This window comes from Gasterosteus aculeatus, chromosome Y (assembly GCF_964276395.1).
Source record: "Gasterosteus aculeatus chromosome Y, fGasAcu3.hap1.1, whole genome shotgun sequence".
NCBI lineage: Eukaryota > Metazoa > Chordata > Actinopteri > Perciformes > Gasterosteidae > Gasterosteus > Gasterosteus aculeatus.
In genome coordinates this window covers 13,768,798-14,057,155 of record NC_135709.1, presented here as the reverse complement: position 1 = coordinate 14,057,155, position 288,358 = coordinate 13,768,798, and the positions used below count along the sequence as shown (strand labels likewise).

General features: G+C 44.9%; 8 protein-coding genes and 2 pseudogenes across 12 annotated transcripts in view; 2 read left to right on the top strand and 8 right to left on the bottom strand.

The window, feature by feature from the left end:
• LOC120812477 (neural-cadherin-like) overlaps positions 1-102,562 on the bottom strand; it is a 110,398-nt gene extending 7,836 nt beyond the window's left edge. The window contains exons 1-29 of the mRNA XM_078097804.1: positions 100,812-102,562; positions 62,559-62,756; positions 48,119-48,344; positions 47,461-47,665; positions 46,265-46,376; positions 44,189-44,438; positions 41,827-41,969; positions 40,361-40,533; positions 39,276-39,444; positions 38,547-38,717; positions 38,013-38,185; positions 21,095-21,262; positions 20,296-20,545; positions 19,656-19,783; positions 19,075-19,261; positions 17,382-17,525; positions 16,082-16,365; positions 14,082-15,690; positions 13,262-13,355; positions 12,370-12,554; positions 11,332-11,561; positions 10,608-10,885; positions 7,691-7,905; positions 6,177-6,304; positions 5,908-6,035; positions 4,346-4,469; positions 3,492-3,675; positions 3,031-3,197; positions 1-73 (exon numbers count right to left, since the gene is read on the bottom strand). The exon at positions 1-73 is cut by the window's left edge and continues 192 nt beyond it. Coding sequence (XP_077953930.1) covers positions 1-73; positions 3,031-3,197; positions 3,492-3,675; positions 4,346-4,469; positions 5,908-6,035; positions 6,177-6,304; positions 7,691-7,905; positions 10,608-10,885; positions 11,332-11,561; positions 12,370-12,554; positions 13,262-13,355; positions 14,082-15,690; positions 16,082-16,365; positions 17,382-17,525; positions 19,075-19,261; positions 19,656-19,783; positions 20,296-20,545; positions 21,095-21,262; positions 38,013-38,185; positions 38,547-38,717; positions 39,276-39,444; positions 40,361-40,533; positions 41,827-41,969; positions 44,189-44,438; positions 46,265-46,376; positions 47,461-47,665; positions 48,119-48,344; positions 62,559-62,756; positions 100,812-101,811 — 7,396 coding nt within the window. The 5' untranslated portion in view covers positions 101,812-102,562. The remainder of the gene's footprint in view (positions 74-3,030; positions 3,198-3,491; positions 3,676-4,345; positions 4,470-5,907; positions 6,036-6,176; positions 6,305-7,690; positions 7,906-10,607; positions 10,886-11,331; positions 11,562-12,369; positions 12,555-13,261; positions 13,356-14,081; positions 15,691-16,081; positions 16,366-17,381; positions 17,526-19,074; positions 19,262-19,655; positions 19,784-20,295; positions 20,546-21,094; positions 21,263-38,012; positions 38,186-38,546; positions 38,718-39,275; positions 39,445-40,360; positions 40,534-41,826; positions 41,970-44,188; positions 44,439-46,264; positions 46,377-47,460; positions 47,666-48,118; positions 48,345-62,558; positions 62,757-100,811) is intronic.
• Positions 102,563-119,194: 16,632 nt separating this feature from the next.
• LOC120812686 (protein MTSS 2-like) lies at positions 119,195-140,002 on the bottom strand. Of its 2 annotated transcripts, none has more exons than XM_078097802.1 (13): positions 139,242-140,002; positions 137,070-137,131; positions 136,908-136,981; positions 126,475-126,559; positions 126,208-126,299; positions 126,033-126,107; positions 124,333-124,490; positions 124,138-124,245; positions 123,776-123,873; positions 121,789-121,921; positions 120,952-121,122; positions 120,676-120,841; positions 119,195-120,562 (listed from the first exon to the last, which is right to left on the bottom strand). In XM_078097802.1, exons 1-13 carry the CDS (start codon positions 139,308-139,310, stop codon positions 119,784-119,786), a joined length of 2,070 nt encoding a protein of 689 aa, XP_077953928.1. In that variant the 5' UTR covers positions 139,311-140,002; the 3' UTR covers positions 119,195-119,783. The 2 variants fall into 2 exon arrangements, with proteins under 2 accessions (XP_077953928.1, XP_077953929.1); XM_078097803.1 differs by having other exon boundaries at positions 139,731-139,977.
• Positions 140,003-144,166: 4,164 nt separating this feature from the next.
• LOC120812710 (mitogen-activated protein kinase 12-like) lies at positions 144,167-149,069 on the bottom strand. The gene is made up of 12 exons (XM_040168881.2): positions 148,571-149,069; positions 147,907-148,036; positions 147,717-147,775; positions 147,445-147,556; positions 147,305-147,334; positions 147,067-147,114; positions 146,859-146,973; positions 146,242-146,313; positions 146,019-146,098; positions 145,775-145,853; positions 145,506-145,679; positions 144,167-145,397 (listed from the first exon to the last, which is right to left on the bottom strand). The coding sequence occupies exons 1-12, from the start codon at positions 148,687-148,689 to the stop codon at positions 145,330-145,332; spliced, it is 1,086 nt and encodes a 361-aa protein (XP_040024815.1). The 5' UTR covers positions 148,690-149,069; the 3' UTR covers positions 144,167-145,329.
• Positions 149,070-149,250: 181 nt separating this feature from the next.
• Positions 149,251-154,627, bottom strand: LOC120812709 (protein adenylyltransferase SelO-1, mitochondrial-like; annotated as a pseudogene). The gene is made up of 9 exons (XR_013455116.1): positions 153,605-154,627; positions 153,258-153,461; positions 152,990-153,167; positions 152,639-152,769; positions 152,197-152,474; positions 151,935-152,103; positions 151,124-151,309; positions 150,781-150,937; positions 149,251-150,581 (listed from the first exon to the last, which is right to left on the bottom strand). The product of XR_013455116.1 is annotated as a protein adenylyltransferase SelO-1, mitochondrial-like (transcript).
• LOC120812299 (traB domain-containing protein-like) lies at positions 154,627-161,071 on the bottom strand. The gene is given in 11 exon segments (XM_040168130.2): positions 154,627-156,735; positions 156,823-156,919; positions 157,320-157,492; positions 157,980-158,119; positions 158,655-158,765; positions 159,115-159,255; positions 159,574-159,740; positions 160,134-160,200; positions 160,352-160,392; positions 160,964-161,018; positions 161,021-161,071. Coding segments are annotated over 11 exon segments (1,212 nt in total). The 5' UTR covers positions 161,057-161,071; the 3' UTR covers positions 154,627-156,551.
• A 33-nt stretch (positions 161,072-161,104) lies between these two features.
• On the bottom strand, positions 161,105-169,163 carry LOC120812298 (pannexin-2-like). Its single transcript, XM_040168127.2, has 6 exons — positions 168,883-169,163; positions 166,654-167,343; positions 164,347-165,461; positions 164,045-164,180; positions 163,640-163,825; positions 161,105-163,277 (listed from the first exon to the last, which is right to left on the bottom strand). Exons 2-6 carry the CDS (start codon positions 166,880-166,882, stop codon positions 162,931-162,933), a joined length of 2,013 nt encoding a protein of 670 aa, XP_040024061.2. The 5' UTR covers positions 166,883-167,343; positions 168,883-169,163; the 3' UTR covers positions 161,105-162,930.
• Positions 169,164-171,134: 1,971 nt separating this feature from the next.
• Positions 171,135-174,395, bottom strand: LOC120812300 (membrane protein MLC1-like; annotated as a pseudogene). The gene is made up of 8 exons (XR_013455251.1): positions 174,254-174,395; positions 173,631-173,948; positions 173,128-173,217; positions 172,642-172,767; positions 172,297-172,521; positions 172,148-172,205; positions 171,401-171,522; positions 171,135-171,248 (listed from the first exon to the last, which is right to left on the bottom strand). The product of XR_013455251.1 is annotated as a membrane protein MLC1-like (transcript).
• A 1,738-nt stretch (positions 174,396-176,133) lies between these two features.
• On the bottom strand, positions 176,134-239,305 carry LOC120812296 (ankyrin repeat- and BTB/POZ domain-containing protein 3-A-like). The gene is made up of 17 exons (XM_040168126.2): positions 238,453-239,305; positions 197,008-197,163; positions 188,515-188,719; positions 185,775-185,927; positions 185,453-185,618; positions 184,591-184,680; positions 183,357-183,458; positions 182,038-182,131; positions 181,596-181,731; positions 180,774-180,994; positions 180,484-180,662; positions 179,008-179,113; positions 178,643-178,745; positions 178,117-178,198; positions 177,919-177,987; positions 177,632-177,745; positions 176,134-177,472 (listed from the first exon to the last, which is right to left on the bottom strand). Exons 1-17 carry the CDS (start codon positions 239,303-239,305, stop codon positions 177,263-177,265), a joined length of 3,039 nt encoding a protein of 1,012 aa, XP_040024060.2. The 3' UTR covers positions 176,134-177,262.
• On the top strand, positions 239,228-263,383 carry LOC120812873 (cryptochrome-1-like). Of its 2 annotated transcripts, XM_078097801.1 has the most exons (12): positions 239,228-239,347; positions 257,243-257,361; positions 257,944-258,052; positions 258,248-258,390; positions 258,485-258,669; positions 258,750-258,838; positions 260,040-260,180; positions 260,400-260,708; positions 260,820-260,971; positions 261,387-261,589; positions 261,833-261,961; positions 262,242-263,383. In XM_078097801.1, the coding sequence occupies exons 4-12, from the start codon at positions 258,353-258,355 to the stop codon at positions 262,325-262,327; spliced, it is 1,332 nt and encodes a 443-aa protein (XP_077953927.1). In that variant the 5' UTR covers positions 239,228-239,347; positions 257,243-257,361; positions 257,944-258,052; positions 258,248-258,352; the 3' UTR covers positions 262,328-263,383. The 2 variants fall into 2 exon arrangements, with proteins under 2 accessions (XP_077953927.1, XP_040025010.2); XM_040169076.2 differs by lacking the exons at positions 239,228-239,347; positions 257,243-257,361 and having other exon boundaries at positions 257,893-258,052.
• On the top strand, positions 263,284-274,218 carry LOC120812301 (dihydrofolate reductase-like). The gene is made up of 6 exons (XM_040168132.2): positions 263,284-263,890; positions 264,385-264,434; positions 264,650-264,755; positions 264,846-264,972; positions 273,565-273,680; positions 274,030-274,218. The coding sequence occupies exons 1-6, from the start codon at positions 263,790-263,792 to the stop codon at positions 274,118-274,120; spliced, it is 591 nt and encodes a 196-aa protein (XP_040024066.2). The 5' UTR covers positions 263,284-263,789; the 3' UTR covers positions 274,121-274,218.
• Positions 274,219-288,358: the final 14,140 nt, after the last annotated feature.

Below are 288,358 nucleotides of genomic sequence, written 5' to 3'. Positions count from 1 at the left end.
GATGGTGGGGCAGCGTCAGGTTGTAGTCTCCGTCTCCGAGGTTGTAGAAAACAGCCAGCAGACCCTGAATGACCTGAGACAAAAAGAAAAATTCCAAAATGCAGACATTCCAACAGTCGGGAGAACCACAAGAAGCAATTTCACGTGTTATGGATGGGCTCCAGGTGGACTACTGCACTGCATGCAGAAGACCTCTGCATTGATTAAACCCCATCATTTACCATTTTAAGGCCTGGCGTATAAAAATGTAGAACGGGGTGACCCAAATTCCAAAGAGACGGGCCTGGACTCCTGCCATTTTGTTCTGTGTTGATGGGTAAAAACAGATCTTGTGCATAACAACATCATAAGAAGTAGGCCAGCTCCCGTGGCGAGAGAAGAAGAAGCAAAGGTTGGGCCGGACAAGAAGTGAGTTATTAAACCAACAAGAAGAGGCTCTCTGTGGTGAACGTGCCGCAAAAAAGGCATGAAAAGTTTAAGTTGTAAAAATGAATTGTGACATTCTGCAGCCACAATGCCTTGCACAGCCGCCGGACACATTGTTGCATCACATAAGCGAGAGGGACCACAAGGGGAGGGTGTAGAAGAAACAACAATTATCTTCAGCAGTTAAGGATGAGCGAACACAATGGAGCGAACCAATGAGGGGCTCCCTTAGCTGCAGCTTGTCCATGTCCGACGCTTAATTGGAAACAGTGGGGCAAGATAATTCACATTCAGCCACGCTTGCATCAACCACAGCTCCCCCTCAGCATGGGCAGTTCAAATGCGTCTCCCCCACCGGACACACACAGACACACACACGCCGACCAGTAAAAGATGACTTTGCTCTCAACAGTGCTCCTCAACCTAAGAGAGCAAAGGACAAAGGATAATAAATAATCAGGAAAAATAATGGGATTATACAAACTTTCTGCCCCCAGAGATCTCTGCAATCACCATCTTCACAAAATGTTCAAAAATGCATTTCTGAGGTCTGAATTTTTGCAGAATACTAAACTCGGGTCACAATTCTGCAACAAAAAAAGAAAAAGGAAAAATGAAAGGCAATGATTTTGTAGTTTTAGTGTTCTTAAGGGTCACTGGTCCTGACAAAGCAGTGCATGCCAGTCGCTCCCCAAAACCGCCTTCACACGCTGCATCGGATGAGTGTTTTCTGCACAGAGACACCACACTCCTTGGAGAGCTGCATGTTGTTTCTACGCAGCAAGCCTTCGGTAACCTTTGGATGAAAGTGTGGTTATTTATTCAGTGAGCACTCTACCCCATATCTCCCCTTAAGAAAAGAAGGGTGAGCGAGACGGCCCTTTAAATTCAGCCTTGTTGTAGGCAAACACACCAGGCTTCAGCTCAAGTATTTCTAAGAGCTTTGAGACAGCTGAAAATGTTTCAGCGTGGCGCAGCAGACAGAAGTCAGATGTTTTATCCAGCTCACCAATTCAACTCCGCAGAGGGTTTCAGAGAGAAGCTTCACGGGCAGCACGCGGCACAAGGCCACAGCCCTTTCCTGCTCCTGTCGCCGTGGGACTGCATCAAGCGAAGAGGACAACATTGTTTTTTTCCCCCCCACAAAGCTCAAAGTTCCTAAGAGGAACAAGCGACGAGGTCTTCGCTTCGAACAACGCCGTCTAACGCGTAACAAGCGCCGGACAAGATGTTTTTCAAACAGACCAGTGGAGTGGAATGCGGTGTGACGGACGCGGGTTCGGCCCAAAGCGAAGGTCCTAACGTATGGCGTTATATTTGTACCACAATCCTGAGCGCGTAATTTTAAGTTTTGAGCACAGAGAACTATATTTTAGCAGTTTACTCAGGTGCCCTCGCCACAAACTGGTTTTCTGCGCGCAGGCAGCCGTTGCTGCGCTCTCTCCACCTCTTCACTCTGCGCTCGCTCGACTTGCAGCAGCGTTACATTTGTGCCACAAAACCAACCAATCAGAGAATTAAAGAAGGTCAATTGTGATTGGCTGTTGGTCTCCAATCACAACGCTAGTAGAACTACCTACAGCATCGCGGAAGCTCAGCGAGTTGTTGAAGTTTGCAGCATTTGTGCTAAATGCTAATGGCCTGGATTAAAACACGTGTTGTTCTCATCATTTGCTTCGGTCATGTCTGATGGTGGCTAGCCGGACTTCTAATATCACTCGTTTTCGTCTTCTTTAGGAAGCGTTGTGATTGTAGACCAACAGCCAATCGCAATTGACCTTCTTTAATTCTCTGATTGGTTGGTTTTGTGGCACAAATGTAACGCTGCTGCAAGTCGAGCGAGCGCAGAGTGAAGACGAGGAGAGAGCGCAGCAACGGCTGCCTGCGCGCAGAAAACCAGTTTGTGGCGAGGGCACCTCAGTAAACTGCGCGCACGGAATGTTTTTCTTTGCTAAAATATAGCAAAACTCTGTGCTCAAAACTTAAAATTACGCGCTCAGGATTGTGGCACAAATATAACGCCATACTAACGGAGCCACTTACTTCTGTCAGTGGGTCCAGGCAACAACACGGGCTTCTTATCCTCTCAGTAACGTTTATCGAGGCCTGGCAAAGTGAGGTGGCCTCGTCTCCTCCTGCGTGAGCGCCACTCGGCAGCAGTTGTGGCAAAAGCTTTAAACTCGCTACTCAAAGCAAGCTGTGTTAAAAGCCTCAAGTTCAGGGCAGGGGGGATCTAACCTTCACTCGACGGCACCCGTGCCCTTTGATTCGCAGTGCCCGCAGTTGCTTTTGCCACGGTGAAGTGTTTTAAAAAATGTTCCGCAGAGACATAAATAACCTTGAACAAAGAAGGCCTAATTTCTTAAACAGCAGCCTCTCGATTGGAAGCATTCTTCAGACTCCGCTGAAAGACCTTGTTGAGAACACACAGATGTCAATCCCCCGGCCCCCTCAGTATCCACGCATATGTCTCCAACCCTGATATTACTCACTCTCAGCCTGACAAGTATTTGCAGCAATCATTTGTCTCGGCTCTAATTGTCTTCTTGAGGCCCACAGACAAGACAATGAGAGCTGTCAAGGGTGTGATGAGCCGTGACTCACCTCCAGGCGTAGGTATTCGTTCTGCTCCCGGGAGAGCAGGCTGAGGACGACGCCAAAGGCGGCGCGCGTCCGAATCCCGAGCTGGACCCTCGTCAGGCACGCAGGCAGCGACCACAGGAGGTGGAACTGAACGTGGCTGCGGCCGTCGAAGGAGAACTCCGGAGCCCCTTGTCAATCAAAAAACACACGCACGCGGTTTTCGAGTTAATTGGGACATCGAGTGAGAAATAATTGAGGATATTGCAGCGAGGGCCGTGCTTTAACCGCAGAAGCACTTTATGTTCCACCGCAGCAAAGTGCTGTTTTGTGGTGTAGAATTTTCCCCACATACCGGAAGGCTTTCTACTGTGTGTGAGGCTTGAAAATACCCCAAACTCCCACTGGGATCAAACAGGTCTTTGATGCAAAAAAACCCCCAAAAAACCCTCATGGTCCAAATCAAAGCAAAATGGTGTGCCCACCTTGATCGCACTGAGGCCCCGTGAACCCGGGTTCACAGAGGCAGCTGAAGGAGCCCCATTGGCCGTGACAGCGACCCCTCTTGCCGCAGGGGGACGATCGCTCCATGTTGCTGCAGTGGTCATCAATAAGAGAGCAGCCTGCCACAGTGTTGGAGGATTCAGCTGGGGAGCCAAGGTCATATAGCTGAACACAAGAAAGAAAAAAGAAAATGTGAAAAGGAGAAAAGCTTGGGGTGGTTTTTGCCATTAGATGTAAGATCAATATCTAATTCCTGTCTGTTTAATACTAATAAGTTATGGCTTGATTTATCCTCAACTCATCGTACGCAGGGTTAAGTGTTGCACAGACAGAAAGGTGTAAAATAAGAGGTCATGTATAATTAGAATGGAGGTTTTCCAGTGCAAAGGCATTGACTTATTAGACTTTAGTAGTGTTAATGTATTTTCACTGCATGTTGTTCTTTACTTCTTAGCAACATTTACAAGAGACGTAGCGTGCTTCGTAGGCCACAACATTGATTTAACAGCTTTAGTTAGATTGCATATTTAGATTTAAAATTCAAAGCCAGTGTATCCTTCTATTCAACTGCATATAAAGTGGCTAAAATTCAGCCACTGACTTTTGCTGGTACTTATAATAATTCATGTGAATGTTTGCGTGTTTTCTTTTATATGAGTCAACTGACTCAAGCGGTCCTTTTTTATTAGCAAATTTGCTGGTGCACTGTATTTACAACACATCTATGGAATAAGTTATATAAATAAAGCACTCCAGTACGCTGCAATCTAAAAGGAAACGTAGAGATGAATCTATTCATCTACCACGGCAATGTGTGTGTTCACTTCTGCAGTACCTTGCTGTCCACAACTAGGTTCCTTATACATCCAGTGTAATGCGTGTGCTGCAGCTGAGGGTATTCATAGGATATGTTATTGTTGACCCCTCCAATCTGCAATACTTGACTTCCATTCAGGTACCTGGGAAAGAAAAACCAACCATCAATAAGAAAAACCGAGGAGAAGAAAAAGAAATACAGTGTAAGTTGGTACAGTTAGAATTCAAAACACACCTCTCAATATAAAAACACAGAAATAAAAGCTGAAGAAAAGGAGCACACACACACACACACACACACACACACACACACACACACACACACACACACACACACACACACACACACACACACACACACACACACACACACATCATATAAGCTGTCAAGCTTAAAATTCATGGTTTATTATTTTCCTACTGAGGCTGCCTTCATAGTCACTGAGATTCTCACTGGCATTATGATGATATTATGACAATGAGGCTGACATCTTATTGTTGTTTTCTTCCCTTATTGTAAAAGCACAACGTGTAAATTGCATTCGCTCGAAACGATTCAGCCCAGCAACTCTTGGAAGAATGAGATGAAACAGAATATTTTCAATTCTGATTTTGGCTTGTCGACTACCATATTAAATATTTAATGATGTTGAACTCAAATACGGTTATCAGAGTAAATAGGTTTTTTTTAAAAGTTACTGTAATAAATAGTGGTAACACGTAATTAATAATCCTTTTAAATTCAAAGCTTAATTATACAACAAAACAAAGATCACATGTGCCCTCACTACGGGGGGGGGGGGAGATACAATATTGTGCTGAAACAATAAATAAATAAATAAAATTAAAGAAATGCATAACAACCAGAAAATTAAATCTATTCCGAAAAAAAGTCTGGCTCCAGCTCCTTATATCTGAGCATTTTCTGCTTTCTTTGTTCTATATTAAAGTATGCATCTTTGAATATTATCCTATTTACAGCCAAAGCAAGTCAAGCAAACCTTGGGCTCAAGCCTATTGAGCCCATCGTAGACTAAAATATCGATTAGTGGATTTGGAAAACTCAATAAAAAAAAACAATAACTATAATACATACCAATACATATAAAATAATCAGAGTAGCTCATTTTTATTCCAACCACTACTCCAGGTTACTGTAAACTTAATAGAATCAAAGTAAAAAAAAAAAAATTCTCAGCTACAATCATTCGGCTGATGCTTTCTAAATGTTTTTCATTTTTACAGCTGTATTACAAATGCTTATTAAAATAATGAACAAAATTAAATTCCTTCGGAAGAATTAGTTTTAGATACAGTATAAGTATCACATCTGTATGTAAAACATTGACTTAATTTAAATATTTCACTTTTACCAGCTTGCAAACTGCTGCAAGAAGAAAGATAGGGGTTTACCCCCTGAAGCCAATCATGTTTGTTTATGCCTAAAAGTTCATGTTTATATTATACAATGAACACAATAAATGATTTATCCCATCATTTAGTACCTCCAGCGTTCGAAAGAACCTCCAGGTTTTCATCGTGAGCAGTGCTGTTCTGGCTACATTTAAACATTTATCTTACTTGTCCCGGTTGGGTGTGACCCCGCGGATTTCGCAGGATGAGCGGTCCTCCGTCACTGCCCACGAGTCCACACCCTCCGTCTCCATGATGATTGCACTGGAACATCGATCCAGGGTGAAGTGTACTTCCTTTAAATTGAGGCAGAGTGGGGAGAGGTCATTGCTGCTGCATGTATGGATGCGTGAGTGTAATAAAACCATGCGCGCTCTACAAATTAGAGACCATATTTTACTCTGACATCTGGGGATGCAAAGATGTGCCGCTCTTACTTCGCTATTGCTCCTCACGTCGAGGCGATGCCAGCGTCTGTCAGTCACCCCGATGTTATTTGTTAACTGGAGGACCAGGGTCCCCGAGCCGTGGTTAATTTTCAGACTAGGTGTCCCACCAATCAATTCTGAGGAAAATGAAGATCCAGCAGTAACGATCAAGATCATAATTTAACCTCAATGAAACCTTTTCAATTCAAACTAGAATTGGTGCATTGCGGTTGGACACCTCCCCCGACCAGTGAAGCCGCAGTTTACATCCACGTCTTTCTAAGATATCGTCACTTTCACAGTGACCCTGACCTTGACAACCAATTTCAAATAAATTCGTACTTGAGTCCAAGAGGATGTTTGTCCCTGGTGTAATGAATTTCCCTCCAGGCGTTCCCAAGATTGTTCATCATATTGGTACGGATAACCCCAAAACATAAAGCCCCCCGAACACAGCTGTTGGCAGCGTGGAGGCATTAAAAGGCTCTTAGAGATTTGTAGAAAAAGAGCTTAACTTGTTTGCTCTGACAAAATGTACCGGTCAAGGTCAAGAAAAAAAAAACTGTGATGAAAAAATATGGCAAAATGCAAATTACAGTTTCATAAAGACCCAAGGGACACTGAAATGTCCCACCACAGAACTTACACGCACTATAAACTGACAAGGCAAAAATAACACAGCGGGGTTATGGCCAGGAATTTGAAATCACCTGCTCACCACAAAGACGGTGATGGAAAATAGTGATCCGGAATAGCAGATAAAAATCAAGTTGAGGAACGGACACACACACACACAGGGAAGCGCGTGAATAATTCAGCGATGATGACATTGTTTCTGAAATGAGGTGTTGCTGCGGCATCTTTACATGATATGAGGCTGTCAGATCGCCATAGCGCAGAAAAATACAATTTATGGAGACGTGTGTGTGTGTGTGTGTGTGTATGTGTGTGTGTGTGTGTGTGTGTGCAACAGCAACAGAGCCCTTCCATGCATGATTTAGGAGGGTCTAAAAACGTTATGTCTTTGTCATTCCACTAGCATCAACAACATGCGGCAGTGTTTTCATACTCTAATCTATTACTTTACTATTTTGTACATTCGGTTTGATCTATTCTTTACTCCTGTCCTTCACCTATAGCATTCGGGTTAGCCTTTCTCAGAATAAACCTCGTTGACGTGATCTTGGCTGAGACACTGAATATCAACCAGCCATTGAGTCTGTTCAGGAGCTGAAGCACTGACGCGGAAGCACTATTCCTTGTGGCACAGGACAAAGTATTAATACACATTAAACAGTTGAACCGCGTTGCCTTTGTAGCCGGCATGTCAAGTACTTACTGTGTAACTCGGTAGAGTGAGTTTTTCATTTCCCTCAGCGGTAGACTAACAAAAAAAATTTGCCTGATGTATCCGATTGGCTGCCGCCCAGCAATTAAACACAAAATTAAGTTTCTGGTTTTAGTGAAAAATGGCCTGCACGTCCCCCCAGCAGGCCATGTAATTATGCAGACTTATTGCTTACCTATGGCCAAGTAGTCCTCACTGTCCCCGGGCAGCAGAGTAGCCAGTGGGCCCGCATACAGCAGCAGTCCATCGTCTTCCGCTGTCATGAACTCCAGGGAAAGATGGCTATCAAAGCATGGCCTTATGGGGGGAAACCAGGCATAGCCGTTGCCAAGGAGACTAAGCCTCGTCTGCTGACATTCTGGCCCCTCGAGCTGCGGGGGGCAGTGGCACCTGTAGCACAGAAAACTAGAGCGCTGTGAGGGAAATCAATGCGAAAGATGGGGGGAAAGGAAACAATCTGCGTTGTTCATGTTTCTCGAGCCGTGAAATCTTCACTCTGTCCAATCTCTGGATCTGAGTGTGGTGACATTTCTGCGGTGGACGTGACAGTCTTGTTGATTCGCACAGGAACGGGGGGCTTTGATGTTGCACCAACATGGCGACTGCCTACGCGGCTAAGAAAGTGCGGTCTCATCGGTCAATTGTTTGCATTTTTAAACAAATCCCTGAATACCTAATTCCGTGTTGAATCAATTAGCTATGAACACAACTTTACTCTGTTCTATTCTTCTCAGTTGCTGGGGCTGAACCCGCCGGAGACTGCTCTTACTCGGCGCGTCACCATCTTCAGTGGTAAGGGATAATTCATTATTATTGTTCACTCTTTTTTTATGCACCGTACAATCAATTTCTCCCTTATCCCCACCCGCCCCCTTTTCATTCTTGAGGTATTACACGCTTTGGTTGATATCTGCGCAATTGCCTCTTCTTGTACTCATCTACTTTGATTAGAGCTCGAGTGATAGGGATCACTGCCTCAGCAGAAACCAGAAATCAACGTATTCGTGAGTGAGATCGTAATTTCAAATAATCTGACAAAATTACCATGAAGGAAGAGGTACATGCGGTGATGAAAAACACCTACATGGTGCACATCATATCATTCCAACGGCCAGGGTGGGAGGTAGCGGTTGATCTCATCCCATTTCCTCCAATGTAGGCATTGTAGACAAGCTGGCTTTACTGATAATGTGAAAAGCCATCTATTTCCATGCCATGTATGAGGAAGGCTGTGAGTGCCGAGGCTGTTGGAGGCTATTTCTTCCCATCAATGTTTATTCTGCAGCTGGGCAACACATGTCAAGAATACTGATTCATGCGCACAATGAGAGGGACGGCACTTAGGCGGAACGTAGCCTTATGCATACATATGCACAACGCTTCACTCTTTCACTGCTCTTTCATGTGACTTGTGAGAGCAAGGCCAATCCAACTCAAGCGCACAGCATGTTTTTCTCACTTCTGACTGACAGTATCTGATCAGCTACCGTCTGAGGTTGCATGTTAAGCTCCTTTGACAGAGGATATAACCCAAAATTGGATTGTGTATGGTTGTGGTGCAGTCATATATGGGCACATATGGCAGATAGTCTTCTTACAGAAGAAGGGCTCCTCTCAGCAGTGTGCCGATTAGCTGCAGTAGAGACAATTTTAAACATAAAATTGAAAGAAAAAAAATAAGAGGAGAGATTTCTTCACACTGTTGTTACATGAATTTGCATCCATGCATGTAAATGACATTAAAGGAGAAGTTGTGAGCATAGAGGGGGGCCAGAGTTGTACTAATCCCCTTGCCCTATATTTATTTAATCTGGGCATTAGAGTGTGCATGAAATGAGCTGCGTGCTGTTTCTTCCGCAATAGACTCACACAGAAACAATTACAGTTTTTATGAATTTATGAATATTTTGGGTTAATATTAGTACTGAGCAACAATTATAATATTGCGGAAAATTAAAAACATAAAAGTGGTGCATTTTTATTATGAAAGTACTAATATACAGTATCAGTCAAAGATTTGGCCACACTTTATTATTGAATTGAATGGGAAAATGTGTCCAAACCTTTGACTGGTACCGTATAAAACAAAAGTGCATTAAAAAAAAGACATTTCTTTATCAGGGGGCAGCATAAACAGTCGTTGTGGTTTTTGTTATATATTGATGTTCATAATGCTTATTGATGTTCATAAGGAGCAGTACTTAGGGGACTCAGGGGGGATTTAGAGGAGGGGAACATCCTCGGGGAAGAACCGCATGGCTGGTTTACCCCAAAGAGTTTAATTAAGAGGAGTTTACTCTCACGTCTTGTGCGTATCTAAAAACACAGCAGGAGTGGTTACAAATAATTTTGGCTCCATCAACTTGCTCGCTTTGTGTTTCTTAAAGAGAAATTGTCCACATAAGAGTTTGTTACCTTTCTCCATTTTTCAGTCCCTGCTCATTGATTGAGATTGGGGATGACGCCCCTCCAGAGTCAATACTGGTCAACAACCTCCCCCCGCCCCGCCCTTCGTAAGCAATGGTTTGTCTGTATGTTTAGAGCCACTGTGCAACGGACATATTGTGATAAAAACTAACTGTTATTAAATAATTGTCGGTGTTAATTAATACATGAGTTAACGCAATAATGTCTTAACGTGCCCTAGTTAATAATCAGACTATTGGCTAATGACCTTGCATTCGCCAAATTGCAACAATAATGCAAAAGCTGTGTTCATTATTAACTGTCAAGTTCTGCGAAACACAGTGCACGAGGTCTAATTTTAGAATCTGGCCAGGCTACACTGAATATACAGTTCGTATACACTTTATTTTATTTCAAATAGCCCAAAGCCTTTTGGAAAAATCCTGCTACTCTATATTCAGCTGACAACATAGCAGAGCAGCTCAAGCCAGTTAGGTCAAGTTGCAGGTGAAGGAGATTTTTTAAGGAGAAGAGGGGCTCATTTTCGAAGATGAAACTCTTACACTAAGCCCGAGGACTAGAGCAAAAACTGCGAAAATATAAGGAATCTCCCATCTCACTTTCGTGCATCTTTTGAGAGCCATTTCCAACTCCAAGTCCCCCAGCGAAACCGCTGGGCTTCTCACCTGTATCCACCCTGGGTGTCCACGCACGTTCCCCCGTTCAGGCAGGGGTTAATGCCGTAGGAGGAGCAGGACTGGCGGGTCATTTCCCTGGCGGCGCAACCGCACACAGCCGAGGATGTCACCTTCACCGACGCCAGGGATAAGGCACCCGAGTCCACCAGGGTGGGCGTGTCAGCGATGCCTAACCGTGTGGAGCAGCCGCCGGCTGTCTGGCAGGCAGCGCGCACACACTCGTCCACCTGCACCTGGCTCACGTTCGCGTGCAGCAAGGCCTGCAGCTGCGTAGAGCCGGGAGAAGGGAGGAGATGCGGGAGACAAACATGGCAATTACGGAACTTGTCAGTGAAGACAAGGATTTTATATCTCCAATGTGGGTGAGCGCAGAGTGACATACATTTAGAGGGTGAAAGGACTTCACAAGCAAGGCAAAAGAGAGAGAGAGAGGCCGGGCCTGATTTACATAGAGGCTGTTATTATTCTATATAATAGATGAATGAAGAAAACAGAAAGAAGCAGGGAAAAAAAAGGAAAGTAGACAAAGAGAAGTAAAAATGGGAGTGATAAAGAGACATGACACAGCCAGGCAATAAACAGACAGGGAGCTGGGGTGAAAATGAAAGGGCAGATAAAGAGATATCGCTTCCACTCAAGCTCCCGAGCCCGAGTGCAATGCTTCATGTATGAGCATCGATCTCTATCTATCAGACGGTAGCGGTATATATACCTTCGTTTTATGAGCGGCGAGGACCGAATGGAGTTTCTCGGGGCGCATGTAGCCATTATCGGTTAGCACGTAGAAATGGACGTCCACGGTTCTCTCCTCCCTGTCTGCTATACTGAAAATGTTGACGCTCCCCGGCCTGACGGACAGGGCTCCAGACAGGAAGTCCCAGAACGTCTCCAGTCGACACTTCCCCTCGACGTGAGGGTCGATAAATCCTCTCGCTGTTATGCCTTCAGGAGACAAGAGAGAGAGAGGACTGCTCAGTCGTCGATGACACTTGCAGGCTTGATGAAAGTCTGCCATTTTCCGGATTCCATACGCACAAAGAGGTAGCCTAACATCTCCGGTTATTGATCCACCTCCTCACCGGATCAGCCATAAGTTGTGATGCAGTCAAGTAAAAATCGTTGCTTTTCTTCGCTGTAATAAAGTCAGGGTCTTGAACAGCTGCCTTGTGCAAAATGTTTTAATGACCTGGGAAATTTATCACTTTTTGTGGTGCCACCTTCCAATAATATCTGCAGAATGTGGGCAGTCATCTTTAATCTCCCGAAATGATAATGACTCCGAGTCCGAGGCCTCCATAATAGCCGCCGAATGGCTTTTTAAATGTCAAGGACTTTACCTGACACTTCCAAATTGACCTTTACTACTGCCATTTTCTCTGAGAGACTGACGGACACTCCGACATAAACTTCAGAGCGTCAAGGAAGCTATCGCCATCAAGCCGTGCGGAAGCTTGCTTTACAATACTTGGAGCAGTTAAATAATGCAAGTGTTAAAATGTCTGCTGACAGCCTATTATTTCAGCGTTAACTGGATTGACAACCAGCTAATCAAGTCAAAGAAAAGTAGCAATTTATTCATGCTCGTGGCAGATGCTGTCTCTGTCAACAGTCTCAAAAAAGAATCGCAAAACAACGGCAACAAAAGGACGTATTCTCTAATTGGAGGAGGACGACTGAGACTGAGGATCCAACCCCAAAAAAAACCTTGTTAAAGACAATATTATGTTATGCCACGAAGTTGTAACGTTACCAGTCAGACGCAGCGAGGCAGACAACAAGATGGACTTTTCCTCCAGCTCCCTAACATGAACTCTGACCCCTGAGAACACGTCGGGCCACACTCCGTCAGACACACCGACCCTCAACCAGTAGCTGCCTGCTGGAGTGTTGGGTTTGATAGTCAGCACTCCTGAGCTCTGGTTCAGACCGAAGTATCTGAGAAAAGCAGAGGAGCGGTTAAGTAGGAGAGGACGGCTTAAAGTAAGAAATAGAAGAAAAAAAGTGGCAAGTGGCTTTTTTTTTTTTTGCTTCTGAGCTTTTGAAGAAAAGTACCTGACAGACGGGCACAGACAAGCACGGAATTGCTCAGGTTACCTGGATTCACTCCACTAGGAAGCTAACGCAAGTTCATTTTGAGAAAAAAAAAAGCCAGGAAGGTGAAAAAGGAAACCAAAGGAGCTTCATAGTTTTCAAGGTAAAACAAATTTGCAATTGGTATTTCTAATCTGATCTTGAGGGTGTGAATACTGAATAGCTGCACAAGGAACCTGATGGAGTCAAACAGCGTTTAAAACGGTTTGTTCCATCTTGGGAATACCATACAGTTGGAGCGAGATTGCTTATTTTCTTTGAATCTGATTGCCTTTTCCAGAATGACAATCACTGCTGACGGCTGATTTTAGAGTCCCTTTTTGGAAAGTTTAGCTCATATTCGAGCCCGGGGAATTAAATGTAAGATTAGGAGTCAAATGTTTCAGGCCGAGTGATATCAGAAATACAGCTGTTTTTTTTCTCCAATTTCTACAATGTTGGAAGTTCTTCTGGCGTGTTTTGCTTTAGCACTTGTACTTGTGCTGCAAATTTGGAGATCAGCATGTTTTCCCGAAAGAAATAATGATATGCATTTAACTTAGCGCTCTTACTTGGCCGCGCTTGTCTCCAGAGTGTAGGTCTTGTTGTCCCAGTCATCAGGATCTGGGGCATACACCTTCCCCAGTGCCGCATTTGCAAGCCTTCCTGCTCAAGGTAAACACACACACACACACACGCACACACGCACACACGCACACACACACATGCCCACATTGATTGAGTCTGAGCAGAATCTGCTGATGCCCACACTTATCTAGTCGTCCCTCTCTTCTTGTGTTCGTTTTGACTTATTGTGCTCATAACTGAGGAGGCCCCACTGCTGGAAAGAATAGGCTCTCGGCGCTCCACTTCAGAGAGCGTGGAGCTTAAGGATGCACGGGTATCTCTGTATGGATTATGTTATTATCGACCTGCACTGCCAGAGTGGTGCAGCCGAGTAAACAATGGCAACCTAGATGAGTCACGGCGTTCCCCGTTTTTTCCACAATTAACAAAACCGCCGTGTAGTGTGCAATCAAAACGTTAACAAGCCAGCACACCTAACCAAATTTACCTGGATGGTTAAAAAACACCCAACTAAAATCATAATCCTTATCATAAAGTGATGCTTGGGATGAGCTTTAGGCACACGGAGAGAATGTGCTGAGGGCTCGAGAAAGGATTTGACAACGATATTACCATAAAAAAACGCTGCTAGAATGTAAAAGAGTATCATTAAATTCTGACTACACCAACCAGGTACGGGGATGAAAACTTGACCCTTCAGCGGTAGCCTCCGTTTCTTTTCCTCACTCACATATCTGCCTGCAGTAAAAAAAAAAAGCTCTGTAGCAAAGAAAAATTAAAGGAGCGGGGAAGCCGGGAACTCACCCTTGCGGGTATGCACATAGACCTCTTTCTCTCCTGCCTGATGGGCGTTGTCATTCTGGTCGCCGATGGTGATGGTGAGCGTAGCAGTGGCTGTCATTGGTGGCTCGCCGCCGTCGATCAGAATAACCGGCAGGTGGAATTCGCTCTGCCTTTCCCTGTCAAATCGCCGCAGGGCGGTGAGCGTGGCGGAGCCGTTGCTGTGATCCTGCAGGTGGAAGTGGATGGAGTAAAGTGAGGGCAGTGAGAGAGAGAACGGAGGCCCGTGCTCCGAGGAGTCCCTGTCAACCACGCGGAGCAGGGTCGAGCTCCTGTTGAGCCAGACCACTTGGGGCGCCGGACTGTTCTCCCACAGCACGGGAGAGTAGGCCGCCTCCAGCTCGGGCCCGTTGTCATTCACGTCCAGCAGTGGCACGCGGACCGTGACGGTGCCAGTCAGCGGCGGGTTACCCCGATCCGTCGCCATGACGACCACTTCGTAACCCGCAACCGTCTCTCTATCCAGCGGCTTGGCGACCGTGACTAGGCCGGCTCGACTGACCGTGAAATGCCCATGTGGGTCAGATCGGGGGGAAATGCTGTACAGAATGTCCCCGTTCAGGCCGGAGTCGGAGTCACTGGCCACGACCTGAACAACGCTTGTTCCCACAGTTACGTCCTCAGGCAGAGGGGGGAGCAGCCGGGAGCTCGGGATGAACACAGGAGCATTGTCATTCACATCCTCCACCAGAATCTGACAGTGGATGAGGCTGGAGAAGTCAGAGTCCTCCACCTTGAGGGTCAGATTGAACCGCTGCTCTCCCGGCCTCTCAAAGTCCAGCTTCTTCTTCAGTCTCAGCGTGGCCGTCTTCTCCGGTCTGTGGCCGACCACGTAGAACCGCTGCTCCGCATCTCCTGCCACCACACTGAAGGCCAACTGGCCGTACGTGCCCGCGTCGGGGTCCACAGCGCTCAGCTCCAGGACGGCAGCGTCTTCATCGGCGCCCTCGGGCACGCGAGCGCCACACCGGTCCTGTCTGAACTTAGGCACGTGGTCGTTGATGTCCGTCACGGCCACAGTGACGGTGGCCGTACCTATCATGCCCCCGCCATCCCGGGCCTCCACCACCAGCCTGTGGCTGTCGGCAAACTCTCGGTCAAGACCCTCCGCTGCCAAAGAAAGCGTGCCGGTGCTGGAGTCAATGACAAAAAGGTCAGCGTCGTTGGCCACGCGCACGTTCTCGCTGATCCGGTACGTGAGGATTGCGTTCTGACCCACGGGCGCATCGTCACGGTCCGCCGCTGTCATTTCTACTACAAAGGTTCCCGGAGGAGAGTTCTCCGCAACGCTGCTGTGGCAATTATCGGGCGCACAAGTGAAGGCGGGGGCGTTGTCATTGATGTCCCACACGTTAATAATGACGTCCGTAAAGCCAGTGAGCCCTTCGCCCTCTTCGTCCGTCGCCATGACAACAAAGCGCCAGGCGGCGCGCTCCTCTCGGTCCATGGTGCGCTGGGCGTACATCTCGCCTGTGATGTCGTTGATCACGAAGTGCGACTCGGCCCCCTGGCCGTGAATGGAATACCGTATGGCGCCCTGGTCTGCGTCCTTGTCCGGGTCGGTGGCCGTCACCTGCGGAGACGGAGACCACGTCTTAAGGAAGCGGATACTCATTCGTCCGGTCAAACACAAATTACTGCTTCCTCTTATCTCTTTTCAGTCATCACCCAGGCCTTCTTGGATTTTCTAAATAGCCAATTTAAGTGTATGTTCTTTTTGCTGAGTTAAAGCAATCAGCTTTGATCGTGTCTTGTATCTTAGGAAAGGCCTTTGAGTGGGTCGGACAGCGTTACTGTGGAATTTCCTCCTCACCACTTGGTGAAATGACAATTTCAGAATGTGTCGAAATACAGTGGTGAAAAAAACAAAAACTCAGCCGCCGCATGCAGCGACACTTTAAGAATCTGTGTTATTAACGAACAAAATCATGCAGTGCGAAACCGTCATCCTCCCAGTCTCTCACCTGTAGTACAAACACGGGTGACCCATCCAGCTCCTCTGTGATGGACCCATAATACTCATTCATGGAGAACACGGGCGCCTCGTCGTTCTTGTTAACCACGGTGACCACCACAGCTGCGTGGTCTTCCCACTTCCCGTCGGAAGCAAGGACAAGTAGCTTGTATCTCTTCTGCTCCTCGTAGTCCAGTGGTTGCGCAATGAAGATCGTCCCCACCTCTGGTTCTATGTCAAAAACGCCACCTTTGTTGCCAGATGTAATCTGGTAACGCAGCTTGGCATTGGCTCCTGTGGCAGGAATTGGGAAACGCACGACCGGGAATGTGAGATCGCAAGTGTGGCAAAATAATTTATAGTAGGTTGCTGCTTAGCAATTCAGTATTGTGCCTTTTTTTCCAAAAAAGGTAAAGTAAAGAGGAAGTCAATATCTGAACTTGTCTACCGTGCTTTCATGGAGACCATCCAGTCTACGAGTTTAAAATGGCAACAGATAAGATGATCTCCCTGAATGAACAGTCTTCGTTTTCAATCATCCCGTTTAAAGTAGCTGGAATCCCATGTAAATACACAAATCTGTACTATTAACACAACCCCAGCTGACAAAGTGCTCACTGCCTCCCACAGGGATCTGGCAGGCTTACAGCAGTCAAGCCCAGGGTGTTGCTGTTTAAACAAGACAGATTGAGCGTAGCCTTTCAGACGCAAGTGCGTCTGAACAGTACAGTATTGCAACTTTAATGTTGGGGGGGTGGGGATGGTGTTATTTCACGGCTATTCATCATTAGTGCCGCAGCCCAATCTAAGCTGCGCCCCCGCATCCCCATAAATACTTGGGCCCTAAACATGCCCGATAAAAGGGATCTTAGGCGACTGCCGTACGGAGGATGAGCAACTGCTGTATTGGTTAAATCCCGCCCAAAGAGCGTGTCACTCTTTTTGGAACATATGTGCAACATTGCAATACCAAGCACTCAAATGACTACTGCTAAATCTAGCGCACGGCACAATTTCCTCAGAGCTCAGGCCGGATTGGGAAAGATTTCCCAAAGGGTCCATTTATGCTTTCAGTTACAAATGCAGACCATTTTGCACGGGGGTGCATACTTGGCTCATAATTCCCAGCTGGACAGCTGGACTGGCTGGACTGCCAGAATACTGGGGGAAATAAAAAAAAAAAAATCATTTTACACACAAAACTTTCCTACAGTTTTTTGCCGGTTGGAGTCTTTAACCTTCGATTCTAGGAGGCGGCGTGGACGAGATCTCCCTTGGACCTCCCCGGGCGGCTGCTTTATCAAGCATACCTTCATCCTCGTCATTAGCGCTAACGGTGACAACAGCCAGGCCCACATCTGCATTCTCGTCCACACCGACTTCATACAGGCGCTGAGCAAAGACTGGTTTGTTGTCATTGACGTCACTGATGAAAATCCTCACATACGCTGTGTCTGCAAGAATGACAGAATGATTAAATGGCATAGCACAAACGCACACGCACACAAACACTTTGTCAAACACGTTATGTGTGTATTTTCCCTCTTTCCATCTGTTTATTGATTCTTCTATTCATTTTCGCTGTTTAGTGGGGAAGAAGCACTTAACCGAACGCAAAGTGCCTCATAGACATCGAAATCGGAGAGAACATTACTCGTAAAAATGTGCTGCAAATCACATAAACTATTCATTTTGTTACGAGTATTTTGTTTTATGGGGTGTTTTAAACAGTAACATAACGCAGCTAAACTTCTTCAGCAAGCTGCTTTTTTGCCTTCATATATATAACCCCTCTAAATATGTTGACAACGGTTTGTGCCCTTCTCATTACAGTGTTAATTCCTTTAGTTAGAAGCAGTAAATTATATGCTCAAAGTACACATGGGTGACAGGTTAATTTGGCGCTGATGCAGTGAGAGACGACGGTGGTGGAAGCTCGCTCTGTTTTCTCGGCTTGTTTTTACGTCTCGTGTCTCGGGTGGAATCCCGGAGGTGCCTCAGGGTGACAGGTAATGTTTGCAGAGTAGATGAGCCCTGCTGCAGGTGAGAGAATCATTGCCCGAGACACCGCTAAGGCTCATTGTAGATGCAACCCTCGCAACCATCAAGAGAAGGATTTACCATTTCGGGACATCGCGCTTTGCCCCCTAATACCTCCTTTGCAAATATTTGTAAAATATCCACTTTTGGATACAAATGTCACAGAGAATCATGGTAAACAAACACACACATTTTGAATGTTGAAAATTAAAACACGGGATTAAAAAAATGGGTTGTAGCTATTTTCAGAAGGAAGATGGAGGGTCGGACTAAATTAAATAAGATGTTTTAATGTCAATCCCAAGGTACAGATGAATAAATTATGTCAGTCTGGTCTGTTTAAAATGCAGTTCACAGGGAACGTAATGCTGAGAATTAAATTTCTGTGTCGCCATATTGTCTTTTAGGGGGAAAAAAACTGATTTTTATGAAAGGAACATTGCACCAGGCAAAGCTAGCTCCATGAAATCATATTTCTTGAATGTAAATATCATGAAAAACAACAATTTATATGATACAAAAAGATACATTAAAGTTCTGCCGTTGCCTTATTATTGGCTCACAAATCCCCCTAAAATGGGCTTCGAATCGTCTTTTTGCAATCTGTCATTTTGCAATCCGTCATTTTGCAAAATGACGGATTCCAAAACAACATTTTTTGTAATTCTAGCTTCTTGCCAAGAGATAAATGACAAGATTGTTTGCACTCTCATGTCGGTAAGGTACATTTGAAGCCACATCCAGCTAGTTCTAATCTAAGATAGCTGAACGGACCAAACCAAGGTTCCTTTTGAACGGACCCAGGCTAACCGTTGTGCTAAGCTAAGCTAACAGCACAGATGTATAAATTTTCTCCCAGTGAGTGCACCTCCCAAAATGTCCACCTGTTCTTTTAATGACACAAAGCAGTTGTACGCTGGATGAACAAGCCTGATCATCACTAAGCTGCTCATAGTTTCTAACCTGAGTTGGGCTGTTTGTTCTTGCCCGGTCGCGCCGATTCCTGGCCGTCTACGGACTGAACCTCCAGCAAATAGGAGCTCCAGGCCTCCCGATCAAACACAGCTTCCGTGTAGATTAGGCCAAGTTTTGGGTCCACGCGGAACAGATGGTGGTCGCCGCTGCTGTCACTCAGCAGAGAGTAAGTTATCTGCCGAGCGCAGGGAATTTCTCAGTTAAGCCACAGCACTATTTCAAGCAATAACCTTCAGAAATAGCCCCATTTAAATGTGTTGTAGCTGTAAATGTCAGGACGCCTCTATTATATTCCCAGACACTGTCTTCTCGTTACAAAAAAATAAAATCGATACTCTGTATCGCACCTACATTGTCTAACAGGTCACTCACTTACCTGTGAGTGCACTGTGACAACTCTGAAATAAAAGTTTCCGCAGAGTTTAATGTGTTTCGTGTGTGATGTTCCACAATACTCAGCATAACATAGATGTTTTTGCAAAGAAAAGTTGTCTAGGGGTGGTTGAAAATCTCTTTCATGGTTTTATACACCCGCCCAACATTAAGACAAAAAATAGACAACCACCAACCTCTCCATTAAGGCCGAGGTCTTTGTCATTGGCCGACACCTGGAGAACCAAAGTCCCGATCTGGGCTCCTTCGGTTACTGAGGCCTCGTAGATCGAGGATGTGAAAAATGGCACATTGTCATTGACATCTGAAGGGAGAAGAGACATTTGTTTCTTATTGTAATTAATACGTTATACGTTATCTTGCATTCCAAGCTGTAGCCCATGTAAAGGAACACATTCATCATTTAAAAGGTTTGGTTTTCTGAATAAAATAACACAAATGCATCAACGTTTTTTAAGCTGCTGATTTGAACATTTTGGATGTTGGACAACTTCAAATGAATTCAACATTATATTTAATAGCTAAAATATATTGAATGGATTTTTTAGCTATTGATGTCACACAGCAGTGTTTTGTCTGACATACAGCATATTGTGAAAAAGAATTGATATATATATATATATATATATATATATATATATATATATATATATATATTGGTCTTGTTTAGAATCATCTTGTTAGTATTTGTATCATTACCTCTTCAACCTTATGATAATGTCAGAGGATGACATTTTTACAATTAATTTAATAAACCAGCAGCTAATTATCCCTCACTACACTAAATCAAATGCTAAACGAACATAGAAAACTGACCTGTAACATTAACATAAACTGTGGTGAACGCTGCGAGCGGCACCGCAGCCACGTTCTGCGCTCGAACCCGGAGAGAGAAGACGGGTGTGGTCTCGTAGTCCAGCGGCTCGGACACCAGGATGGACGCGGAGCTGTCCTCGCGGTTGGGTGAGAGGTAAAAACGGACCGGCAATTTGGTTTCGGGGACCATGCCGTCCTCCAGGTTATACGTCACCCTCGGATCACCCAGCTGAGAAGTCGCCTTGATTGTCTGAATAACCGATGCAAAAAAAACACAGCAGAGAAACAACCCTGAGCTGAGGAAATGGAGCTATGATTACTGACCTCAGTTATGCTGCCTGATCGCTGTCAGCTATGGCTCCATAATTAACACCAATACATAAAGGTCAGACTGTTTTTTGGACTTGTTGAAATGTATTGCAATTATTGCGATGATTCATTATCTGGTAAGAAACCGGGTCAGATGAGAGTAAAGGTGTTTTTCTCTCTTATGGTTGACAGCTATCAATTTTTCAAATCAAATGAGACATTCTGAATTAATTTACTACGCCTGGAGTCATGAAACTTGCTTTGCACGTGGCAGCCGACGTCAGCCTCCTCTAAAAGCATTAAAGTAAGACACATTTCCAGATTTTGCAGCTCCCTGACAAGCTTTCAAAGGTGCATTTTGAGCCCAATGAGAACAGTGTCTGAATAACTCTCAGCCGGGGGCGGCAGTGGGGGAAGGGGGGGGGGGACAGGTGTAGTAACCAAACAAGCATCCAGCTCGACAACATTGGTGTAATGTACAGACACGTACCACTATTGGTGTGTCTCTGGCGGCATTTTCAGGGATGACGACACTGTAGCTCTCCTTCTCCCACTGTGGAGGCTGGTTCTTCACGTTGGTGATGGTGACCGCCAGCTCCACAGAAGTGTTTCGTTCCCCCCTATCGGTCGCTATGATGTCCCGCATGATATAAGTTCTCTGCAAAAGTGAAGAGTCATTTGATGATGATCAAATGAGTCACAGTTGTAACTGCTTGACTGCATGCTAAGTCTCCTATGACGACATCTTCCTCTGGAAGGAATAGTGCTGCGTGGTGCAGTGTGGTAAAGCTGGCCGGTGACACCAGCGCGGCGTTTAAATGGACCTCTCTGTAATGTTTATAAGTGTTCGGCTCATCATCAGCTGATGGATAAAAATGACTTCAAGCTCCTGCCTGTACTTGTTGCATGAGCTCCATTTAGAAAAATCACTTAATTAGGCTAAGAACAACAGAGGCAGCGGAGCTTTAGGTTGCACAAAAGCTCATCTACTTTTCTAATTGTGGTATAATTGAAACGCTAAAAAATAAAGGAGTACGTTTGTCTGAGGAGCGGTATTTTATTACAGTGAAGAATTCCTTTAGAAGTCATTAGAGCATTTGATTGTATCTAAATTAGACAATGGGTATGTAGCAGTATGGAAATAGGATTGTCCTGCTACAGTTAACTGCGCCTGCCGACCACTAGGGCAGCGGTAGTATATAAAGGCTGCCCCCCTTCTCGCGCCCCACTGATGCATCATTTCCGGGTCAGGTGTCTGTCTGCGCAGAGTGGCGACAGAGTGCTCCGTGCACCGTGCTCCGTTTTGCTCTTTGGTCCTCTCAACCGGTGGTAAGTGTTCTCTCTCTCCGTGTTAGACCCAACGATATTCTGTAGCTAACGTTATTGTGGTCACAGGTAGATGTCTTTCTGCCGTGTGGGTCTTTCTCTCCCTCCCTCTCCCTGTGCAGGTTTGACCTGGGAAACAGGTACATGACTTTAAAACTAGCTTTCAAAAAGCTTTGACATGTAGCTTGGCAATTGATAATCAGAAGTTCTTTTCATGGGCTTAGTTGGGGGTTCGCTGTCTTGTCTTGATTTAAGAGTTAGGTAAGGGGGGAAGCAGGATGTGCCAAGCAGGCAGACACGAGTCTGACAGGATGGGGAGTCAGTTTCTGTCCTGGCTGAGGAATGCAAGGTCTGCGGGTCAACTAGCAGATTTACCAGCCAAAGGGGGGTTTAGAGACACACCAACACTATTCAACATACACACTCTGTTCGCTGATGTTTACGTTAAGTCAGGAGTCTGGACATTGGATGTGACCGGGTCTTTAGAAGCGGGGGGTGGAAGGTCCTCCTCTACGCCAGTTTAGGGCCAATAGAAATCTTTCCTTCTCTGTCTTTCAAGGGTTATAAAACATGATGTTCTTGCTGATGTTAGTTAGTTGTTCTTCCGGCCTGTGTGCTGCCTGAACTGCTCCTGCCTTTGCAAACGCAGCGCTGATACTTGACCTGTGATCTGACAAATAAATTTCCCAGAACGAGAGAAGTCGTTCGGCTGAATTTTTGATAACCCCGACCAGGCTCCAATTCTTGAACACGTATTCTTACAATTTTGTGACATCTCGACGTGATTGGCTGACCTGGACAAAGAAAGACGGGGACGTCCGTTTTCCGGACCGAGCTGAAAGGACCGGCGGCGTGGTTCAGCATTGACAACAAGGGCCCACAACAGAATCAGGTGAGCAGACAACCTTTTGTTCTAAATTAATAAAATGTCTGTGATTGGATACTTCTAAAAAGATTTGTTGTCAACTGCAGAATTCGTCTCTGTGCATTGACTGAATAAGATCGTTATAAGACCACTAAATTTAAAACTAAATTTGAAAATTTTCTGTTGATCACATGTAAAGTATAAGCACATACTCACACTGAATTCAACGTTAGGGAAAGTGAATAAGTGTCCATAGGTTTAGGGATTTAGGCAAGTTACAATCCGTGTGGTACGTTGATACCTCTGGTCCTGCAGTCCTACTTGTGTGATTCGTGGACTGGCAGGTTAGAATATTAGATGAAGAAATAAGGACACAGGGAAAGATTTGTTGTTTTTCATACTGGGAAATGTGTGGGTGGTTGGTGTAACTCCTGGTGTTTTATTGAACCTGGAAGCTGGGCGGACTTGAAAAAGGACTGAGAATCCGACATTGAAAATTGTTTGACCGGATTACACATCTGTGGGGATATGTATTAAAGGGTAAAAGGGAAAATCATAGTTAAATGATGGTGGTATAAACACGAGAGAAATAAAACAATACGAGTGAACTGGTCTTATAAGCCTCAACAATCGAGCGCTGTATTCCTCTAATACAGTAGAAGGTTCTTGATTGGGTTCACAGTATTGGGCATTGAGTCTTTTCTCTTGTGTTCAAAAACCACGTGTGAATAAATAAATAACCTGTGATGAAAATGGAGGAAACCATAACGATATGGGAGGGGTGTAAAAGAAGGCATTCTGGGTTTCGCCCTATTTAAGACTTATAAGAGACATATGGATAAAATCCTAGAAAAAGATAGGAAACGTGTAACAAAAAAATATGTGAAGTGGGTTGCACAGATGCAGGAAAGAGGAATGTTTGGAAGGGAGACAGATTCTCAACCAACAGGCGAGCAGCTGCAGGACCATCTTAGGATGGCGAGAAGAGGAAAAGACCAAGCGCATGCGCTCCTTGCCGTTAAAGGGAGATTTTGTGGAAAAGAAAAGAAAAGGCAGATGAGTTCTTAGTGGACTGTAGAACATTTCTGGGAGAAATAAATGAGGTATTCGTGAGTAAGACGGCGATGCAGTTGCCGCAAACCAAAGCAGGAGAAGTGCAAGAGACCGGTTGTAAATCTAGTGCGCTTCCTCCCTACTCGACAGGCCCATATGCGGAGGCTAATCGGTTGTTAAATGAACCGCATCAGATGCCACTGAGGCAAGGGAAAGCTACTAATCCAGGAGAATCTCAGGTTTTGGTAGTTCAAAAAGGGTTGCTACAGGTAACTCCATACCCACATGAAGAGAATGATGGGGTGGATAAGGTTTGTGCTTTTCTCTCAGAGACGGTACAATATTTGGAGGACAGGCCCCAGCCGGCGTCTGTCGATTGGAGTAATCCTAACACAACACAGGGTCACTCGACAGTCGTAAAGAAGCGGCAGCCCGAGCACAGACCTATGACCTCATTTAATGTAGGGGGAGGAAGAGTTGCAGGAGAAGAAACTTTGTTAGAAGTCATAGCCCAGGCAGAGCGGCAATCAATCACCCGGCGTGGACAGGATGAACGGGGGAGGCAGGTTGAGTCAGAGGAAGATGAGCCTGTCCCTGCAGATGATTGGGACGAGGAATTTCAGGAGCATGGAGCAGCGCTAGAGTCACAAAAACCACAGTCGTCTACTCTGATGGAGCGCCATGAGACAGGGGGGTTAAGAGGTAATAGGAACCGATATTATCAGGGGAATGCAGCCAGAGCGAATGTGCATCAATGTAATGATTTGAAACCTAAGTAAAAAATCTGACGAGATGCTCCGGCCTCTCATCAACTACCACTGTTAACGGCTATTTGTAGAGACGGAAGTGAAAAAACAACATATGCGCCACTCGCATTGTCAGACCTAAGCATGATGAAGCTCGCATTACCTAAAATAGAGAAGGGTGGTGCAGCGTGGATTTGTGGGTTCCTTGCTCAGTGTGCGGGTAGTGTTCCCGCTTTGGGGTATCTTAGAAGAATTTTTGTGGTGTGTGCCTCACTAGCTGACCTCCAGAAGCTAGAGGGGGAAGCAGGGACCTCTGACCTCTCTGACGAGGAGCCTCTGGCAAATTGGGTGTCAGTGCTCTGGCCAAAGCTCAGACTCCAATATCCTGTGAAGGTGGCTACCACAGAACTCACTTATGTTCCCCCACACGACAGTGAGGGTGGAAATAGTTATTTAAGGAGAGTCAGAGAATTATGGGACAACAAGTTAGGGGAAGATGTCATGGATGATCACAGAACCAAGCTTCTTTTTCGCAGCGCCATAGACTCATCTGTCTCGGAGACAATGAAGACCCATCTAAGAGGAAAAGTGGGGTTGTCCGACATGAATTTTGATGCTTGGTCCTCACAGATTAAACACTATGTGGACCGGAGAAAAGAAGATATGATAAGGAAAAGGGTGAATTAAACAATATTCAGTTACATTTGGCAAAAACACAGCTGAAGGAAAGCAGAGAGAAGGTGAACCAGGGCAAGAGTGAAGACAAACAGATGACCCAAACAACAGCGCCATCTCAGGGGAAGGGCCACCTCAATATGGCCCTTATCCAGACCCCCCTCCATTCCCATGTGCGCCAGCCTGCCAGCAGCCACAACAGGCCGCGTACGCTCCTCCACAGGCTTACTATCACCAACCTTATGCCCCGCAACCACAAGACATGATGGGGGCCCCACTGTACGGTGGCTTCAGGCAACCGAAAAGACAGTGGGGAGGGGGAAATCGTGGCCGAGTTCCAAACAATGGAGGGCAGTTTAGACAACGACAGAATACTTGTTTCAGCTGGGGACAGCTTGGACATTGGTCCGACGCATGCCCGCATCCACCTCAGGGTCAGAGGCCTCAGTCCAACCCAGCTCAATACCCTTATGATATCTATCCACCACAAGCACCACATACACTACAACAGGGTAATAGCCTGCGGCATCAGGCCCCAGGTCATCAGCAAATGCCATAGGGGTGCCCAGATCCGACGGCTGACGGTAACCTGTTTCCAGAACCCATGGTGACTCTGACAATCAACGGAGGAGATTACAGATGTATGCTGGACTCAGGTGCTAGGTATTCCACAATAAACACGCCACTGCCACCATCAAGGAATACTGTGCCAGTTATCGGATTTTCGGGTCAATCAGAGGAGTGGCCACTCTCTATTCGAGTCCCGTGTAAATGGAAATCGCTCTGTTTTGACCAATCCTTTTTGGTTTCCACTGCCTGCCTGATTAACCTGGTGGGAAGAGACATTTTGTGTTCCCAAAATATTGTTATGCAAATGACGAAGGGATGTATCACTGTAACATTCCCGGATGGGACACAGCAACGATGTGCCACACCCCACTCTTATGGCCACCAGTTGCTGCAAGCTGAAGTTCAACAGACGCTGAATGACGAAGCAGAGGTCTGGTGGGGGAGAGTGGAGGACTATGATTCAACTGTTCTGCATGAGACTGTCCACCATTGGGGCCCATGGTTCAAGGTATTACACCCGACTGAACCACCTGCGGATCCTCCTCATTGCACGATGAACTATTCGCTGTCTCCTGATGAGAACTATGACACACTGTGGAGTGGACATGAGGTTGGCAGTGAGGTCCATGGACATCCTGCTGTTAAGGTCCGAGAGATCTATGTGGGGAAACAAGGTGTGGCAGCTGCGGTGGAACTAACCTCTGAATTAAAAGTTCTATATGCGCTACAAGAGACCTCTGCTCCTCACATCACCTTGCTCATCCAAAGCGGAGGAGAAGCTAAGAATATGGGGCCGATGGTTAAAGCGGGGGTTGATGCCACAGACTGGGTGCCCACTCAAAATGTTAACTTAGATTACTCTCAGGCTAATGACATGTACCGTATTGCACATACCTCAGAAGTAAAATTTATACCAGAAAAACATCTGCTAAGCCGCACACATGGTAGGGTAAATACTGACCATGAGAACACACAGCTCATGCTAGATGATTTTCCTGATACATTTTGGACAAAAGGGGGAGCTGATGTGGGATTGATTCCAATGGCCCCAGTGGTAATTGAATTAAAAACCGTAACGGTCCTAATTTACCGTCCTCAGTACCCCTTAAGGGAAGAACAAACAGCAGGGATAGAAAAAACAATTGAAGGGTTGCTGCAGGCAGGTGTATTGGAGAGGACGGGGTCCCCCTGGAATACCCCGATTAACCCGGTCCCTAAACCCGGAAAGCCTGACTATAGAATGGTGCATGATTTGAGGCACGTCAACAAAGTTGTAGTACCAACTCACTATGACACCCCAAATCCTTATACAATGTTAAATGCAATAGGCCCTGATAAAAGATGCTTCACCTGCATTGACCTGGCGAATGCTTTTTTCTGTGTCCCTCTAGCTGTGAGCTCGAGACAAATGTTTGCGTTTACGTATAAGGGGCGCCAATATACATATACGCGGTTACCACAGGGTTATGTGGACTCACCATCAATTTTTAACCATGTTCTGAAGACCATTTTGGCCGAGTTGGAACTACCAGAAGGACATCCTGCTAGCAGGGACTAGCAGGGACTAGTTCAGAAACGATTATGTCCGCTACCAGAACGGTTCTGCAGTGTTTACAGAAAAACGGCTTCAAAGTGTCTAAATCGAAATTGCAGATTGGGAGACAGAAGGTGACTTTTCTGGGAAGAATTGTGTCACCATCAGGGCAAGCTATGACTGAAACACAAAAGTCGTCCATTTTGCAACATCCTTGGCGCACGACGATTAGAGACATGATGAAATTCTTAGGACTTGTAACGTGGAGCAAGAATTTTATACCTGACTTCTCGGTGCAGGTGGCCCCCTTGAGGGCGTTGATATTGGGTGCAGGATATAAAAACTACTCGAAGCCTTTGGTGTGGACCCGGGAGGCAGAGGCTGCATTTATTGCCACCAAGCAGGCCATGGCCAGCGCAGCCACGTTGCACCCCCCTGACTACTCGAAACCCTTCCATCTGGATGTTGATGAAAAGAACGGATTTGTGAATTCCGTTCTGTTTCAAAAGGGGGAGGGTAACACAGATCGTAAGGTTTTGATGTACTATAGTGGTAAGCTGGATAACGTGGAAATAGGGCATCCCTCGTGTGTCAGAAACATAGCTGCTATTGGAAGAGCGTTGATTAAAACGGCCCATATTGTCAAGTGTCTCACTTTTGTGAGGTTCAAACTGCAGCTCCCCACTTGAAAGGGCAACTTGCTAAGAAGTGTAGACTGGATTCCACTCAATGACCAAGATTCGGACTTCTTTGCTTTCTTGCTTTTTATTTTTAAAATTGTCCAGGTCAAACCAGGTGAAAAACCTTGAAATACAAACATGAATGGAAGGTCAAAGAAATATAACCCAAGAAACCATATTCAATTCACATACCCAACATCACATACTTAATTTATAATCTACTGGAAATTAACCTCAAAATAAGTAGAAAGACAACCCAAATTTAAAGTATCCAAGACTAAATTAAATACATTTTTAAAACACTATTTAATGATGATTTTAACCTTATAAACTTTAGCAGCTTTTAACTCCGCTGAATACACACAAATCAATTTTTATCCAATTACTTTTAGCTTGAATACTTTTTAAAACACACATTAAATATATGAACATTTGATCTTGCATTTGATGCCATAACTAGTCAGCCACTCAAAAGCTCACCGGCTCCTTCTTCAGTCTTTGCAAGCTTTATTCCTGCAGTCTCCTCTTTCCAAGCTCTTCAATCTCTCTTTCTCACACTGCTCGCTCTTCACTGTCCTGTGAGTGAGTGCCTCCAACTATGGAAGTAAATCTGTGTCATCGGATTTTGAAAGAAAAAGGTGATTGAATTTCTAGCACTGAATATTCATGCATTGAAATCATGTATCTGAATGTTTTTCAACATTAAAATATTCAACTGCAAAAAATTCAACCGCAAATAATTCAACCGCAAAAAATTCAATGCAAAAAAATTCAATTCAAAAAAATTCAATGCAAAAAAATTCAATGCAAAAAAATTCAATGCAAAAATTCAATGCAAAAAAATTCAATGCAAAAATTCAATGCAAAAAAATTCAAACCGCAACATCCGGGAACCCAAGGTCGGGAGCGTGCGTCAAGCAAAAGGAGCGAGCGCCCCAATACAACTTGGCTTGTCGACTATGATGACCAGATTTCAGCCATGTCCATTAATAACGGGGCTTCGTTGAGTGTTTTAACTTTAACTTCATGCCATCTGTTACGTTCCCCAGTTTCTGTGTTTGGTGGCTTTGTTTTGTGCCTTGATAGGTGATTGATTCCAGGAGCAGCAGTCCCCAGACTGGAGATCTGGCCCCACCCACTCGTCAGTGGCTGCACCTGGATTCCTTCCCTCGCAACACATAAAGTGGTGCCATTTTGTTAGGAAGCTCTCGCTCGTTGGGTGTGGGTTGTAGAGCAGAGAGTGACTTGGAGTCTCTGTTAAATCTTGTTCTGTGTGCTTGTGAAATTTGTCATTTGTGTTTAATCCTGTTTTGTTTGTCTTTTGTTCCCAGGGAAAAGGGGAAGCACCTTGGGAGTGCGTAGGCAAGCTGCCCATGGGTCTACACCACCCGTAGTCATCCTCCTGTCTAGAAACACTAGGCAAGACCTGGGCGGACCACCCCCTGTATTTGGTTAGTGAGCCTTGCTAGTGCTCAAGGTAGGTTAGGGGGAGGTGTTTCAGGTCAGATAGGCAAGAGGGACTATTTTGTTTTGTTCATTGTTTTGGTTCCGCCCAGACCCTTTTCCCAAGCAACCCGTATTTATATATATATATTAATAAACATTCCTTTTTACGGGCTATATGTGTTCTGGTCGTCCGTGTACCTACACGCACCACACCTCTTTCCCCCATTACCACATTGAGATGACGAGCGGCGGGTCGTTGCGTTCCCTCCTCCACGAGGCGTGCGTAACAAAGTGGGGGCTCGTCCGGGATCCAACTTGCTTGGTTCCCATCTGGCCCTGCTGCTCTGAGCTCTGTGGTTGGTGGTTAGGGTATAGTAGTGGGGGTTGTGAATGGGATGACCTTTAGTTTTGTTGTGTGTTCGGTAAGTTGCAATAGTGTACATGATGGCTACTTCAGCCATCTCCAGTTTTGTTGATGTCCCCTCAGTCGCCGCAGATATCCTCCCGTTCCCGCTGGGCCGCCGCAGCGATCCTCCTGTTCCCGCTGGGCCGCCGCCGCAGCGATCTCCCCTTCCCGCTGGGCCGCCGCCGCAGCGATCTCCCCTTCCCGCTGGGCCGCCGCTGCAGCGATCTCCCCTTCCCGCTGGGCCGCCGCCGCAGCGATCTCCCCTTCCCGCTGGGCCGCCGCCGCAGCGATCTCCCCTTCCCGCTGGGCCGCCGCCGCAGCAATCTCCCCTTCCCGCTGGGCCGCCGCCGCAGCGATCTCCACTTCCCGCTGGGCCGCCGCCGCAGCGATCTCCCCTTCCCGCTGGGCCGCCGCCGCAGCGATCTCCCGTTCCCGCTGGGCCGCCGCAGCGATCTCCCCTTCCCGCTGGGCCGCCGCCGCAGCGATCTCCCCTTCCCGCTGGGCCGCCGCCGCAGCGATCTCCCCTTCCCGCTGGGCCGCCGCCGCAGCGATCTCCCCTTCCCGCTGGGCCGCCGCCGCAGCGATCTCCCCTTCCCGCTGGGCCGCCGCCGCAGCGATCTCCCCTTCCCGCTGGGCCGCCGCCGCAGCGATCTCCCGTTCCGAGGCTCTCAGTCCCAGCCCCGACTCGGCCAGTCCCCGCTCCGAGACTCTCAGTCCCTGCCCCGAAGCCCCCAGCTATCGCGTGTTTAAGTACTGGGTTACGTTTGGATGTTTTGTCGCAAACTGGAGGTTTGCTGTTTTTGGGGTGGGCGTGTTACGTTCCCCAGTTTCTGTGTTTGGTGGCTTTGTTTTGTGCCTTGATAGGTGATTGATTCCAGGAGCAGCAGTCCCCAGACTGGAGATCTGGCCCCACCCACTCGTCAGTGGCTGCACCTGGATTCCTTCCCTCGCAACACATAAAGTGGTGCCATTTTGTTAGGAAGCTCTCGCTCGTTGGGTGTGGGTTGTAGAGCAGAGAGTGACTTGGAGTCTCTGTTAAATCTTGTTCTGTGTGCTTGTGAAATTTGTCATTTGTGTTTAATCCTGTTTTGTTTGTCTTTTGTTCCCAGGGAAAAGGGGAAGCACCTTGGGAGTGCGTAGGCAAGCTGCCCATGGGTCTACACCACCCGTAGTCATCCTCCTGTCTAGAAACACTAGGCAAGACCTGGGCGGACCACCCCCTGTATTTGGTTAGTGAGCCTTGCTAGTGCTCAAGGTAGTTTAGGGGGGGGTGTTTCAGGTCAGATAGGCAAGAGGGACTATTTTGTTTTGTTCATTGTTTTGGTTCCGCCCAGCCCCTTTTCCCAAGCAACCCGTATTTATATATATATTAATAAACATTCCTTTTTACGGGCTATATGTGTTCTGGTCGTCCGTGTACCTACACGCACCATACCTCTTTCCCCCATTACCACATTGAGATGACGAGCGGCGGGTCGTTGCGTTCCCTCCTCCACGAGGCGTGCGTAACACCATCAGTGTGGTTTGTGTCTGTACGATTCAGTAATAGACTGCTGATGCTGGGATAATTCGACGAGCTATTAGGAGTGATTGGCGGAGTTTTGAAACCAGGAACGCGCTTGTAGAGCGCATAGGAGCCGCTGCAGCGTAGTGGGGGGGGGGGGGGCGCATAACCCCGACAGTATGTGCAGGTTATGCTGTTTACATGCACGATCATTGCATGTCCGACAGTGATGGGGTTTGATAAAGTCAAACTAGTATCACAACTTCTACTCAACTGTCTTTACTTTTAAGAACTTTATTAAAATTCAGTGACAGATCACAATCTCTGCTTCACAACTGTAAGGTCGTATGGGACAATAAACCTTTGTCACACTATAATGTGTATATGTCTGATATGTTCGTGTTTTTGGTGGGTTTTTTATGATACTATATAATATATGACATTGTACTGAGAGCTTGAAAAAACAACCACAACCGAAACGTCATCTCGTTTAACTTCCGCTTATTTCACGTCCAATGAACAAATGACAGCTGTCTATTACTGAATCTTACAGACACAAACCACACTGATGGCATATAATAGAGTTAAAACACACCGAAGCCCCATCACCATCATAGTCGACAAGCCGAAGTTGTATTGGGGCGCTCGCTCCTTTTGCTTGACGCACGCTCCCGATCTTGAATCTAGAATCGATTGCTCTTCCTTGGGTTCCCGGATGTTGCGGTTTGAATTTTTTTGCATTGAATTTTTGCATTGAATTTTTTTGCATTGAATTTTTGCATTGAATTTTTTGCGGTTGAATTTTTTACGGTTGAATTTTTTGCAGTTGAATATTTTAATGTTGAAAAACATTCAGATACATGATTTCAATGCATAAATATTCAGTGCTAGAATTTCAATCACCTTTTTCTTTCAAAATCCGATGACACAGATTTACTTCCATATCCAACCCCCCTGATCGCCAGATCATCTCCACCTGGTGCATTCAAATCTCCGCCTCCAGCCTGAGAGACACACATAAACCTACCTCCCAGCCAGAGAGGGGCTCGGTCTGCAACTCAACTCAACACATATAACAATGGGACACCAGACTGTTGTGCACACATCGCATGGAATAGTTGCGTTCTTACAGTCAAACGCGTTCACACTTTCCGCGGCAAGACAATCAGCTTTGCAAAGCCTATTCACCAAAACACACATACATTATGAGGCTACAACCAGAAACATGGCGACTCAGATGGGAAATGGGGAGGAGCATGTGTGTGCAGAGTTAACAGACCAGGAAATGAAACTTCATGCAACGCTAGAAAAGGAGCCGCTAACTGACCCTGATGACACTTACTACTGCGACGGCCATAGTCACCAGACGCCAGACAGAGAACTTGTTGCTTCGGATGCTGTGGTACGCAGGTCAAGGGAAGCTGGGAAACAATCGCAACAGGCATAGTTCCTCAGCCTGCCTCAGCACAAACCGCAGAGTTAATGGCTCTGACAGAAGCGTGCAAAGCAGCTGAAGGCAAAAGAGTGAATATCTATTCTGACTCTGCCTACACCCTACAAGCGGTCCACATTGATTTATGCCACTGGAGGAGAAAAGGATTTGTAACTAGCAATGGGACTCCTGTCAAACACCTGCAGCCACTGCTAGATTTATACCATGCACTAAAGAAACCAAAGCAAGTAGCAGTAATGAAATGCAAGGGACATCAGACAGAAGCCTCAGAGGTAGCTAGAGGTAATAATGCTGCAGACCAGGCGGCTAAGCGCACAGCAGGATACACGCCAAGAAACCAAATGATGCAAAAAGCGGAGGATCCAGAAAGTGCTAAGCTAGACTTACAACATGTCGTGAAGTTGCAAGAACAAGTTGCACCTACAGAGAAGCAAGCCTGGCTGAACAAGGGAGCCAGCAAAGGCAGTGAAGGTTTGTGGAGAAGCCACGAGGGGAAGGTAGTGGCCCCGGCGGTGTTGTTGAATATGTTGTGCCAGGAGGCCCATAGTCGTGGACATGGTGCCAGTGGACGTATGATAACGTTAATCTCCCAACAATGGTGGCATCCGTTCCTGACCGACATAGCTAATATTATGTCCAAACATGTGAGATCTGTTGTAAACACAACCCGAAGGTGGCGTTGAAGGCTGGACTTGGGAGTTTCCCTGCCCCTATGGCACCATGGAAAGAGGTGGTAATTGACTTCACAGACATGGGAATGAAGAATCGAGTTGAGGGCAAGAGGTATTTGTTGGTATGCGTTGATCCTTTTTCTAGGTGGGTGGAGGCGATCCCCACAAAATCAGAAAGAGCAGCAGACGTAGTAAAATGGCTGACCAGAGAACTAATACCCAGATTTGGAATTCCAGAAGTCATACGATCGGATAATGGTTCCCACTTCTCGAACGCTGAACTACAAGAAATAGAGGAAACGTTTGGGATCAAACATAAATTTGGGGCAGTTCATCATCCTCGGTCTCAAGGGCTAGTTGAGAGAGCTAACAGAACCATAAAGGAAGGTTTGGCTAAAGTCTGTGCTGAAACGAAGCTGACGTGGGTGGCAGCCCTGCCAATAGTGCTGTATGGGATAAGATCATGTCCTAACTCTAAGTTAGGGATAAGCCCCCATGAGGTATTAACGGGAAGAAAGATGCCTTGTCTGTTAACAACCACTTTGCCTACCACTGTCAGCCCATTGCAGTACCAACATGTGGAAATATCTGACTATAAGAGAATGTTGAATAATACTGTGATGAGTATCTCTCAACAGGTGACAAGAGATCCTTTCTGGAGAAGATGACTTAACACCGGCCCAGATGGATCCTTTACTAGAGCATTACACGGACTAAGAGCCATGTCTATTGAATTAGCTGAACACTCTGGTATAGACGGCACCGTCGGTAATTGGTTTGGTAAATACTTTGGACAGTGGAAGGGCTTCTTCCTGTCAGTTTTTCTGACCTTAGTAATCGCAATAGTGGTTTTTGCCCTTTGTGGATGCTGCTGCATCTCCTGTATCAGACAACTATGTCTCCGATGCATCACCTCTGCAATAGATGCTAAAATACCTCTGCCATACCAGATGGCTTTGTTACATGAAAGGATCCAATTGTTAGGGCCGGAGGAGATTGGAGAGGAGATAGGTATGGTAAGAACCGACTTCGAGGGACCTGAAGAAGAAATCCTTTTAGGTTCAACATTCCTGTCCGCGTAATCTGCTAACTGTTGCACACATCATATATAGTGGATGCATACACGTAGATGGTGTGATATTTTTGGGCTAGGATGTATTCTGTGTCTATTATACTCGGTTTAGATGTGGTGTAGATTTTTTGTACTGTTTAGGGATTTCCATGACTGCTGCATTCACCCGTATTCACTGATATAGATTTTTAGCGTTTAGATTAGTGGTTTCTTTTGATTTTTTTTTGGTTTACATAATGAATTATGTAAGAAGGGGGAATTGATAATCAAAAGTTCTTTTCATGGGCTTAGTTGGGGATTCGCTGTCTTGTCTTGATTTAAGAGTTAGATAAGGTGGGAAGCAGGATCTGCCAAGCAGGCAGACACGAGTCTGACAAGATGGGGAGTCAGTTTCTGTCCTGGCTGAGGAATGCAAGGTCTGCGGGTCAACTAGCAGATTTACCAGCCAAAGGGGGGTTAGAGACACACCAACACTATTCAACATACACACTGTTCGCTGATGTTTACGTTAAGTCAGGAGTCTTCACATTGGATGTGACCGGATCTTTAGATGCGGGGGGTGGAAGGTCCTCCTCTACGCCAGTTTAGGGCCAATAGAAATCTTTCCTTCTCTGTCTTTCAAGGGTTATAAAACATGATGTTCTTGCTGATGTTAGTTAGTTGTTCTTCCGGCCTGTGTGCTGCCTGAACTGCCCCTGCCTTTGCAAACGCAGCGCTGATACTTGACCTGTGATCTGACAAATACATTTCCCAGAACGAGAGAAGTTGTTCGGCTGAATTTTTGATAACCCCGACCAGGCTCCAATTCTTGAACACGTATTCTTACACAATGCTAACTTTATGTTCATTGACAGGGAATGCTCATCAGCTGGCCGAAATCCACAGGTGGTGATTCATGTGACAACACTATCAGTTGATTGGGGCCACTGCTGCTTTGCCTGCAACTTTGCCTGCTGCTTTGCCTGCTTTGGCTGCTTTGACTGCTGCTTTGTCTGCTGCTAACTGCAACTTAGTCTGATGCTACATGTAACCTTGTCTGTAACTGTCTGCACTGTTAAATGCTGTTAAGTGCACAGTTTGGTCTCCGCCGCGACGTACCTAGCATGTATATTGCCGGCACCAGACTTGGACCTGTGTAGTTCTCTGATTCTAGCTGACTAACTGAGTAGTTAATCCTTTAGTTTGTATTTCTTTTGGTTTGTTTCCCTTATTTTATTTTCTGTTTGGGTTACGTGAATTGTTTGATTAGGACGATTTTTATGTGAATTATTTTCTTTTTCTGTTTTGTGTTGTACATTTTTGGTTTAATTCTCTTGTAACCTTCTTTTTTGGTTATCCTTCCTAGCGGCTGTATGCTGGAGGTGGCGCCGGTGGCGTGGGTGGTGGTGGTCTTCCTCGTGTGTCGTGTCCCATTGGATTTTTGTGCTATCACTGGGTGAACTCTGGTTTGTTTTCTCTAAGTTTGTTTTATTAATTTTCCTTCCCCTTCACCGGCGCTTCTCACCATTAGGCCTTAGCAATTAGTTTTCTTTTCTTGTTTTGTGATGAATATTAGATTTTATGGTAATGTATATTTATTGAATAAAAATGCTTTTGTAAACTGGGAACCACGAGCCCTTGCCTATTGATTGGAACGAACCTGTGTGCTTTAAAAGGTCTTGGGCCTATCCCAAGTGGCGTTGTCGGTAGGATAAGAAACCATTACGCCACAGGTAACATCAACAAAACCCTCCCCACGGAGTAAAGACACGTTTCACTAAAGGGCCTCTTTTTGCTCACACAAGGAAATGTAATGTAAGGAAAAGTAATTCTAACCCACTCAGAGTAAAAGATAATACTGAAATTCAGCGCTTCAGCCATTAGTGGCATCAATGCAAATTGTGCTCGAGACACGCTTTAATTGTACTGCAGATAAAACAAAATGTCTCTTGACTATTGAAACTTCAGTTAATTTCAAGTAAAGCTTCATAATGGAGAACAAAGATGGTGTTCTGTTATGTCCAATGTGGACACAGCGGCCTCGTGTTTATAACAAATACATTAATGTCTTTTTGGTAACATCCAACCAAGGTTTAAAATGAATTTTACAGTAACGGTGTCTGATCTCCACCAGAAAGTATCCCGAATTCCGTATCCAGTCACAGCCGCCTCTTGCATCTCCTCCACTTAATTGTCTGTGGAGCTGCACTGCTCGGTGTGGAGAGGACGGCTCGGGCAGTACTGTCTCTGGACACGATAATAATCACTGTAGTTCAATACTCTGTCTCCTTCATCGTCCACCGAAGTGGATTGGGAACTGTGCCGCAGGCGAAATACGGCCTTGATACTTATTCACTATAATCAGGAACCGTGAGGACCAAATCAGAAGAGAACGTATCAGACCAGCTGAGACATTTAACATTTAATGAAGTGCTTTTGAGTTACAGCAAAAAGATTAAGGGGAGGATTCCAACAGCTTCGTAAACCACATTGAAATATGCAACAACTTTGTTCAGCAAGGTTCTGAGCTTTACATTTTAATTTTGCATGAAGTCAGCAGCAAGATTTCCAGATACATCTAACACTACTGCACTAAAAAGCATGTTCAAAAAAAATGTATGAGGCTCTACAGTGCTTTTGCAAGTTTCTAGCCAAAGAACAACTCCTACATTTAAATAAGTGAAAGAGGAGGAAACAGTAAGAAGAGCCGTGATAGGCTAGAAACGTCTGAGTCTATAGCGCGCATATGAAAACAGCAATTACCTGAGAAACGTCAACCAATAAAGCACAACTTGCTTATCTTCATAGCTAGATTTCATGTTCAATATATCTATATAACTGAAATAATCCACCTGCCTTGTAGGTTAAATCACATGTACAATCGTCTAGTCTCGAAATCTTAAATTCTTCAAAACACACGACTCGTCTCCAACTGCTGCAGGCTGTTGGTCTCCTTATCAACGCCGTATGATGAATTCAAATTGAAACGCCTTGAATCTCTTGTATCAAAGCCACAGTATTTGACAGAGACAATGAGTCTTGATTCGTAATAATTAAACCTGTGCTGTCCACTTAAAATAAGCATTACCGTTTCTATTGAAAGCAACTGCTACGGGTTTAATTATTGATATGCACATTGAAATGAGAGAGTTTAATAACACCAGCAGTGAAATAAAACACAACTACATGAATCCCAAGTTGTTAAAACCTATTTGCAATCACTTGTTTAGCTTGAATTAGTCTCCATTCATTTTCGTCCACTGTGGTCTTTGCACGTGCATCACGGAGTGCACACACCCCAGATTAGGAGCAAAAGATGTGGCTTATTAATTAACCGCGTTGACACAGACCCTCAGGGCCCCCATGTGATACAGACTGTGTGTGTGTGCGCTGGCTGATAGGCAGCTTGCTAACAGCGGCTGGCTGACCTGTGATATCGGCTGGTTAACGTAGATCCATCCGGTGACGGGGTTGACCTGCAGGTACTCAGGCTGCTCCAGGGACATGGAGTAAGTGACGGCTGCATTAGTCCCAAAGTCGTCATCGTGAGCCGCCACGCGCAGGAAACTGGTCCCGACCGAGGTGTCTTCTCTCAGGAAGTCTGCGGAGGACGGAAATAATGAATGTGCACAGGAGGAGAAGCGTACGAGGCTTTTGGTTAAGTTTTGTTACAGTCCAGCCTGAGGCCTTTTGGTTACAGAGTGACCCATAATTACCTAAATTAGGTTATTACAATGTTTTTTTTGTTTGTGTATTTCCAATGTTCAAACAGAGATGGAAATCATTATACAAGAGAATTAATGGCATTTATCCTCCCCCACAATTTATTTTTTAAGGAGAAATATTTATTGCATCCACAGTCTAAAAACATCCTCAATTGACCTCAGCGTTTTAAGGGCATTGTTATGCTTCAACTGAGGATACTTTTTACATGTGTGCATGTATATATTTCTGTTACTCACACTCGTAGCGCAAGTTCTCAAACTTGGGGCTGTTATCATTCTGGTCCAGTATTTGAACCGTGAGCTGACAGATGCCAATGAGCGGCTCCTCTGCCCAATCAGTGGCCGTTACTGTAATTGAATACTCTCTCTGTCGCTCCCTGTCGAACCGTCTGGCTGTAGCAATCACTCCTGTGAATACAGAAGAACCCCCCCGACATACACACATGAGTGCATTTAAATTCATCCACCCTTAAAAAATTCTCTGATTCACCTATCAATGAATGCATCCAGCCATCCATCATCTCATCCTGCCATCCGTGCGTGAATCTATGGATCTGATCATCCGCACATCAAGTGCCGGCAAACAATTGCACATTTCCATGAGTAAGTCGTGCATCCCTTTCAAGTGCAGCCACTTTGTAATTAAATCGTGAGATGAAGAACATAAAGCAGAAGCTTTAAAGATAACACCAAAACAACATGTGGACGTGTCAGCATTTCTGAACAGCTTTTCCCCTTGATCATGTGCAGAGTTCATTTTATTACACCAAGCCTGACCAGCTTCAATTAAATGACAATTGAAAGACGGCTTTGGCCATTTGACTCATTCTTAGGAACAGCAGCTTGAATTACACAGACATTTGAATGAGAGTTGTCGGCTATCTTTAGCATGCAGCACTGCCTATTGACGGTGAGCCAGTGCTTAATTGAGACCTGTTTTAACCCGACAACCCGTGAGTGCTCTACCTGTGTCTGGGTGAATTCTGAAGGCGGGCATGGTGCTGTCTCGGTGCATTAAGCCATATTTGACTTTTCCATTCGCTCCCTCATCTGCATCCTTCGCATGAACTTGCAACACGAAAGTCCCCGTAGACTGGTTTTCCAGCACTGAAGCCTGCTCACGATATTTCTGGCACTTAGAGATAGAAAGAGACACAAACACTAATAAGAAGTGGTTCTGATATATGAGAATATACGGTAAAATATGTTGCATAAATGAGACTACGGGGATCAGAAGAAAATAAAATCATTACGTGGAAGGTCACTACGCAGGCAGAGAGAGAAACTCTGCATCAGAAAGTAAATGAAAGCTATACAATAACATCTGAGGAACTAAAAACACTGATTTCTTTTGAAGAGCCAGCAGTGAACAGCTTTGTCTAAACCAGGGATTCAATCCATTCCCCTTAAGAGCATATGCCCCCGATAAAGAGCTGCTCTCCGGAGTCTTCCTCTTTTGAAATCACACAGAAATGCTTGCTGCTCTTTCACCAGAACGACCATGAAATATTAAAAAAAAACAATAAGCGAGGAGGAGGCCCGAGTGAGCCAGAGAGAGGGAGGCGGAATCAAAGGGCGGCGAGCGAGCGATATAAAGAAGAATAATGCAAGAGTTCATGGGACGTGATGGCACATACTGTGTGGCCTTCACAGGGCTGTTCATGATAATTGCATAATATCAAACATACAGTCGTTCTAGACCGGATGGATTCTGAGGCGTGTAGGTGATCTTTACTTGGTGAACTTCCAGCCCACCCAGAGGACCTGAGGAAAGTATGTCTCCTGCCAAAGTTCAAGTCAGTCCTAATTAAGGAGGAAGTTAATTAAAGGTCATTCTCACAAAAAAAATTCTCACAAAATTAAATGATATCCCAATGGAGCGCCTAAAGAACCAGTGGCTGTGCAGGCTAATCAGAACTCCTGGGAAAAACAGAGCGGGGAGAGAGACGCAGAAAGACTTTTGTCGACCTTTTGCTGAGTGACGTTTTTATGATTCATGAGAAAAAGACCGGAAGGTTTGCTTTGAAAAAGGATGAGGTGAAAATCCTCACCTCCTCAAACACAGGTTTGTTGTTGTTGACATCGTCAACTCCGACGATGACCCGCGCGGTGGAGGTGAGAGGGTGCAGGCCTCCCGATGCATTGTCGTCCGTGGCCGTTACGTTCAGGACGTACTCCAGGCCTTGGAGCTCGGGCAGCGGAGCGGAGCGGAGACGGATCAGCCCTGCAAAGACCACGGGCCTATTGAACGACACGTCATATGACAAAGTCCCTCCTTACACATTAAGCGCAACCATTCCATTAGTCATCAAGCCGGATGTTATGTGGCCTCGCATGCCGAGTAATGTGCTATTGATATAAAAAAACACAGCAGAAAGAGCATGTTGTTGTTCTGCAAATTAGGGGAGAAAAATGATAGCGACTAGTGGAAGAATGCTCATCAGAATATTTTTGATTTTGTCACATTGCTAATCTAATAATAGCACTTGTGCAGAAACATAAAGTTATAAGTGACTGGGGTTAGAAGTCAACCAGGCTCAGCCAATTGCCCATTTAGCTGATCATCTCCCCCCTCCTCAGTAGCGGCTTTCATGTAAACGTCAAGATAAAAGGTGGGATAAAAAGGAAGCAGCATCTGTGTCAACATCTTTCTCGTCAACAGTAACACAAAAAAACATCATAGGTTGCAGGACGAACAAGCAGCCTGTGATGTGGGGGAGGGGGGAGGGGAGGAGGAGCATCGGGAGATTTCTTCTTTTTTTCCCCATTCATCTCTCTCCGTGGTGTTGATTAAAGACGAGACGGCGTGCTGATGCACACATACGTGAGCGCCTGGCTCTCCTCTCTGGCCCCCGGTACGGTACGTTTTAAAACAAGCAAAGGTGCGGGGGACGTACGCGGTAATTCCTCGGGCTTAAATGTCAAACTTGTTCACGAGTGAGACATGAGCACCGGCGGCATCCGATGAGCCTGCTTTATTCGCATATACAGTAAGTGGGAAGGAGTGCAGTGGATTTCCTGCACCCAAAGCATATCAGCCTTTTTTATTGGCTCTGAGGATACACAGAAAGGGTGGAGGGGGAATATAAAAAGATGACAGAATAGAAAGAGGAGCTGACAGAGCGCAGCCGGAAGATCGTGAGCTGTGATAGAGCAGCTGTTGTGAAATTGAAAGGGTTGGGTGACAAATGTCACGGTGATTGCCACCGGTCTCGGACAATGCTAGAAAGCTTCTGCTTTTGGAGGTTTAAAAGTTTCCTAAAAAATGTGCCCGTTTATATTCATGTCTCCGATCACAGAAAGACGGTGCGCTCATATTGAAATTACAGCTTTAGACATCAACTCCCAAAAAGCTCTCCAGGTTGACTTTGTGAGCAAAGGGAACTCGTCTCCCACCACTGCAGCAGGAATGAATCAGCAGGAAATTGAATGTGTGATTTGACGGAAAGCCTGTCAATTAGACCAAGAAAGGCCGCAAAGTGAAGCCTCGTTTGGAAGATTAAGAAGCATCTTTCACCTTTCTGGCTGTCGATGACGAAGTTTCCCTCCTGGTTTCCCGCCGTTATGGAGTAGCTTATACCGTCTCCATCCGGGTCTTTGGCCAGAACGGTGGCCACGAGGGTGTTGGGCCCGGCATCCTCGGAAACAAACGTTCGATATCTGCAAAGTGGAACTCAAGCTTTACGAGTGCAGGGACTACGCAGACGGAACACACAAGCCAATGATAAATACACACACACACACACAGGCAGGAGATACAAGTCATTCACACACAGCATCAGCAGGCTGATTAGACTTATGGCCGTGACCTTTGCTTGTCACTATGATTTAACCCGTCCTTTTAGCCGATGGCACAGCAGACAAATGGCGGTGCCTACTGGGAGGGTAGAGCCTTTGGACAAATGGGGCTTCCGCACGGCCCGGCACCACTGCGAGCCATTTGATCCGGCACCTTTTAAAATGTCAACGGTGATTTGCTCGCCGCGTGGAGCCGGGGCGGCGAGATGGCCCAGCGCGACACGGGAGACTGATGTCCAGCCGTGGCACAAAGCGCGATGGAGTGGGAGACGGACTGAGTGACTTGGAGATGACGTGGAGACAAAAAGAAACGGTAAAGAAAGAACTAGAGCAGAGGGGAGCAAGGAGGCCGACAGACAGCGGGGCGCCAAAAAACGACGAGGTGAAGTGATGTGAGCGAGAGAAGAGAGAGATGAGTGGTAGGACGAGGGAGTCTGGTAGACATGGAGAGGTACACGCTGCAAGGAGGGGCGGCATCCTCACGGAGTTTGAGTTGATTCGTCATCAGAACTCGTCTCCTCCAAGATCTGTGCTGCATCCTCGTCTTATGTGTGCGTCTCTGTGTGCGTGCGTGTGTGTAATTACGTGTGTGTTGTAGGGTGGGTGTTGCTGTCTGTAGTGAGAGTTCAGAGGTGATTGATGGTTTACAGAAGAACGCTGATGGGTGATTCATCTCCGCGGCAGGATGAGTGACCTGTAATCTGTCAGCCGGCTCGGAGGCCACCTCCCCGGGATGAGGCACGCACACACTCCCCCTCGGCTTTCCTCCATCTCACTGAGCCGGGAAGCCGGCTCGTCGGGTTGTTTGCATGTCCGCGGGCTCTCTGCCTACCCGTTGCTTACTTTCAGCCTCCCTATAACTCGCGGGGGTCACGCCGGAGAAGCAGCTGCCTGTCCACTCACACGCACCAACATCTGGAGGAGTCCGACTCGATGCACATTTCATTAACGGCGTGGTATCCATCAGTCCAGCCCACAACATGTCTGCCTCGGTTGTTTTTCGGTGCAGCATGTTCCTGTCTCCGCGCCCTCGCAGTGCTTATCTTCATCTCAGCACGACACAGTACGCCGAAGCGTCCAACACACTCCAGCCGGGCAGAATGCCCACATTTGCAACAGTCCGCCGGCTGGACTGGCAAGAGAAGCCGACCGACTGCCGACAGGCCTCTCTGTTTATCTGACAAAAAAAACAACCCGGCTGTCTCCTTTATACTCGCCTTTCGGCATCCTCGTCTCGCTTGCCCCTGCAGACCTTGTTTCAATGTTTTTCTCCTCATGTTTCATGTTCACATCTGCACCTCTTGGCCCGCCCGCTTTGGGTTCCGTGACTGGACGCCCACACGACACGCAACGACAGGGAGCCACAGAGGTTTGCAACTGTCTCCCCTGAGGAGGCCATTGACACGTGACAGACAGGACAAGCGGCTCACTCTTTTTTGGGGGGAACAAACCCACAGAGCGGAGTAACAGGTTGTTTGGATGCCAGATGTTGAGGAATGACACTCCAAATAAAATAGTCACCTGTGTCTGGTTAGTGGTCCTTTTATAACAGCGCAGCCTGACTCACAAACAGTGACTCTTAAACAGTGTTGCGGCGAAACAGCCCAGAGGAAGTCAGGTGCGTGACGTCCATTGGGGCGACCCGTTATGTATCCGTGGGCCAACCGCCTGCTCGCAGAGCAGAGCGTCAATGTTATGAGCAGTGATCAGCCGGTGGATCCGAGATAAAGCGTCGCCGGCAGCATGAAAATAAGATAAAAGTTTATCACCAAGACGAGAAAGTTTATCTTTGCTGATCACAGTGTTGGTGTCAGGTTTGGGTCCACACTTACAATGCACACAGCGTAACAAGTGGACAAAGAGCACGTTGCATTTTGTGTATGAAAGGTGTTATCTGATTCAACAGGACACATTGCATCATATTTTATAAGAGCTTATTGATCCATTCCGTTCCTAATAAGTAGGAATTAATATTGGTAACGAAATTGATATCACCTCGCTTGTATAGGTCAGACAGCTTTGGCCAAAATGAACAGGACAAATGATAAGACAGGTATTTTATGAGTGGTAGAGCTCCTCACACAGACTGGGAGAATTCCGGCGCCTCGTCGTTGGTGTTCGCCATCCTCACGCGGAACGTGGCCGTCCCAGAGTGGGGCTCGTCCCCCCGGTCCATTGCCATCACCACAAATTCATACACATGGTTGGGCCTCTCGTAGTCCAGCCGACCAGCAGGAAAAACCGTCCCATGGGGGGAAATGCTGAAGTCTGGACTCAGGGTGTAATAGGTGAGCTGGGCGTTCGACCCCGAGTCGCAGTCCGTGGCGAGCACTGGCGGGAAGGAGGGGAGACGTCACACGAGGACCATCAATTTACAGTTTAATGGAAATGAGCTGATGAGATAGCGTCGACTGATTACTATGTTGACGTCTTTGCAGATCATTATCTCTTCAGGGCTTGAAAAAACATTAAATGGATTATAAGCTCTGACAGCTACAATTACAAGCACACAAACAGCACTGTGCCCCCCTGGAAAAAGCTTTAAAAACATAAAAAAAGACCTCATTCCCACTGCGCACTGATTGATTTTTTCACAGATTGTGATGTTGATGTGATGATAGATGGTTTCTGATGTGTGATGGGACGTACATCGACACCTTTGGCGTCAGTGCTGTTTTATGTTCGCTGTGTAGTGAATTTTACTTAGACTCATTATATCATACAGAGCTTTATATCATATAGAGTGTAGCTCATAACGCTGGCATGTTGCATATTGTTTATTTCCTCTGTTTAAAGCATCAGCACCTGCCGCCGTGCATTACAATGCATTTCCTTTAGCTGAAGACAATTTGCTCTTTGTGTAGAGTTTCTAATGTGACAGGCTCATTAAATGTTAAAGAATTAAAGTAGTGCATTTCCCTTAAGCCTTGCTGTTCCAACTGCTTTTAATTTAAGATTATTTATACATAATCCTTCCTAGGTAAAGTGTAAATGATGGCCCGCATTGCGTAGTATTCATCTGTGCCCAATAGAATGCAAGCTGATGGAGTAATGTGGATTTTACTCACGCGCTGCCTCACAACTTGTGCAGTCTAGCAGATTGATAAATTAACTTCCTTTTTCTTTCTGTTTTTTTTCCCCCATGGATTTGAGTTGTTTGGGACACTGTGAGCTTCCGTCAGGGCCAAATTAATTGAAATATAAACTTTTTCACAATATATCAGCCAGTCTAATTGAAACAAAATGATCTACCTTTCCTGTAGATCTTTCTGAAGGCGTCGTGTCTTCACTCACATTTTTCGCCTTCTGGTGGATCTGTATCTCTAACCGTTAATATTATTGCTCCAGGCCGCGTATTCAAATCATTCAATCAAATTAGTTGGATTTTTTCTCTCAATTGCTAGAAACAATCTCCCTGACAAGAACTAAACAGTCAACAAGGGAAAATCTTGAACAAAGGTGCATTTCTTACTTTTGCCCTGAGCTACTGTTTAATTGGAGAGTTAAGTAAGATGAGATAATGGAAAACATTTTTAAAATCATGTTGAGCTACTTAAATTAGGGCTGTATGGCTTAATTTTCCACAAGGTGCAATATCTAAAAACTCGCGAAATCTCACGAGCGAAATCTGAGCTGTAATTATTTCATTAAGAAAAAAGGGATATTTACAGTAGCAAAATATTTTTATTAGAAACATAAGTTCAATTTTGAGGAATCCTATAAAGCAGAACATTTCTTCATTGGGTTATTTCAACAAAACCTTTCTGCAGCAGTTGCAAAGGCAGGACATTTGCTGTCAGCCTCATAATTGATACTTATAAGGTAACCTCATGCAGTAATAGATAGATTGACATGCCATCACTCACACAGTAAATCATTAATAAAAACAAATGTTTGCCGTCTTTGTAGCTGCTGGTGTAGCTCAGTATTACCGAGCCTGTATCAGCACAGATCTGAAGATCTATTACTTTCCCTCAGGATGGAAAAATGATGCATTATGGGTCAATAAGCTTCAATAATGACACCGTCTGAAATGCAGCACTAGCTTTCTCACGGAATACGTCTGTTGTTTCTGTTGAAAAAAAGTTTTCGAGTTTTCATTCTTCACTTCAAAAAGAGACAGATGGATGTGAAATACGGGGTCAGAAGAGTCTCACCCTGCAGCAGGGATGTTGCCGTGGTTACGGTCTCAGGGACTCCATCCACACTGTAGATGGATTGGAGGAACTCGGGGACACAATCGTTCTCATCTGTTATCAACACCTGAACCTGATTAGTGCCACCGCGATGGTACAAGAGGAGAGACGGCAGGAGAAGGGAAAAAAAGACAAAATCAGAGCAGAAGAATACGAAATTAGCTTCTTAACAACCCTCACATTCAGGAGACAGCCATAGGAAATCTTCTGAACAGGAGGCTGACCGCAAACCTTAATCTAAATTGCATTTTATACTTTCTCAAGTTGCCAGTTTAACACATTCTTTATCTTCCACTTCGGGATTTTTTCGGAGTCAAAAATAGAAATGTTCTGAGCATGTGGGCTTTTTTTTTTTTTTGACAAAGGTCGCCAGCCGCCTAACCCCCCCCCGGACCCCCGTGTCCCCCTAAACAAGCTCCATGTTACCACTAGGTGTAAAGTGTGAAGTGACGGCTGAGTAATAGTCCTGAAATAGCTGCAATAGGTTTTCCTAGTCTCCATCTCCTCCTCCACATGCAGCTGAAGGGAGGGAGATTTTGCCTGCGAAATCTCTGGCAGGAAGCGAGTGCCTGACATGATAATTGGGTAACAACATTTTAGAATTAATAATTAAAACGATCCTGAATCCATGAGTAGTTTATTTAGAAATATTCCTTTGCGAATTAGGCTTTTGGATTGTGGGGTTCTCGTGCCAAGTGCCTCAGAGTGTGTGCTGTGTTTGTCACAGATCATCTCCAGATCACACTCTCAACAAACAAGCGCTCATTCTGAAACATGGAAAAATGAGAGTAAACAAAACCCTCTTGGGCACCCGGTCGACTTGTTAACATTCCTGCAGACGGCCACAAACTGTGCTGTTTCTCCAAGCAGAGCGGCGTCTGCAGGTCAGCGTCGAGATCTGATCATTTCCGATGATGCAGACTCGTCAGCCGCCCAACATTTCGGTGGGAAACGGGTCCGTCTGGGGGCTTCGTGGGAGTCAAAGGTCAGCGACAATGTCACTTCATTTCAGCAGTTCAGAGTTGAGTGCTTGTCCGACAGACGCTATAAAACATAAAACATCCCAGCAGACCTCGGCGTTGGGCTTCGTTGACCCGGGTGCGTGATCTGGAGCGTGACTCACTTCACTCCTGTATCATTGTGTAAATAAAACTCACCTCTGTGGCGGTGCTGAGGCTGCCGAGCTCTTCGCTGGCTCGCACCATCAGCAAGTAGCGCTGCTGGTCGCTCTCGTAGTCCAGCGTCCTGGTCAAACTGATCTCCCCCGTCTCCTGCCTGATGCTGAAAAGGCTACTGGGATTGATCAGCAGGCTGTAGCTGATTGGCTGCTGCTGAAAGGAAAGAGCGAACACCACCACGAAGCTGCAGGACACAGTAGTAGAAAAAAAAAGAAAAAAAGGGAAGGAGAAACAGCCTTTATGATTTGATTTCAGAGCCCCAGATGTTGGTTTGAAATCGAAATCCTCTTTTCCTACATCAGCGCTATAAAGAAATCATCGACTGTGTGCTGTAAGCATGAGCAATCAGTGCTTGTCAGCTCTGCGTAATAACGTCTTATCATTATGCAGATATCAATGTTCTTTTTTTGGGGGGGGGCTTTCCGGTAAAGAGTTTGTGTTATATATATATATATATATATATATATATATATATATATATATATATATATATATATATATATATATATATATATATATATATATATATATATATATATATATATATATATATACATATATAGACACATATATATATATGTGTGTGTGTCTATAGCAGACCTAATTCATCATTCCTGTTTACGTATGCAACACTCACGGCTGTCCTTCAGGCGTGTTTTCGGGTATGGCGATGGCGTAGGTAGTGTTGGTGAACTGCGGTGCTCGGGCTCCCGCCACTACGGAGAGCATAGCAGGAGCACTGCGGCTGCCCGGGCCGTCGAGAGCCACAACGCTCAGCAAGTACTCTCTATCCCTCTGAAGCACCAGCCCCGTGGTCACCACCTGGCCCGTCTTCTTGTACACTGCGAAGCAGCCGTCACCACCTGCAGAGAGGAGGGGGGGTACGATGACTTTATTTTCAAGTGCTGGATCCGAACCAATCCAATACAGCTGGCTTGAATACTAATTCAGGAATGGTTCCCAAATTCGTTTGAAATAGGAGATTTGGTCTGAGTTTTTTTTTACAGTGTGAATCATGTTCAAATTGCCTTTCTAATGCAAGTGTGGACATGTGAATAAACAATGTAAAAATGAAGGCTGCACGACACGCAATGAAAACTGCTTCATTAAAACAACTTCAACTGCTACTTTGGAGTTGGGTGGACACTGAAAAGTGACTGTAAGATGAATTTAAATTCATATGTATTTATTTGGCAGCCACCAAAGCGATGGACAAACGTATTAATCCAACAGACAACAGAATGAGAAGCCTGTGAGAATAATTGCATCAAACACTCACCACCTGACACAAGGAACGGCAGATGTGGTTAATTTGCAGATCGCGGTGACTTAAGATAGTTGCTAAACTGTATTGACTGGAGAGCAATCAACGCTATTGGAGCTCAGAGTTTTGCCTCTCACCGTCTGATCTCTCACCTCCCTCCTCTCATCTCGCACCTAACGGCTCCCCCTCTTCCTTAAAGTTCCCCCTTTACAGCATCTGCCTCACTCCTCTCCCTTCTCATCCACCTCATGACAGGTCCTTTGCCCCCCCCTCTAATCCCCTTTCCCCCACAGCTCCCTCTTAACAGCTCCACAGGAGACATGTGGCGGGAAGGAGGGGAGAGGTGGAAGGTGAAAGGAGCGAGGTGAGAAGAGGAAACTGAGAGTAGAGAGGACGGAGCCTTGGGCCTTGAGCCTGCGGGTGGGAGGTCGGACCAAGAGGCAAAACTGAGCGAGTTGGGAGGTGAATGTTTATTGCTGCTCATTTCGGTTCCAGAAGGGGACTCGAGAAGGAGGAGCTACGTGCAACCAGACGCAAAATAAGGAATGTTAAGGTAACCAAAAGTGGTTACAAATAACTTTCATAAGCTAAAAGCATACTGCAAACGTGTCACAGTTATAAGACTTGAAACTAGCCAATGAGACCATGAACGGATTTTTACAGTATTTATATTGCAGTGAAAAGTTGATCTTGACTCCTAGCTTTGTTGCAGACTGTTGGAGCAGCCTGACACGGAGCTACGTAGCGACGATCCAGGTATCATAGGCGTGTATGAAGAGAAGTGGACCAATTACCTCTTCTTGCCATACACCAGTTCATCCTTTATGACTATAGGGCATCATCAATGCACTTCCTTTACTTCTGAATTTTAAAATTATTGTGAAATAATAATATAACGGAGCCTAGGGATTAGCATTTTTTTTAACCTTCCCAAGGCTTGTTTGCAGATGATGCAATTTGTATGCAAATAGCTCCTCCACTCAAACTCTACTCTACTCTATTGACACAGCAATTGTTACATTGTGAAAAATGAGCTCCCTTGCAAGTTAAGCCACATTTGGGAATCACTCAGAAGGAGCTAGGATGCTCCTTGCAATAGTCCATTGATGTTGCTCAGCGACTTTGGGGTTGAGATCATAGGGTTGCAAGAAACAAAATCTTGTCAAGCGTCGGGTAACAACACTTTAGTAGGATCAATTGTTCACTGTTCAAATCATTAGCTGGGAGTATTAAAACTGTAGAATATCACCAGAAAGACAATATTGAAGTTGTTTTCCTTCACTTGAGTATTTCCCTTTTACCGGTAGCAGTATTTTTAATTATTTCCATTCTATATTTTGTGATGATACTGCGGTACTTGCAAGCCTGCAGAACCTTTAATTGTCACACTTTAAATCCTGTTGAGTTCCTGACCATTACGTGACAGTACTGTCACACCGCAAAAAAAAAATCCTGGCGTATGCTTCCTAATATTCTGCAGATTGACAGCTGGTGGCAGCAACGCACCAACAAAGGTATTAGTGCACCAAAGGCGATGTAGAAGAAAACCGCAAACAAGCAAACCATATGTAAATGATGTATGATCTTAAATATTAATAACGGGCTTTGCGAATGTTGTAGAAGGAGGGAAAAGCATTCAAAACATTTTACACACCACAATGATACAAGTTTGTTTTGGTGAGATACACTGAATGTACACTGTTGTGTTTTCTGTGGAGTTTTTAATTCATGACGTTTTGTTATTTCGGACTTACATGTGTGATCAAATGTTTACCTGCCAGAGCTATACATATAAATGCCAGTAACATATGGAGAAACTTTGAGGTAGCAGCGCAATAGTGTAGTGTCCCTTTAAGAGAGGAGTGTGCTGTGAGGTCACGTGACCAGTGTTTACTGAGTGAAAAGGAAGCGCGATTCACTTAGTTGGTAACGACTTCCAACCCGGTGGGCAGTCACTTGGTAAGCACTCTTCATTTTCAATGTTGTCTTGTCTCCTTTATAATGTACGCTTCATGTTGTCTGATGTCACCTTAATATGTTGCTGCTGTGTTTACTTTCTTTGGCTTATATGTTTAAAGTATGAAACACGGACTGGTTTGTGACGTAGGTACTTCCTGGTTTGCCGTGGGGCATTTTGGGAGTTGTAGTGTCCTGCTAAGGAAAGACTGCTTGCATTGTGAATGTGGTGCATAATGTTTGAATGTGTATATGCAAATAACGAAACTGATGATGGTGGATTATAGTATATTAATAATGTTTATTTGTATTTTTGAATAATGTTATTAAGATAAAGAACTGGGGAGCTGTGTTGGTTGTGGTGTGCACATGGAAATTGAAGCATTGCATTTCTTATTATTCCAGGTTTTTTACCTGGTTCCCCCTTTTAAGAAATAAACAAACAAATGAGGAATCTTGAGTAAAGTCCTATGTATGCCGGGTTGCCCTTTCCGTGGGGAGAAAACGGTAAACAGTAAAAAACCAACGGATCGGAGCACGTCAAGCTAAGTCCGCAACCGCCCTAGCAGCATTGACCAGCGAAGAAACTTCAAAGGAAGAGGAAAAGGCCGAATAGACCCCTCTGTGGAGCAGCGCCTCGGTCAGTGCCGGGAAAGGAAGATGGATTCAGCGGAATTAGTGGCTCTAAAAGGAAAGCGCTCAACAGCACAGGCGTCTTTCACCAAGAGAGCCAAAAAGCTGTCCCTCACTGAAGACCTCCTAGAAAAAAGGGTGCTGATCGACGAGATCAGAGCACTTGGTGTGGACTTTGGAAAGTTCCACGACACTGGTCTCGAATATGTTGATGCCCTAGGAGAAGTGGAAGGCGAGGAAGAAAAATCAAGCAGAGAAGTGGCTCACGTAGAGGAGAAGATGGCGACGTGCCTTGCCACCTATACAGAAACACTCCAGCTCGCGAAGGAGACGTTATGGAACAAATTTGCGTATGTTGACCTTAAATTGTATGCTGATGGTGCAGAGGAGAAATGTGCTGAAATGGAGAACGGCTGGTGTTACAAGGTTCCACCTCCTAGCAAGTCTCAGCGACAGGGTGAAGAGAGACTTGGTTCTGTCCAGCTGTGCGTCGGCAGATGAAATGTTCAGGCGCCTCGACAACCGCTTTGGGAACAAGGCGAAAATCGTTCTGAAGATCTCAGAAGAGGTTCAGGGCCAAACTCCTGTGAAGGGAGATAATCCTAGAAAAGCAATCGAGCTGATCCAAGCAGTGGAGCGGGCTCTTAGTAACCTTGTGATCCTGGGAGAAGAGGAGGCTTGTGATCCTGGGAGAAGAGGAGGTTCTAAGGAACCGACTGTGTTGGGTAGCACAGTCACTTGAAAGCAAGCTACCAAGCTCTCTGAAGGAGAAATGGATTAAGCACAAGACCAAGCCTGTGAGCAGTTTCGCTCCACATAATCACTTTGACTGCTTACTGCGCTTCCTGAAGAAGCAGGAAGCAATCCTGGAGGAGCTGGATCAGCTGGAGCCAAACCCAAGAGAAGGAAGCTCCTCAGTTAAAGGCCCAGCAGACAAGCCAGAAAGAGGAGTCAAGAAAGCATTCTCCAAAGCTACCTCAGGCCAAAGAGCGTCGTCTCAGTTAAAACCACGCTTGGATTCGTGCACAGCCTGTGCCGATGAGACACACGCTGGCAGGCTGTTTGCCTGCAAAGTCTTCAGGGAAATGGATCTCCAGAAGAGAAAAGCCTATCTGAAGACCCATTGAATATGCAATCGGTGCCTGTGCTTTCACTGGAAGGATGGCCGTTGCAACCCAAAGTTCCTCTGCAGTAAAATGGACTGCCGTAAAGAAGAGCCTCACCACTATCTGCTCTGCCCCAAGTGCATCGCTCAAGAGAAAGACGCTGGCCACGAGGAGCAAGGTACCAAAAGGATGGAGAGGAAAAGCCTCGGGCTGACCAGCAAGCAAGAGGAGCTCCTGGCGAAAGTCACTCCGGAACTAAGAGCAGAATTCAGGAAGGCATTTTCCAACAAAGCCTCAACCATAATCTGCACTGCAGGAGGTGGACTGAAAGAGTACCCAGTTATAATGATGTTACTGGAAGTGACGACGAACTCAGGCCAGCTAATAGGCACTCTTATCGACCTTGCCTCTGACACCAACTACATAACAAACAACGCTGCCCAGCGCCTTGGACTAATTGGTGAGAGCATCAAATTAATTGTCCACGGAATAGGAGGAATGACAACGACAGTCACAACCAAGAGGTACTCCCTGCGACTAAGAGTGAAGACCATCAAGGGGACGGTAATGGAGCACAAACTACTCTGCTACGGCCTAGAAAGTATTGCAGAGATAAGTCAGCCGGTCACTCCACAACAGCTGCAAAGGATCTTTCCTGACATTGCTGCAGAAGAGCTGGTCCGCCCTGAGCACATCGATCTTCTGATCAGCCACAGGGAAGGTCGTTTAGTTCCACAGCTGTTCAAGTTGGAGGGAGATCTAGTCCTCTGGGACGGCCCTTTGGGCAAAGCTGTTGGCGGTACTCACCCTGATCTCTTCGAGGTAGTAGACCTAACGCTGCACCAGTCAGAAACTCACTTCGCAAGATCTATGAGAACATCCTCAATGGTGTACAAGGAGGTCCTTGCGAACACCAAAGACCTGAGTGAGGACCCAATGAGGATGGGAGAAGTTACCCTCAGCAGAACGACCACTACGAACAAGGAGGTGTTTGAGTGGTTTAAGTGGGATAGTATCGGGGCAGCGTGTGACCCAAAATGCGGGAGCTGCAAGTGCAGCAAGTGCCCTCCGGGAGGCAGAGAGATGACCCTTGGAGAAGAAAGGGACTTAGAAAAGATAAAGGACTGCCTCTCTTATGTGCTAGCGGACAAACACAGTGATGCCCCACACTGGGATGCGGCCTACCCATGGAAAGTGAACCCTGCAATTCTGCCAGATAACCGCCGAGCAGTGGAAGCCACCTTCCGGAACACCGAGGCTCGGCTAGCAAGAGAACCTGTGTGGAAAGCGGCATATGGAGTGCAGATCCGCGAGATGGTATCAAGAGGGGCAGCCATCGAGCTCACAGAGGAAGAGATCAAACGGTGGGATGGCCCAATCTGGTACATCAGCCATTTGGTTGCCCCAAATCCTCATTCTAGCTCTACGCCAGTGAGGATAGTCTGGAACAGTAGCCAGGAGTTTAAAGGGTTGAGCCTGAATAACCTCCTGCACAAAGGCCCTGATGTCCTCAACCCAATTCGAGGTGTCCTGCTAAGATTTAGGAGCAGACTATATGCTGCTCTTGGCGATGTGAAGAAAATGTATAATTCTGTGTGGCTGAAGGACGAAGAGGTCCACCTCCATCGATTCCTCTGGAGGGATAACCCCGAAGATAAAATCGGTGTGTTTGCCATTGTCCGGGTCAACATCGGCGACAAGCCTGCCGGGTGCATCGCTCAGGTTGCCATGAGAGAAACGGCAAACCTGCCCCAGTTTTCATCCATGGTTGAAGAGCGCCGAATCTTGACAGAGGACTGCTATGTGGACGATGTTCTAACATCGCATAATGATCTCCAAACTCTGGTTAGGATGACCGAAGGAGTGGAAGAAATCCTAAGAGCAGGTGGCTTCTCTCTCAAGCCCTGGGTCCTGACAGGCCAAAGTGGGAGGAGTGAGAAACCCACTGACCCCAGCAATGTCAGGTCAACAGAGCCCAAGACCCTGATACTACCCAACCAGATGCGGGACGAGGAGAATAAGGCATTGGGATATGAACCAGAATCTGACAAACTCTGTGTGCTGATGTCTGTGAACTTCTCAAGGAGACGAGGAAAGATGAGGACCGGTCTGGCTCTACGAGAGGATGAGGTCAGAGGCAGCACCCCCGACCCTCTCACTCGACGCATGCTGCTGAGTCAGATCGCAGGGCTCTATGACCCCATCGGCCTGGCTTCACCCGCCAAGCAACGAGGAGTGATGCTTGTAAGAGAATCCTTTCAGGAAGCAGGAAGAGACCATCAGTCCAAGGACACCTGGGACGACCCTCTTTCGCCACGTCTTCGAGAAGCTGCAATAAAACTTTTTGAGCAGAATGTGAGACTTGGCCAACTCAGATTCAACAGGAGTCTCACACCTCATGGAGCCATAGGCCGCCCAATGGGAATCACATTTTCCGATGGTAGTGAAGCTTCCTACGGCGCCGTTCTTTAACTACGGTGGGAGACAGAAGATGCAGTCGCAGTTAAGCTGGTTGAATCAAAGGGCAAGCTCACTCCTCTAGACCAGAAAGGTGATGTCATTAAAGCAGAACTCTGCGGGGCTGTCTTTGCATCCCGCCTGAAGACATACTTCGAGAAGCACTGCTACATTAAGGTCAATCAGTGGATTCACTTTGTTGACAGTCAGACAATTTTGGGAGCTATCCAGAAGGATAGCTATGGCTATCAGACATTTTTTGCAAACCGGATTGGAGAAATCCAAAAGGCTGGATCAGTAGATAGCTGGAAGTGGGTCGAAGGTAGACTGAACATCGCCGACCTCATCACAAGGGGGGCATCCCCAGAGGAGCTTGCTGAAGGATCTGTCTGGCAGGAAGGCCCAGAATTTTTGAAGTTGCCTGAGTCAGAATGGCCGGTGAAAACTGCCAGAGAGATCAATCCCTCGGTTGCTGAGATCGGGGGACTTCGGAGGAAGGCGTTCACGGGACTGGTCACAGTAGGAGCCCAGCCCAGGAAAGGGTCAGGCCCAACCAGTGTTACACTTGTACGCCTTGTGGACCCCCAGCAATTCAGCTCACTTGCACGGTTGTGTGGGACCATCGCCTGGGTGAGACAAGCAGTAGGAATCTGGCTGGGTAACAGCCAGGCTCCAGTTCGGTCAAAGTGGGAGGCAAGACCATGCCTGTCTGTGGAAGAACGAGTAACAGCTTTCAAAGATCTAGCTCTCGAAGCTCAGGGTGGGGTTGAGTTCCGCGACGCAACCCTCGATCGCCTGGTTGTCCAGGAAGAGGAAAAAACAGGACTCTTGCTCTGCGGAGGGAGAATCCAATGCTGGGATGAAGATCGAGCGGCTGTACCGCTGATCCCATGCCAGTCGTGGCTTGCAACCCTACTGGCCAGGGAGGCACATGAAGAAAACCATGAAGGTGTTGCCTCTACCCTTCTACGGACAAGGAGGAAAGCCTGGATCATGCAGGGACGGAGAACAGTTAAGAAGGTGCTGAACAACTGTGTCACCTGCAGAAAGAAACGAGCAAAGACGTGCCAGCAAGTAATGAGTGATCTCCCTCAAGAGCGTACCAGTAGAGCAAGCCCGTTCGAAAATGCGACCCTCGACCTTTTTGGCCCCTTCGAGGTGAAAGACGCGGTTAAAAGAAGGACCAGCAAGAAGGTCTGGGGCATTGTTTTCTGTTGTATGGCCTCGAGGGCCGTCCATGCGGACCTCACCGATGACCAGTCGGCAGAAAGTTTCCTCCAAGCATACTCCCGCTTTGTTGCTCTGAGGGGGCATCCAAGAAAACTATGGTCCGACAGAGGCACCAACTTTATTGGGGCCAAGTCGGCTCTGCATGAGCTGCATAAACATCTGGCTTGCTTGCAGGCTGCGTCTATAGAAGATGTAGCTGCTAAGAACGGGACTGAATGGAAGTGGGATTTTCACCCTGCAGATGCACCCCACAGGAATGGAGCCGCGGAGGCAGCTGTGAAGCTTTTAAAGAAGGCGCTGATAAGCCTAGGAGGAACTACAGGGTCCCTCACATGGGGGGAGCTCCAAACTCTGTTCTATCAGGCAGCCAACCTGACAAACGAACCTCCAATTGATGCCAGAGCTCAAGAACAGGAGGACTCTGTTGAGTACTTAACACCCAACTCCCTCATACTGGGTCGAGCATCGCTTGGAGGAGACACCAGCGGGCTTGACCTAGACACTCATCCCTGGCGTTGTCTGAGGGCTATTCAAATCGGAGTGGACCGGTTCTGGGCAAAGTGGAGGGAACTAGCAGGCCCAAATCTGTTCATTCGACACAAGTGGCACCGGACGGAGAGGAACGTCAAAGTCGGCGACCTCGTCTGGATTGCTGACCCAAATGCTTTGAGAGGGCATTTTCGCCTGGGCCGGATTCTGACAGTTTATCCTGACAGTAAAGGGATTGTTAGGGACGCTGACATTGCAACGTGCGCTGGAATTGCTGTATCCCTTGCGGGTGGCCAAAAGAAGAGGAGTTCTTCGCTGCCCATGACGGTTATCAGGAGAGACGTGAGAAGACTGGTGGTCCCTCTCCCAGTGGAGGACAAAACTCACCCACCCAAACCGCCATGACATCGGCATCATCCCAAACCCCTCTCATTCAAGGGGCCAAGCCCTTGTCACCCTGTTACCATCTTAGCCCTGTTGGCTGCGTGGTGCAAGCCTAGCGCTGCCACCAGGCCAATTACATTGCACATACATGAAGAAGAGCACTCACATTCCATACCTCGCATACCCAGGCAGTACACTGCATACCTGCCAAAGGGATGTAATTGACTTGGACAGTGGACTAAACTGGTCCCCCGTCAGTCGTGCCTTCATCGGACGCTTACACATAGACATTGTGCACATTTAAGGGTTCTAAAAAAATATATAATAAAAAAAAAGAGAGGTCTTTTAAGTGAGTTAGTAAGTTCCTTGATCATAAGATCAGGAACTTAAATGGGAGGTGTTGTGTTTTCTGTGGAGTTTTTAATTCATGACGTTTTGTTATTTCGGACTTACATGTGTGATCAAATGTTTACCTGCCAGAGCTATACATATAAATGCCAGTAACATATGGAGAAACTTTGAGGTAGCAGCGCAATAGTGTAGTGTCCCTTTAAGAGAGGAGTGTGCTGTGAGGTCACGTGACCAGTGTCTACTGAGTGAAAAGGAAGCGCGATTCACTTAGTTGGTAACGACTTCCAACCCGGTGGGCAGTCACTTGATAAGCACTCTTCATTTTCAATGTTGTCTTGTCTCCTTTATAATGTACGCTTCATGTTGTCTGATGTCCCCTTAATATGTTGCTGCTGTGTTTACTTTTGTAGCCCTGTGGGAAAAGTGTGTGGGGTCGGAGATGATGGTGTTTGTGGATGTTTACCCTTGTGACATAACTAATGTATCCTGTTTGTTTAAAAAATTGTATTGGTGGAGAGGTACGATAGCCCCCAAAAAGGGGAGGGGAAGTGACGTTGAAGAGGAGTTCCGGGGGAGAGAGAAAAGACGCGGGAGGGGAGAAAAAAAGGAGAGTTTGGAAAAAAGAGAGAAAAAGGACGAGTTCGAGGGAGCGGAGGAAAGAGGGGATATAGAGAGAGTGGACGAGTAGTCAACCCGGCGACGGAGTCCACAATCGGTCCCTGGACGCGGATAACTAATCCCAGCGGTGGACCGCAGGGACGACACCCCAAGTCCCGCCTCGCAAACCCTGCCAGCGAGTAGCCAACCCGGCCGTTCAGTGCGTATCTTCGAAAACCCCGCCAGCGAGTAGCCAACCCGGCCGCTCGGTGCGGGTCTTCGCAAACCCCGCCAGCGAGTAGCCAACCCGGCCGCTCAGTGCGTATCTTTGGGAACCCCGCCAGCGAGTTGCCCACCCGGCGACTCCGTCCGTATCTGTTCCCGGACCTGGATCACCCAACCCCGCGAGAAAAGACGCGGGACGACAATCAGCGTGGCACAGTTGTCCTAGGACTATTCCCACTGGGATGACTATATCCTTCCGAGACTCATTCATGATCAACACAGTGAAATGGCCTTCCTCCACTGCTGCACTTTGTATCACCATCGGCTGCAGCAGCACCCCCGCTGGTAAAGGAGCAGTGGGGGAGGCTTCAACCATCAGCATGTCCTTCTTCAGAGGCTGCTTCAACTCTACGTCACAGCTGATACAGCATTCACCAGGAGGTAAGATCAGCGAGCTCGGACCCATCCACTTCACACATCCCACCCCATCCTCTTCTCCCTCAGCGGTTGATTGGTCTGTGTGCACGACCGGGTCCCTTGCTTTAATGCTTAGCGTCTGGGCAATGTCGACTCCGGTGGTCTCTTTGCACAGTCTGGAAAGCCTCTGAAAAAGGTTGGCATTCGTGCCTAAGATCACAGGAGTCTGCTCAGGACTTGAGGGGCTAGGGCAAATTAGAGCCAAGACTGACAGGGGCTCTTTGGTGCCTGTGACCTTCTCTGGAAACGCCATATCCACCACCACATATCCCAAGTAGGGGTCCCAAGTATGGCCAACCCCGACACTGGCTGGATAGCGACATTAGGCAAGTGACGCTTGTACCAGGACTCAAAGATTATTGTGACTTGAGAGCCGCTATCAAGGAGAGCATTGCACTGTTGTCCATTTATCTTCACTGGTACAATGGACGAGGGGCCAATCAATCCCTGGGGAATGTCTCCTTGCAGTATGGTTATCTCACTTTTCTTAGCTGAACACACGGTGTGACTGCTTCCTGTGGCTTGAGCTGATGATTCACCCTGTTTAGCTTTCTTTAGAGATTGGATCAACTTCTGGATTACTTTGGCTTGATTCTCTGCATTATGACATTTGGCAGAGAAATGGCCGTTTTCACCACAGCGATAACAAAAGTTCTCATCACACTTGAAAGATGGTTGCCTTGATGGCTCTACCCTTAGCGCTGATGCAGCAGATTCAGAGACTTTTGGCGGTTGGCCTGCTATTTGCTCTTGCAGGTTCTTCACTTGTTTCCTCAGGGCAGCTACTTCCTCTTCACTGCCTGTCTCTGGGCTGAGTACTTTTGGAAGTGACGCATGTTCTTTACTATATGCTACAGGGTGGCTAGATAAAGACCTCATGGCCGTGAACATTGATTTGAGTTCTTTAACTTCAGATCTCAAATGTTCAACCTCCTCTTGTCTACTGTCAATGGCAGGCCAAGCATGAACTCTCTGGATAGACGTGTGAAGCTTTTTCCTTGAAGACTCATACTCCTCCTCGTTGCAGATATCACTCAGGAGTTCCAAGAAAGTTGGCGGATCTGCTTTCCGTTCCCTGAGTTTGAGCTGTACAAGCATCATATCAGAGTGGACAGCACCTCTCAGCAGCTGCTCCACTCGAGCATGGTCGACGCGGCCTGGAGGGAGACCTCCACGACGAACCACCTTGGTCAATGACAACTCCAAGTGCCTAAGAAAGTCAGACAACCTTTCCTTGGGCTGCTGCTGTAACAACCTAAAGGCAAAATACAAGTCCTCGCCGGTCTCAGCAGACCCAAAAGCACTCTCAATGGCCTCCAAGCACCGAGCTGGACTAACCTCTGGATCCGCAGTCCTCACAGCTTTCACAACAGCTAACGCCGGCCCCTTCAGACATTCCATGATACGCCGTCGTTTCTCCTTGGCCGAACACTCGCTCTCCTCAACCATCAGGTGTGCATGCTCCAACCAATGCTCCAACGACTCTTCCCCAGATGGGGTTGGCACAGTACCAGAGAACACTCTTAAACGGCGGTAACTGCTGTTCTCACCAGATGGTTTCTCCATCTTGGCTAGCAAATCACCTACCGCACGAATAATGGACTCGGCCGAACCATCAGCCGGTTGATCTTCCAACAAACGTTTTAACGGGCTTGGAGAAACATTTTCGACAGGACTTTCAGCAGCTATAATGATCCTCCAATTTTCTGTTGTGCCCTCCGGCAGCAGTTCCAAAGGGACTGTGGTGAGGTTCACCTTTCCTCTGCACTCGCAGAGCACTTTTAGACGGTTCAGTTTCATGCTCACTGTCCTTCCTCTCACTCGCACTCGGCCGAAGGCTTTGACGTTTCCCACCGTCTCTTCAATCAGTGCATTGTCCACATCTCCGGGAATCAGCACCATAAGGGAGTGGTCTTCATCTAATTCTTCTCTGCTGCACCACTCTTTGAGCTCTTTAACTAAATCTACCGTACTACGCTGCAGCTCCATTTTTTTTTTTTTTAGTAATATAAAATGTACAAAGTTTGGCTTAGTGCTTAAATGACTGTTAGCTTATCGTTACTTTAATTACCTAATTGCATTAATTAAAATCCCGGACGAGCCCCCATTATGTAGCGCCCCCTAGCCGTCCTGGCTATTTGAGTGGAGTGCGCTGCCCGAATTCTTAACTGTTTCTCTTTAATTAATGCTAGGTGACTACAATCTGCTAACCCTATATTTAAACTGTCAACACACATCAAACAGCCCGACACCAAATACAGTAATGAAACATTTACTTGAGCTATAATGTAACAGGAAGAACGATGAACAAAAATACACACAATACAACACACAGAATAAGCCGGCAGGTAAATAACATATATATATCTCGTGTGTGGGTACCCAAAAAGCTGTCCGCTTACGTTGCAGGCCTGTTTGCAGGTGGAGGGGTCCTTGGAAACAAAAACGGTGCCTTCGCGCTAAAGCGCCAACGGAAACAAACACACCCCCCTCGTCGTCCTCACGGTGTTGGCGAGGTGGGCGTGGGGCCGTAAGCATGTTTGGCTTATATGTTTAAAGTATGAAACACGGACTGGTATGTAACGTAATTACTTCCTGGTTTGCCGTGGGGCATTTTGGGAGTTGTAGTGTCCTGCTAAGGAAAGACTGCATGCATTGTGAATGTGGTGCATAATGTTTGAATGTGTACATGCAAATAACAAAACTGATGATGGTGGATTATAGTATATTAATAATGTTTATTTGTATTTTTGAATAATGTTATTAAGATAAAGAACTGGGGAGCTGTGTCGGTTGTGGTGTGCACATGGAAATTGAAGCATTGCATTTCTTATTATTCCAGGTTTTTTACATGGTTCCCCCTTTTAAGAAATAAACGAACAAATGAGGAATCTTGAGTAAAGTCCTATGTATGCCGGGTTGCCCTTTCCGTGGCGAGAAAACGGAACATAAACATAACATTTGTTTGTTTACAAGAAAACTCCATAGGGCGGCTTTAAATAAAATATATATTTTTTTCCCTTTCTGGTTGAATACCAAAAAAAATAAATGGGATCAGACAGACGAACCGTGTTCATTCAAAGACCAGCTACTCTCATCCCCTCTTAAAAGTTAATCGCAGCATAAGAGTGTTAAATAAATATATGTGTTAAAATGAGGTCTTAAAAAATGATTGAGTTTGCCCAAACCTCGCTGTTTTAGCGCACTCATGTAGGACCAGGGTACTTTGTGGTAACTGTTGTTTAACGCACATAGGAGGAGGTGAGCATTGGCCTGATGTAAGTCAGAGGGGAAGTGTGTGACAACATTATTACATCGCCCAAATCTCTGAAACGGCAACAAGCCTTCGACCACCAGGGGGTCTGCTGCTCGTGCAGACTTCCAACAGCCCACTGTGTGTGTGTGTGTGTGTGTGTGTGTGTGTGTGTGTGTGTGTGTGTGTGTGTGTGTGTGTGTGTGTGTGTGTGTGTGTGTGTGTGTGTGTGTGTGTGTGTGTGCGCGTGTGTGTGTGTGTGAGTTCATGCCCGGTGATTCTGTGTGTAAGAACCAGAGAAAAGCAGACCGACAGACAACAGTGCATGATAAGTGTATAAACAAAAGTGTGAAGGCCCCTGGCTGTCTGCCTATGTGTGTGTGTGTGTGTGTGTGTGCGTGTGTGTGTGTGTGCGCGCGCAGGACAGAGAGACAGAAAACTAATGGACACCTTAAGAGTGTATGAATGCATGAATGACTCTGCTGTGAATGCCTGTGGCTGTCTGCTCCATAGCTCTGCCAACCTACACACAACAGAGCCTATTCGAATACCTCTTCTCATGCATCTTGTGTGTTGTAGGTGTGTGTGTGTGTGTGTGTGTGTGTGTGTGTGTGTGTGTGTGTGTGTGTGTGTGTGTAAATAGCAGAAAGCTTACCATCAGACAAAAAGTATTCCACCTCTCCGCTTTTGCCCTCGTCGCCATCTCGAGCCCGGAGCTGGTAGACGAACGCTCCGGCGGGGGCCTCGGGGGACACTACGGCCAGGTAAGGGTACGGCTCCATGTTCCACTCGGGGACGTTATCGTTGACGTCAGTGATCTTCAGCTTCACCTTGTTCAGGTACCAGTCCGGGCCTGGGGGATTGTGCAGAGATAGTGACGGAGCTGCAGTTACTGAAAGTGACAGCTGTCATGTAACTGTGTGTGTGTGTGTGTGTGTGTGTGTGTGTGTGTGTGTGTGTGTGTGTGTGTGTGTGTGTGTGTGTGCGTACGGGAGACAAGCAGCCGGGGGAACCCGAAGTGGTGGAACAACTGGGTGCAGGTACTTGATATATAAATTGTCTTCGGTAGACGGTACGACATAATGCTGCTTGTTTGGAGAAATGCTCCTCGTTAAAGAAATGAGCGCTGGCCCTCTGGATAAAGATACAGGTAGAAGAACAACAAAAAATGTCAAAAAAATAAAAATACAACTTTGAGGTGATTCTAAACTAATCCAAATGTAATTCTGAATACTACACACTATGATCTGACCCCGTAGTTCTCTGTATTTTCAGTCTGCAATGGGAAACTGACACCAGTCTTGATTGAGCTTTAGAGTTTTGGTCAAGGTGAATCAACACAGTATCCTGGCAATTTCCTCGCTGTCTCCCCACTTCCTTTTCCTTCACCATGTCTGCCGGTTTGTCAGAAGGGCTGTTTGGGCCGGTGCCGGTGGACATGACATCATTAATCCTTTTCCGACCCGGGCTCCCATTCAGGAATCTGGACAACCAGGTTCCCATGGGGGCGGGTGGGAGGAAGAGACAGTCATCCACAACCGCATCTAGCAAGTCTATGTATAGCTGTGCCTTGATCTCCCCACATGGTCCCAGGGATGACACCTCACGCCTGCAGGCTTTCTGTCGCCTGCACACTGCCTTACTGGACTGAATAAGAAGATTTTCAAGAATCCAATTAGCAGCTCGCTCACCATGACTGTCTGCAGACGGAAGGAGCGCAAGGAGGAGCCTCTGTCACGGGACCCGAGCGTGCCCTTCGCCGGGGTGGATGGAGGGGAATGGTTATTCCCATTAAACACGACGACGCAAAGCGGAAACAAAATGCACCCAAAATATTTCCAGGCGGTGTTGCGGGCCTGACCTAAAGCAGCTTTTTGCAGACCACAATGGCCCGCTGCCTTACCCCTGCCAGGACACACACACACACACCGATATGACCACTCGCAGACATTTTAAACACAGGCAAGTCAGACCCAGACACATGCCTGCACAGTTGATGCAGCTGACATTATAGAGTGTCTCTTCTTCCTGTTCGCCGTCTCTCTCTCTCTCTCTCTCTCTGTCACACAGCGGTGCATGCTTACATAGAGAGGTGAGTTACCTAAGGGCTAAAAGTATGTATAGATTTTAAATCCCATTATGTAAAAGCTCTCCTGCGTGTGACCACAGGCTGTACATGTGCTTTTTAAAACCAAGAAGTCTTTAAAGTTGATTAAAACCGATAACAGAAAAAACACACATTGGTAATGCGCGCCACATGCTCGCAGTAGATGGTATAAAATCTTCAAGCTGCCGGAATGGCTGTAGTACACATTTTACTTCACCTCTTTCCTCAAATGAGTTAAATAAATGCTGAGATCACAGTTTCTATTTCAACTGGCTTACAGTTAAGATGCATTTTGATGGAAAATACAATGTGTTGCACTACAGACTAGCTCTGGAGTGTTCACAGCTGAAACACAATGGCTATAAAGTGTGTGACAGCTCCTAAAAGGATTGTTAGAGGGATAATAACAGAGAGAGGAAGGAGCTAGAGGAGAGAATTAATATAGCTTTCTGCTCAAGCTTTAAAGTTGCTCTTTGCAGAGGAAAAGTTCTCACTCGGATCTGACGGTGGTTCGTTTTGGATAATTAGCCGCCGCATCGTGGGGGCAGAGAAACTAATCAACGCTCCGATGCTATCTGCTTCAAATGTCGACAGCGCCAGTTTGTGCAACTTAAGCCAGATCATCCTGCCCTGTAAGACGGAGCAATCCTTTTGTGATGAATAATGGAAAAAAAGGGGGAAATACTCTTTTTCAAAGTAGAGGGTTTGAAAGGTCCTTAATCAAAACTAAATCACAGCTCCAGCACTTAACATTCAGTCGACTATCAAATCAGCAGCGCCAGACACATTTCTTGCCTCCTGCTTGTTGGTGTCTTTCCCAACCATGTCTCTGTGGTAATGGTGGTGATGATTTTACAAGGCTCCATCTAATTAGCTTGTTACAGAGAGACTGAAGGCAAAGAATTAAAGCCTATCAGATCTGGAATAATAAATAATGAATGCACTCGTGTGTGTGTGTGTGTGTGTGTGTGTGTGTGTGTGTGTGTGTGTGTGTGTGTGTGTGTGTGTGTGTGAGGTTGGGGGTATCTTGTGTGGAGGCGGGAGTGCACGCTGTGCATGTTCTCAGGCTGCAAACCCGCAAGCGTGAGCGCTGGCTCTCTGATCCGGGGAGTCCATGGAGATGGAGCGGATGTGAGCGATGCCCCACGAGCAACCAAGCCGACACATAACCTGCCCCAACATGGCCAAGGCAAAAGATGCGATCAAACAACCGGGTGGGGGAAGAAGGCAGAAGGCTGGTCTATACTGTACATAATCTGTTTAAGTACAAGAGGCCTCTGCCGAATGACTAACGCAACAATGCATTTGCAAAAAAAAGTGTGTGACAGTGGTGTGCGCCATGCGTCTGGCCGCGGCTCAGCGTCTACAGCCGGCCTTGTGTCACCTATATGTGCACGGAGGAGTGTATGTTCTAAATGACTGCATATTTCCTGCTGTTAATCCTCTCTTTGGGTATAGCAGCTATCAGTGCTGTAGTGGTAAAATTAGAGGTGGGTAAACTCTGAATTTTGTGATCATACAGACCTCGGCGCGATGTGAAGCAACACAACACAAAGCATCGCGACTCTGTAAGGCTGTCCTGGCTATATTGCATTATGTTATCAGTAAAAGTCATATACAATCAATGACAATGAATAAATGTGTTAGTAGTTTGTAGTTCATTAAATCTATGAAAATAGTGAAGAAAAGTATGTCAACACAACACAACAACACAATTACAGATTAAGAACTATCTACATACGGAGTCTCCTTTTTACAGTAGTGCCCAGAGGGCCTCCTTGTCCTCCACGTCAGGTCCTGCCTTGAAAAAATATGTTGAATTAAGAGTTAACCAGTTAAGCAGCCTGTCAATTACACTGACAACATAAGTTAAAAACACTCATGTACTACCTATGTCATTATAAATAGCCTATATATGGCGTTATATTTGTGCCACAATCCTGAGCGCGTAATTGTAAATTTTGAGCGCAGAGAACTATGTTGTAGCAAAGAAAAACATCCCGTGCGCGCAGTTTACTGAGGTGCCCTCTCCACAAACTGGTTTTCTGCGCGCAGGCAGCCGTTGCTGCGCTCTCTCTCTCCACCTCTTCACGCTGCTCTCGCTCGACGTTTCACTCACGCGCTCGCTCGACTTGCAGCAGCGTTACATTTGTGCCACAAAACCAACCAATCAGAGAATTAAAGAAGGTCCATTGTGATTGGCTGTTGGTCTCCAATCACAACGCTTCCTAAAGAAGACGAAAAAAAGTGATATTAGAAGTCCGGCTAGCCACCATCAGACATGACCGAAGCAAATCATGAGAACAGCAAGTGTTTTAATCCAGGCCATTAGCATTTAGCACAAATGCTGCAAACTTCAACAACTCGCTGAGCTTCCGCGATGCTGTAGGTAGTTCTACTAGCGTTGTGATTGGAGACCAACAGCCAATCACAATGGACCTTCTTTAATTCTCTGATTGGTTGGTTTTGTGGCACAAATGTAACGCTGCTGCAAGTCGAGCGAGCGCGTGAGTGAAACGTGGAGCGAGCGCAGCATGAAGAGGTGGAGAGAGAGAGCGCAGCAACGGCTGCCTGCGCGCAGAAAACCAGTTTGTGGCGAGGGCACCTGAGTAAACTGCGCGCACGGGATGTTTTTCTTTGCTACAACATAGTTCTCTGTGCTCAAAATTTACAATTACGCGCTCAGGATTGTGGCACAAATATAACGCCATAGTATGGCGTTATATTTGTGCCACAATCCATACTATGGCGTTATATTTGTGCCACAATCCTGAGCGCGTAATTGTAAATTTTGAGCACAGAGAACTATGTTGTAGCAAAGAAAAACATCCCGTGCGCGCAGTTTACTCAGGTGCCCTCGCCACAAACTGGTTTTCTGCGCGCAGGCAGCCGTTGCTGCGCTCTCTCTCTCCACCTCTTCACGCTGCGCTCGCTCCACGTTTCACTCACGCGCTCGCTCGACTTGCAGCAGCGTTACATTTGTGCCACAAAACCAACCAATCAGAGAATTAAAGAAGGTCCATTGTGATTGGCTGTTGGTCTCCAATCACAACGCTAGTAGAACTACCTACAGCATCGCGGAAGCTCAGCGAGTTGTTGAAGTTTGCAGCATTTGTGCTAAATGCTAATGGCCTGGATTAAAACACTTGCTGTTCTCATGATTTGCTTCGGTCATGTCTGATGGTGGCTAGCCGGACTTCTAATATCACTTTTTTTCGTCTTCTTTAGGAAGCGTTGTGATTGGAGACCAACAGCCAATCACAATGGACCTTCTTTAATTCTCTGATTGGTTGGTTTTGTGGCACAAATGTAACGCTGCTGCAAGTCGAGCGAGCGCGTGAGTGAAACGTCGAGCGAGAGCAGCGTGAAGAGGTGGAGAGAGAGAGCGCAGCAACGGCTGCCTGCGCGCAGAAAACCAGTTTGTGGAGAGGGCACCTCAGTAAACTGCGCGCACGGGATGTTTTTCTTTGCTACAACATAGTTCTCTGCGCTCAAAATTTACAATTACGCGCTCAGGATTGTGGCACAAATATAACGCCATAGTCTGTGAGGTAAGAAAGGTTGGGGACCACTAGGCTGATCCACAACTGGTATGTGTTTACACACATCCTGGATCCTGATTGGTGTCGCTGCTGCAGCCGCAAGGCACTGATTGGATGCTCACAGACCGTAATACAGCGCAGATGAACATGATTCAGACTACGGCGTTTATATGTTCAACAATAGGAAACGTAGTCTTAGCTGTTTTAAAATTATACCAAGTTTATTTTGGATTATTCCAACGGAAGAATACAAGGCGCAGGGAACTTCGAGGTGCGTAAACGCCACTTAGAGGTGCATAAACGCTATTTCCAAAATTCCAGAGGTGCGTAAACGGCGTTTACGTGCGTTTACCCTCCACTACAGCCCTGGCTGCTATATAAAGCTCGCTTAAAGTGGCTTGCCGCTATAAACAACAGAAAAAGAAGAAAAAAAATTGTCTCAAGTGCTGCTGTGCACACATGTGCCCACAGTGCAGAGACTCTTCGGTGCGCGAGTGGGAAAGGGATGAGAGGGAGAACAAGAGGGAAGAAGAGAAGCACCAGGACAGAAACACAGATATCTACAGAGGAAGAGAAGGAGACGAAGGCGAGAGCACGAGGGAAGCACAACGAGCAGTGGAGCAAAAGACGCCCGGTGTTTTGGAAGGGAAAAATACAGAAGCAACCCAACGGACCACAAGAGGAGATAATAGAAGCTGAAGCAAAAAGAGTGGAATTAATATCAGAGGGTCTCATTATGGACCCCTCTGTCCAACGAGGAAGGAAATTAAGATACAGATATTACTGTGATGAATTAGACAAAATGCGAATGCAAGCATAAATAGCAACGGCCCATGCGAGACACGGAATGTCAGTGGTGCTTTTCTAAGCAGCGAGTGAATGGAAAGTGAAAATCAGCTGAATAAGGTACATTACCCGAGTGTTTGCAGTGTTAAGGAGGTTCTATTCTAAGCATCACCCCCCCACACCCTCACTGCGCTTACAGCAGAGTGTGAAGTCGTCAGCAGGAGATCAACGCGCTAAAAGCACCGGGGACAGAAATCTATTAACTCAGAGCAGCACACACGCACACACACACACTAAGCACGTAAACACACATGCAGGCCCCTTCACCTCGGAGCCAAGTTTTCCACAAGCTTTTCTCTGTGACAAAGTGGCCTGTATCTGTATTTTAGAAACATATTCAAACAACATTGAATACAAAACGGGATTAGGAACACGGAAGAAAGTGAAAATGTAATAGCGGTTTCTTTTTTTTATCCGAGACTTATCCAGTCTCTTTTTGTTGACTTGTTTATAGCGGTGTTGCCCTGCTTCTATCGAGACAAACAGAATTAGTTGCTGAGATCACAAAGAAAGCATCGCCAAAGGGGGCAAAATTGATCTTGTCCATTCAGCTGTTCTGGTTCCATCACTTCTGATCAAAAAGTGGAGCCAATAAAAAGCTGAGTTACTGTAACACTTCTACTAAAGACAAAAGCCAGATGTTGGTGGGTGCTTTTCTTCCAGCAGGGTTTGACATTTATTGGTCCCAAAACCTTCCCACCATGTTTTAAAGCTTCATGTCTTTCACATTAATATTCATTTTATTTTAATTATTTTATTCTGGTTTTACATACGCTGCATGCCCCATGCCTTCCTCAGAAAGAGCGGCACACAAATGCCAGCCATATACACACACACAAACAGACTTAAACATACAAATATTTACAGAAGAAAACGAAAAATGACTTTAAAAGAACAATACAGCACAGTCGGGGCCAATACACCAAACCACGCCTTCCATAATGGTCAACCAGTGGGTCATACCCAGAGGTTGCAGAGCTTCTTTGTATGATTTCAGTATAGTCTTACCCCAATAAAATCAATGATACTAATTTTTATTTTCTTCGAGAACACATGTTGAGCTTTTCCAATGCGACAAGTTGTAGAATATTATAAAGCCACCTTGAAACAGGTGGTTTTAATGTTGTAGGATTGTCAGACGTGCAACATTCTAAGTAGCCACCAGTGCCCCATTAGAAGAACCCTTTTTGTGGGAGAAATATTTGTGACTTTAATGAGAAAATGTTCCATTCACTCCCAACACAATATGATCCCGGACTGCCTCACAGAAGCCATTAACTCTCAACTGTTCACTTCCACAGCAGTGAGATAGAATCAGATGGAAGCATGTACGGACTATTGCGTGACTCACCAATCTAATGCGCTGCGATACCTGTACGCCCCAAACTATTAATAGTGATGAAACGTTCTTCTTCTTCCACTGAAGACGTTCAGCATATCTCCAACCATAGGCAGATTTCGGCGTGTCCCCAAAAGCCTTTTTCCGGTGGGCTGGTTTTTTCTCCACTGTGTTTCAGCCGCCCCCAAAGAAAATTACAAAAGTAATTCAATCCGTTTTGTTTGCCTTTAGCAGAAAGAAATGTGCCCATTCACTTCTATTCACGTGCGTAAAAGAGGCGGATTTAGAGAGGAGCAAGTGTTCAACGTAGATATGCTGGAACTGAATATGGCCTTCGGGGAAAGGAAATGTGATAAGCGGAAATATGCAACTACGGCATACGACTCATCCCCACGGTCTATGAACTTGCTCAAATAACTTGCAGATATCTATAAAGTTAAATATTTGCCATTCTGAAACCTACCTTCCCATCAGTGAGACGTTTACCATCTAATTGTTTACGCACAGTAACACACATTCTTATCTATTGCCCCTCGACGGATCTCAACACGGAGATTAATTAATGAAAATACTGTCAAATAGTTTAACGTGATTACACACATAACCACGAACCACCGCCTTTATATTGCAGTACGCTGCCCGAGGACAAAGTCAAAACACATCATACACCACCTAATAAAGAACAAATCATTCTTCAAATAGAATTTGAAGGCATGCAGATGGTATTAGAGGAAGGACGATAAAGCCCAAAAAAACTAACTGTTGGTTAATGACTGATTCCCATTACTGCTGCAAACAGGTGTATATTTCTTTGATACGAAAGAACAACTCAGCGCCACATTTCTTCTTAATGTGTGCTGCTCTCCTGAGAGACAAAGACAACAACAATAAGCAGTTGCACGTTATAGAATTCTCCATGAAGAGCCTGTATGAATTATACTCTGTGGCATCCTCCATCCGAGGTGTAAACTCCCCAAAGACCGCCAGACGCACACACACACACACACACACACACACACACACACACACACACACACACACACACACACACACAGCCTGTCTCAGACAGGACATGCATTTTAACTCTCAGTTAAAAGCCTGCAGTGTTTGTTCAGTAAACTCAAGCTATCCCTGTGGTGTAAGGCCAATGCTTTGTTGACACAACGTTATCCGATACCAAATGTAGTGCGCGTAATCTCACTCCCTGACTCCCGAGGTTCTGTATATCTGTATATATGTGTCAACTATTGACTGAATGCTCAAATAAACCCGATATAAAGATATATCTTATGAGTCTTAAAGTACCAGTGCAACAGAAGTTGAAAGGCTTCACCCTCTGCACTGTGAGGTATTTCACAGTGAAACTGAATATCTTAATATAACGGTGTACAGTTATAAGAGCGATTTAAATCAAATCCCTGGCATTTGATTCGGCCCCCGAATGGTGCACGCAGGCCTTACATTTTGGCGCGATATGGAGCCAAGGAGGACTTTGTGTCTACGAGCTAGTAAGATCCACAAAGTGTGGTTTCATACACTGTGATGAACTGCTGTAAATAAATGGCGGATTTACAGTATTTTCTCATAAATGTGACATACATGTAAATATGTATGGTTTGCATGTAAAGGTTAATGCCTTCAATGAATTTAGTTCACCTTAATGACACGAAGCCATCATTAATGCTCTTGATCTCTCAGATGACTGCTCTGCAAAAGGGGTTAAGATTGCAATTCTTGTCCTAAAAATACTTTTTGCCAAACGGAGATAATGAAAATGTCATGTCTGTTCTAAAAACAGGCCTTCTTCCTTCCATTGTCTTGAAACCGCTATGTGTTTTAGCCAAGAAACCTCGGATAAATTAATATAGTATGAAGACTGTATTTTGTGGTCACGAAACAGTGTCTGTCTTATAAATACTTTATGTACAAACCCACATCCCTGGAGGGCTGAACAAATAATGTTGCATTAGTTGAAGGCTGAAAAGCCAGACATGAGGAATTGTAGTGGCATCATGTTTGCGTTAATTAGACCCTTTTCACCAGAAAATCAGCCTATTGGTGCATAAATGTAAGCTTTGTGAATTTGCGTTGAGAAACCTTCAGAAATATAGGCAACATTTGACCAGTATGAAAATTCCCTAACGCAAAAGAATCAAATCTAAAAATCTCATGTTTACCAGTTACCAATTACACTTCCACTGGGATGCATCTATAGACTATTGTTACAGTTGTTGCTCTGTTAGTATTTAAAGAGTGGAGATGGTCTGTTATCTGGACGTATAGAATGGAATGCAACTGCAAGTGCAGTGCATGTGTTTTTCAATAGTATCTGTCTTGGATTTGTGCAAACTCTTGCCAATGTTTCCGATGTTTTCAGGGTTTTTCAACAGCTGTTGACAAGTTTCCACCACATCAAAATGCCTTCGCTCTTAAAAAGGAAAGTGAGCCATTCTCGGGTGGATCTTTTTTGCCGTTTTGTTACAATCGTTATGCGACAAATTGAAAGATTACAATGACAATGCATTTCCTTTACAAACACTTCTGCGTGGAGCTGCATGTCTGCAGGGCGTCCTCATTTTCAAACCCTCTTCAAACTTTCACACCACACAAAGATCTGTTGATGCGAACCAACATTCCTTCCTTTGCTTTCACACTCACGGTGCAAACAGTAGGGGGGTCTACTCTTGTCATCTCCTTAATCCCCATATCCGCCCTAATAACTGGTTGTGCTCCCCCAAACAACTGCAAGCGTTTGTTGTAACCGGCCACGAGTCTTTCACATCGCTGTGGAGGGAATTTGTTTTATTTTGGCCACGTTGGAAGATTTTCAAGCGTGAGCGGCTTGTCACGGCATCTCAATTACATTTAAGTCTTTGACTGGGCCGCTCCAGAACCATCATCCAGCTTCTTAGCTTCTGAGATATGCAGAGGTGGACCTGCTGGGGTGGTTGGATTATTGTCCTGCTGCAGAACCCAAGTGCTCTTGAGATTGAGGTCACAAACTGATGGCCGGACGACTCATGGTTCCATCAATTATGGCATGTGGTGCTGAAGCTGCAGCCCCGGACCATCCAACCAGCACCAACACGTTTAAATGGCGGTACAAAATGTTTTTTATGAAACACTGTGTTAGTTTTACGCTTGCTTTTGTCTCGTCAGCCCACAGAATATTTGCCAAAAAGACTTGAGGATCATCAGGATATTTTCTTGCAATTACTTTTTCACCTATGAGCCGGTAGGTTGTGAGAGCTTTTTTTCCCTTAATACCTTAGGTGGACAGAATAAAGGCTTAATATTTCCCACAGTAGGCCAAAGTATCAATAGCCAGGCTAACGTTTTCCACACCTTTTCTGCTAAGCTACCTTCGTGCTAAGCATTCCCCTGGCCTCCAGCATGTCTGCTCTAGATGCACATCGACATTGATGTCCTTATCTGCCTCTATACAACAATGCGCACTAATCCCCCCCCCTTCTCGAGTGACACTGTAGGTAAGGTATTAGGTCTCATTTACATAAACACTACATTAGTAGTCAAGCATTGTATCCTCACAACTATCTGCTAACACCCTACGTAATTAGAAATGTCTGTAAAGTACGCTCTCGATTCTCAAATCTGGGACAGAACAATGTATCCAAACAGGCCCTGTTGTAGAAATAATATGCACTCACGCACACAGTGCGGCGCACTTACCCACCTTTCCACCCACCAACCGCGCCAAAAAAAGACACGGACGTGCGACGGCGATGCAAAGTATACAGACATAGATGGCCTCACCCGCTTCGCTCTGCGCCTCAGTGTATGTGGTGTGTATGTTTTATCACTACTCCCGTGCACCTTTTGTGTGCATCTGTGTGCTGTTTGTTGTCACAGTATTGACATTTGTTTACGCATTTGTGCGCATGGGCTTTCGCATTTCTTTGCACGTGCGTGATGTCAGCGTGGCAGACAGTCGTGTTTGAATGTTTACTGACGTGTAACAGAAATGTTTGCGTGGGGGGATTTTCCGGGTGAAAGCAGATGCGCGAGGTGCTTGTATGCACACCAGCTCAAAGTCGCACTGGGGTTAAGTGGCAAGTGAGGACGTAAAGAGTAAGTATCATTTCGACACAGCACCTAGAGTCACGTTTAATGACAAAAGCCCCGGCAGTGTCAGCCAGACCCCGAAAAAATCTGGTAGAGGACCATCTTCTTCACTGGAGTGTGAAATTATTTTAGCTCTCTGCTCATTATAGGATTTTAAAATGCATTATAGTTAGGGCTTTTATGGTGTGCCAGTTCGAGCTAAAGGGGGGAGGGGAGGAAGCTGCTGAGCGGTGTTGCCTTATCTTTAAAGGATATAAACCACACCACCCGGCTCAATCAGAGTCAGCCCGGACTGCTCCATCCCTCCGTCTACTTTTTCTGCCTCCGTCTCTACTATTCTCTAAATGCCGCTTCCCCATCTCTCTTTCCGTCCTCGATACCCGGGCGAGGCAGAAGCAACAGAGGGAGGCACACACATTTAATGGGAAAAGCAAGAAAACGGCGTACGTGTGAGACAGCATTAGTCTGTCGCTGAAACCAGAAGCCGGGTCGGTTGTTTGTTCAGCGCGGCCGGGAGAGAGGCATTGTGGGAACACCCTTCCACTGACTCTAATTGTACAAAAAGGTGCAATAATGGGTTACACTGACCTTCTGATTACTACGAATGTATTTCTACAGTTGATTGTTATGGAGAAGCAGAATCTGACAGTGTTCCTCTAATGCATATATGTCAAACTCAAGGCCCGCGGGCCATATCCGGCCCGGCATGCAATTATATCTGGCCCGCGAGATCATTTTATATTATTGTTACTAATGGCCCGACGATATGAAGCGCTGATAACCAAATAAACTACAGATCCCATAATGCAGCGCTTCAGCTCCCTTGCCGAGCGCTTTTGGTGGCGTTTCTGGCTGACATAACCGCACGTCTCAATGCCGTAAACCTCCAGCTCCAGGGACGTGACCGCATGATCACTGACCTGTATGACGCAGTGAAGGCATTTCCAGTGAAGCTGATTTTATGGGAGACACACATGCACCAGTGCAACTTGCCCCACTTTCCCTGTTGCCAAGTAATGCGGCACAACGGTGTTCCCAAATACGCACTTTGCTGATAAACTGAGCGCCCTGCGCGCGGAGTTCGCACGGCGCTTTGGTGATTTTGAGGAACAAAAAAATAATTTTGAGTTGTTTCGCAACCCATTTGCTGTCGACGCGGAAACTGCACCTGTGCAGATTCAGATGGAGCTGATTGAGCTGCAGTGTGATGGGACACTAAAGACAAAGTACGACACTGTTTAATCACTCCATTCCCGCAGCAATGTCCCAGCTCCGTCTACATGCGGCTCGAACCTTGTGCGTGTTTGGTAGCACATATCTGAGTGAGAAGCTGTTCTCAGTGATGAAAACAATACCGCACACAGGAGTCGTCTCACTGATGAGCACCTTCAGTCCATCCTGAGAGTCTCCACAACACAGGACCTCACGAAAAACATAAACCAACTTGTTGCCAAAAAAAGATGCCAAGCATCCAGCTCTGATAAAATGGCATAAGAGCAAAGAAAACTGAATGTTTTTACATTACAGGTCATTTAGCAGACGCTTTTATCCAAAGCGACTTACATTACACTTTATGCCCATGGCTTTTTCACACTTTTGACTGGGAAGCAATTAGGGGTTAGGAGTCTTGCTCAGGGACACTTCGACATGGAACATGGGGCAGCCTCGAATCGAACCAACAGACTATTTCTTCCCAGCACATCTTCTCCAACCCCTGCGCCACGACGGTTTCCAGGTTCTATTTTGTTTTGCAGTATCTTCATATTTCTAACTTGTATAATTTTGACAGGAGATATTTTTATGGAGAGTAAAATCATTTGTGATATTTAAAATCTAAGGGCTTTTTTTTTATATAAAATGACAAAAGCAAGAAACTCAAATGTTTTGATTCGTTATTTTAATGTTTACTTAAAGCACAAGCACTGTCACAATTTTTATTTATTTTTTCAGGCGTTTTTTTGCAGCATGTTCATATTTTTAACTTGTATAATTTTGACTGGATATATTTTTATGGAGAGCAAGATATTTTAAGTTATTTGAAGTTTAAGTTTATTTATTGCAGTATAACATTCCTGTCTGTTTGTATTTATATTTATGTTAAAAGAAACATTTAGTTTTAGTGTGTTCAATAAATGTTTATTCTGTTCGGCCCGCGACCTGAAGTGTGTTTTGAATTTTGGCCCCCTGTGCAATTGAGTTTGACACCCCTGCTCTAATGGTAATGAACAAAGAAGAAATCAAATTGAGCATTGTCTGTGTTGCACACACACACACACACACACACACACACACACACACACACACACACACACACACATGTGCAGTAATTCAGCATGTGACCTGGCTTATTGGTAATGGGTGAAGAGAAGGGGAGGATGGGGATAAAGTCCTCATTTGGATATCTAATCCAGCGAGCAGCCTGTCCTCTGAGGACCATCATCTGCCGTCATTAAACGAGATCAATGTTTATCACCCACTGTGAAAACCAAGTGTTAAACTCCCCCCACCCCATCACAGTTTGTCACAACGTCTGCTATCTGAGCCACGCTAGAACAACTGAAATCTGTGACTACGCCTGGCATATGCAAAGACCAATGTTAACTTTAATGCCCCAAATCTGTAATAATGGTTGCAGATTGACATTGGGTGAACACGATCACATACTAACATCTTTTTTCTTTTTTAAGTAATGCTCCATCAGCAGGATTTACTAGGAAATACACGGGGAGCTCAATCCAAATGTTTAAAATGTTCAACCTCATCGCTGTCTATCTCAGAGACGGATACAGTGTGAAAAATATACCGTCGGTTCATGCTGATGTTCTCTGTGTCACGCAGCTACAAAGTCTGTTTATCTTCCAGCATCCAGCGGGATAATTCGATGAGCGTTTGGGGAAGAACTTCAGAGTGGTTCTTTAGCTCCGGTAGATCTGGGCCACAGCGCCACTCAAACGCTTCTGCTGGATAATCAATAATGATTTGGATCACAGCACAGCAGCGTTTCTACGAATTAAACATAATTATAAATAAAGTCTATGAAATAAAGTTGGGGTGAAGCCGATTTTTGTGTGAAATAAATACTTCATCTACTGTATGTAAAACACTAATAATCGTTTTATTTTAGTGGGAAATCAGATAAAGTGCTAAGATTTTCTGAGACATTTGTCATCATCAATCTAAACAACGTAAGCATGTATTTAGATATTTGTTGGAATGTATTAAGCATTCCAAGTATTGTTCTTCGAATCTTTATTGTTGGAATGCATTAAGCATTCCAAGTATTGTTCTTCGAATCTTTATTTCACCTTATTGTTGGGATGCATTAAGGATTCCAAGTATTGTTCTTCTATTCGTTATTGTTGTAATGCATTAAGCATTCCAAGTATTTTTCTTCTATTCTATATTGTTGGAATGCATTAAGCATTCCAAGTATTGTTCTTCGAATCTTTATTCAACTTATTCATATTATTATTGTTGGAATGCATTAAGCATTCCAAGTATTGTTCTTTATTCAACTTATTTTATATTATTATTATTATTCTATTTCTTCCGTGGCACCTTTCAACTCCTTCACACTTTCAGCTATTAAAACCGTTCAAATATTAAAATATTCAGCTTTTTTCCGGCTTCCGGGCTATGGCGTTTCAGCTTTCAACCCCTTAAGCTTGAATTTATATAAATCAAAAATCATTAATTATTATTATTATTTTAACATGGTTTTCAAATGGAGTTTGTTTTCCAAATCCTCTTAAACTTCTTCAACTTTCAGATTTTCAGCTTCGCAAATCTTTCAGCTACAGACACCATTTAAACTTTCAAATGTTCACACAATTCTCAACTATTTTATGAAAAAAAACTGCTTGTTGATATCTTTTCTACTTTTTTCATAATCACTGATTATGTTTCACTAGTTCTTCGCTCCGTTTCTGACTTTTACATAAGTGTGTATTGCATCTGCTAGAGGGGGACCCGGAGATCTTAAGAGTGTGGGGCAGCGCCAGAATCTGGTTAAAAAAATATGGAACTTCTGTCCTTGCAGCCAAAATATACACTCGTGAGGCTTCATTTCTTCAGATTAATGAGGGAATGGTTGTGCTGATTGGATTAATGTGTTCATGGAATCCCAGATTTCTTTAGTTTTGGCTTAAGGAGTGTTAGAGTGACACAACCTCTGCCAAAAGCCCCATAGGCTCCAATTCAAATCTGCTGACATATTTCTCAAAAAATCCAGAAGGCACACGTTTTGTAAACTGCGACAGGAGCCGTATTTATTACCGGACAGACATAAAAAACGCATCCATGCGTTCGGTAGAGTCTTGGGTCTCGTAAAAACGTCGTATTTTTTAGATAGCTGTTATAGTTTTGTGTCACACAGCTGATCCATAATAGTTGATTAGTGGAGTCACATGACGCAGATATGCTTTCCCCCCCTCGTTCTCCCTCTCTCTCTCCTTTCCTCCTCCTCTCTTTTCTAATCCTCCCCTCTTTGTTCCTCCTTCTCTTTCTTTCTCCTCCACTCTTTCCATTCTTCCCCCTCTCCCTTCCTCACTATTCCACCCTTCCTCCTCCTCCTTTCCCCTCTTTCTATCTCCCCTTTCTCCTTTCCTCCTCTTTTTCCATTCCTCCCCTCTTTCTTTCTCCCTCCCTCCCTCTCTTTCCCCCCTCTCCCTTCCTCCCCTCTCTTTCCATTCCTCCCTCTCTTCCTCCTCCCTTCCTCAGCCTCTCCCTTCCTCACTATTCCACCCTTCCTCCTCCTCCTTTCCCCTCTTTCTATCTCCCCTTTCTCCCTTCCTCCTCTTTTTCCATTCATCCCCTCTTTCTTTCTCCCTCCCTCCCTCTCTTTCCCCCCTCTCCCTTCCTCCCCTCTCTTTCCATTCCTCCCTCTCTTCCTCCTCCCTTCCTCAGCCTCTTTCTTTCTCCCCCTCTTTCTCTTCCTTCCTCCTCCCCTCTTTCTTTCTCATCTTTCTTTCTTCTCTTCTCCTTCCATTCTCCCCCTTTTCTCACCACCCTTCCTCACCCTCTCTTTCCATTCCTCCCCCTCCCTTCCCCTATCTTTCTTTCTCCCTTCCTCCTCCTCTCTTCTATTCCTCCCCTCTTTCTTTCTCCTCCGCTTTCTTACTCCCCCTCTCTCTACCTTCCTCCTCCTCTCTTTCGTTCTCCTCTTTTTTATTCTTCCCCTCTTTCTTCCTCCTCCGCTTTCTTTCTCCCCTCTCTCTCCCTTCCTCCCTCCCTCTTTCCCTCTTCTCCCTTCCTTACCCTCTTTTTATCCTCCTCTTTCCATTCTTCCCCTCTTTCTTCCTCCTCCTCTTTCTTTCTTCTTCTCTCCTGCCATCCCCCCCTCTCCTTTTCTCACCATTCCACCCTTCCTCACCCTCTCTTTCTCCATTCCTCCCCCTCTCCCTTCCTCACTTTCTCTCCCTTTCTCTCTCTTCCTCCCTCCCTCTCTTTCACATTTACTCTCTCTAGTGTGCTCTCTCCTTCTACCTTCCCCAATGCCAACATTTTAAAATATAACCCCCATGGAGGGAATTTTACTGTAGTGTTTGTCATGAGGTCTATCGACAAACATTCTGCCCCCCCACCCCCCACAACTACTAACATCACTAGTACAACTAGTAGTGCTACTTCAACTAATACTGCTACTACCATTACTACTACTACTACTAGTATTCAACTGGTATTAATACTAAATGACTCTTACTACTGCTAATACTAATAGTAGTTGTACTAAAAATACTATTTCTACCAGTAGCAGTGACCCAGCAACTGATAGTACTACTCTTACTACTATAAGAAAACATACTACCAGTATTTATACTGCTATTAATACCACAACTACTACTGATTTTACTACAAATACTACAATGTCTAACAGTTTAGTACTACAGATGATAAAACTAGTAGTACTACTAACACTATTAGTTCTAGTTTTTCTAACTGCTATTGATACTACTAGTTATTCTAATGCTAATATTATTACTGCCAAAATTACAATCACTACTAATATTACTACAAAAAATAAATGTTTTAAGACTCAACTCAGCTTTTGTCATTTCTGAATTTTCAGCAATATTTACATTTATAAATTTCTTTAGTATTTTTTGTTCCAATATTTTTAGTCCATTTCAGATTCTTCCATTTCTGTATTTCCACCAATTTCTTGTAATTTATTTAAGCTTTTCTAAACTGTGTATTTTCAGCAAATCTATTGAAGTTTATTTCAGCTTTTCTGGTATTGTCATCAATATTTTGATATTCTTTCTTCTATAGTTGTTTTATTCTTTATTTTCAGCAAATCTATGGAAATTCCTTTCCGCTTCTCCCATTTCTGTATTCTCAGCAATTTCAAATTAATTTCAGCTTTTCTAATATCTGTAATTTCAGCAAATGTATCAAAATTCCCTTCAACTTTCTGTATTTTCAGCAATTTTCTGAAGTTAATTTCAGCTTTCAGCTTTTTGCATTCCCACGCATTTTCAGCAGGAAATGCATTTTCTAGTTTAATATATCATTTTATCACAATATGACTCACCAGCCCTTCAGGTAAGTCTTAGTTTCAGTGGGATGTGTGTTTTAGAACAAGTTAACAACGCTATCAGGCAAGTCTCGATTCAGATAAGTCATTTAGAATGTGTACGGTTGTATTTTTCTATTTACCTCGATCTATTTACTAAAAAAAAGAGAGCTTGGTAATCGCCACGCGCAATGCATCCTCCTGCTTCTATGAGCGGGCGACCGCTTCAATTATTTCTCGAGTGGATTACATTTATCATCAGCATGATTTGGACATCCACATAAAAAAGGTGGCAAATGGCCGAGTGACTCATTTGCAACTACGAGCGCTCGGTTATTCATGTGGCTTATTCTCAATTTTAGGGTCTGAAAGATGCAGCTATTTCTCTTTCAGCGACATCTATCAAAACCAAGTTAACGTGCATTCAAACAATTGATTATTGAAACGACATGATTTAATAGAAGCTGTGGTGTCGGGCGGAAAGGGCGAGAGTAATTATGGGTCAAAAATGACGTCTACGCAAGCTCTGGTTTTTAATCTTTTCCTTTGTTTCCTTTGGAGTAAAAGGGCTTCTGAGGCCTGCTGCACACACTATACACTCAGTTCCACTTCTTGATCCTTAATGTGTGGCATCGGCGCGTGTCTATGTGTTTCCACGGCGAGGCTAACGACGCGGCGGCATCCCTGTCCCCGGCCTCCTCAGCGCATCATAAGACCGATTGACACCACAATTTGGTGTCAGAAGTGGGATCGTTTGAAGCTCCGTCGGGACTCCGAGGACGTCCGGGAAGGGGCCCCTTCAGGATCCACCAAAATGTGATTCTGCCCTATACCTCATCACACTCAGAGAGAGGGGATCGGCGACCAAAAGAGACCTGATTGGCTTCAACACGATCCGATGAGGAAGATTTTCACACGAATCGGGTAAGAAGTTGATATTCTGATTTTCAAACGGGGTTTTCTGAATTATAACGGGTGATAACAGGTTACAAAGACGGGTATTTAGTACTTTGGGATTTTTTAAATTATTTTTTCTCTCTCTTCTTAGAAAATCCAAATTTCGGTTATTTGATTGGGCTTCTAATGATGATAACTTGTCTTTTTATCCGGTTATTTGAAAAATGTGTATAAAATTATAAGAGTAATTGTACAGTATTTCCGGTTCATAAGCATCCAACTTTTTACTGAGGAAGACAGGGAGCAATGTGCGCATTTACGATTGTATTCAGATTAACTATCTGAAAATCGCATAATTGTGACCCTTGACCAAGGGGGAAGACAGGGGCAATTTGCGTCGCATTATTGTGACCCTTGACCTAAAAGGGGAAGACAGGGGCAATTTGCGTATTACGATTGTATTCAGACTAACACTCTGAAAACGCATAATTGTGACCCTTGACCAAAGGGGAAGACAGGGGCAATTGACAATTGTGACCCTTGACCGAAGGGAAAGATAGGAGGGATTTTGAGAGTTCACTGAAATCGCAAAATCTCAGCCCTTGACCTAACAGGAAGACAGGAACAATATCGGGGTTTTCGGACAGTAATCTGAAAACAGATATTTGCGCCCTTGACCTATATTTATTAACTAATAGTTCTGGTTGGGTTTTAACTTGTATTTTTCCTACGTAAAAGAAAATCAAGACTTATAGTGACGACTATATTTTAAGTAATAAAAAGTATACTTCACCACGCCTGAAAGCAGGGTGGTGTACACGGTAAAGGTAAAAAGGAAATGGGTTCTCCGGAGGGACCCATTGTGGATCTGATGAGAAGGAAATATGGAGATCAATCTCTAGAGTTTTTGCCCGAGTGGTCAAAAGATTTTGGGTTCCCTGCAAATGGTTCTTTAGGTAGAATAAAACTGAACATGTTACAAACAGGCTTAGAGGGAAAAGAGAAGGGTATAAAAACTCAGAGGGTGATAAAAGGCAAAGACTTGGAGAACATTGAGAAACAAAGTAAATGGTTAAAATGGTGGGAGGATGAATGTGAATGTAGAGAAAGGAAACAAATGGCTAAAGAATTGACATGCGCAAAAACCACATTGGTTGAAAAACCAGATCCAAATGTTATTGAACAAAATGACCGATGTGCTTCTTCTCCCTTGTATCCGAGTCTCACAGGGGCTGGCGGCCCTCTCCTCAACACATGCCCACCACCGCACCCTGCTTCATCTGCGAACCAGCAACCTTCGTCTTCATGGTCACAAGCTCAAAAAGTTCACTACACCCGGCAGAGGGAGGAAAAGGAAGCGGCAGTGAAAGCAGCACAGGAACGACTCCTTGGCGAAGAGGAGGAAAAGAGACAGGCTGCTCTCCTCACTCGATCTCGCTCTCCAGGAGCAACCGGAGGGGACACTTCTGCCATCAACAAACTGATTGCAGAGCAACCATCTACATCAGATGTTTTTCCCCCTCTTTCGACCCAGAGGGAGTTCCCCCGGATGCAAAATCTGTGCTCCAAACCCCAATGATTCAAGTACCAGGACACTCAGGTCCCATACTTGTTTTCCGGCCTTGGACTGATACGGACATTAGAGCTGCAATGGCTCATCTCCCGCCGATACAGCACTCGGGAAGACTGTTTGCTGAAGCATTCATGGACTTCTGTAAGCAATTCCTGCCCAACTTTGCTGAAATTCGACGTGTTCTAATGAGTCACGTGGGTCCGACTCACTACCAAAAGCTCAACCAGCTGGTTGCAGGAGACACCAGTGCGGCCGACGTTGAATGGAGTACAAATCGAAATAAGCCGTACAGAGACGCACTCACGGCTTTGAGCGACGGCATAAAGACATTGTTCCCTGACAAAGTGGATATGACTCCCATCAACAATACCAAGCAGGCAGCGGGTGAGTCCGTCCATGATTACTACCAAAGACTTCTCACAGTGTTTAATCTTAACAGTGGCATTCCACAACCCGCCGTGTTAGGAGACGCTCTGGGGACGTGGGAATCACACCTGAAGAATGCTTTCATGAATGGACTATTACCCGACATAAAAATGAATGTGCAGCGCTCTGTTGCTGGAATGGAAGACTCGCGACTCGCGGATGTAAAGAAACATGCTGCGCATGCGCAATCCATGGACATAGAGAGAACTGACCACGAGGGTAAAAGGCGGTCACGTCAGATCGAACTCGCCCAACTGACTATGCTCCAAGCTGTCACTCAACTTGCCAGAAACGACCGCCCACGGGATCCCCACCAACGGGGCGGATTCAGGGGGCGTGGTCGGGATATGACGAGGGGACGCTCCTCCTGGAACCAGGAGGGATCACAGCTGTCTCCACCCAATGACAATGATACGTGTTTCCGCTGTGGCGAACAAGGACATTGGCACAGAGAATGTCCACAAAATGCACCTCGTAGAGGATGGGGGCGTGGACTGGCCAGACGAGGAAGGGGTGGCAACGCACATTCCGATTGACGTGAGGCGGAGGGGGAGGAGGCTGCATGTGAGGGGGAGACGGCAACCATGCTGAGGCCTCACATGATAAGGGAAGTAAAACACACACACACCGCAGCCTGCAATGAAGAAACGCTTTCTGCACTAACTCCCTGCACGCACACTCACACTCACACTCACACACCAGAGCAACAACAAGCTCTCATGGACATAGAGCAATTGAGAACACAACAAAAGCTTTCACTTAAACACACATACGCAAAGTTTTCAGGAAAATCATTTGAAAATATGCCCACCACTATGGTGCAAATTGAAGGGAAACTTTTATCATTTTTGGTTGATTCGGGGGCTACACATTCTGTAATACAACAGAACTATTTTCCAGGTCAGAAACTTAGTGGAAAACAAGTTTTCTCACAAGGAGCTTCAGGGATGACTATTGTAGAGAGATTTACGGCACCTATGACCAGTACACACACTGACTCAACTGACCCTGAACCAGACATCACAGTAAAACATTCCTTTTTGCTGTCCTCTTGCTGTCCCATTAATCTAATGGGCAGAGACCTCATGTGTTCTTTCGGCCTTAGCCTCATCTCCACTCCTACAGGGTTGCAAGTGGTGAGATGCAGAGACATTGACCAGATGGCAAAGACAGTTATGAGTGAACCAATGTTTGTGTACCAGTGGTGGCTTCCGGTTGACTCACAATCAGAACTGTCCCACCTGGCAGCATCACGCGTCCAGCCTGAGGCAGAGTGCATGGAGGCTTCATATCTCCACTGCACAGCTCATGTGTCACATGGGCCAGATAAGCAATATGATGCATTATTTCTACAGGATCTGAATGATCAAATTGCATGTATGACATTGTTTTGGTCCACACTTAAATGTGCTGTTTCCGTTTCTCTCACCCCCTCTCAGCAGCACCTCTTTAATGTGGACTCTTCTTTCCCACACATCTCCTTGTCTAAAGCAGCAACAGACCAATGGAGAGATTTGGGACCTTTTGTCGCAGCGTGCGAGGCATTGACAGATTGGGAGGCTACACCAGATCCACTTGTGATGCGCTCTCCGTCGACAGGCTTCTTTAAACAGCCATTCGCATTTTGCACACCTGCTCTCAGATCTGTTTATGTCATGGATGAGAATAACATATTTTCTGACACACACACTGATACATTTTTGACTAATGTCTCCTCTATTTCTCCTGCCCTCAGTTCTGTCCCAGACACCTTGTGGGCAGCGCATAAATATGACGTGGGACTCATCAAAAAATGTCAACCTGTGGTCATCACTCCTCGATCAGACTTCCGTCCCAACAAACATCAATACCCACTGCGCCAAGAGGCCATTGACGGTATAACCCCGGTGTTCAACTCCCTCTTAAAGGCCGGAGTCATTGTTCCATGTCCTGACTCGCCGGTAAGAACACCTATTTTTCCAGTTAAAAAGATCAGAGATGCAGGCAAACCAACTGAGTGGCGCTTCGTGCAGGACCTAAAAGCAGTTAATGCAGCCGTCCACGCACGAGCCCCAAATGTTCCCAACCCTTACACCATTATGGCACAGGTTCCACCTGATGCTCGATGGTTTTCCGTGGTTGACCTCTCAAATGCTTTTTTCAGTGTCCCTGTGGACATTGACAGTCAGTTTTGGTTTGCGTTTAATTTCAATGGCAAGCCTTACACTTTCACACGCTTGTGTCAGGGCTACACAGAATCACCTACGATCTACAAAGAGGCACTCAGGGAAAGTTTGGAGAGCCTCACTTTGTCTCCAGGAACAGCTCTTTTGCAGTATGTTGATGACTGTTTAATTGCAGCTCCAACACAAAAGCAGTGTGAACAGGACACACTCAAATTGCTTCAACACTTAGCAGCAGAAGGACACAAGGCCAGCCTATCCAAACTACAGTTTGTTTCACAAAACGTTCATTTCCTAGGCCATAACATTTCCGGTGAAGGGAAGACACTATCACCAAAACGCATTGCCTCAATTGTAGCACTTCCAAAACCACAAACCAAGAAACAGATGATGTCATTTTTGGGAATGTGTTCCTACTGTAGGTCATTTATTCCAAATTACTCCCAACTCGAGCAACCTCTGTCCGCATTGATACATGGAAAAAATCTCAGCGCGCATGATAAAATTCAGTGGCTCCCTGCAGCCTCTCAAGCTTTCACGGACATGAAATGCGCGTTACAAGTTCCTCCGACTTTGGGTCTTCCTGATCCTCACAAACCGTTCACACAAACCGTTGACGAACGTTCTGGATGTATGACATCAGTGCTCCTACAATCCCATGGCGATAAACTACGACCAGTAGCTTATTTCTCTGCAAAACTCGATCCGGTAGCAGCAGGCTTACCACAGTGCCTTCGAGCTGTGGCAGCTGCTGAAAAGGCTCTTACAGCCTCTCGTGACATTGTAGGCTATGCTACGCTAACATTATTGGTTCCACATTCGGTTTCACTGATTCTTCTCGAACAGAAGTCGTCTCATTTATCTGCAGCGCGTTACCTTCGATATCACACATGTCTCCTAGACATGCCGAATGTTACAGTAAAACGCTGCAATGTCCTCAATCCTGCATCTCTTCTCCCCACTCCGGAGGATGGAGAGGAGCATAATTGTTTGGCTGAGCTGGAAGCTCAGTGCACGCCTCGACCAGACCTCGCAGATACACCTCTGCTCAACAGTGACATGGTAATGTATGTTGACGGATCTGCTTCACGGGATCCCCTGACTGGTTCTAATCTTGTGGGTTTCTCTGTTGTTTCAGACTCAGCTGTTCTGTGTTCCGGCCCTCTTCCATGTCACCTCTCAGCCCAAGCAGCAGAATTAATCGCGCTAACAGAAGCTTGTAAACTAGCTAAGGATAAAACGACAACCATTCACACTGATTCCAGATACGCTTTTGGCGTGGTTCATGATTTCGGCGCGCTGTGGAGACACAGAAATTTTCTCAAATCGGATGGCAAACCAGTGTTACACCACACTCTGATAGCAGAACTATTGGATGCCATTTTGTTGCCCACAGCTATTGCCGTTTGTAAATGTGCAGCGCACACATCCGGCACAGGCGACATCGCAAAGGGGAATGAGCGAGCAGACTTAGCTGCAAAAGCGGCTGCTAGACGTCCTCTTCCCAAACCATCACGCCCAGTTCCTGCCATGTGTTCTCTTCCCTCCTCTCTTGCAGCAGTGCAGTCCCTCTCTACTTCAGATGAGAGACATTTTAGGTCCTCCTCAGGCTCCAAATTCATAGACGGCATCTGGTATGGTCCGAATGGTAATCCATGCTTACCTAAACATTTCTTCCCTCACTATGCGAAATTGACTCATGGGTTAGACCATGTGTCAAAAGGGGGAATAAGTATCATTGATGCAACATGGTTCACAAAAGGTTTTGCAGCTTACGCACAAAGGTTCTGCCAAGCATGCATAACATGTGCAACTCACAATGTAGGTCGTTCAGTACAGGTGTCACATCATGCAGCACATCCACCGCCTGCAAGACCGTTTGAACATGTAATGATGGATTTTGTGGAACTCTCCCCATCGGAAGGTAAGAAACACTGTCTTGTAATGGTAGACATGTGGTCCAAATGGGTTGAGGTGTTTCCCTCCAGTAAGCAGACAGCCTCCACAGTGGCTAAAGCCTGGATTTCAGAGATCATTCCCCGCTGGGGAATCCCAAGCAAAATTTCTAGCGACAATGGTTCACATTTTGTCAACCAAGCAATCACAGAATTAAGTGCATACCTGGGTATTGACTTAAAAACACAATGCGCATACCATCCAGCTAGTGGAGGAGGAGCGGTAGAGAGAGAGAATGGAACATTGAAAACAAAACTGGCCAAATGTTGCACAGACACAGGTCTACCGTGGACAAAAGCACTGCCCTTGGTTCTGATGTACATGCGGATGAGGAAACGAACACGCAGCAACCTAAGCCCATTTGAAATCCTTTTCGCAGTTCCTCCCCATATAGGTGTGGAAGCTCCAGGAACACCACTCCCTTCCACCACAATGTGCGAGAATGACATGTTAACCTATTGCATTCGACTGTCTTCCACTTTGTCTGATGTAAGAAAACAGGTTGTAGCTGCACTTCCAAGAGAAGCAACGGGTCCACTACACCGACTCCAACCAGGTGACTTCGTGGTGGTGAAGGACTTCAGGAGGAAAAGTTGGAAAGCTAAACGGTGGCAGGGTCCATTCCAGATTCTCCTGGTCACCCAAACAGCGGTCAAGGTAGCTGAAAGAGCAACTTGGGTCCACGCATCCCATTGCAAGAAGGTTCCAGATCCAGTACCAGCAGTGGGCTCAGGCGACCTCCACAACAAGTGTCAATCAACCGACACCACCGATCCAGTGACCACGGACGGGCAGTTGACCGACAGACACACAGTGCATTGTGATCTGTGTTGACTGTCTACAACGCGGGTGCCTCACAAGAAAGAAGGTTGGCAGACTCCACATCCCAACGTGTACCTGCGGACCAACACAAGAAGAAGAACACGGCCAGGACCCCTCCACATAGACACAGTAGTCGTTTTTGCCACGACAGTTTTATTCATATTATTGCTTGCTTCAGTTCCATTATATCTCAGCCTCTTTTTGTGATTCCGTAGTCCGCTGTCTAAAGAGTGGTTCTCTCTTATCATGGAAGGACAGCGTTCATGGAACCCCCTCAGACGACTGGGGGGGACTCGTGTAACCACGTGTTTATTTGCAGGTGTCACTTTATTTGTGTTGATTCCATATTTAGTCCTCCACCAGAAACATCTCTTTGTGATTCCGTAGTCCGCTGCCTAAAGAGTGGTTCTCTCTTATCATGGAAGGACAGCGTTCATGGAACCCCCTCAGACGACTGGGAGGGACTCGTGTAACCATGTGTTTATTTGCAGGTGTCACTTTATTTATGTTGATTCCATATTTAGTCCTCCACCAGAAACATTTAGACGACTTACTTGACCGACGCACCAACTCAACTCACTCTAACTCGACCATTCGCAACCGCACCAAGCGAGCACTGACCCGCCTAGACAACCGGTTCGAAAATGTGATGAACCCATTGAACAAATATTCTGCAAATATGTGGTGGCACTATGCTCAACACGTAGCGACAAAAGAAAATGCTTCCGACTGTTACGTATGTTCTCCACTACCCATCAGCACTAATCAACCACGGCTAGCCGTAGCCCCCCTGGGGAAGTCTGAAGGATGTTTCTGCGGGCTCTCGGTTAGTGGGTGGTATGTGCCCCCCATAGTCCTGTATATATCCAACGATAGCGACAAAGATTCTTTGTTTATTTATGAGTTATCCCCATGGGAAACGATAGATGATTTGGACTGTGCACAATCTCACGATATCAAACGATACACGGCTAACCAAACGTCTACATTCGCCCTCCAGGCTCAGGAAAGCCCAACACGGTTTCCTCTCTGCTATGCTCGTGATGGGACACATCCAGTGGGGAAAACAGACCCTGCAAGGTGTGACACGATCCTCATTGCAGGAAACCATGCGTTTAATGATTTAAATTGCAATAAGGACCATTTCCCACCTTTCCGAAACGACTGCGCCAAAAACCACAACAGGAGCTTTTGCCAAGCTGAGGGCACTGCAGAAAGGGCCGCAAAAGTGCCCATTCATCTCCAAAAATGGTCGTGTTCTGGCTGGACTTTCACTCCAATAAATCCACGAGATTGCCCGCCCAATGTTAATTGTTCTGTTTTCCATTTCACTTTCCTCCCTGGGAAGAACGGTACTTATCCAGTGACCGAGGGATGGTGGCTGTGTGGCACCACCCTCCGCGTGTCTCTCCCCCCTCAGTGGAGCGGAATATGTACTCCTGTTCGCGTTACTGATCATACTTTTATTCTCACAGCTACAACAGATACATGCAAACGAACAAAACGAATGGCCGCATTGGACACTGCCCTTAACCCGGAAGTCAATTTTGCACCACACAACTCAATCTGGGGCAGCGATGTGCCTGACGAGTTCAAACACGCCAGTACGTCAGTTAAAGTTTTGTGGGGACTGTTTCCATGGACAGGAGTGGGAAAAAACACGCTATGACTGGAAACCGTTGATTACCGTTTCAAAAGCTTTGTAAACATGACTCTAGCTGGCCTTAAGGGTATTCGCGAGGAAATGACCGCCATGCGTTTAATGATTATGCAGAACCGCATGGTACTAGACCAATTGACCGCTGCCCAAGGAGGTGTTTGTGCTATCATAGGAGAATATTGCTGTACGTTTATCCCTGAAAATGACAAAGACGAAGGCATTATCCATCAGGCGATACAAAACATGACAAAACTTCAGGAATCTATGACAAGAGACAAATCTCCCTCCCCAGATTGGCTCACACGGGTGTGGTATTCATGGAAAGGAACACTAATACAAGCAGCTACTATCCTCTGTGTTCTCTTCGCATTCGTAATTTGCGGTATCCCATTGATCCGTCATACGATTGCCCAACTCTTGGCGAAACAAATAGCTATGTACAGCCTGGGGTCACCTGATGACTCACCACCAAACTTGTTCCCTAGACGTGACTCTGACGATAACCCCAACAGTGACTCGGACTCCCTTGACGAGCTGAACACTTACGACCTCGACACATACGCATAGTGACATAGTGACACACTGTCTGTGTGCATTCCTGGTGTTCTAAATGTTTTTTGTTTCACAGTAGCTTGCTAAAACAATGAGAAATAACATTCTCACAAAAACAGCTTTTATCCCTGCATTTATTAGTATGTAACGTAAATATGATTGATATAATGACCTTTCCACAATATTCTATATCTGTGTTGTGTGATAGGGAATCAAGTTCCAGTATTGTGATTTAAACATGTTTTCATTTCTTTTTTATTTCAATACTGTACACATGACATCTGGGGTGTAACGCTCAAATCCTGTGAGAAGGTTTCCAGTCTTTATCTTCTCCTAACAGATTTCTTCCTATTTTCCCATTTCGGAGGGTTTTTTAGAGAGTTTTTGTTCTGTGGCAGGCAAAGTTTTGTGAGCGATGTCCAGATGTTCATGTTTTGTGATATTTGATGTGGTAGATATCGGATGGTAAATTTTTAGAGTAGTCATTCTAAATTGATTGCATAGTTTGTGATTATTATGTAATCAAAAGAGTGGAATGTAATGGGAAAATGATATATGACCCTTTTAAATGCTTCATTTGTATAACCAGTTTATTAGTTGCAAGTGCTTAGGTCACAAAGGCCCTGACATAAGAACTGATGTCTCCCACTTGGATTAGATGTTTCCAGCGTCATAGCTGTAGAGATTGAACAAAGTGTTTGTTATGTCTATGACCACCTTTGTTTTAGCATGTTGGGAGAGCAGGGACACGGTCAAAGAACTGACGTGTCTTACATGGATAAGATGTTCCCAGTACCCTGGCTGTAGATACTCAACAAGATGGTTAACGGTTTCTGTTGACGCCACCGATATCTAAATTTAGGTATAAGAACTGCCTCGATGTGTTGGGGCAAAAAGGAGGTTCTTGACAGTCTACTGACCACGTAGCTGTTGTGACCCTTTTTCCCTTGCAAGGAAATAAACGGAGAAAAGACATACTTGACTCAGAGCCATTGTTTCTTACTTAACGATTGTCTGTGCAAAATCTTCCACCACAGTGGGATGTGTGTTTTAGAACGAGTTAACAACGCTATCAGGCAAGTCTCGATTCAGATAAGTCATTTAGAATGTGTACGGTTGTATTTTTCTATTTACCTCGATCTATTTACTAAAAAGAAGAGAGCTTGGTAATCGCCACGCGCAATGCATCCTCCTGCTTCTATGAGCGGGCGACCGCTTCAATTATTCCTCGAGTGGATTACATTTATCATCAGCATGATTTGGACATCCACATAAAAAAGGTGGCAAATGGCCGAGTGACTCATTCGCAACTACGAGCGCTCGGTTGTTCATGTGGCTTATTCTCAATTTTAGGGTCTGAAAGATGCAGCTATTTCTCTTTCAGCGACATCTATCAAAACCAAGTTAACGTGCATTCAAACAATTGATTATTGAAACGACATGATTTAATAGAAGCTGTGGTGTCGGGCGGAAAGGGCGAGAGTAATTATGGGTCAAAAATGACGTCTACGCAAGCTCTGGTTTTTAATCTTTTCCTTTGTTTCCTTTGGAGTAAAAGGGCTTCTGAGGCCTGCTGCACACACTGTACACTCAGTTCCACTTCTTGATCCTTAATGTGTGGCATCGGCGCGTGTCTATGTGTTTCCACGGCGAGGCTAACGACGCGGCGGCATCCCTGTCCCCGGCCTCCTCAGCGCATCATAAGACCGCGTAGACCATATGGTCTGATTAGTCTGCAGAATTAAGCCCTGCGCTGTTGAGGCAGAGAGGATGATAGGGGAGAAAGCCGTCTACGTTCACTGGTTCAGATGAGAACGCACACAAATTGGTAGCTGGAGAAAGCGAGAAAGAAAAAAAAAGAAGAAGGGAGAAGCACTCACACAGATGGAAAGAACAGAACAAAAGCTTGCGATAAACAGCCTGCGCTAGAGCACAAAACAAGCAGAAACAAAAACGGTCTTTTGTAATTCCTCCTTTTTGCCGTTTTACATCCCATGTTTTCATATTTCTCCATACGTGTCAATCTCACACACGCACAAACAAACTCAGAGTCATGTTTGAAAATGAAACGGCCAATTCAGCCCATGCTCTGTGCTGGAGGCCCATCAGACCTGAAGGGCACTACATTTTCTCTGCATCCAAAGCACCTGCTCCTGTAATAAGTCATCCTCTGGCTGTGATGGAGTTGTAGATCGTCTCCCTGTTTCCTGCCAATTGATTAGACAAGTGAACTGTGAGATGGACGTCGTCCTCAAGCACATTTTCAGAACTGAGCTGCGGTCCATTTTGCTCCTTGAGAGCCTTTCTTTTTGCCAGCTGGAAGCGTCTTGTTCTTCTTTGTTTCAGCGTCTCTCTCTCACTCTCTTTGAATGACAGTCATTCTCATCTTTTCAACAAAAGCCACACGTACACTCGGCAAATTGGTGTTGTGCAATTACTGAAATTTCTGCAATTTCTGCAATTTGCGCGCTTTCCATCGAAGCAAAGTTCAGGCCGTGTCAAAACATATCACTGAGCAGCTTGGCCAGCCATGCGATTTTTTTCTTTTTTCTTTTACAGCATTAAAAACCTCCTTGTTCAGTTCAACCAGCAAAGCTTTGAACGTTGTCTGTGTCCTGCGTGTTTATCAGTGCCTCGTTTGGGCCACCGAGAGCAAAGCCTCAACCATTGTTATGCTCACTTAATTGGACCTTTGGGTACAAAAGGTTGAGAAATTCACCACCAAATAGATAAATAAGCACAAGCATTGAATTCCCATGACGTATCCCAGCGGCAGCTCCAATTTCCCCGTGTTCATTCTAGCGGTCTTGTCTGTAAGGCTGATTCATTAGAGGGCTTCGGGATAGTTCTATCGGCCCCCGGACTCAATCCAACTCCTACCTATCCGCGGGTTTTAAACAGTCAGCAACAGTCACAGGCTGCTTCTGCCACGTATACATTGTTGTTAAAAGTGAAGTTTTGTCGCTGGGAGCAAAGCAGTTCCAGGTTTATCCACAGCACAAAATCAATTCAGCGTTTTGGAAGAAGCCACCAAGAGGTTATCCGTCTTGCAAAGGTGGAGCCAAAACACCGTTTTAAATGGACGGGAAAATGGCAGGTGTGGAGGGGGACAGTCAGTGAAATAAACTGTCACCGTGTTGAACGAATGATTCCAGATTTGGCAAACACAATAGCAGGAAGACTAAATTGCATCATGGAACCCTAAAACCTTTGTCTACCACTAAGTTGGTGTCAGCACATCATGGATTAGATTTATAAAAAATAAAAAAAATCTCGGTCGGCAATAAGCTCATTCTACAATGTCCAAGCCGTCCTCATTTATCACACATGTGGGAAGCAGGTTGCATTCTGGGACTGTGTGCTGCTGGGGGGTCATTCCTGACAGCGACTGCCTCCGTGTGCACGGCAGACGTGAGTTGACAACGCCTGGGGTAATGGGCATCAATAATGCAGACCCTTGGCCAAATAAAAACCGTGTCCTCAGAGCGCCGGGCCTCATGCAGCGCGCACGTCTCCCACCACACCGCACACAACATTCCTAATTCATATTGGTTGACTGTTGAGGATTTCCGCTTTAACGAGACATGCATAGCATGTGCAGTATACACCGTGCGCTCATTTCCCTTCTTCCGATGCGTAATTATGTTGTCCTGCTCTGACATCAGCGCAGACACACAAATCATCCCCCTCCCCCCTTGTTTACGTCATCATCATTATAACGTCTTGATGAAAATTGGCGTTCATCCTATATTGGTGTGTATTCATTGAGTCTCGGCAGGTTTCGCCGAGTCGGAGAGTGGGATGTTTTTGGAGCCGCAAAGTCCCACGAAGGTCATCAAAACGTCCACACTTGCCACGCTGTTTCATCAAGAAACACGTAATTGGTATAACCATGACAAGAAAGGTCATCAGACCAGAGTGGGTAGCAGCTGGCGGCCTCTAGTGGTAAGGTTACAGATTACGCCCGGCTCAAATCGCCCGGGTGCCAAACGCGTAGAAAAGCTTACACAAAAACACGGAAGGAGACGGCACCCTCTGTGCTGTGAATGTCAGCTTCTTCCCCTCAACTGAGCGTTTTCAGCAGTTACTTCTAACGCTTACGGAATAACTTTTAATAACTCAAAGATCTGCCTGGAAGGGAGCAAGCACAGCAGAGCAGAGCAAGAGAACATCTAGAGGCAACGATCGAGGTCTCTGGGCAAGTCGAGAATGACAAACAAACTCAACAAGGGACACAAGTGGTTGAAGTACACTGGGCAGGTGCAGGTGATTGGACACAGGTGGGAACAATTAGGGGGGAGGCGACGCAATCACAAGGGAGGGAAAAAGACACTGGGTGAGAAAGTGTAGTTTTTCCATGGACACGAAAGGCAGGAAAATAAGACAAAGACAAACCAACCCTGTGACATAATGTTGCCCCGCTGATAGTGGGGACCGACATGGTTGAGGTGTACTATATATACCAATGATCCCAGCCAGCTCTAACTTTAAAAATGTCTCCATCCGCCGCCATAACTTAACGTATTGTTCTGGGTGAGAACACACCGTGTTCTCTTACCATCGCTCCATCTCTTTCTCTCTTCACGCCCTTCTCTCTGCCCCCCCCCCCTTCTCTCTGCCCACCCTGCCATCCAAATAGTTTCTCACTTTCTGCCCTCTAACCGTTTGACAATTACGTTTCACCAAGATGACCTCTCATCAGCGGTGCACAACTCCCTGCCTCTGATCTGGCTGCCCTTTACTTATCTTCAGTGAAGCTCGTAGGCACACAGGGGGAAAAACAATCTCACACAGACATGCAGTTACACGCTCCCTCCATCTTTTTCTTCCTCCATCCTTCCCCTGCTTTTCTCACCCATTTCCACCTTTGCCTCGCTCGACCTTCTTGACCTTAAGGCCACGCTCCGTGTCCGTGCCCCCAGCCTTGCAGCTTTTCCTGACCCCGTTGTGCCCTGATATTAGTCCCTTGGACCCGCTTTGAATATCTCCTCTGCATTTTCAGCAAAGCTGTTTTCCTTCCTCTCCCAGCTCTCTGAGCTTAACCCCATCTTAAAAAAAGAAACTGTGACACACACGCACACGCTCTCCCCTTTCATCCTATATGGCGTCACATACTGGCGCTATAGAGAAGAGAGGGCTGCAGGGATGTTGCTTAGACACGTCCATTTGATATCCGAGAACCACAGAGCAGAGATATAATGCTGCAGGCATGTTACAGCTTCACAGCATGTTGTCAGGCAACAAATCTGAGAAGCTCCGCTCCAGGGAATCTGGCTACTAAAAGGACAATGATAACATTTAACACCAACAGAGTAGTGCAAACACAGACAGATTTGCACAATTTGATATGTACATGTGAAAAAAAATGTCTTGTGCGTAGACACGTGCAACTACATGCGCACATTCGCACAATAATAGAGCATAATCAGCACAGCCATTCTGACTACAGTGTGTGTGTGTGTGTGTGTGTGTGTGTGTGTGTGTGTGTGTGTGTGTGTGTGTGTGTGTATGTGTGTGTGTGTGTGTGTGTATGGGTGTGTGTGAGGGGGCATGAGGGGGGGGGGTTAAAAAAAGGAGTATGAAAGGGTAAATTGGATTAAAGACAGCATGAAGCTAGATGCTGATTACGAAACGGGAAAAAGAGGAGAGAGTAGGACTGAGAGAGAGCAGAGTACGAAGGAGCTGAGACCGAGATGATTGCGGCGAGCTGCCTGCCACCCGACCCACAAGTACCTAAGGAGAGGGGGGGGAAAAACCATCACAACACCCTCCTCAGAATCAACACCACGCAACCGGTTTCTGTGAGTCGTGAGTCATGGCCTACTTCTATTACTTTTTCCCCCTTCTTATACCGCTTGTTTGATACACAAAGGCTATGTCAGAAAAATAGCACTTTTTTTTCCTCTGGGGATTCTTGGGGCACTGAATACGGATTAGCAGCAGTGCTGTAGTGGTAAAATTAGAGGTGGGTAAACTCTGAATTTTGTGATCATACAGACCTCGACGCAATGTGAAGCAACGCAACACAAAGCGTCGCGACTCTGTAAGGCTGTCCTGGCTATATTGCATTATGTTATCAGTCATATACAATCAATGACAATGAATACATGTGTTAGTAGTTTGTAGTTCATTAAATCTATGAAAACAGTGAAGAAAAGTATGTCAACACAACACAACAACACAATTGCAGATTAAGAGCTATCTACATACGGAGTCTCCTTTTTACAGTAGTGCCCAGAGGGCCTCCTTGTCCTCCACGTCAGGTCCTGCCTTGCACAGAGGAGCCATGAACCCCAGAACACGTGTTATGGGGTTCATGGCTCCTCTGTGCTTCTCCTCTCTCTATTGGACCTGGTGTTTCTCCTCTCCCTGTGCTCTCTGCATCATTGCCTGTCCTCTCACTGCTTGAAAAAATATGTTGAATTTAAGAGTTAACCAGTTAAGCAGCCTGTCAATTACACTGACAATATAAGTTAAAGGAACACTCATGTACTACCTATGTCATCATAAATAGTCTATACAGCATGTTTTTTTTCACATTGAGAACTGACTTGTTTTGTAATCTATGCGTCACCAGGCGTTTTTCTTGTCCTTTTACCGTGCACGACCAGCGAACACAGAGCCCGCGACGACTACCCCCCCGGTAGTCGTCGCGGGCTCTGTGTTCGCTGGTCGTGCACGGTGAATGTTCGGTGAATGTTCACACATGTTCGCTGTGACTACTACACACACACCCCCCCCATCGGACCTTCTCGACCGGTCCGTGAAATATTGTCTGACATGAAACGGGTCCGTGAGGTAAGAAAGGTTGGGAACCACTGGGTTGATCCACAACGTGTGTTTACACACCTCCTGGATCCTGATTGGTGTCGCTGCTGCAGCCGCAAGGCACTGATTGGATGCTCACAGACCGTAATACAGCGCAGATGAACATGATTCAGACTACGGCGTTTATATGTTCAACAATAGGAAACGTAGTCTTAGCTGTTTTAAAATTACACCAAGTTTATTTCGGATTATTCCAACGGAAGAATACAAGGCGCAGGGAACTTTGAGGTGCGTAAACGCCACTTAGAGGTGCGTAAACGCTATTTATAGGTGCGTAAACGCTATTTCCAAAATTCCAGAGGTGCGTAAACGGCGTTTACGTGCATTTTGTATCCACTACAGTCCTGATTAGCAGGTAAATATTTCTCCAACGTTTCCAGCGGATCTACACGAGGAGAAAGGAGGAAGTCCTCCACGAGCTGGATAGTTTGACAGAATCTGATGCATGAGTGAGAGAAACATTATCAAAGCTTGTCAGGGGTCATAAAATCCTGAATATGCACATAAGGTAAAGTCCTTATTAGAACTCCCCCAAAGTGTTTTATGATCTTTAACAATGCTCCATACATACATACTGTGTATTCTAATGATGAGTTACAAAACCTCATTTTCTGATTATGTAAAAGTGTTTGGAGCTCAGGAATGATTAAAAGATAAGAGATTAAGTGAAAATGTTTTTCTGCTTTTTTGAGAAAAGAAAAAGTAATTCCTAACTTTGAGGGTGTGATTAAAAAGTAAGTGATGTAATCAATCACAGCGCAGTAATAGTAATATATGTTATATAAGAATATTTCTCCAGGAATGGGAGAGAGTAAAGAAGCAATGTCATGTTCACACTGAGCAGCTGTACGGCCCAATATGTCGCACAATTACATTAAACATTCAATTTCTGCAGAAAATGGCGGCCATGATGATGACAAATCATATCAGACAGGAGCAGATTTGAGTGATATGGTGAATTATCTCGGTTCTATGAGAAGTAACCACATTTGGTGGATGAAGTCCTCTGTATCTTTTTACAAATGGAAAACAAACTGTGAAATTCATGGATAAATTGTGAGTAAACTACCATGTCACTCTGTACTGATAGCAAGACAGCTTGGAAGAATTGAGCCCATTATAACCTTATTATCTAACATGTATTCAAATAAAAACCTTTCAACGTGTTTTTTCTTTTTAATATAAATACAACAGACTACAGAGACGCCTCAGTGCTCAAACAAATCACATCTTAGAGGCACCGGGGGAGGATGAGTTTTCGGTAAGCATATTTCCTCTCAGGTAAGTACGTCAATGAGGACGGACCCCATACTGAGCGTAATCCAGTGCTGCTGTTCTACGTTCTCCTTATCTGCAGCCTGCCAGAAGAATTTATCAATTTATGTCAAACTACACTTTTTAATCTCCATTTGAACATTAAAAAGAAACGCTCTCTTGATGGCTCTAATCAAAACGATGTACCCACTGCAAACTTATTAGCATAAGAAAGCCCCAGCTGGGGCTTTGCATTTCAGCCCCACATTAACCAGCTAATGAACACATTCACTTCACATTTAGCAAATCTACATCCACCAGTTAATAACCACAGTGATCTTTCCCACACACCAACTGTGACGGCCGTGTTTGCATTCTCCAGGAGAGTACAAACATTAAAAGATTGATCCCAAATCCATAAGGAATACATTTCCATACGGGAAAGTCCACAAGGCTGTAGCCTACAGCTGTAGAGGAAGACAATGCAAAGCTAGATTTTCCCTTGGTACTGGTACATTTGTGTTAGCATTAAAGTGGCGGTGTTCAGCAGATGTGAGAAGAAATTAAGAATAAAAAAGATCAAAGGCTGACAAATAGACTATCTGCACTATTAGAATGTCGCATGCAGCACCGGTCTCTGAGAGGTATTATTTCAACTCTGGTTCTGGCTTTTGAGGACGCGGTTTGTAAAGCCGTGGCTCCGGATTTTGTGAGAGTGTGCCTATTATTTGGTCCACCCCCCAGTATGTGAATAATATATCAAATGCTGTTGTGAATAGCACTGGATGCCAGCGACATGAATATTCTTTGAACTGCTGGCAGACTGCCGTCTGACTGAGGTTTCTGTTTGACACGCAGCAGGTGACTGTCGGTGCTACACAGAGTCCACGGTAGGGAAATTAGTTGAGAGGATACAACACAAGGGGCCCTATTAAAACTGTCGTTATCGTGCCCGGGGTCAATATTAGTGTGACTGTGTAGTTTCACACACGCATTCAAAACATACACCTACAGAGACTCACGTAAGCATATTGCTCATTATTTCCTCTCTCTCAGAGTCCTTTATCTATTGAACGGACACCGGATTTGTCGCAACACCACAAGCACGGTGAGAAGAAGATTCACCAGAGATATCAGAGTTGAAGCTAAAATCAGCTAAAATGGACTCATTCATTTAGAGAGATTCGCACGCAGGGATTGGGAGGGAGTCCAGCAGCAGAAAGGCCGGGTGCCCCCGGACTCGCGTCGGGACTCCATCTGGATAGCTGAAGTTAAAGTATGAACACTCTATGTCCTTTGATCAGGAGAGGAAGTTTTTTTTCGCAGGTGCTAGAGAGCTAAAATGGTGGAAGGTAGATCTGAATATTTGTCAGGCTTTGAGTAGCTGGTTTCTGTTACGCATCTATGCAGGAGAGAAAGTGAAAAACAGACTGTTCTGACTATTTGTTTCACTCTCTGCAAAAACCTCCAGCCAGCGCATTGCAAAAAGTGTCCAAATCAGGCTTTGCAATTACAATCCAGAGCATTCAGCACAACGCAAGAGTGGCAGGCCATTCAAATGAAAAACATCACACACTGTTTTCTGCAATTAAAAAGCAAATCATTTGTAGCCATTGTTTTTGTTTTCTCATCTTTAAGAAGTCTTGACTTGGTTTGGAAAAACCAAACTTGAACTATTGATATATGCACTGGTTTCACCTTTCCTTCAAGAATTCGAGAGGTTGCCCTGCATTGGCAATGCTGCTTGAAATCCCTGGGACTAGAGAGTGAATGAGAGGGGGATTAGAGGGGTAATACCAGTAGATGAGAGGGATCGAGGGTCGCAGGGGTTTGCCACTCTGCGAGGATTAGCTCTGAAAACAACTTTGCAGTCGCAAACTCTGTCAATCAAGGATGTTGCTGCAACCGGTTCACAAGGACCACTAAACACAAACTGAAAAAAACATGTTCTCCCTGCTACAAATGAGCTTTTAATATTCAATGATAATTGAAATATTCACATCTTTAAAGACTGGACAAAACATAAATGCTCATTTTTGTTTTGTTGATTCGCGAATTGTATTGTTTGAGCTCATATTTCCGATTTGCCATGATGACAATGAGGCACACTTGTGGAATGAGCCCTTGCTGCAGACACCGGCGGCCTTGTATGGATGTGATGGATATGTCAGGCCTGCTGAAAAGGGCTCTGCTGATAACTGGGGATGTGTCCAGATGGCACAACAGCTTTACCATCATGTGCAGCAGTGCCATTAAAATAGGGCATCATCCCCCACAATCCAAATAACTCCTGGGTAAAAAGGGGGGCGGTGGGGGGTGGGGCACTTAAGTGAGGAATAATACACACCTCGTTTATCCTGAATCTTAACATTGAGCTCCAGGAAAGGATCTGTCTCGCGATCCAGCCTCCTGCTTATCATGATATCTCCACTGTCGCGCCCCACGGTGACCGGGGAGCTCTCTGGCTCCGGGTAAACCACCTCGAAGGCGGCTGACGCGAACCTGGTGGGACTTAGGCTCGTTATGACCGAGCCGAGGCTGGCGTCTTCGGACACGTTGAGTGAAACCACAGTGCCGGGGTCAAGTAAAGCCCTCGGAGACCGGCCTCCCCTTCCCGGTGCCACCGGTTCAGCGGGACGCGTCGCCCACCGCTGTGGAGCGACGGTCACCAGGACACCTTGACTGGTCAGTGGGGGCCACCCGTGATCTCTGGCAAACACATAGAATGTGACTTTAGAGGGGAGCCCCAGCAGCGAGTCAACCAGCAGGACTTCCCCCGTTTTCGGGACCACGTAGAAAGTGCCATTTCTGGGGATGGACATGTACGTCAACTGCGCGTTGTTGCCGCTGTCCGCGTCGACAGCCTCCAGCCTGTACACCGCGCTGCGCAGGGCCGTGGTGTCGTCTAAAGTGATGTGAACGGCGTCCGCGCAGCGAAAGGTCGGCGCGTGGTCGTTGGCGTCCAGGACGTCCACTTTTACCGACGCGACCTCGAAGACGGCGGACTCCGACGCGCGGGTCCGGCAACACAGACCAAGGCTCAGCAGGTAAACGGAGCGAGCCTCTCGGTCCAAAACCCTGGAAGTTTTGAGCATTACATGTCCCAGCTTGTGGTGCGCCAAAGCGCGGAAATCGTCGCTGCCGTTTCCGTACAGTTTGAAGCGCATGCCGGAGACTGGGCACCATTTTTGCGCGTTGATGCGCCTCACGGGGATGCTCAGTCCGCTGACTTTGGAAGCCGCCGGGGAGTTCTCACAAACGTGCCCGTGAAAGAAAGGCAGCCTCTCCCGCGCGTGATGTCCACCGGCCGGCGTCAGGAGGCAGCATAACAAAACACCCCAAATCATTCTCGCGGCAAGTTTATGTGCCCATCGAGGGGGGTTGGCAGAAAACCATTAAAAACGAAAAGCGAAACACGTGAAAAACGTTTCCTTCATAGTTGTCCGCGTTATGGTCCTTCCTGGAGTCCACCATCACCCTCGCTCAACTTGAGAGAGATCCGTGCGCTGTCTCCGCGCCGCACGGCCACGTGCAAGGCGGCTTGCACTCGTATCCCGCATTTCGCACCAAAGCGCCCGGACTGCGCCAAGCGCGGGGGCGTGGCGGCGCACGGGGGACGGTGATCCTCGGTGAACCCCACCCCTGCGCGCCAGGCCGGGGGAGGGTCTCTCCAGCCTTCGAACCTATGTGCGCGCAGCCGGCTGAGCCTGTGCACACGCAGCGAGAGCCTCTCCAGCTGCGGAGCGACGCCCGCCACAGATCCGCACTCAGGTGGAGGAAATGTTGACGGAGAGAAAATCCCTCATCCTCCCTGACGGGATCTTCTCCGCGTAAACACATCGGCTGTCACTCATTCCGACGCGCTGTCTGGGAATACTGGATCCGGTTAAGCAGTTAGGACTGCCTTGCTCAAGCGCACTTAGTTGTTGTTGTTGTTGTTGTTGTTGGAGGAGGAGGAGGAGGAGGAGGAGGAGGAGGAGGAGGACATGCTGGTGCCCTGCATCTGTCAACGACCTGAATCCCTCTTTAAACTTTATAGTTTCTTCTTTCGATGCTCTGCATGTATGCATGCACATGTTCAGCCATGTTTCACATTGTCTGAAAACAACAACAACAGAAAGCTATAAGAATGCACGAATTTCAATGCAATTTGTAGTGTAAACAGGAGGATTTAAGACAGCCTGCGTGGCTCCACTCGTCTTTGCAGGCAGTGTTATGTGCACACCAGTTCACATTAAAATTGTCTCCCTGATTGCTCTCACTTTTCCTTCCCACTCTGCTAGGCAAGCCGAGCACCCAGAACACTCTAAACCTAATCAGTAGGTGTCTGCCGCTAATTCCCACAGACCAAACACTTCCAATTCCCCCTCACTTCTCTGACATGTCAGAAGACTAAATATTACACAGACTGCCAGAATAATATGAATTGTCAAAAGATGAGGAAATAATGGGCCGGAGGGAACGGCTGTAGACACTGTGTCTCCCATGTCATGTCATGTCTTTACCTTTAACAGGATCTCCGATCCCCCCAAGTTGGTTGATGAGAAGAATCGCAGCACGTTGATCAATTAAAGTCAAAAACTTAACATTTATTTAGAAGAGAAAAAGATTACATGAGCAATTCTCCGCAGATATCTGGCTCTAACTATTGCTTGCAAGCAGGAGGTCCAACACACCAGCACGTATCAGCATTCGGTGTAATGACGTCTCCGAGCAGTAAAAACGCTGAGTTTTTATACACATGTGGAGGACATTCTCCGTGCCAGTTACGAGAAGCTACAAAGCAGGTTGAGATAAGAACCCAGGTGAAGCTGAGGGTAGCACACACACACACAAGATCCTCCTCAGTGGCCGGTGCAAATCATAATTAATTGACATAAAGTAAAAAATGTGGATCCGGAACTTTCGTACCGAATAAGATATGAACCAAGGCCATGAACAGAAGTCCTTTGTTTTGAAGCTTCTATGAGATCGAGTCGACTGTCCTCCCTTCTCAGGACACAGCAACATTTTGTATCATGCTGCTCTTTGCACATCAGGGTCAAATACAGGACACTTGAGACACGGCCTTAGCACAAAACAATGTTATAACATATTTTACCACTACATGCATCTCACACCTTACACGTGCATGGATCAATATTCACATTAAAGGTAGGCTGGACCGGTAATGTAATGCTAAACCTCAGCCCGTATATTGGTTACATCTATATTCAGCTTGGAAACTCATCAAAGCTCCTGTTTAACAATCCTTATCAATTTGCAACCCCAATCCATCACTGCAATTTTGCCCAAAACCACTCTGTTCTTTCCAGGCAATAACTCTGCTAACTGGCGGTGAGCCCCCAGACAATTTTGTATCACAGCCTGCAGCTGGAGCACAAAGCTCATATCGGTTGATCACTCACATGGTACGAGCAAGCTGTGGGCCGTTTCCCTGCAACAAAGGAGGTACGACCACTGTTGTTTTCACGTTCCGGGGAAGACATTTTTAAGATATGTTAAAACGGCCGTATACCACTTTACGGCAGGGAGGGTAAGTGACCAAATGTAACATTTAAAATGAAATTGTGAAATCTAAAATGAGACTGTTTGATCAGTCTGAGGGGACCCCGTGTCCTTCATTCTGCTCTGTAACTTCTCTTTGAACTTCCTAAGTGCTTTCATGAATGTAAATCGAATCCTGCCTTTTATCGTGTTGTCTCACGTGGTGAAATTCAGCGTGACCGCCAGCATGGGAGATAGCTGTGGCAAAGGCTAATTCAATCACGGGGACCAGGCCAGAGTGTGAGGGATTGTTTACTTGAGGGTTGCAGCAGTCATCCACTGAGATGAAACACCACATGAAAAAACAACAAAGCTGTAATGAATTATTATCTTTTTTTTATATCATGAAATATCCTCATCATCCATCTTCTCCAACAGATAACTAAAAGAGCTGCAGGGCATTAAAGGAAGAAAAAAAACATCTAACTGAAGAAAGTAGCCTAGCGACTGCTTACTTAATGAATAACTGACCCAATCCGTTGTCTTCACTCAAACAGAGGCAGGCAAAGGGGACAATATTGAGGCCTTGTAGCATTTAAATTCTACCTTTGCTTCTGTGCTCCCTCGAGACAAAAGGATGACGGGAAAGCAGCTTCTGTGAGTTGCAGGTTGTCGATCAACCTTCCTGTATGCTGAAGGGGGGGGGTTGCACAAACAAAAAACTGGCAATGATGGAAGGTATTGTTAGGAGGAATTGGCACTCGCATCAGTTAATAGGCCGTTTATGCTACAGTGACGGTGGAGTGTTTACAATAGACCGTTCAGCAAAAGTCAATGAAATAATTATCTCGTATACAGGCAGGTTTGTTAAAGAATGACAGGGCAATTAACATGGACGACTAAGCATGTAGCTCTCTGGTTGATATTCACCTGTGAACATGTATAGTGATCCTTTATGGAAAGCTTGAACCTCTTAAAGAGACATTTCTTGAAACTAAATGACAGCTCTGTAGTGCCTTTTATTGCAGCGTTGTATACGAGCCCCTCAGGACGCCTTCTCCCATCACAACCTGACGGCGAAACGCATTAAGAGGAGGTACAAGAATATAAAGACATTTCCCTAAGGTATGAGCTATGGCTAATTAGATTTGATCTGTGATCCTCTTTAGGCTCATACCACCAACTGTAGCATTTAAGCTGTGCTGTAGAAACCCAAACTGTTTCTAAACAGAGGTATTAATTATGGAGCACCGTATGAAACAAGGTTAAGAATTTTCCTTTGCTATTAATAATGCAATAGAGATCTGTTTTTTGAAAATGTCAGTTTGCCCCAAAAAACCTAGCAATTGTTTCTTTAGCCTTTTCCTAAGAATGCCACATCTAATGAGAGTGGACGGTTGTTCCAGAACGACTGAGAAAGTTCCCCAAAAGGGGAAGAGCGGCCACTTTGAAGCAAAAAGAAAAAAATAATAGTTAATAGTTTAATGCATGTCCTGTTGTTATGACGGAATCAAGACCACGTTGTTTGTCTGAAGAGCGATTTATCATATTGTGATTGTGATTGGGGAGCCTGGGGTTTGCCACAGAGATTAGAACATTAATAAATGTTCATTGATTTGAAAAATGACTTACTTTCTACTGGCAGTTTATAAGATTATTCATAAGTCCAAAGACACAAGAGATGATCATTGAAAAATAAAATGAAAGATCAGCACAGCTTGGCGTCTCTCTGCTGCTCTCACAATCTAAGGGGTGAGATATTTGTCGTTATTCGTCGAAGGCGGTGATGATCTTCTCGTTGAAACACAGTTTAGCGAGTGAGAACCAACTCATAATGAATCTCCTCTATACTTCTCTCAGTCAATTATCCCAGCAAGCCACTAGGCGGGTTCCCATTACTCGGCCAGTTCAAGGCTGTGAACTAATATCGTAAATTTGATAATGTTTATGAGGGTGAGAGGATTATGAGGGACCTTGTTAGGGGAGAATCCCACAAAAATAATGAAGACTTCCCGAGCCAAGCAGACTTAATCATGTTTCCCGTTGTGGCCATCCTGCAGCACCTCTGATCGTTTACACATGGGACCAAATTAAGACCGCTAATGGTCCGACCACTGGATCCAGCGTCTTATATTCAGCCTCCACTTCTCTTTGTAAATCCGCGAGAGCTATCAGCAATGACTCGGTCGGAGACATTAAAATAGATTAGCGGTGTTCCCTTCTGTTCCAGAAACCCTGCCTCACTCCCCAACTTATTCTGATTAAGACGCTTCATAGGTCTAAAGTGATTTAACGTTCATACATCATACATTAGGGCCCCTCCAATAGAGGCCCCTTATCCAGGAGAAGGGACCTGTGGTGAATCGTCACATTGAAGGGGAAGAGGCTTCTTCCAGCAGGACTAATCATTTACAGAATAATGAGGGGGTTTTGACCTGCTCCCAGGTATGTCAATGGCACATATTCTGCTTCTGGATATACGTATATCCAAATGACTAGTACTAGTCATTTGTCATTCAAAATAAAAGCTGCAAAATAATGGCAAAAATGAATCGCCTGACACTGGGATTTATCTGTTGATGGAAATGCAACCAATGGTTTGAGTGAAATATAACGTTAGCACATGTTTGTCAATCAGAGTCTTTTTTCACGTGAACACATAACGTTACAGGCTGGACCATTGAATTTGCTGTATGCATTGAAAACAGGAGTAGGCCGGCTTGTATGTCGTTCCTCTGGTGTCACATTAATGTAGTTCATCCTGGAGTTTGTGGAACCTTCTTCTTACCTTCTTCGTCTGCCGCCTTTCCACCCTCACAAATATATTTACAGAATCGGTGCTGTCTATATGCTCAATGACGGGCTGGCTGGGCTACAGGGAAGGATCTCTAGCGCTCCCACGTGTTCTTTTTACAGTACTGCAGTGTTGCAAACAGTATGACTGAAGGCAAAGTTAATGTGAACTAAGCAGAGAATTAGACAACATATGTAATTGGTTTTCAGATAAAACTACACTGCAGAGCACCGGGAAATTAAGACGATTAGTTGCACTATTTAATTCATTTTTTTAAAAGTTTATAGTATAAAATGCGAAGTAGAGAATGCTCCTGGGGAAATACTAATAAAACTAGAAAATGCATTTCCTGCTGAAAATGCGTTGGAATGCAAAAAGCTGAAATCTGAACCAAATTTTTTAAAATAGCTGAAAATACAGAAAGTTGAAGGGAATTTGAATACATTTTCTGAAATGACAGATATTAGAAAAGCTGAAATTAATTTGAATTTGCTGAAAATACAGATATGGGAGAAGCTGCGTGGAATTTCAGGAGTGCTCAGCGCAGGCAAAGAGACGCCACCACACATATTGACCGATAAAATGCGGCTTGAGAGAGAGAGAGAGAGAGAGAGAGAAAACAAAAATAAAGCGGCTCCCCAATCAGGAGCCCGCTCCAGGCGTTCACGTCAAAGAGCCGGCTCACTACTAGCTAGCGCCATGTTTGCTAGCGCCATGTTCTCCCCACGTAGGTCTATGTGTCTGTCAGACTCCGTAGGGGAGGGAGAGTGAGTGCTGGCACGAGCCTGTGTGGTCGTCATGGAGACGGCGCAGCTGCTATTTTCGCGGGCTGATCACAGAGTAAACGGATTTTACCAAGAAACCACACCTCAAACAAATGACATTCAGCGCAAAACAATAACAGCTATCTAAAAAATACGGTGTTTTCACGAGACCCAAGACTCTACCGAACGCATGGATGTGTTTTTTATGTCTGTCCGGTAAAAAATATGGCTCCTGTCGAAGTTTACAAAACGTGTACCTTCTGGATTTTTTGAGAAATGTCGGCAGATTTGTATTGGAGCCTATGGGGCTTTTAGCAGAGGTTGTGTGACTGTTGGTCTCCGTAGGCCAAAACTAAAGAACTCTGGGATTCCACGCATTAATCCAATCAGCACAACCATGCCCTCATTAATCTGAAGAAATGAAGCCTCTAGAGTGTATACTTTGGCTGCAAGGACAGAAGTTCCATATTTTTTTAACCAGATTCTGGTGCTGCCTCACACTCTAGCCCTCGAGGTCCCCACTCTAGCAGACGCAATACACACTCATGTAAAAGTCAGAAACGGAGCATAGAACTAGTGAAACATAATCAGTGATTATGAAAAAAGTACAATAGTTATCCACAAGCAGTTTTTTTCATAAAATAGTTGAGACCTGTGCCAACATTTGAAAGTTGAAATGGTGTCTGTAGCTGAAAGATTGGCGGAGCTGAAATATCTGAAAGTTGAAGAAGTTTAAGGAGGATTTGAAAACAAACTCCATTTGAAAACCATGTTAAAATATTAATGATTATTGATTTATATAAATTCAAGCTTAAGAGGTAGAAAGCTGAAAAGTCATAGCCCTCAAGCCAGAAAGGAGCTGAACATTTTAATATTTGAAGGATTTTAATAGCTGAAAATGTGAAGGAGTTGAAAGGGGGCGCGGAAGAAATAGAAGATGAAGATGAAGAACTAGAAAAAGCATTTCCTGCTGAAAATGCGTTGGAATGCAAAAAGCTGAAAGCTGCACTGAATATTTAAAAATAGCTGAAAATACAGAAAGTTGAAGGGAATTTGAATACATTTGCTGAATATTTAAAAATAGCTGAAAATACAGAAAGTTGAAGGGAATTTGAGTACATTTGCTGAATATTTAAAAATAGCTGAAAATACAGAAAGTTGAAGGGAATTTGAATACATTTGCTGAAGTAAAAGATATTAGAAAAGCTGAAATTAATTTGAAATAGTTGAAAATACAGAAATGGGAGAAGCTGAAAGGAATTTCAATAGATTTGCTGAAAAAGCAGAAATGAAAACAGCTGAAATAAATGTGAAATATTGCAAAACAGAAGTTGCAGGAGCTTAAATGAATTTTAAAAAGTACAGAAATAACAAAAGCTGAGATGAATAAAAAGAGGTTTAAAATTGTTTGTAGTAATGTTAGTTGTAATTTGGGTATTAGTACTAGCAGTAGAAGTCGGTTTAGTATCAATAGCAGTAGAAACAGCTGGAATACTGATACTATTAGCCATAGTAGTATTTTTAATAACATTAGTAGTAGTTGTATTAATAGCAGTAGAAATACTAGTAGTATGGTAGTAGAAGTATCAGTTGTAGTTCTACTAGAAGTACTAGTAATATTCGTAGTGGTTATAGTAGTATTTGAAAGAGCAATGCGCATTTCAACGAAACCGCTTCATGGTTAAGGTACAGATAATCATTGAGGCTTTTAGTTTGTAATGATGGAATTGGGTGAGGGGGGGTTGGGAGACAGAATGTTTGTTATTCAAACTAAGAAGTTTTTAATTAATAGGCCTCATCACTAACATTACAGTAAAAATTCCCTCCATGGGGCTTTTATTTTGAAATTATTGGATTGGGTGGGGTGGGGGGGTGTAGATAGAGGGAGGGAGGGTGAGAGGGTGAGGAAGGGAGGGGTGGTGAGGAAGAGATAGAGGGAGAGAGAGAGAGGAGAAATAGACAGACAGACTGACTTAGAGTGATTAACAGTGAGCAGAGGTCAGGGTGGAGGGGGGAGGGGGGGCGAGTGTCTTTATCATATTGGTCTGTTGACAGAAAGCATAGCTGCGTCATGTGACTCCACTAATCAGGTCACAAGGAGCAGCTGTGAGCCACAGAGATCCTGCAGCATGTGAGTGCTCGTAACCACGACAACGGCGCACCTGTGATCATTAACGATCTGCTGCAAAAGACAGAGACATGGCAGCAAGTTACACAGAATCCACACCTCACACAAATGAGAACCAGCGCAAAACTATAACAGCTATCTAAAAAATACGGCGTTTGTATGAGACCCAAGACTCTACCGAACGCGTGGATGTGCTTTTTATGTCTGTCCGGTAATAAATACGGCTCCTATGGCCGTTGACAGAACGTGTACCTTGTGGATTTTTGTGAGAAATATGTCGGCAGATTTGTATTGGAGCCTATGGGGCTTTTGGCAGAGGTTGTGTCACTCAAACACTCCTTGCGCCAAAACTAAAAAACTCTGGGATTCCATGAACACATTAATCCAATCAGCACAACCATACCCTCATTAATCTGAAGAAATGAAGCCTCTAGAGTGTATACTTTGGCTGCAAGGACAAAAGTTCCATACTTTTTTAACCAGATTTCTGCGCTGCTTCAGCCTCTAGCCCGCGAGCTCTCCACTCTAGCAGACGCAATACACACTCATGTAAAAGTCAGAAACGGAGCGAAGAACTAGTGAAACATAATCAGTGATTATGAAAAAAGTACAATAGATATCAAGAAGCAGTTTTTTTCATAAAATAGTTAAGACTTGTGTCAACATTTAAAAGTTTAAATGGTGTCTGTAGCTGAAAGATTTGCAAAGCTGAAAAATCTGAAAGTTGAAGAAGTTTAGGAGGATTTGAAAGCAAACTCCATTTGAAAACCATGTTAAAATATTAATGATTATTGATTTATATAAATTCAAGCATAAGAGGTAGAAAGCTGAAAAGTCATAGCCCTCAAGCCAGAAAGGAGCTGAACATTTTAATATTTGAACGGTTTTAATAGCTGAAAGTGTGAAGGAGTTGAAAGGTGGCGCGGAAGAAATAGAAGAAGTTGAAATAAAGATTCGAAGAACAATACTTGGAATGCATCTTAATGCATTCCAACAACTAGAAAATGCATTTCCTGCTGAAAATGCGTTGGAATGCAAAAAGCTGAAAGCTGAAATGAACTTTTTAAAATAGCTGAAAATACAGAAAGTTGAAGGGAATTTGAATACATTTGCTTGAATTATAGATATTAGAAAAGCTGAAATTAATTTGAAATTGCTGAAAATACAGAAATGGGAGAAGCTGAAAGGAATTTCAATAGATTTGCTGAAAAAGCAGAAATGAAAAAAGCTGAAATAAATGTGAAATATTGCCAAACAAAACAGTTGCAGGAGCTTAAATGAATTTAAAAAAGTACAGAAATAACAAAAGCTGAGATGAATAAAAAGAGGTTTAAAATTGTTTGTAGTAATAGTAGTAGTAGTTATAGTTGTAATTGTGGTATTAGTAGTACTAGCAGTAGAAGTTGGTTTAGTGTCAATAGCAGTAGAAACAGCTGTAATACTAACACTATTAGCCATAGTAGTATTTGTAATAACATTAGTAGTAGTTGTAGTATTAATAGCAGTAGAAATACTAGTAGTATGGTAGTAGAAGTATCAGTTGTAGTACTAGAAGTACGAGTAATATTCGTAGTGGGACACAGAATGCTTGTTATTCAAACTAAGACATTTTTAATTAATAGGCCTCGTCACAAACATTACAGTAAAAATTCCCTCCATGGGGCTTTTATTTTGAAATTATTGGATTGGGTGGGGTGGGGGGGGTGTAGATAGAGGGAGGGAGGGTGAGAGGGTGAGGAAGGGAGGGGTGGTGAGGAAGAGATAGAGGGAGAGAGAGAGGAGGAGAAATAGACAGACTGACTGGCTGATTAACAGTGAGTAGAGGTCAGGGGGGAGGGGGGGCTAGTGTCTTTATCATATTGGTCTGTTGACAGAAAGCATAGCTGCGTCATGTGACTCCACTAATCAGGTCATAGGAGCAGCTGTGAGTCACAGACAGAGATCCTGCAGCGTGTGAGCGAGTAACCACGGCAACGGCGCACCTGTGCTCATTAACGAGCTGCTGCAAAGGGCAGAGACAGGACAGCGAGTTACACAGAATCCACACCTCAAACAAATGACATTCAGCGCAAAACTATAACACCTATCTAAAAAATACGGTGTTTTGACGAGACCCAAGACTCTACCGAACGCATGGATGTGTGTTTTATGTGTGTCCGGTAATAAATACGGCTCCTATGGCAGTTGAGAAAACGTGTACCTTCTGGATTTTTTAAGAAATATGTCGGCAGATTTGTATTGGAGCCTATGGGGCTTTTGGCAGAGGTTGTGTCACTCTAACACTCCTTGCGCCAAAACTAAAGAACTCTGGGATTCCATGAACGCATTAATCCAATCAGCACAACCATGCCCTCATTAATCTGAAGAAATGAAGCCTCTAGAGTGTATACTTTGGCTGCAAGGACAGAAGTTCCATATTTTTTTAACCAGATTCCTGCGCTGCCTCACACTCTAGCCCTCGAGGTCCCCACTCTAGCAGACGCAATACACACTCATGTAAAAGTCAGAAACGGAGCGAAGAACTAGTGAAACATAATCAGTGATTATGAAAAAAGTAGAATAGATATCAACAAGCAGTTTTTTTCGTAAAATAGTTGAGACTTGCGTCAACATTTGAAAGTTTAAATGCTGTCTGTAGCTGAAACATTGGCAGAGCTGAAAAATCTGAAAGTTAAAGAAGTTTAAGAGGATTTGAAAACGATCTCCATTGGAAAACCATGTTAAAATATTGATGATGATTGATTTATATAAATTCAAGCTTAAGAGGTAGAAAGCTGAAAAGTCATAGCCCTAAAGCCAGAAAGGAGCTGAACATTTTAATATTTGAAGGGTTTTAATAGCTGAAAATGTGAAGGAGTTGAAAGGGGGCGCGGAAGAAATAGAAGATGAAGATGAAGAAACTAGAAAAAGCATTTCCTGCTGAAAATGCGTTGGAATGCAAAAAGCTGAAAGCTGCACTGAATATTTAAAAATAGCTGAAAATACAGAAAGTTGAAGGGAATTTGAATACATTTGCTGAATATTTAAAAATAGCTGAAAATACAGAAAGTTGAAGGGAATTTGAGTACATTTGCTGAATATTTAAAATAGCTGAAAATACAGAAAGTTGAAGGGAATTTGAATACATTTGCTGAAATGACAGATATTTGAAAAGCTGAAATTAATTTGAAATAGCTGAAAATACAGAAATGGGAGAAGCTGAAAGGAATTTCAATAGATTTGCTGAAAAAGCAGAAATGAAAACAGCTGAAATAAATGTGAAATATTGCAAAACAGAAGTTGCAGGAGCTTAAATGAATTTTAAAAAGTACAGAAATAACAAAAGCTGAGATGAATAAAAAAAAGTTTAAAATTGTTTGTAGTAATGTTAGTTGTAATTTGGGTATTAGTACTAGCAGTAGAAGTCGGTTTAGTATCAATAGCAGTAGAAACAGCTGGAATACTGATACTATTAGCCATAGTAGTATTTTTAATAACATTAGTAGTAGTTGTATTAATAGCAGTAGAAATACTAGTAGTATGGTAGTAGAAGTATCAGTTGTAGTTCTACTAGAAGTACTAGTAATATTCCTAGTGGTTATAGTAGTATTTGAAAGAGCAATGCGTATTTCAACAAAACCGCTTCATGGTTAAGGTACAGATAATCATTGAGGCTTTAAGTTTGTAATGATGGAATTGGGTGAGGGGGGGGGGGGGGGGGGGACAGAATGTTTGTTATTCAAACTAAGAAGTTTTTAATTAATAGGCCTCATCACAAACATTACAGTAAAAATTCCCTCCATGTGGCTTTTATTTTGAAATTATTGGATTGGGTGGGGTGGGGGGGTGTAGATAGATGGAGGGTGACAGGGTGAAGAAGGGAGGGGTGGTGAGGAAGAGATAGAGGGAGAGAGAGAGGAGGAGAAATAGACAGACTGACTGGCTGATTAACAGTGAGTAGAGGTCAGGGGGGAGGGGGGGCTAGTGTCTTTATCATATTGGTCTGTTGACAGAAAGCATAGCTGCGTCATGTGACTCCACTAATCAGGTCATAGGAGCAGCTGTGAGTCACAGACAGAGATCCTGCAGCGTGTGAGCGAGTAACCACGGCAACGGCGCACCTGTGCTCATTAACGAGCTGCTGCAAAGGGCAGAGACAGGACAGCGAGTTACACAGAATCCACACCTCAAACAAATGACATTCAGCGCAAAACTATAACACCTATCTAAAAAATACGGTGTTTTGACGAGACCCAAGACTCTACCGAACGCATGGATGTGTGTTTTATGTGTGTCCGGTAATAAATACGGCTCCTATGGCAGTTGAGAAAACGTGTACCTTCTGGATTTTTTAAGAAATATGTCGGCAGATTTGTATTGGAGCCTATGGGGCTTTTGGCAGAGGTTGTGTCACTCTAACACTCCTTGCGCCAAAACTAAAGAACTCTGGGATTCCATGAACGCATTAATCCAATCAGCACAACCATGCCCTCATTAATCTGAAGAAATGAAGCCTCTAGAGTGTATACTTTGGCTGCAAGGACAGAAGTTCCATATTTTTTTAACCAGATTCCTGCGCTGCCTCACACTCTAGCCCTCGAGGTCCCCACTCTAGCAGACGCAATACACACTCATGTAAAAGTCAGAAACGGAGCGAAGAACTAGTGAAACATAATCAGTGATTATGAAAAAAGTAGAATAGATATCAACAAGCAGTTTTTTTCGTAAAATAGTTGAGACTTGCGTCAACATTTGAAAGTTTAAATGCTGTCTGTAGCTGAAACATTGGCAGAGCTGAAAAATCTGAAAGTTAAAGAAGTTTAAGAGGATTTGAAAACGATCTCCATTGGAAAACCATGTTAAAATATTGATGATGATTGATTTATATAAATTCAAGCTTAAGAGGTAGAAAGCTGAAAAGTCATAGCCCTAAAGCCAGAAAGGAGCTGAACATTTTAATATTTGAAGGGTTTTAATAGCTGAAAATGTGAAGGAGTTGAAAGGGGGCGCGGAAGAAATAGAAGATGAAGATGAAGAAACTAGAAAAAGCATTTCCTGCTGAAAATGCGTTGGAATGCAAAAAGCTGAAAGCTGCACTGAATATTTAAAAATAGCTGAAAATACAGAAAGTTGAAGGGAATTTGAATACATTTGCTGAATATTTAAAAATAGCTGAAAATACAGAAAGTTGAAGGGAATTTGAGTACATTTGCTGAATATTTAAAATAGCTGAAAATACAGAAAGTTGAAGGGAATTTGAATACATTTGCTGAAATGACAGATATTTGAAAAGCTGAAATTAATTTGAAATAGCTGAAAATACAGAAATGGGAGAAGCTGAAAGGAATTTCAATAGATTTGCTGAAAAAGCAGAAATGAAAACAGCTGAAATAAATGTGAAATATTGCAAAACAGAAGTTGCAGGAGCTTAAATGAATTTTAAAAAGTACAGAAATAACAAAAGCTGAGATGAATAAAAAAAAGTTTAAAATTGTTTGTAGTAATGTTAGTTGTAATTTGGGTATTAGTACTAGCAGTAGAAGTCGGTTTAGTATCAATAGCAGTAGAAACAGCTGGAATACTGATACTATTAGCCATAGTAGTATTTTTAATAACATTAGTAGTAGTTGTATTAATAGCAGTAGAAATACTAGTAGTATGGTAGTAGAAGTATCAGTTGTAGTTCTACTAGAAGTACTAGTAATATTCCTAGTGGTTATAGTAGTATTTGAAAGAGCAATGCGTATTTCAACAAAACCGCTTCATGGTTAAGGTACAGATAATCATTGAGGCTTTAAGTTTGTAATGATGGAATTGGGTGAGGGGGGGGGGGGGGGGACAGAATGTTTGTTATTCAAACTAAGAAGTTTTTAATTAATAGGCCTCATCACAAACATTACAGTAAAAATTCCCTCCATGTGGCTTTTATTTTGAAATTATTGGATTGGGTGGGGTGGGGGGGTGTAGATAGATGGAGGGTGACAGGGTGAAGAAGGGAAGGGTGGTGAGGAAGAGAGAGAGGGAGAGAGAGAGGAGGAGAAATAGACAGACATACTGACTGACTGAGTGATTAACAGTGAGAAGAGGTCAGGGTGGAGGGGGGAGGGGGGGCGAGTGTCTTTATCATATTGGTCTGTTGACAGAAAGCATAGCTGCGTCATGTGACTCCACTAATCAGGTCACAAGGAGCAGCTGTGAGCCACAGACAGATCCTGCAGCATGTGAGTGCTCGTAACCACGACAACGCCGCACCTGTGCGGCTGCAAAAGGGGAGACATGGCAGCAAGTTACACAGAATCCACACCTCAGACAAATGGGAACCAGCGAAAAACTATAACAGCTATCTAAAAAATACGGCGTTTGTATGAGACCCAAGACTCTACCGAACGCGTGGATGTGCTTTTTATGTCTGTCCGGTAATAAATACGGCTCCTATGGCCGTTGACAGAACGTGTACCTTGTGGATTTTTGTGAGAAATATGTCGGCAGATTTGTATTGGAGCCTATGGGGCTTTTGGCAGAGGTTGTGTCACTCAAACACTCCTTGCGCCAAAACTAAAAAACTCTGGGATTCCATGAACACATTAATCCAATCAGCACAACCATACCCTCATTAATCTGAAGAAATGAAGCCTCTAGAGTGTATACTTTGGCTGGAAGGACAGAAGTTCCATATTTTTTTAACCAGATTTCTGCGCTGCCCCACACTCTAGCCGTCGAGCTCTCCACTCTAGCAGACGCAATACACACTCATGTAAAAGTCAGAAACGGAGCGAAGAACTAGTGAAACATAATCAGTGATTATGAAAAAAGTACAATAGATATCAAGAAGCAGTTTTTTTCATAAAATAGTTAAGAGTTGTGTCAACATTTGAAAGTTGAAATGGTGTCTGTAGCTGAAAGATTTGCAAAGCTGAAAAATCTGAAAGTTGAAGAAGTTTAGGAGGATTTGAAAGCAAACTCCATTTGAAAACCATGTTAAAATATTAATGATTATTGATTTATATAAATTCAAGCATAAGAGGTAGAAAGCTGAAAAGTCATAGCCCTCAAGCCAGAAAGGAGCTGAACATTTTAATATTTGAACTGTTTTAATAGCTGAAAGTGTGAAGGAGTTGAAAGGTGGCGCGGAAGAAATAGAAGAAGAAGATGAAGATGAAGAAATAAAGATTCGAAGAACAATACTTGGAATGCATCGTTAATGCATTCCAACAATAAAGATTCGAAGAACAATACTTGGAATGCATCGTTAATGCATTCCAACAATAAAGATTCAAAGAACAATACTTGGAATGCATAATGCATTCCAACAATAAGTTGAAACTAGAAAAGGCATTTCCTGCTGAAAATGCGTTGGAATGCAAAAAGCTGAAAGCTGCACTGAATATTTGAAAATAGCTGAAAATACAGAAAGTTGAAGGGAATTTGAATACATTTGCTGAAAAGCTGAAATGAATTTGAAATTGCTGAAAATACAGAAATGGGAGAAGCTGAAAGGAATTTCAATAGATTTGCTGAAAAAGCAGAAATGAAAACAGCTGAAATAAATTTGAAATATTGCAAAAAAATACAGAAATGAATATTAAAAAATTGCTGTTGATAGAGGCATAAGAATAGCTGAAATTATTTTAAAGAACTGCTGAAAATACAGGAAGTGGGGAAGCTGAATTCCAATAGATTTTCTAAAAACAGAAGTTGCAGGAGCTTAAATTTGTTTAAAATTGTTTGTAGTAATATTAGTAGTAGTATTAGTTATAATTGTGGTATTAGTAGTACTAGCAGTATAAGCAGTAATAGTAGGTTTAGTATCAATAGCAGAAGAAACAGCTGGAATACTATTAGCCATAGTAGTATTTGTAATAACATTAGTAGTAGTTGTAGTATTAATAGCAGTAGAAATACTAGTAGTATGGTAGTAGAAGTATCAGTTGTAGTACTAGAAGTACGAGTAATATTCGTAGTGGGAGACAGAATGTTTGTTATTCACACTTAAAAGTTTTTAATTAATAGGCCTCATCACAGACATTACAGTAAAAATTCCCTCCATGGGGCTTTTATTTTGAAATTATTGGATTGGGTGGGGTGGGGGGTGTAGATAGAGGGAGGGAGGGTGAGAGGGTGAGGAATGGAGGGGTGGTGAGGAAGAGATAGAGGGAGAGAGAGAGGAGGAGAAATAGACAGACAGACTGGCTGATTAACAGTGAGAAGAGGTCAGGGTGGAGGGGGGAGGGGGGGCGAGTGTCTTTATCATATTGGTCTGTTGACAGAAAGCATAGCTGCGTCATGTGACTCCACTAATCAGGTCATAGGAGCAGCTGTGAGCCACAGACAGATCTTGCAGCATGTGAGTGCTCGTAACCACGACAACGCCGCACCTGTGATCATTAACGAGCTGCTGCAAAAATGCAGAGACATGGCAGCAAGTTACACAGAATCCACACCTCAAACAAATGAGAACCAGCGCAAAACTATAACAGCTATCTAAAAAATACGGCGTTTGTATGAGACCCAAGACTCTACCGAACGCGTGGATGTGTTTTTATGTCTGTCCGGTAATAAATACGGCTCCTATGGCCGTTGACAAAACGTGTACCTTGTGGATTTTTGTGAGAAATATGTCGGCAGATTTGTATTGGAGCCTATGGGGCTTTTGGCAGAGGTTGTGTCACTCAAACACTCCTTGCGCCAAAACTAAAAAACTCTGGGATTCCATGAACACATTAATCCAATCAGCACAACCATACCCTCATTAATCTGAAGAAATGAAGCCTCTAGAGTGTATACTTTGGCTGCAAGGACAGAAGTTCCATACTTTTTTAACCAGATTTCTGCGCTGCTTCACCCTCTAGCCCCCGAGGTCCCCACTCTAGCAGACGCAATACACACTCATGTAAAAGTCAGAAACGGAGCGAAGAACTAGTGAAACATAATCAGTGATTATGAAAAAAGTACAATAGATATCAAGAAGCAGTTTTTTTCATAAAATAGTTGAGACTTGTGTGAACATTTGAGAGTTGAAATGGTGTCTGTAGCTGAAAGATTTGCAAAGCTGAAAAATCTGAAAGTTGAAGAAGTTTAGGAGGATTTGAAAGCAAACTCCATTTGAAAACCATGTTAAAATATTAATGATTATTGATTTATATAAATTCAAGCATAAGAGGTAGAAAGCTGAAAAGTCATAGCCCTCAAGCCAGAAAGGAGCTGAACATTTTAATATTTGAACGGTTTTAATAGCTGAAAGTGTGAAGGAGTTGAAAGGTGGCGCGGAAGAAATAGAAGAAGTTGAAGATGAAGAAATAAAGATTCGAAGAACAATACTTGGAATGCATCGTTAATGCATTCCAACAATAAAGATTCGAAGAACAATACTTGGAATGCTTAATGCATTCCAACAATAAAGATTCGAAGAACAATACTTGGAATGCTTAATGCATTCCAACAATAACAAGTGGAGAAAGTAAAGAAGAAATTAAACTTGAAAGTGGTCACATTTTGGATGTGAATGAAATAACAAATGTTGGTGTACACTGTTTACATCTATTAATGCATTACATTTTCTGACAAAGACAATCGGGCCATTTAATAGTAAAAAGCTGTTTAATTGCAGAATATATTGACTGTACAGTACAGCAATAAAAGCACTGCCATATTGCTCCTATTTTACACGACTTACAAAGCTGCTGTTCAGCTTATCCAACAAAGTACAGTACATACGGTACATACAGTAATGATGAGAAACACAACATACAGACGGGCCCACAGAGCGCTTCACTGCCCATCACTTCCCACTGAGCGCTGGCTATGTTGATTAACAAATGCACAATAATATAAATGACCATAAGAGCAAGAACAAGGACAGTCAACCCCTTCAGCAGCGATGTCCTCATCACTGGGGCCAAAAGGGGGACAAACCGAGGTGCACAGCCACAAAGCCCGAAGACAAGAACAAAAGAGAGGGATAAAAACCAAAATAATATGGATTACTTTGTACGTACACAATACATACATAACATGGAATGAAGACGCTGTCCATGGTCACCCATTGCTCTGCGAACTGGCCTCCTTTATGACTTGTACCTGCGTGCGTGTATCACACGAGTGCTGTTGCATTTCCCTACGAAGCTTCAGTTTGTTAAACAAAGAAAAAAGAAAAGGGCTCCACAGCAGCTACCGCAGGAACATGGGAGTGGACCGGTCGTCGGTCACCGCCTTGCGGAGCCGCACCCCCCGGCGTATGGTCACCAGCATGTCCGTGTCCTCCTCGGTCGCGGGGGACGGGTCCCCTGGTAGAGGGCTGTGGAAAGGGAAGTGGCCCTCGCCGAGGGCGTGGGCGCTGGCGGCCAGCTCCCCTATCTTCTCCACCAGGCTGTGGCGGTTGCCGGCGAGCAGAGGGTCCTCCTCGGAGCCGCGGGGGGCCACGCTGGGGGCCTGCTGGCCGTAAACGCTCCGGTCCGCCCCCCGGCAGCCCCGGCCCGCGCCGGGGAGGCTCATCCTTTTTGAAGTGGCCCTGGTGTAGTCGCCACCGATCGGGTCGTCCCCGTAGAGGAACTCCTCGCTGCCCGCGCGGTGCTGGGACGGGCCGGCGCGGCCCGGTGAATCTGGTGGCACTGCTGGGGTTTTGACCGGCACAATGGGCGGCCTGATGGGAATGGGGCCGGACGTGGACGCCGTGCGTCTCACTCCGGTTTTCGACGACGGAGTCCGGCGAATGGTTGCCGTCCCCGAGGCAACGGCCCCGGCGCTGCTCCTGGCCGCGCCGTTGGGAGCGCACTGCAAGGCCTTACCTGCCGGCAGACCCGCCGTGCTGGCCGGCCTCTTGGTTTGGATCATGCGGCGGTAGCTCTGAGCGATGTTGCTGTGGCGCGGGATGGTGGACGACTTGTCAAAGTCTGCCTGTCCTTCGCGGTCAGCATCGCCGTTGAGTGAGTAGCACTCATAGTCCGAACCTGAAAGTGACAGCACCTGCCAAGTTACTCAATCGCATCACGCATTCACATCAATCTGAGCCGTTGAGAAGAACCAAATGTGTTTTCGTCCCGATGGACGGAGTGAGCACTACCTTGTGAGGGTATGGTGTCCTCGGAGCAGGAGGGGGTGTTGGTCTGGGTGCTGTAGCCGCTGGAGTACTGCAGCGAGTCCCTGCTGCTCTTCTGCTGCTCCATGCTCAAGCCTCTGGTCAGAACCATCGCCAGAGTGCTGGCCGCCGGGGAGAGCGGCTCCCCGTGCTGAGGAGCGCACACAAAACACAAGTAGGAAGTACATATAGATTAGCACACATGTACATATTCAATTCATCGCAATAGTGTCGAGGCATACAAATACATTTTTTACTCACCTTGGCTGCAATGGTTCCCGGGACGGTTCTCCCTCTCTGTGGCTCCTCCGGCTGCGTCCCAGAATACCCCAGCGGACTGGGCGGAGCATCCGGCTCTCTCATCTTATCCGCAGACTGCCTCCTACGCTGCAGAGTGGTGGCCAGTGACGGCTCACAGGATTTGGCCCAGTCCTACAGCAGCAGACGAGACAATGAGACTGTCCTACGATTTGTGCACCTGGGGAGTTTGCCAGCCGACAGTTAAAGCAAAGAAGCTGCTGATTAGGACTCGTGGCCGGTTAGATGCAAGTGTCTCAGTTTTGCACATCTTAATAAAACTGAGCTTGATGAGCAACAGGAAAATGGCAACTGTGAGGGTTAATCCTGACGGGATCAGTGAGCACGATGTGCAGCAGAACACAAGGAAGCGAAGAAGCAACAGTTTTAAAAGAGCAAACGCAAAAAGTAAAATTGCAAAAGAAAAAACAAACCTTCCAGCTAGGAATCTTTGATGTGGGTGAGGGGGTGTTGGATCCGAGGGAGTGGTTAAATGTAGGGGACGCAGGAAGTATGACAGAGAGAGGCCTCATGGTGCCAGTGTGAGAGAAAGCAGGGCGGAAGGTACCGAAGGATGAGCAAAAAGTAGATGAATGAATGAATAAAATGGGTTTGGTGGTCGAGCTATGAAGCAGGGGTCATTGTTAGGTTCAGGTGATTGTTGTTGTTTCTGCGTCATGCTAGCTTGCAGCATGACCACCTGGGGAATCTCGGTCTGCTTAATGCAGATAATGCCTTAATGCCTCGTGCAGTTGACCCGGGTCAAAGCATACGCTTTAGTAAAACGGCTGAGACTACTACCTGGCTGGCGATGTCAGAGGGCATAGGCGACGGAGGCTTAGACTGGGGGTTGGCGTCCTGAGACACGAAGCCGGAGTCGTGGGAGGAGACACTGCTGAGCCGATGGGCACCTGCAGAGGGCATCTGGAGGATGCTGTAGACAGGATAGCACATCGGTATAAAACACAATATGTATGGAGGAGACAAATCAAAACAGGGACAAAAGTCATTTGTATTTTCTTTATATTTACGCATCAATGTCATGGTTTAAATTTTGCTTCATATAATAAACTGACATTATACCTTTTAAACCATTTGCCTGTGACATGAAATTAAATGACAACACAGAAGACAAAGCAAAGAGGCGTATTTATCTACATCGAAATAGGATGAATCATCCTTATCAAAATTAAAATACTCAACCCTCCGATCAGATTGGGATTTTCACCATAGATGGACGCCATGACAGACAGCCTTTCACAATAAAAGACTTCCCTGTGGGTCACCCGGTTACAAGGATACTACCCATGCATTCCAACACCCATGCTACCACAGAATACGGAAAATATTTTGTATATTTGACATCAGTATTTCTAATGTGTCCTTCGTGGCATGCTTTTCTGGCGATTCTGACCGACAATCCTGCAGTATAAATAGTATAATGTCCACTAATCCAATGTCCAAGTATCGATTTGTTGTGTTCACCTCTTTGGTTTCTATATAATCATTACATTTTAATATGGCATGGAATAATTCAAGATGGAATAAAAAACATATAGCAAAAAACAACAAGCAAAGAGATAACTGTCCTAATAAAATACAGTACGCGTTTTCATTCAATTATGCATAGAAGGAAAAATATATTGCAACATGCGCAATTGTTTGATTTATGTTAATTTGCACATTGTAAATCATCCATAATAATATATAAAATATATATAAAATATAAAATGATGCATGCTAAAACTTTACGTTTTCTTCATGAAGCTTATTATGGAAGATTAATAGTCATGGAAAATAGAAGAAAACGCTTAAATAAAATAAGTACCACAAAAGCAACCTGAAGGTGATCTGAAGTTATAATTTTTCCATAATATTTGTCCTCTAGGATGAAGCTTAACGTGGAATGGCGAATGAATTATGACAAATTAAACACACTCAAACGATTCTTTACTCAACTCTGAACTTATGGCGGGTTTTTGTACAGACCGTTGTCTCTTGATCACAAATATGTTCTTAAATTTCCATATATCATGCATATCTTATTACCAACATCTGAATGAAGAAAATACCATAGCCTTCAGCTTATCAAAAACCTTTTACTCAGTAGATAAACAGATACGTCTACATTGGCCGGGCTGAGACCACGGTTGTTCCATTTGGGAGAAATAACCTTTGAACCAATGGATCTTAACCTCACTCAAAACATAACACCGGCAGATGTAATAATCAAAGTTTGTGTTAAAATCCATCCTCTCAACATTTAGTCAGTCACTGTACCGTTGATTAAAATTGGCCCTCAAAAAAGGCTTTTAACTGGTATAAATATCAGAGAGAGAGGTTACCAAAACAAGTTGATAAGACAATTTAGCATTGCAGACTATTACATGCTAGAGAGCACATTTAATCAACATTTATAGATATGTCTCTGAACGATCACAATTAGACTTAGACGTTTCTCAAGCTAATCTGGCTGTAAGAAGCTTGAGAATTGCAAATCTACCAGGTGCAGGAGCTGAGAAGCTGGCACGGTACGCCTGCACTCTATGTTGATTGTCACTGACAGCCTGGATGTGTGGTGAGTGGGGGGCGGGGGGGCACCTGCTCAACCCCCAATATTTCATGTCCTGCGTGAATAAGTGAGTTGAAGTGAAGAAAGTGCCTGTATGTTCACTCACCTCCCATCCATTATGAAAACTATTGGCATTAGCAGCGCAGCAGACACGGCACAAACTGAGCAGAGCACAAAGAGCCACAAAGTGTGTGTGTGTGTGTGTAGGACATATACCTGCACATGCTGCTCTTCCTGGAGCCGTTGCTGCTGGGGGAGGAAGGGGGGGTCTGGTAGGACCAGCTGTAGTCGGAGCCTTTCAGGTCCCGGACCACCTTCGGCAACACATAATCATAATACGGTGAAGATTTGCTAGCAGCAACAGGGTGGAGATTTTGAAAATAATATATACCTGTAATTTAGCCACAGAAGAAGTTATTTCTTAATCTGTGTTGTGAAATATATTTATATACATGGCTGTATATTTCAATTTGTGGTGGAATTGTAGTGTCTATTTCATACTGTCACTTGAAGAATATTATCAGTAGCAGGCCGTAACATTTCAGATCTGACCAGCCGTAGTATTGCACCCGTGTTACCTGCTCACTGGCCAGCGGCAGCTTGTGTGGGTCTTCCGTCAGCACAGTGAGGTCATCGACAATTGGCTGCAGGTGTATTATCTCTCCCAGCATGGCGATCTCCAAATTCTGGAGGGGGAAACAGGCGGTATTTAACAGCGAACACGTCAGAGCAAAACGTCCTATTTTACCTTACAACTCCTAAACGTTCCTCACCACCACAGGCTGCAGCAGGTTGATGAATGTACAGTAGCGGCCTCTCTCCTCCAGGAGCGCCCTGCGCACAGCCTGCTTCTCCGTCTCCTCCATCAGCAGATACAGGTCGCTGACATCTTGCATGGCGCTGTCCAGCTGCGGGCGCAGGTTTCCCCGCCCTATGCAAGGCAACGGAAAGGGTGCGTGGGAGAGAGGAGGGGAGGGGAGAGGAGGGGGGTAGGGACATTAAGGGGCAGATAATAATTATGGAAATGATATCAAGGGAGAAAGGTGCACCCATTTTCAGAGGCGAGGAGGAAGGAGAACAAAATGAGAGATGATTAGAACACATAATGATAAATTGCCTAATGATAAATTGGGTTCAACGCGCTCGCAAACACCGGAATGAGAGGACGGCGAGAAGCTCCATCAATCATGACATGAAGGTCGTAAAAATGGATGTGATTAGACAAGCGGGTGTAAAATGAATGTCTGGGAGTGCTTCAAGACTGCAAACAAAACCGACACCAGGTGATGGATGAAGAAAGGCAATAGGATGCAATGATGATGTGCACTGAGATGCCACATTCTTCTGTCACTCTAATTGAACGATTGAGACAGACCTTCAGTGCCAGATAAAAACACCCTAAAAGACATCTTAGCATATTGGGTGAATCACAAAAAAAGCAGTCCCTTTAATTACAGTGAGACTTGAAAATGCAAGTGAGGAATATAGTTTGGAGTGAGTTCACACATTGTTCATAACTCCGTGGATCATAATCTCTCGCGCTTTAAAAAGGGTTGTACCATATCGCGTAGGTTAAAGACATAACTTTAATCTGCTTTAATCCGTCAGGTCACCAGCATTTAATATGACACTGATTTAATTAAAGGGATCATAAGGATCTGACAGTTTTCCCAATTAATAGGCTAACTTAACTTAGCATAACATCTGGAAAGACAGCGAGCTGGAAAGTTAATCAACGGAAAAACACTTTGTGTCGTCTGCACATTTGTATATTGATTTGTTTATGGATAATGTTAATTATTCAATAACTTAGAGAAGCTGGTAGCTAAACAGCGGCTGGCTGCACACATGAGCGTGGTTTCAAATCTTCACATCCAACTCTCTGCAAGCAAGAAAAGAATTCTGAATTTTGCACCCGATTCCACTATACAGGGTTGTCTTTGTCTGGCAGTTTTATCCAAAAATGATGGGACGCCTTTGAAAACTATCTCATGAAGCACAGCGGACGTACCTAGAAGCTCTATAGCCAGGGAAATAGCCCCAAAGAAATAGAGGACGTTGCAGGGGAGAGGTGGGGGAGAGAGGGGAGGGAGTGGGACAGAAGAACAGGCAGTGTTAGCCGCATCAAAACAGGGCACATTGCATGTTTATGAGCAGCCCGTGGCACCGGGGTGGATCCTGTATGGTAATAGGAGTTTAATTACGTGCAGCCGGGAGCGGCTAACGCGAGCACAGCCAGAAGAGACGATTATTTATTTTATTTATACGCTAGAGGCTGACAAATCATTCGTCGAAGAGCTTTTGAAACGGGTCCAGGTGGTCGTTTCTGATTCTAATCTCTAGATGGCGCCAGTTTATTCTGAACCACAAGACCGGACCAGGGAACAGTAGCCGAGCAGATTTAAGAGATTAATGTCAGCCCTTGAATCTCAATGTAGTAGTAGTGTAAATTATTCTGTTCTCTTTTTCTCACCTTTTCTGGCTTTTTTCTGGAGTTTAATGGTATCTAGCGACTTCCTCTTGATTTCCTGGCGAGACCGCTTGTATTCTGTGGACAAGCCAGTCAAAAAAAAAAAAAAGTGGATTTAGATTTACCTCCAAAAGCACAGTGCTCACAAACAAGCGCTTATAGTTTGCAGGTTGTTCACCTTTGGCGTGGTCTTTGTCCAGCTGATTTGCCGTCTTCTTCCATTCCTCTATTCGGTCCTGGAGTGGCGTAACCAGGCTTTCCATAAGAGCACTATAGAGAGTTGAGGACATTGTGGTGTAAAATAAATAGCTTTGTTTCCATGGCAGAGAAGAAAGTTAATTAGAACGAGACAAGACCTGGTGGGGGGGGGGATATTAAACCCTCCTCAAGGCCGGAGAGGAAAATGCAGTGGAGGGTGAGTACAGAATGTCCAGGTGACGCTTACTTGGTGAAGTGGCGTAGTTTTGTCTCGATGCTGCGGTGTCGCATGCACATCCTGGTCAGAGCTGAGCCGATGTCCCTGGTGGCACCTTAGATAAGAAAGAAACAAATTGTCACCCACGATTTAAGACGTTCGGAATTACGAATCTAAAATATTCCACGTGGCCTAGAAAAATATAATTCTCCATGGAAGAGACATAACGCATGAAAGGGTCTGATTCTCGTGTGCGTCCCTGGCGGGGGGGCGTCCCCAGCTGCAGCCACTAGGTGGACCAGTGCCGACAGTAAAAGCAGAGCCCATAAATGTCACGTTTGTTTGTCAGAAAGCAGAACGCGACACAGAAAACTACCCCCACCCCCCCTCCCTCTTTTAACAAAACATGCATTTCTCCCTTTGACAATTGCAGGTGTGATTCTCACCACAGGGTAAACTACGGCTCGTGTGAATCAGTTGTTGTACTCAAGTGTAATTAAATTGGGGGGGTTTCAGCCCCTAAAGCCCGGGCTGGCCCACTGTCTCTGGGATGGTTCACAGGCAGGTGTAATATGTGGCAGCGGTGATCCGCTTGTAATCTGGGCCACATAGGGCTAATCTGAGGAGTCTCTCGCTAAACAAACACACACACACACAAGCCTCTCAGCAGCAGACAGGTCTCATAGAATCGAGGCACACAGGATTTCGTTTGTGTTCATTGATGTTTTTGGAGCATGTGCACAAGTGTGTGTGTATGTGTGTGTACAGTGAGATGCATGTAGTGGTAAAATATGTTATAACACTGTTTTGTGCTAAAGCCGTGTCTCAAGTGTCCTGTATTTGACCCTGATGTGCAACGAGCAGCATGATACAAAATGTTGCTTTGCAGCTGTGTCCTGAGAAGGGAGAGCGGTCGACTCGATCTCATAGAAGCTTCAAAACAAAGGACTTCTCTTCATGGCCTTGGTTCATATCTTATTCGGTACGAAAGTTCCGGATCCAAGTTTTACTTTCATGTCAATTAATTATGATTTGCACCGGCCACTGAGGAGGATCTTGTGTGTGTGTGTGTGTTACCCTCAGCTTCACCTGGGTTCTTATCTCAACCTGCTTTGCAGCTTCTCGTAGCTGGCACGGAGAATGTCTTTCACATGTGTATAAAAACTCGCGTTTTTACTGCTCGGAGACGTCATTACACCGAGCGCTGAGATACGTGCTGGTGTGTTGGACCTCCTGCTTAGCAAGCAAGCAATAGTTAGAGCCAGTTCTCTATGGAGAATTGCTCATGTAATCTTTTTCTCTTATAAATAAATGTTAATTTTTGACTTCAATTGATGAACGTGCTGCGATTCTTCTCATCAACCAACTCGGGGGGATTGGAGATCCTGACAGTACATAGACAGGTGGTGTGATTTACCACCCTCCTCTCCGCCCTTTCCAAGGTCCTCACGCCCTCTATCCTGGAGGAAGAAGGAGGGAATTCTGTAAGGGAATATCCCTCTATTCTTCCATGGCTGCTCGGCCTTTCCTGTTCCCTCTGTTTGCTAAAAACAAGTGAAGCAGGCGCGGACAGAGAGAGAAGGAACCTGGCGGCCAGAGAGAGTGATGCGGCCCTTTCAAAGGCAACCGACCTGCACTCTCTCTCAGAGGCAACTTTTCATCGGATGATGCAGAATAACTTAAAGGTGCCCCGGGTCTGCATTGCTTTTCTAGTTGGCAGGGAGAGGGGCGGGTTGGAGGTGAGAGGTCATCCAGCTGTATCGCTCGCATCGCCCCCCCCCCGTTCCTTCTCCTGTCCAATTCACACCTGCCAATTTCTCTTCCTCTCCCGCCTCGTCTTCGTCCCTCCCGGAGGGAGGGGGTCAGCTGACAGCCACATCCTGGGGAGGTCCAGGGCCTCTGGCCTCCGGATGGACGCGGCTGAAGTGATTTACTCCCACAGCCGCCTGCGTGCACTCTGGCATGTGACAAACATATAAACGAGCAGGGAGGACAGTTTCGTTTTTATATTTTGTAGATTGCAAACGACGAAAATATCCATTCCATCCCGTTTTGGTCTCACTGAACATTTTTTCTTTTTTTGGCCCTTTAGTGTTGTTCTCTCTAATGATTAAGGATGTGATGCTTTTATTACAGCTGGATACTTGAATTATTAGCAGCTTGAAACGTGGCTGGGAGCTGGTGAAGGGATTATTTAGCAGACCTGGACCCGGGGGGCCTTCTGGGGAAGCGGCATCGAGCGTATAGCAGACATCCACACGTGCGTGAATGAAGAAAAACACAAACCAGTTATTGATCCCGGCAATACGTCTTAAGTAACGGAGGAAACAACATCACAGTAACGTGTCGCCAGAGCCAATGGCACCTGGTTCAATACATTTAATGAACATGAATATACATTTCCGGCAGGTGGGCTGCGTACGCTGAGACGTTCACAGGGTTGTTGTTGTTGTTGTTGTTGGGTGGGTGAAGCCCTCACTGTCGGGTTATTCTGTGATATTGGCACAGTGGGGTCCCGGTGTTTTGGTGCGTGGTTCCATCCAGAGCTCTGGTTCTGATTATCGAGGTGGGAGGAGCGTTTTAATAGGTCTGCTTTATGGGGAGCTCTCCTGCCAGGAGCCCGGGAGCTAAACTGCCACGGGTCTCATTCCCTGATGTCTTCAACATGGCAGCTGGGCTCAACCGTCTCTCCCCTTTCAGCCCCGAAACCGAGCGCGCGCTCCCTTCTTTCCCCTGCTTCCTGTGTCAATAAAGCATGTTTATGCGGGCTGCAGAGCAACAAGGTACAGAACATCCTCCCAGTTGGACTTCCAGGAATACGAAATGTGGGGCTGCTTCTGCTAAGCTCTTCTGCAGTTGCTGCTTAGCAAAAAGGAAAAATCACCAGCGGAAAATCACCAGCGAGACCGCAGTTATTCCTCACGTCGTCGGGGGAGCCGACCGCGGCTGGCAGGGCCTGTGAGCTTCCTGCCTTCGCTCGCTCCCTCCCGCCCCCCCCGGGGGAAGTGCTACCGAATGTGCACTGGCACCGACACAGCGGAGGTCACTGATGGATGAAAGGCGGCGTGCGGATGAGACGAGGCGGCGGAGGAAGAAAGGGAGTTTGCACGCTGCCGAGAAGGCGGAAGCGTTGGAGGGCGGCTGCAGGTGCGACGGACGCCGCTCGGACAGAAGCCCTCCCACATTAGGCCCAGAAGACGTGTACTATGATTGATGACATTTTTCCAATATTATGAACATCTTCAAATAGTTGTGTTGATCTTTTCAGGGGGGGGGGAGAAAACCAAGAGGAAAACAAAAAAGAGAATAAGGAGGAATGCTTTGACTTTCATTTCAGCAAATACGCAACTGCGATTACTGAGTTCAAGGACCTGACAAAACATTATAACATCTTCAAACCTTCGCTTCAAAGAACAGCTGGAGTTCAGCGTTCCTCACGGGGAGCAATCAGTCAGTTAAAAAATAAAGCAGCGTTCGTCTGCTGGTGAGGGAGAAACCGCTTCTGATGGAGCGAAAGGAGACGATAAAAGAGCCGATCACGGCCGTTGATTGTGGAACAAGAGCAGACTGATGTGCTCCTGCAACAAGATGGTGAACTCAAGTCTTTGGAGAATGTCTCCAGAATTTATGATCTAAACTGTAATAAGTATATATTTTAGATACTCATAAGGAAATAAGCATTTTAAAACATAACTAGTTCAAGATTGTAATAAAAAAAACACCGGATTCATGTGAATATTTAATGTTCTGACAGATTGGGGTGATGCAGTGAGTTGTTTCCTACTAGGCCATCGTTGTGTGTACTTACTAAACTAAAACAAAGACTAAAAAGGCGACCAGAACAACAGTCAGACGCACACTCAACCCATTGTTGTCTGACCGGTGAGCACAGCGAGGTTCACCTCACAACAAGAAACACCGGCGGACAGAACTCGCTGTGTCCTGGTGTGGTGTAAACATGAAGGAGAGGGGCGGGGGGGGGGAGCTTCCTATTCGGTGACATTAATGCTGCTAGAAACAGAAAATATAATGCACAGGTCCTCATCTTCACCTCGCCTTGAGAGGAGGACGCCTGGAGAGCCCATGTGACATTACCCCTGATATTCAGCCCCCAGAAGGGATTAGTCATCTTCACCTTCTTGGTGGAGCACGTTACCATGGTGACGGGTAAACACCAAGGACAGCTGATGCCGACCGGAACGTCATTAGTTTTGCACCTGACGATGGCGCTACATGAATAATGAGAGATTAGAGAACTAAATTATTAAAGTGAATGTTGCAGGGAACATCATTGCTTAAACTAACTATCATGGCGATCCATCCAGTAATGTTTCTCTATACATCCCAGTTCGGAGTGGCAATAGAGGAAAAGTTAAGACGATTCCTCCTCTGGGGATTACGAATGCTTGGACCAAAGGGGTAGACTGACAGAGCCATGATGATATCATGGGTAAAAGGCAAGATTTAGGCAAAAAAGTGAGCACATTAAAAATAATAATCACACAATCATGAATTGGGACTGATGATCCTCCACCGGTCTCAGTAAATGTATCCAGCAGTTTCCAATCAGCCACCTCGGCGGATTAAAACTATGCATGTGTCTCTTTCATTACTCATGTGACGTCCTTTCTTCTACTCCTCCGCCAGGCTCACTCCGGTCGGTGTTTTCCCTCCCCGGCTCCCTTCCTGACTTTGTGTTCTGGACAGAGCTGAACGGTGTTACGATCAAGCCTCATGTTTGTCTGCTTAGTTTGCCATTTCCCCTCCTCGCAGCGAGCGGAACAAAATTGGTTTTATTTCCATTATTATTCCCTCTTTTTCCATCTGTTCTTCTCATCATTGCTCCAGCCACTTTGGCCTTTGCGTGTGGTCACTAAAATAGCTGCGAAACATTCCTTTTCACTGCGAACCACATTGCGTATTGAAGTCAATAACCTCCGGTGAGAGATGGAGGGCTGTTTTGGGAGTTGTTCCTTCAGATGGCGTTGGACAGCTGAGGGAGAAATAAGAGGCCTTTGTTCGTGCAACTTTATGGCTGGAGGGGGGTCGTGAAATACCTGAGGCGCTTCGCATACAAAAGGCACAGCTGACCATAACACATCCTTCATTAAAGAGAATGCATGTGCATTGCAAGTCCAAGCTAAAAACACTCCTTAAGCCCACATGCGGGATGTAGGTGTAGCCTCCCTGTTATGGCACGATATAGGCTCATACCAGGCTTGAGCGTAAAATGTCAAAGCTCGGTGGACGTCAATGTCGGTCCTGCACTCTCATTATTCGACGCGTCCGTAAAAATAGCTGTGCCGCTATAGGACGGCGCAGAGGACAGTAATCCCCTGATCTCGCCGCGCAATGGGCCACGGCCGCCTCTCATCCACGCCAGGCCGTGCAGATGGCGGCTCGGGATAGCCGTCCCATCTGCCGTCCCAGAGACGCACGTGGGCCAAGCAGATTACCGCTCGGCTGAGGAGACACTGATCTACCGCCGCATCTCCATTCCATCAGGGAGCATGGACTGAAGGGGTGAGAGAAGGGAGTCAGGCAGGGAGAGTTCGCAGTGACCCCGTTGGGGACATTATGTCTGTGTAATGGTGTGTGTGTGTGTGCGCACGGACGCTGTAAAGGCTCTGGCCCACAGATGTAAAGAGAAAAGCGCCGAGCACAAACTTGCAGCGCATGGCAGTCTGGCCGGTGATCCCCGAGTGTGAATGTTTAAAGCCGGGGACGGCTGATCAGGAAGGGAGGCAAAGGCAGTCTGTGTCTGTGTGTTACAGAGTGGGGCTAAGAGGATTAGCTAAACGCCTCTGCCTAGCCTGGATAGCCGGGGCTGTGGAAATCCCGACCACAACCCCCACCCATGGCCAACACCCCCCCCCCCCCCCCCTTGACCACCACCAACCTCAGCCCAGCTCACTCTCCCAGACTGTATATCCCATCGCCTGATGGACCATTAGCTCTGAGCGACCGGCTGTTTAACTTCTTTCTCATTCAACCTTCAGCAAAATGAAGTCAACCTTCCACTAAAACATTCAGCCCGGCGACCACATACACAGAGCCCACTATTCTCCATAATAATAATAATTATAAGCTTTTATTAGGTACCCAAAGACGCTTTACAAAGACAGACAAGAACAAAATCAAGCAAGAAAGAAAGAGAAACGAGCAGACAAAAGAAACACACAGAACACTAATTTGAAGAGGTGGGTTTTGAGGGCTTGTTCGAATAATGAGACAAGTCCACTCTTCTTAAATACATTGCACAACAATTTAATACGAATAAGAGTGATGAAAATGGGCCGGACAACACACCAAAAGCCACAGAGCTGACCTCAGACCAAATCCCAGGGGGGGAAAGCTGAGATATCTAATATAGACTTTGTGGCTGGCAGACCTTTATTGAACCCAGATGCAAGAGACAGATGTGCCTTTAGACATCCATCCATCAGCACAGATTACAGAAACACTGCAGTCGGACAAAGTGCCACACGCCCCCTCCAGCTGCCTCATAAAGCACACACACTGACGCCATGCCCCTGACCATAAACTCTAAAAGCGGACAACACGGAAAAGAGGAAGCGTGAACAAGGAGTCCGTTTGAGGTTGGAAACGGGGGAGTGATATCAAATACAATACAGCTATTGCTGCACATGTATGAAGAGCTTTCCTCCAGCAATAAGACAACAAAACACGTAGAGACAGGAAATCATAAAACCCGAATAAGGGGAAACTTCGCTTGGCGGGGAGACGTGCGTATGTGTGTTTGTGTGCGCTACAAGGGGTTGACGCGGTGAGTGTGTCAAAGGTAAGGATTAAGGGAAGCAGAAGACAAACGCGATGAAAGCTCCAGCTGTGCCAGCAGCTGCAGCTCGTCCGCGAAACACGAGAGGGCGGGGAACCCGGGGTGACAGCAACGGCGGGCCAACAGTTCAGAGCCGTGGGGCCGCCAACCCCCCCGCGGTGCAGTCAGCCCTATATGGTCGGTGCAGACGCCGAGATAAACATGACCGCTGCAGGCAGACAGACCCACACTCGCACAGGAAACGGGGCCCGAATCAGCCACAAAAAAACTTTGGAAATGGGGAGAAAGTAGTGTGTGTGTGTGTGTGTCTTGAGTCAGTCAGTGGAAAAGAAGGAGGAACATCTGGATGCCAAAGTATTTGGGATAATAGGTTTTAACATTGCAGCAGCCAGAAGGGTATGTTTGCCTAAATCCTGCCCATGGAGCTCGGTGTTCAAAAGGCTCCAGTACATATCGACATTCCTCCTGCTAAATTAATTGCCAGGTTTCGGAGCACGCAAAGACTAACGCGGCTCACAGAGGCAGCACGCGGTTAAAGAGAAAGAGAAAAGCAACGAGGCTGATGGATTTACTTTGTGTCAAATAAACACGGGCCGAACGTCGAAACCATCAGATTATTATTTTTGCCAATGCGAGTAGAATTAATCTACTGTTGAACAAATACAAAATCACAAACTTTCATGTAATCCGATGTTCTTTGGTACAGTCAAAGCATCATGGCAGCAGAGCAAGCCGAGGCAAATCAGTTTTGCAAGAAAAGGTTCACAAGAAACAAGATTTTTACCTGGACACCAATGTCATGGTGTCTAGTTTTCTGTCTGAACCAAAATGCCGTTTGACCGACCACCAAACCAACATGCCAACCGCATAGGCAGACTGTTGAAACCATCAGATGTTGCGACTATTCATCTGCACCGGCCTAAAAAAAACACATTTCATCGGTTGCTCTTCGCTTGCTACAAAGTCTGTCATCGCATATCGTGCCACGCATCACTCATACAGTCGCAGGCCTCGCAGGGATGCCGATAAACCTAAAAGTTAATGTCCCCGGAGAGGAAGAGTGAGTGGGAGTATGAGTGACACACAGAGGGATTTTATGTATCTGTAGCTGAACAACTCAATCAGGAAACATTTATTAGCCAAAATATGTCAAACATACAAGGAATTTGTCTTGGCGGTTAGTGCGCGGCAGTAGACAGCAAGACAACAGTGCACAAGTAATAAAATAAAGTGGGATGAAATGCTAATGCAATGGGTTAGTAGAATAAGGCTAAGGCTATGGGTTAGTATAAAACAAGGGAATAAAGTTAAAAAAATTTAAATATTAAAAAGTTAAAAAGAAAAATATTAAGCATAAAGTGCACTAACAAACAAGTAACAGACAAGAGACAAAGTGACAAGTGACAAAGTGATGAATTGCAGTTAAAGTGGCAGGTGCAGTGTGAGGGGGAGTGACAGATGGAGTGTTATAGTCAGGCAGTGGGGGACCGGGCTCTGTTGATGAGCCCGACTGCCGACGGGAAGAAACTGTTCGTGTGGCGGGAGGTCTTAGATGGACCTCAGCCTCCTGCCAGATGGAAGGGGCACAAACAGTTTTTGTCCGGGGTGGGAGGGGTCGGCCGCGATCTTTTTAGCTCGCTTCAGAGACCTGGAAGCGAACAAGTCCTGCAGGGACGGCAGATTGCAGCCGATCACCCTCTCTGCAGAGCGGATGACCCGCTGAAGCCTGACCTTGTCCTTGGCTGTGGCTGCAGCGTACCAGACGGTGATGGAGGAGCAGAGGATGGACTCGATGATGGCCGTGTAGAAGTGGACCATTATCGTCTTTGGCAGGTTGAGTTTCTTCAGCTGCCTCAGGAAGAACAACCTCTGCTGAGCCTTCTTGGTGATGGAGCTGATGTTCAGCTCCCACTTGAGGTCCTGGGTGATGATGGAGCCCAGGAAACGGAAGGAATCCACAATAGTGACGGGGGAGTCACACAGGGTGATGGGGGAGGGTGGGGCTCTGTTCCGCCGGAAATCTACAACCATCTCCACTGTCTTTAGAGCGTTGAGCTCCAGGTTGTTCTGGCTGCACCACGACACCAGATGGTCAGACTCCCACCTGTAGGCTGACTCGTCCCCACCAGAGATTAGTCCAATGAGGGTGGTGTCATCCGCAAACTTCAGGAGCTTGACGGACTGGTGGCTGGAGGTGCAGCTGTTGGTGTACAGGGAGAAGAGCAGAGGGGAGAGAACGCAGCCTTGGGGGGAACCGGTGCTGATGGTCCGAGAGGCTGAGACATGTTTCCCCAGCTTCACGTGCTGCTTCCTGTCAGACAGGAAGTCTGTGATCCACTTGCAGGTGGAGTCGGGCACGTGCAGCTGGGAGAGTTTGTCCTGCAGCAGAGACGGGATGATAGTGTTGAAAGCAGAGCTGAAGTCCACAAACAGGATCCTGGCGTAGGTTACAGTCCAGATGCTGGAGGATGTAGTGGAGGGCCATGTTGACAGCATCGTCCACAGACCTGTTGGCTCTGTAGGCGAACTGCAGTGGGTCCAGGAGGGGGTCGGTGAGGGACTTCAGGTGGGTCAGGACTAGCCGTTCAAAAGACTTCATGACTACAGAGGTCAGGGCGACGGGCCTGTAGTCATTGAGTCCTGTGATTCTGGGCTTCTTGGGAACAGGGATGATGGTGGAGGCCTTTAAGCAGGCTGGTACGTGGCATGTCTCCAGGGAGGTGTTGAAGATGTCAGTGAACACCGGAGACAGCTGGTCAGCACAATGCTTCAGGGTGTGAGGGGAAACGGAGTCCGGACCGGCTGCCTTACGGGGATTTAGTCTTCTAAAGAGCCGGTTAACGTCTCTCTCCAGAATAGAGAGGGTCGTTGCTGGTGGGGGAGGGGAAGGTGATATAGATGAAGAGGCGTGAGCACCTGATGGGCTGGGGGAGGGAGGGGAGAGGGACTGCAGCAGGTTGGTGGAGCTGTGGGGGATGGGATCAGGACATTGTCTTTCAAATCTTCAGTAGAACTCATTCAGCTCGTCTGCCAGGCGGAGGTCATTCATGGAGTGGGGGGTTTTTGGCTTGTAGTTGGTGAGGTGTTTGAGGCCTCTCCAAACCAAAGCAGAGTCGCTTGCTGAGAACTGTTGTTGGAGTTTCTCAGAGTACAGTCGTTTAGCATCTCTCACCGCCTTGCTAAACTTGTATTTTGCCTCTGTGTACAAGTCTTTGTCCCCACTCCTAAATGCCTGATCCTTCTGCAGGCGTAGTGATGCACCCCTCTCAGCTATCTCTTCCTCCCTCTCCCTCTCTCTCTGGTCCATCAATCATTCTGCTGTTTTACAGTCTTTTACAGTACGCGGTTTCCCTTTGAAATCCTGCCCTGGTCACGCTCCATACCTGCGTCACATCAGGAACCCTTTAAGGTTTATGTATCGCCGGGGTAATAAACTCTACTGTTACTGGACAAGCTTACGGAGTAAAACTAGTGAGAATGTGTGAACACGGCTGAAGAAGAAAGGCCCCTCCGGTCCTTCCAGCAGTGAGCGGTCAGGTGGGCGACTGCGACCCCCCCCCCACCACCACCACCACCCCCAACCCATCCCCCAGAGCCTCCACCACTTCTGAGAGGCGGCACCTTCTTGAGTCTGAGTGGAGACTTAATAGAGATCCCTCCTTACCTCTGGAGTTGGTGGCCATGTCTGCCACCTTCTGAAAGGCATCTAGGAAGGCCACCGCTGCCAGAATGGTGGTCCTGTAAATGTATTGGGCACACATTTACTACACCGGCACCGCGTCAGGAAACACATTTACTCAAGAACCGTTTTTTTTTTTTTCCTCACCTGAGTTGAGAGTGCAGTTTTGTGGCCTTGGCACTGAAGTCTTCCCACACGGGGTAAGAGCTCTGGTGATGAAAGGGAAAAGAACAGTCATACCCTCTGAAGCACACACACACACAGTGGAAAGCAGAATAAAATGAAAAAAACAAATAAGGAAATAAGGTTGAATAAAAATTGGAATATGGTTGTTTATGTGCCAATAGTGCGGCCGCTCTTTGAAAAATGTGGCTTTGATTGACCCGAGGATCATCACACGCTGCTTTGAGCTCTAACGGCGGAAGCCAAAACATGAAACACATTCATTATCTAGATCCCATTAGACAAGAGCTTGAGAGAAAGGAAGAGCATTACGGCCCACGTGCCCATTTGAGGGACAGGAGCCAAAAGACGCCGCACATCCTGACTATATATAGTCTTAGTGGTCTTGCTCTTCCTCGCGTCCGACGAGACAGCATTTTAATTTTAACTCACAGCTCCTCTCCGCCTTAGAAAGCGATTTGGGAGCCGTCGTCTCCCCAACAAACTACAAGATACTTTAAGCCTCGCCGGCTGCACTTGACTCCAGCAGGTGTCCAATTAGCTTGTTCGGCCTGTGACTCCCGGGGACGCGCTGCCAAGACAGCTGAGGAGGTGAGGGTGAGAAGGAGGGCGGCCAAGGAGGGGCTGAGACAAACATCCGCTCTCTTCGTTCACCCCCAGCAGCGCCGAGGGCGAGGTCGAGGGGAGACGGGGAGGGTGACAGGAAGCAACTTCCTCTGACGCCTCCGCCGCTCACCGCCATCCAGGGAGGCGGCAGGCTCAAGGTCAACGCAACAAAACGGGGGGTTGGAAGTCACATCGGACCCGATTCTTGAAGCCAGCCGGTGTCGCGCTATTCCATCCTTCCTTCGTTTCCTTCTCACCCTCCACCTCCACCATTTTGCTCGATAACAGTTATGCAACCAACATGTGCCGCTTACATCACAACGTGTGGTTAGTACCGTCCATAAGGGAGCCATTTAGTAATTGTACACTGTACTGTGACTTCTCATCCCCAATCGCGAGATCAGCCGTGTTGTTCCCGGGGTGGTGGTGGGTGGGGGAGGTGGGGGTGAAGCTGGTTCTGACAGCGCTGTGTGGCCCAGCCAGGCGGCAGGAATGGCATCAGATGTGGACACGGACACTGTGCTGACTAAGGGCTCCAGCCTCATTCATCTTTGCTGCTTGTCAATACACACACTGCCTCTTTCTAAGAGCCCCCCACTCCCAACCCCCCCATTCCACCCCTTCACCGTCTGTCTCTGCGAGCCTGTTGTCAGCGCACCGCTGAAGGGAAATATATATATATATACAAAAAACCCAAACATCGCTGCCAGCCGGGGAGCTGATTCCAATGGAGCATGACAGGCGAGGGTCCATAAACAGTCGGCGCGAAGGCCCCCGCGGCCTCGATCGAGCCAGTGATCAATAAGGAACCTGTTGGGCTTATTCGCTGCCTCTCAACACTTTGTTGCATTGGGGTCCTGCACAACGAGGAGCCGCCACGCTACTATGGGGGCCCGATGAACGCGTTCACACTTTCCATCTGTTGTGGTAAAAAACATCAGACCACCCGGGTTCAACTTCCTCAACTTGACCCTCCCCCAACACACACACACACACACACATATGTGGGTTATAGGTCATGACAGCAAACTTTCTATAATAGCAGCGTTCCACTGGGGTCAGTTCTGCTCCGCGAGGTGAAGCCTGGATGAAGTGTGAACAGTTGTCAGGGGGGGTCACGTGACAGCCAAAAACAGTTGTGCTGCACAGCGTAGAAATGACCTCCCAAATTCTAAAGCTCCTCCTTCTCTTGAATGATCGATTTTTGATTGTAGTCGTTATGAGCTTAGGTTTTGAACTCAAAACACATTAAAGCACCCAAATGGTCTTTCTTTAAAATTAAACATTTCATTATTTAGCTCAGGTTGGCAGGTATTCTGGTCAAATGAAGTATTGTTAAATAGACCTGCAAATAACACGAAGGGATTACGTGTTTCATCTCTGCCTTTGACCTGCAGCGGTGTTTCCAGTGTGGGGGGGGGGCACAACAGACAAAGGCAGCAAAAATATGCGCCCGATGAGCCACCGCGTTACCGCAAAAGGTCACATCTCGCCCCGGTCCACCAGCGGGGCTGCGCGCGCGTCACCTACCTTCATGTCGCTCACGATGGCCTGGAACAATCCACCCAGCGCCCCGCACTCCTTCTCCACAGACTCCATGGTGCCAAAAACAAACAAACAACAACAACTAAAAAAAAAACGATGGGGGGGGGGGGCAGTCTGGATTAAGGGATCCGCTTTCAAACCCCAGACATGAAGATCTTTGTGTTGGTCTTCATCCGCCCTCCGTTGTCCCCCTTTCGCACAAAAGCCGGGAGCGCGCAGCGCAGAGAATGCGAAAGCCGCAAAAGCCCCGCGGCCAGAAGTCTGCACAGCGCACAAAAAGAAACGTGCTGCTCGATGGCACCGGCGGTGTGTGTGTGTGTGTGTGTGTGTGTGTGTGTGTGTGTGTGTGTGTGTGTGTGTGTGTGTGTGTGTGTGTGTGTGTGTGTGTGTGTGTGAGAGAGAGAGGGGGGGAGGTTAGGGGGAGAGATGGAGGAGGGCACTGCTGCTGCTGCTTGCACCGCCGCCGCTACTCGCCTCTCGGATGCACGGGAGGGTTACCGCCGGGAAACGTGGAGGGGACGCTCACTGCGGCTCCTCATGGTCGCAACGATGAATGGAAGACAAAAAATGTGCAGGAGGAGAGAGAGAGAGAGAGAGAGATAGAAAGGGAGGGAGGCCGGGGGGTGGGGGGGCACCAGCACGGGAGATCGGTCGCAGGTCTGGAGACGCGGGGACACCGGCAGATGTCTTCGGGCTGAAGTCCCCGGGAACACGATCCATGGCAATGGGCAAAGGGGGCTGGTTTCAAATAATGGTGAATGAAGGAGGCGGGGTCAAGCAGGAACACCCCCTCCCTCCTGCTCCTCCCTCCTCCTCCTCCTCCTCCTCCTCCTCCTCCTCCTCCTCCTCCTCCTCCTCCTCCTCATCCCACCCACGCGCAAACAAAAGTGTGGCCTCGGGTCACCGCCCTGCATTCCTGACTAACACCCTGTCAGTTTGTAACCCCACACACACCTTTCCCTCTCACCTGTCTGCCCCTCCCAACAAGAGAGCACCCACCACCAGGTAGACCATCGTTTGCTGAACAGAAAGGATCGACTCTGCCACATACCGCTGATGCACGAGGGTCCGCGAGAGTTTCCTTAATTCAGCAAGGATGGGTTTTGGTTGGGGGGCGGGAATGCGACGGTTTCTATTTCGTTGCGCTCCGTAAAGACCTGAAAGCAATCATCAGCCCCTAAATGCATCAAGCTGGGGAGACAAACGCTCACACTGAATGACAGACTTTAAGGGCTTTGACGTCTGGGTGTATTTTCGTCCAACGTTGTGCGATAAATGCCTGTTTATTTTTTATCCTGTGTTCCACTTCCTTCATGTGAGAGGCTGGTGGAAAGAGGTTTATTATTTCATTAGCACAGGCCAATAGAGATGGACAATAGACAATAGAAGCTGTCTGGCATTTACAAAGTAATTGAAAATCTGGATGACGTTGGGTGTGAGGTGTACTGTAACACTCCCTTATATAAAGGTCACAGGGTCGGAACTTTCATGCAAAAGCCTGTTGATTTTTCTAATCTGGCTTCCATTCACTTCTTCCTCCCTCTGGATGATGTTTCAGGTTCCCTCCAACCTGGACCAAGCCACAGGAGGCAGCTCTCCTTTAATACAAAAAGGGAAACACCGGCTTTGTGAAATACTGTGACCTCTAACCTCAGAGTCAGGTCCTACCCATGATTCAGTCCGGGGCCTCGTCCTGGTTTATGGGGAAGCTGTGGACCCGGATGAAGTCACCGCTGAGGTCACCACAAATCCATCGTGCTTCATCGTCTGAGGTTGAATCTGCTCAGACTTTAACATCTAGTGCAGCTTTCGTTGGGCTCACCTACAGAACGTGGAGAGGACGCACACGTGAACATCTGCTGGGCCTCTGCTTTTCCCTCATATAGGACCAACGTTAAAGAACAAAGAGGAATCCGATAAAAACAGATTGACAGCGGAGCAGTGGGTTATACAACATGTCCGAGAAACTCCCGTGGGAGTTCTGATACAGTTTTTTTTTTCAGCTTCTGCATGCGTTACGTTGACCGACTTCTTTTGTAAGTATTTTATATTTACCCCCCCTCCCTCCCCTTACTTTCAACTGTCGCTTTTGATTGTTTCAATGTCAGGCTGAAAAAATAAAGAAGAGAGTAGGGCGGAGATGCTCTAAATGTGGGTAAACTCTTCGGATTTACCTTAATGTATAACAGTAAGAAGCTTTAAGCAACCTCTCCCCCTGGAGACAAGAGAAAAAGATCTGCAGGTTTTTGATAAACTTGATCATATTTTGTTAGCTAATTATTTCTAGCATTGAATCCAGCACACAAAAAGCTGTCAAGATGTCACGTGAAATAATCGAGTAAATCTTTTCTCACTCAAGAAAAACGTGAAAAATCCGCGATGTAGAAGCTTCCCAGCAGCACCTGAACACAGCAAGATGAAACCATTTCTTGTTTCTACTCAAAACACGATCAAACCCTTCACTTCCTAAACCTCCCAATTCCCTTCCTGTTCATACCCCACCGTATCCCCCCCCCCCCCCAAACACACTTCTCCATGTGCGCCTGTGTGTAATTTCCTCTCCATCGTTTTCCCCGGGGTCCCGCTCTCCTGCTGAAGCATCTCACAGACACGTGTGCTTCTGTATACAATCTCCCCGAGATCAGAGACGCGTGGGTGAGGAGAGGGGAGGGTTCGAGAGGAGGAGGGGGAGCGAGTTAGGCTGAGAGCCCCTCAGCTACAGAATGTCGGGCCTGCTTGATCCACGTTGGCTGGGACCGCTTGACCTCCGCACAGATGCACCATCCTACCGAGCCACACAAACAAACAAACAAAGAATACTGGAGCCGGAAAGCTTTATCCCCCCCCCCTCCCAAGCCAACAGCAACTATCAAACATGTAAACATGCCTAATTAAGAAATGATGGAGCAGCGTTTGCTCTCTTTTGAATGTGGAAAAGGCCATTTGCAGCCATGTGTGAATAAACGCAGACCTCTGCCAACTTGCAACAGAGCAGCAGCGGAGATCCAGACCGACATCTGGAACCAAGCAGACAGTCACATGGTGAACATCATGTACGGGAATACCCTGAAATGTAAAAGCATGAATCTGTGCAAAGCCCCAGAAACAATCACAGACAAGGACATTGGGAGCGTTGAAGGATTTTTAGTTTCACTCCTGCTGCAACTCAAAATAATTTGTCTCCAGCAAGGACACGACAGCCCGAATTATTTGGAGAAGAAACACTCACTGTCACTGCTGTGTCAGTGTGTTTCATTTCAATTAGAAACTGATGGACGGAAAATCCAGGGGGGGAGCGTTTTTTATCGAATCACCGTGCCGCAGCTCCTACTTTGAGGAAAATGATTCAAACTGAAAACATTCCAAGCTCACTGATAAACACACGTTCTATTTTTCACACGCATGAACCGAGATGATCCGAGAATCTCAACAAATGGCCGACCCTCTCATCACCACGGTGAGATTCCCAGCACTGTGCCCCCTCCCCTCCCCCGACACACACAGTAAACACATTTATAACAGACATTCCGCTTGGATAGCGGTGACCTCGGTCACATCAGCGTGTTTGAGCACCGCTGCCATTCCACTCGTCCTCCCTCCTGAGCCGGCGTCAGTCCAAAGTTTACGGGTGTGTGTATCCAACAATGAACGCGGCCCTTGAATCAAACGTGCTCGGGAAAATAAGCGGCGCGGTCAACAATCGAGGCGGGGACGGTTGAACTCGTCAACTGTGTGCGTGTGTGTCACGAGGAGGACACACAACGTGCACCCGGGGTTCGGAGGAGGCTTGTCCTCGGGGAGAGTCACCCTCGGGAGTCAAGGGCCCGGAGGTCACCCAAGACGAGCTTGTTAAATTCAACACCCGGCGAGGGAGGGCATGTGGAGGAATGTTCTGAATAACAGCAAACAGGCGTTATGAAAGAATGTGTAAACGCTTGATACTCAAAGTCATTAATCGTATCAAGAAGAAAAAAAAGGTTGTCAGTGTTAACTGAAACACAATAAATCACTGCAACAACTAATGTGGCTTCGTTTAATCTGCTATAGGGAGAATAACAGGCCGAGGGAGTGTAGTTCATTCATTGTTCATTGACAGCGCTGACGTGGTGATGTAAACGCACTGTCGATCATGGGAACGTCATTAAAAGTTGACCCCCGATGATGGCGTTAAAGATCAGAAATCCAGGGGTCACTAAAGTTAGAACATATTGTGCAAGAGCCACAAACATTTTGCACCAAATGTTGTGCGATTCCAGACAACTAAATCCAGACGTATTTAGTTGGATATCAAAAAAATGTTTATATGCTGGTGGCGTCAACACAGATTCATCGTAAATGTTTCCCATATGCAGCCTGATTTCTATCAACATAGTTGAGTCGGTACGTCAGGTGGCAGACTGACCCACCTGATGCAGCCTGGTCATGACTGGTTTGTGTGACTGGTTTGTGTACCTGGTGCCTGCTGCCACCTGGTGATGGTGTTCGTCAGGCGGAGCGTCCCAAAATGGCCTCATCTATTACCAGATGGATTATTGTCATTTATATGGGAAGACTTTTACATTACATTACATTACATTACATTACATTACATTACAGGTCATTTAGCAGACGCTTCAAAGCGACTTACGTTACACTTTAAACCCATGGCTTTTTCACATTTTTGCCCGTGGAGCAATTAGGGGTTAGGTGTCTTGCGCAGGGACACTTCGACATGGAACATGGGGCAGCCGGGACTTGAACCACCAATCTTGTGCTTCCCAGCACACCTTCTCTAACCCCTGCGCAACGACGACCCCAAGACTTCTGATTCTAATGCACCCTCGGCTTGCAAACTAAAGTTAAAATCCAAGGTTTGACAGTTGATGATGATGATGGAATAATGATGGAATAAATGAAAAAAAAACAAGACATAATTGGAGACTCTTTAATGATAAAAACACATGAGTGTTGTTTACGTCAAGTCACCAATCAACGTACAAATCGACACCCACGGACAACATAGACAATGTGTTGTCTGCCACTTGCTTTGTTTCAAAAAACAATGTAATCGGTTGTACGTCTGGTTTTGGCAGGTGACTATAATGTGAATGTTGGTTTCATAACCTGCCGGTATGGATTTCACACAATCAGCAGCTGGGCAGTTTCTTCATTTTGTTGTTATCTTAAGGCCACTAGGATGAATAAGGTCAGAGCAGGCATGTAAATAAGTAACCCCTGCCCCCCCCCCCCTCACACACACACACACACACACACACAAGGACGTCCCATTCATGCAAATTGAATGTCCTTTTCAAGGACCGGTACTTAGATAAGGGAACGCTACTTCACAAAACAACATACGACAAGGAAAAAAGATATGTACCACTGAAGGGAAACTGAACCAAGTGACTCAAGTAATATACCCACTAATTCCTTGGTTACCTATTTGCTTATTGATTAATATTAATACTTGACTCACAGCAACTGAACTATTGTCCTCAGTACACTGCAGGACAAGGTGGGACGGTCTGATGCTAAACTCAGGAAGAAAGCTACAGGACCAATATGATTTTGAATGTCGAACCCAAGACGTGACGGCTTGGTTTCTGTGGATAGTGGTTGTATCTGATGGTGGTTGTATCTGATGGCGGTTGTATCTGATGGCGGTTGTATCTGATGGCGGTTGTATCTGATGGCGGTTGTATCTGATGGCGGTTGTATCTGATGGCGGTTGTATATTTGATGGCGGTTGTCATTGCACTCGGCTTACTACTCTCAATATTTGAATCACCCGTCGTATGAATTGAACATACTGCACATCTTTTATGTCGTTCATTCCGTACACGTGACGTCCTTTGCAGTCCATCAATCCCGGGAGAGGAATCCTTCCTCTGTCTTCCGAAGGTTCCTTTTTTTTTCTGTGTACAGACTTTAAAGCCCTCTTGAGGCAAATGAGTGATTTTAGGCAATATGAAATAAAATCAATTGGATTGAAGAATTGAATTGTGAGCGCATAGAGTTCTCTCCCAGGTCAAGATTTAGAAAAAGACATGACAGTTTGTTCTGGTCCGCTGCTCCACGGACACAGTCTGTCTTACAGCGCAGTTTCCTTGGAGTCTGGCACCACTGGTTTGAAGGTCAAGATCTCTGTGAAGGTGTGACCTGAAGAAAGAAGCACAGCACTGATCATTAAAACGCAAAAGCTCACTTCAGCTCCGTTCTCCATTTATTTTGCTTCCTTCCACCGGGATCAACGTGGCTCCTGCTTACGTTTCCACTGGGCCAAGGACTGGTCCGTGTTGTCTAACGAGTGGTCGTACTGCTGCGGTACCGTCTCCTCCTCCGGTTCTCTGAACTCAGTGAAGTAGGGCAGCATGAGCGCCTCCTCAGCGCTCACCCTGCTCTCCGGATCCAGCAGCAACATGCGCTCCAGCACGGCCACGGCTGACGAAAGAGTGGAAACGGGGGAATTGAAATCTCTCGGTGCGACTGTCAAACGGATAAATGCGATCAATCGGCGAGTCTGAGCACCATCTCACCTTGTGGATTAGTTGTGGAAAACACACTGTGGAGGTCTTTTTTCTCCACTTTCGGGAGGCTCTTGACATAGCCTCTGGCCTGAGAAAAGGAGTGAGTACATTGAATGCAGCACAAACGCAGATTTTCTCTCGATTGGAATTCCAATTCCTAAAATTCTTTAGATGTGGGGGGGTGGGGGTGATATGTTAAAGATAAAGGAGTGTATTCCTAATTTTCTGTATGAGTTGCATGCCCACAACTCACATCGTCAGATACTAGTTTTGCTGCAAACTCCTGAGTCGGGGTTCCTGTGACCTTCATGATCTCCGTCAGCTGATTTAGGTCTTAAGAACTGCTGTCAAGGGTCAAACGAGAAAAGTCACATACAAAAAGATAATAATTTCAGATGATTGGAAAACGTCAAGCAACGTTTTGATCCTCCAAAAAAAAATGTCAGTGGAGAGGGGTCGGGGAGGTCAAAGGATACGGTCGCTGCCTTTAAAAAGGGGTCTTCCTTGCACCATCTCCGCCATGATACAGCCCACAGACCAAATGTCCACTGAGAAACGAGCAGAAAACAACACTTTTAACATGTTTTGTTTGAATCTTAAGCAAGATACAATAACAAGACACTGTGGGTCACTGATCAGCGACTAAAGATTCCCCAGAAAAAGCACGTTACATATTAAAGTGTTGAGATCGCCACCTAGTGGATAATACGTAACATCACCGTCCGAATCCAATTACACATTTTTTAACACCACATCTAACCACTTAAAAAAAACACATTTGTGTAGCTTTCCTCAGTATTCCTTAGTATTTTTCTATTTACAATTAAATAGAATTGTTTAAAAAGAGGAAAAAGTACCAATGTGGCCTTGTTAGACTACAATGCACTGCAACAAGACGCACAATAAATCATTAAATAGAAAGAAACAGAGCAACACAACTGAGAGGATGTAAAGGTCTGTAAAGAAGCAGAAGATCTGAGGGCCGGCGAGAACACTAAAACAACTAATGCGGCGCTGATGGGCAGCAGCGAACATAACCACACGTTGTTAAAAGCAGTCAGGCTTTTTCTTCACTTAATTAGCTCTTTATTACCAGTCTGCGTGTAGTGCATCCAGCTCAGGATGACCTCTGGGGCTCGGTACCAGCGAGTCACCACGTACCCCGTCATCTCGCTGTCTGCCTGCCGCGCCAAACCAAAGTCCAAGATCTGAGAGAGAATGCAACAAAAAAGCAATGACGAAGCAACGTCGTTAAACACGTGACGGGGGTGTTGAGGTTTTCAAGATGTGTCCAACTGTACCTTGAGCTCACAGTCTTGGTTGATGGCGAGATTTCCTGGTTTGAGGTCCTACAAATGTCCATGTGAAAAGAGCAACTATGACTGCGAGTCTGTGACGGAGCGGCAGAAGGAAACTAAAACCACAGTCACCGTGATGCACTGGGAAGGGTTTGTCAACAGGAAGCACCAGCTTTATTTAAAAATGTTTGAACGTCATATTTATCTCAGGTACATGGTAGAAATATAACTAACTACGTACCCTGTGAATGATACCAGATGAATGAATATACTGCAATAAAAGAATACGACCAGGATTTAATCAACAGAACAAATGAGCTAACGTTGTAAAGTAATAAATTGTGCAAAAAAAATCAACAACCGACGGAGAGAGTGCTCCACCTTGAGCCCTTTCAGCATCTGGTAAACCAGATACTGGATTTTATCTTCGGACAGCCTCTGAAGCTTCATCAGCCTCCCCAGATCCGTCCCCATGAACGGCATCACCAGGTAACTTGAGGGGAGAAAGAGACGCGTTGAGTGGGAAACACCCAACGGGAGGCCGGTTAGAAATGATTGAGAAAAGCTGCACGCTCACAAACAAACGAAGGAGAGACGTTACAGACGGACGAACGCTGCCCTGCTGCAGCGGCAAGAGCACAAAGAGCACTTACAAATCATGGAACTTGTCCAGAGAGAGGTCAGCGGTGAAGACGTCAAAGAGGCCGATCACCTGCGCCAGACAGAAACCCTTCTGGTCACATTACATTGGTCAGAAAGGCAAATGCGCTGATGTGATGAGAAATATGGGGGGCCTGGAACCCCCCCCCCACACAATGGACAGCTGATCACGCAGACTCTCACATTTTCATGTTTCATATGTTTGAGAAGCCTCAGCTCCCTGTAGGCCCGCTTGGCGAACAGCTCCGACTGGAAAGGTCTGTACAGCTTCTTGATCGCTACTTTGGTTCCCGTTCTGGAGTCCACCGCAGAGCTGAGGAGAGGGGGGGATAAAGCATGTTGGGGAACCTCTCTTGCCTTTTCTTCTGAGATCAGGAATGTTCAACCAGAAGCCCAAACCGGTGTTTAACCCCCCCCCACCCCAAAACCCCGTGTTTACACGCACGCACGTACGCAGGCAGGCACACACAGCGAGCGCGTGCTGCGCGACGAACGAGGTTCCTTCGAAAAGGCTCCGTTGTTCTGTGTCATGTGTAAACTTTTTGCGTGAGCGCGTCACTTTCTTTTCACGAGCACGCGCTCCACACCCACAGACACACGCGCAATCATCGCAGCCACGCGCCCCAATGGAGGACCGCGGGGAGGCGACGCCGCGGCTGCGCGTGTCTGCGTGGCCCCCCATCATATGAGGAAGTGAAGCAGCGTGCGCTCGCGCTACTTTTTCTTTTGTTTGGCCCGTAGGACGGCACCATCTGTTCCGTCGCATTCTCCACCTCCCCCTCCACCCACCCGCGATAATAAACCCGCCGCGGGAGCAGCATTTATATTATTCTGGGAATCCACTTACCACACCGTCCCGTACGCCCCGGTCCCCACCTGCTTCAGCTCCCGGTACCGCTCCGGTACTTCCCATGAAGTTTTGTTGACGTCCTGGCGGTAATAACCGGGCCTGATTCGCTTGGACATCCTGATTGATGTTACGATCCGATGAAGCGTCTGAGAGAGCTTCTTCTTTTGGTAAGTTGTGTTTTTTGTGCGCGTGTCTCTTCCGTCGCTACACACCCATTGTTCCTGATCCCACCTATGCGCGCACGCACGCGCGCTCGCTTGTCGCGCGGCTCTTGTGCGTGGCAGCCGGTCGGGGCGCACCCTGAGGTCACGGAAAGCCGCTCCCGAGTCCCGCGGGAGGCCCTGTAATTAAAAGGTGAAGCGCAGAGCGGAATGCGCGGAACACGGAACTGAGCGCACGGCGTCGGTTGGAGACGCGTCGGCGGTTTGCACAGCAAGAGGAGCGCTGGCCTTTAAATGGCAACGTGTACTGTGGATGCGCGGTTCCTTTGCGCATTGGGAGAGGAGGGAGGTGTTTTGGGACTTGCTGGGACACGATGATTGCTGTCTTGACACAGCGGGCCGTTGACACACAATTATGTGGTTAGTTAAGAAAGAGGAGAACTTTAAAGTGTCACGCGGCGACCTGAACACACGTCCAACGTTGGGTGGAGCTCATGAAATGAGAACGCAAGTGTGTGACTGGCAACAACAAAGTCCATGTTTATTAAAGAAATATGCAGCTTTTAGAACATTGTAGTTTTGTGTTAATTCTACAATTTATTGAACATAGATTTGGATAAAGATCTATTTACTATTTAGATTAGTTAACAAATAAGTTTACACAATCACATGGCTAAAATAGAAAAATTCTAACACACAGTTCCTATTTTCCACTAAGTTTAAGATTTAGTATCTTTGTATACTTTACATGTTAAGTAACAAAAGTGATGGATTATGGTTGTGACTCCAAGCCTATAAAGAGGTGCTATGACAGAAGGCAAACGGGCAATGCTACATACACGTATAAATAAAATAGAGAATAAACAGTATTGTGCGTTTAACTGCTGTGGCTTATTGGTTCAAGTGCAATGACTCTCCTTTACCCAGATACAGGGCAAACTTTAACATTATCATCATTATTATAATCTTAATTTCTCTTTCTCTCTCTCTCTCACTCTCTCTCTCTCTCTCTCTCTCTCTCTCTCCCACGCACACGTTATTTGGTTTATGTTGAGGTGACACCTCACAGGTTGTCAGACTCAGACAGGTTGCTGCAGGACTTGCTAGTCGAGCACAAAGCAGACGGGACGGGCTGACGGCTTTCTAGGAAAAAGTCCAAAGAGCAATGTCTCTGAATGTCATTTTATGCCTTGTTTTTCTAAGTGCCAGTTATCCTAATTTGTCTTACATTCAAGGAGATTAATTAAGATCCACCTTAAAAATGTTTTTCTCAATGGATCAGTACTGATTGTGTTTAGGACATTTACCACTTTAAAGTCATTTCCTGAGAAATTTCAAATATGCTGAAAATCTTGTCACGTCATCATAATAGTGTCTATTCAAGTTGAATTGCCCTCAATTCAACCCGCCGCCTGTCTGCTTTGGCTCAGCCAGGTGGCCTATGGGGCATCACGCCTCGCGCTAACATCCCTGACGCTGCCTGCCCAAGTCATGGAGAGTTGCACATGAAGCGGAAAGGACATGAAAATGCCCAAATCAACTCCAATGAACTCTCATCATTATCAGCACAAGAGCAAGACAATCAAGGGAAGTTTTTACGAAGATCATGTGACGCAGATTTCACGGGCCCAGGCCGGGGGCCGGCTGTCATAAGGAACAGGAATTCTGGCTGTGGATTTAGAAGCCGCCTCCTGCTGCTGGTGGTCGTCGTCGTCGTCCTCCTCCTCCTCCTCCCCTTCGTCCCTCTCGGCCTGCTTGGTGGCCACGCCTCCGTCCACCCACGTGGGAAACTCCAGACCGGGCTGCGAAGAGAAGGGCTTCTCCAGAACCTTGAGCACTCGCTGGACCTGCAGCGCAGAGAGGAAGTGAGAAGTGACGGCAGGTAAACAAGCTGAGAGTCCAACACTGAGAATAAGGAGAACTAAATGGAATGGAACTTGGATGCGTTTAAATCTTTACTTTAAAATTGGCCCAAATGCAACAAAAAAACTGTTGTGTAATATGACAAAGTGACAATCTTCTGCAAAAGTATAATCCAAACCCCACCTTAGAGAAGTCTCCCTTCTCTGCAGCCTCAATTGCATTCTGGGCAATGTAGTTCCGCAGCACCACGCGAGGGTTGGTGCTGTCCATCACCCTCACCCTCTCCTCCTGCACCGCCTGCACATCGCTCTGGCCTTCCAGCTCCCGAGACAGGCGCTTCCTGTGGCCGAGAGAACACAACACAGTGGAGCAGTGGCACATTTCCTCTCCTTTACTTCCCTCCCTCCCCCTTTATCAGCCACACTTCCACCCACAAGCTCTTATACGCTCCATGCAGTCCTCCACCTTATTCGTCCTCATCTTTGCATTCCATCCCACCGTGAATTTTTATCAAAAAGACACTCACCTGTAGTGTGTGATCCATCGGCTCCAGTCCTCGGCCTGCTTGGTCTTCAGCTCGTCGGGACCGGCCTCCGTCAGGTCTTTCAGTTTGCTGAGCTTTTCCAACTGCCTGGAAATCGTCGTCCTGTCGGAGATCATCTGGAACAGCGCCAGGTTGCTCTGCGCCATAGAGAGCAACATCGCCAGCTCGCTGCCATCCGCGGGCAGAAAAGACAACGGTTCGATGGTTTATTGGCATGTTGGAGTAAGAAGAGGACCAGTGCAGGTACTTGATAAATTACGGACAATCTGAGGTAACAAGATGACCAAAACAAGTATACACAAGATGATCTAAAGGCTAAATGGTGACACCTGGAGGCTAAAATCTGCATCACATCAAACTAAATACAAACATGTCGTGTGAACATGTATTCCCAATCATTTAGCTATTTTTGTATTGTTATACAAAAGGTTTTGCAAAGTGTACAAAATAGTACAATTAAGTTTTCTGACACACATGAATATCCAGTCAACTTTATTTGGATTTAGTCCCTCGTTTCACGAGGCACACTACTTTGTGTCCAGTAGCAAACACAGTATGGGTCAAAGAACAACGTTGCCCTGGCAGGGGTCACTGGATAGAGGTCAAGTTGCTGGACACCACGGCAACTTCTAACGGGAAGAACCTTAAAGAGACTGTTTGTCTGGCTAATCAGCTCGAAGTGGCTTTGCCACTTCATTCCTAATTCCTCGAACCCTAAAAATAACTAAACCGGCGGTCATTACTTTCCTTTCCGTGACGGTCTGAAACAGACGAGTACGCGCGGCCCGCTCACCGTGGATCCATCGCGGGCTTGTTTGCGGCCTTGAGCTCCTCCAAGGATGCACACTGCTCCAGCAGGAGGGCCGTGGCTTTCCTGACGAGCTCCTCTTCTTCCTCACTTTCTCCCTCGGTGGGACAGGAAATCCGACTCAAGCCACGGAAGGTGTTGGTGAAATCGGCGCCTGCAGGAGGGAACCCAGGAAAGGTTACCGCGGCGACGCGGCAGTGGCACCAGAGATGATTTACTAATCGTACCATCGAGCCGCTCGTCCCACCTGTGTTGTGCATGGTCTGCAGCAGCTCCGTGATCAGCATCTCGTCCTCAGGCTCGTCCCTCTTCAGCAAGCCCAGGTTCCTCCTCATGTTCTCCAGGTAGAAGCCGTTATACAGCCCCAGGTACTCGCTCAGGACGGCTTCCGCCCGGTCCGGCGGCAGCTCTGGGGCTAGAGCCTCCGCCAGCTTCACCAGGTTCCACCAGCAGATGGCCGGCTGGGCCTGGTAGGAGTATCGGCCCGAGTTGTCGGAGGCGTTGCAAATGAAATCCGGATCAAACCTGAGAGGTGTTTAGGAGAAATCTGGTAAACGGCGCACCGCGTGTGTCCCGCGATTACCAGTTCTCAATCATTTTAACCTCCTCCTGTATGACGATGATTAATCGGATCAAATCCCCATTCAAGAAGAACATCAAGTAAATCAAATCAAATGCAAACGTCTGACCTGTCCATGAAGCCAATTGGACAGTAGTCCAGCGTGAGTCCCAGGATGCTCATGTTGTCTGTGTTCAGGACTCCATGGCAGAAACCCACACACTGCCACTGGGCCACGACTCGAGCTGTGCGGCGCGCCACCTACAAACACCGACAAGACTTTAAAATCTGAAAACATTGCCAAAAGCCTCCACCCGGAGTTTAGTGCCTCAGTAAACGTTTTAATCTCATATTGAGCCCACGTCACGTGACTCTGCACACGCAGTCAGTTTAGGAGGATTAATTGGGCCACATACAAGCCTTCCATTCATGACCCGAGAGCCGATTCACTATCTGAAACGTGCAACCCGCATGCCCTGACCTCTCTGAAGAAAGCCACGTTCCTCTCCACCCTATCCGGGTGGTCCCGCTGGATGTCAGGGTAAAACATCTCAATGACATAATCCATCATCTGACCGCGGATCTCATCCCGTGCATAGCTCGGCCCCTGGTGGCCGGTGTGCTCGTCGGCCTGCTTGAAGATCTCAAAGGATCCAAACCTGCACAGAGAGTGCGCAGCTGAGAAAAACAACCCCTGTGTGCATGCGTATCTTAGAGGTTCTCACGAGGGGCTGAAGATCGCCACTCACCTGAGGAAGGTGGGAGCGATGCGGACGACCGCAGAGCACCGCTCATTGTGGGGATTCCCGCTGTAGTAGACGTCTCGTACGACCCTGGTGTCGGAGGTCACCACGGAGGCCGCTCGGGTGGTGGGAACGCCCAGGAAGTGCATGACCCCGCTACACAGGAACTCCCTGATGCTGGAGCGCAGGACCTTGCGGCCATCAGCTTGTCTGTTGGGTGAAAAAGTAGATCCCCACAAAGAAAGGCAGAGATTTAATTCAGTTGCACTTATCAATTTGCATGTAACGATCCCTTTAACCACATCTGCTCATTTAAATGACCTGTAGGTTTATAGCTGTAATAACCCTTGTACCTTGAATAGGGAGTCAGTCCAGCTCCTTTCACCTGCATCTCCCACCGACCGCTCGGGTTTTCCCGCAGCAGTTCCGGATCCTGACCGGGGGGCACCTTCACCTCCCCCAGGTAGCAGGCGGCGCCGTCGCCCAGCTGCCTGGCTAACTGCCCGAACTGATGGCCGCAGTAGCAGTGCGCGGCGGGCTCGGAGCCGGGCATGACCCTGGACCCGCTGATCTAAAGCGCGCGACCTCCTCCCCGTTGAGCCCCAGCAGCGCGAGGGCGTCGCGGGACACGGCCACGAACCGGGGCGCCGCCAGCGGCTGCTGCCTCACGCGGGAGAAACACGCCCCTTTCACCGCACGCGCGCGGGGAGCGGCTTGTCGCCCGACCCATGTCGGCCATGCCGGCCGTAGCGAGGAGTCGGAGGGGGACAAAGATGCGTGACGGTCCGAGCCGAGGCCTTAAATAAGCCATCCAGACGCGGCCATCCGCCTGCTGAATGTTGGGTGTTTTTTATTCGCTGGCGCAGTTAACTGCAATGTGGACAAGTCATGCTTTCGTAATCCTGCTCAGTGTGGCGGAAGCTCCGCGAGACCGACTGTGTTACATCCTTATTTGTCCGGAAACAAGCAGTGAAGGCGGAACTATTTCGGCCAACATCGTAAACAATTTCAAAATAAGTACAGATACTATTTGTATTATTAGAACTTGTCTAAATATCACATCACAGAACACGTTAAATTGTCCATGCACTTTACATTTTTAATGTTGTCTATTCCTGTTATATTTTATTTTACTAAATTAATTCCTCGTATTGATGGTCACTTAATACTTTCACTTAATTGTTTACATTTTTCATACATTGTTTTTTCTAATTCTAATTGTTAATTAGAATCAAACTCTATCAAATCTCCATCCAAAAACTGCAATATGCATCCTTTCAAAGAAATGAAATAACTACTCAAAGCAAGTGTAATCATCTCATCTAATCTTGGAAGCGGATGTACTGGCTGTCTAAGAAAATAAGAAAAAAAAACATTTCAGGAGGTAAATATATGTTATCTTTATTTAAAATTGTTTCAAAATTCATTACAGAGGTTAGAATTGAAAGTTCGGTAACAATGACAAAGGAAAACAAACCCTGCAATGAACACAGGGATTCATACAGTTCTCCAACATAAAATACCATTGAAAATAACATGGGAAGGACACAGACAAATGATGAAGTTTGAGGGAATGAGATTCATGTCTATATATCTATTTGTACTTTTCTAACCCCAAAAGCAAGATAACTCATGTATTAATTGGAAGACATTCTATCAGAAAAAGTTTAACGTGTGGAGAATTTAATTATGTGTGGCAATGCTTCAAGTGCTTCAAGTCCCACATGAGTCCATTGGACCATTTCACATACAAAAAGTAGCTAATGATTACAGTCATAGCGCTTATGATTACATCCAAAGAAATCCAGTACCGTACATGAATCGCTCATGGAATTCTTGGAACTTGATGTTGGTTTGTGCACTTGCAGACTGGAGTTCAGTCTATTATCTTCTACATAACACAGCTCCAGGGATGTGTTTTTTTTTCCATGTGCAAAAAGAAGCTCTGTACTATGGAGGTCAGAGCTGGTAATCTGAGGGTTAAAGGCAGCAGTGATAGCAGTGTAAGGCTTTACCTCCAAAACTCTGACAAACCTCAACGGTCTGATCCTTTCACAGCCGTCAAAGCAAGTCCGTAACAAAGGTCCACTGGGAAATCATTTCAGTAAAGTTCGAGGCTCAATCGAAGAAAAAAAAAAAAACCTAAAAATTTGATTTCTATCCTCTGTATCCCATTTAACTTCCAACTGACAAGTAATAATGCATAAATCATAAAAGTACAAACAGCTGGTGTGCTGAACTACAGAGGTTCTCATGTGGAGTTTTTTTAAGAGACGTCTTTCTGTACACATGCATATTTTTGGTATGAACAACTTACTGACAGATCAGCCAATATGTGACAGTGCTTTTTTTTTACTGGAGATACAATCAATTACACAAATTACAGTACCAATGCAATGCGCATCCTGAGGCACGATTGAGCCTGCCCTGCATCAGGTCAGTTTTGAATGCATGAATGGTCCTAAAATGAAGAGGCTACGGCGACAAGACAAAGTAGATGGGACATGGGATAAGAACAACAGTATTGATGAAAGAAAAAGTCCATCAGAAAATGATACAAACACAAAATATTAGAAAATTGCATTGACCATTTGGTTGTAGTATATGTAAAATGCATATACTTATTTTAACCCATCCCATTTAATCCCCGTTCAGCACTTACTGCTGCGACATGAGGCACTTATCTGTAAATATGGACAGGGCCGTGCACATGGGAAATACCTTTGTCCCAAGTAAGCTTTAATAAATGTGAATTACAAATAGTAGAATGAAGAAGATAATCTTTCGTCGAAGTCAGACTTTTATCTCACAGCATGAGGGTCACGCTCTGCCTCTAGATTATATTGACAACCTTGATATTGTGGTTTATTTTCCTCATCCACAGGCTTTATGTGTAATACAATATTCCTTTGTAAAGTGCTAGATCTGAAATGGGGAAATTATCAGAATTGCCGTCAAGGAAAATGGCTCATTTGCATCAGGACAATTGACCGACACGAATTCTGATGTTACTTGCTATCTAAAAAGGTGAATCTATTTAGAATAAATTATTGGCATTTGTAAACCTTACAAAATGCAGTATTTGCACAAAATCTGGACGAAAACAACGAGTACTGTCATGGTGTCTTTGGCAGTAAAGCCCTGCTAAGTCTACACGGACTTCAATATGGTGGGATGCTCCAAATCCCTTGAAATCCTTGTAAATTCTTGTGTGGGCTGGTGAAACCTCTCTCCAGCCTAAACTCCTGGTCTTAAGGCTATTGGTGAAAAATGTATGATTTCAGCAGGTCAAAGGTCGTATCACTGTTGGCTGAGAGCAGAGGGTTGCCGGAGAGTCTCCAGTACAGATTTGACTGTAGGTAAAGACATCAGCACTCTACCTAGACTCCCTCCGACACGGTAGCAGGCGTATCCCAGCACTCCCACCATGGCGCCTGTTATGACCGAGCGCAGCACCCAGCCAAAATGCGAGGGAGGCGCCACACTGCGGAGGGAGGGACGGACGGACACAATGAGCAGCTGTGGGATTAAAACAGTTTAAAAAAATGTTTATATTATATCCGGAACTCACCTCATAATTTCATTAATGTTGAGTTGCTTCTCCCAGTTTCTCTCTATGCCGGGAACGTGACCCATCCCGACAACACCGACCACCACAGCAGGCACTTCTGTTAGGAAAACAAAAACAGAACAAAATCAGTCAAAACTTCTACAACCACATACTCTTTATAGATCTCATAAGCATGTATGACACCACATGTCTTGAGAAGAATGGCCGGCTGTGTTCTGGACAGATCGGAGTGTAAATGACGGATGAACAAAACAAGCCCTGAATGCCTGGATTCTGCCTTTTTGCATAAATTATTCTGAGAAAATGCACTGCTAGACGTAGACAACGCGATTCACTGAGCATGAAGTCCTGTGCTCTCACCATGAACGAAAAATTAGCTTTTAAACTCAGTAAAACATCCCACTGTTTTTGTGAGGTAAAGGTCAAATCACACACCGATACACATACATGTCAATGGGGAATAATAACCATGTGATTACGAGCTCATTGATACGCACTGAGAGCAGTACGGGGGTCCTCCACACAGCGAGTAGCCTGGCGCAGTGTGTGCGTGAGGTAGATGTCTCTTTCAGCCACGATGGTCTGGTGCAGAGTGGGAAACTCGCCGATCATCTCCGCCATCGTTTGTTCCAGTAAGTCCTTCTGTTTGCACTTCTCTACGTCTTCTTTACTAAAAACACGACAAACAGTGCAACAGAGTCGTTAGTTGTCACACTGGAAGGGGAAGACTTTTTTTTAAAAACTTGTTCTTGTTCACACAGTATTAAGTAAGCAAAGAATGAGGAACAAATAAACCGACGTGTGAATTGCCAAATACAGTCGGTGTTCTTTCCTTCAAAACTACACAAGTCTTATTAGTAGAATTTAGTTGATTGAAGCATTTTTTAGCATCTACTAGTAAAATGCAACAGGCTAAATCTAATAGACGATGGAAACATTTTATGCTAAAGGCTTCAATTTAGATCTAAAAGACTGTCAGCTCAACAAATTGGCAGAGTGAATGTAAAATATGTGTGGGAACAATTCTAAACACAGGACACACAGGCAGCTATAAATGCAACTATATGTGATCATTTTCAACCGTTTCTGGTGCATGCCCACATGTGGTTCTTAACCACAGTGTGCTGTGAGTGAAACTAACCATGGTGAGCGTTTACCTGATTGGATCTGACAGAAAGCAAAGACCCCACCCCAGACGGGCCTTTTGCCAGAGACTGAGGGCTGCAATGGCCCGCTTGAACGTCACAGGGATCGGCCTGTCCCCAAGCTGAAATCTACAGAATGGCACTTGTCCAGCCTGTGTAGGAAAGAAAAATAACTGAACAAAGGAATGACATAAACTGACAAATCTGAAAGTATCATCTACCTACATCCATCATACACACTTGGTTTGGGTGAAGAAACAATTCTGTTTGGCAGCTGCGTGTCCATTTATGCTGATAGTGGACATTGGCTAAGTAGTTCCAGTTAAAATGTCTGTTCACCAATTTAAATCCATGCTGGAACTTAATGACTCATATAAGCTTTAGTCTAACAGGCTGTTCGCTTTTCAATTCGCTAACAGGCTGCGGCCAACAGTACACAAGGACTCGTTCCTTGTGAAAATATTTACAGTGATTATGAAACAATTACATGGCTGTACAGCGTGCCTTGCGTCTTTAACGTTGGCCTTCTGGCTTGAGGCTCAACCGAAGGCTTTACGAGCTGAGAGGACTAGAAACATCTTCCTTCGGAAAGTCGTAGCCAACCGATTTGATGGAGAAGTAAAAAACACTTTTCCAAAGAATGATATTGTGCGATAATGATTGTTTCACAGCATCTGGGTACTTTACCTCTTTGAAGGCTTCCCTAAACTCTCCTCCAGGAGCCATGCCCAGTTGCTTAGTGATGTGCGCTGAAACTTTGAGCAGGAGAATCTGCATGAGGCCAGACATCAGCCCATTCTAACAAACACAGAGGACAGAAAGTCAGGAAATTTGAGTTTTTAAATAGACTTGACAGTAGTGCAGTCCTGTGTTTTATGCACGCTTACTTAACACATGGTTTAATAAAACCAAGAAGACAAAAAATGACACAGACACTTAATCCTGCTTGAGATGTTAATTCCCCCACTCACAATGGCAGATCCCCTTCAGGGTTCCTCGCCACTATAGGACCAGGGCGGCTTCATATTGCAAAACAAAAAAAACCTAACGCCGTATTCAGATTACACAGTTCCTTCTTAGCCATATTTGCTCTTGCTGTGTTTCACAATAGCACCGTCGGTAATCTCCATCATTCCGAAAGCCTGACCTGTTTAATGGCCTGCTGAACCTTGTCCAGGTTGATGTCTTTGGCTTCCCTCAGCAGTGTATTCTCGTCCATCCTAAGCATAGACACCCTGTACTGGCACAGCTCCACCACAACGACGTCTGGCTGCACAGCGCGGATCGTCTGCGTGAGATACGTAACAGACGGAATAAGAAAGCATAAGAAGAAAGAGATAAATGGCAAATGAGCAGCTTCGAAGGAAGCAAAGACAATAAAAAAAGGGTAATGTAACTAATGTACAACAAAAGACCAGATTATGCTTGGCAAAAAGAGAATGCTAATCATGCACTTACGGTATGTACACATGAGCAAAAGAAGCTTTAAGGTGCTACTTTACAACAATTTTCCCCATTCAGAAAGCTGCTCAACTACTTCGCTGACACTTCACATAAAAAAAAAAATGGCATTGTCTCCTGCACAAATCAGATTGTATTTTCTCACCGTGGCCACATCGTTTTTGCTGCTATCACTGAAGTGGGCGGTGCCCACCAGGTACAGGAGGCTGCCATCAGGGGCGGTGAGGCGGGACACCGTCTCCGGGAGCTTAGGGGACGCCTGGCGGCGCTGGGATCGCAGCTCCCAAAGCAACCCCATCGCTTCTCTGTCCACTACACAGTACCAGCAGAGACATTGTGACTTTTGAAACATGTTGTTACAGTTTGTTATAAAATGTTTACTCCCTTAAATTTATATGTGTTACTCAAAAACATATTTTTTTAATTTTCTCATCAATCACCATGGTGTTACCTCCTTCTGTGTTAAGTAGTTATTTAACAGACATTTACCTTAATTCAAATCTTGCCTAATATTTACTTTAATTCATTAGCTATGGTGGTTGCAATTCAGGTCCTCGTCATTAACACACAAACGGAGTTGAGTTACAGAAAGCTAAAGATAACAATATATCGTATTTTAACATGAACTTTTGCAAAACAGACAAGAAATGCCTAAAAAGACACAGTATTTGAGCATACAACAGCATACAAAAAACACATAATTACATAGCTCTGGAGGTAGACAAGGCAGTTGCTCTTGTAGTGCGTCGCCAGATGGAACGATTGACTCATCCTGTGACACATAAAAACACCAAACAATATCTCAGGGGGCTTATTTGCATCAGTGCAAGATTAAGAGATCATGTCTGTCCAGGTCTAGCCTGCTCGAGAGACGTGGGCTGATTGCACACGGTCAGGTAAACACCACACAAAGTGTTACACACCTCTGAATGGTTGTCTTGATCCATGTCTGAAGCACTGGAAGCTGCGAGTGACAGAGAGCAGGACGCGGTGTGTTACGGCGAGACGTTCAACTGACGCAGCTGGCGTTTAGTTGGAGCGCTGCTCACTGATGACGTCGCCTTAACGTTCGCTTGCGCCCAACGACAACAACGTAGCAACCACAATGTTAATGGGGGAAACGTAGCGAATGTCAACCGATTTATTAAGAGGGAGGGAGGATATCTCTGTCGTGGCCGTTATTGCGACTAACTTAACTACATGGGGAGCATAAGGGTTTCACCACCGAATAGGAAGTAACGCTTTAAAACAACTTGCTACCGTTGTTGTCAGTTACGGCACTGCTTTAGCTTAAGCGCCTCCTGCGGTTGGGCTAACGTTAGATACCCGGATGATGATGGCAGTTAACGTTGAATCAAGCCGATGTAAGCTAACGTTAGTAAGTCCGGGTAAGAATTTCCTCAAATCTAAAACGACTTTCCAACAAAGAATTCCGGCATTATGATAATGCATAATGCCGGAATAAACATCCGGCATTTACTAGATATTGGGTATTTTATTCAACGGTTGTGTAAAAAGAAATATGCACAACTTACTGAGCAAGCCAGCCCGTGTGTTGGTGTTCTCCTCGCCAGTACAGCGGTAGCGTTGCACTCACTGCTCAGCTGAACGTGACAGCCGCAGTGCATTCTGGTACATGTAGCGTGCGGTTGCTGGGACACTCACATTTAATTTTTAAAGTGAAAATGTTTTTTAATTACTCTCCACTATAACACTTCGCACAGTACAATCAAAGTCTGGACTCTTTTCTCCACGTTTCCACCAGCTAGCGTTGAGACTGTCACAGATGTACGTCCTCGACTACTGTCTCAATGTTCAAATCTACACAGAAAATCGGTTATAAGCAGAGCTGTGTTTTCAACATATTACATGCTCTCACACACACACTTGTGCTACAAGTCTTAATTAAAGTGCTTTCGGATGCATTTAGTGTTCTTGAGCAGACTAACAAGAGTAGTTTTTGCCACCCTGTGTCATGACACTGAAGTGGGTCGTTTGCATTCTCCACCAAATGATTGCTCATCTAAAGTGTATGTTCACTGAATGCCCCAGAAATAAAAATGATGACTATGCATAGGTCTACCAATCATGTAGGTAAGCCCCTGACCACAGTACCACTGTCTTCTGCAGTAGATCTCATAATGGTTTATGTCAGTGAACAAAGCTCCTTTACTAATATTCCTTTAATCACGTATGCAGCTGCAATAAATGTGTATGGAGAGGTTGTGGTAAGCACCCATTCCTCCTTTCCATTCTTTCCCTGTGAAAGTGCTAACATCCCTTTAATGTGTTGGATCCACAACAAATAACAGACCTCCTATTCTAACTGAATTTTTTCTTAAAGCAGATGTTGGCACATTATGAGACAAGAAAGCTACCAAGAGAAGTTGTTTCCAAAGATGGCAATCAAAGCATAGTCATCATGTGATAAACCTTCTAGTGCCGTATGATTTATCATCAACTCATCACTTAACATCACAGCACTCCCACAAGAAGCCAGCAGAACACAAAAGTCCCATGCTGTGTCCAGCTCATTCATCATATTGAAGCTGCTATTAAAGTCTTCGAGAAGAAAACATCTCTACATCAATGCATTTCTGTCTTAGATATCTGGTACCGGTCTGACAAATCGTTCAGTTTCTCACATGTGACTGCAGTTATATCCTAGTTGCATGTCACCTCACAACCCCGCCCTTTTGTGTAGTTCTGCAGTTGTTTTAAATGAAAATGCCAATTTACCTATCATTAGTCATGACATGCAAGATGTTGAGTCAAGATCTGATAAATGTTCCTAATCAACTGTGAAGTGAATATGACAAATCTATGAAACATTTGTTTGTGACACCGCACAAACACACCATATACAGTGTCTAAACACGTACAGCGATCTGTGAAATATGATGCTGCAAGCGCATACCTTATTGCCACAAATATGTTGTGATCTTTTGCATATTTATTGTGCAGATCTCAACTGTATTGCGTGAGCTACCTTTCTACTTGGCTATCGGGATAAAGGGCCAAAGCATTATCATATGTGTTTTAAAATACATTTCGTTTGAAGCTTCTTTGCGGATATGTAAAGTGTCTGTCTTTTATTTTTTGTATTTACCTCTTTTCATTCATCTCTCATCCTTTCATTGAGCCTTTTGCTTATAGCTATTTGACCCTGCACTGTAGCACCCTGTTGAATCCCTGCTGGTTTCATTGGATGCTGTTTAGCTGCACACAGTCATCCTGAGACATGAATGTGACATCATAACCTACAATACACCGGTCAACACACACATGTTTATCCCGTCCTCGCTGAGTCATTTTCTCAGCTAAAAGTGAAGGCTGCTTGCTTTTTACGACGAGGGTTCCACGCCGTGTCCTCGTTGTCCAATCCGTCCACCACAGACGTGCGTGAGATGAAGAGCGGAGGTGGCGGTCGATGGCTGTCGATGACGTTGGTGGCCATGTGTGCAGAGCGTGGTGCGAGCGTCCCTCTTCTCCTACTCCTCCTTCAACATTCCCCGGCAGCGATGAGCTCCACGGCTCTCTCTGCGAGTCTGTCCCTGCGCTGCTCTTCGTCCTCTTCTTCCTCAAAAAGCGTGTGATGTATACTCAGCAGCTGGTGTGTAGGGGCTCTGTCGAGGACCGGAGGGTCACACGCAGCGTCTTCCATCAGCGAGAGGGGCTCCCTCGGAGGAGGCGGAGAAAGAATCGGAGGAAGAGGGGGGGACTGGGGGGGACTGGAGGGATCCTCGCTGGAGGGAGGGTTCGGGCTGACGCCGTTCGCGTACGTTGTGGTGGGTAGTGTGATTGTAGAAAAGGCAGTGTTGGTCATTTCTGGTGAGCAAACCTTTGTTTCTGAAGCAGGAAAGTTGGAAAATAGAGATCAGCGGATTGTCAAGTCAAACCCCGTGCAGGCAGTGTGTCGCAAACAAACAAACAGCTACACTCACATTCTCAAAGGTCAGCACATATTGCATGCAAAGACTGATTGGCTATCATGAAAGGCTGCATTTTCAATATTTGCTAAGCAAGTGGAATCTAGCAGATGTAAAAACATGTTGTTAATATCACATCCGCTGTCTGGACCAGTCTGTAGTCGCAGGCATATGCAGGGTGGAACTAGACATGACGAAGATGCCCTCAATATTTGAATACGGAAATGTGATAAAAATCCACCCTGAACCAGAAGACGCAACTGTGAAGGAAAGATCACGTACCTGTAATGGCACCAGACTCATGAACAATAGTGTGTGTGCCTTCAAGAAACACTGTTTCCATGTTGTGCTCTGAGGGAAGAGGGTCGGCGGCCGAGGCCTCCACCTTGGGCTTACGGATGGTCAGCATGTACGGATGGACGTCCAGAGAGAAGTTGCGAGTGAGCTTTTTCTCCATCCCACTCAAATCTGCGATTCAAAATGAACAGTCTGACTTAAAAGGAGAACAAAACAGAAAAAAACAGGTCATCCAAATAAGTGAGCTTCTAGAAACAACAGTAGCTGAAAGATGATGAAATGTTTGCTGGAGCTGAGATGAATTGTGGGTTTGTCACGGTGAGCTATTTCACATTACACAAATACCTAAATCAAAATTTTTAAAGATCTAGTATTCATTGCACTATATACCTTTTATTGCAGGATATTGTGTGCTCTTGGAATCCAACATCGGCGCGATGAAGCTGTCTGCCACTGTTTTTCTTCTGACTGGTTTGGGTTTTTCAGGCTTGGTGTTATTTTCCAGACGCGTCATGCCAAGAGGTTCCTTTACAGAAGACAGAAAACACCGATACAGGTACGTTATTTCACAGCTTAATCTTCAGTTTGGGGCCACTTCCTAAACCTCTTTGGAGAAAGATGATTAGAGAATTCATTTTGCTCCGCCAGCATTGATACTAAATGAATGCTGACGAATTGAACTCGGGCCTCACCTTGAACGGCTGAGGGAGAGGATTTGAGCTTGGGATCCACTTCATCTTTTTGCGGGGCCGTTTGATGACCAGCGGCTCCACAAACATCTCTCCCACCCTACGGTCGGAGGGGTCCATGTTCGGATCGAGTGTCTGTATCCCAGAGTCCCTCACGGTGGGGGTAGCATCGTGATTGGACTGCGCGAGCGCAGCCAGCAGCTGCCGGACCACATTGTCATACATGAGGTCACTCTCATTGGTGATGAAGTCCAGCCGGTTGAGCGACTTTATGTGGTCCCTGTTCTCGTTGCAGAACATGGCCAGGATGTTGATGTCACAGAACTGAGACTTCTGCCAGCGCCGCCGCGTTTTAATTCCAACCTTGTGCAGTTTGTCAAACACAAAGTTGGACTTGCGCACCACAAACAGGTGCAGCAAATTAACCAGGATGATGAGGTTCATGGTGCAGAGGAGAGAGATGTCGACCGCGGCCATGATGCGCTGCAGCTGCACCGCGGGCAGCTTACAGTTGACCCTGAGCTTCAGCTCGCTGTAGCTGCTGATGTCTGGGGGCTCTCCCAGCGCACAGGTGAACTCGTTCTGCCGTTGGCGGGCATAGTAGGCGCTCAGGTAGGAAATGGGGATGGAACTGAGGCAGACAATAGCCAGGTGGCGTCCCAGGTACAGCTTAGCCAGGAAGTTGCTTTGGCCCCGTCGCTCCAAGTATTTCTCAAACAAGTTCTGCTCGGGGCTCTTCTCCTTCTCCGCGTTCTCTATGATCTCCCTCCTCTCTCGCTCCGTTATGCCGGGTCCTTTTGACTGGATCTGCTTCTCGATCTTTGGCGCTCGGCCTTCAGCGGCACGATGATAGCAGTTATCAATCTCTTGAAGCAGGAAATTGAGCTCTGAAGTGAGCCGCGTCGAGCCAAGGAACTCCCAGCCCAAAGCAGGAATGTACATGATTCCAGCGAAGGCCAGCAGGGCATAGGGCAGGAACTTGTGCTCAAACAGTGAAGGCCAAAGGTGAGACTCCACACCGGGTACAGCGTCCCGCAGCTCCGTCCAGCAGTAGCCTCTTGCATAAAGTGCCTGGTCTCTTGTGAAGTTGTGTGGTGTGTAACAGTATATGGACTCCTCTGAGGACAATACACATCGAAAGAATAAGACAAGATATATACTTTAGCATTTAGATGATTTAAGCTTATACATTGAGTGTATTATTTGATACAAGAATGCTACATCGAACCTAGCTCCGATTTTCAGAAACTCACTCACAACTCCTATCATCCATAATCTTTTAGATTTTTTTATTCCATTGGCCAGATATGACTAAATGAAAACAGATGAGTTCAGACAAACAGACGTGTAACTATTTCATCAACAGCACTGAGTGTGAAAGAAGGTGCACATACCTGACGTATCTGCTGAAATCTTCCATACTGTAAAACTGCACACACACAACTGCGCTAAACACTGTGGTTAAGAATGTCAGCAGCTCTCCTTCGTGCAACGGATGTTTGAAACGTTAGATGTCACGTTAGGGCTCACCTTCATTTCACACTGCGTGGGACAACAGTTCAAATAGGGATGTTGTGTTAGACGAAACATATTCACACTCGGATCGAGGAATTGGGAGCACTTTCAAGTTGTTCTCGATCGGTTCTATCTGGCGCTTATTTTGGTTTAGAACTTCGGTATCTAATAAAAAGTGTGGCTTATTGAGAATGTATTACCACCACTTTGCTGTGACGATGCAGTTCAGTCTACTTCATCTTTGAAAGGATTCGCTTGCTATCTAAATAAACTCATCATTTGCACTAAAGACTATTAACTTTTTTTTTTTTAAGTGTGTATTCGTTGTATTTCCAGGGCAATATGTGCATTAGTTTGTCAAAGAGGGTAGGATGGTGAGTCATTCAAAATGTGATCGCCAAAGCCCAAAATATAAAAAAACAACAACACATTGGTGGGGAAATACTGAGGAACACCCACTTTTTTTTAACGCTCAGTCCCAGATGGTTAATGCTGCTCTGCAGAGTGCCTGACTCAGCAGTGAACTAACATCTCCCCCATCGCTGCCAGGCATCTCCTCTCCCCTTTCTTATCTCCGGTCGGGCTGAAGCCTTTCTAGCCCGCTCCAGCTATCTGTGCCTGCTCTCTACAAATGCTTCCTTCCATGCGTAATCTGCGATATCCATCTTCTTATCGCTGTCGGTCGCCGACGACGCATAAGCGCTGCACGGCTCACTCGAAATACACATTTGGTGCACTTTGACAGTTAATCGTGGCAATGACCCCCCCCCCCGTCCCCCTCGGCAGAGGTCTCACCTGCAAAGTTCCTTGTGAAGACCAGGGTGACCAGCAGGATGGGGATGATGACCGTCCCGATGGTGACGACGCGATCGAAGGGCAGCTCCAGTTTGAGCTGCACCATGAGGCCGGCCAGTAACCCGCCCCGCTCATCCTGAGAGGAGCCCGGTAGGATCAGCTCCTTCAGCTTCTCGCCGGCGAGTAGAGCCGTGGCCATGTCTAAGTTCTGATCGAGGATGTTCTGCATCCGGAAACACGGAGGGAGAGTCCTCTGGACTGGAGAGGAGACCAGAAACTCCCCGCTGAAGTTAAACACTTAGCACGGTAGAGTGATGTACTGGCGCAAAGACAGGCGCGCACGGACAGAACATACGAGGCCAACGTCAGCCTCGGTCGCCATGCGTGGAGAAGCAGCAGGTCACGTATACGTCTGCGCGCAGAGCTTTGGGTTTTTAAGGTTACGGTTCCCCACGACGCCTCTCCCTCGGGTGGACCGCCATCTCTCTCAACGCATCTCGTTGTTTTGCCCCATTGTCTACAGCGCCTGGCCTCGGTCCTTGCTCTCTGTAGGTATGGGTGGGGGAAGGGGGGGGGGGGTTGAAGGATGGCCGTTGAAGGATGGCCGTGAGTTTAGAAGGCGTCCCTGTGACGCTGGCTGAAGAGTCGTCAAACAGGCTGCGGACAGGAGAAGCTCCGGCCAATTGTTTCCTGAAAGAAAGTGCGGCACAGTGTGTTAAATTGCTTCTTGTTTTTAATTAAATCACATTGTTCTTCTTGGAACATAAACTAAATAGGTGACTAGTACAAACGCCCTACAGATGAGCCGTATCGTTAATCGTCTCACAGCATCCTCGGGAAAGCTCCGGGCTCCCGTCCATTGTCCTGTGTAATGCAGTCTTATGGCCAACTAATCCTCCCACTGTGACCAGCGGAGTGCGGCAATGTGGTCACATCTCAAGAGGGTGTTTGGCTTTGTTCGAGCAAGGGTAATAAAGGTGAAAATTATTTTTTTTAGGAGGGAATTTGCCAAAACAATGGCACACGCTTCCACAATACATCCCGGCACCTCGCCGCACTCCTGGCTGTGCGTTGTCCTTGTGGAACAGCGTGTTCCCGATGGGCTGTCAGGTGAACCCTGATCAGTAAATTGGTGCCTGCTCATTTGACTAGAGGTTATACGTTAATCTCCTCCAGGAGGAGCGTGTATGCATCAGCGCTTCTTCTTACCAACAACTCTCGCGCCTCTAGCTTGCCTTCTTCCCTTTTCACTTCATAATACATATGTTGGACAGCATTGACGGCCAAGCCCTTTAAAGGAGTACAGGGGACTCTGCACGGCGAGGAAGATCACGTGGGAGAGGAGTTCTTAGAAATATCATCGTTATACGACGTCCCTCATAGCAGAGCAAACAGTGCAGATTTATCACCGACTTTCGAGATACACGTCCTCAAACACGCGTCTGTTCAACAACAAAAAGTGGAAATAAACTTTGCATTATTTAAATTCAAAGGGGGCAATCACATTGGAGCTGTTTGTTTCGGCGCTGCACTGTTATAAGCCAGACAATGCCCTTCAGCTGGGGCAATGCTTCCAGTGTTAAGAGAGGGATTCCCACATTCCCACAGGCTACACAGCGCTATGACCAGCACAGCCGGACCACAACAGAGAAATAGAGCTAAAGCCCCCGGGACAAGAGCTGAAGGGGAACTGTCCCATTCATTCCTTATTCATCAGATGATGGCCGAAGAACTTTGTCAGCACCCGTGGATCCATCACCAGCTCTCAGAAAGAAACTGACAACTATGGCACTGCTACATTTGAGAGGGATGCGGATATGAGACCAGAGCGAAATTCTCATTTTTTTTCCTTACTTTCGCCCCATCAGTGAGTCCCAATGAGAACACTGCAGGGGACATTTTACGAGGACCAGCTCTGTTAGTCCAGAGACATGGCATTGCGGCTTCCTGCAGATGACCAGCTGTTCCAGTACCTGAACGGCGGACAGCTCCCGAATAGCCAGTGTGCGTGTTTGTGTGCGCGTGCGTGTGTCAGAAGGGGAGATCCTGCTCTGGGTGGATCTAGTGATGCTCAATAACAGCATCACCTGTACACACGGGAAAGAAGTAACTTACAGCACCGGGAGCGGGGGGGAACTAAAAGCCCCCCGACTCACTGCGCGGTGCTAACGACGTCAGCCATGTGCACGCAGCGGGGGGAAATAATCACAAATACGGAAATCCACTCACCGTGTCTCGCTGCATCTCCCGGGGCGGTAAGAGTTAATCTGCAGTGCGGGCGAGAAGCTACAGCATGTATCCGAGCACACCGGTTTGTTCCGCCTCCCCCCCTCACACACACACACACACACACACACACACACACACACACACACACACACACACACACACACACACACACACACACACACACACACACACACACACACACACACACACACTACCAGGTCCCCTCCCTTCTGCAAACCCGCTCCTCTCTGCCCTCCCCGCCGCGCCTCCTCCTCGGGAATAAGGGATGAGATAACAACACGTTACGGTTCTACGGCTCACAGCGTCATCGCACGTATGTAAACGGGGATGATGCATGAATAAATAAATACACTACCGGCTAAAGGGTACATCTATTTCATACATGCGTTCATTTTCATATACATTCGCCTATGGACATACAACTAGACCGTTTTTTGAATGATTACCATGACATCAACAGTAATGAAATGCCATAAATGTCTTAGATATTCAACTATTTGAGAGTGATAATGAATTGTCTATTTATTAAGTAATATTCAGCTATAGTTTAGTTGAATAACTACCGGCTATCATTCGAATCCCTTCTTTACATGCGTTTATGCAACCTGCCCATCATCTTGTGGGACTGACAAAACCAGAGAGACGATAGTCCTTCAAACGCACTATGCGTGACGTACACGAACAAACGAACATCTGGGTGTCCTGGTGCAGTAAAAGGTACAACCTCAAGTTTGAAATAAAGTAGACCCTTCTGCAACCGAGAGTGGAGGAGCCCTGGTGTGCGTGGAAGCGCAATGCATGAATTTGGCACTACGTCATGCGTAACGGGGACGCTTCTAGCAGGGTACGTTGGCTTGGTGTCTCCGGCAGCATCGTGAGCGCAGCCACAGGTCAGTTCTCCATCTTCCGCCAGCCGGTTTCTGCCGGTTGGGGAAGCCGCACCTCACTACGTCTGCTTTCCAAATATAGACGGTGTCTCACTCTCTCGCTCGCTCGCTCCCTCCCTCCCTCAAATAATCAGAAATATACTCAGTGCTCTACACAAAAGCGGTGAAGCCTAAAAACCTACACAAATGAAGCCTAAAAACCTTTTAGGCTTCATTTGGTTTGGTGTCATAGGTATCAAAAAGTAGCCACTAAGGAGTCTTTGACATTTTGGCAAATCGAAACTGGCTATAAATTGTGTTTATTCACATTCATGCATGTTTTAGTGTGTTCCTCGATGTGTCACCGTGGCCCTCTGAGGCAAAGCTGAACATATAAGGGTGCAATTAAGCAACATTAAACATCATACACGCTAATAATACTTAATAATATCACATTTACCTGATCTAATAGGCTGTTGCATGCACACCACTGCGCATAACAACACAAAGAGATATCACTCACAAGAGAGAGCAAAGATAAGTCAGTATTTGAAAAGGGAATCAGCAAGAAATAAAATCACTGTGTCATTGGTGCATTTGTATGTCATCCGATATCACGATGAAATAGCAGCCTCCCATCGATACCAAATAACTGATGTTGAATGTATTTACTGTAAAGAGAGATTCCAGGCATTTTCATACATCACAAAACGATTTGTTAAGGCCAGGGAGTATCAATGTGAAAACTACAGGAAACGTTTCAATGTCCAGGTCACATAATAACTCACTACAGTAAGCAGGCAAACATATAAAAAGCAAACTATGTCAAAACGTCTAAAATGTTCAAAGCATTACCATTTTAATACAAATATAATCATCTCAAAAACTGTTCCTTATTTCCTTCTTTCTTTTCTCTTATCTCTCTCTCTAAATCTCCGGACACATTGTTATTGCCTCGAATTTCTTCCACTGTGTTCCATTTGTACTCAAACTTCTCTGTGTACTGTGGCGCTGTTCACTGGGCCATTTGCACCACAACTGCCTTCCAGGCTTGGTACTTGTCGGAATCCTGCAGCGTCCCGCCGGCTGCTCGCTGCAGAGCGGGAAAGAGAGAGAAGAAATTTGAGTTAAATGATGCGTGAAGGATGAGCAGCACAATGTGTTTTATAAATATGCTTCTAGCTCATTATGTGCTCATATTTAAATGTCCTTTACTTGACCTTAGAGCTGGTGAAAAAACACCTGCAACATAATGTACAAACACAGACGCCTATTGTTGAAGGTTTGTGTCCACAACCCCTGCTTTACCTGCCGTACGTCGTAGTAATGGGCCGGGCTTTGCATGCGGTCATGGTACTCTGGAGCCCCCATGCAGAGCTGACTCTTGTAGGAGGCACAGTGCACCACAGTGGCTGCAGTTAGAATCGCCTGCAACAGCAGCAGCACCATCAGAATCACTAGCAGGATGTCGTAGGATTGCTGTGCCGCACGCAAACACACAGACTTATAAAATAACTCTGAATGAGATTCACCGTATCGACTCGTGAGCTTTATCTTGCAAAAGGAGCTGAAGGCTGGATACTTGGTGCCCACTGCAAACTGGTGATTTGTTTTTACTTCATTAACCTCACCTTGCCGTGGGCACGTCGTGCAAGAAAATATCAATAAAGTTGATGACAGTGGAAGAAAGGAAGCCGGAGGCCGAAAAGAGCAGTGGTGACGTCACACTGCTGATGGCAATCAACACCTCCACCTGAGAGACACGAAGGGGAGAAAGAAAACTTTTGTAGACCCGGAAGAAACAATAAGATAGACTAGAAATGTTGTTAGTGATGATAAACATGCTCCTTCCTCAGAAGACACCCATTCTTATTCAACTTTCTTTACATATAATCAAGTAGCTTTCTTCATTTCCCACCTTTTGAGAACAGAAAGTCACAAAGTGCTTCAAAAATAAATGAGATAAAAGCAAACAAAACAGAGCATTCTCATCAACATGCATCAAGATATCATTTGAGACTTCCTGAGCTCAAGGGATCCACATTTTGCAAACACACACAGCTCCAGATAGATTCACATCCATCCATCACAAGTGTGAGGGTGGGACCTTAGGACCTGGGAGCCTCAGCATAGAGCGGGAGGCTCAGTGGTTTTATAAAGTTATTGTTTAAATAAAAGTGATATTGCACTGTACACGCAGGAGCCTCTGTCTGTCTATGATCTACCTCGTTTGGGGTTTTTGGCCAGTAAGATAATTGAATTCAGGGTCTCTCCCCTCCAAAGAGAGTGGCGTTGTCACGTCTGGATACTATTCCCAAAGTATTTTAAGTGTCCATTTGGTCACACAAGAATCAAGCGCAGTTTGGCCTTGTACTCACCAGACATCTTTTGGGGTATTCTGACACAACATTAACTCGCAATAGCACTCAGAAAACACTGCAAAGGATTTAAAATGAGATACAAAGTCATGTTATAAGGCCACGTATGGATCTCAGTATTAGTTTACATTTTAGTAAAAAAAACTCACAGCAACAAGCATCCAGAAAAATGTGATGGACAAGTAGGGGCCGGGTAGCAAAGCGTCCATGTTGAGAGCAATAATTCCTCCAAATACAGCAGAAATGCAAACGATTACTTCTATTACCTGTAAGACACATTCCCCAGTGATGCTTAAGCATTGGCCATGTGAGAAGCACCATGTGCAACAAAACTGAGGTGTACTCACAGGATAGGCTTTTAGGAGTCGCGTCGGCTACAGCCACCGATCTGTCGTACGTCACCGGAGGAGTTCGGGTACAAGAGTGAAAGACACGGAGCGCAAACGAGGAGACACATCGGATGAGGGCTCAAAAGCAATCAATCAATCACTCACAAACACACGCACACTCACACACACCTTCCTGTGGCAGCAGCAGTCCTCTGCAGAGCGGGCTGACAGGATGACGGTACTGGACATCAACACCTCCAGCAAAGGCATCAGGATGAGGTTGAAGTTGATCTGCGAACAGACAAAGACACACAAAAACGCTTTACTTTGAAGGATAACTTAGGAGTGGTAGTTTATATTTAATTGATTGCATTTATATTGACAGCAGAAGGGTTCACCACCAGTTTACATCCAAACCAAACCAGGCATGTGGTCGTCACTGCAAATGTTCACACATAGACCACCTGGAAATCCGATAGGAACAAAAAAGAAAAAAGAGAAAGAAGACTTGAAGTTCAATTATCAATCCATTAAAACACACAACGGTTGTGTTGCCTTTATTGTTTACTCACTGCAACATGTGAATCTCAAACATCACGGTGAAGCCAGTGTTCACGTGACGGTGATTGCATTTGCGCGACGGTCACTTACAGAGCCTGCAGCACATCGTAGGTAGTCCATGGCAACAGGAAACACATTTCCCAGGTACAGAGAGAAACCAGATGTGATGAGCAGACTGCCCTGAGGACACACACACACACACACACACACACACACACACACACACACACACACACACGTGCATGCAAATACAGAAACTCAACAGGTAACACAATGTTATGACACAATACACACAATAAACTGCATCACATCCCTCCACATCCACTTTAATAATGTTTGGAATTAATTCATTTTTTCCTCAGATCAATGCATTCTATTAGAGCTTTCACATTGCAAGGCATGACGTTGTATCCGCTCATCTGAATGTGGAGGCACAAAACAAGACGTTTTGTCACCATGCCACTCAAAATTTTCTAGACTGGGACACTGAAAAAAATGACCCCAACCCTTCAAAATTTGCGTGTTATGGACTCAATAGCAACGCCATGTGATGTGCCTCCTTTGCTTCCCTCCCCGGCTGTCTGTCCTCTCACCCCTATGAGGACACTGTAGAGCCAGGCCCTGTAACTGAAGCAGGGGTGCTTTAGAGGCTCCGGCTGGGACAGCTGCAGGTCACTGGCCCTCACGTCCACCGTGGAGCTGTCCCGCTCGGGCCTATAGCGCTCCCCTGGCGTTCTCTCCCCTCCCCTCTCTCCCCGTCTCCCCAGCGTCCCGCCGCCCCTCTCCAGAGTGGGCATGTGGCTGTAGGTGAACTCCTCTCTGGCTGAGAGCTCGTCGCACTGCATCACTGACACAGCTGGGGGTGAACTTTGATGGTGGGAATGGGCAAACGCCAGGGAGGAATACGGCCTCTGGGAAAGGAAAATAAATTGTAAAAGCTGTATGAATTAAATTACGTCTTGTGATCTGTATTCAACATGTTTCGGCAATGCTGTGCTCGTCAACATGACACGATGAGTTGATTTTCAGTGCGAAAGTGACAATCCGAGTACTTCAACTTAGGAGACCAGGAAAAGAAATCAATGCAAAGTGCATCGAGCTAACAGAAAATGGGCCATCAGGCTGTCAAGAATAGCCCCCTCATTTAGTCCGCCTGAGCAAAGAGGACACTTTTTTCCTCCCTCCTATTTTCCCATGACGCTCTCTCAGTACTCACCTGTTGTTGAATCTCTTGTATCGAGTATTGCCAGCTTGAGGTATCCTTCAACAAATGAGATTACCTCACCAGATAGAGGACAGCTTGTTTTTGTCTGCAGCTTCTTCTTCTGCTCCCCATCTCTCCCCCTCTGACCCAAACTCCTCTCTCTCTCTCTCTCTCTCTCTCTCTCTCTCTCTCTCTCTCTCTCTCTCTCTCTCTCTCTCTCTCTCTCTCTCTCTCTCTCTCTCTCTCTCTCTCTCTCTCTCTCTCCCTTCGCAGGACGTTTTGCAATTTGGAAAAGTTGTTTTTCTTTGAGCCCTTCAAAGCGTGGCGCTAAAACACATGGCTCTTGTGCTGCCAGCCTACTCTGTGCCAAAGAGAGAGAGAGCGCCTGTGCATGACAACAAGGGGAGAAAAAAAAAAGGGGGCTCGCGCTGGGGGCTGAGTTGAGAGAATCTCATGACAACACATTCAGGAGGAGATCCTTTTGGTTGACGGCAGTTTGAGTGTGTGTGTGAATTGTGCCAGAGTGTGAGCCTGTAAATACATGTGGATCTCAGGATTCCTCTACGTTCTTACAGAGCAGAGCATTCTCGGCTCAACATTGTTCCCGGGCGCTAGTAACCATGGTGACTCCTTAACAACCGCTGTCAACCCGTCCCTTGCTATTCTAATGTCTCTGCCTAATGCCAAACACACCGACAGAGAGAAAGCTCCAGTGCAACATTACAGGGCATGTTAGGAATATCTGGGAATGTTAAAAAACAAAACTTTAAAAAGCCTGTCTAGATGGATTGTTCACTTCCAGTGATTATGGGAGTTTATCATTTTCCTTTTCTCAATTGAAATCAGTATCATGTTTGGCAATTGGATTTCACTTTAGCGAGCTGACACAAAAGCCTGGGGCCTAAAATACTATCAAGCTACAAATGAATCTCCCAAAAATAAAACATTAAAATATGACCTATTTTAAATCGTTACACAGTGCATGTCGGCATAAGCAGATCAGCCTCTCATTGAGAACAGCGTTACTGAGGGACGCTTTGCCAGAACCAGGAGTTTGGAGAACAAGGGCTCATCTGTTATCCGTGCACAGCTTTGGATCTCCCTTTCTACTTCTCTTTACGTGTTTCTTTTCTTTACACTCGTCTGTCTGTCTGTCTCTCTCTCTCTGACTGTGTCGACCCCTCTGAACCTCCAACTCTTTCCGACACACCTGCAAAACCTCTTTGAACTGTATGAAATATAAGCTACGGCTCACAGGATCTGCCAGACAGTGAAATGACAGGCACTTTAAAATATGAGTGAAAAGCCCACTAACTGAATGTAATAAGGTGTTTTCTAACACGCCATAAACAGTACACAAGAATTTGTTCATGATTGAAATGAATATCAATAATTTAATAATGTGTGAGATCTAATTAATTAATTTATTAAGATATATATTTACCGTTAATTTGTTTATAGAAACTCTTGGCACCTACATTGTTGAAATTAATTTCATTATTACCTTTATGTTTTCTTTTTATGTGACATTCCCAGCCAGCATGCTTGGGAGAGCAGTTGAGCACATTGAACACCTGCTAATCCTGCGTACGGCACAACATCTCTGTTCAAACTGTTGTGTTGCTTTCCTTCCTATTTAGAGATACACAATATTTAGTTTCTGTCAATTATACCTCCAAAACTCAAACATATATTACATGTATACTTTATTTTATAAAGGGAGTTGTGAGTAAGTGAAATAAGGGGTGATTTAGATTTGGTTTTTAATTTGACATTATAAGGTATTAAAGAATTGTGCATCTGAAAATGGAAGTCGTTGTGGTTCACATGCATTTGAAAATGAATAATAAATGTGTTGCCGTTTTTGAGTCAGAGACGGCATTCAAAGAATCTATGAGCGGATTCATAGTATTCTTTATATTCATCTTTATAGAGGAAAGATATTTTAAGTCACACATACACAAGTAATGTGATTTCACAATCCCCAGGGAACCTGCTGACAAGATAATGTCACTACCTCGGCACTAAAATGAACATGTCTTTCACGCAGGAAATGACGACAAACCATTTGACTGTTACAAATTTAGTGACCCATGCCAATAACAAAAATATCCTCACTAAACATACAGTCATATAAGTGTGAAAGCACAAAACACAAACATACAGTCATTCTTCTGACATGCAACAATTAAACATCAATAGTTAAAAGATGAGCCTCTTGTTTTTACAGCAATATCCAACAGTAAGACACATGAGAAAAACATCCGTGGGTATATATACTGTACATTAACTTACATTATCAATAGCTCTGTTTCTTATGAACAATATTTACACCATGTAGTGGGGGGGGGTCCTCTTTCCCACCCAGTTGCCCAAAGTCACGCGGTGAACATCCCCCTTCTGCATCCGTCACATTAGAGGTATTGTCACTTGCTTGTCTCGTTTGGCTTTAAAGAGTAGTCAGCTTCGATAATGCAGTGACACACACACACAAATTAATTACTCCGTACACGGCCACATGATTAAGCAAATAACCACAGCATGAAGCAGCGTTTCACCCCGACACGGATGCACCGATGGCTTTTATGACACGACACTGAGGTTGTTCTCAGTCTCAGCACATTATGTCAATCTATCAAGACGCTTGGACGGTTTCAGTTGGTTTTAACTGGTCCCACCTGATCCATTCACTTCGACATGTGACGCGCAGGCTGTACTACTTGGCTGAGAAAGCAGTGATTTGATGGAATTGGCAAATTGTGGCATGATACCACTACCTTATTCCAGTCATTGTATGTTACTGTAACACATAACTGACAAGTACCAACAACGCGAGACAGACAGACCTTCTTTGCTAAGACAGTAAGAAGCCTAGTAGCAACCGATGAGCTTCACAGAGGTAAAGATTGCAACTGGTCCGTCCACAAGTCTCGTTTCTCTCCCTCATCCTCAATACAGTGTCATGTTCCCTGATACGCTAGTAAATATTGTCTGTCCCTTGTGTTGAGAAAGGTCGACAGATCAGACGATGGACCCCTTGGAGGAGGACAGGTGGATGGACTGGATGCGGATGGCCAAGGTTTTCTCCAGGTCCTGCAGGATTTCAGAGGCGGGGCTTTCTGCCGGCGTGTCATAGAGCAACTGTTTGAATGGCTCCAACTCGATCAATACTAACATGTTCTTCAGGAAGTAGCTCTCGATATAGGAAGCCAAGTCTGGTGCGCCAAGAAACTGTGAAAAAGAAGAGTATTTAAGAGACAGATGAAATGTCTAGGCTACACTTGATGTGCAACAGTAGATCCTTGAGTGAAAATGTTCTATCCTAAACATCCTTTTATATTCCTGAAGTACAATTAGTGTGGTTGTATTCTGCATGATCTCGTTTTGCACCTTGGTTTGATTGTAGATCTCGACACAAGTTTCTGCGTTAATGTTCTTGGTGCAGATTATCTCACAGTGCCTCTGCAGCGACTCCAGCTGGAAGAACTTGGCCGCGGACAGAAGCTGCAAAAAAAAAACCACAACAATTAACACAGAAGCAAGTTTAGCATCAAGTTTAGTATTAGATCGTGAAAATCAAGAGTGCAACACAAATGGGTGACCTGTAGTTTCTAGATTATTGCTTTGTAGTGTAAAGACTTCTGTGTGAATGGAAATGTCTGTGATGGGGACCTAACCTCCATAATGTCAGTGTTCCTGATGTGCAGAGTGTCCGTCCCTCCAAAGTAGAGGTATTGCATCACCAGCTGTGAGGAGCAAACACATGTCAGCTTCCATTTCAGGATGACTTCTGTACAAACACATGCAAGTAAGAGCATCACTGTGCGGCTTAAGCACAATTTAAAAGTGCCCCTTGTTTACAATAATTGCATTACCTGAAAGATGTGATATTTGACATTGCTTATCTCAATGCAGGTGTTTTCACCGCAAGGTCTGTTTGTTAGAAGAGATTTAAACCTTGAATGAGGGAAAGCCAGAAAGAGGAAGGATTATCATTTGTGAATAGAGCAATAAACCTTCATATACTGTAAAGCAATTTTTAAATGAGTTATTTTGTGTTTATCTCTGGGTACATATCGTCAACAACACAATTGAATGATGAGTCATTTATCTTCTGTCCCTTTAAGACAAGACTGATTGGTTATCATTGATGTGATTCGACGTGAGAGTGAAATAGACGTCTGTCGAAGCAGAAACAAATGTCTCTGACAGCAACACAGCATTTCAAGTGCTTAGTCATTTCTGTATCCATTCACACATCTTTTGACATTAAAATGAGAGACAGATAGTGTTACAATAGAGTCTCCATTTACCGCAACAGCAGAATCTGGAGTTCAGAATACTGAACATGCATATTTCCTCTACTCCGGTTCTTAGAAGTCAGTGGTTAAGTGAGCGTACCTGCTGGAAGCTGTGAAGAGCAGGACTTTGTGGGCATAATAAGGTTTCCCTTCCACCAGAAATGTCACGTCCGACATGTCTTTATTATTCAGGAAGAGAGGATCTGAAAAAAGATGAATAATTATTAATCATTAAAATGAATAATAATAAACACATGAACTTGAGCTATTGTTTCAAAATAACTTGAAAATGTCCATCCCAGTCCCTGAACACTAGATGGCGTCTGGTGCACTTTTCCATTTTCATGCACCATGCATTTACTAGTAAGAGCCGACTCAAAATAAAATAAAAAAATAAAATGTAGTGCTGTCGTGCAGCATTAATGCTCTGCTTTTACATAAACAACGCAGATTTCTCAATCTCACCCAGGCGGGACGACTGCTTCCTCTTGATCTCCGCCAGTTTGGGGATCGGGTAAGGGCTGTAGCACTGGGTGAAGATTGCAGACAGCTGCTGGCTGATTACCTCATTCTGACAAAACACAGACAGAAAAACCAACCATCAGAGCGTGAGGAGAGCTGCTTGTGCATGCGATGCTGGGCCAACACACAGGAGTTCATGTTACGCAAGAACACAAGTAGTTCCTTTAGTGCTCCTCTCCTACACAGACATCCCCAACACAATTACCAGCACAGTGAGAGAGGTCCGAACTTCTGCAGCCTTGTTTCACACTCGGCTTTCACTTTCAGGCGGAGCTTCTGAGAAACCACACATTTGCAGCTTTTTTCACACCTTTGACAGGGATCCAGGTGAACATCAGCCGGTTTTCTTCTCAGGGTTCCTAAGAGGGATCGTGGGCACCGGAGCTACTGGAGGTGTGTGACGTGTGAAAGGGAAAAACAGGAGAGTCTTTCCTTCTTCCCTTTACAAATGACTTCTCTTGTGAATGTGCGTCACAGGGGTGAGCGACACTGGAAGACCAATGTGGAACACCAAGCTGGTTGCTCAGGGACGCCGCTGACAATCAGCTATCGACGGACGCCTATTCCACCAGGGATTCCCCTCCGTATTATCTCACAAGGGAAAGTATAAGTAAGGAATGTCGGTAGGGAGTGAAGGTCAATAGTTAGGTAGGTAGGCGGACGGGTGGATGTACGGAGGAAGAAAATGGAATGAGAATGAACCAGAGTGGAAGGTTGAGTTATTTCACTGGATCAATCTGAACTAAACTGAATTGAACAGAAAGTAATTTAACTAAATGATTGAACGGAGGGGTTCAGTGGACTCGGGCAGCAGAAGCCCATCGAGAGATAAATGGGCCTTTACCTTGATGTGTAGAGCACACCATCCAATACAAAGACATGGGCTGACACCACAACAATCCACTTAAGGCTAGAGTGTCCTAAGTGTATCAGTGTTTGGGAGAGGGAGGAAGGCATGCTGTCAATATGGGATCGCACACCCATGCGAGTCTCTGCATGCTTGTGTGTTTTGTTTATATGTGTGTGTGTGCACACATTGCAGTATATTTTTCTTATATCAGAAGTGACAGCGCAGCTCATCGTGGGATGGCAGGGATGCACTGTGCCAAATGCAAAGTAGACAAAAGCAAACAGAGGTGACAGACGGGATGATGTGCTGTTTTAGGACTCGTGCGGCCCACCATGCGGAGTACGAGCTCAAGTAATGTGACGGGGCCCTGATCGAATGACCGGGAACAGACAGGAACGAGGAGCCATGCCATTAATCATCATCATCATCTCAAGTTGTCGCTATCGAGAAGGTCTCAGGGGCTCCGCCGGCCTCTGTGGAGCTGATGACCCCACTGCTTGATGACAATCCCAAGCAAACAAAGCAGATATATGTGCAGTAGGAGAGAGAAAATGCAAACAGTGAAATACCTTGCTGGCTCTGAGGATCTGGAACATGAGAGGCAGACCATGTGTGATGAGCTCCTCGGTGTACTCCTCTTCATCTATGCAGCTGAACTCTTTGAGGAGACCCTGGATCAGAGGTCGGCGTTGCTGATGGAAACACGTGCGCAGGGACTCCATCCAAGTGTGCAAAGTCCAAGGAACGCCTAAGAAATCAATGCAAATACACACGGAGCATGTCGAAGACACACAGACACAGAAGCTGTACACGTGTGTTGACGTGTTCTAGGATACAAGTAGTTTGAACAGCGGCTTACCCAGGCTGCGTATATCTATGGTGATGTCCACGTGCCCATGTTCTGCGCTGTGGTACATGGCTTCTTTTAGGGCTTTAAGTTTGGCTTTCCCAGTTCGGATCTGGTCGATCTGAGATGGACTTCTGCCTTCCAGCTCCGAACCCTCCGCCAGAATCTCTTCCAGGGATAAGACGTCGCCCTTCCCCTTCTCGGTGTGGGACAGCAACTTACGAAACACGTTCCTAAACAAAAGCACAAAACAAAAGATAACTGTCATGTCATTGGACTCTACAGGCTCTATTCATGTAGATCAATTTGGTTTTATTGCACGAGACTCCAGACGAATATCATTAAAAAGCAGACAGGTGTATTTGTACTATTTTACACATTTACAACAAAGGCTAGTCAGACCTCTATAAATAAAGCAGATCCAAAAATGTTCTATACATAGCGATACATTATTCTGGTGGACCTTTATAGTCTTGGCACAAAGATGGCACAAATGATTCCACAATATAATTGACACTTTGAAACTATACTATACTACTACTATATTCGATACTTTGAAAATGTATTTTTATTTGAAGTCGTTGTTTTAATTTATTCCGTATGGTCCTGGTGTTTTTGTGAGGAGGAACAACAGCAAAACAAAACTCATTGTGTAAGAAAACACAGAGTTTGGTCATTTCTAACAAACCAATCCAACAAATGAAGTCTCAATTTCATGGACACGCTTTGTTGTGAAAAACATCGTATTCTGAATACACAATATGAACAAACGTACTTTGCGATGCTCTTTTTATTCACTCAGGAGTGCGTTGAACGTGAACGTGTGTTACGCACCTGTGTCCATGAGCTGCTACCAGGCTGTAGGAGTTCATGTCTTCCTGCGGCGCTGTGGAGATGCCATTGCGGTACATGGTTCCCACCATGGGGTCGGCCCCCCGCTCCAGCAGCAAACTCACTATTTCAAAGTTACCTGTGCAGGGAGAGAAAAATTGAGCTTATACGCACACAGTTCAACTATTGCAACCAGAAAAAAAAAGAAAAAAAACGAGGGTGGATGAACATAATCATTATTCTGTATGCGTGCCGCTGTGCGTCTTCCTTTTTTCAGCCCCCTCCCCGACCCCAGGATGAATGTGCCTCTGAAGTCATAGCTCAGCCTGGCGTCCCGCTGACAGTCAGGTGTTTTTATAGACAGCCAGCTGGTGTTGTGAGCTCGCTATGATGCAGTTAGTCACTCAGCACGCGGAGGATGAGCGTCCCGCCAGGGTCTCCGTACCTGCAGCAGCAGCCAGTTGCAACGGGGTCTCTGTGTAGTTCTCCATGCCGTCCTGCAGGGATCCCTCCACGTTGGCTTTGGCATCCAGCAGCAGCTGCAGAGGTTGGATGGGGACATGGTTGGGGGGTGCAAAGCCGAGGAGGTAGACGGAGAGAGGAGGGTGAGGAGAAGAGGACGATTCGGTTGGCTAATGAGAATGATCTGAAGCAATTCTCGCTTCTCTCATCCGCTGACTGTTTCATGCAAAACTGTAGAGGGAATAGTGAATATTTCCTGCCAGCCGACTTGTACTTTGGCAAATCTGCTGCTCTTCAGAATCTAATCAAATGTTCATGTTGGGGCTACATGTAAGCTAAAATTACATCTCCTACTCCCACTTCATATTAATAACTGTACATCCATGGGAGCAGTAATCGTTTCATCCAATCTTAGACAAGAAGGCGTCAGCAAAAGTTCACGTTGCTCTTTTAATGTTTGCTGACATTTTAATGCCAATGCGGAATTAATAACTATATTTGATAGATGGCTAAATAGTCTCATGAATCAGGTTTTACTATTAAATTATTTCTTTATTATATTCTAAATGTAATTAGTGGCTCATTTTACATAAAAAAATGATTTGAAGAACATAACCCTGCTCTTACACAATGTGAAGGTCATTTATAAATTGTGCTGCAGATCTATCTGGGGAGTTTGTATTTTGTGTATAATTTAAACAAGTTCCTAAATCTCGATACAAATTGCCATCTAATACAATGATAAATGCCTTGCATATAAATAAATATTGGTATTTTGAGTGTGAAAGTATTACATTTTTAACACAATTTTGCTTGAATGAATGTAATCTTTTTAACTTATTTATTTTAGCTGCTGTCCTTTAGAGATGATATTGGAGTTTCAGGTTAATTAAACACTATTAGAATATAATGCAAATATATATTATATATATATAAATCCAATGGAGAGATCATTTGGAGGACAAACAGAATTTGTTAAATGAGTTCGATAACCATTAGACTGCTTTGTTTCCACTTGCTAAATGCAGTCTGATCCATTGTCTCAAAAATGGAAATTGGCAGGATCCAAAGGTTGACTGGATAAATATCCTCTATTAAAATAAAATAGATCAATTGGTTCACAACACAAACAAAATCAAATAAAAAAGAAAACAGAAGATGAAACTTGTATTGGAGAACCATAATCATCATCATCATCATCATCACCACCACCAAAAAGCTTTGATGACAAAAATGGCAACCAAGACCAACCACGAGCTGAAGCACGATGACAGAGTCACAGGTGAGAAAGGATGTCACTACCTGCACCACAGGCATGTGTCCGTGCAACACAGCGAAAGTGAGGGGCGTCGCCTGCCGCATTTCGGGAAAGACTGAGGGGTGCTTGTGCACTGAGCTTGGCACCTGGGGAAGGGACACAGGTAGGTGGGAGTGAGAAGGATGAGGAATGGAGATATGACGCCATTAAAACCACTGCACGGTCTACGGAGCACAAGACAAGCAGTTTAGGGAGAGAGGGGGGGAGGGGGTGGAGGGGGGTTGGAAAGCTCTACAGGACCAATCAGAGTAATTAACTGGGAACCCTGGAGGCTGCAGAGGACACCGTGTCAGTTTGCTGGCCTCCTAATGAACAGGATGGATTGATCCTGCAAGTTAGGCCTCGTCCTAATGGTTTCACTGTGATCTTCGCAGTGGGTCTCTCTGACCCACCGACCTCTCTGAGGCTCTTCTCTCTGGTCAGGTTGCACTGAGTAACTGGGAGCCAAATGTAAGCAAAACATACATGGGACACGTGAACAACACACAAGGAGAGAGACATGCACATGAAACGATAAAGAACTGGGATCTCATATGCAGATTTAGTTGAATTACCGTATTCGACTCACCATTATTACTTGCTGTTAACAGTGTTTTCCCTGAACTTAGGTTTTTAGCACTGCTGAACCCAGTGCTTACAAAAATAGAATAATTATTCCTCCTTTAAAATGGACAATTTAGTCTCTAGCTCCATAGTTAGGTTTTCATCTACATTTAAGTACCAGTAGGAAGTAGTAATTATTTTATTGGTACCTAATTCACAGAACAGAATTAAAGTGTCAATGGCAGGCGGCATTATAAAGTGATACCTAGTGGCTCTAGGAGTATTTAAAGAGCATGGATTCCCCCCAAGGCTCCCGAGCTGTGGAAAGAAACATCCAAGCCAAGCAACATTTATCTTCAGCTGTTCAAATTCCAACTGGGTTCAAGACTGCATGAATAAAGATGAACCGATGGGTATTTTTCTACTCAAGTTGACTGGGTGCTTTGTGCTTTGGCAAGAGGTCGTGAATGCAGTGGGCTGCAAATCAGTTCAGGCACGACGGCTGATGGGACCAGTGGTTGTTGCTGAGGTGCCTGACGAAGGCCCGGGATGGTGACGGCTTAACACACACACACACACACACACACACACACACACACACACAGTACCAGTCAAACGTTTGGATGCACTTGATAGAAGTGTACTCCATCCCGCACTGCGTCATCGGCACTTTACCTCGCTGTTTATATCTGCTCCGGCATCCAGCAGCATCTGCACTATGGCCTCGTCCCCACGGACACAAGCGTACATCAGCGGGGTCATCCCCTGCACAGGCAGGGACACACAAAGAGCACTCGCATCATTCCACTACGAGTTACACACACACCTTCCATTTGATCGCCAGCCGAAATTGCAGCAGCCTCCCCGCGTTTGACTTTTTGGCCTCTCCCTTGAGGAGAATCAGGCGCTCGCTCACTCGCACTCTGCTGTCCAGTCACGGTTCCACGCCGAAGGATCTTTGGTGGTTGTGGTGACTCACAAGCCCAGAGGCCCATTGGGGCTTGGCCAACTGTAAGATGTGTTCATTAAATCACACAATGGACCAGTTTGTTTGTGGCTGACGCACGTTGCGGAGGCCTGAACGTTAGTTTAGCGCCATTTACTTTTTACAAAGCAAGGCCGAACTTTTACTCTAAACTTGTATCCTTGACAGCCTTCCTCCCGGCTCCTTGAGCAATATTCTGCTATCGATCTTTTTAAACGATGCCGCATGAATCAATGCCCCCCTCTTGGCCACCGGAGACGCTTGTGGGACAGAAAAGTACACTAAACTAAAGTTTTTGCTTTGATCAGTTTAAAACTCAATGTTGATTTCCATTGAAAAAGATGTGATGCAGAGCACCTTGGCAGGAAGGCTTTAGGAAACATTTCAGAATATAGTTTCAGAATATGTGTTGTATAGTTGTATTTATAGCTGCCTTTCTGCCCAAAAGGCTGCAGGGAGCTTAAAGGTGAAGGAGCCATGCAAGCAAAGTATGTGTGTGTGTGTGCTTCTGTGTTTGCATGCATTATTGAACATGTTGACTGTGACTCTAACCTGCTCACTCATGCTGTTGATACCGTCAGGCCCCAGCAGGTTGACCGCCTGCTTCACCAGGTCTGTGCGACCACAGTTGAGCATACGGAAGCCCAGGTCCTGCAGGAACTTCGCTTCAGTAGAGGCAGCGTCCAGTTTTCTTGAGGCCCAGAAGCAGTCATCCGTTCTGAAAAGCAAAACAAAGCAAAAGTGGTTCACAATGCAAGTGTACTGTTTTCATCACATGCTTCCCTTGAATATCTTATAGGTTTAATTCTAATTTTACATTTTTTACACGTGCAAAATAAAGAGGCTCGGGGGCCGCATAGGCGCACAGCCGTACCGCAGCTGACGGGGCTCGCAGTCCACTCCGGGAAGCAACAGTCGGGCAGCCTGCCGAACATCGTCGCTGTCAACGGAGAAGCTGCGTCTGTGTTCTGTGTGAGCCACGGCCACGCGCACCCACTCCATCAGCGGTGGCAGCACTATGAACGGCCTGCAGGGAGAGATAGAGGTACACGTTTCTGGCCACGAGAGACTGGACTTCACGTCACGCTCAGTACTTTGAATGTGCAGAGTAAACCTTCAAGGAAAATCCATCTAAGGCAGAATTTGCATGTTATTTCAGAGGCGGGGGCGAACGGTGTGTGGCAGATAAAATCAAAGGACGCAGCGTAAAAGTCACAGGGAGACAGTTTGATGTGAGGAAGTGTAAAACCGGACCGAGATCATCATGGATCACAGACCATCTATCAAAAATCCTTATTCTGATATTTATGCAGTGCGTATCGATGAAGATCGTTATACACACTGCTCAATTCTAAAGACCTAAAGCTCAACAAGCAGAGCTTAACATCATCAGCCCCGTATTAAGCTCTGCTTGTTAAACTGAAGAAGCCCATAACTGTAATGAGCGATGAAACTCCACACATTGAATTGCAACATATGTGTGATGCATATTCATTAATTTATGCCATAAAATGTACTGCCCCGCGACAGCAGCTCTGCTTTTAATGTGTTTTGTACGACATCATAATGGTGACCATGATGGTGTTTTCTGTAAACATAATGGGTGATGAGTGTGGTTATTGCACGACAACATATTTTACAGTATTTATGACAGCTCTCTCTGTGCTTAATGTAAACTAAGGATTTCTTCGTATTTTTCAAACCTACTGCACTCTTCCTGTCTCCTGTATCCATGCAAGCGTAAGATAAGTTTACATGTTACTGAGTGTTATGGATATAAATACACACTTTCTTCACTTATGTAAAACAATGAGCTGTCACAAATACATTGTGCAAATAATAATAAAAATAACTTTAATAGAGAAAAGGTTTAAGTTTACACAAATCTTTCTTATGTCATACCTCGCTTTAATATGAAACAGAATCAGGATCGTAGCATTAAAAAGCAGTTTGATTTCATAAGCGCCTTTGATACAGTTTGTTTGAATGTGTTTTTTTATGAGACAGACCTGCCACTTGATGACACTTGGTCCTGTTCTACGGATTTGCTGTGTAATACATCACTTTACAAAGGACGCCTCGAGGCTCGTATCTGCTCGTTATTAATTAGCTACTCATCGACGGTACTCTGAGATGACACTGGGCTCCTGTGATATCTGTTTGATCTACTAAGAAATGCAAACCCTTTTGTTGTGATAACTTCAAAGCAGCTTGACCTGCAGCACCATGTGGCGTCATTGTCCCCGCAGACACACACACACACACACACACACACACACACACACACACACACACACCTAATCCAGAGTCAAGGGACACATTCGCTCACAAGCAGTCCAAGGTCTGCTTTCCCCCAACGGCGGCTCTGGCAATGTGCTTAAATGTGAATAAAACAGACGCACGGTGCGTTAATTGGATTGCCTTTACAAAATTGTGATCAGAGCTAAAGCAGGCGTCCAGCAGGGGACACGCTTTGGCAGATCGCTGGCTTCACTGCGGGCGATGCAGTCTGGAGCGCCACAGGAGGACGACCCGGGCTCTGCTGTCGGTGCCGTTTCCCGCCTCTGACTCCGACTGCAGGAAACACTAGACGGCTCGAGATATCAGGCCTACAGCGGGATATGACGAGTGCTTTTTCAGCTCGTAAAACCCAGCAGAAAAAAAAAAGTGTTTCATATGTAGAAACTCCAAAGATCGAAGAAGCGAGGACGGCTTTGTAGTGGAAAACTGGGATTGGCTCCAAAAACGACATGACAAGGCCTCAGGGGACTTTACACCATGGAAACATTGCTTTGGCCGTATGTCATTCATGTAAAAGTCACCTATGGTGGCAGCGATTATCATCACTGACCAACGGCCCCCTTTCTGCCGCTCCCCAGGTCACCTAAAGCCAGAGGTTCCTGCAGAACAAAATGAGGCGAAGGGGTCTAATGGAATCAATAGATTTGATGGGATGTAAACAATGATACTATAACTGACAACTTTCTCTTTTCACCAAATAGAATAAATACGTGCACATCATGCGATACTTTCCTGTTCCATGGTGAAAGAGTATTATTCAGTTACATAGTAAGCTCTGCCAACAACCCGTCCATCAATGTTGATGAAGCCACAGTTAATGCTAAAACACTATATAACCCATTTATTCATTACCGTTTGCGCTGACATGGCTACAGATAAGGAGTAACATTAGCAGTCATTGGAAGTGAGTTCAATTTTGGTCTGAAACTGAAACTATACAGCGCTCAAAGAAAACTACTAGTTCAAGGTAATAATCTCTGTAGGTTCATCTTCAAAAAATTAGAGTATTTTCACAAGTATGTTCTATGATTTGTTTCAATACAAAAATGTTGACTGTAACTATTACAAACGTGTAGCTTTTCCCATCATTTTTGTTGCGGCATTAAATTCTGTTTGTGAAAATTAGAATTTGTGCAGTTGAATTAATGCTTTCCACTCCAATGCTTTTGTCCTCAGTGATGTTATTGTATTAGTTTCTGAAAAATGAAAAATGATGAGACTTTTCCAGACCTTAGTAAGATGTGTTTGTCGGGGGACTCGTTCAGTATGTTGACTGCTCGTCTCTTATGCTCTTTGAGATGTTTGCTCCTCACCTCTCTTTCCGTAGGATGACCTTTAACTGCTCGACATTGGGATTCTCCCATTCCATGTGCGGGCAGTGCATGAAGTAACACAGCGTGTAGATCGCTTCGGGAGCCCAGTGGATCACACTGCTCTTCTGGTGGATCGGCGTCCCGTTGTTGTGGTTCTTTGCGTACAGCGGCTGCAGGTGGTGCATGGCTCGGGACACGAGGTCACCTGAACGCATGTGCACAACATACAGGGACACACATAAAGGAACACCAGTAATGAGAAGGGACTTACTATGCAGGCATGAGTGTGAAGGAGTATTTAGAGCACACAGCATTTAAAAAGACGCCCCAAGACCGTCCTCGGTCCTGGGAAACCGAGAGTTTCTCTGCACCATAGTCCCAAAAAAAGACGCCTTTCTGTGCTGCTCACTGGGTGAGGGAGAATAATCATGCTCAGGACTGCTATGGGGAAAATTTGTTTATGGGTAAATGTTAGCTACTCAAAGCTATTTCCCCTGCATAATTTGTCAGTACTCTAAGGTCTGTAATGGTAAAAATATGTTATAACATTGTTTTGTGCTAAAGCCGTGTCTCAAGTGTCCTGTATTTGACCCTGATGTGCAAAGAGCAGCATGATACAAAATGTTGCTTTGCAGCTGTGCCCTGAGAAGGGAGGACGGTCAACTCAATCTCATAGACACTTCAAAACATCTTACTTCAAAACTAAGGACTTCTGTTCATGGCCTTGGTTCATATCTTATTCGGTACGAAAGTTCCGGATCCACGTTTTTACTTTATGTCAATTAATTATGATTTGCACCGGCCACTGAGGAGGATCTTGTGTGTGTGTGTGTGCTACCCTCAGCTTCACCTGAGTTCTTATCTCAACCTGCTTTGCAGCTTCTCCTAACTGGCACGGAGAATGTCCTTCACATGTGTATAAAAACTCAGCGTTTTTAGTGCTCGGAGACGACATTTCCACAGAGCACCGTGATACGTGCCTGTGTATTTGACCTCCTGCTTGCAAGAAATAAATGGACTTTTTGCAACTTTGATCATTCATCAAGACTCTGTTTTATCAGACAAATCATCATGGTCTTCTACCAAGCTTTTATTGAAATATTCCATAACAGGTCATCCAGATGGGCTTTAAATATCAAAGCTTAAGAGGACTCTACTAATACAAAAATGTGAAAATTCTCCAGGCAGGTTTAAAAGAAAGTAAACAGATCCTGGAAAAGCACGTTAAAGCCCATTTTTGTGTACTTAAGGGACCAAACAGGCTGCAGCACATCCAGCCAAGAGCACCGTCCACTTCAAGCAGTGCTGTAGTGGTAAAATTAGAGGTGGGTAAACTCTGAATTTTGTGATCATACAGACCTCGACGCAATGCGAAGCAACGCAACACAAAGCGTCGCGACTCTGTAAGGCTGTCCTGGCTATATTGCATTATGTTATCAGTAAAAGTCATATACAATCAATGACAATGAATAAATGTGTTAGTAGTTTGTAGTTCATTAAATCTATGAAAACAGTGAAGAAAAGTATGTCAACACAACACAACAACACAATTGCAGATTAAGAACTATCTACATACTAAGTCTCCTTTTTACAGTAGTGCCCAGAGGGCCTCCTTCTCCTCCACGTCAGGTCCTGCCTTGCACAGAGGAGCCATGAACCATGAACATGGCTCCTCTGTGCTTTTCCTCTCTCTATTCGACCTGGTGTTTCTCCTCTCCCTGTGCTCTCTGCATCATTGCCTGTCCTATCACTGCCTGAAAAAATATGTTGAATTTAAGAGTTAACCAGTTAAGCAGCCTGTCAATTACACTGACAACATAAGTTAAAAACACTCATGTACTACCTATGTCATCATAAATAGCCTATACAGCATGTTTTTTTTCACATTGAGAACTGACTTGTTTTGTAATCTACGCGTCACCAGGCGTTTTTCTTGTCCTTTTACCGTGCACGACCAGCGAACACAGAGCGCGCGACTACTCCCCCCCCCCCCGTCGGACCTTCTCGACCGGTCCGCGAAATATTGTCTGACATGAAACCGGTCCGTGAGGTAAGAATCCACAACGTGTATGTGTTTACACACCTCCTGGATCCTGATTGGTGTCGCTGCTGCAGCCGCAAGGCACTGATTGGATGCTCACAGACCGTAATACAGCGCAGATGAACATGATTCAGACTACGGCGTTTATATGTTCAACAATAGGAAACGTAGTCTTAGCTGTTTTAAAAGTACACCAAGTTTATTTCGGATTTTTTCAACGGAAGAATACAAGGCGCAGGGAACTTTGAGGTGCGTAAACGCCACTTAGAGGTGCGTAAACGCTATTTAGAGGGGCGTAAACGCTATTTATAGGTGCATAAACGCTATTTCCAAAATTCCAGAGGTCAAACCATCATCAAACCGAACCACCCGTCATTTCCATGGACCCGAGCGGTTTGCTGAGCATCACAAGTCGGCCATTTGACACCTGCCAAGATTCCATTTAACCCCGACATTGTGAGAGGCGGGTGTGAAGAGGGAGCGCATTCATGCGTCCGTCTTCTTCCTACCTCTCAACAGTCCTTTGTGGACAAGAAGCTCTACTCGTCCTCTCGCCGTGTGTCATCCTCCCTCCCGAGTCTTTCTCCTGATTGTACCGACGGGAGCAGAGATAAGTTGTACGACAGTGCCCCTCTTAAGCTCGGTGCCGGGCAGCCGAGGTGGTCAGCAACAGCCCGGGCCCTCATGTCTCATTTATGCCGGCCTGTGACATCTCCTGTGACTGGCAGGTAGGCGGAGGAGGTTTTATTTTAGATTTATTTCAAACGGCGAGAGAGAGAGCAGCTGTAGCAAAGTAGCGGCAGCTTAGAGCATAATGGGAGACTGCTGGCGATCCTTTTGCTGCCGGGCGTTTGCAGAAATGACTGCTGAAAAAGGGGATTTACTCAAATGTTTTCAGTAGCGGTGAGGATTATTTGTTGAGGACGGTCAATAGCATTCACATTATAACATGCAGGCCTTTAATCGATACCTCATCCTGGATGGTTCATTCTTTATGCTAACAAGAAGAGGGCCGAATCTCTCTTTTCTCTTCAACGCTTTCAAATCCACTTAGAAAAGCGGAATCACGCAGATAAAGTGCTTTGATTTACGAGGGATTTTATGACGTCTGGCACCTTTTAAGGTTGGTTACCGAAACTTCAATGCAGCACAAAAATAACAACCAAACTGCTCATTGCCTCAGGGACTGTGAAGGCACGTTAAAAAGTGAGACAGAAAGTCTTTGGAAATGTAAAATGAACTCCCATTTGAATGAAAAAACAACTATTTTCAGGGCTTTACAGGCTAGTAAATGGGCAGTCCCCAGCGTCCCTTTGGGTCTTGATGAATGGGTCTTGGTTTCACTGTACAGCTGCGGCCACCATCACAGTTTCTGTGTTTCAATTATTTGCTGCCTTGCATTACATTACATTACATGTCATTTAGCGGACGCTTTTATCCCAAGCGACGTACAATAAGTGCATTCAACCATAGGGTACAAACTCAGGAGAACAAGAAACAAGAAAGTGCAATTTCCTCAAATAAGCCAATTTACAATTTGCTATAGAGTGACGTTACAAGTACAATTTAAGTGCTACAATTTGTTAGTCTTTAGTCGAGGTAGAGTCTGAAGAGAAGTGTGTCTTTAGTTTGCGGCGGAAGATGTGAAGGCTCTCTGCGGTCCTGGTGTCTTCAGAGAGCTCGTTCCACCATTTTGGCGCAAGGACAGCAAAGAGTCGAGATCTAGTTGAGTGTTTTGCTCTCAGTGAGGGAGGGACGAGTAGTTTTGCAGATGCAGAGCGGAGAGTGCGGGTTGGGATGTAGGGTTTGACCATGTCCTGGATGTCCTGGTACGTGAGCACCAATGTTTTGAACTGGATGCGGGCGGCCACCGGTAGCCAGTGAAGAGAGCGGAGGAGTGGAGTAGTGTGGGAGAATTTCGGAAGGTTGAAGACCAGTCAAGCTGCTGCATTCTGAATGAGCTGCAGAGGTCGAATGGCGGTGGCAGGGAGACCAGGAGGGAGTTGCAGTAGTCCAGGCGGGAGATGACAAGAGCCTGAATCAGTACCTGCGCTGCCTTCTGAGTGAGAAGTGGACGTATTCTCCTGATGTTGTAGAGCGTGTATCTACAGGATCGCGTTGTCGCGGTGATGTTGGGAGTCAGGGAGAGTTGGCTGTCGAGTGTGACGCCGAGGTTCTTAGTGGTCGAAGTGGGCGTTAGTACGGAGTTTCCAAAGTTGACTGTCAGGTCCTGGGTAAGCGAATCTTTTCCGGGAAAGAGAAGTAGTTCAGTCTTGTCGGGGTTGATTTTCAGATGGTGGGCGGACATCCACTGAGAGATGTCAGTTAGACAGGCAGAGATCCGAGCCGCCACCTGGGTGTCCGAGTGAGGGAAGGAGAGAATTAGTTGGGTGTCATCGGCATAGCTGTGGTAAGAGAAGCCATGCGAGCGAATGACCGCGCCAAGAGAGTTGGTGTAAAGCGAAAACAGGAGGGGACCCAGCACGGAACCCTGAGGAACTCCAGTAGTAAGAGGACAAGGTTCCGACACAGATCCTCGCCAGGTTACCCGGTAGGTGCGGCCGTCGAGGTAGGACGAGAGAAGGAAGAGAGCAGAGCCTGTGACACCTTGCAGCCTCGACTACATTCATAAAAACCAACAGGACACAAGATGCCATTCTTGCCCGTATTCAAGTTGTCCATTTAAGAGCAGGGCGGGCTTTCAGCCGCCGACAACAAAGCTTAAGAAGGAGAGGAATAAACATTGCATTCCTGCAGAGATCCGGGCACGTTAGTCTGCACAAGATGGCACAGCGAGTTATCAGGCGACGACTCTATTGCTGTCGGACGTCTCGGGAATGTTTATTTGAGGAGCACTGGTGGATGCTGCGCACTCAGGGGAATGAGGACGAGATGTGATGTACATCCTGTTAAGTTCCACGCGGCTACGCTTCATTCTTTTCTTGCTCTATAGTCACAAATGAATTGCACACATTTATACCATCATTGGTTGTGTTTTGCTTTTCTCAATGTTTAATGATATCATCCGGAATTACACTAAAATGATTGCACCATTTCCTAAATGACTGCTACTTTTATGAGACAGGCATTCAAGTTAAGCAGTATTGTCAGCCTTCAGTGCATATCTACATTACCAGTCAAAAATGTGTATATACATATATATCTTACAGAATATGTGTAAAGATGTTAAGAAAGTGCTCTTGCTGCTGATGCTGCACAACATGGCCTTTGAGAGGCTTACTGAGAGTACTGATGATGCCATAAGCAGTATATTTTATTAGCTATTGGCAGAAACGAAAGGAAAAAAGTCCCAATTGCAATGTCAAATGAGGCATGAAGACAAAGAAAAATCAAAATTTTTGAAGAGGTTCTTTCTGGTTATTGTAAAATGTAATCTTCACTGTGTTCGGGAACAAAAAAATAATGTTCAAAAGTGTATAACTAAATCAACAATTTAATGCTCATTGTATTAGTTTTCTATACAGAGCAATATTTGATGTCATCATCTGAGCAACTTCCACAAACTGCTGGTTGTTCAGGCTGCCAGATTCACAGTGGAGGATTTCCAGATTAATACCTTGCAGCTGAATGCTGACCTCTGGAAGACTTTGGATCCAACGCTATTGGGCGATTTGACAGCCTTTACACATTTAGGAATTATTTTGTCATACTGTCCACGCATGACTATTTTCCTTCAAATCTAGCAGACTAAAGGAGAATGGAGTTAGTTTAAACGCTTCATGCAACTCAAATGTCTGTACAGTCGGTCAATGGAAAAACATTTTGTTATATGCACAGACCCAAGATAGATGTTCCCTTCTGTTTCCAGTCATTATGCTAAGCTAACCATACCATCTCCACGGCGGGCAGAATGGAGTATATTTCCCAAACTGTCAAACGGGGGGGATCAGTGGATGATGCTGTCAGTTGTTGTGTGGATGACGCAGACCGACCAGAGAGGTCACTGCCATTTGACCTTGCAGTCCTCTGTGGTCCTCCAGCAGTATAGATTTATATTCATGTGGAGAAAACCCGCATGCATCGTTCATGCTCCACCCTTTTTGAGAAATCTAAGAATACATTCAAACATCAATATACCCCACATTTTTTATCTGTAAATTCGTCCGGCATTACTCAGTGAATCCAGGAATCCTAATGATTGCAGTATTTCCTGTACAGTCATTTCAGCATATGCTAATTTGGCATTTGGGCGCAGATTTTCCCCTAGGTAAATCTGGGGGAAACGCTGAAAATTGAGTGTAAATGCCAGCGGAATAGAATGGGATGTTAATTAACGTTATTGTACTCCAAGGAATCTATTTTAGAAAATCCAACTCTCTAAACCCTCCCATCTTTTATTCTCCACTGTTTCCCAGACATTGCTCTCTCAGATGCACAATATGACAGGCTGATAATGCAATCATTACATGCTCTTCTGCTTTTCTCAATTATTCATTTTCCTGGCTTGTGTCGTGTCTCTGTTTGCAAAAACTTCATTTAAGAATTCCTCTCCAGAGCTGATAACATTACCACTGGCCTAAGCTCTGCTATCATCTATTGGACGCTCTGTTGCCCCAGAGTGCGTTGGCAGTGTCAACATGACAGAACGAGTTCTTGCATGACCTCATCAACACAACGTGGACAGACGAGTGGCAATTCGCACCCGGCTCCTCCCCCCTCGCTCTTGAGAAAACATACAGTGAGGAGAATTGGCTCTGTGTTACCCTTGACATCCCAATGCCATGACAACAGAAACAGACTCAATAACCTCATCCTCGTCGTTTTTGTTTTGTTTCCTTCGTGCGTACCAGGAGATACGCTGCACTAATTTGCTGGAATTAGTTATTGTTTCGTCTGAAGACATCACAGCACTCGGATATGTTTCCTAGGATGAGACCAAAATGATGATGATTCTATGATTATATCAAAAGAGTCAACATGAAAATGGTTTTTGCTGCACAGTGAATATACACCACTGTGAAATTCAGAATATTGCCCAGAACAGTAAACAAGGAGGACATTTTAGTGAAGATCTTGTGCTGAACTTCATTTGGTGAATTTGTGTATTAAAACTTTGTTGGCTGACTAAGGACAATATGGTGAAACACAATCAGAAAACCTTTTATGGTTGTATAAAACTGACCCATGTAAATAATTTGGTATTGTATAAATGTATTCAGAAATGATTCACATGCCCATTATTGAATGATGAGTGCGTTGTGAGTGGACAGACATTCAATTAACCTTTGGAGAGCTTGTCAAACTTATTAGCTAAATAAATAGCGCTGGTTCATTAGAGTTGCTGTCACCAAGAGTGGACTAATTATAATTCAAATAAATATACACATATGAATGCACGGCGGGATGATGATACAGCAATTTACTGATAGGGTGGGACAATATTTGTGTCTTATTAAATCTCACTATCGTATCAGGCATAAATATCGTTGAACCCCAAAATGAAGGACACTCCCAGTAATTCAAGCTGCACGACTTGAAAAAAAAAACTCCCATCAAAATGTTTTGTAATCACTTAATAGATGAAACTAAAGAGTTTGTTCATTGGATGAACTCTGATTGCCACGGTCATCAGGGTTCATCCAATGGGAAGCAGGAATGTTAAAGGTGTACAAGTTGCTCATCCAATCCCTCTAGCAAACGGGGAGATGTTTTACTAGAAGTAGAGACACTGGGAGACCTAAAGGAAAGGTTGGTGCGACAAACACAATTATTAGAATGTCATCTGCCACAAACGTGGCTAAAATGCACCGCTGAATATGGGTGCATCAGATTTCATTTGGCTGTATCAGTTTAAATAATGCTTTATTAATATGTATTATCAGTCTGAGAAAAAATAATCTTTGCTCCTCCACCCTTCCGGCACGCAACAGAACCCGGCTGTTTGGCTTTGGTCCTTTAGATCCTCTGGAGAACGTATAGTACAAAACCTTTTTTCACATCTTGACCTGCAAGAGCAGAAGATGTCCGCTTTAAATAATTAATGACAGCTGCATTTCAAATGCCGTTTCAGTTTCAGCGTCCTGCTTGTTGAGCGTGCTAGTTCACAGAAACACCATCAGTACGTACTGGGAGACTGTACTTTTCATACTGCGACACGTGCCTTTGCTGTAAAAGCCTGTCAGTGAGTTTGCGTGCTGGCTTCGGGGGGCGACGAGGCCAGCGGTCAGGGGCGTCATCCCAAAGGCGCCGGATGAGCACGAGAGAAAGTCAAATTACTCCTCAGCAAACGTGCGGCCGTGTGATGTTTTCGCACTGCGGCGTTTGTCACGATGAAACGCGCCTCGTCTGAGCTACCGTCACCTGACGCTGACCGGTGAGCCGCTCTACTCGAGAGAATGGGCAATTAACCGCACAATGACCACGGAGCACGTTCAGAGAGTCATCGCAACCTCCCCCCGCCCCCGCACCCCCCCCCCACACACATGACTCACTGAGTTCAGAGATGCTGCCCACTCTTGTGGCCAGTAAACACTGTTCAATGGAGCGCAGCTCGGGCTGACTGCAGGCGTTCCCCTCGCCGCTTTTCCCTGCTCGCTGCTGCTGCTGGTCCCTGTAGAGAGCCAGACCCTCAGGTAGGCACAGCACACCTGAGTGAGAGAGAGGCATGACATTAATGTTACGGTGGAACACAGTAATGCAGCCTGAAAAGAGACAATTTGACTGATACATGCATATAATCAATTAGGTTCAATTTGTCTGATTGTGATGGAAAAGGGGTGTATAAAATATAGTTTATTTTACTTTAATGCTGTCATTATTTCCATTTATATATTAAAGAAGTTGAAATACGTTTGGTTAGTAAACAGCTGCACCTGTCAGGAGACTTCTCCCAAAGGCAGAAAATGTGTAATATTTCAAATCCCTTTCCATTAGTCACTCCTCTGATGTTCGCTGCTCTTCCTCGCTCGGAGAGTGACGAGCGATTTCCATTTCACTTTGAAGCCAATTTTTTATCCTCCTCCGGCTTATCGTTTACAGGGTGTGAACTCGTGAAATGGCTGTAAGCAGTGACTCTCTGCGGAGCCTTTGAAATACTTTTAAAAAACTAACTTTTTCATGGCTCCTTTCTCATAATATGCAGCTAATTTAATATTAACATAGCCACTGTCAACCTGCACATCTGAAACCAAGCGCAGGATCTCATCACAATGGGCCCTCTTTGGCGAGCTGTTTGGCAAACTCCAGGAAACCCACCGTGAGCCATTTAAAAGCAGCGGGAGGGCCACACAAGCCCCTTCCTCGCTCCCACTCTTCTTCTTAAACCATCACGTGCCAAAGTAAATAGCCGGCTTTCAGCGCGAACACGTGATTCGCCGCCCACGTCTTTTGATGTGATTCGGTCCAACGTTGCACTTTTCAATTTAACCTTGTCAACCTTCAACCCCCGTCATCGGAATTTTGCCTGTCCGCCGGAGGCGGCTCCTGCCGCGGCAGTAACCTGCGCTGCCAGCATGTGTCGTAGGGCTGCATGAGGGGGGGGAGTGGGGATGGTGAATGGACGCCTTTGACAATACTTAAAAACACCTCTCTGTTTCATTTGAGCTTCGCTGTGCGGCTCCTTAACCTTGGTTGAGAGGAATTACAGGACCGGCTGACGGGGAAGTGGAATGCTCCGACGACGCACTGAGGCAAGATGACTCACTAGCTCTCTGGCGAGCTAATGCGACGCACTGTCTACCCTCAGGGAAGAGCTGATGGAGCTCTTACATGCTGCCGACTGCCCGTGTGTGCTTGCGTGATGGCTTTCACTATCCCCTTTGCGATTGTCACTGCACCAGAAATCTCTCTGCAAATGTGTTGGTTTCAGACCGAACAAGATGAGTGGACGAGTCCTGTTTGCGATGCGGCAGCTATTCGGCCTCGCTCAGGAGAGGAGGCGGAATGATGCTCAGCCGCGACTGAAGAAGAAGTGATGAGTTCAAAGGTTCCCTTTAAGATGTCACCAGAAGCGCCGTAGTCATGTTGTGAGAAGAGTGCATCGGCAAACACGTATTCCTCTGCCGGAGACAAGCCACTGGATAAAACTCCAGCCAAAATATGAAGTACAAACGTCTCCCTTTCAGAATGTGGCACTAGCAAACAACTGGTAAACAAAGTTGTGTAGGCAGGCTTATGCAGATCCTCTGTGGGGTTTCTCAGTGTCGGCTGCAGCAGTGGGACAGGAACTCCAACCTCCATGTGGCTCCTACCCTGCACTTGAATCTATTTTGGAGGCACCAGGGCCCACGAAAAAGCGTGCTTCCCTAAACACACTGCAAGCAGGTACACCAAGGAAATACAATTGAGATGGAACTGCCCACTCGAGACGACACAACAAGATAGAAACTCACTTCAAGCGGTGCCATCGAACATGAGATAATGAGTCTTCTTGGAGCACCATTGTGGCTCTAAAGCAGTGGTTCTTAACCTGGGTTCGATCGAACCCCAGGGGTTCGGTGAGTCAGTCTCAGGGGTTCGGCGGAGGTCAAGACACACACCCGACTCATATGATTCGTGATTACACACCCCGCTTGGCCATCATTGGCTGCAGGTGATCACGCAACATCGCTTGGCCTATCTGTACTGCAGGGAATTTGATGCGCTCAGTAGTCAAATTGTGACTGTCGTGATGGTACGTCGTGTGATTTCTTTCTTAATATTTTAATCCCTTCATACTAACTATGTCGAGCAAAAAAAGACCACAAAAGACCACAGACGTTTCCAATCTAAGCCAGCTTGCTGTATTTGTGCGCTATGTGAAAGACAACGTGATAAAGGAAGATTTTTTCTTTTGTAAGCCTCTTACGACAACAACTAAATCAGCCGATATGAAGAAACTTGTGGATGACTTCTTCAAAGACAACAATCTTTCGTGGGATATGGTTTCTGTAGTTTGTTCGGACGGAGCTCCAGTCATGCTGGGAAGAAAGTCTGGTTTTGGTGCGCTAGTGAAAAGGGTTCGCTGAATGCGCATATGAAACTGGTGGGGGTCAGTACCTCCAACAAGGTTAAGAACCACTGCTCTAAAGGGTTAATCATGTCGCCACTGAACCTGGATCCCAGCAGCACTGTGCCACGCGAGGCTCTGGCTCTGTTCTGCCAGGCCAGATGGCGACCATATGTAAGCCAGTGATCATAGTGGGATGGAAGGCGGCAAGCAGAGTAGTGGCGTGTGCTTGAGACGTGTTAGAAATGCCTCTCCCTCTCCGAGCGGTCTCAGTTTGGGCTCCCAGCTGACCACAAGTCTTTAATGGTATCATGCAAAATTACGAGTGATGCACGGATCCTTTATTGACAATGTTGTGTATCCGAGCATGACCTCTGACCCCCACGCAGTGGTCGGAGGCCATGCTCGGATACACAACATTGTTTCTTCTGGCTGATAGGGAGTCCGACATCTTGTTCAAGGTCACCACGCTGAGGTTCCACACGGGACGCGTCCACAATCCGTCCAATCATTTGTTTGCCCCGTGTTCAGTCGTTATGAATAATGATGCGTCAGGTGGGACCTTGTGTTGGATTACATTGTCTTGACTCAATCCACGACTCCTCGTTGACATTCCTTGAAGCAGTTGTCCATGCAACAAAATGAGCTCACAGCCTGACTAAGTCCCCCCCCCCCGTCTTCGTCCTCTGTTGGCGGCACTTTGATCAGCAGCCAAGGGACCATCTACGAGATTGATTGCTACAGCTGTATTACTCAATATTTCTGTATCTGCTGGACGCTAGTCGCTCATCATCGACACACACGTTTAGCAACTAAGTGGTGAACACAGTGGAGCATTTATCAGCTGACGAGAAACATGTTTGCATCAGGGGTTGATGAATACCCAAACAGAAGATATGTCTGTGTTGTGTTTGCAGCGGGTCTTTCTGCCCTCAGGTGGCTAAAACTAGATTCAAAAATACAACTGTTTTGCAATATTTTTCCAATTTACTTTTTTTTAATCGAAAAATAAAAACAATTGGTACAAAAAACAAAAATGGGTCATTTCAATTTCATTGAATAAAAAATGAATCTTATGACAGCACTAATACCTAATAATAATATTTGTTTACAGTTGCACAGATTGGTCCTTTAACTATCACGAACATTCTGCTTCATCAGTAATAAAATAAAATTCAGAACGTATTAGATCAGCAATCTCTGCTTAAAGAGACTAAAGATAATAGAGAGACACTAAAGAGATGAGAGGTCAGCCAAGTCGACGCTGTGGCCGATGACACAACGGCAGGCAACTCTGGAATGGCAACACGCAGAAACTAACACACATGTGACGTACATACCACACAAGTCGTCAACACACAACAGACCATCCACTCAAAAACACGCACACTTAAGGGGACAACTTGTTAAGGGTTGACCGACGCATAACAAGGGCACGTCTCAGCTCTCACACACACATATGAAATGCTCTCACACACACAACTGGAATTCTATACGCTCACACACACTACTGAAAAGTTTTCACACACACTACTGAAAAGCTCTCACACACACATACGAAATGCTCTCACACACACTACTAGAATGCTATACGCTCACACACACATATGAAAAGCTCTCACACACACTACTGGAATGCTATACGCGCACGCACACATATGAAAAGCTCTCACACACACTACTAGAATTCTATACGCTCACACACACTACTGAAAAGTTCTCACACACACTACTGAAAAGCTCTCACACACACATATGAAAATCTCAGTTAAAACGGAAGGTGTTTCAGTTAAAACGGAAGGTGTGCGGCAATAATGTCAGCTCAACCATGTGCTCAACAGCCTTCAAGCAACTTAGCCGAAGCAGCGGCGTTATTAAACAATATATTGGCCTCAGTGGAGACAATCAGAACATTGTCTAATGCCTCAAGTGTTCAGCAGCAGCCGGTCGTTTCCGGGGCTCTAGGTGTGGACACAGTCGACAGCCACCTAGCAGCTCTCTTTCCGTCCCGGCAGCGTAGCGGCGTGCCGCTGTCTGCTGCGGGTCCAATCGGGAGACACTGTGCACCCCGCTATCAAGCGCAGCAGCACTTCGGCACGTGGACATCCAAAGGCATGAGGAGAAAAAGGTAATTATACGTATCGAAATTATCTTTCGTGTGCAGTTTGCTAGCTGGCTAGTTCACCTCTTGGAGCCTAGCCTAACCTAGCTTACTGTATGAATGAACGAATGAACCAACGAACAATATTTAACTCAAAAGGAGTAAGCGTGGGAATTCGCTTAAACTAAAACCAGGAATGTAGTGTATATGTGAATGGAATGTATTGTAACGGACTGTTGTTAACATGTTCCGTGAGCAGCGTTGCACTTTACGGAGTTTGAAAGTTCAGTGAAGGGCTCACAATGGTTTATGTCGCTCATCCTAGTGCCACTTATGGGGATATGTTGTGGTGATGTTTGGGTACGGTGGCCGAGAAGGTTCAGACAAATACAAAAGCCACAACACAAACGCAAATGTTGTTCTAGCGCATTTTTTAGTCAATAATTGTTAACACAAGAGTACATATATTGCCACTTTTGTTTACATTTCCTTGCGGTCTTAAAGAAATCACCACTGATACAACCGCAGACCGTCACCCATGATCAACCGCCTTTTGGCATGGACTGTGAACCGACTCCTGCTGCCTCACGTTAAATTTTCTTTAATTGTCTGCCAAAATATGAAAAAGCAATAGCGAAAAAAAGCAGTAGTTTTTATAATTAAGTGCTCTCAGAGATGGTTTTGGTGAGCACATTCCAGAGGATGTCAGGTAAAGCCTTTTCTTTTCTTACTTCGTAATTAATTATATAATAATCTTTATTCATAGAACACTTTAAAAAACAAACACAGGTTTGCAATCATCTTTATTGCAAACCTAATACAGCAGCATTTGTTATACAATTTACATGACTCTGTCACATATCTAATAAGAACAAGAAACCAAGGAGAGACGCACTCTCATGGTCTAAAATCATTTTTTGTTGTTGTAATATCCCCATCTTCTTTGTAGCCTCCAGTTTCTAATGGCTTGTGGCAATAAGCTGGTGTCCCCTAAACTCCAGGAGGGCCAGGAGCTGAATGGCATGCTAATCCATAAGGTTTTTAAAACCAAAGCCCTGTATGTGAGACCATCAAGGACCCTTTTAGTAAGTTTGCTTTATTTTTTAAATTTGTTTTTAATACAATTCTATTTAGTGAAATGTGTCTTTTGAAAAATACATGTATACTATTACTTTTAGCAGTAGACAAAATATTCAATTAAAGCAAAGGTTTCAGAGCAATCTAACCAGAGAACAGTGCAGACAAAGGTTTCTTGTTTTAATCGGTCAAATAATTACTTATTTCCAATATGGTTATTTAATTTAAAAGTTGTCATTTTTGGTTTTGATATATATTTTTTTGGTCTTCTTTTCTGTTTAAGACTGACTCAGATGAAGAAAATGAATGTTCCCACATCACTACCAGATCAACATTAAGCAGTTGTAAGGACAAGGATGATGACTGTTTGGAAGTTGATGGTCCACAAATCTACACTGGCAGACCTAGCACCACTAGGGTTGCTACAAGTGATGGAGCAATGAGAAGTAAGGATGACCCCTGTACTAGCAGTCATGATGGAGATGGCAACCCTGGCACTAGCAGTGGTGATGAACATGGCTATGGCATCAAACACGCCACCAGGAGTGTTGTTGAAAGGCCTACAGCAATGCAAGGAAGTGGAACTAGAGCTCACGATGGAGGCTGCCTTGCAAGAAATGATGGCAACTGTGAGATGCATGTAGTGGTAAAATATATTATAACATTGTTTTGTGCTAATGCCGTGTCTCAAGTGTCCTGTGTTTGACCCTGATGTGCAAAGAGCAGCATGATACAAAATGTTGCTTTGCAGCTGTGTCCTGAGAAGGGAGGGCAGTCAGCTCGAGCTCATAGACGCTTCAAAACAAAGGACTTCTGTTCATGGCCTTGGTTCGTATCTTATTCTTAGCTTTCGTTCCGGATCCACGTTTTTACTTTATGTCAATTAATTATGATTTGCACCGGCCACTGAGGAGGATCTTGTGTGTGTGTGTGTGTTACCCTCAGCTTCACCTGGGTTCTTATCTCAACCTGCTTTGTAGCTTCTCGTAACTGGCACGGAGAATGTTCTTCACATGTGTATAAAAACTCAGCGTTTTCACTGCTCGGAGACGTCATTACGCCGAGCGCTGAGATACGTGCTGGTGTGTTGGACCTCCTGCTTGCAAGCAATAGTTAGAGCCAGATATCTGCGGAGAATTGCTCATGTAATCTTTTTCTCTTCTAAATAAATGTTAACTTTTTGACTTTAATTGATCAACGTGCTGCGATTCTTCTCATTAACCAACTCGGGGGATCGGTGATCCTGACAATTTGGGGGCTCGTCCGGGATGAGAGGTTTTCCTGCACAGGCGAATTCGATCTAAAACGCCTACACCTGCTGAACGAGACGTACTCCCAGGTCGGCCTCAAAATAAGGTAAGCAGAAACCTGTTACATCTAATTCTGCATATTGAATAAGCTAAAGTAAGGAGTACGTTGTGGATTGGTGGTGTACGAGCCAAATTAATACTTGAGCAATTCTCTAAAAAACAAAAAAAACAAAAAAAAGAATAAAAAAATTGCATCGATGGGTTGAACACCGCCGAGTATTGGTGTGATCGGAAAAGTACTGCAGTGCTTAAGGTCTGGAATCCAAAAAAGAAGTGATTACTGTTGTTTAGTGGGTACCTGCGAGTACCAAGGGATCAAGTATCCGTCATAAATCAAAGGAATCGAAGGGCGCTGAAGTTTGGCAATAGATAAATTAACTATGGTTTAGTGGATACCGGTGGGTATCGTGGGATCGAAGATCCGGAATAAATTAAGGGAATTGATTCAGAGTCAATATCGTGGTCTCTGGTTTGGCAACCCCCTCAGACTCTGACGAGGGCTGATTTTGCTAGGTGTGGTGTCCTGGGGATCTGGGGACCCCCGAAAAACTGGTCTCGGTTTTGGCAACCCCCCTCAGGACCCTGACGAGGGCTGAGTCCGCTAGGTACAGGCGCCTGGGAACTGGGGACCCCCAAAGCTCTGCGGGCTGGTCACCCAGGGTTAGAGTTCCTTAGAAAAACCGTATGTTCGATTCCTAGACATGTGCAGCCCTTGGAGAGGTGCTGGGATACAGTAGAAATACACAGCGCGCTTTGGAGTGTGGAGGGGGAGAGAGAGGAGTGATTAAATAAATAAATAAATGTGTAGAGAAATGCACTTAAAGAAATAAGTTTTGGAAGTACGTTCTAAGGAATTGAGAACGCAGACAGACCGAAAGGTTAAAACATAAACTTGCGGCTTTAATAATTGAGTCTGAGAGGTTAACATAAACTCACAGACGCATTGACTCCGGAAGGTTAGTATAAACTTTCGGCATAAATTCATTCTGCGAGACTAACATAAGCTCGTGGACACAAACATTTTCTCTGAAAGGTTAGTATAAACTTTCAGAACATAGCGGTCTGCTCTGGTAAAATACATACGAACTGATTTACGGCTGATAAATGGAAGGTGAATTTGATGGAGAAGTGGAGGACGGCGGCTGGGAGCCAGCGCCGGGGTATCGATGGAAAATAATAAATGACCAACTGAGGATGTGTTGGTGGCGGTGAGCGGAGACACCACTGAGAAAAAGAAACATGATGTTGTGGAGCACACGGGACGCGCGGTGAGAAAGTTGTTAGAGGAGAAAGATGTTAGTTTGGCAGATAGAGCGTCACTGATGCACATATTGTGGGAGAAGGGAGACTAGAGATTATAGACTGCTGAGAGTGTCAGCTGAAATTAGACTTAAAACCGTAGGAAAGATTGATTTACTAAAAAGAGGGGAAACAGTCATTGAAAATTAAGAGATGAGAAATAAGGAGAATTGTTCTGTATAGTGTCTGTTTTTTGTATTGATGTTTGTAGTTTTTTGAGTATTTTCCTAAACTCAGAGATAGGCAGTAAATTGTTGAGTGCTGCTTATTGAGTGTATAGTGCACGATACACTTGATACAGTATCTTGATGATGGAACCAAATGTCTGATCAAAGGAACATTGATAGCAAAATGTGAGACGGTGAAAGTTTGGGGAAAAAGGAAACTTCACAAAGAAATTGACAAAATAGAGGACTTGAGGTCCGTATGGTTTTCGTTTTGGATAAAAAAGTAAAGCCGTAGACAAAAACAACCCAGAACGGTGTAATTCGGAAAACCGCCTCCATACGAGGGTAGAAAAAAAAAAAAAAAGGAGAGACTGATTCTCAACCAACAAGCCTGCTGCTGCAGAGCTCATCATTACTGGGCTGTCAAAGGTCGGCCAAAAACCTTTACATGAACAAGCGGATCGTAGAGGGGATTTTATGAAATCAACTAACAGGTTGATAAGACATTGCAACTTTTAGTTTTGCTGAACTACTTTCTTTTTAAATGTAACACTTGAATCAAGGATTTACAATATGATGAAAAATTATTAGAACAAATAGAAATAAACATGAAAACAAATTGAGCAGCAAGAAATAAATTTGTTTAGGGGAATAAAACTGCGCGCTTGTTTGGACGAATGTAAGGAAACATGGGTGAAACACACAGGTCATCACCCAGGCACTGCGGGAGTGCACAGGGAATGGTTTAGACAGGCGGTACTGGAGGGCGTACCAGAGAGTGTGAAAGCTAAAATGATCACTAACCCAGACCTGCCAGGTAGTGACTTTGCTGTGTGGGAGAGACATTTGCTACACCATTTACAAGACGCGATAGAAGAAGCGACAGGGGAAGATAAACAGTTAAAGGAGCTGCAGGCTCAACTGCTGAAGCTCCAGCTCACCAAAGTAAGACAGGAAGTGAGCGACAAGAAGTAGAAAGGGAAAGACGAGTGATAGATGGTTGCACAGGCTGCCCCAGCTGGAGGTAACGCCCCGGATTTGTATCCACTCCCACCATGGGAGAAGACGTCGTATGGGACAGCCCGAGGGGGTGGTTACAGGGGAGGCTATGGAGGTAGCCGCTGGGGAGGAGCGTGTTGAGGAGGTCTATATGCAGGGGGAGGAGGAAGAGGTGGACGCAGATGGGGAAGAGGTTGTTTAAACTGTGGTATGGAGGGGCACCAGGTTAAGGAGTGTCCTGGTAAAGGAAGACAGGGGAGGGGTAGAGGTGTCCCACCCCAGGAAGCATGGGCTCCCAATGCACATGCTGCACCGTCCCCTAGAGGACAGTACCCCACACTGGAGGACTGGGGCTATGAGGCAGATGCCTCTCAGTGACACCCCCCCGGGAGAGACCCGGACAGCAGGGGCAGGGCAGACCCCATGATGTCACTCACGGTACTACAACAACTGCCGTTTCTCGTTGACACTGGGGCCACATACTCCACCATACAGGCAGCGGGCTCGTCTGCTATGTCCAGAGATAGCGTCAGCATTGTAGAGTTCTCCGTGGTGTCACAGAAACTGCCTCTAACAGTCCCCCTACTGGTGAAAGTGGGAAATCGGACATTAACTCATTCTTTTGTTGTTTCGCCTCAAGTTCCAGTGAATCTTATGGGGAGGGATCTTCTCATTAAGACGGGGGCTCCGATCTTGTGCAGCCCAGACGGACTAAGCGTCACCATGATGGATGGAACGGTTCTGCATTGCAATGACAATGGACAAACGAATGGTCAGTGGGTGGTGCAGACACTGCAGCAACAACAACAATATGCTGACATTTATTGGGGCCTCTTGAAGCCTGAGTGTCCTGAAGTCCCAGGGGTTATGACTCTTTACCAAAAGTGGAAGCCTTGGATAACTCTTCTTGATCCGTATGTTCCTCCTCCAGATCCTCCTCATGTAACATTGTTTTATGATAGACAAGGGGATGAGTGCTATTGTGACGAATTCATGGAACATTTAGAAAACACTGAATGGGAGGTGACGTCCCAAAATCTCTATGTGGGCCCGGAAGGGGTAGCCTCAGCTGTTATCCTCTCCCCCGATCAATCAAAATGGTATTTAATGAATCAAGATGCAGTGCCGCATGTGTCATTGGCTCTGCATCCCAAACATCAGGCTGAAGACTTAGGTCTAATGACGAAATGGGCGATGCTGCTAGACGACTGGGTATGCACTCAACTGCCTGATGTTTGTTTTTCTCCCTCCGCTAGAACGTACAGGATTACAGGGAAAGCAACTAACTCTGTCATTTTAACACACGAACAGGTGTCCAGAGACCACGGACGCGAAAAGACCGACCATCCCTGCACAGCAACCCTTCTTGAGAAACTTCCAGACTACCTCTGGTCAGAAGGTCCGACTGACGTAGGTTTTTGTAATGCATGTAAACCAGTGACGTTTGAAGTTCATGACGGTCCTCCCATTTGGCAAACCCCAATACCCTCACAAGCCGGCCGCAGCAGAAGGGATCAAAGAAACTATCGAGGGCCTCATCAAATCAGGTGTATTGGAGCCCTCACAGTCCGCCTGGAACACTCCCATTCTTCCTGTAGAAAAGACAGGGACCGGTAAATATCGGATGGCACATGACCTCAGAAAAATAAAGGACAGACTGGTAACTACAGTACCTGTCCCAAACCCGTACACTACATTGACTAGTCTGACACCACAGCAGCAATGGTTCACTTGCATTGATTTGGCGAACGCGTTTTTTTTTTTGGCCTGCCGCTACGCGAAGACTTACGGGATGTGTTCTCATTCACGTATGGGAACAGACAGCTACGGTATACTCGGCTACCATAAGGGTTCGTGCTTTCGCTAGGTATCTTTAACCAAGTGTTGAAACAAGCGTTAAGAGGGTGCTCCCTGCCAGGGGGCACGACATTAATGCAATATGTGGACGACATCCTCCTCGCATCCACTTCAGCGGAATCCTGTTTGGAAGCAACAGACACCGTCCTACGCCGGTTGGCCGAAACAGGTTTTAAGGTCAGTAAGTCTAAGTTGCAGGTCGCCAGAAGACAGGTTTCATTTTTAGGTAGAATACTCTCGGGAAGCAGCTCAGGGCTCAGTATTCTCCATTATCCACGTCCACAAAACGTAAAAGAAATGCTTTCGTTTTTGGGCCTCACGGGGTTCAGGAGACAATTCATGTAACATTTAACAAGGAAGGAGAAATAGTAAACGGTGTAACTTACACACAATGACGTTGTCTAAATCTGGACTTTTCCCGGAGCAAATACGAGGTCACCGCCTCATTATGAGGCGAGATTAGTCTGTGAAAACAAAATGTACAGTTATGATCGGTATCCATACGTATATATTTCCTTATAGCGCAGAATGAAAGCATATTCTTTAAATCTTACCCTTGCTCCGGTTCGTGGCGCCTGTAATTCGTCTCGGAGTTGTGAAGACGGCGCACCGCTTCCTGTAAACAACACGGCAAAGAAAATGCACTTTAATAAAGCGGTTTCTGCTCACTTGTAAGGCTACTAGGCTACTCTTAGCTTTCGTTTGAGGCTACGCTACTTTTAGCTTAGCTTGCAGTCATCGAACGTATTCTTACCGCCATCTTGGGATTGTGCGCCCGTCTCCTCTTCTTTGAGTCAGTTCCTCCAGAGCCGCCAACCTCTCCTCTATGGACAGCAACCTGGAGAGTCCTGAACGCTCCAGTGGAGCGAACCGCTCGTTGATATCGGTGGGTCGTCGTGGCGCAGTGGTTAGAGAAGGTGTGCTGGGAAGCACAAGGTGGTTCGATTCCAGGCTGCCCCATGTTCCATGTCGAAGCGTTCCTGAGCAAGACACCTAACCCCTAATTGCTCCCCGGGCAAAAATGTGAAAATGCCATGGGTTTAAAGTGTAATTTAAGTCGCTTTGGATAAAAGCGTCTGCTAAATGACCTGTAATGTAATATCGGCAGTTTGTTGTTAGAGTTGACGAGACAATCCACTGAGAGCATTCAGCAGTTTCTTCTCGTCTGTCTGCGGACTGGGCGAAAGTTGCTGACCGCGGAGAGGAGTTGAAGGCGAGTTGAACGCGAGATGTCGTCCAGCCATTATTCACGAACCAGCAAAAACCAAACAAAGGAACTGGAGATACAGTTCTTCTGAATATAGTAACACACACGTGTCTGTTTGTATGCTCGTCTTGCAAGTACTGCTGTATCAGTCATGCCTATGACCTCACACGTGATTGGACGAGGAGTCTAAGGGTCCTCCAATCACATACGAGGTTATTGTTATACGGAAGGACCAGTATTTTAGGAAGACAAATGGTTGGGACTTTGAAACAGCTGATATGCTTTATGTAAAGCAGTGTTTTGGTGTCAGCAGAACGACTTTCCCTAGAAAACTGTACAGTGGTGGCTCTTTCTCCATTCCACCAGACAATCTTGGATGAGTCTGACATACATGCAATGTTGACAATGTATCATCAGATGTACCCTTGTGTCACTGAGGTTGAATGTTTTGCCATGACATGTAAACGGGTAACATATATGAATGTAACTTACTCCATCGATAGATGCAGAGCATAAAGGTCAGCATATGTTCATGCTAAGTGGTGTGGAAACACTATCAGTTTTGAGGAACCCGTCCTTGACCCTCTAGCAGAACTGCGACCAGCCATTATAAGGCAGTTTATAGTTGTTAATGCTGTGTCAAAGGGTACGGCATTTAAACATGTTCTTGCACAAGTTTCCTGGCTTCATCTCCACCCGGACAGACATTTTTATGGAAAGCCAATAGAAGTTTGGGGGCTTGCAGGGAACAGACACGTCATACCCAGCATCATTTCTGCCAGTTGAGCGCATTGCTAGAAGATGTGTGGTTAATACATCCTCTGTGCATTTAAGTAAGACCAAAGAAAAGGTCACTGTAGTCCTGTCACTATGCACTGTAGTTGAGCTCTAGGAGACTGTGATCTCTGCAGACTCCTCATGCTGATTCAAATGTTGTTTGCATGGAATGCTCATTTTACCTTGATTAAACCTAATTTTTTAAAGAAGTTATTTTCTGTATCTTTTTTACCTAACATTTGCCATTGCTAATAGCGTACAAAGTAATCTAGCATATTTGAATTAAATAAATCAATTCAAGCTCAAATGTAAGAGTCTATAATTAGGCTACTGAGCCTGATCTATTTGTACCAGAGATTTTCTTACCTTTTAAAAAAATGTCACCTGGGCTAAAACTCCCTCTGCGACCCTGATTTGCATTTGTATAGCTCACAGCATTTCATTTACATGTCAAAGCCTCCCCTAGAATTAGGAGGAGGGGGGTCATGGGGGGACAACTGCCAAGGGAGGCCCACATCAATTTCTGACAATTTACGGCAGTTCTCGGCGTTGCCCGCAAATTGCCGTGAACAGCCGCAAACCTCAAATTCCACGACAATTTACAGTTCCGCATACTGCCGAAAATCCCACTTTTCATCCAGTGAGGTAAACATGCATTGTGGTTGAAGTACTAGCTCAAATCCAGTAAGAGCACATGCACTTCCTGGTGTTGACTTCCTGTTTCCTTCAGTTGAAAGGAAGGCCTTCTTTTTGAGCAAATATCACAAGTATGTGTGAGAGCTTTTCATATTTGTGTGTGAGAGCTTTTCATATTTGTGTGTGAGAGTTTTTCATATGTGTGTGTGAGAGCTTTTCAGTAGTGCGTGTCAGGGCTTTTCATATGTGTGTGTGAGAGCTTTTCATATGTGTGTGTGAGAGCTTTTCATATGTGCGTGTGAGAGCTTTTCATATGTGTGTGTGAGAGCTTTTCATATGTGTGTGAGAGCGTTTCATATGTGTGTGAGAGCGTTTCATATGTGTGTGTGAGAGCTTTTCATATGTGTGTGTGAGAGCTTTTCATATGTGTGTGAGAGCATTTCATATGTGTGTGTGAGAGCTTTTCATATGTGCGTGTGAGCGTATAGCATTCCAATAGTGTGTGTGAGAGCTTTTCAGTAGTGTGTGTGAAAGCTTTTCAGTAGTGTGTGTGTGAGCGTATAGAATTCCAGTAGTGTGTGAGAGGGTATTCTGATGTCCCTCACGGCCCCTCATACTGAGGTAGCAGCTCTTTCACTATTATTTCTCTCTTTTCATCTCACTACTTCTGTCAAGGGAAATAAGTCCCTGTGTAATATCCATGAGTCGAACGCTTCCCCCAGGACGCTTTCCAGACAAGACTGGCAATCAGCAGCAGCAGCAGCAGGGAAAAATCTGAAGCCACTGAGCCCTAATCGCTCTGCTCACCCTGCACTACCTCTCCGTGAGCTAGAGTATTTTCCTCCTCAATTATCTCATAAGATTTGATACGAGGAGGGAAAAGATAGAAGAGAGCAGAAGTGGGTTTGTGGCATCACAGCCTAATCAAGGAGGGAGTCGCCGTGAGTTACGGTGATTTGATGAAAAGCCCCTTAACTTTTAAGAAAGCCGACGCAACGATTCTGCTAAATGTGGGGAAGGAAAGATGTTGTGAAAAGTGCTCACCTCTGTCACCCAGACGACGAGTGACGAGCGAGTTGCTGCGAGAGGAGGTTTTTCCCTCTGGGTCATTTTGAAGAGGTGACATCCCATCCGAGGTGCTGGTAACCACTCAGGGCTTTTAATTGAATACGGACATAAACATTTCCCAGCGTGTGCACATTTTTCTTTTACATCTGCTCGCTCCTACATGTGTGTGTGTGTGTGTGTGTATGTTTTCCCAAGAAAAAATGCACTATTAATGGTGTTAAACTTCTGTTTCGATGAATACATATTTCTGTGCTTTCATACTTCATCCTTCCTGACCACCGGAGGCCGTGTCAAGCACTAGGATGCATAGAACAGTAGCTACATTCGTGACTTTCGATTTTTAAACCTGCTTTTTTAAACCAATTTTAAACCTGCTGCAACAACTACACAATTGCCACAAAAAAAAGAGAATAACAATTCTTGAGGAAACATGCTGGGAACGAAACATTTGCAATGAAGCAAAAAGAGGACGGAGGGAACACGACACAAGTGCTGCATGTGAGGACCGATGGGGACAGGATTTGTAATGCACAGCACAGCCTTTTCAGCAAAGGTGGATATAAAATGACTTAATCTCAAAATGATACAGCAAACAACCAGGGAATGTTCAAGGAATCCCACAACTGAAAAACCATCGATACTCACGAATTGATCTATTATTGAAACATACCATTCAGCCAAAACGCTGCAGTTTCGTTCCTTCATTACCAGCTACTTTAGTTTAATTTGAATCGAGAGAGGACCTGAAAAAAGCCTGTTTACGACTACATTTCAATCTTTTTGTCGACAGGACTGATGTTTTGTTGACGGTAGGAATAATATGGAGTAAGAGCAGCCAGATTTATTTATTTCCTTCTATGATCCTTTATGTCTCAGATGGTGCACACACACATTCACACATGAAAGCTACCCTACGCGTGATATCCAATCAGTACAGTGTTCTGCGCCTGCTCCTCCCAGGAGTCTCAAATCTGCAAACTGGCAGAAATAATGTGATAACGGCTGCTACTCCAGCAAACAGGCCTGACTCCCGCGTTCTCCTGCCTCCCTTTTGGGCCACATCGGGCCCAGGCCCCACTCTCTCCGTCCTCGTTGGCTTTCTAAGTGCTGGTATGTTGAATTTTCAGTGGCCGGACAAATTAGTTATGAGTCGCCTGCATGATGAACACAATACACAGTGTGGAGGTACAAAGCTCTGCTACTGTTCTCCTGCACAAACAAGAATAAAACAAGTTGTACGGTTGTGAATTCAGTTCGATGTGTAGATTTCTTGTACCTGTTGCTGTAACAGTGTGAGGGGAACACTCCCTAATTTATGATTCATTACTCACCCTTGTGTGTTTCAGGATGGCAGACTAGCGATTTATGATGCATGGAGGGTCCCAATTGCTCCGTAATTATTTAACTCAACAAGCGTAATCTATCATCCTGACTTTGCAAAGTGGCCCGCCTGCAGCGCAGACGCCGACTGGAAGTAGGCCATGCCTGGCAGAGAGTGATGAGGCCCGGGGCCCTCGTGCCGCTCCCTGTTGCTTCCAACCTACAGCGGCACCCCCTCAGGGGCACGACCCGCAATGCTAAGGGCCTCTGTTGGCAAACATCCCCGTCACTTTGATAGTGCGTGAGAGCGCTGGTATCGGAAATACGATTAGTACATTTAGAAACGGCGCTCAACACCCTTAGGGTAGGATCTTTGGTCGGCTCGAAAGAATTGCTCCAATCCAAAAGTGGAGAACTCGAAGTCCTCTTTGTTAGGCTTGGGAATGAACAATTGCTCTCATACTTACATACTTACCGGCCAAACTGTAATTACGCAACTTGCAATATCAGTCATAGATGCTCATTTTTAAAACCAAAACCAAAAGTACTGCATCACCTTAAATCCATTAAACGTACGAGACAGAATCATGGTAGCTAACGTCACGCCTTCCTCGGTCATATGGATGCAAAAGCACAAGGTTTCAAACAAGACGGGTGGTCCTAAAGTGGGACTGTTAATGCAGGTGAAAAATGCCCCACCGCATAATGCAGACCCACGTCTGGTGACAGAACACGCGAACCGAGCCAAAGCAAATATTGAAGGTATCGTATTTTTTTCGGTGCCCATCCCGCACTGACCGACAGCAGTCAGCTGCAGGGAGCGGGTATGCAGGCCGGGTCTCCCACACATGTTTTCCACCCCGTCTCCACCCCGAAGGCCCCACTGCGTCTGCTGTGAGGAACACGCAGGGTGAAGGAGGCTGACCGGCAGGCAGCAGTCACTCCCAATCCAAACACACAGGCATGGAGCAGGAATATGCATGCACGCCGGGCACACACAGTTTCCTCAGTTCCTGCTTCACTCTGCAGATTAGTGGGAATTGTACGCGCCGCACGCCAGGAAATTAAATGTAAGAAGGGAGTCATTGTTGAAACGGCCAAGTGGTGATCAACTCAGCTCAGTTCCTGAGGTGGGGTTCACTTAAAAGTTGAAAGCAGCAGAACCAGGATACTCAAGCCTTTCAAAGACACCAACAGTGTGCTACTCAAATAGAGAACTTCAGAGGTTTTCTGACCTCACACTTGTGGCTTGTTCTGAAACTTTTTCTAAGTGAATTAAATCGACCCAGCACAATAAATCGAGGAACTAGCGCTACCCTCTCCATCGTGTGTCTGCTGCTGTTCCGTCAATGACCATCCATCCTTCACCATTAAAATGCTAAATAGGCTGCTCCACCCCAGCATTTCCCATCATACTGTTGTTTTCCATATCCCTCCCAATCCCATGAAGCGGATTATCAGTCCATCAACACCAGATCGCTCATGCTCGACTAATTAATGGTAGTTAATGGTGGCCAGTTCCCAGGCCGCCGCGGGCACAATGGAATCAAGAGCTAATGCTGGCTGAGCTCATCCCCGCAACGTCCAGGCAGCCACGAGTTGCTTGGTCGCTTGATCTGCACGTCATCTGCACATCGTAATGCACTCGGTCACTTAGGCAGAGCAAAATATAACAATTCCAATACTATGCAATTATCATTAAACTATCCAGCGTCACTGATGATAATTAATTTAATTATAGATAACAGTTAACAGCTTAAAATGGACGGACAACCTTTAGACAGTGGTATTAAATTATTACCAGTCAATAGTTTTGCTTTAATAGAAAATGTTTTATAGTTCCTCCACCACCAACATTCCCACCAAGAAAAAATGAAGCCAGACGGCATTGGCCTAGAGTCTCCAAATCATTCAATTCAGTCCTGAACTAAAAACATCCGTGAAATACATACATGCACAAGTAACTGTCAAACAAGACTATTTTAAAACAATCACTGTGGTTCTAAAGCAGAGCGTGGATTTGATTAGCTGTGTTTTATGACAGCAACGTTATCAGTGCTATGGGTTGATTAAATTCATACACTGGGTAAATGCACTCGTGACTCAAAACCAGAAACACTATTCACCTACTGGTTTTATTTTGCTTTAGTTACTTATGTTGAAGAACAGTCCGGTTGAAACGTTTTGTCCAGCATTCATTCATTCATACATTTGTTAGTTATACTTTACGGCGGATAACTGCCACCTTCAGGTTTTAGCCTCAGCATCCATTCTTAATGCTATTATATTAATATATCCAGCGGTCATGTGACTTAGGCGGGCTTTATGAAGCAGCCAGCGGCAAAAGGCAGTGAGTGGAAGTCGGGTACACTGCGGACGACAAGCTGGACTCAATAATAAGCGCCGCCCCACTGCTTGTTTATTCAAAGTTTATTGATATTGAAATTGTCCATATTGCATACTGTGTGTGTGCATTAACACCTGTCATTAAACAGTATAATTTATCCTCCTCCAAACAAAGGCTTTGCATGACGTATTAGCCATTGTTTCAAAGTTGGTGTAGTGTTCATTTGTTTAGCAAACGTTCTTATGGCCTCATTCATCCACTTGAGAGCAACATCTGTGGTCCAGAAGGTAGCGAGGCATATGGAATGCCGTCTGTTGACGCGTTGACTGACTGCTGCACACTTTACACTTTATAGGCTCTTAATGGCACTGAACGGGGAAACTACATGAAAATGCAATGACTCATACGCCTTGTGTCAGGCTTAAAGGTGTTTTTTCCAAAACGAAAGCAGCGGCCTGTCACAGTGGACTTTAATATTGTCAACAGTCTTATGGTAAAAAGGTCTCGTACCCTCGTATCAATGGGTTGTGATCTTTGCTTGTGTTATTGTTGCTTTGCACATAATGATTTTCTATGTTTGGGTAACTTGAGTGTCCTTAAGCCATTAAACGGTCTCTTTGGTTTTCACAATAAACAATTTGCATTATATAACGCTGACTTGGCGTCATTACAGTTTTCTTAAAACATTCAGCAGCCGTTTTCCGATGAGAGGGGACATCGAGGTCAGACATCTGTGTCACTAAACTTATGGTCTTTACTGTTTTTCCTTTTCATTTCCTACGACAATGCCCCCCCCTTTGGAACGCACCCATGAGTGGCCCTTCTGTGCACGCCAGTCTGCCATGATGCTAGCGTTCAGCCAGCATGTCGCCACCGAAGGTCGCTAATTGTCCTTTCGCTCCTTTTTTTTGTTTTGTTTACCATAATATGATGTAGAAGTCTATATGAATCTCTTCACGCCATGTCACATTGGCTACCCCTTAGTTGTCCGTGCAGGGTCACGTGGTGCTCTCATTCCCGCAGCCGTGTCGACGCGAAGGATATGAGCGATAGCGACGCAGCCTTTGAACACGTCACGGGCCCTAAACCAGATTTCTCCATCTTATCGATGGACGCCATCAAATCATCGAGCCATCAGTCAGTGCAACGTCCACAAAGCGACCAACGGCGTCGAACCGGAACAAAAGCCTTGAAACTATGCAACGGTATGATGAGTCCTTTTTAATAAAATAACGGCAAGGACCAAGCTACTTAGCATTCAACACAATTAGATCCACTGTAGAGTAACAGAGAACACATCCGGTCTCCCTCTATAAATTATGCCTGATATTAAAAACCCAGATTTAGAAACTGCAACCACCAAGCGCCACAACAGTGACTCCATCCCAATCCCAAGCCGCTACACTTCCTCAACAGCTTATTTTTTCTTTTCTTAGCTCTCATCCTGAACCTCAGCAGGGACCCGTCCAGCCCAAAGTGATTGATGTGGAAATAAAACAAAGAAAACAAAGAAAACAGAGTCTCGTAGGCAGGCACGTCACTCACTTCAACCAATCTCTGGTAAGTAGCTACATATATGTATGGTGAAAACTCCTATTTAATGACGAACCGAAGTAACGGTACTCATTAAACCGGTACTCAAACGGTACTCATTAAGTCGCTGTTATCTGCCAGTAGGTAACATAGCTAGCTACTAGCTAGCTTTAAGCTTGCTGCTCCACCATACATATATGTAGCTACTTACCGGAGTTTGGTTGAAGTGAGTGACGTGCCTACGAGACTCTGTCAAAGCCTCAACGACCAGGACCAATCAGAGAAGAGCCCGTCCTCCTTTGGTTCCCGCCCACACACTGCCAAAACCGCCCACACACTGCCAAAAGTCATGCTTTCGAGCGAGCAGATCAAGTTTTCGCGAGAGCGTATGATAAATTCGAGCGAGCAGACCAAGTTTTCGCGAGAGTATGTCAGTCTCTGCGCTCAAAAGAAATTTACGCTTGCGAAAACCTGAAATTCACTCGAATAGACGTTTCCTCGCATGTGTGAGTTTTGTCATTAAACTGACGCTATATTTTAGATGCAACATTAAATGTGCAGAAACAACGTACCAGTGTCTGGTCCTGAAGGACTCATTTTAACGTAATTATAAACTGTGTATTTTGAGTATTGGGAATAAAGTCAGCGGGATAATCACAGGTGGATGGTTTATTGCGTTGGCCCTGTCCGGCACTTGCGAATGGAAAAGGAAGGCGGTGAAACATGGCAGCCGGTGGCACACCCCGCCTGCTGGGAGTTTCCATTTGCCAGGTCATTTTTATTTGCCAATCCCTGGCGAGTCATTGATACCGTCCCCGAAGGGAGGGTGACGATACCTTTATTTAATATAAAACAGAAGAAAACTGCCGATAATGTTACCTGACTGGAGGGCCGAGAGGATTTTCCTGAGCAGAAAATAACACCACGTGTTTATGCTGTCGTCCCATCGGTCACGGCAACCTCGTGAACGACAGGTAATCCGACTCCGCAGAAGACGGCTCTGCACCAGACAGCAGCCACACTTCATGTCTTGTCTTGGGTTTGAGTGCGCACACATGCACAAACCGAAACAAGATCTGTGTGTGTGTGTGTTTTTCTCCTGTAGCCCCGGTGATACTAATTATTTTGTGAATTAATCACTCCACAATCGGACGACAGTTACTCGACGGTGACTCAAAGCGATGTGCTGCTGTAAATTAAGTTGTGCGACACACACTTTTTGTATGAGCTCACTCACTCAGCCACAAATCATTTGTGGTTAGCGAGAAAATTTTGGCTGGGTTCACCGCACATGCAACGACGGTAAACGTTTTTATATTAAATGCAGAGCTCTCGGAGACAGCTGTCTGGAAGAAACGTCACTCAGGTGTCGTAAGAAAAAGTAATCTGATCTCATGCACCGTGTATCCAGCTATATTATCATGTGATCCGATATATATTATCATAATCAGAAACATTAGGGCTAGTGTCCTCTGTTCACATATTTTTTGACTTTAAGAAGCTATTAATTCTTTAGCCAAACAATGTTGTGGGTCTGAATATTTATTGTCGTGTGTTTGCCATAAATATATTATTCTGAGTGAATTCGGTTCCCTCTTCTTCACAATACCAAATCATTTCTGTACAATTCATTTTGACTAAAACCTAGGAATTATTTGACGATAATGTATAATTATTATGTTGGTTTATGTGTATGGCCTATGTAGGATATTAGAAACAAATTGACGATCCGGTTCATAAAATTAATAAAAATGCGTATAGTGTACACCAGAATACAGCCATGATTCTGAAACTGTGTAATCAATAAAGTAATGACAATATTGTAAAACCACTGTAATTCTGCAACTGTAATAGAATAATACCAATGCAGTTATGATTGTATTTGATGTAATGTAATCAACTGGAATGCATGCATGTAATACTTGAACAACAACTGATATTGACTAAGGATCATTCGAAATCCGAGTTACATTGAACTCACCAGAAGACCACTCCCAGAGGTGTCGACACTGACTTTCACACCTTTAAGCATTGTTATAAATACCTGTAGGAACCATTGTTCTGGAGTTCACTGGTGGAGGCAGCAGACGGGCACTAGGGATGGTCAAAGGACTGACCTGGGGCCTGTTGGTCGCTGAGACCAGCGGCTCCTCAGCTGAGATGTTCTTTTTACCGCAACGCCATCTCTTTTATTAAATACATTTGATTTAACCTTTTGATCAGCGATGACCTTTGTCCGTCCGGCGTTTCTTCATTTTTGAACACAACACCTACTATAGAACAGACAATGTGCTGAGACTCAAAAGTACTGCAATTCAGATTAGAATAATGAAATGAATCCAGAAGAATTGCAACGTTTTTCTTTCTTTTCTGGCAAAAGGTGTTTGAAATGGCCTCGTACTCTGTACCCACTCTAGCGGTGACTCATACCTATCTATCGTTACAAGAAGCACTGGATGACCAATGATGTACCGTTTGAAAGAAGCAAGCCAGCAAGGAGTGATGAAGAGTTGGGTGGTTGGGAGAGTGGGTGGAGGAAAGCAGGAGAGAAAAACAATAAGAACAGGGAGACAGTGATATACAGTCAATAGACTCGAGGGGCTCTGGGACGTTCACTTCTCCTGGCATCAAATATTGTGGAGATGCAACCTGTCAAGATGTGACTCAATTGATCACCCAATTGCAAAAAGGCTTCTGCTTCTTCTGTCGTCCTACGGAAAACAACCACCACGGCTGAGCACACATCCTTCACGGTGTTGACACCAGAAAAGCTGCGATGAAATCAATAGCTGGAGGCTGTCCTATAAGACAACGTGCTTGCAGCCGTTCAGTTAAGGGCTCCAAGATTGGAAGAGCTCCACCCGTCCTAATGTTGCCATTCGTCCATAGATATAATAGTTGTTACATGAAACTGTCAGAGAGGAGAGGGAGCGAGGGCAGCAGAGTAAATTGTTGGATTGACTTTACACGAGTGGGAAGCAATAAAGTTCCCCACCACACAAACTAATGACTACAATATGCGAAGGCTCAGGCTTGTCCTCCCTCTCGTCCCTCCTACTCTTTTTTTCTTCCTGTCCTGCTCCTTTTCAAAAGGGCCTTGAGAAAAAAACAAACTTGTGATTCATATCAAAAGACGCAAAATATTTCTGTATGAACCATTTTGAATTTGATCCAAACTTTCCAGCAGCACCAATGTCAATGTTCCTGTTATGCCAAAGACAACAGCTATTATGCTAACAAAGATTAAAACTGCTACTGCGGCTAATGAATAGGGATGAACTTTTTCTGACCGTCCACTTTCATCAATCCAATTAAGTGAGTGGTTTGTCTAAATTTCCCGGCTGGGACAATAATATCTGATGCCGGCCATTATACCCGCCAGGCCTCATCCGCCGCGTGCAGAGCGTTAAGGACATATAGCAATACTATTATCAAAGCAGGACTTGTGCAACAAACAACCAGAGGGCAGAGTGAACAGGTTCAAAGGTCAGCACGCTGACTCTCTTTGTAGGTGTGCAGGGTTTCCGACCCTCAGGTGTCGAAGGCCATAAAAAGCAGCTCCTGCCTTAAATCAAACATAAAAGGGAAAAGGTGCTGCATGTTTGCTGCAGCAAGTGTTAAAAACAGGTGGGAACGTTCACCTTATCAAAAGGTCGATGGGCTGGATACATGTGTATAAATGTTCTGACTATTTACAGTATATACAATGTACACTTAATTATTGTCTACTATAGCCGAGGACATCTCAGCACATCACCACACACACGTTACACCATCTACTCGCCTGAAATAGTAATATTTTTTACTGGGTCTAGTGAATAACAAAAACAAATAATTTTGGAAACATTATATCAAATGAATTTAATCAAAAGAAAGCAGAAGAAATTGCTTGCATGATCAATAAGATGGATAGTGCTCTGAGTATTGATCCTGTCATCTAAAGTGAAACTAAGAACAGGCAGGTAAACTACATTTATACACTGGAATACTGTGTGTTTTCTGCGACATTGAAGAAATTCCCCTCCCCATCCCTCTTGCCCTCTCTCAGTTCCCCATTTAATATCCATGATGAAACTAGCAACACGCAAACAGAGGAGCCCCCCCACAGAGAGCCAACCCCAAAAACAAAGGCAACTGTTCAATATAAGAGAATGCAATAAAACAGCCCTGCAATAAACAGGCTGCTGCTGCTGTTGTCAAGGTCATGGGCAACGACTGCGTGGGTCAACAAGGTGCGGAGTCAGCCAGATCGCTCCGTTGTCGTATTGGATTGTACTATATTGTACAGTGTTTATGTTTTGTGTTGTTGTCACAGGCATTCTCATTTTCATGTGTCAGAAGTGTTCCGTCTGGCCCCCAGCGGGAAGAATCAGTGGTTTAAAAGGATGGCACAAGCGCAGCGAGCCATCAGCCTTCTGGGTGATACAAGCGTACATCTGCCTGTGCTGTACAGCATTTTGCCTTCCATAAATCATCCCTTTTGCTCTTTTTGCTCTGCGCCTCCTGGCGAATGGATTCCTAAACGGTGATCTTCATTGTTGCTACATTAGTCCTAAACTGCTCGCTGCTTCAGCCAAACAAGACTGTCGGCGTGAGAATCTTTGCGATGCCGCTTGTCTTTGATTCCTAAATCAACGGTGCTTTCGGGTTCAGTCGCACGCTGGATTGGGCCGAGGAGACGGGCAGAGGAGGCACAGCGGCGAGTGTAATGAGTGCACGCAGAGTGAGGGATCGGAGACACAGTGTGACATATTAATCTCCTTCCTCCCGGGGAAGCTGACACCACCAGAACATAACAGGTGCGAGAGGAAATTCAGTTTTCAAGTTGTCAGCGAAGGGTTCGGCGCCTGAGCTCTGTTTATAGACCACTGCATCATTTTCATACAGAGTTCAAGCGATGCTAACAAATTAACGTGACCAGCGCAGAACTGCACGAGCAGGTACAGCTGTTATTGTAGCAGCATCAATCGGTTTGTCTGCGGCATCGTCTTTAGTAGTTCTGGAGTCGGGATGTGGATTAGCTTATTTTAGAATAAAGGCTGGAACCAAACTGAGCCACGCTAGCCTAGATCCTTCCAAAATTACCTTTATGAAATAATAAAATGTGCCATGTTTTGAAGACAGGTTTTAGTGAGAGACACACAAGCTGCTTTCCCCCGTTTCTAGTCTGCTACCTCGAGATCATCTTTTACTTTGTTTTTAAAGTAGACATTTTTGGATACAAACTTAAATCAAGACCTTTGGAATTGGTTGAGAAATCAACATAATTCTGATGGCTTTATGTTAAATACAAAGCTACAGACAATTATCTTAGATCAGCGTAACAACGTGAAGCAGTGGGAGTTACTCTATCAAAAAAAAAAAATCTCTTAGTTTACAAATTAAAATGTTAAAGCTAATTTGTTAAATCACTCTACGCCCAATCTTAAGTCAAAGATATGCTAATCAGATGCATTTAGACTTGTTAGCTCTAAGAAATCAAACCAAGTCACAAAATGTCAAACGGTTCCTTTAATGCACAGACATGAGACCGCACTCTCGGAAAGAAAGTAAAGAAGATGGATTTCCTGAAAGCTTTCCAATACGTTTTGTTCAGAAAAGTATTCATGTCCAAATAGCCCACGAAGATAAAAGAAATAAAAGACCACAGTTGGTTGTTCTTTCAGTTCTTGTCTGAAACTACAGTTGCCTGCCATTAGCACATTGAATGCACCTCAAAGTGCGCTCGCGGGCTTCTTGCTCGTGGATGTTGGAATGTCGTCCTCATAATGGGCCTTTTTGCACACGGCTCTCTCCTTTATTACACTAAAAAGGGCAAACCCCCCCGCACAAAACCACATGACCACAAGCCGAGCATGTGGGTCCCCTCTGTTCAGTGCGCTGCCTCATCCAAATAGGTGGAGGCTCGGTGGAGTGTGATGTCACGGGACAAGGAACAGTGAACATATGAAGTCCATGTTCAGAAAGAGATGAGCAATTAACAACTAGAAAATGCATTTCCTGCTGAAAATGCATTGGAATGCAAAATGCTGAAAGCTAAAATGAACTTCAGAAAATTGCTGAAAATACAGATATTAGAAAAGCTGAAATTAATTTGAAATTGCTGAAAATACAGAAATGGGAGAAGCGGAAATGAATTTCCACAGATTTGCTGAAAATAAAGAAATGAAACATCTATAGAAGAAAGGATATCAAAATAGTGATGAAAATACAGACATCAGAAAAGCTGAAATTAACTTCAATGAATTTGCTGAAAATACACAGTTGAGAAAAGCTTAAATAAATTACAAGAAATTGGTGGAAATACAGAAATGGAAGAATCTGAAATGGACTAAAAAAATATAATAAAAAATACTAACGAAATTTATAAATTTAAATATTGCTGAAAATTCACAAATGACAAAAGCTGAGTTGAGTCTTAAAAAAAATATTTTTTGTAATGTAGTAGTAATATTACTAGTAATTGTAATTTTGGCAGTAATACTATTAGCATTAGAATAAGTAGTAGTTTTAGTATCAATAGCAGTAGAAAAATAGTGTTAGTAGTACTACTAGTTTTATCATCTGTAGTACTAAACTGATAGTCATTGTAGTATTTGTAGTAAAATGAGTAGTAGTTGTGGTATTAATAGCAGTATAAATACTGGTAGTATGTTTTCTTATAGTAGTAAGAGTAAGAGTAATATCAGTTGCTGGGTCACTACTACTGGTAGAAATAGTATTTTTAGTAAAACTACTATTAGTATTAGTAGTAGTAAGAGTAATTTAGTAATAATACCAGTTGAAATACTAGTAGTAGTAGTATTAGTAATGGTAGTAGCAGTATTAGTAGAAGTAGCACTACTAGTTGTACTAGTGATATTAGTGGTTGTGGGGGGTGGGGGGGCAGAATGTTTGCCCTTCAAACTATTAATCGATAGACCTCATCATAAACACTACAGTAAAATTCCCTCCATGAGGGGTTATATTTTAAAATGTTGGCATTGGGGAAGGTAGAAGGAGAGAGCACACTAGAGAGAAGGAAGGGAGAGGGGGGGAGAAAGAAAGCGGAGGAGGAAGAAAGAGGGGAGGAATAGAAAAGAGGAGGAGAACAAAAGAGAGGAGGAGGAAGGGAGAAAGAAAGATAGGGGAAGGGAGGGGGAGGAATGGAAAGAGAGAGTGAGGAAGGGTGGAATGGTGAGAAAAGGAGAGGGGGAAGAATGCAAGGAGAAGAGAAGAAAGAAAGAGGGGAGGAGGAAGGAAGAGAAAGAGGGGGAGAAAACAAGAGGCTAAGGAAGGGAGGGGGAAGAGAGGGAGGAATGGAAAGAGAGAGGGAGGAAGGGAGAGGGGGGAAAGAGAGGGAGGGAGGAAGGGAGAGAGAGGGGGAGAAAGAAAGAGGGGAGGAATGGAAAAAGGAAGAGGAGGAAGGGTGGAATAGTGAGGAAGGGAGAGGGGGAAGAATGGAAAGAGTGGAGGAGAAAGAAATAGAAGGAGGAAGAAAGAGGGGAGGAACAGAAAAGAGAGTAGGAGGAAAGGAGAGAGAGGGGGAGAATGGGGGGAAAGCATATCTGCGTTCTGTGACTCCACTAATCAACTATTATGGATCAGCTGTGTGACACAAACTGACCAACTGACAAACTGCAGCGTGTGTGCTGGTATCCACCTGCTCAAAGGGCAGACAGGACAGCGAGTTACACAGAATCCACACCTCAAACAAGTGTCCACTGGAACAAAACTATAACAGCTATCTAAAAAATAAGCGTGGTGAGGAAGAGATAGAGAGGGAGAGGGGAGAAGAATTAGACAGACAGACTGACTGAGTGAGTGATTAACAGTGAGAAGAGGTCAGGGTGGAGGGGGGAGGGGGGGCGAGTGTCTTTATCATATTGTCTGATATAGTCTGTTGACAGAACGCATAGCTGCTCATGTGACTCCACTAATCAGGTAATAGGAGCAGCTGTGAGTCACAGACAGATACTGCAGCGTGTATGCGAGTAACCACGGCAACGGTGCACCTGGGCTCATTAACGAGCTGCTGCAAAGGGCAGAGACAGGACAGCGAGTTACACAGAATCCACACCTCAAACAAGTGTTCACTAGCGCAAAACTATAACAGCTATCTAAAAGATACAACGTTTTTACGAGACCCAAGACCCTAGCGAACGCATGGATGCGTTTTTTATGTCTGTCCGGTAATAAATACGGCTCCTGTCGCAGTTTACAAAACGTGTACCTTCTGGAAATTAATTTGAAATTGTTGAAAATACAGAAATGGGAGAAGCGGAAAGCAATTTCCATAGATTTGCTGAAAATAAAGAAATGAAACAACTATAGACGAAAGAATATCAAAATATTGATGAAAATACAGACATCAGAAAAGCTAAAATTAACTTCAATAGATCTGCTGAAAATACACAGTTGAGAAAAGCTTAAATAAACTAGACAATGCATTTCCTGCTGAAAATGCGTTGGAATGCAAAATGCTGAAAGCTGAAATGAACATTAAGAAAATAGCTGAAATTATAGAAAGTTGAAGGGAATTTGAATACATTTGCTTAAATTACAGATATTAGAAAAGCTGAAATTAATTTGATATTGCTGAAAATACAGAAATGGGAGAAGCTGAAAGGAATTTCAATAGATTTGCTGAAAAAGCAGAAATGAAAACAGCTGAAATAAATGTGACATATTGCAAAAAAAAAATACAGAAATGAAGACTAAAACATTGCTGTTAATAGAGGCATAGGAAAAGCAGAAATTATTTTAAAAAACTGCTGAAAATACAGGAAGTGGGGAGGCTGAATTTCAATAGACTTTCTAAAAATTACAGAAGTTGCAGGAGCTTAAATGAATTTTAAAAAGTACAGAAATAACAAAAGCTGAGATGAATAAAAAGAGGTTTAAAATTGTTTGTAGTAATATTAGTAGTAGTATTAGTGATAGTTGTAATTGTGGTATTAGTAGTACTAGCTGTAGAAGTAGGTTTAGTATCAATAGCAGTAGAAACAGCTGGAATACTAATACTATTCGCCATAGTAGTATTTGTAATAACATTAGTAGTAATTGTAGTATTAATAGCAGTAGAAATACTAGTAGTATGGTAGTAGAAGTATCAGTTGGATTACCAGTAATATATTCGTAGTGGTTGTGGTAGTATTTGAAAGAGCAATACGTATTTCAACGAAACTACTACATCGCTACATTCTGAGCTTCATGGTTAAGGTACAGATAATCATTGAGGCTTTTATTTTGTAATGATGGAATTGGGTGAGGGGGGGTTGGGAGACTGAATGTTTGTTATTCAAACTAAGAAGTTTTTAAATAATAGGCCTCATCACAAACATTACAGTAAGAATTCCCTCCATGGATCTTTTATTTTGGTAATTATTGGACTGGGTGGTGTGGGGGGGTGTAGATAGAGAGAGGGGGGGGTGAGAGGGTGAGGAAGGGAGGGGTGGTGAGGAAGAGATAGAGGGAGAGAGAGAAGAGGAGAAATAGACAGACTGACTGAGTGAGTGATTAACAGTGAGAAGAGGTCAGGGTGGAGGGGGGGCGAGTGTCTTTATCATATTGGTCTGTTGACAGAAAGCATAGCTACGTCATGTGACTCTACTAATGAGGTAATAGGAGCAGCTTTGAGTCACAGACAGATCTTGCAGCGTGACAGAGATACTGCAGCGTGGGTGCGAGTATCCACGGCAACGGCGCACCTATTGGATTGGGTGGGGTGGGGGGGTGTAGATAGAGGGTGGGAGGGTGAGAGGGTGAGGAAGGGAGGGGTGGTGAGGAAGAGATTGAAAGGGAGAGAGGAGGAGAAATAGACAGACAGACTGACTGAGTGAGTGATTAAAAGTGAGAAGAGGTCAGGGTGGAGGGGGGAGGGGGGGCGAATGTTCTTATCATGTTAGTCTGTTGACAGAAAGCATAGCTGCGTCATGTGACTCCACTAATCAGGTCATAGGAGCAGCTGTGAGTCACAGACAGAGATACTGCAGCGTGTGTGTGCGAGTAACCACGGAAACGGCGCACCTGGGCTCATTAACAAGCTGCTGCAAAGGGCAGACACAGGACAGCGAGTTACACAGAATCCACACCTCAAACAAATGTCCACCAGCGCTAAACTATAACAGCTATAAACAATACGACGTTTGTGCGAGACCCAAGCTTCTACCGAACGCAGGGAGTTTTTTTTCATGTCTGTCCGGTAAAAAATACGGCTCCTGTTTTACAAAACGTGTACCTTCTGGATTTTTTGAGAAATATGTCAGCAGATTTGTATTGGGGCCTCTGCCTATGCAGAGGTTGTGTCACTCTAACACTCCTTAAACCAAAACTAAAGAACTCTGGGATTCTATGAACACATTAATCCAATCAGCACAACCATGCCCTCATTAATTTGAAGAAATGAAGACTCATAAGTGTATTGTGGTTAAAAGAGGACAAATTAAGTAATTGGATACACAAAACGCACTGCGCTCACTCTCTCCCGCCAACAGAAAGAACCCTGGCTGATGTCAGGAAAGGCTTGTCCCTGCTGTCCAAGGAAGTTCTGTCAGATTGTGTCAAACCCATTGTTCGTCCAGAAGAAGAGCCCGAGGAGGGGGACGAGCCCAGATATCGGTTAAGATCGAGGAATATAGAGTAAACAAGACTCAGAACATCGGTGTCAGTAAACTAAGGAGCCGCTACTCCGTTTTTTGTTGCTAAAAGAGGGAGTCGTTTTCAGGCTCCCCATAAGGAAATAATCCCTTGAGGTGGAAGAAAGAATCTCTTTAATAATCATTGCCGTAAAAGTAATCTACATCTCAATAAAAGTATCTTGCATTCTAAAAGTTAATCAAGCTCTGAAATCATGAGAACTCCTCTAGGATGTACTGGGGCTAACATAGGATTAGTACTCCTTTTCATTACTCTGATAGTGTTTCTGCCTTTTCTCTGGTGGGAATTACAACTGAAGAATTTAGAACAGAATGTTAACAATCTGACCACGTCTCAGGTAGAAGCAGAAGACCAAAATAGCAGGGGACTCCAGCGGAGGGTTAGAGCAGTGGGTACACACCGCAAGGTGGACGGTGTCGTGACATTAGAATTGAATAAAACCTACAGAACCCAAGTGTTCCGAGTAGATCTGTGCTCACTGATTGGATGTGGACCAAATGAACAGAAGTGGAGGGGATATTATGTATACATGTGTCTGTTCCCCTGGGGGAGGCTCATAAAACATTGGTGTACATCCTGGGACATGGTAGGATGGAACACAGGCCCATATGGTTACACATCGCCTTCTTTCAAGAGACAGTGGGGTAGTAGAACTCCGGGGGTGGATTTACAAAAAGCCATTACACTGATTCGAGATCAATCGGGGGCTCGGGATAAGGGGCAGAATCCTTTAATGATTTCTGTGACCGGATTAGCAGAGTCACCATTTGCTCCAAGAGCAGTGGGCACCTATTACGATATGAGTCATGAGAAGAGTGATCCTACTCAGTGGTACATGGTTATAGGAGTAGATGTAGCCGATAAAGATACATTGGCTTTGATTAAATTTAAATACGTGTCACCTGACATTGAGGGGAAACCCACTACTGCTGAGGCTGAAGAAGTCACTGAGAACCCCAAGGGCCAAAATATAGCAAAAGATCTAGCTGTGATCCACGACAAACTTTCCGCAGAGACTGGGTTCTCCCAGACAAATTACTGGGTGGATTGGATCACAACTGCGTCCCAGCAAATGGACTCCGCTGACTGTGTGGCCTGTGCAGGTGCAAGAGCCAGCCTATGGACAGTGCCCTCGGTCCTTAGCCAGGCCGGTAACATTGACTGCCTGATAGAATTACATACTAAAGAGAATCCAAGTGAAGGTTGCAAGTCGCGGGTAACTATTTTTCCAGGATCACAACCACAAGCAATCCCTCCCATGTTCACTCCTATAAGTGGCGATTACACCTGTTTCACTAAGCATCTTAAAGGGGGACTGAACGTAGGTTCCTTAACCGATTCATGGTGCAATGTGACAATTGATGTAACCACCTGGACAAATATGACCAAATTGACCCAGGCCCGCTCTGATATCTACTGGTACTGCGGCGGTAGGAGATTACTTAATGTACTGTCAGCTGAGTGGCAGGGGAAATGCACCTCAGTTTCCCTCATCCTTCCGCTTAAAATAGTTCCAATAACCGCTGAAACATTGAGTAACGCGCAAAAAGGCGTAATTCATTCAGTCGCAGTAAAAGAGAATTTAGCCTAACAGAAGGATCCCCTGTTTATTTCGATGCTATTGGGGTGCCGAGGGGGGTACCTGATCAATACAAGTTAACGGATCAGATAGCGGCCGGATGGGAATCATTGTTCCCTTTTATAACTGTAAACAAAAATGTGGATCGACTACATGATGTACATTTCAATATCCAGTGGCTCACCAATATGACGAGAGATGCTCTGGAAGGGGTGCACAGCCAACTATCGGCCACCTCATTGATGACTTACCAGAACCGGATGGCTTTGGATATGTTATTAGCTGAAAAAGGAGGAGTGTGTGCGATGTTTGGCCAAGCGTGCTGCACTCTTATCCCCAATAACACCGCCCCAGATGGATCCTTTACTAGACCATTACACGGACTAAGAGCCATGTCTATTGAATTACTGAACACTCTGGTATAGACAGCACCGTCGGTAATTGGTTTGGTAAATACTTTGGACAGTGGAAGGGCTTCTTCCTGTCAGTTTTTCTGACCTTAGTAATCGCAATAGTGGTTTTTGCCCTTTGTGGATCCTGCTGCATCCTCTGTATCAGACAACTATGTCTCCGATGCATCACCTCTGCAATAGATGCTAAAATACCCCTGCCATACCAGATGGCTTTGTTACATGAGAGGATCCAATTGTTTAGGGCCGGAGGAGATTGGAGAGGAGATAGGTATGGTAAGAACCGACTTCGAGGGACCTGAAGAAGAAATCCTTTTAGGTTCAACATTCCTGTCCGCGTGATCTGCTAACTGTTGCACACATCATATATAGTGGATGCATACACGTAGATGGTGTGATATTTCTAGGCTAGGATGTATTCTGTGTCTATTATACTCGGTTCAGGTGTGGTGTTGATTTTTTGTACTGTTTAGGGATTTCCATGACTGCTGCATTCACCCGTATTCACTGATATAGATTTTTAGCGTTTAGATTAGTGGTAACTTTTGATTTTTTTTTGGTTTACATAATAAAGAATGAATAAAAAATGAATAATGTAAAAAGGGGGAATTGATAATCAAAAGTTCTTTTCATGGGCTTAGTTGGGGGTTTGCTGTCTTGTCTTGATTTAAGAGTTAGGTAAGGGGGGAAGCAGGATGTGCCGAGCAGGCAGACACGGGTCTGACAGGATGGGGAGTCAGTTTATGTCCTGGCTGAGGAATGCAAGGTCTGTGGGTCAACTAGAAGATTTACCAGCCAAAGGGGGTTAGAGACACACCAACACTATTCAACATACACACTCTGTTCGCTGATGTTTACGTTAAGTCAGGAGTCTGGACATTGGATGTGACCGGATCTTTAGATGCGGGAGGTGGAAGGTCCTCCTCTACGCCAGTTTAGGGCCAATAGAAATCTTTCCTTCTCTGTCTTTCAAGGGTTATAAAACATGATGTTCTTGCTGATGTTAGTTAGTTGTTCTTCCGGCCTGTGTGCTGCCTGAACTGCTCCTGCCTTTGCAAACGCAGCGCTGATACTTGACCTGTGATCTCACAAATAAATTTCCCAGAACAAGAGAAGTCGTTCGGCTGAATTTTTGATAACCCCGACCAGGCTCCAAATCTTGAACACGTATTCTTACAGTATACTTTGGCTGCAAGGACAGAAGTTCTATATTTTTTTAACCGGATTCTGGCGCTGCCTCACACTCTAGCCCTCGAGGTCCCCCCTCTAGCAGACGCATTACACACTCATGTAAAAGTCAGAAACGGAGCGAAGAACTAGTGAAACATGATCAGTGATTATGAAAAAAGTAGAATAGATATCAACAAGCAGTTTTTTCATAAAATAGTTGAGACTTGTGTCAACATTTGAAGGTTGAAATGGTGTCTGTAGCTGAAATATTGGCGAAGCTGAAAAATCTGAAAGTTGAAGAAGTTTAGGAGGATTTGAAAACAAACTCCATTTGAAAACCATGTTAAAATATTAATTATTATTGATTTATATAAATTCAAGCATAAGAGGTAGAAAGCTGACAAGTCATAGCCCGGAAGCCGGAAAGAAGCTGAACATTTTAATATTTGAAGGATTTTAATAGCTGAAAGTGTGAAGGAGTTGAAAGGTGTAATGGAAGAAATAGAAGAAAAATAATAAGTTAAAAGCTGAAAATGCGTTGGAATGCAAAAAGCTGAAAGCTGCACTGAATATTTAAAAATAGCTGAAAATACAGAAAGTTGAAGGGAATTTGAATACATTTGCTGAAATGACAGATATTAGAAAAGCTGAAATTAAATTGATATTGCTGAAAATACAGAAATGGGAGAAGCTGAAAGGAATTTCAATAGATTTGCTGAAAAAGCAGAAATCAAAACAGCTGAAATAAATGTGAAATATTGCAAAACAGAAGTTGCAGGAGCTTAAATGAATTTAAAATGTACAGAAATAACAAAAGCTGAGATGAATAAAAAGTGGTTTAAAATTGTTTGTAGTAATATTAGTAGTAGTAGTTATAGTTGTAATTGTGGTATTAGTAGTACTAGCAGTAGAAGTTGGTTTAGTATCAATAGCAGTAGAATCAGCTGTAATACTTGTGGTGGAAATTTGTGGATTTAGCCCATGTGAGAAATCAAAAGTATCTTGAGCTTGCTTTGTGATTAAGTATTTATTACTAACTAGAATATAGGAAAAAGATAAAGAATACAGAAATCATCAGCACAAGTCGTAAGCACAGACAGAAGTCAAATGACTACAATTCAGCTGAAAAGGGACAGATGTTCCTTCCCCCAAAAGGAGCAGGAAGATCTGACAAAGTTGAAGAGGAGAACAGGAGCTTATATACACTTCAGGGAGGTTTGTGGTGCCTCAGGACAGGACAGCCCACCCCTCAAAGAGGAGTGTTGGAAAAGTACCAGATGATGTAGGGGTGACCCTGTGACCCTCCCTTTATGGACCCAGACAATCAACAACATCTAAAAGGTCAGCCAGGGCACGTATGGTTTCATCTGTGTCTTATCTCACCCTGGACTGCCTTAAGTCACCGGCTCACATCAAAGGTCACATTCCTGAGAGCCTCACCCCACGCAGGCTCAACAATTTTCCCCCAACAATACTAACACTATTAGCCATAGTAGTATTTGTAATAACATTAGTAGTAGTAATGGAGGGTGAGAGGGTGAGGAAGGGAGGGGTGGTGAGGAAGAGATAGAGGGAGAGAGAGAGAGGAGGAGAAATAGACAGACAGACTGACTGACTGAGTGATTAACAGTGAGAAGAGGTCGGGGTGGAGGGGGGAGGGGGGCTAGTGTCTTTATCATATTGGTCTGTTGACAGAAAGCATAGCTGCGTCATGTGACTCCACTAATCAGGTCATAGGAGCAGCTGTGAGTCACAGACAGAGATCTTGCAGCATGTGAGTGCGAGTAACCACGGCAACGACGCACCTGTGCTCATTAACGAGCTGCTGCAAAGGGCAGACACAGGACAGCGAGTTACACAGAACCCACACCTCAAACAAATGACATTCAGCGCAAAACTATAACAGCTATCTAAAAAATACGGCGTTTTTACGAGACCCAAGACTCTACCGAACGCATGGATGTGTGTTTTATGTCTATCCGGTAATAAATACGGCTCCTCTTGCCGTCGACAAAACGTGTACCTTCTTGATTTTTTGAGAAATATGTCGGCAGATTTGTATTGGAGCCTATGAGGCTTTTGGCAGAGGTTGTGTCACTCTAACACTCCTTAAGCAAAAACTAAAGAACTCTGGGATTCCATGAACGCATTAATCCAATCAGCACAACCATGCCCTCATTAATCTGAAGAAATGAAGCCTCTAGAGTGTATACTTTGGCTGCAAGGACAGAAGTTCCATATTTTTTTAACCAGATTCTGGTGCTGCCTCACACTCTAGCCCTCGAGGTCCCCACTCCAGCAGACGCAATACACACTCATGTAAAAGTCAGAAACGGAGCGAAGAACTAGTGAAACATAATCAGTGATTATGAAAAAAGTACAATAGATATCAACAAGCAGTTTTTTTCATAAAATAGTTGAGACTTGTGTCAACATTTGAAAGTTTAAATGGTGTCTGTAGCATAAAGATTTGCGAAGCTGAAAAATCTGAAAGTTGAAGAAGTTTAAGGAGGATTTGAAAACAAACTCCATTTGAAAACCATGTTAAAATATTAATGATTATTGATTTATATAAATTCAAGCATAAGAGGTAGAAAGCTGAAAAGTCATAGCCCTCAAGCCAGAAAGGAGCTGAACATTTTAATATTTGAAGGATTTTAATAGCTGAAAATGTGAAGGAGTTGAAAGGTGACACGGAAGAAAGAGAAGAAGAAGATGAAGATGAAGAAATAAAGATTCGAAGAACAATACTTGGAATGCATAATGCATTTTCCCACACAGGTGTATCTCTCGCTAGTTTCCATCTCAGGTCCAAGCACTTTAAATAAAAGCATTAAACACAATTTTATCTACAGTAGAAGTCATTATGTTCCCATGTTTAATTCATTTGTTTGGTGGCTTTGAGGCAGTGGTTACAGCTGTGGACATAACAGTGAGATATGATTGTATATACATTTTTTTATTGCTTTGTCACCCAGCCTGCAGGCACGGAGCAACATTAGCATTCATTTGGAGTCAGTTTACAAGATCAATATTTGCTCTTATTTGAGCTCCTTTTTGAAACAGAGGAACCCATATATTTTTATTTACATTATTTACATTTAATACTGATTATAGTAGGAAATATACAAATCACCTTACCTACAGACATTTAAAACTACTTTAGGGTGAAACTTTCCTTTAGATGTTTCCCCCAAACCAGCTCTGCCCAGACTAGAAAGTCACTTCACACCAAAAGCGTGACTAGAAAGTCGTCCTCAGGGTGATACATATCACAGATCACGTCATGTTCCACAAGACATTCACACGCCGTTATGGAAATCAAAGAAGTGAGTGTCACAAGATATGTCCGATCACCTAGACCAGTTTCCTGTTCTGAAAGGACACCACCGCCAAAAAAAGGAGGGAAATCCAACACGCACCTGCAAATAACACTAACTCAGACGTGTCTAGAGGAGCCCGTGACATCGTGCTGTGTGTGCGTTAGTTTGCATGTGTGTGTTGGGCTTGTGTGTCAAGAGGCCAGCTGTATGCTCGCTGAGCCAATGCAGAGCTGTGAGGTTACGTGCTTTTTACGGGTACTGTGTTGAGGACTGTCGATTAATATCAATTAATGATATAGCCACGGATTGATCCAAATCTCCTTATGATTAATGTACCGGCACACAGAGAAGCGAGTTTAGTTTAGCAGACGATTTGTTGGCTACAAGCAGTATTTTCCTGAAGTGTTGTCATCACTATGCTGTTACCAGGCAGCATGTGAAGACCTGGCAATGGTTTAAAAATTATGTTATGCCAGAAATCCATCTCGATCTGATATGAATTATCACCCCAAATAATGGTTTTGCTTTGTACAAATTAAACAGAAGATTAATCAGTAGAACAGAGGTCTTCAACGCGGGGTCCGCAGAGGTACTGCAGGGGGGTCGCGAAATTTTTGGTTGACAAGACAATGTCTTCAGAATCAGAATTGTATTAATTGTCTTCTTTATTGTTATACATTAACAGAAATCCAACATATTGTAGCGAACGGATAAATTAATGGAGAAGACATTATCTTTCAGTCCACAGCAGCTCTCAAGCTGGGCACCTGTTCATTCACAGCACCTTTCATGCTGATACGACAGCAGAGGCACTAGCTAATCAGATCACGTTCATGCTCACGTAAAAGCGCAAAGCTCAAAAATAAAAGATGGCAGACGAAACTCTGTAGAATAGGGGGTCCCTGCTCCATCTCGCCTTCAGTTTGGGGGTCCTTGGCCTGAAAAACGTTGAAGACCCCTGATGTAGAGAATATGGTCCGTTTAATAACCTCAGAAGCATGTTTTAATAATGAGGAATTTATTGACGAAGCTGAGACTATGAAAACAAGGCTGTTTAGACAGAGGCTACACTCAACATTGCGCGAAAGAAATGAAAGAAATCCGAGATCGGGCAAGAGTATTACCGTTAAGGGGTTTATCAAATGCAGCACAGAAAATGTTTCCTATTAGTAAAATGCCCATGTGAAAAGATGCATATGGGTAAAACAACACATGAGCTGAAACAAAGGATTATTGAGCACAAGAGCTCCATCAGGCCGTGAGATCTTGACCATCTCTTCAATTCGATTTCAGGGCATCAGACATATTGACCTCCCGAGAGGGCGGATATGGATTGAAAGATATGCCAAAGGTGGCTTTTGGGGATTTGGCTTCAGCAATGGGCCTCAACAAGGATTCTGATGCTAAAATTCAGATAGGTGATGTAATCAAAGTTATTTAATGTAGAATTTGGGGATCTATGTTTTGTGGCGGCCCCCGACCTGATACCCCTTTGTAGCCCCTTGTTCTATACTAGTGCAGGTCCTGCTTTGAGATTTGTATTTTCTTGTAGATATTTGATTAATGATGACTTAAAGGTGTACACACATGTACTGCATACAGTGGTTACAACTACCATTCCAGCTGAACCATGTATGCCTTTACACCAAAAGCTAATAAGAGATTCTCTCCATAGAATTACGTGTGTGTGTGTAACTATTCTACCAGCTGATGGAAGATTAAAAGTTCATAAAAGGAGGAACTGTTATTTGCTTTGTGAGTGACATCACTAAAAAAAATCAGCTTCGGTGAAAGAGACGCAATATAGATCTTGATAAAGGCCCCTTGGGGGCCACCAACGTCACCAACGTTACCATAAAATGGAATAATAAGCTAAATTGCTTCCTCTTGGTGGAAAGAGACTGAGAAAATTGATAGAGGGATGTGGGTGTTCCATCTGGCAGACAGTGGCTTTGTTAAAGAAACCCCTCCCTTTGATTGAATGGTGGCTTATCTGTCACAGTAGGCTCACAGCGGCTATCTTGAGGTTTAGAGGTCCTGTAGTGTCACAATGAGAAATGCGATGAAAAACCGTCACTAAATGGAACTTCCTGTATAAACTTAGACCGTCTTCCTCTGAGTGTTAACCATTTGCATTAAACCTGTAATAACACAGAAAGAAGTGAATAAAATATAAATATCTTTAAGTTGATGTGGCTGATGTTAAGACAGGACCATGTCGATGGGTAAAACACATCAGACACTGTACACCTGCACATGTGTATGTCCTCTGTGACTATATGGCAGGTATCCTGAAATCTGTCAAAATACTCAATGGAGACAAAGAGCTGCGTTGACATAATATTGTCTTTCAAGTTGATGAAGCTAAGGGCGTCGTTAGCATAGCATTGGCTATTAACACACTCAACTGAACAGCAACTTAGGCATTCATGTTTGTAGCCACTTGGCAATAATAGTCCAACAGTCTCTCTCCTTCCAGCGCCGTTTGGTTTTCCATCAACTCCTTAAAAACATATTTGTCTTTCCAATGGCTAAATGCTCCACTGAGCTGAGCAGCAATATAGCTAGTCACTGGAGTTTGACACTGGGCAGGTGACGTACAGTCACGTGACCCAAAGCCATAAAGTGTTGTCCAGGATAACCACAACCGGTTCATTAAGACCATACATCTCTTTTCTCGCGTGGTCATGTAATGTACCCATATTAAAACAATATAGATTCAAGCTGCTTTCCAGTCCATTTCCCCTGCTAATTATTATTACCTTGTAAACTATACCGTGCTTTGTAAAGCCTTGGCCACAAACATCCACATTCCACATGCTTCACGTGATGTTTTTTTTCTCTCGCATCTCATTCTATTCACCGGTCCAGTGCACCTCCGAACACCACACATCTCTCCTGCTGCTGGTGCCTCGCTGCATGCCAAGTGGTCAGAGTGTGCGACGGAATATCAACATTCTGTAATGTACAGTACGCACTCATACTTTAAAACTCTGAGGTTATTCGGGCAGACTCTTTCTGACTGTGTCACTAACGCACAAACAGGCACAGAACGGATAAACGAGCTGACATACATGTTTGAAAAAATGTTTTGCTGTGCCTTTAAAAGGAAGAGGTACAATGAAGTAAAGTGCAGTGCTCATGATGCCAGGCTTCTGTTGGTGATTCATCAATACAGTCACAGTCTCCCCGAGTTTCTCTCCCTCACTCCATAACTCAGTTTTATTCACATCACTCTGCATAATGCACGATAGCACACAGGTCCCCCAAGGCCTTTCATTACGTAAACCTGTTGCAAGAGGAGCCACAGCAGCATTTTCACAACATCCATCAAAACGGGCAAGCGCGTTAGGAGTGGTTTGTGATGTATCGCTGTTTGAGCGGCAATGAGGTCCAAAGACAATTACACTCGTTTTCCGAGCAGTAAGTATATCAAAAGACTTAAAAAGCTGATGGGACAACTACAGGCGAGGCATTGTGTGCGTCAGTAATCAGAAAATGCATGCCAGAGTGAAAGACCTCCATTGTCTGTGTGTGTGTGTGGGGGGGGAATAAAACTCACCTCTGCAGGGCATTATTGTAAAAACCAACAGGGAGAGCCCCTTTCACTGAGAGGGCATTAAGCCCGGAGATATCTGGGCCTGTTTTTTTTTGTGCATTAACAAAACAGCCACATACAGTTGCAGCAGGATATAATAAAATAACCTTTGCAGTGTAACACTGCATGGAAGATGGAGGAGGCGAGCTGGCCTTAAGAGGACCACTCTCTCCCATCCGCATATGCTGAGTCAGCCATCCTCTGCTTGCAGCTCACTCTTAGAAGATGGAACTATACCTTCTGAACTCATTCTTAGAAGGACGCACTATACAGAAATGTGTTTAAGTTCACGTTCATCCGAGATTGAGAGATTTCCATATCAGAGATGTGGCAGCAAACTAATTCTAAGGGGGGGTATTTTTCTCTTGGATCATTATCACCTACGTGTGTTACATTTATATGTGGCTGTTTGGAAGGAAGAACCCTTTACATGTTATACGGATGTAAATACAAACTGGGAGAGACAATCGCATCAAACGGTGAGTGGCAACGGGGCGGAAAGGGAATCCTGGACCTACAGTGTTCACAACTCACCGCTTGCATTCTTCCAACATATCAGGTGTTGCCAGACCTGCACAGACCCCCATATCTCCGCGTCGGCGTTGACAGCCTGCTCCAGGGTCTCCACGGTGAACTTTGGGATTACGTTATCCCGCTCCAGCAGCGCGCTGCGCAGTGCACGCGCGTACACCTCGCGGAAGAGGCTCTCCATGCACGCAGCCAGATAGAGGGCCGCGTGCTCGTGGATCCTGACCGCGACCCTGCTGTCGACCATCCACCTGAAGAACTTCCCCACGTTGAAGGTGACTCCGCAGCGCGCCGACTTTCCGCGGCTGAACTTGTCCTCCTCTGTGCTCATGTTGTACAGGGACAAGGCACCCAGGGCCGCGCCGACGCAGCTCATCGACACGCTCCACGACAGCACGATCTTTGTGGCACTTTGGACCTCATATTTGGTGCACTTGGCGTAGCGCAAACTCAGGCGCTGCGACTCCTTCGCCACCCTCACCAAGACCCGGCTGACCAGCACCGAGAGCCGGAGCAGGACGTCCTGCGGGGGAGGCGGCAGAGTCATCTCCTCGTCCCGGCACAGCGCGCTCGCCACTTCCCCGAGGCTCCACGGCACATCCTCAAGCTCGGATAGTTTAGCGCACCGCCCGGTGCTCTTCAGGATCTCGGCGTCTTCGACCAGGACAGTGTTAACGGTGTCCAGGCTGTTGTGTCGACTGTGCATGGATCCGGTTAAATGCCAGTGATTCCCCCCATGCGCCTCCGAGCAGCACAGCGACGCACTGGAAGACCTGAAGGAGTCGGCGGTTCCACCATAACCCGAGTCGAGCGTCAAATCCTCCAGGGTCCTCGCCGCTGACTTGCTACTCCTCGCCATAACTGCACTTCATACTGCAAAAGAGGGCTGGGGGAAGTGGAGGTAAATGCGGTGGAGGAGTTTGGACACGTGCGCGTCTTGCACGAGCTCCTCTGACCAATACAATTGTGTGTGTGTGTGTGTGTGTGTGTGTGTGTGTGTGTGTGTGTGTGTGTGTGTGTGTGTGTGTGTGTGTGTGTGTGTGTGTGTGTGTGTGTGGTGGTTTAAAAAAAAAGTAAAAGTCCACCCAAGGCTTTACGTATAAAGTTGAGTAGTAGCTCACTACAGCACATCGACTGTCGCAAGGAGCTGTACGCAGTGCCTGACAGATGGGGGCGGGGCAATGGAGACCCGAGAACAGCTCTCAGCCAATGGGCTCTCGGGATGACGGAGCAAAGGGTTTTAATTGGATCGCTTCAGAGGATCCAAAAAGTCGGTGATGTAGCACATCGTCTTATTAATATATTTGTCTTAAACGATGTAAACACTGAGCTTAATGCTGATGCTACTGGCTTCAGGGGTGTTTCTTAGGACTTCGGAAGTGCAGAAATCTTATGTAAGAGTAGAATTCATACGATAGAAACTGCGGTAAATAATACATCACATAATGTACAGTAGAAGTAGCTGCTGTTATACGATCATGTTTAAGGGACAAGGCCTCCAAAGGGATCAGGGTCTCCAAATGTTTTCTCAGGTTCCATGTGTGATCGTAACACGACTCAAGATTGCATGCATAATATATCCTTCTCGAATGCTCTGGAAGAAAACTCATTGAAAAGATCTGAAATACTTTCAAGGTCATTCGCTGGGATGGACTAATTTTGTTTTTTCCAAGGAAAACCCATGGATTTGGGAAAATCTGCAGGAAGCTGAAAGAATGGTGAATGCAAATGCCAGAGTAATTCAAAAGCTAAAAGGGGTAGCGATGTAGTTGGTTTAAATGTATTGCACAGCAAAAAACTGTAGTCATACTGTAATCCTGTGAACAGCAATGCTACCAAATAACTGTGAATTGACTGGGAGGTGGAAAAATCTCAAAATTTATAGCGTGTGTGCTGGTATCCACGGTAACGGAGCACCTGCTCAAAGGGCAGAGACAGGACAGCGAGTTACACAGAATCCAAACCTCAAACAAGTGTCCTCTAGCGCAAAACTATAACAGCTATCTAAAAAATAAGGGTGGTGAGGAAGAGATAGAGAGGGAGAGGGGAGAAGAATTAGACAGACATACTGACTGACTGAGTGATTAACAGTGAGAAAAGGTCAGGGTGGAGGGGGGCGAGTGTCTTTATCATCATGGTCTGTTGACAGAAAGCATAGCTGCGTCATGTGACTCCACTAATCAGGTCGTAGGAGCTGCTGTGAGGCACAGACAGAGATACTGCAGCGTGTGTGCGAGTAACCACGGCAACGACGCACCTGGGGTCATTAACGAGCTGCTGCAAAGGGCAGACAGGACAGCCAGTTACACACAATCCACACCTCAAACAAGTGTTCACCAGCGCAAAACTATAACAGCTATCTAAAAAATACGACGTTTTTACGAGACCCAAGACTCTACCGAACGCATGGATGCGTTTTTTATGTCTGTCCGGTAATAAATACGGCTCCTGTCGCAGTTTACAAAACGTGTACCTTCTGGATTTTTTGAGAAATATGTCGGCAGATTTGTATTGGAGCCTATGGGGCTTTTAGCAGAGGTTGTGTGACTGTTGGTCTCCGTAGGCCAAAACTAAAGAACTCTGGGATTCTATGAACACATTAATCCAATCAGCACAACCATGCCCTCATTAATCTGAAGAAATGAAGCATCAAAAGTGTATACTTTGGCTGTAAGGACAGAAGATCCATATCTTTTTAACCAGATTCTGACGCTGCCTCAAACTCTTAAGATCTCCGGGTCTCACTCTAGCAGACGCAATACACACTCATGTAAAAGTCAGAAACGGAGCGAAGAACTAGTGAAACATAATCAGTGATTATGAAAAAAGTACAATAGATATCAACAAGCAGTTTTTTCCATAAAATAGTTGAGACCTGTGTCAACATTTGAAGGTTGAAATGGTGTCTGTAGCTGAAATATTGGCGAAGCTGAAAAATCTGAAAGTTGAAGAAGTTTAGGAGGATTTGAAAACAAACTCCATTTGAAAACCATGTTAAAATATTAATGATTATTGATTTATATAAATTCAAGCTTAAGAGGTAGAAAGCTGAAAAGTCATAGCCCGGAAGCCGGAAAGAAGCTGAACATTTTAATATTTGAACGGTTTTAATAGCTGAAAGTGTGAAAGAGTTGAAAGGTGCCACGGAAGAAATAGAATAGCTAGAAAGGGCATTTCCTGCTGAAAATGCGTTGGAATGCAAAAAGCTGAAAGCTGCACTGAATATTTAAAAATAGCTGAAAATACAGAAAGTTGAAGGGAATTTGAATACATCTGAAATTACAGATATTAGAAAAGCTGAAATTAATTTGAAATTGCTGAAAATACAGAAATGGGAGAAGCTGAAAGGAATTTCAATAGATTTGCTGAAACAGCAGAAATGAAAACAGCTGAAATAAATGTGAAATGTTGCAAAACAGAAGTTGCAGGAGCTTAAATGAATTTTAAAAAGTACAGAAATAACAAAAGCTGAGATGAATAAAAAGTGGTCTGAAATTGTTTGTAGTAATATTAGTAGTAGTATTAGTTTTAGTTGTAATTGTGGTATTAGTAGTACTAGCAGTAGAAGTCGGTTTAGTATCGATAGCAGTAGAAACAGCTGTATACTAACACTATTAGCCATAGTGGTATTTGTAATAACATTAGTAGTAGTTGTAGTATTAATAGCAGTAGAAATACTAGTAGTATGGTAGTAGAAGTATCAGTTGTAGTACTAGAAGTATGAGTAATATTCCTAGTGGGAGACAGAATGTTTGTTATTCAAACCAAGACGTTTTTAATTAATAGGCCTCATCACAAACATTACAGTAAAAATTCCCTCAATGGGGCTTTTATTTTGAAATTATTGGATTGGGTGGGGTGGGGCGGTGTAGATAGAGGTAGGGAGGGTGAGCGGGTGAGGAAGGGAGGGGTGGTGAGGAAGAGATAGAGGGAGAGAGAGAGAGAGGAGGAGAAATAGACAGACAGACTGACTGAGAGTGATAAACAGTGAGAAGAGGTCAGGGTGGAGGGGGGGGGGGGGGGGCGAGTGTCTTTATCATATTGGTCTGTTGACAGAAAGCATAGCTGCGTCATGTGACTCCACTAATCAGGTCATAGGAGCAGCTGTGAGTCACAGACAGAGATCCTGCAGCGTGTGAGCGAGTAACCACGACAACGACGCACCTGTGCTCATTAACGAGCTGCTGCAAAAAGGCAGAGACATGGCAGCAAGTTACACAGAATCCACACCTCAAACAAATGAGAACCAGCGCAAAACTATAACAGTTATTTAAAAAATACGGCGTTTTTACGAGACCCAAGACTCTACCGAACGCGTGGATGTGCGTTTTATGTCTGTCCGGTAATAAATACGGCTCCTATGGCCGTTGACAAAACGTGTACCTTCTGGATTTTTATAGAAATATGTCGGCAGATTTGTATTGGAGCCTATGGGGCTTTTGGCAGAGGTTGTGTCACTCTAACACTCCTTAAGCAAAAACTAAAGAACTCTGGGATTCCATGAAAGCATTAATCCAATCAGCACAACCATACCCTCATTAATCTGAAGAAATGAAGCCTCTAGAGTGTATACTTTGGCTGCAAGGACAGAAGTTCCATACTTTTTTAACCAGATTCTGGTGCTGCCTTACACTCTAGCCCTCGAGGTCGCCACTCTAGCAGACGCAATACACACTCATGTAAAAGTCAGAAACGGAGCGAAGAACTAGTGAAACATAATCAGTGATTATGAAAAAAGTACAATAGATATCAAGAAGCAGTTTTTTTCATAAAATAGTTGAGACTTGTGTGAACATTTGAGAGTTGAAATGGTGTCTGTAGCTGAAAGATTTGCGAAGCTGAAAAATCTGAAAGTTGAAGAAGTTGAAGACGATTTGAAAAGCAAACTCCATTTGAAAACCATGTTAAAATATTAACGATTATTGATTTATATAAATTCAAGCTTAAGAGGTAGAAAGCTGAAAAGTCATAGCCCGGAAGCCTGAAAGAAGCTGAACATTTTAATATTTGAAGGATTTTAATAGCTGAAAGTGTGAAGGAGTTGAAAGGTGGCACGGAAGAAATAGAAGAATAACTAGAAAAGGCATTTCCTGCTGAAAATGCGTTGGAATGCAAAAAGCTGAAAGCTGCACTGAATATTTGAAAATAGCTGAAAATACAGAAAGTTGAAGGGAATTTGAATACATTTGCTGAAAAGCTGAAATGAATTTGAAATTGCTGAAAATACAGAAATGGGAGAAGCTGAAAGGAATCAATAGATTTGCTGAAAAAGCAGAAATGAAAACAGCTGAAATAAATTTGAAATATTGCAAAAAAATACAGAAATGAATATTAAAAAATTGCTGTTGATAGAGGCATAAGAATAGCTGAAATTATTTTAAAGAACTGCTGAAAATACAGGAAGTGGGGAAGCTGAATTTCAATAGATTTTCTAAAAACAGAAGTTGCAGGAGCTTAAATTTGTTTAAAATTGTTTGTAGTAATATTAGTAGTAGTATTAGTTATAATTGTGGTATTAGTAGTACTAGCAGTATAAGCAGTAATAGTAGGTTTAGTATCAATAGCAGTAGAAACAGCTGGAATACTATTAGCCATAGTAGTATTTGTAATAACATTAGTAGTAGTTGTAGCATTAATAGCAGTAGAAATACTAGTAGTATGGTAGTAGAAGTATCAGTTTTAGTGTAGAAGTACTAGTAATATTCGTAGTGGTTGTAGTAGTATTTGAAAGAGCAATACGTATTTCAACGAAACCGCTTCATGGTTAAGGTACAGATAATCATTGAGGCTTTTAGTTTGTAATGATGGAATTGGGTGAGGGGGGGTTGGGAGACAGAATGTTTGTTATTCAAACTAAGAAGTTTTTAATTAATAGGCCTCATCACAAACATTACAGTAAAAATTCCCTCCATGGGGCTTTTATTTTGAAATTATTGGATTGGGTGGGGTGGGGGGGTGTAGATAGAGGGAGGGAGGGTGAGAGGGTGAGGAAGGGAGGGGTGGTGAGGAAGAGATAGAGGGAGAGAGAGAGAGAGGAGAAATAGACAGACATACTGACTGACTGAGTGATTAACAGTGAGCAGAGGTCAGGGTGGAGGGGGGAGGGGGGCGAGTGTCTTTATCATATTGGTCTGTTGACAGAAAGCATAGCTGCGTCATGTGACTCCACTAATCAGGTCATATAAGCAGCTGTGAGCCACAGACAGATCCTGCAGCATGTGAGTGCTCGTAACCACGACAACGGCGCACCTGTGATCATTAACGAGCGGCTGCAAAAGACAGAGACATGGCAGCGAGTTACACAGAATCCACACCTCAAACAAATGAGAACCAGCGCAAAACTATAACAGCTATCTAAAAAAGACTACGTTTGTATGAGACCCAAGACTCTACCGAACGCGTGGATGAGCTTTTTATGTCTGTCCGGTAATAAATACGGCTCCTATGGCCGTTTACAAAACGTGTACCTTGTGGATTTTTGTGAGAAATATGTCGGCAGATTTGTATTGGAGCCTATGGGGCTTTTGGCAGAGGTTGTGTCACTCAAACACTCCTTGCGCCAAAACTAAAAAACTCTGGGATTCCATGAACACATTAATCCAATCAGCACAACCATACCCTCATTAATCTGAAGAAATGAAGCCTCTAGAGTGTATACTTTGGCTGCAAGGACAGAAGTTCCATATTTTTTTTACCAGATTCCTGCGATGCCCCACACTCTAGCCTCGAGCTCTCCACTCTAGCAGACGCAATACACACTCATGTAAAAGTCAGAAACGGAGCGAAGAACTAGTGAAACATAATCAGTGATTATGAAAAAAGTAGAATAGATATCAAGAAGCAGTTTTTTTCATAAAATAGTTGAGAACTGTGTCAACATTTGAAAGTTGAAATGGTGTCTGTAGCTGAAAGATTGGCGGAGCTGAAATATCAGAAAGTTGAAGAAGTTTAAGGAGGATTTGAAAACAATTTCCATTGGAAAACCATGTTAAAATATTTATGATTATTGATTTATATAAATTCAAGCTTAAGAGGTAGAAAGCTGAAAAGTCATAGCCTTAAAGCCAGAAAGGAGCTGAACATTTTAATATTTGAACGGTTTAAATAGCTGAAAATGTGAAGGAGTTGAAAGGTCGCGCGGAAGAAATAGAATAATAATAATAAGTCGGAAATAAAGATTCGAAGAACAATACTTGGAATGCATCTAATGCATTCCAACAATAATAACTAGAAAAGGCATTTCCTGCTGAAAATGCGTTGGAATGCAAAAAGCTGAAAGCTGCACTGAATATTTGAAAATAGCTGAAAATACAGAAAGTTGAAGGGAATTTGAATACATTTGCTGAAAAGATTAGAAAAGCTGAAATGAATTTGAAATTGCTGAAAATACAGAAATGGGAGAAGCTGAAAGGAATTTCAATAGATTTGCTGAAAAAGCAGAAATGAAAACAGCTGAAATAAATTTGAAATATTGCAAAAAAATACAGAAATGAATATTAAAAAATTGCTGTTGATAGAGGCATAAGAATAGCTGAAATTATTTTAAAGAACTGCTGAAAATACAGGAAGTGGGGAAGCTGAATTTCAATAGATTTTCTAAAAACAGAAGTTGCAGGAGCTTAAATTTGTTTAAAATTGTTTGTAGTAATATTAGTAGTAGTATTAGTTATAATTGTGGTATTAGTAGTACTAGCAGTATAAGCAGTAATAGTAGGTTTAGTATCAATAGCAGTAGAAACAGCTGGAATACTATTAGCCATAGTAGTATTTGTAATAACATTAGTAGTAGTTGTAGTATTAATAGCAGTAGAAATACTAGTAGTATGGTAGTAGAAGTATCAGTTGTAGTACTAGAAGTACGAGTAATATTCGTAGTGGGAGACAGAATGTTTGTTATTCACACTTAAAAGTTTTTAATTAATAGGCCTCATCACAGACATTAGCTGCGTCATGTGACTCCACTAATCAGGTCATAGGAGCACCTGAGAGCCACAGACAGAGATCCTGCAGCGTGTGAGCGAGTAACCACGACAACGGCGCACCTATTGGATTGGGTGGGGTGGGGGGGTGTAGATAGAGGGAGGGAGGGTGAGAGGGTGAGGAAGGGAATGGTGGTGAGGAAGAGAGAGAGGGAGAGGGGAGGAGAATTAGACAGACTGACTGACTGAGAGTGATTAACAGTGAGAAGAGGTCAGGGTGGAGAGGGAAGGGGGGGCGAGTGTCTTTATCATATTGGTCTGTTGACAGAAAGCATAGCTGCGTCATGTGACTCCACTAATCAGGTCACAAGGAGCAGCTTTGAGCCACAGACAGAGATCCTGCAGCGTGTGAGCGAGTAACCACGACAACGGCTCACCTATTGGATTGGGTGGGGTGGGGGGGTGTAGATAGAGGGAGGGAGGGTGAGAGGGTGAGGAAGGGAGGGGTGGTGAGGAAGAGATAGAGGGAGAGAGAGAGGAGGAGAAATAGACAGACATACTGACTGACTGAGTGATTAACAGTGAGAAGAGGTCAGGGTGGAGGGGGGAGGGGGGGCGAGTGTCTTTATCATATTGGTCTGTTGACAGAAAGCATAGCTGCGTCATGTGACTCCACTAATCAGGTCATAGGAGCAGCTGTGAGCCACAGACAGATCCTGCAGCATGTGAGTGCTCGTAACCACGACAACGCCGCACCTGTGCGGCTGCAAAGGGGAGACACAGGACAGCAAGTTACACAGAATCCACACCTCAAACAAATGAGAACCAGCGCAAAACTATAACAGCTATCTAAAAAATATGGCGTTTGTATGAGACCCAAGACTCTACCGAACGCGTGGATGTGCTTTTTATGTCTGTCCGGTAATAAATACGGCTCCTATGGCCGTTGACAGAACGTGTACCTTGTGGATTTTTGTGAGAAATATGTCGGCAGATTTGTATTGGAGCCTAAGGGGCTTTTGGCAGAGGTTGTGTCACTCAAACACTCCTTGCGCCAAAACTAAAAAACTCTGGGATTCCATGAACACATTAATCCAATCAGCACAACCATACCCTCATTAATCTGAAGAAATGAAGCCTCTAGAGTGTATACTTTGGCTGCAAGGACAGAAGTTCCATATTTTTTTAACCAGATTTCTGCGCTGCCCCACACTCTAGCCCGCGAGGTCCCCCTCTAGCAGACGCAATACACACTCATGTAAAAGTCAGAAACGGAGCGAAGAACTAGTGAAACATAATCAGTGATTATGAAAAAAGTACAATAGATATCAATAAGCAGTTTTTTTCATAAAATAGTTGAGACCTGTGTCAACATTTGAAAGTTTAAATGGTGTCTGTAGCTGAAAGATTGGGGAAGCTGAAAAGTCTGAAAGTTGAAGAAGTTTAAGGAGGATTTGAAAACAATTTCCATTGGAAAACCATGTTAAAATATTTATGATTATTGATTTATATAAATTCAAGCATAAGTGGTAGAAAGCTTAAAAGTCATAGCCTTAAAGCCAGAAAGGAGCTGAACATTTTAATATTTGAACGGTTTAAATAGCTGAAAATTTGAAGGAGTTGAAAGGTCGCGCGGAAGAAATAGAATAACTAGAAAAGGCATTTCCTGCTGAAAATGCGTTGGAATGCAAAAAGCTGAAAGCTGCACTGAATATTTGAAAATAGCTGAAAATACAGAAAGTTGAAGGGAATTTGAATACATTTGCTGAAATGACAGATATTTGAAAAGCTGAAATGAATTTGAAATTGCTGAAAATACAGAAATGGGAGAAGCTGAAAGGAATTTCAATAGATTTGCTGAAAAAGCAGAAATGAAAACAGCTGAAATAAATTTGAAATATTGCAAAAAAATACAGAAATGAATATTAAAAAATTGCTGTTGATAGAGGCATAAGAATAGCTGAAATTATTTTAAAGAACTGCTGAAAATACAGGAAGTGGGGAAGCTGAATTTCAATAGATTTTCTAAAAACAGAAGTTGCAGGAGCTTAAATTTGTTTAAAATTGTTTGTAGTAATATTAGTAGTAGTATTAGTTATAATTGTGGTGTTAGTAGTACTAGCAGTATAAGCAGTAATGGTAGGTTTAGTATCAATAGCAGTAGAAACAGCTGGAATATTATTAGCCATAGTAGTATTTGTAATAACATTAGTAGTAGTTGTAGTATTAATAGCAGTAGAAATACTAGTAGTATGGTAGTAGAAGTATCAGTTGTAGTTCTACTAGAAGTACTAGTAATATTCGTAGTGGTTATAGTAGTATTTGAAAGAGCAATGCGTATTTCAACGAAACCGCTTCATGGTTAAGGTACAGATAATCATTGAGGCTTTTAGTTTGTAATGATGGAATTGGGTGAGGGGGGGTTGGGAGACAGAATGTTTGTTATTCAAACTAAGAAGTTTTTAATTAATAGGCCTCATCACAAACATTACAGTAAAAATTCCCTCCATGGGGCTTTTATTTTGAAATTATTGGATTGGGTGGGGTGGGGGGGTGTAGATAGAGGGAGGGAGGGTGAGAGGGTGAGGAATGGAGGGGTGGTGAGGAAGAGATAGAGGGAGAGAGAGAGGAGGAGAAATAGACAGACATACTGACTGAGAGTGATTAACAGTGAGAAGAGGTCAGGGTGGAGGGGGGAGGGGGGAGGGGGGCGAGTGTCTTTATCATATTGGTCTGTTGACAGAAAGCATAGCTGCGTCATGTGACTCCACTAATCAGGTCACAAGGAGCAGCTGTGAGCCACAGACAGATCCTGCAGCATGTGAGTGCTCGTAACCACGACAACGCCGCACCTGTGCGGCTGCAAAAGGGAGAGACATGGCAGCAAGTTACACAGAATCCACACCTCAAACAAATGGGAACCAGCGCAAAACTATAACAGCTATCTAAAAAATACGGCGTTTGTATGAGACCCAAGACTCTACCGAACGCGTGGATGTGCTTTTTATGTCTGTCCGGTAATAAATACGGCTCCTATGGCCGTTTACAAAACGTGTACCTTGTGGATTTTTGTGAGAAATATGTCGGCAGATTTGTATTGGAGCCTATGGGGCTTTTGGCAGAGGTTGTGTCACTCAAACACTCCTTGCGCCAAAACTAAAAAACTCTGGGATTCCATGAACACATTAATCCAATCAGCACAACCATACCCTCATTAATCTGAAGAAATGAAGCCTCTAGAGTGTATACTTTGGCTGCAAGGACAGAAGTTCCATACTTTTTTAACCAGATTTCTGCGCTGCTTCAGCCTCTAGCCCGCGAGCTCTCCACTCTAGCAGACGCAATACACACTCATGTAAAAGTCAGAAACGGAGCGAAGAACTAGTGAAACATAATCAGTGATTATGAAAAAAGTACAATAGATATCAAGAAGCAGTTTTTTTCATAAAATAGTTGAGACTTGTGTCAACATTTGAAAGTTTAAATGGTGTCTGTAGCTGAAAGATTGGGGAAGCTGAAAAGTCTGAAAGTTGAAGAAGTTTAAGGAGGATTTGAAAACAATTTCCATTGGAAAACCATGTTAAAATATTTATGATTATTGATTTATATAAATTCAAGCATAAGTGGTAGAAAGCTGAAAAGTCATAGCCTTAAAGCCAGAAAGGAGCTGAACATTTTAATATTTGAACGGTTTAAATAGCTGAAAATGTGAAGGAGTTGAAAGGTCGCGCGGAAGAAATAGAATAATAATAATAAGTCGGAAATAAAGATTCGAAGAACAATACTTGGAATGCATCGTTAATGCATTCCAACAATAACTAGAAAAGGCATTTCCTGCTGAAAATGCGTTGGAATGCAAAAAGCTGAAAGCTGCACTGAATTTTTAAAAATAGCTGAAAATACAGAAAGTTGAAGGGAATTTGAATACATTTGCTGAATATTTAAAAATAGCTGAAAATACAGAAAGTTGAAGGGAATTTGAGTACATTTGCTGAATATTTCAAAATAGCTGAAAATACAGAAAGTTGAAGGGAATTTGAATACATTTGCTGAAATAAAAGATATTAGAAAAGCTGAAATTAATTTGAAATAGTTGAAAATACAGAAATGGGAGAAGCTGAAAGGAATTTCAATAGATTTGCTGAAAAAGCAGAAATGAAAACAGCTGAAATAAATGTGAAATATTGCAAAACAGAAGTTGCAGGAGCTTAAATGAATTTTAAAAAGTACAGAAATAACAAAAGCTGAGATGAATAAAAAGAGGTTTAAAATTGTTTGTAGTAATGTTAGTTGTAATTTGGGTATTAGTACTAGCAGTAGAAGTCGGTTTAGTATCAATAGCAGTAGAAACAGCTGGAATACTGATACTATTAGCCATAGTAGTATTTTTAATAACATTAGTAGTAGTTGTATTAATAGCAGTAGAAATACTAGTAGTATGGTAGTAGAAGTATCAGTTGTAGTTCTACTAGAAGTACTAGTAATATTCGTAGTGGTTATAGTAGTATTTGAAAGAGCAATGCGTATTTCAACGAAACCACTTCATGGTTAAGGTACAGATAATCATTGAGGCTTTTAGTTTGTAATGATGGAATTGGGTGAGGGGGGGTTGGGAGACAGAATGTTTGTTATTCAAACTAAGAAGTTTTTAATTAATAGGCCTCATCACAAACATTACAGTAAAAGTTCTCTCCATGGGGCTTTTATTTTGAAATTATTGGATTGGGTGGGGTGGGGGGGTGTAGATAGAGGGAGGGAGGGTGAGAGGGTGAGGAAGGGAGGGGTGGTGAGGAAGAGATAGAGGGAGAGAGAGAGGAGGAGAAATAGACAGACATACTGACTGACTGAGTGATTAACAGTGAGAAGAGGTCAGGGTGGAGGGGGGAGGGGGGGCCAGTGTCTTTATCATATTGGTCTGTTGACAGAAAGCATAGCTGCGTCATGTGACTCCACTAATCAGGTCACAAGGAGCAGCTGTGAGTCACAGACAGATCCTGCAGCGTGTGAGTGCTCGTAACCACGACAACGCCGCACCTGTGCGGCTGCAAGAGGGCAGACACAGAACAGCAAGTTACACAGAATCCACACCTCAAACAAATGAGAACCAGCGCAAAACTATAACAGCTATCTAAAAAATACGGCGTTTGTATGAGACCCAAGACTCTACCGAACGCGTGGATGTGCTTTTTTTGTCTGTCCGGTAATAAATACGGCTCCTATGGCCGTTTACAAAACGTGTACCTTGTGGATTTTTGTGAGAAATATGTCGGCAGATTTGTATTGGAGCCTATGGGGCTTTTGGCAGAGGTTGTGTCACTCAAACACTCCTTGCGCCAAAACTAAAAAACTCTGGGATTCCATGAACACATTAATCCAATCAGCACAACCATACCCTCATTAATCTGAAGAAATTAAGCCTCTAGAGTGTATACTTTGGCTGCAAGGACAGAAGTTCCATACTTTTTTAACCAGATTTCTGCGCTGCCCCACACTCTAGCCCGCGAGGTCCCCCTCTAGCAGACGCAATACACACTCATGTAAAAGTCAGAAACGGAGCAAAGAACTAGTGAAACATAATCAGTGATTATGAAAAAAGTACAATAGATATCCACAAGCAGTTTTTTTCATAAAATAGTTGAGACCTGTGTCAACATTTGAAAGTTTAAGTGGTGTCTGTAGCTGAAAGATTGGCGGAGCTGAAATATCTGAAAGTTGAAGAAGTTGAAGAAGTTTAAGGAGGATTTGAAAACAATCTCCATTTGAAAACCATGTTAAAATATTAATGATTATTGATTTATATAAATTCAAGCTTAAGAGGTAGAAAGCTGAAAAGTCATAGCCCCCAAGCCAGAAAGAAGCTGAACATTTTAATATTTGAATGGTTTTAATAGCTGAAAGTATGAAGGAGTTGAAAGGTGCGGCGGAAGAAATAGAGGAATAAGTCGGAATAAAGATTAGAAGAACAATACTTGGAATGCTTAAAGCATTCCAACTAATAAGTCGGAAATAAAGATTCGAAGAACAATACTTGGAATGCATCGTTAATGCATTCCAACAACTAGAAAAAGCATTTCCTGCTGAAAATGCGTTGGAATGCAAAAAGCTGAAAGCTGCACTGAATATTTAAAAATAGCTGAAAATACAGAAAGTTGAAGGGAATTTTAATACATTTGCTGAAATGACAGATATTTGAAAAGCTGAAATTAATTTGAAATAGCTGAAAATACAGAAATGGGACAAGCTGAAAGGAATTTCAATAGATTTGCTGAAAAAGCAGAAATGAAAACAGCTGAAATAAATGTGAAATATTGCAAAACAGAAGTTGCAGGAGCTTAAATGAATTTTAAAAAGTACAGAAATAACAAAAGCTGAGATGAATAAAAAGAGGTTTAAAATTGTTTGTAGTATTGTTAGTTGTAATTTGGGTATTAGTACTAGCAGTAGAAGTCGGTTTAGTATCAATAGCAGTAGAAACAGCTGGAATACTGATACTATTAGCCATAGTAGTATTTGTAATAACATTAGTAGTAGTTGTAGTATTAATAGCAGTAGAAATACTAGTAGTATGGTAGTAGAAGTATCAGTTGTAGTACTACTAGAAGTACTAGTAACTTGCTTAGTGGTTGTAGTAGTATTTGAAAGAGCAATACGTATTTCAACGAAACCGCTTCATGGTTAAGGTACAGATAATCATTGAGGCTTTAATTTTGTAATGAAGGAATTGGGTGAGGGGGGGTTGGGAGACAGAATGTTTGTTATTCAAACTAAGAAGTTTTTAATTAATAGGCCTCATCACAAACATTACAGTAAAAATTCTCTCCATGGGGCTTTTATTTTGAAATTATTGGATTGGGTGGGGTGGTGGGGTGTAGATAGAGGGAGGGAGGGTGAGAGGGTGAGGAAGGGAGGGGTGGTGAGGAAGAGATAGAGGGAGAGAGAGAGGAGAAGAAATGGACAGACAGACTGACTGACTGAGTGATTAACAGTGAGAAGAGGTCAGGGTGGGGGGGGGGGGGGCGAGTGTCTTTATCATATTGGTCTGTTGACAGAAAGCATAGCTGCGTCATGTGACTCCACTAATCAGGTCATAGGAGCAGCTGTGAGTCACAGACAGATCCTGCAGCATGTGTACGAGTAACCACGGCAACGGCGCACCTATTGGATTGGGTGGGGTTGGGGGGTGTAGATAGAGGGAGGGAGGGTGAGAGGGTGAGGAAGGGAATGGTGGTGAGGAAGAGATAGAGAGGGAGAGAGGAGGAGAAATAGACAGACTGACTGTCTGAGAGTGATTAACAGTGAGAAGAGGTCAGGGGGGAGGGGGGGCTAGTGTCTTTATCATATTGGTCTGTTGACAGAAAGCATAGCTGCGTCATGTGACTCCACTAATCAGGTCATAGGAGCAGCTGTGAGCCACAGACAGAGATCCTGCAGCGTGTGAGCGAGTAACCACGACAACGACGCACCTGTGATCATTAACGAGCGGCTGCAAAAGGGCAGACACAAGACAGCGAGTTACACAGAATCCACACCTCAAACAAATGAGAACCAGCGCAAAACTATAACAGCTATCTAAAAAGTACGGCGTTTTTACGAGACCCAAGACTCTACCGAACGCATGGATGTGCGTTTTATGTCTGTCCGGTAATAAATACGGCTCCTACACATTAATCCAATCAGCACAACCATACCCTCATTAATCTGAAGAAATGAAGCCTCTAGAGTGTATACTTTGGCTGTAAGGACAGAAGTTCCATATTTTTTTAACCAGATTCTGGTGCTGCCTTACACTCTAGCCCTCGAGGTCTCCACTCTAGCAGACGCAATACACACTCATGTAAAAGCCAGAAACGGAGCGAAGAACTAGTGAAACATAATCAGTGATTATGAAAGAAGTACAATAGATATCCACAAGCAGTTTTTTTCATAAAATAGTTGAGACCTGTGTCAACATTTGAAAGTTGAAATGGTGTCTGTAGCTGAAAGATTGGCGGAGCTGAAATATCTGAAAGTTGAAGAAGTTTAAGGAGGATTTGAAAACAAACTCCATTTGAAAACCATGTTAAAATATTAATGATTATTGATTTATATAAATTCAAGCTTAAGAGGTAGAAAGCTGAAAAGTCATGGCCCTCAAGCCAGAAAGGAGCTGAACATTTTAATATTTGAAGGATTTTAATAGCTGAAAGTGTGAAGGAGTTGAAAGGTGGCACGGAAGAAATAGAATAAGAATAAGTTGAAATAAAGATTAGAAGAACAATACTTGGAATGCTTAAAGCATTCCAACTAACTAGAAAAGGCATTTCCTGCTGAAAATGCGTTGGAATGCAAAAAGCTGAAAGCTACACTGAATATTTAAAAATAGCTGAAAATACAGAAAGTTGAAGGGAATTTGAATACATTTGCTGAAAAGCTGAAATTAATTTGAAATTGCTGAAAATACAGAAATGGGAGAAGCTGAAGGGAATTTCAATAGATTTGCTGAAAAAGCAGAAATGAAAACAGCTGAAATAAATGTGAAATATTGCAAAAAAAGAATACAGAAATTAATATTAAAACATTGCTGTTAATAGAGGCATAAGAAAAGCAGAAATTATTTTAAAGAACTGCTGAAAATACAGGAAGTGGGGAAGCTGAATTTCAATAGATTTTCTAAAAACAGAAGTTGCAGGAGCTTAAATTTGTTTAAAATTGTTTGTAGTAATATTAGTAGTAGTATTAGTTATAGTTGTAATTGTGGTATTAGTAGTACTAGCAGTAGAAGCAGTAATAGTAGGTTTAGTATCAACATGTCAGTAGAAACAGCTGTAATACTATTAGCCCTGGTAGTATTTGTAATAACATTAGTAGTAGTTGTAGTATTAATAGCAATAGAAATCCTAGTAGTATGGTAGTAGAAGTATCAGTTGTAGTGTAGAAGTACTAGTAATATTCGTAGTGGTTGTAGTAGTATTTAAAAGAGCAATACGTATTTCAACGAAACCGCTTCATGGTTAAGGTACAGATAATCATTGAGGCTTTTAGTTTGTAATGATGGAATTGGGTGAGGGGGGGGGTGGGAGACAGAATGTTTGTTATTCAAACTAAGATGTTTTTAATTAATAGGCCTCATCACAAACATTACAGTAAAAATTCCCTCAATGGGGCTTTTATTTTGAAATTATTGGATTGGGTGGGGTGGGGGGGTGTAGATAGAGGTAGGGAGGGTGAGCGGGTGAGGAAGGGAGGGGTGGTAAGGAAGAGATAGAGGGAGAGAGAGAGAGAGGAGGAGAAATAGACAGACAGACTGACTGAGAGTGATAAACAGTGAGAAGAGGTCAGGGGGGAGGGGGGGCGAGTGTCTTTATCATATTGGTCTGTTGACAGAAAGCATAGCTGCGTCATGTGACTCCACTAATCAGGTCATAGGAGCAGCTGTGAGTCACAGACAGAGATCCTGCAGCGTGTGAGCGAGTAACCACGACAACGACGCACCTGTGCTCATTAACGAGCTGCTGCAAAAAGGCAGAGACATGGCAGCAAGTTACACAGAATCCACACCTCAAACAAATCTGAAGAAATGAAGCCTCTAGAGTGTATACTTTGGCTGCAAGGACAGAAGTTCCATATTTTTTTAACCAGATTTTCGCGCTGCCTTACACTCTAGCCCTCGAGGTCCTCACTCTGGCAGACGCAATACACACTCATGTAAAAGTCAGAAACGGAGCGAAGAACTAGTGAAACATAATCAGTGATTATGAAAAAAGTACAAAAGATATTAAGAAGCAGTTTTTTTCATAAAATAGTTGAGACCTGTGTCAACATTTGAAAGTTTAAATGGTGTCTGTAGCTGAAAGATTTGCGAAGCTGAAAAATCTGAAAGTTGAAGAAGTTTAAGGAGGATTTGAATACAAACTCCATTTGAAAACCATGTTAAAATATTAATGATTATTGATTTATATAAATTCAAGCTTAAGAGGTAGAAAGCTGAAAAGTCATAGCCCTCAAGCCAGAAAGGAGCTGAACATTTTAATATTTGAACGGTTTTAATAGCTGAAAGTGTGAAGGAGTTGAAAGGTGCCGCGGAAGAAATAGAAGAAGGAGAAGTTGAAGATGAAGAAATAAAGATTCGAAGAACAATCGTTAATGCATTCCAACAATAAGTATAAGTCGGAAATAAAGATTCGAAGAACAATACTTGGAATGCTTAAAGCATTCCAACTAATGAAGATTCGAAGAATAATACTTGGAATGCTTAATGCATTCCAACAATTAAGCTACTGTATTTGACAGTACACTGGACGTCTCTGGAGCAACAGTGAACCCTGCTGTTGTACAGTCAAACTTCAGCTTATTTTATCAAGGCAAAAGGCTCCACATTTCTGTGAAATGCATTGTTGAAATGATATATTCTTCACTGGTCTTTCAGGGTAGATAATTACAAGCATGTGATGCATGCAATTAATGAAGATATTATTACATACAGACTATGAAGGTCGCACAAGCATCCTCAGAAGAAAATACATCAATGAGATTGATTTGTTCTAATTATATTGATTTAAGTCAGCTCATAAACTGACATGGCAGCTCTCTTTTCGATGTAAGGAACCAAATAGTTTTGCTAAATCAATTCTTGTCAAATGAAAGTAAAACAAAATTGGGTTATAAAACTGACCTCGAAGGTCTTTATTTATACGTTTTCTTTAAACTAGCCCCCTATATAAGCTTCAATCAATTCATTTAGAGGGATCATCAAGTAAGACAAAGCCCAATTTGGAATGGGGCAATTAAGAAAAAGGAGATTTTTAAACTCTATACTCTTAGTGTTGTTTCATATTACCTACAAACTACAAGCAATTCATTTCCACATCGCTTAACACGTCATACACCATCTTACACAGGAAACAGCAATCAGCTTGAGGCATTGACTGAACACAGGCTGGACAGGCTTCAACCTACTTTTTGTGTCATCAGTCATTGGCCAAAGCAGTGACTTCTCTAAACTGCTGCTGCAATCGAGGTAAGAATGATTGAAATGTTTATTTAATTTTTAAAAAAAGAGGCAAATGATGAAAGGGATTCCATGATCTTTCAATCCAGTTCTGTTTAAGACTGCCATCTACTGCTGGGCCTCGCTGTAGTGACTGTCACCTCCTGCTTCAGTGAAATAAGAGGTTTTCTGGTTGGTGTAGGAAAACACCACCTTTTACCACAGTTACTGACAACTCACTCGACACACACTCACCGCTGTGTCGAGTGTAGCAGTCCGCCTGCTGATGCTCTCATGCAAGAGCTGTGTAGGTTCGACTGTGCGTGTAGAAATTCTCCGCCAGAATAGGTGCCACCTGTTCACATTAAAACAACGGATTTTCATGCACTCTCTTCATTGATGAGAGATTTCGGTTCTGTGGCCTTGATTTTGTAAATATCACTGATGGTCTAAATTTTAATTTGTAATTAATTGGTCATTTGTGCATTTAAACCCTAGATTTTACCTTTATTATCTTTCTAAATAGTGAATCTAGTTGATCAATGAGAACACATTCACCTTGTAACCCTCTTGGTTTATAAGCCATTAATCAACGATCTTGTGGGCTCTCAGATTTTTGTTGCAGTGCTTAGAGGACTTGGATGCCAGCCTGCGCAAACTCAACTCCCGCTTGTTCGTCATCAGAGGCCAGCCTACAGACGTCTTCCCTCGGATTTTTAAGGTAGCATCGATGAAGTAGAGTAGAAGATGCATTCTTACACTCATAAGAATATACTTTTTATAATGTTACACCTTGTGTAACGGTGACTTAATAAACAATAGGTGACGTTGACAAGGAACGTCGCTAATTGCTTAGAAGTCCCATCAATTTCCTTGCAGATTAAAACAATAAATGATATCTATTACTGTCCCTCAGGAGTGGCAGACTACTTGTCTATCTTACGAGTACGACTCTGAGCCGTTTGGCAAGGAACGCGATGCTGCCATCCAGAAACTAGCCAGCGAGGCCGGGGTGGAGGTCATGGTGCGGACTGCTCACACCCTCTACAATCTGGACAGGTGAGTGACTTCATCGTTTCAGGTGAAACACAAGTCCCATAGTAGAAGTAGAAGACTTATGTTTATTTCTCTTCAATTCCTCTTTCCCCCGAAGGATCATAGAGCTCAACGTCGGTCAGTCTCCGCTCACGTACAAGCGCTTCCAGGCGCTCGTCAACCGCATGGACGCCGTGGAGCTGCCTGCAGAGACCATCACAGCCGAGGTCGTCCAAAAATGTGCCACACCGCTCAGCGAAGATCACGATGACAAGTTTGCGGTGCCCTCCCTGGAAGAGCTTGGTTAGTGACTTACTTGAATGTTTATTTTTATGGCTTTGAAGAAGTTTGGGGAATATATTTTAATTGTTGTTGCTTTTCAGGTTTTGAGACAGAAGGCCTGACCACCGCAGTATGGCCGGGTGGAGAAACAGAAGCCCTCATGAGGCTAGAGCGACACCTGGAGAGAAAGGTAACAATAAGGAATATCGGTGTGATTCCCTTTGGATTGGTTGATTGCTTACTTGGCTCAAGTCGTTTCATGCACATAGATAGAAAAGACACCGGTAAAGCTCCATGGTTGTTCGGTTCTTTAAGAACCTCCCCACCGAACGGGGCATCAGAAGAGGACACGTTGATATAACTCGTTTTAGGTTTTTTATTTTGCTGAATGATTTCACAGAACAGCTGATTTGTCCACTTTGCAGGTTATAAACCTGTATAAATAGAAAGAAAGAAAGAAAGAAACTAATGTAAACAATAATAGCAGCATACACAATACCATACATTCTGGACATACTAATATGAATATAATATAAATTTCATTAGTATTACAAATATAATATATTTAGTGTTTAAACTAAACAAACATATCTAAACACAGAACTGCACATCACCGTTACACATCAACCAACTTAAATCAAGTGAGCACAATGAGTAGTCGAAAAGGTGACGCGGGGCATGGCAATCCATTATCAACCGCTTGACTACATTACCCATCGAGCACCGCAATCAGGAAGTAGCTTGTGATAGTGAAGTGCACCAATTTAGAATTTGCTGGACTAGTCACAGACGCTGATCGAGCCGACAGCGTTAACCAACGTAACAGTTTTTTAAACAATCCAAACCCGCGCACATCGCGGCAGCACAGCAGCAGCGCTACAGACAAGTATACTTCACACACAGCTGAACGCAACGGCTTAACGGTGGCATCTCTCCTGACGTGACAACCTCTCAATAATCGGTTCCCCTTATAGCCGTTGATTGGCCCATGCTTTGATCACGTGAACCTCCCACTTGTTGCTGCCCAACACCCGTGACGTAGTAAACGCTACAATGGTAATCAAACACACAATGACAACACGAGTTGAGAAGATGAGGACAGTAGAGGATGTCGCATGAGATATACGTCTTTTGACGACAGATGGTGGCGGCTGAAAAGTATCAGGTGACCTCTAGCCAGATCTACAGAGGAAGAGGAATACAAACTGAACAAAAATGGTAAAAAGCAGCCCATATGTTGTAAATAAATAGATTTATATCATATAGCGCCATCTATCGCCTCTTTCTTTGACCTCTTTTCAAACCTCAGGTTTTAAGTGCTGAGACTTTATTATTTTCTTTCGCCAATCACAGTGGGATTGTTTTGATCAATGTTGTTTTTTTTCCCCCAGGCGTGGGTGGCAAACTTTGAGAGGCCGCGAATGAACGCCAACTCCCTGCTGGCCAGTCCCACCGGCCTCAGCCCCTACCTGCGCTTTGGTTGTCTCTCTTGTCGGCTCTTCTACTTCAAGCTCACCGATCTTTACAGGGAGGTATGAATGACCAAATACGAGACAAGAAATAACAGAGGCCATTCGTATTTGGAAAAAGACAGCTGACGTGTATCATAATTTGCTTTCACTCACAGATTTATGTTGTGAGACGCATTAGCCGAGGCAATACTCGCCGCCTTCATCTTAAAATCATAATTAAATACAGCTTTTCTACCTGCCTTCTGTTTTAATTTAAAGTGATATCGTGTGCCCCATCAGGTCAAGAAGAACAGCACCCCACCGCTTTCCCTGTACGGCCAGCTGTTGTGGAGGGAGTTCTTCTACACGACGGCCACCAACAACCCCTGCTTTGACAAGATGGAGGGAAACCCCATCTGCGTGCAGATCCCCTGGGACCAAAACCCAGAGGCGCTGGCCAAGTGGGCGGAGGGGCAGACGGGCTTTCCCTGGATCGACGCCATTATGACCCAGCTGAGGCAGGAGGGCTGGATCCATCACTTGGCGAGGCACGCCGTGGCCTGCTTCCTCACCAGGGACCTCTGGGTCAGCTGGGAAGAAGGCATGAAGGTGAGAACGGAGATTTAGTATCCCGAATATAAACGAAGGTGCCTGGCTGCGGCCGCCCTGCGGTTTCTTTCTCTGATTGACATCACATGCATTGCACTGTGTCTCGTACAGGTTTTTGAAGAGCTGCTCATAGATGCGGACTGGAGTGTAAATGCCGGCAGCTGGATGTGGCTTTCGTGCAGTTCATTTTTCCAGCAGTTCTTCCACTGCTACTGCCCAGTGGGATTTGGAAGGCGCACGGACCCCAACGGGGACTTCATACGGTCAGTCGGTACCTCCATCTGCAGCCCCGTGATTTCAAAAGCTCATGATGATGATGAGGATGATTTGTGCTCCTTCGCTCATTTCAAATGGGAAACTTAACATCTCGTTGTTGGATTGTGGTCATCCGTTGCCTCACATGGGGGAATGATTTGACACGGTTTGTCACAATACAGTCATGTGTAGAAATTGATTGAACAATGAGGCAAATTGTGTGAGCTAATTTAGTGCATTTAATGCCGATATGGCAAAGAATGAGCTTTCACAGTCAATTTTACTCGTGTTAGTACTTATCTATCATGGCAATTATGTAACAACACGCACTGATATCTAGTGCGCCGCAATATTTTACTCCGCCTTATATCATGCTCCACAAATTGTTCATCCTCCGAACCCGCCGTCCTCCTCTGCTGCCAGGCGTTATTTGCCCGTGTTGAGAGGCTTTCCAGCCAAATACATCTATGATCCTTGGAATGCCCCGGAGGAAGTGCAGAAGGCAGCCAAGTGCATCGTGGGAGTCCACTACCCGAGGCCTATGGTGAACCACGCCGAGTCCAGCCGCGTCAACATAGAGCGCATGAAGCAAATTTACCAGCAGTTTTCCAGCTACAGAGGACTGGGTAGGGACATGAACCACATACGCACAACCTTTTTTATAAATGCAAATTACGCAACGTTGCATTAGAATAAAGCAGAGCTAGATAAATGCTGGTGCTGCGTAATCAATAATGGGCAGTTTGCAGATAAAACCCCAGTAATGTTTGAAATGCTTTCATGAGTGCAGAAATATAGAGCCAACTACTGCTACAATGCAAGTGTTGTCTGGTGTTGTCCCGGATTCCAATGCTTTGCTCGCCTTGCAGGCCTGCTGGCAGCAGTTCCTGCCAATCCCAACAGTGTTGCAAATGACGGGGTTCTCAATTCGGGGACCAGTCGTGGTCCGGGAGGCTCCTCTGAAGGCCTCTTCACATATACAGCATCATTTCCAACAGGTATGCAGGTTGGATTGTTGACTTTGGTTGAGATCATTTTTTGAGTTGTTAATACATTACATACATTAAGAATTGCGCAAGACTTTTAAATGTTATTTAAGCAAAGTCATTAGAGAAAAGGCTAAAAACATAAAATTGATATAAGTTAAACTTGGGCCGGCTGGCAGCGTGCAATCAAATATCTGCTGCCCCAGGCCTGCAAGATTTGGTAACAGACAACATGACTGTGTCATAACTCAACTACCATAACTTGACTTTGGTGTTTCCTGTTTTAATGCAGAAAAGGGAAATTCCACGCAGAAGCGCCGGCGTGAAGAAGACATTTCCCTCAGAAGCAGCACTAAATCCTGGAGGCAGAGCAACTAGTGTGAAAACAGAAGAATACAAAGGGTCCCTCAGTCATCTGGATATCCTCTTCTCTTCAAGTGCCCTCAGCTGACAACAGCAGTAACTGTGACTAACAACTATAGCTAGATCCATAAATCCATAACATGTCTTGGTCTCCAGATGAGAAGTACCACACATCTCATGAACCACGGGGGGAATTCAGAGACAATGCTGACATTCAAGAGAGAGTTGGACTTTTGAGGTAACCTATGGTCTTCCATAAAACGACTTGTCATCATCCGCAATGCGTTTCTTCTCCCCCATCAACACCCTACGTCAGTTTGCTGTTGGGGTGAAAGTGTAATTCAGCGGATCAGCTGAACGTTTGTCTGAGCATCACTTCTCATTAATTGTCCCATCCTGAGTTTTGGGACACAGCAACACAGTCTGAAGAATATGGGAGATTTCTTGTGTGTGACTCATGTGTGTTATGACTGAAATAACGCACGGTGGTTTACTTTGCTAAAAACAACTCCCTAAATATTTCATATACAGAAAATTAGCTGACACTGTCATAGATCTGCATAGTGTGTGTTTTTTAAATCTCTTTCCTTTCTATTTAGGACACAAAAGCCTGATGTACAGTAGTAGGGAATATTAGGTTGAGAGTTTCACCAGGCCTTTCATTATGTATTTTGTAAATAACTTTTGTGTATTTGGTTTTGTGCTTTCTAAACTACTTTTGTATATATTTAACCAAAATGTGAATGCGTGTGCTTTCGCCTCCCAGGTGATTGTAAATCATTAGTTTTTGTATAAAGAATGACCAAATTTAACTATTGAAATGGCAAAAAAATTACAAATGTTGAATTCTTTTCATCTTTTTTATGCACATGTATACTTTTATTATTATCTTTCCATATATTTTTGATAATTATAAACATTTAAATTAGCCTAAGCTATGTGCACTGGTGCACTCGGAGTTGGTAGGGGGTGCATTTTCATTGCAGAAAATCCAATGACTTCCTCATAAGACATATAAAAGAAGTGCCTTTGTGGATGTGCCTACTGATCAAAGATAATAAAGTGCCTTCTAGGATTCACAGTGGAGACATAAGACAAAGTGATGGTGGGTAAACATAATAAACTATCTTCTTGGAGAGAGAGAAGCTGGTGAAGAGCCCTCTGGAGCCCCAGTGGAAAACGTGAAAGGCGCCATATTGGATTTGTTGCTAAAAGCTAAATGGCCTCCGGTGAATGATGATTTGACATTTGTTAGCATTCAACGAGGTGTGTGACCTCGTGAGCGGGTCACGCCGCACGGTCGACGTCAGCCCGGATCCCCGCCCTGTCCGGGGGCCGGTTGGGGGGCAGCGATTGCCTCGGATCGAGTCGCTATAAAGCGTGCTCGGCTCCGGGGGAGGAAGTGCACGTTGAAGGAGCTTGTTTCCCTGCTTTTTTTGACCGCACATCGGGGAGAGCGAGAGCGAGAAAGACAACAATGAGCGGGGACAACGTGCAGAAGAAGCCGGTACACCTCATAGCGGCGGCCTGCAGCGGAGGGGGCATCGGGAAGGACGGACAAATGCCCTGGGACCTCCCGTAAGAGTGAAGCCTCTTTGCGTGCTGAAGTCAGACCCCGTGGGGCTGTTGCTGTTTAGCCATTAGCTTGCATTCTCTGCAGACATATAGTTTTAAAGGTATTTTAGCATCGAGGCTGCTAATGATAGTTGTCACTGACCAGTTTTCATTGATTTAAATATGGTTAGTTCATAAATGCATACCAGTGATGTGAGTAATAAGGCTACCTAAAATTATATGATATAATGAATTACACTTCTATGACCAGAGGAGATACTGATTTACTGGGTATTTTTATCTGACAAGTGTCAAATTAAGTTGTTATAATTGAGGTTTCCTATGTGGAGCCTGTTGATGTATTTTGGTTTATTATGGAACTTAGATCCATCGTTTTGTTCTCTGTGGAAAGCAGAACACTGAGTTAATGTACTTGGCAACAGATCTGACTTGTTGTTCTGTCTGATTTGATATTGGGGGGAAACAAAATAATGATATTGAAAATGTGACTGTTGCAGATCTGAATTCCGGTACTTTAGGAACCATGTACAGGGGGTGTCGAGACCAGGTACTGCTCAACATCATTATCACATCATATTGAATGTAATCTGGATTACATTGAAACTAGTTATTGTTCCAAATGTATTACATCTAAATAGTGTTACCATTCATTGCTATTATCCATATCCAGCCCAGTTCATGTGCTTAGTGCCACACGAAGAGACGTGAGAGCTGCAACCGGTCGGACTTAAGTTTTAAACATCTCATTCTTTTCTATTTCAGCGAAGATGAACATGATGGTTTGGGGAAAACTGTGCTGGTACTCTGTCCCAAAACCTGATTTCCCACTGCCCAATGTTCTGCACGTGGTGCTGAGCAAAACACTAGAGTGAGTGCTCTCTCGCCTGCGCCAACAAGGACGGAAAGCCCTATTTCTTGAACAAATCTTTTTCGGGTTTTTTTTCATCTCCTCTCACAGGTCAGTTCCAGATCACGCCCATTTCTTGTGCGAGGACTTGGACGCCGCTGTCCGTCTGGCTGTGCAGCCCCCCCTCGCCGACTTGATTGAGACCATCTGGGTCGTCGGAGAGACGCAAGTCTATGAGGTGAAGCAGCCCGAGCGTTAAACTCCCAGTGACGCACGTTTTACCAGCATTCCCAGCTGAACCGGTCTGCCCAGATGCAATTATTTTACTGCCAAGCGCAGCCGCAAATGTGCAAAGTTGTGTTGTGTGTGGTGGAAATTTGTGGATTTAGCCCATGTGAGAAATCAAAAGTATCTTGAGCTTGCTTTGTGATTAAGTATTTATTACTAACTAGGATATAGAAAAAATCATTAGAATACAGAAATCATCAACACAAGTCGTAAGTACAGACAGAAGTCAAATGACTACAATTCAGCTGAAAAGGGACAGATGTTCCTTCCCCCAAAAGGAGCAGGAAGATCTGACAAAGTTGAAGAGGAGAACAGGAGCTTATATACACTTCAGGGAGGTTTATGCTGCCTCAGGACAGGACAGCCCACCCCTCAAAGAGGAGTGTTGGAAAAGTACCAGATGATGTAGGGGTGACCCCGCAACCCTCCCTTTATGGACCCAGACAATCAACAACATCTAAAAGGTCAGTCAGGGCACGTATGTTTTCATCTGTGTCTTATCTCACCCTGGACTGCCTTAAGTCACCGGCTCACATCAAAGGTAACATTCCTGAGAGCCTCACCCCACGCAGGCTCAACAATTTTCCCCCAACATCCCTCTCTTTTTGTCATTTTTGACAATCCGGAATCAACTTAAGAAACTCCAAACAACAACTAAATTGAAATTAAGAAAGAAAATTAAACAACAAAGAAAACGCTTAGAACATACATCAGTGGTCTAAATTCACGAAGATTCAGAACATCACATCATTAACTTCTAGGTACATTGAGAACTCTTGCTAAACATTAACACCATACATGCTGTTTAGTTACACACAATCCTCACACTCATCATCACTGTCAGAGCTATACGGATAGGGTGGAGTCCATTCCTGAACCGGACACCGTATAGTAGTACTTGTGTTCAACTGATACATGAGTACTAACAACCTTCCCTACAAAGAGCTTTAAAACAGTTACAATTAGGGTTATAACAATTACAGACAGATTGATGCCCCCTAATTCCCATAGCAGTTCCTTGAAGAGAGAAGGTCCCTATGATCCAACCCATGCCTGCATTTCCCCAAAAGGATTCCAGCCGTGGTCTTCATGCAATTCCTTAATGCCTTGCTCTGTGTCTGCCACCACATCATACACTGATGATGTTGCATCAGAGAAGTGCAACATTCAGTGTTGATTATTTTGCATACCCCGCCTTGTGAGGCCAGAATGAGGTCCAGAGCCATTCTATTTTGTAGTACCATGTGTTTGATGTCATTTACTTCCTTTTGCATTTCGGAAAGTGCTATTGAAGTCTTATTCATGTGTCTTTCCAGTACTGTTGAGAGTGCCCTTATTTCCTCCTGGCTCCTGTAGGTGCCATAGGACGGTATTAGTATGCTCAAAATCCTTGAACCTAGTGAAATGGCGCGTTTATGACGTACATGGAATGGCGCAAGTTCCTTGGAGTCAGCTTGTCTAATTAGGGGTATAAGATATGCTAAATAGCATTTCCCAGTAACTGACCCTTTACGAAGGTTCCCTACGACCGGAACAAAGCTGTAAGCGATGTTGCCACAAACTAAATACACCTTTCCCGGTAATGCGAGGTCCTTAGACTCAGTGGTAAAGCTGATAATATCATTACTACAGTCACTCGTACCTAGATGAAATCCATCCAGAGCATAGAAGTTAACACAGCGGCTGACGTTGGTTAAGGGATGGACTGGAATGGGAGGTGCTGGGTTAGTGCAATCTCGATTCGGAGGTCTAGTTGGGATTAAAGGTTTACTACAATTATGTCTACTCCAAGTTAAATGTGTGACTTTAAAATCATTTGCCCAGGGGATGCTCTGTATACCCATCTCCAATCGAATAGATGCTGTATTTGGTATGAGAGTACATGCAGTTTTTAACAATTCATTCTCCGCCGTACAATTAGTCTCACCGAGAGTCATTTGCACTTGATATCTTAACCCTTGTTGGACGTATCTTTTGTAATAGGTTAATCTAAACAACATCACTTGATTAATACCTACGGGCCTTTTCTCAAGATTAAACTGCTTAACTGCAAAACGCACAACTTTCCCCTTTTCACCCTCATAGGCAGTTGTGCTTTGCGCTCTTGTCGCCGTATGCGATGGAGGAGTGTAACAGTCTTCATCATTACTCACAAATCGATGAGATAACTCAGGCCACACCATGACATCCCAGTCGGCTTCCGTGAATGGAACAGGAACCAACATAGGTGCTCTAGATGAAATGGGCATATGCTGACATATCCAACAATTAGAGACATTCCTTTCATTAGCAAACTCATTCATAATAGTCAACGCAATATTATCATGCTTGTACGGTGGTGTACGGTTTGGAAGTTCTTAACGTTAGGCTTACTTGCACGCATACTGCCAATCTAACCGAGTGAAATGGGCTGGTTCTGTTGTACAGTCTGCAGGTTGAGCGCACCAGAACGGTATTCCCCACTCGTGTCATATTTAGGGCTTAGAGTCACCGTGCAAGTGTCGTTTGTCTGAGTCCTAAAATCCTCCGAGTCCAGGACTGACCAGCGACCTAAGTGCGACGTGCTCAGCCGTGACATGTAAACTTTACAACCCTCCTTCTCAGTCCCCCCTCTCGGACAATTGAGAGAGATCAACCCTCGCCTCCAAGTTGCTTTGGCGGGGGCTGTTCTGGCCTGCGGGAGGTCAGGGCCTGTGGTTTAACGGCCTCGTAAATGATTTCAGGTGGTACTGTTTTAGGTTGTGTCTCTTCTTCTGCAGTTCTTTTGCATGCCTCCCTCCAGTGGCTAGAGCCAGTGTGGGCTGGTATCTCCTGACACAATCGTGGTTTACTGCACCAGAATGGTGGATCTTCTAAACCAAATCTTCCGTGCACCCACACAGTACATATTCTTCTCCCAACCCGGCAACACACACAATTTCATTTACGTGACTTTCTATTTTAACCCATGCATCATGTTCGATTGTGTAGAGCAAACACTCTGTCTCGTCGCATTGTTTTGCTGGACAGTGGAAACTTCCTGAAATTCTCTATTGGAGAGGTGGAGAACGCTGGAATCCGTGATGTTCACATAAGGAGGTTGTAGTTCATTGATCGTGAGGGGAATCAGCACAAATGTTGCCAGCGTCAGTGATATGCACATGTTCATTCTCAGGCTCCAACCATGCTTCCTGAGTGTTCTTTGGCGCTGGAGATCTGTCTTTTATCGCTGTTCTCCGGGTGGCCGTCGTCTCTGCCGTCCCTGCCGTCTCTGCCATCTCTGGTTGGCCCGTTGTTGTCCTGGAACCCTGCAGTGGGGGAGGGCTCTCCACCCTGCAACCCCTTAACCGGAACCAGATGGATGTGCTCCTTCGCCTCCTGGATCCGGGATGCGTTTGCAGTGGCTGGCGTGGACCCACGTTGCTTTCCCTTCCACCTTACTGCCGTCTCCGTGGTCAGGGGTACTTGGAAGGGCCCCGTGTAGCGTCTCTGCTTCCAGTGCTTTCTCCAGTGATCCTTAATGAGGACCCAGTCTCCTGGTTTCAGGTGGTGCTGTAGCTGTGGATGGAAGCGCCGCTTACACCTCTCCGTGCAGTGCTGAGAGTGAAGGGAAGAGGTTAGCACAATATCTCAGCATGCTCATTTATAGCAGTGCACATCCCCCCTTTGCCCACGTGATCTTTTCCGTGAGACAACTTAGCATAAATGTGGAAGAGAGCACGTGGCAAACAGGGCCTACTGTCCGGCCCTGTGTAGATTCCGCCCTCAAGAATGGCACCAGATCGTTTCCACAGGGAACGCTCCTGTGCACCGGCCAGAGGCTGAAGTGTTGAAAGATCGGCATAAGGACTAGGATCGGTCGGTGTGGAAAGCATGTGAGCCAGGGTGAAAAGGAAGCCCTGCGAGACTGCCTTCTTCGCAGCCGCATCCGCGCCCCTGTTTCCTTCAGCTGCCTTACCTGCCTCGGCAAGTGCAATCAACTCTACCGCCTGTGCTGAGAAGTGTGAAGGAAGCCCGCCACTAACAAGTGTGCTGTGTGATGTAACCACTGAAAACCCGTGTCTGGTGAGCAAGAAGCGGAGCCGTCTACAAACAGCTCAAGATCTGCATTGGGAAGAGGTGTGTCCAACAGATCAGGCCTTGGTATGCATGTCTGCTGCAAGACTTCGACACAGTCATGAAGCTCTCTGCAGTTGGAAGAAGTGTAGATGGGTTAAGGACATTGCATCGTTTGACAATTACATTAAGTTGTAGGATACCTGAACCATCTCTGAGCAGAGAGGTGAGAAGTCTTCTGGGCATATAAGATATGAGAGACAGTAAGTGGGACCATAAGTGGGACATCACAGAAGCCCACAATGTCACATGATGCTAAAATGTCTCTCTCGGCTGCTGCCACTGCTCGCAAACAGAGAGGAAGACCCGAAGCAACAGGGTCAAGTGTTGAGGAGAAGTAGGCAACAGGCCTAAGTTGTCCTCCATGAAGATGACACAAAACTGATGTCATTTAACAGTCCTTCTGGTCTATGAACTGAGTCTACGGTAAGTCGGGTCTCAGCAGGCCCAGAGTCGGGGCCTGTGATAAGGTAGTCTTTAAGTCCTGAAAAGCCTTTTCAGCTTCAGTAGTCCAAGTCAGTTTGTCATGCGCGCTGAGGCCTTTACCGTGGACCATGAATGAGAGAGGTGCCTCCCTTTCTGAATAATTAGGGATCCACTTTCTACAGTATGAAGTCATCCCCAAAAACTCATCATTCGTTTTTTTGTTTTTTGTTTTGGTTTTTGGTACCAATTGAATTGCCCCAATACGTTTGGGAGAGAGGGATTTTGCCCTCAGCTGTGATCACATGTCCCAGATAAGTCACTTGTTCTAGAGCAAATTTAAGTTTTTGTAGGCAAGCCTTATGTCCGTTCTCTGCCAAATGTTTAAGTAGCGAAATTGTATCAATTTTACAAGCCTTCTTTGATGGGCTGCAAATCATCATATCAGCCACATAATTTAGAAGGGCCGACCCTGCAGGGAGTTATAAATTATGTAGATGTTCCTAAGCGCTTCTGTGGAATACACCTGACTTCCGTGGTTACCCACTGGACAACCTATCCATTTATAGCCGCGCCCAAAAAAGAAAAAAAACAAACCAACTTATGTCTTCTTGTTTGGGAGGCTATACAAGTCTGCGTGTTGTGTGCATTCCTCAACGAGCTCTACTGTTCTGTGTACACTTACTCGTGTGATCAACGTAGTGCGATCTACATTACCACTAGCGCTATACTCTTCATGAGGATCCTCTGCACCCGGTCTGAACTTTAGGCCGAGACGCTGTTGCAACCATGGACCAAGATCCTGTATCCCAGTGAGATGGTTTAGCCAATGAAATGTGGAGTAAAATCAAGGAACACCTTCTTTTTTTCCTTTGGGAAGGAGAGAGAGATACAGACACCGCAGCAGCCTCCTCTGACCAATACACATGCTTCAACCATGATCTCTCTTTCTCCAACTTTTGGTCATGCTGTACCTCCACATACCTTCTATCTCGCCCTGTGCTTACACAGGATGTGCAATGTAATGACTGTTCATGCATGTAATCTTCTACCGTGTGTGTATGCGCAATTTTTACATGGTCATGAGTAATTAATGCATCAAGGTATGCTAATAGTTTTCATCCATATACATACAGGAGGGTTTTTGGACTGTAATTGAACATCTAAAATAATTGCAATTTAGTCTTTTTTTTTTTTTTTGTGTGCCATCTGATGTTGAGCTCAAACACAATTTCATTTACTCTTGAGTCAACTACACAGTGTTACCGGATGGCAAGAAATCGTCAACGTTAATTATGGGAATTTCTGAATATAACTCGACATGCAATCTAAGATGTGTGTGTGTGTGTGTTTGTGTATGTGCAACTATTTTGTTTCGTTTATGAGTATGTGTAGGGTGCGTTACTTTCTCCTCCGTGATGGGGTGCTCCGTCTCTGGGGTCCGCCCCTCCCTCTGCCTTCCTCAGTCAGACGTGTGATGTGTCTCATCCTCATGTGCTCAGGACACTCTGCTCGCCAATGTCCTTGTTGTCCACAATTGTAACACACGCTTGGATCATAACTCCCGTAAGTCCGATCTGATCTGCCTCTGCCACGAGCTCTTCCATAACCTCTTCCTCTTCCACGTTGGCCTTGGGCAAATTGTTGGCACTGCAAGCACGTAAACATCGCATACTGAGCCTTTTCAAAACCTTTTAGTTTGTCCTTTTTCTTGTGTAACTCATCTTCAGCGTGCTCAGCGTGCTGAAGGATGTCTGCAAGAGCACAGGTTTTCCAGGTTACACATGATCTTTTCACCATCCGTTTAAGTTCAGGTCTCATTCTGCTTATAAAATGTTCTTTCCGATGGACTTCATATGGCATCAGGGGCTGTGCCCCCATTGGATCACGTCTCTTCAGGCCACTGTGGGTGTCAAAAGCTGTCGTCAGGCGTCCCAGGAATGAGCTGCGTGTTTCTTGTGGCCCTTGTGTCATAGAGGTGACGGTGGGGAGGTTCAGTCTCAGAGGAAATTGTTCTTTTACCAACACAATGAGAGCATCTACAGCACTTCTAATGTCCACATCTGTGCCGTGCTCACAATCAGGATCTTTAAGGCGAGCAGCCATTCTTGTGGTGTTGAACACACTCTGAACCTTGTGATAGTCATGTGTCAGAAGTCTGCACATCAGACGCCGCAGCTCTGACATGCTAGGATGGTATTTTCTGACAAATGGCTGAAAATCAGTCTCCAACTTAGCAAGATTGTCCTTAGGACTGCAGACGTGGCTCATTGCCTTGGTCACATTGGCATCTGACCAGGGTCTGAGAACCAGCATCGGCCCTTACGCCCCCTCCACTGGAAAAGAAGCTGCAGGATCGAACGACGTCTCTTTTTTTTTTTTTTTTTTTGAGCAAGGCCCACCTTTGTTGAGCCTGCGAGCGGGTCACAGTAGGTGAAAAGGTCGTCTGGCTGGTGTTTGAGGTTGAATCTGGCTTCCCTCCTGGTGGGCTGTTGTCAAGCCGAGGAAAGGTTGCTTGTGCTGCTTCCTGCTGAGGAGACTGCGGGCTCATGAAGGCGGGAGCTGGAGGAGCAGTGAGGGGAGGGGGGAGTCCAGATCCGTGTCCACCAATATCCGCAGGAACTCATAAAAACAAGGATAAAGTGTTTTGGGGTTAGAAGGGGTACACATTTCAGAACTTTTTGTAGGATCTTTGGTCTTTAATGAATTAAATGCTACCAACCTCTGTCTCTCCCTTCTCTCCGACTCATACTTCCACATCTTGAAAGCTTCCCAATCTGCCTTACATACCACATTCTTCTTCTGCTTTCTTCTCGACAGGCCTGCATGCTGAGCTGCATCGTTCTTCTCCTTCCCCCTTAGTTGCAATTCCAACTGCTCCAATTGATTCTTACTCAAACTCCCCTTTGAAGGAAACCCCAATTCAACCCATTTTTGTATTTGATTCAAACTGCCAGGATAACGCTCTGACATAAATTTTCACACTAGTGGCAGGATATTAGTCTCATGGTTATCCCCCGTCTCCCCTTTACTCTGAACACTACCCATTTAGCTATCTGTATCTGTATACCCGGAGTGTACGCGCCTATAAAGGTGCGCACAAACGGAGAAATACCCCATGCATAACTAAGGCAAGTCAGTGACCGTTGTTTTCTCTGGCCACTCAGTCTACTGCACTTATCCCAAGTTGGCCTGTGAATTTTCAGGAGACACAGGATATGCAACTTGAGAAAATACTACAGGTGACCCAGACACGTCTGTCTACAACACACTCGTTGTGAGATAGGCCTAAAACCCTTTTGTCAATGACTCTGTCTGCCTTAAAATAATTTTGATCTCTCACCGCGTGTTCGTCGTTTCTTTTCTTGAACTGGATGGATCGGCAATCCGGGTCTCGTCGGGACGGCAGCTTCTCACCCTCAGGGAGGAATCACCTATACTATATGGCCTCCTGTCCGTCCGTCAGAGTCCAGATCACGCGTCCATCCCATCCTCGTCGCCAAGTTTGTGGTGGAAATTTGTGGATTTAGCCCATGTGAGAAATCAAAAGTATCTTGAGCTTGCTTTGTGATTAAGTATTTATTACTAACTAGGATATAGAAAAAATCATTAGAATACAGAAATCATCAACACAAGTCGTAAGTACAGACAGGAGTCAAATGACTACAATTTAGCTGAAAAGGGACAGATGTTCCTTCCCCCAAAAGGAGCAGGAAGATCTGACAAAGTTGAAGAGGAGAACAGGAGCTTATATACACTTCAGGGAGGACCCAGACAATCAACAACATCTAAAAGGTCAGTCAGGGCACGCATGTTTTCATCTGTATCTTATCTCACCCTGGACTGCCTTAAGTCACCGGCTCACATCAAAGGTAACATTCCTGAGAGCCTCACCCCACGCAGGCTCAACAATTTTCCCCCAACATTGTGCATCTTAGATTAGAGGAAAAATCCTTCATGTCTCACATCAACGTGAATACCGTGTATGTGACCAGAGCCTTCGTTGCTTCGTGTTGCTGATCAGGTTGCGCTGAAGCACCCGTGTTGTGACTTGGTTTACCTGACGGACGTCATGACGGACTTTGACTGCAACGTTTTCTTCCCCGAGTTTGACAGAGGACTCTTCAAAGTACAGGAAGGGTATGTGTGTTTGTCTCGTTCTCTGCTGATTATGGTGCAGGTTGTCCTTTTACATGCAAAGTTATTTTAAGGCTTTGCTCCCTTTTTACAAATCAAACGTCAGGCCCCGTCAGAAGGTTTTGGTTAAAATAGTTTTAATACTTCAAAAACACAAAATTTGCTGAATTCTTTGGTATTTTCTCGTCATTCTACTCTTATTGAAAAAGTACTTTGCACGTTTTATGTGAGACGGTTTTCTTCCACACTAAAAGCTAATCTATGTGTGAATATTGTTTTATCCATGGAATTATGAATTTTTTGGGGACTTTTTAATGGACGTTTGTTGTTTTTTGTCTTGTTTCCAAACCAGATTTCCTGGCGTGCCGAGTGAAATCCAAGAAGAAAACGGCATTAAATACAAATTCCAAGTATTCAAGAAAGAGACCAGTGATGCGGTGTAAAAACTAACCGAAAAAATCACTGGAAGAAAACCACTCAATATGTATTGCAGGATCAACTCCTGGATAGACAAGCTGCCAAAACCTGCAGTATTATATTTTGAAAAAGTACACTCGTATATTCGAGGAACCGCCCCTGCAAGGCCGAGGAGGAGCCGTGACACCCCCCTCCTTAAGATGAGGGTCCAACCCTCAGCCCCAAAATTTGGCCCACATTGAAAACAATCCAAACAGTTCCCTCAAAATACAACAAAAAAAAATACCCGTCCTGGCTCCTAACAGTCACCCTGTGTCCCCCGCCTGACTGTCCATACCTCAAACTCTGCAGCCCTGGTACCTAGGGAGTAAATTAAGAGAAAAGAGGCGCAGACAACCCGTAGGGGTCAACAGAAAGAACATACCAACTAGGTTACAGGAGCACGGGACAGAGCGTCAGCAATGATATTATCCTTGCCACTAATATGTCTAATATCAAGGTTGAACGGTTGCAGGAACAAAGCCCAACGTATCAAACGCTGGTTGGGATTTTGCAAGGACTTCAAAAAAATGAGGGGGTTGTGGTCAGTGAAAACAGTTAAAGGGGTCAAACCGGAACCAACATAGACCTCGAAGTGCTGTAGAGCCCAAATGAGACCTAAAGCCTCCTTTTCAATCACAGAATAGTTCTGCTGATACTTATTAAATTTCCGGGAGAAGAAACTGACTGGACACTCAACTTGGTCATCATTTTCCTGGAGAAGCACAGCCCCAGCACCGATTTGACTGGCATCTACCTGTAATTTAAAAGGTTTCTCGAAATTTGGTGCTGCCAACACAGGCGACAAACACAGAAGAGCCTTAACTGCATCAAATGCCTCTTGACAGTGGGTGGACCAGATGAATTCAGCTTTAGCCTTCAACAAATTTGTCAGTGGGGACACTACTACCGAAAAGTTTTTACAGAAAGCACGGTAGTACCCCGCCATTCCCAGGAAGCGCATGAGTTCCTTCTTTGTAGAGGGCTGTGGAAACTGCTTCACAGCCTGGACTTTTGCTTCCACAGGACAAACAAAACCCTGACCAACCACCTTGCCTAGGTATGTGACTGTAGCTTTGGCAAACTCACACTTTGCCAAATTGATGGTCAACCTGGCCCACACCAGTCTTTGAAACAAGGCTTGCACTCTGCAGATATGCTCCTCCCATGAGTCAGAGTAGACGACCACGTCATCCAAATATACAGCACAGCCTTCCAGACCTGAGACCACACGATTCATCAGCCGTTGGAAGGTGGCTGGAGCATTCCGCAAACCGAAAGGCATCACTGTGTACGAGAATAAGCCAAATGGTGTTATAAAAGCAGCAATCTCACCAGCCCTTTTGGTAAGGGGCACTTGCCAATATCCCTTTAAAAGATCAAATTTGCTAACAAACTTTGCAGACCCAACTTGATCAATACAATCCTCCATCCTAGGAAGAGGGTAAAGGTCTGCTTTGGTAACATTGTTAATTTTTCTATAATCAGTGCAGGGTCTGAAAGTGGAATCAGACTTTTTTACAAGAAGACAGGGGGAAGCCCAATCGGAACAACATGGCTCAGCAATACCATTGTCCAACATATACTGTACCTCTGTTTCCAATTTTAGTCTCTTCTCCTCAGGTACACGGTAAAATCTCTGTTTGATAGGCTTTGCATCTCCGATGTCTATGTCATGCTCTAGTAAATGGGTTTGTGATGGAGTGTCAGAAAACAAAACATTGTAGTTTCTAATTAGAGTTACCAATTCATCACGTTTCTCCAAATCTAAATGATCTACCAAAACCCCAAGGTTTTGCAAAGTCTGGGAGTTTTTCAACCGACCCTGCAGGACTTCATCAGAAACCCTAATAACCTCCTCCTCTCCCCCATCCACAAAGTTTAAGCCACAAGATACAGTGACTGGAGCAGCAGTCAACGCTGACTTCACTACTCGAGTGCCCTCCACTTTGCTTTGATCACGGGAGTGATAACATTTTAACAGGTTCACATGGCATAATTTAGAGGACTTCCTATACCCCGGAGTTTCAATAAGATAGTTCAAATCTGACACTTTGCGCAACACATTAAAAGGACCACAGTATTTTGCCTGAAAAGGTGAACTTACAAGAGGCAAAAGAGCAAGTACACGATCACCGGGAGTAAACTCACGCAACTCTGCCTGTCGGTCGTATCTCAATTTCATTTTCTTTTGAGAACATTTTAGCTTTTCTTTCGCCAGTTCTCCAGCTCTATACAACTTCAGCCTAAATCCATTTACATAGTCAATGAGGTTCCGAGGTGGTTCTTCAGGCAAACAACCATCCTGCAGCACTGCTAAAGGCCGCCGTACCTTATGACCAAACACCAAATCATTTGGGCTGAACCCTGTGCTCTCCTGTACTACCTCACGAGCAGATAGTAGTAACCAAGGTAACCCCTCCTCCCAATCTGCAGACAGTTCTGTACAGTACGAACGAAGCAAAGATTTTAAAGTTTGGTGAAATCGTTCCAAAGCTCCCTGGCTCTGGGCATGGAACGCAGTAGACTTGTTGTGTTTAACTTTTAGCTGTTTGAGAACCTGAGCAAATAAATGGGAGGTAAAGTTAGAACCCCGATCTGACTGGATGATTTTTGGAATTCCAAATGTAGAAATGAATTGAGTTAATGCTTTAACTACTGCTTTTGAAGTTATGGTACGCAAGGGAAAAGCTGCCGGATATCTCGTTGCGTGACACATAACAGTTAATAAGTAGTTATGACCTGACTTAGACCGTGGTAAAGGCCCAACACAATCGATAATAAGATGCTCAAAAGGTTGTCCTATGGCTGGTATTGGATACAAAGGAGCTGGCTTCACAACCTGGTTTGGCTTGCTTGTGCGCTGACACGTAGGACAAGTTTTAATAAACTGAGCTACAGCTCGCTTTAAACGAGGCCAGAAAAAATGCCTGAGTATGCGATCATAAGTTTTACGAACACCCATGTGACCTGCCAACTCACCATGTGAAGTTTGCAACACTTTGTTTCGCAAAACAGTAGGTACAACTACCTGAAAAACTGGTTCGCCTAGACCCTGAACAGAGTGTGGAACCCATTTCCTGACCAACAGTCCCTCAAGAAGAAAATAGCACTGAGCATTATTCCTCACCGCTGCCTCAGGAACAACTCTATCAAACAGATCAGTTAGGGTAGTATCGGCCTTTTGCTCAGCTATCAATGACTCTCTAGAACTAGTCAACTGTTCAGTTTGGAGTTTAACTGCCAACTCGAGACTTTCTGGCTTACTCTCAATCTTCTTGAGTGCGGCAGAGCGGGTAACAGCACACCCTGGAAATACCTCAGGAGACACACAACTGTATTCTGGAGATACCTTTGCAGGGGGCACTGAAGGTTGCTTCTTAAAGATGTTTATTTTGCCATCCGCCCACACCTTACTACCTGCCAAGTCATTCCCCAGAATCATGTGTATTCCCTCTACTGGCAACTGGGGTCTAACCCCAACCGCTACATCACCCGCTACCAGACCACATTTTAGAGTTACTACATGTAAAGGGGAAGAGAATGGAACTAAACCCATGCCACGTACCATTACACAACTGCCAGTATCAGACACCTTAGAGAAAGGCAAAATGGACTCCAAAATAAAAGAATCCAAAGCTCCAGTGTCTCTCAAGATCCTAATTGGAACATTGTGGTTGCCATCTACCAGCGACACCACACCATCCGAAACAAAAGCTGAAAAGTCACCTTGGTGAGATTGAGAACCAAACTCAACTTTTGGCTGAAAAAACTCACCCTGATGGTCAGAGGCTGTACCAGAAACGGCCATCACAGCCGGTTTAGCTTGAGCTAACTTCTTTGATCTAAGTAACGGACAATCTTTCTTCCAATGTCCTTCAACTAAACAGTAGCGACAGGTATTATCTTTTAATGGTGCTTTAGGTCCCCCAAAACCAAACTTCTGTGGCCTTTGGAACGAAGCTCCAGAAAAAGATGACTTACTATTCCTAGGAGTAAAGTTTTTAAAGTGCATATCACTATTTGACTCAAAATGGCTTTTATGGGTTAACCTGTGCTCATCTGCAAGGACTGCTGCATCACTTGGCGACTTAACTTTTCGCTCATTAATGTATGTAGCAACCTGGTCAGATACAGAGTCTTTGAACTGTTCTAACACGATCAAGTTAGACAGATCCTCAAAAGTACTAGCTTCAGAAGCTGTACACCAACGATTAAATGCAGAAGTCAAATCGCGAACAAATTCAGAATAAGTCTGCGAATCTTGTTTCTTCCTGTAACGAAAACGTTGACGATATGCCTCTGGTACGAGCTCGTAGACCTTCAGAACTGCTGATTTAACTTTAGCATAAACTTTACTGTCAGCTACACTCAGTGCTGAAAAAGCCTCACGTGCCTTACCTGTAAGTGCACATTGCAACAACATAGTCATGTCCAGATCTGACCAAGCTCTAGCTTCTGCAATACGATCAAATAGCGTAAAGTATGTGTCTGTATCTGACTCATCAAATTTAGGCAACAAACGAAGATTCTGTGAAACGTCAAACTGTTGTACTCCTTCTGGTCTATTGACATTCCGCAATCGTGCTATCTCTAACTGCATTTGCAACAGCTCCCGCTGCTGCTCAAAAGTTAATGAAGGGCTAGACTGAAAACTTGCACCCTCACTAACAGAGTGACCCCAAAGAACACCTATTCCTCTAAGACCCTGCTTTAATCTAGCTTTGACAGACTTTAAGTTTTCCATCATCAATCTCAATCTTATAATGGTCAGCAATTTCAATTAACTGCTCCTTAGTACACAATTCCAAAGCTACCTCTGCAGGAGTTTGAACAAAACCACTTAGAATAGAAGACATTTTCCTCAACCAATACAACTATTACCAACTCTGAGGGAAAAAAAAAAAAAGTACACAATTCACCTACTGCCAGTCTGGGTTTAAGGACAGGAGCCACACCCCACTATTCTCCAAAAAAACTAACTGGCCCCTAGTCTTCGTGCAGTCACATGTGGTGGGTTTTTATGCACACAAAACCAGCAGAGTGGAAAGACAACCAGAAGCTGGCTGCCCCCCCACATCCACGGAGGTGCTCCCGAGCCGATGTAGGGGAAAAGGAAACAAGGGAAGCTCTACCCACGTTCACTGCCACCTAAAACAAAAACACCACGAGCCTCCTATTGATACTCGCTGATAAGCCTCAAAAGGAGAGGACTCCCATCTGAACAAAACCCCAGAAAAAGCAGAGTGAATTGTGAACTCAAACTATAAAGCTAACCAAACAAAAGGAAGACCTGGCTCTCAATGCTCTCTCCAACAATATTGGCCAAACTAAAGCATCCCCTCAAACAAAAAGTTTGGCAATCTAACCTAACATGATTAACCCAAGTTAACTACAAAACAATAATCAACATGAACCAAACTTCAAGTAAACAAATATAATCAATGACAAAGCCAAAACAATCTAGACAAAACCTTAACCAAATAAGGCAAACTATTAGAATACTCAAATACTAACGACTAAAGTATAATTAACTTTAACTTAAGGACGAGCCCCCATTTGTCACAGGCCGGCTCATAGCCTGTGGCAAGAATGAGGGGACACAAACACCAAGTATAGGCCAATCAAAAGAAGAGTTTATTATAAATCAAAAACTAGTAACTTTGTAAATGTCATAGTGTAAGGTGTATGTAAGGTGCATGGTTGAGTGAATCTGTATGTGTAAACATGACTGAGTGTGAACAACGTAAAACCTTCAAAGGAACAAACAAAACAGGATCATACCTGGAGGAGCAGAGAGCAAGAGAGAAGTGGTTCGAGGCCTTCTTATACCTAGAGCCCAGGTGGCTCCAATCGCTAAAGACCCTCCTCTGCCTGCAGGAGGAACCGCCCCTGCAAGGCCGAGGAGGAGCCGTGACAACATCCTAGAGGAGTTCTCATGATTTCAGAGCTTGATCAACTTTTAGAATGCAAGATACTTTTATTGAGATGTAGATTACTTTTACTGCACTGATTGTTAAGAGATGCTTTCTTCCACCTCAAGGGATTAATTCCTTATGGGGAGCCTGATAACGACTCCCTCTTTTAGCAACGAAAACGGAGTAGCGGCTCCTTAGTTTACTGACACCGGTGTTCTGAGTCTCGTTTACTCTATATTCCTCGATCTTAACCGATATCTGGGCTCGTCCCCCTCCTCGGGCTCTTCTTCTGGACGAACAATGGGTTCGACACAATCTGACTGTACTTCCTTAGACAGCAGGGACAAGCCTATCCTGACATCAGCCAGGGTTCTTTCTGTTGGCGGGAGAGAGCGAGCGCAGTGTGTCTTGGGTATCCAATTACTTAATTTGTCCTCTTTTAACCACACTTTCACACAGTGCGTGGTTACTTCTGCAACTTTGTATGGACCTTCCCAGCGGGGATCAGTCCAACTGAATCTGGCTACTTTCCGTAGTACCCAGTCATCCACCTCCACTGGTGCACCCTCTCCTTCTTCTTCTCCAGAAAGGATCTCTGTCACCTGTTGAGAGATACTCATCACAGTATTATTCAACATTCTCATATAGTCAGATATTTCCACATGTTGGTACTGCAATGGGCTGACAGTGGTAGGCAAAGTGGTTGTTAACGGACAAGGCATCTTTCTTCCCGTTAATACCTCATGGGGGCTTATCCCTAACTTAGAGTTAGGACATGATCTTATCCCATACAGCACTATTGGCAGGGCTGCCACCCACGTCAGCTTCGTTTCAGCACAGACTTTAGCCAAACCTTCCTTTATGGTTCTGTTAGCTCTCTCAACTAGCCCTTGAGACTGAGGATGATAAACTGCCCCAAATTTATGCTTGATCCCGAACGTTTTCTCTATTTCTTGTAGTTCAGCGTTCGAGAAGTGTGAACCATTATCCGATCGTATGACTTCTGGAATTCCAAATCTGGGTATTAGTTCTCTGGTCAGCCATTTTACTACGTCTGCTGCTCTTTCTGATTTTGTGGGGATCGCCTCCACCCACCTAGAAAAAGGATCAACGCATACCAACAAATACCTCTTGCCCTCAACTCGATTCTTCATTCCCATGTCTGTGAAGTCAATTACCACCTCTTTCCATGGTGCCATAGGGGCAGGGAAACTTCCAAGTCCAGCCTTCAACGCCACCTTCGGGTTGTGTTTACAACAGATCTCACATGTTTGGACATAATATTTAGCTATGTCGGTCAGGAATGGATGCCACCATTGTTGGGAGATTAACGTTATCATACGTCCACTGGCACCATGTCCACGACTATGGGCCTCCTGGCACAACATATTCAACAACACCGCCGGGGCCACTACCTTCCCCTCGTGGCTTCTCCACAAACCTTCACTGCCTTTGCTGGCTCCCTTGTTCAGCCAGGCTTGCTTCTCTGTAGGTGCAGCTTGTTCTTGCAACTTCACGACATGTTGTAAGTCTAGCTTAGCACTTTCTGGATCCTCCGCTTTTTGCATCATTTGGTGTCTTGGCGTGTATCCTGCTGTGCGCTTAGCCGCCTGGTCTGCAGCATTATTACCTCTAGCTACCTCTGAGGCTTCTGTCTGATGTCCCTTGCATTTCATTACTGCTACTTGCTTTGGTTTCTTTAGTGCGTGGTATAAATCTAGCAGTGGCTGCAGGTGTTTGACAGGAGTCCCATTGCTAGTTACAAATCCTTTTCTCCTCCAGTGGCATAAATCAATGTGGACTGCTTGTAGAGTGTAGGCAGAGTCAGAATAGATATTCACTCTTTTGCCTTCAGCTGCTTTGCACGCTTCTGTCAGAGCCATTAACTCTGCGGTTTGTGCTGAGGCAGGCTGAGGAACTATGCCTGTTGTGATTGTTTCCCAGCTTCCCCTTGACCTGTGTACCACAGCATACGAAGCAACAAGTTCTCTGTCTAGCGTCTGGTGACTATGGCCGTCGCAGTAGTAAGTGTCATCAGGGTCAGTTAGCGGCTCCTTTTCTAGCGTCGCATGAAGTTTCATTTCCTGGTCTGTTAATTCTGCACACACATGCTCCTCCCCATTTCCCATCTGAGTCGCCATGTTTCTGGTTGTAGCCTCATAATGTATGTGTGTTTTGGTCAATAGGCTTTGCAAAGCTGATTGTCTTGCCGTGGAAAGTGTGAACGCGTTTGACTGTAAGAACGAAACTATTCCATGCGATGTGTGCACAACAGTCTGGTGTTCCATTGTTATATGGGCCGTTTTAATCAACGCTCTTCCAATAGCAGCTACGTTTCTGACACACGAGGGATGCCCTATTTCCACGTTATCCAGCTTACCACTATAGTACATCAAAACCTTACGATCTGTGTTACCCTCCACCTTTTGAAACAGAACGGAATTCACAAATCCGTTCTTTTCATCAACATCTAGATGGAAGGGTTTCGAGTAATCAGGGGGGTGCAACGTGGCTGCGCTGGCCATGGCCTGCTTGGTGGCAATAAATGCAGCCTCCGCCTCCCGGGTCCACACCAAAGGCTTTGAGTAGTTTTTATAGCCTGCACCCAATATCAACGCCCTCAAGGGGGCCACCTGCACCGAGAAATCAGGTATAAAATTCTTGCTCCATGTCACAAGTCCTAAGAATTTCATCATTTCTCTAACCGTCGTGGGCCGAGGATGTTGCAAAATGGACAACTTCTGTGTGTCAGTCATAGCTTGCCCTGATGGTGACACAATTCTCCCCAGAAAATTCACCTTCTGTCTCCCAATCTGCAATTTCGATTTAGACACTTTGAAGCCGTTTTCCTGTAACCACCGCAGAACCGTTCTGGTAGCGGACATAATCGTTTCTGAGCTAGTCCCTGCTAGCAGAATGTCGTCCACATATTGTAGTAAAACAACTCCTTCTGGTAGTTCCAACTCGGCCAAAATGGTCTTCAGAACATGGTTAAAAATTGATGGTGAGTCCACATAACCCTGTGGTAACCGCGTATATGTATATTGACGCCCCTTATACGTAAACGCAAACGTTTGTCTCGAGCTCACAGCTAGAGGGACACAGAAAAAAGCATTCGCCAGGTCAATGCAGGTGAACCATCTTTTATCAGGGCCTATTGCATTTAACATTGTATAAGGATTTGGGGTGTCATAGTGAGTTGGTACTACAACTTTGTTGACGAGCCTCAAATCATGCACCATTCTATAGTCAGGCTTTCCGGGTTTAGGGACCGGGTTAATCGGGGTATTCCAGGGGGACTCCGTCCTCTCCAATACACCTGCCTGCAGCAACCCTTCAATTGTATTTTCTATCCCTGCTATTTGTTCCTCCCTTAAGGGGTACTGAGGACGGTAAATTGGGACCGTTCCGGTTTTTAATTCAATTACCACTGGGGCCATTGGAATCAATCCTACATCAGCTCCCCCTTTTGTCCAAAATGTATCAGGAAAATCATCTAGCATGAGCTGTGTGTTCTCATGGTCAGTATTTTCCCTACCATGTGTGCGGCTTAGCAGGTGTTTCTCTGGTATAAGTTTTACTTCTGAGGTATGTGCAATACGGTACATGTCATTAGCCTGAGAGTAATGTAAGTTAACATTTTGAGTGGGCACCCAGTCCGTGGCATCAACCCCCGCTTTAACCATCGGCCCCATGTTCTTAGCTTCTCCTCCGCTTTGGATGAGCAAGGTGATGTGAGGAGCAGAGGTCTCTTGTAGCGCATATAGAACTTGTAACTCAGAGGTTAGTTCCACCGCAGCTGCCACACTTTGTTTCCCCACATAGATCTCTCGGACCTTAACAGCAGGATGTCCATGGACCTCGCTTTCAAACTCAAGTCCACTCCACAGGGTGTCATAGTTCTCATCAGGAGACAGCGAATAGTTCATCGTGCAATGAGGAGGATCCGCAGGTGGTTCAGTCGGGTGTAATACCTTGAACCATGGGCCCCAACGGCGGACAGTCTCATGCAGAACAGTTCGATCATAGTCCTCCACTCTCCCCCACCAGACCTCTGCTTCGTCATTCAGCGTCTGTTGAACTTAAGCTTGCAGCAACTGGTGGCCATAAGAGTGGGGTGTGGCACATCGTTGCTGTGTCCCATCCGGGAATGTTACAGTGATACATCCCTTCGTCATTTGCATAATGATATTTTGGGAACACAAAATGTCTCTTCCCACCAGGTTAATCGGGCAGGCAGTGGAAACCAAAAAGGATTGGTCAAAACAGAGCGATTTCCATTTACACGGGACTCGAATAGAAAGTGGCCACTCCTCTGATTGACCCGAGAATCCGATAACTGGCACAGTATTCCTTGATGGTGGCAGTGGCGTGTTTATTGTGGAATACCTAGCACCTGAGTCCAGCATACATCTGTAATCTCTTCCGTTGATTGTCAGAGTCACCATGGGTTCTGGAAACAGGTTACCGTCAGCCGTCGGATCTGGGCACCCCTATGGCATTTGCTGATGACCTGGGGCCTGATGCCGCAGGCTATTACCCTGTTGTAGTGTATGTGGTGCTTGTGGTGGATAGATATCGTAAGGGTATTGAGCTGGGTAGGACTGAGGCCTCTGACCCTGAGGTGGATGGGGGCATGCGTCGGACCAATGTCCAAGCTGCCCACAGCTGAAACAAGTATTCTGTCGTTGTCTAAACTGCCCTCCATTGTTTGGAACTCGGCCACGATTTCCCCCTCCCCACTGTCTTTTCGGTTGCCTGAAGCCACCGTACAGTGGGGCCCCCATCATGTGTTGTGGTTGCGGGGCATAAGGTTGGGGATAGTAAGCCTGTGGAGGAGTGTACGCGGCCTGTTGTGGTTGCTGGCAGGCTGGCGCACATGGGAAGGGAGGGGGGTCTGGATAAGGGTCATATTGAGGTGGCCCTTCCCCCTGAGATGGCGCTGTTGTTTGGGTCATCTGTTTGGCTTCACTCTTGCCCTGGTTCAACTTCTCTCTGCTTTCCTTCAGCTGTGCTTTCGCCAATTGTAACTGAATATTGTTTAATTCACCCTTTTCCTTATCATATTTTTCTTTGCTCCGGTCCACATAGTGTTTAATCTGTGAGGACCAAGCATCAAAATTCATGTCAGACAACCCCACTATTCCTCTTAGTTGGGTCTTCATTGTCTCCGAGACAGATGACTCTATGGCGCCGCGAAGAAGAAGCTCGGTTCTGTGATCATCCATGACACCTTCCCCTAACTTGTTGTCCCATAATTCTCTGACTCTCCTTAAATAACTATTTCCACCCTCACCGTCGTGTGGGGGAACATAAGTGAGTTCTGTGGTAGCCACCTTCACAGGATATTGGAGTCTGAGCTTTGGCCAGAGCACTGACACCCAATTTGCCAGAGGCTCCCCGTCAGGGAGGTCAGAGGTCCCGGCTTCCCCCTCTAACTTCTGGAGGTCAGCTAGTGAGGCACACGCCACAAAAATTCTTCTAAGATCCCCCAAACCGGGAACACTACCCCGCACACTGAGCAAGGAACCCACGAATCCACGCTGCACCACCCTTCTCTATTTTAGGTAATGCGAGCTTCATCATGCTTAGGTCTGACAATGCGAGTGGCGCATATGTCGTTTTTTCACTTCCGTCTCTACAAATAGCCGTTAACAGTGGTAGTTGATGAGAGGCCGGAGCATCCCGTCTGATTTTTGACTTAGGTTTCAAATCATTACATTGATGCACATTCGCTCTGGCTGCATTCCCCTGATAATATCTGTTCCTATTACCTCTTAACCCCCCTGTCTCATGGCGCTCCATCGGAGTAGATGACTGTGGTTTTTGTGACTCTAGCTCTGCTCCATGCTCCTGAAATTCCTCGTCCCAATCATCTGCAGGGCCAGGCTCATCTTCCTCTGACTCAACCTGCCTCCCCCGCTCATCCTGTCCACGCCGGGTGATTGATTGCCGCTCTGCCTGGGCTATGACTTCTAACAAAGTCTCTTCTCCTGCAACTCTTCTTCCCCCTACATTAAATGAGGTCATCGGTCTGTGCTCGGGTTGCCGCTTCTTTACGACTGTCGAGTGACCCTGTGGTGTGTTAGGATTACTCCAATCGACAGGCTCCAGCTGGGGCCTGTCCTCCAAATATTGTACCGTCTCTGAGAGAAAAGCAGAAACCTTCTCCACCCCATCATTCTCTTCATGTGGATATGGAGTTACCTGTAACAACCCTTTTTGAACTACCAAAACCTGAGATTCTCCTGGATTAGTAGCTTTCCCTTGCCTCAGTGGCATCTGATGTGGTTCATTTAACAACCGATTAGCCTCCGCATATGGGCCTGTCGAGTAAGGAGGAGGCGCACTAGATTTACAACCGGTCTCATGCTCTTTCTCCTCTCCTGCTTTGGCTTGCGGCAACTGCATTGCCGTCTTACTCACGAATACCGCATTTATTTCTCCCAGAAAAGTTCTACAGTCCACTAAGAACTCATCTGCCTTTTCTGCACTTTTCTTCTCTTTTCCACAAAATCTCCCTTTAACGGCAAGGAGCGCATGCGCTTGGTCTTTTCCTCTTATCGCCATCCTAAGATGGTCCTGCAGCTGCTCGCCTGTTGGTTGAGAATCTGTCTCCCTTCCAAACATTCCTCTTTCCTGCATCTGTGCAACCCACTTCACATATTTTTTTGTTACACATTTCCTATCTTTTTCTAGGGTTTTATCCATATGTCTCTTATAAGTCTTAAACAGGGCGAAACCCAGAGTGCCTTCTTTACACCTCTCCCATATCGTTATGGTTTCCTCCATTTTCATCACAGGTTATTTATTTATTCACACGTGGTTTTTGAACACAAGAGAAAGGACTCAATGCCCAATACTGTGAACCCAATCAAGAACCTTCTACTGTATTAGAGGAATACAGCGCTCGATTGTTGAGGCTTATAACACCAGTTCACTCGTATTGTTTTATTTCTCTCGTATTTATACCACCATCATTTAACTATGATTTTCCCTTTTACCCTTTAATACATATCCCCACAGATGTGTAATCCGGTCAAACACTTTTCACTGTCGGATTCTCAGTCCTTTTTCAAGTCCTGATACGCCCAGCTTCCAGGTTCGGTAAAACACCAGGAGTTACACCAACCACCCACACATTTCCCAGTATGAAAAACAACAAATCTTTCCCTGTGTCCTTATTTCTTCATCTAATATTCTAACCTGCCAGTCCAAGAATCACACGAGTAGGACTGCAGGACCAGAGGTATCTACGTACCACACGGATTGCAACTTGGATTTCTACAGACTAAGATTAACATAAATCCCTGCTCTATTCTAAACTGCCAGTCCACTGCATGCAAACGTGGGACCCCAGTCACCAGAGGTATCTACGTACCACACGGATTGTAACTTGGATTTCTACAGACTAAGAGTCGACCTCAGGGAACTCAAGTGAGCCCCGTCATTCCTTTTTAAACTCTTCATATATTTACCTAAGTCCCTAAACCTAAACCTAAACCCCTACACTGTTCTAAACTGCCAGTCCACTGCATGCAAACGTGGGACTGCAGTTACCAGAGGTATCTACGTACCACACGGATTGCAACTTGGATTTCTACAGACTAAGAGTCGACCTCAGGGAACTCAAGTGAGCCCCGTCATTCCTTTTTAAACTCTTCATGTATTTACCTAAGTCCCTAAACCTAAATCCCTACACTATTCTAAACTGCCAGTCCACTGCATGCAAACGTGGGACTGCAGTTACCAGAGGTATCTACGTACCACACGGATTGCAACTTGGATTTCTACAGACTAAGAGTATATATATTTTTACCTAAATCCCTAAACCTATGGACACTTATTCACTTTCCCTAACGTTGAATTCAGTGTGAGTATGTGCTTATACTTTACATGTGATCAACAGGAAATTTTCAAATTTAGTTTTAAATTTAGTGGTCTTATGACGACCTTATTCAGTCAATGGACAGAGACGAATTCTGCAGTTGACAACAAATCTTTTTAGAAGTATCCAATCACAGACATTTTATTCATTTAGAACAAAAGGTTGTCTGCTCACCTGATTCTGTTTTGGGCCCTTGTTGTCAATGCTGAACCACGCCGCCGGTCCTTTCAGCTCGGTCCGGAAAACGGACGTCCCCGTCTTTCTTTGTCCAGGTCAGCAAATCACGTCGGGGTCACCAAATTGTAAGAATACGTGTTCAAGATTTGGAGCCTGGTCGGGGTTATCAAAAATTCTGCCGAATAACTTCTCTCGTTCTGGAAAATTTATTTGTCAGATCACAGGTCAAGTATCAGCGCTGC

Coding starts and splice junctions, on each gene's coding strand:
- LOC120812686 (XM_078097802.1), bottom strand. CDS start 139,310: ATGGAGTCTGTGGAGAAGGAGTGCGGGGCGCTGGGTGGATTGTTCCAG. Junction 137,132..139,241: donor CCATCGTGAGCGACATGAAG/GTAGGTGACGCG, acceptor TTTCATCACCAG/AGCTCTTACCCCGTGTGGGA. Junction 123,874..124,137: donor TGCCGCTGGCCAGTGAGCAG/GTAACACGGGTG, acceptor GTGTTGCCGAAG/GTGGTCCGGGACCTGAAAGG.
- LOC120812298 (XM_040168127.2), bottom strand. CDS start 166,882: ATGCAGAACATCCTCGATCAGAACTTAGACATGGCCACGGCTCTACTC. Junction 164,181..164,346: donor CTCTCCCTCAGCCGTTCAAG/GTGAGGCCCGAG, acceptor TCTTCTGTAAAG/GAACCTCTTGGCATGACGCG. Junction 163,826..164,044: donor ACAATATCCTGCAATAAAAG/GTATATAGTGCA, acceptor TTTGAATCGCAG/ATTTGAGTGGGATGGAGAAA.
- LOC120812296 (XM_040168126.2), bottom strand. CDS start 239,305: ATGGCGAGGAGTAGCAAGTCAGCGGCGAGGACCCTGGAGGATTTGACG. Junction 182,132..183,356: donor GACACATGCCTGTGGTGCAG/GTAGTGACATCC, acceptor CAACCTCTGCAG/CTGCTGCTGGATGCCAAAGC. Junction 179,114..180,483: donor AGATCCTCAGAGCCAGCAAG/GTATTTCACTGT, acceptor GTGTTTTGTCAG/AATGAGGTAATCAGCCAGCA.
- LOC120812301 (XM_040168132.2), top strand. CDS start 263,790: ATGAGCGGGGACAACGTGCAGAAGAAGCCGGTACACCTCATAGCGGCG. Junction 263,891..264,384: donor CAAATGCCCTGGGACCTCCC/GTAAGAGTGAAG, acceptor TGACTGTTGCAG/ATCTGAATTCCGGTACTTTA. Junction 264,756..264,845: donor GTGCTGAGCAAAACACTAGA/GTGAGTGCTCTC, acceptor CTCCTCTCACAG/GTCAGTTCCAGATCACGCCC.
- LOC120812873 (XM_078097801.1), top strand. CDS start 258,353: ATGGTGCGGACTGCTCACACCCTCTACAATCTGGACAG. Junction 258,670..258,749: donor GCCCTCCCTGGAAGAGCTTG/GTTAGTGACTTA, acceptor GTTGCTTTTCAG/GTTTTGAGACAGAAGGCCTG. Junction 258,839..260,039: donor AGCGACACCTGGAGAGAAAG/GTAACAATAAGG, acceptor TTTTTCCCCCAG/GCGTGGGTGGCAAACTTTGA.
- LOC120812710 (XM_040168881.2), bottom strand. CDS start 148,689: ATGTCCAAGCGAATCAGGCCCGGTTATTACCGCCAGGACGTCAACAAA. Junction 148,037..148,570: donor GGGGCGTACGGGACGGTGTG/GTAAGTGGATTC, acceptor CCCTCTCCTCAG/CTCTGCGGTGGACTCCAGAA. Junction 145,854..146,018: donor CAAAACTAGTATCTGACGAT/GTGAGTTGTGGG, acceptor TCCTTTTCTCAG/GCCAGAGGCTATGTCAAGAG.